The sequence below is a fragment of the Dreissena polymorpha genome, chromosome 8 (genome assembly GCF_020536995.1).
Source record: "Dreissena polymorpha isolate Duluth1 chromosome 8, UMN_Dpol_1.0, whole genome shotgun sequence".
NCBI classification, from domain to species: Eukaryota; Metazoa; Mollusca; class Bivalvia; order Myida; family Dreissenidae; genus Dreissena; species Dreissena polymorpha.
The window spans coordinates 78,582,294-78,870,651 of NC_068362.1; the positions used below are offsets into that span (position 1 = coordinate 78,582,294).

The window sequence follows — 288,358 nt, forward strand, 5'->3', positions numbered from 1 at the left end:
CTTTACACCTGTTTTATTTAAAAGTAATAGCGCACCCATCCCAAACTAACCGGCATTTCCCCGGGCGCCTGAAAAAAACACATGTGGAAAGCGAGGTTTAAATAAAGGTTTTAACTACTACTCATCAAAATGTAATCTGTTATCACATTTGTCATATATTTTCGTGCGAATGTTTAGTATAATGAATAATCATATATATTTTTGGGCACCTTTAGGGCACCTGCGTTTTGTCAAATTTTGAGCGTACCAATTTACAAACTCTCTTGGAATATAAGTTCCTAAAATGACAATTTACATTTATGTCGTTTTATTCAGAAATGCGACGACTAATGCTGCAATGTTTGGAATAACCATCAAAATCTTCATTATATGTCAGGTCTCATTTTCATCATGGAGAGCGATGTATATGAAAAGATAACACCATATTTCCGTTGAAGTCGTTGTAGGATTACTAATAATATTCAGGTTGGTTCACAAGTACTTCAATAAGTTTCAGTCAAAGACAAGTATGAATAATATCAATTGTTAATCAATCATTTTAACCATATTGTTCATTACTCACACAAAGATTCTGCATAACAAAGTCACAAACCTTATTGAAATACCTACCTCATTTCCATTAAGACTGTCTGGCAGAGTCTGATAAGAAGATATGGATACTTTTTGGATAGAGCTTGTAAAGCGAATCTCCATATTCTTGAAGTTGGGTTAATTATGGTAGTAACATTTATTGTCGACAAAACGTTATTAACCCTCCATGGACCTCAGATGTTGTCGATCTATTGAAAAGATAATAAATATGTTTGAATGTGAAATTGGATGAAAAAAAAAATTATGTGTGAAATTACATTAGAAGTGCTCCTTGGCTCATCATTTTCAGAATAGTTTTTGGGAAATTAGATACTTGTTTTGTTTGTTCGAAGAAAACTACATCAATTGATCATACAATATAAAACAAATTGTCATTGAGTTCCGCGTATTTACACCATCAATATTACACACGTGTTCCTTTCATGTTATCTTTTCTTTTAAAACATGTCAGCAAATATGTGCCTGATTGTAAAGTAAACATCAACTATTTCATCATCCAACAACTGCAATACCTGGACTGCAGGAGAGTTTAAACGAGACGAGACGATATGTAGTGCTGAGTGCACGTTCAAAGACGCTTGTTTGCTACTGCTCTTATCAATGAACAACCTTGGCTTGATAAACTTCCGTTTACACTAAGTTACAGGTGCATTGTGTTTTTCTATATTTTGTTTAATTATATCACTTTGGATCTGAAACAAAACGTTAAATTGGATATTCAATTACAGTGCCACAATGAAGGCTACATAAAGGAGTATACACTTGATGGTTAATATTAACAATGATTATTTGATTTCTTATGATAATTATTAAGACATGCAACGTACATGGAAATCGAAAGTTAACATTTTATATATGTGTACATTTGTAATTGTCCATAAAAGTAATAAAATATAATGATACACCGTATTGAGGAATAGAATGCCTTCTGTATTTCAACAAATTGTAATATTTTTCAATGGTTTTACTTTTGTTATATACCTCATTATGTCCTACTTTGTGATCCCACCAAATTAAAACATGATAAACAGTATAACTTACTACACTGCTCTTAAAGAGACCATTTCACGTTTTGGTAAATTCACAAAATTAAAAAAAAATGTTACAGATTCGCAAATGTTCGTTGAAGTTATGATTTTTGTGAGGAAACAGTAACACAAAACGTTTACCATGTTCTAAAATATCCAGTATATGCATCTTTTGACGATTTAAAAGACTGCAAATTATAAAGCGAAACGATTGAATAATTTGGAATGTTCTGTTGATGTCGTTATATTTTGTGCCACTACGAAGACTTCTTATATAAAGTATAAAATAATCATTTATTGAATTGGTTGAACGAGTTGTCTAAGCGTTAAACTTTTACTCCAAGGATCATTGGTTCGAGCCCACTTGAGGGTTAACTTTTTTCTTTCTTAAATTTTATTGTTGTTTATTACTGGAGCTTTTTAGATCCAATATTTAAAATTATCAATGTAAAGCATTTAATGACAAACTTCATTACATGCCAAAATCTGTGAAAATGTCCCTTTAAATAAAGTTTGTTGTCGCATGAATACATATTTTTATGCATGTAATTTAAATCTTTGTATCTGACAATCTCAGTAATGTTTTTCAGTTTAAACTTCCCGGATGAATAGCTGGCAGCGGTGAATATAAACGATTTGTTTACAAAGAAAGTGATCTGACGTAAGATCATCTCGAGCATTCGAGTAAGCAAAAGCTGTTATATTGTATTTAATTCTTGTATATTTTAACTTTGGACTGAGCTGAATGAAATGCGCATTTTCTTGTTCCTTGTTCAATAAAGGAGAATGATCTTTAAAATGTGAGTGCCGTATAACTCTATTAACTGAAAATGCCTACCATAGCTTATCCGTACACGTGCTAATCAATTTTATATCTACACGCTTTACAACCTTATCTGAAAATGTAATTGCCTTTGCAGGAAAGAATGAGGGCAATCTGTTCAACCTGGAAATATGTTAAAATAATGGGCTATGCATTCATCTTGGTGAGTTTATGTAATTGAGCATCATTGCTATGTGTATTTTAATAAAACCATTTGTACATGTTGTGTATAAATATTTAATTTTTGTACATGTATAGGAATCGTAAAACAGATATTAATACTTATCAGTAAAGTTAGTTATTCATATCTTAAAGGGTGTTGTTCATCATTCGACAACATACGAGTTAAAAGAGCGCCCTGACTGTGAATGGTATTGTAAGAAAGTACAACAATGGGAGGGCTCATGTCCTGTATATGGGTCCTGTCGGTGGTATTGTCAGGCAAAACGCAAAGACTGCACCCCCAGTACACGATATCATTGTGCCAGAGATTTGCACAACAAGACCTTATTCATTGAAACGTGCGCAGCAGAAATATTATGTTTGGCAGGTAGGCGCAATATAATCATAATCTTTATATAATGATTTTCGGTCATGATAATATGTAGAAAATATACCGATGAGTATTGTGAAGTATCATGATTATAGCAAAAATTTTAAACCGACGTTTTATTTTGACATTTAAGAATGTTCAAGTGTTGTTTCAAGAGAAAAGAACGATAAATATTATTTGCTGTATGTTTGCTTAATATTTTTATAGGAGAAGAACCTCAAATATCTTTACAACAGAGTGGCAAAGCTTATGTGTATTGCCGACCATGTTACCGACAAAACATGTACAATGGTCGACATAACACATCATCGGCGGTTTTTAGTGAATGTCCTGCTATGAAAACAAACTTGTGTGTGAAGGCTGAGCACAAGATTGACTGTGACAAAACTTCATATTTGGAACTAACAAAAACTGACGGATATTGTCGATGTGACGCAAGAAATGGTTATGCAGCGCAATCAGAGGAAATGTGTTTTTATCAAAATAAACGCTGCTTCAAGAAGAAATGTCCTGAAGGCAACGTTCTTTCTTTGAGTGAGTCTTTTTTTATACTTTATTTGAAATGAAGCATATTAATGAAATTCAAGCATATAAAGTAGATTCGGAGTTAACAATCTTGATTGTTGGTGTCAACAAAGCTTTTGTTAATAAATGTGCAATGGCTTTCCTATTCTTCAAGATTACACGTGTGTAAATGAATGCCCCGTCGAATTTGCAAGATCAGATGAATCCGATATTTGTAACAAACTGAAAAGGTACGTCTGTGACTGTGTTTATGATGTGTATTTTTAAGTATAAGTATAAATGACGTTGAAAGTGAGATTTAATAGTCATGTTTAAACGTGTAAATATAATCTAATGTCGTTTCAAGATCGTTATGCGAGTCGTGACAGTATTTATTTTATTTCCGAAATATGTAAGGCACTTTATTCCTATATGATCCACATAAATATGACCACGTTCACACCTGCATATAATAAAACTGCAATGTTTATAATGCTCATGTTGTTGATAATTAAGTAGTTAGTGACACACGATGGCATTTATTAAAACAAATTTTAAATACACGTGATCATCAATGTTATTAAGTAATTCCTTATGGATGAGTGCATGCTGATATTCCAATTTGCATTAAGCTCTGTTCTTTGTTATAGTGCTCACCCTGAAATCGCGTCTGTATTTACAACTGTTGTTGAAGACAAGGACACAACTTTGTCTACCGGTATATGTACAATTAGTTATGTAAACTCAAGTAAAACAAAAACCTGGCTATTGAATAGTAACATAAATGCCTTGAATTATGTTTAAAAAGTGTTGGTTTTGTATGTAAATATCATTCTCATATACCGCCTTTTCATCACAATCAATGGTATAGTATCTTACACGAATTGTCATTTCATAACTTCTTTTTATTATGTCTTACTGTCCTATTTATTTGCCGTATTGAAAGTTGAATATAAGATTATATTTAACAAATATTATTCGCGTTCTTTTTATTATGTCTTACTCTCCTAAGGCACAATTAGGAATAAGTAGTCTTCTTGTGATTTTATTCGTATTAGCGTTCTTTGTAAATTACCGTCTTTTTATCTTGAAAGCATTGGCACAAATAAATCATTTGCTGTACTGAAAAATGAATATAAGAATAATTTTGACAAATACTATTCACGTTTTATTAAAAGCCAAATGCCAATTTACCGAGTGCAGAACTTTTTTATTATATAACCTTATGCGATTTTACAACACGATTAATTCGTGAGTAAAAAAGAAATGACAAATAGCATGATATATGTTTTAAAATAAACTTATTATAGAAAGAAATACGATATGTACTCTTTAAGAAACAGTAAAAAATGTCGACCTAATTTCAACAAAAATCATCATGAGACGATGCCCCAACGACTGATTTGCTAACGATCAAATATTTTACACATGTTTACAACACCACTATTTCTAAAGTTGTGTTTAATTTAACAACAATTTCCGAATCGATTTTGAAAGAGTCCTTCTTGCGAAAATATAATATAATTATTTAAGCCTACATGATAGTAAAACAATTAGAGACCTGCACCTATTAGGTCTTATTACAAAGTTTATCATTTTATACATGTTTTAAGTAACTTAAACAACTTACATCTCACAACAAAATTTATATTTGAACTGCCGTCCGTTAACCTCATCATAAATATTCCACATGCATATATCGACTATAGCAAATAATACAAAGACATGCAATAACAAAACATTTTTGTTAATATTATATCGGCTCGTTCAATATTTTATGGCTGTTGTGTGCTAGTCTTAATATATATATATATTAATGTTGCGATGTTTAATCACGTAATTTAATGATTAAGCTCAATTTCGACGATGTTATTATTTTGCAATAGACATAATTGTTATTTCAGAAAAACCGCCAACTAAGTCAAGGCCGAATATGCGAATATTCGAAGTGATAGTCACAGGAGCATCTTTATTAATTGCAGCCTTTACAGTTTTAGTCTTTGTTAAACAGAAGAAAGGTGATTGCGAGTTCAACATTTAATATATTAAAATTAAATATGATATTATCTTGATGCATAAACACTTTTCATATTAATGGTAAAATACTTACTGTTATCAAAGTAATTCATTCGGCAATTTATTCGTTGACAGGTAAATGCATACACTTGGTGTCTTGTTATCCGGAGAAAGCAGTAAGGCGTTTAAAACAAGGTAAATTTACAATAGAGTATAAAAACAACGGACTACAGTAATTTTATAAAGGACTTCGTGGTAACGTAGAATACAACATTATATTATGGACTTCAAACAATCCTACAATTCTTGACAGTTTAAGTTTACATTAAGAATGGATTAAAACCAGAATTTAGACTCTAAGAAACCTGATCAGTCCCGATATGCACAAACAATCATAATACATTGGTAACATTTTACCATGGTAGGCAAAGGAATTATATAAATTTACAAAATGCAACAACGACGTCTAAACTGTAACAAAATATTTTAGGTGTTTTCAACAAATGTATGTATTTTTTAATTTGAATACTTTCAATATTTGCTCATTTGCCTGTCAAATTACAATTAATTCAGCTTATGTAAGTATCTGGTTACAACATCTGCCCAGTGTACTCATTTAAAACAGGCTATTAATTTCCGTATTTTGTTTTTATCAATAATTTTGATATAACAAACCGCGTAAATAAATATGCTTGGCATTTCTGTCTGTTTTATGGAAGACAGAGCTCAAATCGAAAACAAAAACAAAACATGAACGCGGAATATACCGTGTCCATTGTGTTAAATTAACACTTTTCGGTGTCCATTGTGTTAAAATTAACACTTTTCATGCGAGTATTCAAGATATTAATATATTGTTGTCACACAATTATAATAACAATTGGCTCATCCTCAGACCTAATGATCAATAGTAATTTTCATAAAGACATGTGTACAATAAGTTTTGATTGTGTAAGACCATCCACGGAAGAAAATGTTTGCATTCAATATTTGGAAGAAATATTATCATTTTATTTGAAAGTGTTATTCAATTTGCATAAAACAAAAGTACAAACACTACGTATCAAAAGTATGAATATTTAAAATGATTTACAGTAAGACGAAATACAAATGATTTACAGTAAGACAAAATAAAAGTCTGAATCAATTCATTACACTTTATTTACTATATAAGCAATTTCGATTGTGTTTCATGTCCGATGTTATTTTATTTAACAAATTAATATTTCAAAACAAATACCGTTGCAAACAATTGAGCTAGAAAAGGAAACGCCAGAAGTCTTGGCATTAAATTCTACCATATCCTCTGAAAGTAAGTTGGATTATTTTGGCAAAGATATTTCGTTTTAAGTTTATTTAAAAAAAAATCGATTACCCTAACCTTACTCATATAATATACACATGAACATATTTCATAGGTGTCCCGGATACTGACACTGAAAAAAAGATCGCGAGCGGCATGTCTGTGCCAACCTCACCTGAACCTAGAGAAGCTCAAAGTAAGCCATCATTTGGATAAGTAATCAACTCAAAAGAATTAAACCCATGTCCTTATTTGCTTCGACATCGAACTCTTTCTACGAGCATTTAAGTTAACCTTTCACTTATCTATTATTTTGCCAAACGCTTATTTAAATATTCGCTGTATTCATTTTTTGGGGTACATGTGGGAGCAATGGCAACCCAAAACCTTTTATTTCTTTTTCTTGAAATTTGAATAAAACAACCAGACTCTAATCCATTACTTAAATAAAACATTTAGAACGTCTTTTTGAGGTTTTTAAATTATTGAGTCATTTTGTTCACATAGCAATGTAAGTTATAGAAAAATCAGTAAAGCATAAGTGCATCGTGGTAAGAAATGGCTACACAACAAATATTAACAAATGTAATTGAATACGCACGAGTGGAATCCGTTATGAAAATCATGTCTCTAATAATACACTATTTATATTTGTGTTCATTAAATTTAGCATTTAGACCGTCCTTTTTTAACTTGAGAACCATATGTTCGTGATTTAAGCAAATGTACAAAGATCTTATCATTCGGCGTTTTCCGGCCCTTATCGTAGATAAATACGGATAAGCTAATTGCACTTCAAAATGAATTAAAGGTTCTATTCACATTTTAGTCAGACTTTGTTTAATACATTATTTACTAGATCGATAAAATAATTGATCTTGAAAAAATATACTTCGATTGTGCTTATGTATGATTAACATCCATAGCGTTATTTTAATTTATTCATTGCTATAGGATCGTAAGAACATTATTGTTTTAAAAGTTAACAAATATATCAAACAATTTAACTTGAACATTTTATAAATATTGTTTAACGTGTGATTTTACGGAACTTTTTGCAATATGTCGTTTGAAATCAAGACTTTGGGAAAGAATAATATTATAAACAAACACTTGAATAAAAGAGGTAGAAAAAACTTGCCTCCAGGCCCATATTGTCAACTCCTATTAAAGGTATATAGTTCACTTACAGGGCAGTTCATGCTTGCGCTGGTTATGCGTCCAAATAAGAAAACGATGCAACCCATTATTTAGCTCCGACAAACAATCATAATACGTTGATTACTTTGCAAATTTTACCATGTTAGGCAAGAGAGTTATATAAATTAACAAACTATAAGTAATAACACTTCTAAGACGTAAGTGTCCGTCTAAGCTGCAACACAATATTGTAGGGGTTTTCAACTTATGTATCATTATTGAAAAAAATTGAACACTATCAACATTTGATAATTTGCCTGGCAAATGAGAATTAATGCAGTTTATGTAAGTGTCGGGTAAGAACAGCTGCCCAGTATACACATTGAAAAGAGGATAAGTATTAACGGCTTTTACCCATTATTTTGATTGAACGAAACATGTAAATAAATATGCTCGTATGTCTCTCTTTTTTCTGGAAGACAGCGCTGAAGTCGGAAAAACAAGAACGCAAAATAAACCGTCTCCATTGTGTTAAATTTCCACTTTCCATGCGAGTATTTAAGACATTAATATATTGTTGTAACAAAATCATAATAACAATTGACTCATCCTTAGAATAAATCACCATTAGTAATTTTAGTAAAGACATGTGCAAAATAAGTTTCGATTGTGTAAGAAAAATTATGATTGCACTTAATGTTTGGGAGAAATTATTACACAAACATGTATTTTGTTTGAAAATGTGATCCAATTTGCATTTAACAAAACTACAAACACTACGTATCAAAAATGGGATTCTTTCAAATGATTTACAATAAGACGAAATGAAAATCTGAATCAATTTATTTCACTTAATTTATTATACAAACAATTTCCATTTTGTTTGTTGTCCGATATGTTTGTATGTAACAAATTCACATTTCAGAAGAGATACCGTTGCAAACAATTGAGCTGGACGATGAAAATCCAGAAATCTTGACCTTACATTCTACAATATCCTCTGAAGATACGTGGGAAATTGTGACTGATTATTATAACAAAGGTATGTCGTTTAAACGGTAATTGTTAAAGACCGATTACCCTAACTTAACTACAAAATATACTATAATATACACGATGAACATACTTTAAAGGTTCCCCGGGTACTGACACTGAGACAAAGATCGCGAGCAACATGTCTGAGCCTAATCCAGATAGACCTAGAGGAGCGCAAAGTAAGCCAAAACTTGGATTAGTAATCTAATCAAATGAATAATAGACCGTGTCCTTATTTGCTTCTACACCGAACTCTTTGCACGAATATTTTAGTTTACTATTTTGTTTATCTATTCTTTGTCAAACGCTTATTTAAATATTCGCTATATGCATTTTCTGGAGAACATGTGGGAGCAATGACAGATTATTTTTTGGTTATGTAAGTTTCCAGATGTCCAGTATTGCAGAATATATTATCTACTGTTATTTTATTTTGAAAACGCGATTGAAATATACATCAAACTGTTATTGAACCATACGAATTTGCATTTGCAGCAGTATTATTGAAGTAGATTTATATATATGCACACAAGATAATATGTTTCCTCATGAATGAAATTGTAAAGAACATATTTTTGAACGGGATTAAGTCAGATATTTTTCTTAACTACATATAGAATAATTATTTTTCTGTGGACTTCGATTAAAAATGCAAACACTAAAACGCTGTTCTCGCTTTTCGATGGTTCTGTTTTAAAATAAACACACTTAAGTCTGTAGCCGTTTATTCCGGAACTTTTAGTGCATTTAATTTCTGTCATGCTGCGGTCTCATTTTAATTTATTTACTGCTTGATTTATTTCGTCGTTTTAAACCTGTAAACATAGTACATAAACTCGACTGACGATTAGTACTGCTTCAAACTAAGACACGTAAGAAGTGTACCTAAGGGATATGCAAAAGCTTTGTCCTGCATACAGCATAAAATATATATTTACCGAGCGGAATTTTTGTGCATGTAAACACTTGACACATTGCAAATTCCACAGTCCATTAATTACTATTACTCGTTTAATTTTTTTATTTTTGTTCAGTAGATTTTATTTTGTTTTTATATTCTTCAATATTATGGATTTTGGATGACCACATCTTCAAACTTTTAAAGGATTAAAATGAAGAAAAACGCCACGAGTAAAGCGCAATATAAAACGTTTCGTTTGCTTAGTTCTTATGAGTGTAATCTGTGCACTCAATTACATCAACTAACTTACATTTATCATGTCGAATTGTCTGTGGGATTATGAGTAAAGAATGTATTTATGTATACATAAAATAACTAAAATAGGGCACCATTCAATACATGATCCGTTAGATGCAATTACATAACGTTCTTTATTTATGTTAGAGTAATGATCATAAACTGAATGGTTAACTAATGCTTTATTATAATCGTTATATGTGGGTGCGATATATAAGCGATACATAATTTAACATTATAAATCATATCATATATTAAAGTTTATTGTTAACATCGGGAAACATTTAACTTATCTATTTCTACACCTTTAAATGGAAAAGCAGCAAAACTTAGACTCTACTTTAGTAATCAACGTCTATAACACTCAGCTTAACGATAACCAGATCACATAATACTAATTAAATTATATTATACATGTATTGAAAATCGGTTAATTCAAACTGTTTATTTCTTTGCAGCTGTTCGCATATTGGAGAACATAACTGCAACATGTTCCGCCGTGACATCCAAAGCTACAACTCACGACACTCAAGGTTTGTATGTTTGTCTATTGTATTTAAACGATCATTTTCTTGCTGAAGAACATCAATAGCGAGAAAGATTACCAGTTGGTGAAAGATCGCACCAGTATAACCAGTATAAAACAAGGGCGAACCACCACAATCAAGGACAAAGGTGACAAATGTCTAATAGAGGAACAAGACATCCTAAAGAGATGGACAGAATACTGCTCAGAACTGTACAACTACAGAACCACTTGAGACCTAGAATTCAGAAATGTCCCTCCAGCAAACAACAACGATTAACACCCCGTTCTTCGTGAAGAAGTTGAAGCAGCAATAGGATCGCTGAAAAAGGGGAAGTCACCAGGAGTGGACAACATCCCGAGAGAGTTTGTGCAGGCGGTGGAGATGACCAGCGCCTTACTTACTAACTGCAACACGATCTGGTAGAAAGGGCAATGACCCACACAATCCCTCGTAATCACCCTCCTCAAGAAAGGCAACTTACAGCAGTGCCAGAACAATAAAACAGCTTCATCAGCCACCAGAGCCAAGTAAAGATTTTGCTGAACAGATTGACGCCGCAAGCGGAAAAGATCATCGCTGAAGAGCACACAGTCTTTTAGACTTACTAGTTGTTGTTATAAGAATTATGGAGCGATGAAGTTTTAGGATCACGTTGGATGTAATTCTACAAGTATCATTTTTCACTTTTCATAATTAGTAATTGGTTGTAACAGGTTATATATTCTTTGTGTTCGAAAGCATATTTTAGAATGAATTAAGTAAACTATAAGCTCATTGCTATGCTAGAAAAATGTTTCGAAATATAGTACACTGTTGCAGGTAAAATATACAATTAACATATAATATATGGAAAGTCACTCGGTTTAATACAAATAAACACTGTATTTTCCTTTCGCTTAGCTTCAATCGAATGTGAAGTTCCAGCGGACCCGATGCTTAGAACTAAAGTGAACGCGCAAGCTACCAAATCGGACTCTATTGTACCATGTGAGCTTTTTGCCTTGAATTTGCAACCTCAAACACATGGAAGTTCATATTCGCGAAAAGCATACATAATAACTTAAAACTATAAAAGTAAAATTAAATACTTCAAGCAATCATAACTTTCCTCAGAACTATATTGTTTGTTTATTTATCAAGCAAAATCCTATTCTGGTTTAACTCTTTTAGAAAAAAACATCCCTACAAATATCGTTAGGATAATTATCGGATAATATGGAAGTTCGTCACTTTAATGAATGAAAATACAGAAATAACAGAACACAAATGCTACTTTACAAATATTATGACAAAACATATTTAATGAAATCATTACACTTAATCAGTTATTAATTCTTCAGTACATCGAAAATATTGAAATTTGTTTACGTGTTTCAAGCCCGAACGGAAACGGAAACGACGGCTACACACAGGAGATCCTCAAACTCGCAAACACGGAACTATACACACCAGGTAAGTATTACTGAATTTAATCCACTTAAAGTTGTGTGTATTTAAGATGATCATCTCAAATCAGATTTAGTTTTGATAAGTTAAAATAAACAATGTTACTTAAAACACATTTTTTTCCAAGCCTGAGTTGTCTAACAATTAAATGTTTTCATCACGGTGCGTAAACTCGGTTGGATATAATCATACGTAGAATTTTTCCCTGTTTCAAACAACCGTTCATAAAAAAAAATAATCAGATTTATTTTTGTTACTAAGGTTTTACAAGTCACATTAACTTAATTCACCAACGTTTTTTATGATTTATATTGACATTAAAAGATGTTGATAAAGCAGCAAATACAATTATTACAGAAAGGCACAATACTTGTTATTTTCTAACATTTATTAATGTTATATGGTTTGATAAGCTATGACTTTATAATTAATTTAAACATGGTGGGCATCTCATTTGTACAAAAACTGAATTCCAGGATCGGTGTAAGGAGGCCTACGCAAGGTTAAATAACAATGAAGGCTTTACTTTCGAGGAAGGCTTTATGTATGACAACTTTAAAGAGAAGGATTTTATGGAGCTGACCGACTGTGACACAGTTCATTCGTAAGTGCATCTGTATAAAATCATAATCAAAAAGATATCTTTTATACCACCCGGCACGAATTAGACGGAGATGAACGCGGTCTGGTAACTAGGATGACCAGCGTCTGTCTGTCTATTCTGTCTGCTTGTCTGTCTGTTTGTAAAACAATCTTGTCATATGCTATTACTTTGTGAATCTGTAAAAAGACGTTGTCCATTTGAAAATGACGTGCATTACGAAAACTTAAACAAATATGCTGAATAATTCATGTTTAAACGTAGAATTTCTAAACGAGAATATTATACAACACTTTATATTACGCAATGCTCATGTTTGGTGTGTGTGTGTGGGGGGGTATATTCATCAATATTTCGACAATGCGACATAGTCTAAAATGACACATGTAAATTAAATTAGTGAATTGTTTGTATCTGCTATTCGTCAGTGAATAAACTTTCGGGGAAATTACCCCTTATTTGCATATGCACGGAGTTCTGCATACATAACATTATCGTTGTAGAAGCGAGTAGAATGCATATAGAATAAGACGGACGTAGACGGATATTTCACGTAAGGTTATTTTTACAGGATAGATATTGCTGGTTTTGAGACATATGGGATTCCTGGAGTGGAAACTGCGGATCTTTACCTACTGATTAGTCATCTTCTGTGTGGCAACAACAATTTGAAGGGCACTCTTCAATTAGCTGCTGCACGATATGGAATTAAGCATTTTGATACATATCTTAAAGCGGTAATGCGATCACTTTTTGATATAGGGTGAAATGTTTAAAAAAATAAAACTTGTTTTCATATGATATTTTGAAAAAACGTATTTGGACTGTGGTAGCTATTTATATAGTAATTTAAGCATTACACATTGCATACTGACATGTAGTGAGTGTTCTAAATCCTATAAAATAGCAAAATATTAGAAAATAGCCACAAAAATACATTTTGTAATAACTAATTTTGTTTATTAGAATTGTTTTTGTTTACGTTGATTTATTAAAATAATAGCAATCTACACAGTATATGCGCCTTCCTAACGTGCATGTTTTGTATATTATAGCTGTTGAAAGAATTTAATCAGTCCAAAACTCCTTTGATTGAGGCCCGTATATTCTTCGAATTGCACGGCATATATTTCAACGATTTTAATTTTACTGAGGATAGTGTATCTATAGCGCTTGACAATTTATTTCACCAACTAGCAGTTACTGGAAGTACAGGTACTTTTGATTTTTTTTAATAGTGTAATACATTCTTACATAAAATTGCCAACACATATGTCAACGCCTTTCTATAATGCAATCGCAGGCCCATTTCATGCGACATTACTGAGTGGCGTTTTGGATTGCAACCTTGCCCAACACTTCGAGAACAATGATTACCATGATCGAGACGTACGGACAACAGCAGGCTTCAAATTGGCTTTGGAATCCAGCCCGTCATGTAGACGAGAACTGCATATCGTTTGGATGAAGTCAGCTAACTATCCACATAGATATTGTGTTAGACCTGCGTTTCAAATTGATGACACAACAATTACAAAACAAATCCACATTCCACAAATACAAAATGAAGTAAGAATGTTCAGCATACAAATATGTTACATTAACTGTCACAACATCATTTTATTGAAAGAGTATGAGATTTCAAACAGAAAACACATGGATATTGACATGTCAATTTGCAGTAAATGTGTACGTGTATAACTTATCTCAATTGCTAATAAAATTCTTATTAAACTTATAAATACATTAATTAATAAATAATGTTTAAAATAATAGAAACCCATTCGAAATTATTTGTGATGTTATATTATTGCAGGGCATGGAGAAGTTTCTGATTGAAAAGATAAAAGAACAGAAACCTTGCAAGTGGAGACGCTGCTTTGAAGTACTGGAACAACCTCAAAAAGCTATGTTTGACGACCTTAAAGAAATGGAATTTATTAAACCGGATCGAATCATTAGAACGTAAGAATTTACATGTTTTAAAGTAGTTCTCTATAATATCATGTGTGACGGAACATTGAAATGAAAATGTTGGTGAATGTTCTGTTTTTGTGTGTGCACACACTGATTTCTTATGTGTTGTACGTTGAATTAATAGTAAACGACAAAAATACAGGTCCGTCGTCAAAAGAATCTTGTATAAAAGACAATGAAACTACTTAAATGTAGCAAAATAGGGCAAAACAAACAAGAAACGCAAACAAACAAAACTGTGCCACATTTATTTTGTATTTATCCCTTCTCTCAGAATACGTACTCAAAGATATACCTTAAGAGTTAAGGTGTTATGGGAATTCACCTTTCGACTATTGGTAACACTTTAAGCCACATAATCTGCATTCAGAAACATTAAAAGAAATAAGTTTCATAATTTGGATCTGAGTTAGTGAAAACAAGCCATTTGAAATCACTTAGAAATGCTCAAAAAGACCATGGTATTAATTGTAAGTGCTGGTTTTCCTCAGTATTGAACCCAAGAGACTTCAAAAACCATTTTGTTCCATGTAAAAACCAATACAACATTACCAGAGACTACCATAAACACATATAACAAACAATACAAAATATTGAAGCAAATAAAGTGAAGTATTTATTCGAATTCGCATCTTAATAATGTTCTAGAGTTTTATTATTCTTATGTAAATGTAAAATGTCGAACACTTATTAAATTGTAAATATATTTTAATAATATTAAACGTTTATTACATGTTTAAATTGATTGTAATGCTCTTAGCCTATACAGTTGATTATATGCGTTTTTTGTGATTTCTTGTGTGCTCAGCGTGAGTTCGGCGCAACATTGAACAGGTTAAGCCTCGAATTGTTTCTATGACTGTTCCAAGTTTTAATAAGTGTTTACGGTTGTGCTTTATGTATTCTCCTGTGTTTTTGTTAAGTATAATGTATTTCAGGATCAACGTCCCTGGATATAAGGCATATAAAAAGCCCAGAGAAGAAAACACATCCGTGTACGAATGGGTTAGCCTCATGCTATGCGGAGACAAATCGCTAATGTACATCTTACGACTGGCAGCAGCACGATATGCGATGAAGCACTTTGAAACATACGTAGATAAGGTATCGACAAGAATCTTGTTTTCAGCTCAATGTTATATAAACAGTTGCATGGCCATTTAACAAAATCGTATAATTATTGATTATTAAACTTCTTCCACCATTAATTAACTAGAAAAGTAAAAACTATAAATAAACTAACCAACATATTTTTTCTGAAAACAAAATATTTGAGTAGCAAATTTTAGTAAGAAAATACATTTTTGAATCATGTTGATGTATGTATTTGTAGCTGAACAAAGAATTTAATGGCGATGAAAATCCCTTTTATGCGGCTAAAGTCTTCTTTAAATCACATGAAATTGATTTTGAAGAGAAGGAGACAAACGTTAGAGGTTTTGTGTCCGTTGCATTTCGCAAATTAGTGAACGAAACAGTGAATTCGGACAAAGGGAATGGTAAGAACGGAACATATGTATACAGACTGACGCTATAAAAAATCAATGTAATATTGAATGTTTATCACAAGTCGTGGAGACTACATTAAATACATTAAAGTAATAAAATAACTTACCCAAAACTGTCAATCTTACTCGACACAGCAGACTCTTAGCTAACTTAACTATGTTCGCCTTTGCGTAGTGGATAATATGTTTGCCTAGCTATCGGGAGGTCACGGGTCCGATCCCAAATGTGGGAGACCCCCTCCCCCCATATATAAAGAACTGAATAGTTTTCAACTAACTCGATGATTTCCTCTCCTGTGTGAATCCAATCCAAATTTAATCAAAATATCGAAGAACAATTTGTCACATCCATTATAAAAATGTTTGTGTGAGTGTCGATTAACCAATATTTGAGATTTATTGGCAAAGTTCACGCTAACCAGCTTACTAACGAAATTATCACATAATATTAGTTGGTCAATTAATATTACACTATACAAATTGTGTAGCTATCAGTATGCATTCAAAAATATTAAAAGTATTTATTTCAAACGTAAACCGAACCAATAACTCGTTCAATTACTGTTGGGTTTTTTCAGCGCCGTTTTACGTTGACTTTTTGAGTGGCGTTTTAAACCGTAAAATCATTCAACACTTTGAGGATAATACGTTTTACGGCCGAGTTGTAGAATCAATTCGCGGTCTTGACGTTTCATTAACGACAGCATTATCCAGTGATAGAGACCTGCACATGTACTGGATGAAGTCATCGAATTACAAGGGTCAACACACTTATCAGATAGTCCCTTTGTATCGATGTAATCCGAAAAGAAACGGAAAGGTACAACTTTTAATTGGTTCTGTGTGAAACAATAATACGTGTCTTTATCAAATAAATCTGCCTTTTGTTTGTTGTAATTATAACCTCGTTTTCATTTGTAAATAAGCGGATTTTGAAAACACTTGTTTCATTTCGTCACTACATTTTTCATAATTTATACTCTTATTTATAATAAATCAGTGCTCAAAAGTATGTTTGGGGATATAACATATTATGTTGTGGATGTCCTGCTGTTGTTCTAAATAGATAATGCGTAGGATCTTAAACAATTTTTAAATTGTGGCTACAATATCCATGAAAATCGAGTTGATTGTAATTAATTGTAGAAAAGACTTGTATCGAGCGGCAACTGTGGTTACCGGGTTGGTGTTTTATGCTTTGTTAAAAACTGCGTTTATAAGTTACGTCTTTAATGCTAATCACAGCAAAATAGTTAGTTAATAACATAAACATGGACCATGAACCCCACAATGCGTTCGTACTTTTAATTGTGTGAAAATAAGTAAGTTAATTAATAACTGTTGTTGTCTCTGTTCTTTTGAATTTAAGTTTTTTTCATAAACTATTTGCAGGATTTGTGTGAAGATGTATACGAATTATTGATGGGACAGGTGAACTTTGAGTCCGATAGCTGTTTAAGAATGATACATGCACACGGGATAGATGTATTTGAGAAGCTAAAAGGACATGCCCTTTTAAAACCTACAACGGATGCCAAGCGGGTCATACATACGTGCGTTAGTTTTAGTCATGTTACTCGAACTAAAATGTATTAGAGGGTCTTGTTCACATATTAGAAAATTGTATATAGATTTAAACAAATGTATACAAAAACAAGCAAACGACACTGCTGCAGTTAACAAAATGTTGGATGATCATCATAGTGTTTAAAGTAATTTAATAAAATACCGTAAATTATTCGCTAATAAATACTGAAAAAATGGTCGCGCACATACTTTTGCTTCCAGAGGGTCTGGGCTCGAATCTCGGAAATTTCGGGCGATATTTTCACTCAACTCATTTTTTTTTCTGACCTTAAAGTATCTTAAATTCTATTCCAAATATTTTAATATCATATACTTGTGAGGTTATAGTATGACATTTTTCGACTTAAAAAAAATATGTAGACAAGTCCCGTTAACGACGGACAGGTGAAAAGCAGTTTACTCCCGCTTCTGCGAAGGAAGTGGAGGGTGTATTCAAGTTATATCAATTCTACAGCTTAATCCATGATTGGGGGTTTAAATTTTCAGACAATTTTTGACAATTTCGTTATCGTTATTATATGCAATTTGTAGTACATAAACAAGCCTCACTTATATCTGTTTCTGACTATATTTATTATAATATCATTTCTTTTATATGCATAAACGTTTTAAAGAGATATCCATTTTATTGTTATTTTTCAGAGCCGACAAACTATACTGATATTCGACAACAAAATGGATGACTATAAATCTGTTTGATTTATATTTTATAGCATAACAATCCCTGGATTTATTGCGTATGAAAGGCCCGACGGAGAAACCACGTGTCTTTACGAACATACTAGTCGTCTACTGTTTGGGAATACAGAGAAGAAATTTATCCTGCGGTTGGCTGCAATAAGATACGCTCTACAAAATTATTCAAAATATGTTAAACAGGTTTGTAAAAAGCATATGTATTGCTCAGTTTGCAAATATATAATATAACTTGATATCAATTTCACATTCAAACTTCAATAAAAATGTCGGTAATGTTTTCAAAGCATAATTTCAATCTTTTTGTTAGTTTAGTAAACCATATTTTTTGTAATAGAAATATCTTTAACGTATTGATACATCGGGTAATGAACTTGAGTGTTAGATCTCTTATGCAATCATCCTAGTATAATGTCACCAAATATTGCCTCATGCCCGTGTGTTCTGTACATCATCATTGTGTTTCTTGTCCGCGTGAAGCGTCCTTGTCTCGCATACGTACAGAACGATGGAGACTAAAAGGGACTTGTAGAGCCTATTTTTGTTTGGGAAACTGCTTGTCCATAACATGCCAAGTCTAGCAACTGATGCCGTCACTATGCACATTCTTATTCGGACATCAGCGTTACTGGCACCATCCTCTGACAAGAATGATCCCAAATGCTTGAAGCTGCTGACTGTTTCCTGGTTCTTGCAGTTCATGGTGGAGCCCGCACTTGTGTTATCCATCCCTACTCTTGTTCTTTCATAGAGTATGTTGGTAATGTCTTGGAGAAAACTGCCATCCATGAATTCAATGTCACAAGCGAATCTCAAGTTGGTTATGGGTCTTCCAACGATGGACATAGAGCTGTGTTTGTTTTGGGGGGTCTCTTGCGTTTTCAATGAAAAGGATAGGACGGGGGTAGCAGACATCACTGACCGACGCCCACTGATGTCCTGGAGAAGTCCCCTTCCATCCGTTGAGAAGAACTGCACTGCTAGCGAATCCGTAGAGTTCTTGGATGAATTGCGCCTGCCCTATGTCAATGTTGAAACCCTCCATAATACACTATATCCCATCATACAACGCGTAATATATCTTAAAGTCGACGAAGTTTTGGAAGAGACCACGTTGCTGCTGCATGTGTTTCTTACTGATCACTCTGTAGTTGAAGATTGGTTCAACTGTGATCCGCTCAGCTCTGAATCCAGCCTGCTTATCCGCCAGAAGTATTCGACCTTATTTTCCATTCAACTGACCATGACGCGTCGCATGGCTTAATTGGGGTTACTGATGAGGCTGATGGTGCGGTCACTCTCGCATAGCTTGAGATTCTTTTTTTCGGTATGGTAATAATTAGAGAATAATTCTACTTATTTAGCTACAACTTCTCCCCTCAGGTCGTTTGGCATAGTGCCGAAATAGCTGCAGTCGTTACCTCTCTTCCCTGCTTAATCAGCTCGAAAGTGACGCTGTTCACTCCCGGCGATTTTCCTGTCTTGAGTCTCCTCCACATCTGTCTTGGTTTGGAGGACTTTCGTCGTCCGCGTCTGGTCAAGACTCGTCATGAAGGAGAGAAGTGAATGGTTAAAGCGGATAGTTATAAAGGTGGCTACAGAATTCAGTACACATCTTTAGGACTGCGAGACACTCTGTACAAAGGTTTCCGTCAGCGTCTGCTTCAAATCTGGCCTGAGCTGACTGGTCTTCGTTAGGGCCTTAAAGGTGCTGTAGGCCTTCTAACTGCTGAGTGTCATCACATTGTAAATGTTGATACATTTCTTCTCAATAAATTCTTTTTGACATCTTTCATCTTTTTTTCTAATCTCTCTTTTCGCTTTCTGGCATTCTGCCCTAGAGTCCAGGCTGGTGTACTTCTCGTGCCTAGGCTCTGTTCTTTTGTCACTGAAATCAATTATCTCGGTCGTCATTCATTGCCTGTTCTTCCATCACTCTCTCAAGAATTATAAATCGTTTGTAAAATGTCAGTGTAAATTATGTTATAGTGTCAGTATATATAATGCAACAACAACAATAAAAACAATAAGGCGCACACGCACACTGCCATGCTATTACAAGATAAATGCAATAATTACACACACACACTAATACTCATCTGTTTCAATATTTAATCATATATATGATCAATTTAGAGTTTAGAGTCGCCAGATAAAAATCTTATTTTGCAATGAAATGGTATTACCGTAACTGCGGCATGGAATTAAATCCTTGTTATAGGGTTTGTTAGCAATACAAGTTCCTTCATGACGATGTACAGTTGTTTAATTATACATAAAGGTGTTGTTAAATCATTTGTGTTATGTTTTAATAGCTGGCAGATGCGTTTGTAAATTCCAAATCCAAGACTGATGCCGCAACCACATTTTTTCGAATACATTGTATCGATTTTAAAAGGACAAAGAACTTGCCATTAATAAAAGATGTTGGATTCGCGTTTGTGGATCTTTTGCGAGAAACTGTCAACACAGGACAAGGTAATAACTTACGCGCGGTTAAATCAGACGATTTACTTATATTTTAGCCCATTCGCAATTATATCAATTGAATCTGACTTTGAATAATGTTCACAGTTTTGTTTCTACTAAACATGCATATTCAATGTTTCTTTTAAGGTCCGTTTTATGCGGAGTTTTTACGCGGTGCATTAAATTGCAAAATAACGCAACACTTTGAGAACGATCGCTTTTACGAGTGGGACGTTTGCACGGTACCAGGCCTCAATATTTCCTTGGTAACCAACACACCGCCTAAAAGAGAGCTTCATATCTACTGGATGAAGACTAGCCGGGGTCGATCATACACGTATCAACCAATTTCCCTTGTAACACACGTGGACGCAGTGCGCTCTTGATAAATTGAGTGGTACAATATAATTATCGAAAGATATGCAACAGCGTTAACTTGCCCGGAGAGTTTTGTTACAATTCTTGCGCTTGTTGAAGTATGCTTTATTCTGATATTGGTACGCTTTATTGCGATGAGAGTGATATATTATTGTAAATTCTGTATCGCGATATACAAATGTATAACAGTAAGTATTAGCTTCTTTACTAACAGTCCGATTAATACGAGCGCATTTAGCTTTGCTTTTTAATACACAGGCTATTTGTGATTGTTTGGTTTGCCTTTGGTTGAATGACTGTTACCTTACTTTAAATACTCACACATGTATATAATTATATGCGGTCCCATCATGTTAAGGATTATGTTAAATGCCATTCATAGTGGGTTTTTTTACTATGCATGTTTGTTTGCCTTTTGATTTGCTTTTTTTTTCTTAACGAATCAAGTATGCTTAATTGTATATCGTCAAGATTTGTTTTGGCCGGATAATTGAGCAGTGATGTTTGGTTGATCACAGCTCCTGGTTAAATTGCTCCTAAATATAGGAAATAGTGACAAAATAGTGATTGTTGGTACCAGACGATAGGTAAATGTGTCTTTAATACATGGAATTGATTATTATCTTCACAAAATGGACGTAAATAATGATATTTAGTAAAATTGTGTTTTTTCTGGGCTGAGAAAAATTGGACTTTTTTAATGCATTGAGAGGGTCCCTTGACATATTGGGCCAATTTAGAATACAAAATAACAATAGGATTAAAATCTCTTCGTGATTGGATTATACATCTGCAATACAGTGATAGCATATCAATACCCCATTATGAGTGATAACGGTAAATCTGAGCAACCCAAATTCAATTTCAAAGGACAAAAGCCTCAGACTAAACCAGGTAACAAGAAGCAACGTGCTGATTCCAGTAACAGTACAAATACAAGCATGGATGAACTGTTCAATATCAACACACAGTTAGACGCTATGACTGAGGGGCTTAGGGAATTGAGGAAAGATCTCAAGAGTATGTTAAAGCGAGAAGAAATAGAAGATCTAATACAGAAAACAATATCAGCGATAATGAGTAAAATAGAAGAAACAATGTCCAAAAAATCGAAACCGAAGTTGCTAAAAGAACTCCAAAAATACATGAAAAACTAACAGGCTTAGAATTTGAAAATGAACAGTTAAAGCAAACAGTTTGTGATAAAGAACAACAACACAAAGGCAATTGATGAGCTAGAAATACTAATTGAGAAAAATGATAAAACAAGCAGAGAAGCTCTTAAACTGGCAAACTATAACGAACAATACTCGCGAAAGAACAACGTAAAAAGTATGAACATTGAAGAAACATCCCATGAATCAGAAGCCAGTCTCATTCAAACAGTTTCAAATATCATGAAGACAACAGCAGACGTCGACTTAAAGCCAGAGGACATAATTGCCATACATCTACTGCCATCCAAGAAGGGGACCATTACACCGATTATCATCAAATTGAGAAACAACAATGCGAAGTCAGCAATAATGAAGAAACATACTCCGATGAAAATAAAAGGATACATGCTTGTGGATGATGTGACCAAGCGTAATTAGGGACTTATAAGCAGGCTACTTCTACTACCCGATATAAAGAACGCCTGGTTCTTTAATGGTGCAGTCTTCGGGCAAACCATCTCCGAGGAAAGGGTCTAATTCGACATATTTGACAATATAAACGATACAATCCGTGATGCCCGGAACCGAAGGAGGGTGTTTCAGACGGGAGAGAGTGTTTAAACGGTGACAATGAATGTCCCACAAACGGTGGATTTTGCACGTGTGTATACCTTTTAATCGGTATGTAATTTACGTTTTAGCCCGCTGTGTACTGTAATGACTATCACAATGATATTTAAAAGTTGTTTATTCTTAACGTATAATAACTTTTGTTCGCCTTGCTATTGTATAGATGTAACGAACTCGACTGTTGTAATACTATATAATGTGTAACGTATTTTACCATTTATAAAATGGTTCACTGTACCAATATATTGCCTAAATATTTGTTGCAATGTAAAACATTAAAAATACAAAAAAAAAAGATAGTTAAATGGTTCGCAGCGTTTTTTTGCATTTAATCCCCATTGCTGTAAACTAATGGATTTGATCTCTTGTATAATAAACACACTTCCTAAAATGTATTGTGGTTCCCGTGAAAAACTGTATTCATAGTAGTTACAGTAAATCTAGGTCATTCTTAAAGGTGTGTTACTGAACCTGCTTCTACCATCAATAGTACCAACACTTTCATAAATTTAAAATATCTAATTTTTTTAATTCGTTTTTTAACTTTAAATTTCTAAGTACCAAACAGCAATCAAAATAAATATATGTACAATAAATAAAATCAAGGACAATAAATATTTACTTGTTAAAAATGTTCTTGTCATTTCGTTATAATTGTTCATACGAGCAACAAATACGTGTATGTTTTGTTGATGAACCACGAAATGGTAACACCCAAATGATTACTTACAATAACGGTAAAAGTACTATGCGGAGGATAAGCAGTCTGTGCTTGCTCAATTATTTATCTTTGTTTTCTTAGTTTTCAATCAGAATGCCGTTATGATTGTATTTGTTCTCCTTTCTGTTTGCACGATGTTCTCACTAAATATTTGTGATTGTATATCTGCTAGATATAGTCCTCATATACAAAATGCTTTTCTTACTTAAACTTTCAGTATTAGATAGATGGAAAATAGGGAACTGACTAGGTTGTTTTATGCTAATGTATATTTAATTTAAAATATCAGTCTTGAGATCTGTGTGACGTATACTCAATGTCCTTATTCCATTTCATAACATACATGCCTACCCGGATAGTATAGTCTGTTCCAACTAGTTAACAGTCAATCACACATTATTCTAAGTTTTAATCTATTGCTGTTTTTGTATACATGTTTCGTTGTATATATACCTTAGTTTTTTATGTATAACTTAAAGAAACTTTACATTGATGTCATGTTTTATAAACACTCTTTAAACAAAATCCGGCAGTTATCAATGTAATTGAATGTTTAAGTTCCTTGTTCTTTATAAATACTCTTTAAACAGAATTCGGCAGTAATCAAGCGTAATTGTATTTGTAAGTTCTTTGTAATGGAACTAGTCTTATTATAGTTAATCCTTCTTAAGTAAGCACTTAAACTACAAATAAGAATCTAGAGAACCCATTATTTTTATTATTATTATTATTATTATTATTATTATTATTATTATTATAAAACATAAATTTCTTCATTAAATTTTAACAACCGGAGTTATAGATTAATGTCATATAATTGGGGCAATTTTAACTTGCACAAGCACATGAGCTTGTGTTTTGTTCACTTGTTGTGTTTTATATTTGATATGTTTGTATGCTTTTTTGTTTGTTTGATTGAAGTTAGAATGTATTGTGTACCTTTTATGTATTTGTAGAATGTTTTCCAGTAGAACCACGGTGCTTTTTTCATAATTTAAAGGCATGGGATAAGAATTTGGGATCATTAAACTTTCTCTTACCAGATGGCTAGTGATCTGAATATTATTTCTTTAAACTGCAGAGGATTAAATGGGAAATTTAAGAGGCTAAATGTTTTTACTTACTTAAAAAAAATAAACGCTAATATATATTGTCTTCAGGATACCCATTTCACTCCTGATATGTACAGTACTATTTTTTCAAATATGGGAATCTGATTGCTTTTTAAGCAATGGTTCATCTAATTCTAGGGGAACAGCTATTTTTATATCAAATACCATAGACTTTAAAATACTCAACTCTGTTTGCTGATCTCATGGTAATTGTATTGCACTTGACATTTCTGTGAATGGATATCGCTTTACAATGCTTACTTTATATGGACCAAATACTTACTCATCTTCCTTTTTTACTGATATTTTTGAAGTTATCGATAGACTTGAAAATGAGGCTTTTATTATATGTGATGATTTTAATTTATTGAGATAACTTTAATTATAAAAAGATAAATAACCATAAAGCTCGCAATATTGTCTTAGAATTAATAAGATGCTATAATCTTGTAGATCCCTTCCGACAACAAAATAAATAAAAAAGGTTTACTTGGCGTAAAACAAATCCAATACAACAGGCTAGGCTTGATCTATTTTTAATTACGTCAGATTTCTTGCAGCAACTTAAATCAACGGAATTTGTGCCAAATTCCAATCTGATCATTGAATAATTACTTTAAATTTAACTTTCAGCAAATTTTCTCACAAACCTGGTCTTTGGAAACAAAATAACTCTCTGCTGTCAGACATTGTGTATGTACAGGAAATCAACAAACAAATGATGAAATTAAAATTCAATATGCTTTACATATTCACAATTATGATAGTACAAAGAAAATTCCTGACAGTGAATTACAGTTTACATAAGTGATCAACATTTTGTAGAAACTCTTCTCATGGAATTAAGTGGGAAATCTATTTCAAATGGGTCTTATATAAAAAAAGCAAACAAAACGTACAGAAAGTAAATTATTAACACGAATTAAAGAGTTAGAAGAAAACTTTTCAGATGAGAGTAAAGAGGAATTAGAAAATTAAAATCTGAAATAAATAATATTAAGAGCGCAAATTTAAAAGGGAGCATGATAAGGTCCAAATTTCAGTGGACCTTGCAGGGAGAAAAGCCATCTAAATATTTCTGCAGTCTAAAAAAAAATAATTCAAAGTCCAAAACAATATATAAATTAAAAAATGAAGATGGTAGTGAAATTACAGATCAAACATGTATCCTAAGAACTATAGCATCTTATTATCAATCCCTATATTAGTATAAACAGGAATGCAGTAGTGAAGACTTTAATAACTATGTAAACGGATTAACTTGTCCAAAATTAAACCAGAATGAGTCCTTTTCAATAGAAGGTATTATAACTATAGAAGAAGCTTCAACTGTGTCGAATATTAAAAGCCCGGGCAGTTCTGGCTTCAACGCAAACTTTTATAAAATGTTTTGGAAAAGAATCGGTTCCTTTGTTGTCAGATCCTTGAATGAAGCTTTTGATTGTGGAAATTTATATTTAACACAAACTCAAGGAATCATAACCTGCATTCCAAAGGGTGATAAATCTAATTTTTTTTATACAAAATTGGCGCCCAATGACTCTTTTAAATACAGTTTATAAAATTGCCTCTGGGCTAATAGCTAACAGACTTAAGTTATTCATGGATAAGTTAATTCACAACGACCAGACTGGTTTCATTAAAGGGAGATACATTGGGGAAAATACGACATTATGCATTATACTGAGAAAAATGAGATCACTGGATTACTTCTCCTAATTGCCTTTGAAAAGGCGTTCGATTCCTTGTCATGGTCCTTTGTACAAAATACACTTTCCTTTTTTAATATCGGTCCAGACATAAAACGTTGGTTTCAGATTTTGTATGAAGACTCTAAATCAGCTGTTTCTCAATGTAATTACTTATCCGACTTTTTTGCTATTGAAAGAGGCTGTAGACTAGGAGATCCCCTTTCATGTTATATTTTCATCCTATGCACTGAAGTTTTATCGCTTGCACTGAACCATCCTTAAAAAAAACTCTTACTGTTATTCAGGATTTTGCATTTATTTCAGGTCTTACTGTAAACTTTGATAAAACAAATGTTGTATGGGTTGGCAAGCACAAATATAGTAGTCATACCATAAAAACAAAATGGAAACTAAATTGGATGCAACACAGCTTTAAAATGCTGGGAATAAATTCCCATGATTAAATTAAACTATGATGAAAAAAATGTCAAAATGGAAAATATTTTGAAAAACTGGAAAAGAATAATTTTAACACCAATTGGAAAGATTGTAATTGTGAAAACACTTATTGTGTCCTTATTTAATCACTTGTTCATATCATTGCCTAACCCACCCGATACCATGCTTAACTCTATAAAGTCTTCTATTCTGAGTTTAATTTGGGATGGGCATAGTAAAATAAATTTTGTTACAATAGTAAAAGATTATAGTGAAGGAGGTTTAAAAATAATCAATCTGGGTGCATTTATTCCAGCATTGAAACTAACATGGTTACAAAATATTCAAACCTTTAGGGGAAATTGGATAGAATCACAAAACTTTATTTTGATACATATAAAATCTTAAATTGCAGTTATTATTATGCTTTAAATATAGCTAACAGAATGTCTTACCCATTATGGGTAGATGTTTTAAACAGCTTCTCACTTTATTGTGGTAAATAACAAGTAAACACAGACGAATTTTTGCATTATCCACTTTTTTATAATCCAAATATATTGATAGGAAATAAAAGTGTTTTCTTTTTTCTTTAAGTCAGGGTTCCTAGCTGGAATTCATTGTATAGGTGATATATTCAAAAATTGAACCTTTATCTCGCGTGATGACCTTAATAAAATGTACAATTTGAACATAAATTTCATTCATTATACAGGGGTGACAAGAGCAATAGATAACTGTTTGAAAAAAATGTCGTATATCTTGTCCTACCCAACAAATTATCAAACCCTGTTAACCACCATTATTTCAACTTGTACTGAAAAAAGAATCTGGTGCTAAACGACTTTACACCATTCTAAATAAAAATAATGAACAACCAACTGTTAAATCAAAATGGTGTACACAACTTATTTCAATCATTAATGAAAAAGAATGGAACTGCTTATTTGAACTACACTTTTTAATAACCAATGATGTAAAGGTTCAGTGGCTCCAATATAGGCATATTCACAAGTACTTGGAGCAAATAGTCTTTTGAGTAAAATGAAAATAACGGATGATCAATTATGTTCTGTTTGCAAACAAAGTGATGAAAATTTAGAACATTTATTCTGGGAGTGTCAAATATCTAAAGCAATTATTGATGAAATTTACCAGAACAATATTTTCCTTTCATTAACATGGCAATCCTACTACTTGGATATTCGATTAAGTCTTCTACAGCCAAAAATAATGTTATTTAATTTGTTATGCTATACCTGTACAAGTGTAAAATGAATAAATGCCTTCCAAGCATAATAGGAGCAAAGACATACATTAAGTATGAATATGATAACTTGAGAAAAATATCAATTTAAAAAAATAATGTAAAATCCTTTGACAGTGAGTGCGAATTGTTTCATGATATTTTCTTACGAACTTATAATTAAAATTTGAGGATTGTTGTAGTTTTTAGTACTTTTACCAAATACTAACTAAAGCGTACCGTTACCCACATAAAATTAAATGTCTGTGTTATAAAATATAACGATATGCACATTTTAATATGTCCTTATGCATTTCTCATCTGTTCTAATAATGAAAACATTCTACATTCTGTACACACTAGATGTTTTTTTCCTTCTTTACCTATTTTGTAACTGTATTTTTCAACACTAAACTACTACATGTAATGGTAATGCTTGCAAGATACTCCACTAACCTATACGCTTAGTCATCGATGAATACTATTAGGAATAACTTATGATATGTGTTGAATGCATAACATGTATAGCATGTTCCTGATCACAAGTTTATCAATATTGCATTAAGCCATTCATACCAAAGTCACTCTGATCATGGACATATAAGGAATACGTATCTACAGTTAATTAATGCTTTGAACCAATTGGATTTATACTCTCATAATGAATATGCATTTATCGTGTATAATGGCTCGACAAAGGCCATTTAATATCAGCGAGCTATTGATGCTGATAAAGAAAACACGATAATAATATGAGCCTTGTTCTGAGAAAACAGTGCTTAATGCATTTGCGTAAAGTGTCATCCCAGATTAGCCTGTGCAGTCCACACAGCCTGATCAGGGACGACACTTTCCGCCAAAACTGGATTTTCGGTTAAGAGGGACTTCATTGAAACTAAAAATACCATAAAATCGGAAAGTGTCGTCCCTGATTAGCCTGTGCGGACTGCACAGGCTAATATGGGTAGACACTTTACGCACATAAATTAAGCCCAATTTTATCAGAAAAGACACATATGATGCGTATATATGGTACATAGGATAATTGCGCTTATTGAGGACTAAACATTAAATAACGCGCGAGTAATAATCATGTAACTATGTCATTCAGAAAATCTAAACTGATTCGTCTTACTCATTTTTTTATTAAAGCATCTACACTTAGAGCCGAAAATATATAGAAAATATTGTTTCCTCAGATTTGCAAGTTTGTACATTATAATTAACTGCATAATTTTGTTTCAATCAATTACGGATGTTGAACATCCACTTAATTTTATTTAAAAGAAATAGAAAAGAGCCTTCTCTTACATTCTCACAAAAACTATACATTAGTAAAATGCCTAAACAAAAGTGTTGTTATTTTGACGCATGTGCATTAATTGTTGCTTTATTGTTATTTTGAGTATAAGCTGTATACGCTTTAGTCGTAAATAAACTTTTCTGTTCGGCGTTTGTCAAATTTGTATGCATTTGCCCGATAATTGATCACTGTACGTTAACAACAATATCACCGTCCAAACGTCTGTCGTGAAATTTTGATCTTCATAATTTAGTTTTATGAAGAATGTTTACATTTAACCTTAAATATAGAGAAGATGATACATGGAAATTATAATGTACACTAACTTAACGGTGTGAATATTATAGTCTACAATTTTATGTTCGCTTTGTTGATATGTCATTAGATGGACACAATTTGATGCAAATATAAGCTGTTATGACATTGTGTTTATATGACACACTCATGTTTACGACATTATGATTATGTAGGTATGCGGACTGCACCGGCTAATCAGGGACGACACTTACGCTTTTATGATATGTTTCGTTTCAAGAAATCATCTTATTAGCAAAACTTCAGATTAAGCGGAAAGTGTCGTCCCTGATTAGCCCGTGCGGACTGCACAGGCTTATCTGGGACGACACTTAACGCACATGCATTAAACCCCATTTTCACAGAGCACGACCAGTTTGTTACTTGGAAATAGTGCGTCTCAATTGGTGCTGAATAACCTCAGCTGAAAATCATATCTTGACCATGATGATTCGCTTTTCCGGTAAGAAATCTGTTTGTGCATGATGTACATTAAGCAGGCAATAAAATGCACGATCCATCAAACCAATATATGCAAGACTTCCAAGATCGGAGATCCGAGGTCGCCGTGGTGTAATGGATAGGGTGTCTGCCTAGCGACCGGTAGGTCACGGGTTTGATCCCCACTGTGGGAGCGTTCTTTAGATCTCCCCCAAAGACACAATGTACTGGTTTTAGGCCCAGGAAACGGACTCGAGAGCGTTTATATAAGCCTTATGCTTTCGATGCAATCGAGCTAAAATGAATAGATTTAAAGATCGGAGACATATGCCCCCCAAAAGAGAGCTTTAACCTAGTGACCCCAATTTCAATACGGGTCATCTACTGTCCAAGGTCAATGCACATGAGAAATATCAAGCCGATCTGTCAATTCGTTGACGAATTATTGATCGAAAACAATTTTTATACTTAATGTGGCAGTAACCTTTGACCTAGTGACCCCAATTTCAATAGTGGTCATCTACTGTCCAAGGTCAATGCACATGGGAAGTATCACGCCAATCGGTTATTTCGTTGACGAGTTATTGATCGGAAACAATTTGTATACCTATGTGACGGTGACCTTTGACCTAGTGACCCCAATTTCAATTGTTGTCATCTACTGTCCAAGGAAAATTCACATATGACGTATCACGCCAATCGGTCAATTTGTTGACGAGTTATTGATCGGAAACATTTTTTATACATATTGTGACAGTGACCTTTGACCTATTGACCCCAATTAAAATAGTGGTTATCTACTGTCCAAGGCCAATGCACATGGTAGAACTATCAAGCCGATCGGTCAATCCATTGACGAGTTATTGATCGGAAACAATTTTTATACCTTTGATGACAGTGACCTTTGAACTAGTGACCCCAATTTCAATAGTGGCCATCTACTGTCCAAGGTCAATGCACATGGATAGTATCACGCCAATCGGTCAATTCGTTGACGAGTAATTGATCGGAAACGAACTGGTAGACAGACAGACCGACCAACATCCCGCAAAACAATATACCACATCTTCTTAAAAGGGGGCATAATAGGTTTAAAATAATTCGAATTGGAAAAAAACATGCGATCATGAAAAAGGCCCACCGGAAAATAAGGAAACCGAAACATAAATAAGCCCTTAAGTGTTTGACTGTGATATTTTTCAGACATCATGTGATTTAAAGATTTTTGTGAACATAATTTCGTGTTTCTTTTAAATGTTATTACTTAAAAACAATATCAAGAAAAGGCTCTAGAAAAATGCTGAATAAAATTTGCTTTTTGATGTCTGTGCGTCATGCAAAGATCGGCCACTTTGGACTCAACAATACAAAACGACAGGCATTTAAAGCATCGGTAGAGCCCACTGTACTCTAGTTAACAACAATATAAGAAAACAAGAAACACAGTAACTCATCGTTTTCATTATAATACATAAGAATAACATAGTGTACATGCTCCAATTTTTGTATATCACTAATCACATTAATATTTATAGTACTTAACGACATTAATTTACATGCACAGTTCTTTAGGAGGAGGTCTTGTTGGAATCAAACCAACAGTAAACGTTTGTGCTTCAAACTGTTCCCTCTCCACAGTCGTCAGTTGATCAAAAGAGGTGTACACACTATTCAGAGCATTATCAGAAGATTGAGGTGAGGCACCACTCAACACAGTGGAAACGGACCCTATTGTCGGCAGGGCATTACGACTTGAACGTAAAAGTGTAGCCTCATTCCCAACGGCTTTATTTGTGCCAACCATGCTGGTTCTGTCCATGCTTGGATCTGCGGAGCCAAAAAGAGATTTACGGGGGGTTTCAGGGGTGGGCTGGACTGGATCGCCAAACAAGTACCTTGCTGTGATGTACTCTGTCCAAATGTAGGCTGTGCTGTCTGACCAAACACATACTGTTTTTTTCTGTGCTGTCTTTCCAAAAAGAGACGTGTTGGCATGTGCAGTCTGCCCAAACAAGGATGATACACCAGTCTGGCCAAATGAGCCTGCGGATTGACCTGAACCAGTCCGTCCAAACAAAGATGCACCAGCTTTACCTAATGAGTTCCCAGTTTGTCCAACCATAGGTTGTGAACCAAAACCAGTCTGTGAACCAGTCTGACAAAACAATGACTGTGATCCAGTCTTACCAAATGCAGTTGATGACCCTGACTTGCCAAACAATCCTTAAGAAGCTGCTGAACTTGCACCAGTCTGGCCGAAAAGTCCACCAGATTGGTTCCCAGTTGAACTCTTGCCAAAAAGTCCCCCAGACTGGTTTCCTGCTGCACTTTGACCAAACAGTTCTCCAAATTGGTTTCCAGATGCAGTCTGGACAAACAGGTTTCCTGAGGTTTGCCCAAAAGGTCCAGAACAAGATGTGCTGCTACCTAACAAGCTTCCTTTGTCAGAGTCTATAATGAAAAACATACCAATTTAAATTTCCAACAAAAAGCCTGTTGAGTACCTCTAGGTCAAAGGTCAACTTTGTGATTAATACAGTGTGTCTACAGTACAACTTCATCATTTAGGTTCACCATGTGGTGAAGACATGTCTGCGGCAGGCAAGTCAGTCCTGTGTCGATTTCAAGATCAAGGTTAGATGTCAAATGTCAAATATAGGCAGGTTGCAGATGTTGACTTAGAGCCATAATTTTAGCCACTTTACAGGAATTATGGCTGTAATTCAAGAACTGCAACTTACTAGCATTCTACACAAACTGCATTAATCTCAAATTCGACCTTTGAATTATGACTGTGACCAATGGGAAAGGGACATTCCTTTATGTCACATAACGTCTGCGGATTAGATATTTTTTTATAATTGTGTCAACATTTGTGCAAGTTATTTTTAACGATGCTGCCAAGCAGTTCGTCTAAGTTATCATACCATGAAAAAATTCTTAACAATGGCGACCTATGTAAAAGAACCGAGCCAGTCCGCTTGAGATAGCTCGTTTTTTCTAATCGGCATACCTCGCTGATTATCATTGATAAATGTTTAGGACGCTCAGCTATAAATAGGACAGCATATTCTGGGAAAAAGATTTAATACTAGTTTGAAAACGTTAATTTTAAATTAGTTATATTCAATCCATTATATGTTTATAGATCAATAAAACAACTATGCATTTTCTGTATTGTATTTGACCTTTGACGTGATTCAGTAAATAAATTGCGAATTAAAACGTGTATAATTAACTTTCAACGTGTCACGTAATCGTTCATAGTTCATTGACGACACATAGTTATAACAATATTCATTACTCTTAAATTACTGGTGTTTAGCCTATCATTCAATATCTCGTCATGCGTGTATTGCCATGATGACGAGATTTGCATTAACTACCATTTTCCCGTGTCGCGCATGGGACAAGTCCGTCCCTCTCTATTAATGTTAATTTCTCTGCATAAATAGGGATAAAATATTCAACAATACCATATATCAGTTTCTAGTCCAATTTAATGCCTAACATACTTAACAATTTCAGTTATACAAATACAGTCTGATAGCTACATGATCGTATCTTTCTCGATCCGTACGCCTCCAAGTCTAAACGCTGTCTAAGCTCGTTTCCACACCAAACATCTCGTTTTATCGAACTACATATAAACATACAATAATAAAATTTCTATAACATATTTGATTGGTCGATTCTATGCGCGCTTATTGCTGGTTGGTTGAATTACAACCTAGGACTGGAGAAGTCACTATTCAAGTATGTACACGCTAATCAGCATTGTGATACAAATAAATAATGCAAATACAGCCCAAGCCTTGTGTCAACAGCATCGTTCCCTTTTTGTTGTTAAACATACACCAGATCTAAATATTTAATCTTTCACTTTGTGACTGTCATGTATACTCGCCATTGATAAACTTGTCAATATTTCTTACATAAAGAAAACCTAAATATTTCATCTAATTTCCTATCTTTATGTGACACAACCTATCCTCTCAATTTGATTTTAATGTATTTAATGATACACAAAAATCTTTAAGAATTTAAGTATGGAAGTAAACGAAAACATATTTACACATACGATGAAAAATTAAAACACGCAAACATGAAAACATCAGTGACTAAAACATATATATGATGAAAAGCTGCAAATTATTAATGAAATGTTTAACGAATGTTTCTGCTGAAATAATAAAATGTTGGAATATTTAGATAGTCAATGTCAATCACAATGAAGTGGAATGCGTCACTGATTTGGGAAATCCAATACGAATAGTGTCCATTTTCTGCAGGCGATGTGGCGTCGGGGTGAAGAGATGAGACGTCCGGTTGGAGAGTATGTGACATGTGGTTGTAGATGGTAACATGCAGTCGATTGAAGACGATGATTGTCGGTCGGAGAAGCTGTTGGTGCTCGGTTGTCGCACGATTTAGAATACATTAAACGTTTATTATATATAGTTCTGAAGAATGTCTGCGCTCATGACTGTAGTATGATAATAATTGTGTATGTACACGTAATTAAGGTAACACACATATATATAAGTTCATAGACGATAAAATTTTCACATAATATATGTACAAAGTACGCGCGATTTTACGTCATCAGGTCCATTTATATCAACGTATCTTTTAAAAATCATTTTAGACGACGCGTGAAATGTCCATTAACAGTCCACTCGTTGTATGGTACTGATGCTGGTTCACAATTTGGATCAATGTCGACAATGTTGTATCCTAATTGAAGTCGTCTGTTGTGTCATCTTATCCTCGACGGATACATCGTCGTCGAAGATATCTGTATGTCGATGACATATTCGTCTTCTGTGTTGGGGCGTAAAGATCTGATCACGATCTCAAATGCGTTATGAACGCATGTTGCTGCAGGCAAACCACGCCGACGATGTCAGGAGCGCTGTTTTTCTCCTTAACTTGTATCGCATTGGCAAATCTTATAGGGTCAATTACATGAAATGATAAACGGGCCTTCTATTTACATATTTATAGTAAATGGAATTTGGTATATTATCACTCAGATTACTTATCACACCTATGATAAGATATACCAAAATAAAATTAATGTGCTAAAGAAACGTGATTATCATGTTTTATTTAAACTATACGCATTTTTCTATTCAATAAAATGCATTGTGCTTTATTAAGTTTTATTTACTTAGAGAACAAAAATTTACAAACAAAATCCATTGTCTTAATGTAGCATTTTTATAAAGATACAAAAAAGAACAAACTACATATATGATCAGTATCAAAAATTTAATGAATCATAGTAATATAGTTGTATCCTTTACATTATACTAATAAAAGGTACAGTGCTTTGCTTTTAAGGATATTTACAAACTGTATTAAAATGTTACCTTCGCCTAAAATGGTGTTTACTTGAGCGCTGTAGGGCATAAGCTAGCGTTAGTTAATGTCATTGTCAAGTGTGTTATCATAAGCTGGTTTGATACGCGTATATCTAATTGACTTTCTATTTTATTGATCCCAATTATACCCCACCCTGGGTGTAAACGTATTTTTGTTCTTACTTGAAATAAATCTTAAATCAGGTCTTAGTTTATGCTATACGATATGGGTATTTAACGTCCTTTGCGACAGGTGTGGTCTTTCTTGTCATGTTTGTATCCGATCGAGATATATACAAACGAAGTTTTATTACGCTTCAGAGCTGGCATTTCACCCTGTCACGTAATTATGTATTGTTCGTGGCGAACACACAGTAACAATCAAAGTTCATTTCCGTTTATTCTAAAACCTCATTACTCGGTGTGACATAAAACTTTATGTTGTGTTTGCCTGTGAATGCCTGTGAATAATTTTATATGGCCTGTACAAATAAGATTTTCTGTTGACCCCTTTCATGTGTACCGTTACAACGATAAATGAGGTAATAACAATCCTATATGTCAATAGGTTGACCTGTTCCGTTAATCAAATGTCTGTCAGTTATATAATTCCTCAATTTCCTAATCTTAACATATGGTATTAAACTTTTCAATTTATTTACCCCACACTATATCATGTTTACTTGGTTATTGACAAACCTTCCAATATTTTAACTAGTCTTTACATGCACGAGATGAACTCTCAAATAGTTTGACCACTTTAACTTTTAACTTCTGCTTATGTATCAGATAGAAATATTGATGTAAATAATCTTTTAACATGTCCTTACATATTAGTAATTACGATTGTTACTAATCAATAACTCAAACATATTATTAAAATATTTTCTTATTATTAAATCTATTCGTACTTAAATTTCTATCATAAGAATAATCAATATGCTATTGGAAAAAAAATATTAATAAACCGTTATGTCACAACCCGTATACTAAAATATGACATTTTCATTTCATTCTAAACTCGGAAATCAATGCTAATGACGATACATTATCAGACGATAACGTCCTCTATAATCCTCTATTTACATATTTAATACATATACATTCAAAACATATTTCTCTATATACAAAAATTTGGGGGTCTTTAAGTCTCGACATCTATTCGTTTTGCTTTGTAGTCCATTCATTTACATGTGTTCAGCCATTGTCTGAAGGCATGTGGAAATTGCTTTCTTCATGGCGTTATTTGATCGTGAAGTCTCTTTTGTCAATTGTCGTTTTTTGTGTTTTAACGCTACCGCGTCAATTCGCATCTGATCATCTGAAGAATCATTTTCAAATCTACGTACAGGTGAGTTTTGTGAATTATTGTTATCGTAATGCATCGCATCTGATTCACTGGAGCTTGACTTTATGTCCGCGAATTGTTTGTTTCTCAAATGTGTTTGCAAATCGGCAAGCGGAATATTATCTTCGTCATCCGTATTATCTCTAATCTGTCGGGTCTGTTGAGTTATAACAGGTAACCCATATACTGACGTATTTGAATCGCTATCAGAAGATAATGTGTCTTCTGCAAAGGCTAAATTTGCTTTTCTAATCGGGCGCGCTAACGGCTGATCTATCACTGGCCATTGATCGATATTAGCGTGTCTTATCTGGTCTGCATGAAATTTAATAGTTGAGTTGTCTAATTGGTTCTTTATTACGTATGTTAACGGCGACTTGTGTTCGATTATACGATAATATGGCCTCCATTTACTGTCTAATTTATTTGTACGTTGAAAGTTTTTGTAGTAAACGGGGTCATTGATTTCGAATTTAATATCTTTCGTATTTTTATTCGCATTATCAGCTTGTCTACGTTTCGATTTTTGAACTTGGGCACATACCTTTTTAAATGATTTGTGTTGTTCTTCTAATATTATTTTATGATAATCTTCACCGTCGTGATATTTACATCTAGGATTTAACAAGTTGTCTATTGGGAGAATAGGGTCTCTATTTAAAAGTAAGAAGAACGGTGTGTGCTTCGAAGTCTCGGATGTACTAAATCTCATTGCCGCTAAAGATATGTTTAAATGTAAGTCCCATTGTTGTACATTTTCTTGAACCCGTTTTGATAGTATATTGTTCATAGCTCCGTGGGAACGCTCGTTGAAGCCATTAGCCGCGGGATGATATATAGTTGTCTTTACGTGGTCAATGTTCATTGATTTTAATGTTTCAGTGAATGCCGTGCTAGTGAATTCTTTTCCGTTATCAGTTATAATTCTTATAGGGCAACTATGACGGCAATAAATCTCGTTCATTAACAGGTGTATTACGCTATCAGAAGATTTATCTGGTAATGGGAAGGCTTCTATGTATCCTGAGTATTGATCTCCGAAACATATTATATATCTATTTCCGGAAAGCGTTTTCGGATATGGCCCGCGTATATCTATGGAAACAACTGAAAATGGAAACGGCGGTATTGAGGTATCCGATGATATGGGAGCTTTAACTGCTTTTAAGTTTCTACTTTGACATATAATGCACTTAGATACATAATCATTCAATTCTTTGAACATTTTAGGCCAGTAAGTAAGTAGGCTGTTTCCCTAATCTTAATCTCGCTTTAATCTCAGATATATGAGGGTCTTTTTTTTGTTCTATTTGCATAATAAGCCCTGATACGTTATCGTTCGACGCTGTGTCGTCGGCTGGGAGTGGCTGTGGGGTAATAATATTATCAATTATTTGCTTGTGGATTATGTTTGTGGAGTCGATAACATTAATTTCGCGTGTTTGATCTTGTTTATTTATTTGCGAATTAATCGTAAAATGTTTATCGTTAATATCTAATTCTAGTTCTGTTTAATCGCATTGGTTATTCTTTATTTTTGTTATTGGAGATCGGCTTAGAAAGTCGGCAATAATATTCTTTTTTCCCGATATATATTCAATTTGCAGTTGTAACCCGCTTTATTTAAGGCCCATATGTGTATTTTCTTGTTTTGCATCGGACTTTCCAGTAAATATTTTAATGGCTTATGATCCGTTCTTATGACAAATTCAGCGTTGTGTAAATAATGGTGTAATTTACTTAGACTGTAAAATATGCTGTCACATTCTTTTTCAATGGTACTATATTTGCATTGCGTAGGGCTTAATCTGTGCGATATGAAAAATATCGGCTTCTCGCCCATATAATCCCCGGTTTCGTCATGTTCGCATTTTTGAGTCAAACATGCTCCTATGCATTTATCAGATGCATCAGTATACAGTATATAACCTTTTTTGGATCAGGGTATGAAAGATAAGGGATTTGCGTAAATGAGTCTTTTAATTGTATGAAACTATCTTCACATTGTTTTGACCATGTAAATGGGACATTCTTTCTCGTGAGATTAATTAGAAGCTCGACTACTTCTGAATACGATGGACAAAATCACCTATAAAATCCCACCGCACCTAAGATAGATCGTACATCACGCACGCACTTTGGCCTAGGGAATTGTCGGATCGCTTCCAATTTTAACGGATCCGGCCTTATACCGTTTTGATCTATGATGAAGCCTAGGTATCTAGTCTCTCTTTGTAAGAATTGACATTTTGATAGTTTAAGCTTTAGGTTATGTTTACTTAGACTCTGTAGAACTGTATTAACGTGCGCTAAGTGAGATTGCAAGTCAGGTGAGAATATTAGAATATCGTTTAGATACGCCACAGCGAAGCCCTCACAACCTTTGAGTACTTTATTAGCCAATTATTGAAATATAGCACCGGCAGAGGAGGCACCAAAGGGCATAACGTTAAATTGAAATAGACCCCTGAATCCCGAAGCAAAAGCCGTTTTTTCTCTGTCCTCTTCTTTTATAGGTATTTGCCAATACCCCGATATCAAATCTAAACTGGTGAAACATTTACTTTTACCTAATAACGCCAATATATCATCTATTAGTGGTAATGGATAGGCAATTGGTTTTGTAATTTTGTTTAATTGTCTAAAATCAACACAAAACCTTTTCTCGTCTTTATTATCTTTGTTTGAGTCATGTGTATTTTTCTTTTTGTCTACCAAAACAATAGGAAAACTCCATGGACTTCTCGATGGACTTATTATGTTTGCGGCTAGCATTTCGTCGATGGCTTTATCTATGAATACCTTATTGTTTAATGGTGTTCGATACGGTTTCAATTGAATGGGCGGATGACCCCCTGTATCTATGGTAAATTCTATCGCTGAAGTTTGTGTTAATTCTAAATTATTTCTTGCGAAGAGAGTTCTGTGTTTTAAGAGTACCGGGAGAATATTTTCTTTTTGATCTTCATCTACACGTTAATCCGGTAAGATTTCATCTTTAGATAAACCTGCTTCCGGCTGATTATTTTTGCTAACTTCTTGTACTGAGCATATTTCATTATCATTTGCCGATTTTATTCGCCCTATGGCACAGTGTCGTCTAAGCCTTATTGTTTTGTGCGTATTGTTTATAATTAAAATGGGAAATTGTCTATCACGCGTTGTCTTGACTACTGAATTAACAATAGTTAAACCAGGTTCATTATCAAAGAAAGAATTGCTTATTCCATTGAATTCATAATTTGTATTTGAACGTATGCAGTTTCGTTTAGCTTGAGCAAAGAGTCTATATGCAGTTTGTGGTTTTAACACAGTATGTCTAGTTAATCTCGCTATCGTTAAACGGTGTGAATATTCTTCTAGAGGTGCATAACAGTTATCAATCCTCAAACATCCTAAATTAAAGTACAAACAGACACCGTTATCTTTAAAAAAAGTCTCTTCCTAAAATAACATTTCTATTAACGTTACTTACTACAAAAAACATGTGCACTTTATATATGCTCCCTATTTTGAATCTCAATTTTACACTTCCGTGGACATGTAATGAGTTTCCATTTACTGACTTAAGATTTACCTTTTTAATTATCAGTGCTGTTTTTTGTTTTAACATATCATAAGTACGTTTACTCACGAGACTCACCTCGGCGTCCGAGTCTATGACGCTTCTAAATTGAAAACCACCTGTTGAAATAACACAAGAATTTGGACTACCACACACAGCGATAGTATATGTCTCGACTTTTTCATTCTTACCATAGACCCCTTTTTGGTAAGAATTTCCTAGCTTTTCGATTAATGTACGTTTTTCTTTGAGTACATTCTCTACTAAAGTGTCCTAATTTACCACAATTCCTAAAATCAATTTTATCTTTCCAATTTTTGTCATATTCGTTCTTGCGCCCGTTACCGTTTTGACCTATCGTATGACCGTTCCGTCCTACTGTATAGACACTTATCTCGCGACAGATTTCAATAGAATGACCGTGTTTCTTGCAATATGTGCAAACAATAGATGACCTAATAACACCGATATCTGCCTGAACATTTTGGTCGTAATGTTATCAAGTCCATTTATTTGCGATCGTAACTCAAATCTTGCTCTGATACTTTGTTCCTGTATTGCGATTTTAACAGCATTTGATAGGGTTACATGATTTTCGCGCATTAATTTAAGTCTAAAATAATCGTGCGATAATCCGTCGATAAAAATGTCTACTAATTGTTTTTCTATAATGTCTAAATTTCCTTCAATATTTTCGTATGCATCAGTCGCAAGAGATAAAAGTCGCTCAGCGTATATTTGAACATTTTCGTCGGTCTTTAATAATTAGAAAGCGTATTGGGGGTCTAGAATTTCTGCAAATCTTAATTTAAGTTGTTCTTTTAAATCTGACCATATCCCTGTCGTATCGTCAGTCAAAAAGCGTTGTATGTAATCACTTACAAGCCCATTACAAATTGGTAAGCAACAAATTTTAGTTTATTGTCATATAAATTGGTAAGCGTTCCATATTTTTTTACATTTTTAATCTAATTTTTAAATTCTTTTGAATTTCCATCAAATGATTGTACAATCTGTGAAATAGTCTGAGTGCTTATGGCCGTTTTAACATCTTTAATTTGTTCATTTTAATTTTGAAAAAATGAGGGATTATTTGATTTGCCAATTTGATACAAGCGTTAGGAAACAAAACAGTCACTCTCCGGATGTTGCAGAATATGTGCGGTCTGATGTCGTTGTTCCCGGCTCGCGGTCTAAACTCGTTTCCACACCAAACATCTCGTTCTACCGAACTATACATAAACATACAATAATAAAATTTCTATAACATATTTGATTGGTCGATTCTAGGCGCGCGTATTGCTGGTTGGTTGAATTACAATCTAGGACTGGAGAAGTCACTATTCAAGTATGTACACGCTAATCAGCATTACAAATAAATAATGCAAATACAGCCCAAGCCTTGTGTCAACAGCATCGTTCCCTTTTGTTGTTAAACATACACCAGATCTAAATATTTAATCTTTCACTTTGTGACTGTCATGTATACTCGCCATTGATAAACTTGTCAATATTTCTTACATATAGAAAACCTAAATATGTCACCTAATTTCCTATCATTATGTGACAAACGCGATCAAGAGTGTAAAGAAAACGAATTATTTCGAACTTGCCACTTGTAAACGTTGTAGCGACGATGGTATATAAACAGCATAATAGCCGTTTGTTATCTGTGAAACTCGCTCTTATGCGTGCTTTCTAATTGTGCATTTTCAAACAGAAATTACAGAGCCACGTCAGTGCACATACTATGTTTGATAATTCATTCGTTTGTTATATATTGTTTGCTGTTTTAAACACATATCGCGGATATTTAGTTAACCTTACCATGTGTTCATGGGCGAACTCACGTATTCAATTGCTCTTACGACTAAGTGCTCATACTTACTTTTGTGAATCATCATGAAATTATTGCGTACTTAACGAATAAACATGCCTAAGCTTATTGAATTAGAGAAAAAAAAAGAGAAAAAGTATATTTTCATGCTCATGGGAATGTGAAATCACGTCCGTACACATAGCATAATTAACTTAGGAAAGGAAACAATGAAATATAAAGTTTGGTATGATATACATGTAAAATTAAAGAGCATGGTGTAATTTAAAAGCATGTCAAGTTTTGAATTTATATGCTGAAACGTAATGTTATAACCCACAAACGTTTTACTGTAACAGACCGTTTTTTTAAGATACGTAGTACAGAAAATACACGTCGAATATCTTTTTAAAGATATTTCGTGTTTTATTTAATCGAGAATGTAACCCGCCTCCCAGTTTCGCTGAATGGATCAAGTTCCCAACGGGTACTACTTCCCCGTACCCCCAATTTCTTTTTCGTACCCTACATTTTTCGTACCCATTTTTTTACGTACCCAATTTTAGTTCGTACCCAAATTTTTGCTCGTACCCAAATTGTTTTTCGTACCAAATTTATTTTCCTACCATTTTTTTTCGTAACCAAATCTTTTTTCGTACCCAATTTTTGGGGGGCATAAATTGTGTACCCAAAATTTTCGAACCCATTTTTTTCCTACCCACAATTTTCGTACCTACATACACAATTGTGGTGATGTAGATAAATTTAAATAGATGCTTTTATATAAATCCTCTTTAAAAACATCGTCACACCAGTACTGTCAGTACTTTCATTTTATTATTGCATCAGGAATGTTTAAGTTATTTTCCAAATAAGAGTGGCCTTGATATATGAGGTAGGGAGACCACTATTACACACAACACACATTTTTACACGCTAAACATATGTTGTAATTTATTTCAGAATAGCATGAATAATAACAAACGTAATATCCGGACAAGCTGTTTTTATTCGAAAAATATATGATATTTGAACTTAAGTGTTACCTTGATCTTTAAAATAAAATAAAGATGGATGCTACAGGCAGCACGATGTTTCCTCATGGCTGACATGAGTGGTATCTTAACTAAGTTGTGTGATGAATGACGAAGTAACAGTCCTGATAAGCCATACTATGTCTTAGTTTGAACTTTTAAATGTGACATTGACTGTATGGGTAGGGAGACACTTGTTGCTTTCTTCTTATGACCAACATTAAAGGTTAGAGATTTCAAAGATTTTTTTTGGTCCAATTGGGAAAATACTAGTACCGCACCAATTGGGAAAAAATAGCTAACACAATCATAAAATTGGGAAAAATAGTGTTATGATATCTTCATATTGGGAGTTACAGGTCTCTTTGATTACTTGGTACTAAATTTAACAAATCCATGATAATACTCTTTGAGACGCATTTTTGCTTTAAAAATTTAGATAATGCGCTTTTGGAACAAAATAGACGCACATTTCCTTTATTTTGGTAATTTTTTAAAGAAGGAAATTGGAAGTTTTTATTTTTTACACTTGGTAAAGTGCCTTTTTGAGGTATTGGATAAAGAAGGAAAAAATTGCCGGATTTTACATCGAGTCTACAATTGTGAAAGCTACATGGAGTTTTTTGCATTATACAGGCTAAACAAAAAAAATAATGAATACAATGTGCTTCAAACCATGTAGCAACAATAGTCTATAACACAGTGTAGTTTAACCCATTTATGCCTAGCGTCTAGAACAAAGGCCTTTGCAAACAACGAAGACCCAGATGAGACGCCGCATGATGCGGCGTCTCATCAAGGTCTGCGCTGTTTGCTTAAAGGAATTTATGTAAGAACTATTCTAAAGATAGAAAAAAATATATCAGACATCCCTAATTTTGAAAAATAAATAGATCAAATTTAGAATGATGGGATAGTCCACAAGGCATACATGGGATAAAGAATGGCAATTACATCACAATCAGGACTAAACAACTTCACAACATGATCTAATTTCATAAAACACTAATCACTTAGTTCAATCAGTATACACATTTTCAAGAACAATAGCTCTCATATTTTTTTCTGTAAGAAACAAGACCATGTTACAATATTTGCAAATTATTATCAAAGACACCTTAGAGAAGTCAGGTAGTTTATTGTGCGTTGTTAAATGCAAAAACCGATTCATGCGTTGACATGTCTCTATTATAAAATAGTATAAACTAATCTACTGTCAACGACAGTGAACTTTTCAAAGTCCATTTAATAGTTTGCAGTTTTATAAGCTATGTTTTACATGATTGACAAAAGTTCCTACCCAAGTGCCTTCTTCCGGCTGTCTTCAATAAAAGAAATCTGAAAATAGTGCTTACAATTATGAGTCATGTACAGTGATTTGGTACCAGTGTCTGCACTAAAAAAAGTAATCAACAACTGGAAAACGTATTTATTAAACATCTTGTATTATGAAAAGTAAAACAATTCCATATTTTGTTTATAGTCACATTCTTTTAAGAGCATGTGTCAAGAATCTGGCCTCCAAAGGTTTAGTATTAGGAAACTGAGAAAAGTTACACAAAGGTCCATTGTAATTGTTACACTCAGGTATACGGCTGCTGAGTGGCTGATGACCACTGTGATGCACCTAGTATACTGCACATCGGTAAGATATTTAATAGTCGGACGTGTGACTGTCAGTAGGTTCAGTGGACGCATGACATAACTGCCAAGCAGTAAGCACAGTACAATTCACTCACAGTGACTGCTTCAATGTACACACTTACCAGTGACTACTTCAAGCTCATATTGGGGCTTTTTAGCTCCCTCCTCAAATCCAGGACTTTATTGTGGGATCTTTCAAACTTTTATAACTGAAAAAAATGCAGGTCAAAAACTGATATTCATGATGCATAAGCAAGACTGTTAAATGACTTAACCTTTTAGTTAATTCACCAATTTGAGGTCAGTTAACACTAACTTTGCTATTTGGATATGAGACTAATTCAGAACTCTAGTTACTTCTTTAAGATTGTGCAATGTGGATTCATTACACAAATCTAAACAATTATAAACTTCGGTTGCAGCAAAATATAAGAAATATTATACAAGGTATTTTACTTATGGCAGGTGCTTGTTTTAATGTTCATATTTCTTGATATGTTTGTCATTTAAACCAAGCAGTGTACAGTTGCATTTAAATGGACTAATGTGCACCCACATAAGGCTGTATATTGCCGTGCTTCAGAGCTTCATATGCTTCATATCCCAAATCTTCCATTGATATGTCGGTCAAACACCGAAATTAAACAATAGGGTTGACCACATTGTAAAACCACATTTACCTGACCCATTTCTGCTCTTTAAACATCACTCCCGCCGAACTACGTTACAATGAGAGGTGGGTCTGTAGGACAATGCGATACGGCGTAGTTACAACACCGGGTACAGCGTCTTAACAGTTATAGACATACACACGCGTTTATACAGGTAAACTCTTTGTTTAAACTTACACGTTAAAAGGGATATGGCATTTATTTTCATTTATTAATGTTTCTTTACTCGGTTCCTAAGCTATCGAGCCATTGTCTTGCGTGAAATCATGATGAAAGAAAGAAGTTCAAGCTCAAAATATAGAAATTCCAATTAATTCGTTGTTTATGGCTTGCAGTTTCTGTCACGATGATTATTTTAAATGATCTGTATTAAGTTTACTCTTTTACAAACATGTGATGCCCATGTGTATACTATTATTGGTGATTTCTATCCGATTTTGCAAAATAGTTGTAGCATGTCAACTCCGTGTACATGTTACGGTATCTTCTCTTACGACTAAGACATGTTACGGTGTCTTCTTTACAGCGTTACAGCGCCTTCATGAAGTCAAATGTACATCCATGGTGATTTCGTTCCCAATAGTAGCATTAAGGACGTGAGTATGGAGGTCGTCATTGATTGCAACAACAACAAAGTGTCTGAGGGAAAACCTGGACCGTGTACATCGACGCCTATTGCCACAAATCAGAAGGTAGATCTGTTCTCATGCCCCATTTGTCCGTATAATACAAACTCTTGGGCCAATCTTTACCGCCATAAGCGTTCCGTTCACCAGAAGAAGAAGGAAGAGTGTCCCACGTGTGGTAAGACTTACGCCTCATCATAAGATCCACGGTCTCATGTTAAGTGTTGTTTACGGAGAAACCCCATTTTTGTGTGAATCTTGTAGCCAGAGGTTCAATAATCGCGCTGCTTTAAAGATAGATCGTGATGTGAAACATGCCAATGTATGTAAGTTCATTTGTGCAACATGTGGAAAGAAATACTACGAAAGGGAAGCGTACATTCGGTATATGAACAAACACATAGGGTCGAAACAGTATTCATGTAAATGTGGAACATCAGTTGGCTACAATTCGTGCTTAAGGCGACTCATGGAGACTTGCCAATAGCTCATTCATGCCCCTAAATTCTGTACTGTGGGCATTGCTTTAATAAATCAATTCAAAATTAATCACCTGTTTGCAAATATATGCCCCTGATGTAAGCCAATAATAGGTGTGATTTACACCTCATAGTTTTTTTGTGTTTTTTGTGTGTGCAGAATTTTATTCATTCCGTATTATATTACATACATACATACGTAGACTAGTGCGTACATTCATACAAAGTATTATGAATTTTATAATAAAAACAAAGTATTTCATATAGCTTTTTTGATGCGTACATAAATATAATAATTAAACTTGCAGTAAAATCAACATACATTCATATAATCTTATAATTGTGTTATAGTTCAAGTATTGTACAACATCAAAATAAAACAGGAAAACACAACACAAGTTTGTACAATACAAACTATATCAATGTTGAATATAAGTATGTATACCCTTTAACATAAAATATTGCACATAAGAAAGTTAAATAGTAAGTGCTGAATTGCATTGTATACGGAAAACTGATAATGCAGATTTTACAATGACAACAAATAAATATGTCATAAGCATTATTTATATTATGTGTTATGATTAGTTATGTCATTATATGAGATGTCAGTAAATATTTTAGCCAGAGACCATATTTTTAATTCTTTTTCTGATTTAATTGTATTTTTGTAAATTTCAAAAGTTTGTTTCATACTATTTACAAGTCCGTATTTTGAAGGAATTATGTTTTTTCTTTGACAATAAAAGATATACCGTTTAAGCTCTAGATATACTATATTTAAATCATTCATTTTTGGATTAATAATTCCAAGTACTAGATCCTGACATGTAATGTGAATAGGTATATTTGGTCTACTTCTACGAACAATATTAACAACAAATTTAATAATTTCTTGGGTATATGGACAGTACCAGAACAAGTGCATTATATTTTCAACTTCCAAATTACAGAATGTACATAAATTATTTGCAACTATTTTCATTTTGAACATAAGGGATTTTGTCCCCAATATTCTGTGGACTATTCTGAACTGGAGCCATCTGATATAAGTTTCTTTAGTTAGATTGAATACATGAGCATGTACCTTTTTCCATTCAATATTTAAAAATTCTGAATTCCATTAAGTATTAGAAGCTGTAATGTCATTGTTTTTAACAAATGATTTATAAATATGTTTCTCTTCTTTCGGGCTGGTTACTAATGTTTTTATGTAAGTTGGTAATATAGGCCCTTGAGTGTTTTTGTCAAAAAGTACCAGGTCTTTAAAATTGTCAATGTATTTCTTTGTTTATTAATGCTTGGTACAATAGGAAGTTTACATTTGTTCCAACTTGTGTATCCAAAGATTCTTTTGAAATAAAGCAGTTTCTTTCTACCATTATGTCTCTCACAAACCGAATACCTCATTCATATAGACATTAAATATAGATATAGCTATTGTTAATTTTAAAATTATGATTATAAAAGAGAGGCATATCCAGAATATCAGCACTATTCAATATTGGCAGCTTTTCAATATACAATATATAGTTTTTATAAAACATCAAGCCAAAATTTATTTTTTAAGTGCAAGCATATTGTTTTCGACATACGTTTTTTCCAGTATTGAATACTATTTTAAAATCTATTAACAATCTAGCCAGTGAATAACAATTACCTTCTCCTGCCACTATTCTCTTAAGCCATGTTATTTTCATATAATTTTCAAAAGAACATATATCTACCATATTAAACCACCTTCGTTATAATCTTTAACAATTACTGTTTTTTTTAATTTTGCTTGGTCCTGCCCAAATGAAGTCATAAAAGTGTTGATTTATAGTTTTCATGGTGTCTATGCTTGGTGTTGGTAATGATACAAATAAATGTGTAAGTAAAGGTAAAAACAATGATTTGACAATGGTTATCTTTCCTAGAGGTGTAATGTTTCTACGATTCCAATGACTTATTGATCTTTTAATACTTTCGATTTTGTTTTCAAAGTTTGACATTACCATTTTATCTAAATTTATATCAAACACTATCCCAAAAACTTTTAAGGTAGTAGCTCCCCATGTCAGTTTGTATTTAGTTTTTATCGATCTAGTACTATATTTCATAGAGCCTATCCAAATTACATTAGTTTTTTCATAGTTTATGTGGAGTCCAGAATATATTGAAAATTCTTGAAGCATATCTAATGTACAGTTAAGAGATGATTCCGATCCGTCCAGAAATTAAGATGTATCATCCGCAAATTGTGATATTTTATATTGTAAGTCATTTATAGTTATACCTTTAATATCTTTGCTTTCCCTTATTTTAATAGAAAGAATTTCTGCACATATTATAAAAATGTAAGCACTGATTGGGTCTCCTTGACGACATCCCCTTTCTATACAAAAAGTATCTGAAAAGAATCAATTTATTTGTATGGAGGCCATGGTATTATGCAAGAACAAAAATATTCATTTTTGGAACATTGGTCCAAAATTGAAAAAACTAATAGTTGTTTCTATAAACTGGAAAGACAATGTATCGAATGTTTTTTCAAAGTCAATCGTCATAAGTAACCCAGGTAAACTATTATCTTCAGCATATTTCAAGATATCGTAAAGTAATCTGGTGTTTTCTCCAATGAATCGACCTTTAATGAAGCCTGTTTGGTCTTTAGAGATTAAAATATCAAGTACTGTCTTTAATCTATTTGAAATGGAACCTGATGCTAATTTGTAAACAACATTTAATATGTTAATGGTCGTAAGTTTTTCAGGTAACATCTCGGCTTGTTTTCTTTTGGGATACAAGTAATTAGTCCATGTTTTTGTGTTATGGGCAAGGAATTTGTAGTAAAAGCATAAATAAGACTACTCACTATGAAGTGGCCTAACTTATTCCAAAATACTTTAAAGAATTCCGCAGTGAATCCATCAGACCCTGGACTTTTATCATGTTTCATATTTTTAAGTGTTATTGATACTTCTTCGATATTAAGCAGTCCTTCTAATGAGTCAGATGCTCTTTATTCTATTTAGGTATATTATTATCATTACATAGATCAGCATTTATATCGTATTTTATTTCGTTGTCATGTTTAGTGTATAATGTTTTATAGAATGTAACAACTTCTTTTAAAATATCGCTTTGTTCTGTTAACTTAGCCCCGTTTTCTAATTCAATAAAAGGTATTGACTTATTTGTATACTGATAAGATTCGAGCGAGCAAAAGTATTTAGTTGGTTTTTCTCCATCTTCTATCCATTTAGCTCTAGAACGAATAAGAGACCCTTTAAGTTTATTTTCCCTCACAGTTTCTAATTCCTTTTGTAGCTCACAAAGTTGGTCTGAATTAGTTTCAGTCAAGGAATTTTGAAGTATATCAATTTTCTTAATTAAATTTGATTCATGGTCTTTGTTCTGTTTAGCTTTATATGATGAAAATAAAATACTTTTACCTCTTATTTCCATAAGTAATGTTTCCAGAAATAATTGGTCGTTGATAACAAACTGTATGTTGCTATTGTGAATATCATCTATGTTTTCTATGTTGTAGATAGGTATACAGTACTGTAGTTTAATATTTTCAATCAAAGTATTAATACCGTTTAAATAGTCAATATCCTTTAAAAGTGAATTGTTGAATTTCCATAGCCCTTTTCCATGTGATATTTAAAAAAAATATCTTTCTAGGTCGATGATGTAAAGATCTGACTTATAACATGAATCAATAGTAGATTTTCTTATATTGGATGACAGATTATTTGAATTTAGGAAAAAATCAAGTCTAGCCTGTTGTAATGGTGTGAACCGTCTCCATGTATATTGTTGGTATACCTATATAATGAACCATTTTACCGAAACCTCCTTGGCATTTACTATATGAATACAATTAACCGAACTTGTTATTTATCGAAACCTCTAGCACCCGTCGATACTATACCGTAACCTTAAACATGTTGTAGTAAATGCACTGTAACACGCCGTAACATTTTAATCCATCAAAATTTATCTCGTTACACTTACATGCAGTTAATTTTTGAGACAGATCTTTTTTTTTTTTTTATTCAATATAATACATACAATGTATACATGTATATGATCATACAACATAGTGATTGTACAAAGCAATAAATTCAGACATGTTATACAAGATATGCTAATATATATATTTTTTTAAAGAGAAAAGAAATGAACAACTGAAGAATAGTTATGAAAAATGATGAGTTGTATAAAGTCGCAAGAAAGAATACTGGACTTGTGTGTTTTGTTGAACATTCACAATGATCTTATAAGATTGAAAAAAAATATATATATTTTAGAAAGATAAACTCACATTAGAGTGAATTGTATATAAGTGGACAAACATTATGAGAATTTAATCCGATTCCATTTTTGTTCAAAGATTTGTAATCTGTCATTACTGAGGGCTATTTCTTTCTCAATTTGGATTTTTAGTTTAAGACTATGGACAAAACAATTAAAGTTTGGTACTTGTTTTTTGTACTTCATAATAAAGATAAAATATTTCATCATTATAAGAATAAAATTCACAATATTATTACAGTCTATTGATTTCAATGTGTTAATTCCGAAACTTACATTTAAGAAAGATAGTTTAACGTTTAGTTGCTGTTGTTCAAGAAAAAATGCTAATTGATTCCAAATAGGCTGGATGTGTTTGCACTCCCAAAAAAGATGTTCTATAGTTTCGATGTTTTCACTGCAGAAATCACACAGATTTGAATTAGATAATTTGCATTTAAAGAGATATTTATTTGTAGCTATAATTCTATGGATGTATTTATATTGAAAATTTCTCAGTGTGCTTTCAACAGTTGCTTTATATGGCATGGTAAATATGTGTTTCCAATTAAGTTCATGTTCTCCGAAAAGGACTTGCCATTTATTTTGGATTTTGGAGTTTTCTGTAGGGTTTTTAATTTGTAGTGTGTACAATATTTTATTTGTTTTGTTTTTTCTTCCAAGTATGTTTTCTACGAATTTTGTTTGAGTACATGGTGTATTATTTGTATTGATTTCAGATTTAATATGTATGGGTATGCTTTTGATTAGTGTGTAATACTTCAGGAAATTATTTGAAGGTATTCCGTATATGTAGCATATATCATCAAAAGAGTAAAAATCCTTAATTCTGAAGTCATATAATTGGTCGACATATTTAATGCTTCGTTCAAACCAATCTTTATAGAAAAACGTCTTATTGTTTGAAGTTATGTCTTTATTGTTCCATAAAATAGTTTTACTGCTGGTTTTGGTTTCAAGTTTATGAGTGACATCACTCCATGCTGATAGAACATCAGACAGAAATATGTTTTCGTTTGCAATTTCATGTAAGATAGTATTGCTGATGTTACATTCAAAGAGTAAGGAGTCACCATATTTTTTTAGGATTTTCTGGTAGAATAATTTCCATTTACTCGTATTGGTATTATCTAGGTATCTTTTAACCCAGCTGCATTTGATTGCCATCACGAATGAGTCAATGTTCGTTAATTGGATACCTCCATTTTTTACGGATTGAATTAACTGAGTTCGTTTTATTTTATCAGGCTTACCGTCCCATATGAAATTAAATATTGCTGATTTTATATCGTTAATAACATCATTTGGTGGATTTGGGAGAACTGTTAATACATAAATTAATTTAGGAAGTGCAAACGTTTTCAATACTGTGTTTTTTCCGATTAGTGTAAGTTTACGGTGATGCCATGATTTTAAGCAGTTTTTAAAATTCTGCAATTTAGGAAGTATGTTTTTAAGAACTGTATCATTTTCATTATTTGTGAAAGTAATTCCTAACGTTGTGGCTTCATTGGATGTCCAATTAAATTTCATTTCTTTTTGATATTGGACATTACTTTGTTTTAATTTACCTACTCGTAGCACAGTACATTTACTTTTGTTTAGTTTAAGACCCGATATCATTCCGTAAAGGGTTAACGACTCTATGAGGTTATGGAAAGAATCGTAATTGTCGTTTAAAAAATAAGTTGCATCGTCAGCAAATAGGGACTGTTTGATTTCTTCGTCAGGTTCTAGTGATATGCCTTTTATGTGTTTATTTGATTGAATGTGATGTGATAGATACTCGATGCAAATAATAAATAGCGATGATGAGAGTGGACATCCTTGTCGAACCCCTCGTTCGATGTTAAAACTGTTTGAAAAGAAGCCATTGTTAATGATTATACTGTTAATATCGGTATAGAATAGTTTGACCCATTGAATGAGACTTTCACCAAAGTTCATATTTTCTAAGCAAGACAACATAAATGAGTGATCAAGCGAATCGAATGCCTTTTCAAAGTCTGCAAAGAATATTAGACCAGGATTATTTGAATTGTTGAAATAGTTTATGCATTCTTGGATAAGACGAACGTTTTCACCAATGTAACGTCCTTTTATGAAACCAGATTGAGATTTTGAAATGATTGATGGTAATATTTTTTTAATTCTGTTTGCTATACTTTTAGTTGCAATTTTATAATCATTGTTTAGTAAACTAATTGGGCGCCAGTTCGATAAGGATTCTAAGTTTTTTCCAGGTTTTGGAATGAGTGATATTATACCTTGTTTTTGAAGCGTAGTTAAGTTTTCATTATTATATTGAGACAGATCTTGATAAGATTGATTCAATATTTTTTCTTGCTTACGTTTGTTTGCAATTTCTTATGCTTAATGCCAGACTTTGAATTATATTCTAATGATTTTATGAGTTTTCTATACAGGTCTGTAAAACTTCCATTTTATCCATAACATAGGAATAAATTACATTGCAAGCTATGAAAGAGGAACACAATATCCGTATTTAAATAAACATTGGCTTACACATACAAAAACTATTCAAAATAACCGTTATTTACCATTTATTTTAACAACGTCCCGTATCGTCAACAAACTATGGAAAGACGCCGTAACCATTATAGTTATGACGCCGTATCGTGTTGTCGTACAGACGCACCTCTCATTGTAACGTAGTTCAGCGGGAGTGGTTATTTGTCTTTATCATTTTATCAATTAGGACTTTGCTCGCCCTCATATAGAGACATTACGGAAAAATGTGTTCATACTTTCGATTTCACGATTTAAAATTATATTGCGTAAGAGAATCCGAATGTTATGATTGATTTTATTTTATGAGCACAGGTAATACAGGCTTTACTTCTGAAATCAGTATTTCGAGGTAAATATACGGTCTTATGTCTTTTGATTAACGGTTTATGGACAAACCTCTTACTCAGAGTTTGGATCGTGTACAGGACGTGTAGGTGTCGCTTATAGGACATTAAGACTAGCAGCCGAATATTATCATATTTTCAAGAAGACTTGAATACGTTTCAAGGCAAAATACTGTAACAACGGTAAGAAAAACTTCGAATCAAAGTGCAATCTTAATAGTTTATAAGATGTTCATGCTTACCCAGACTGTCTACTCAACTAGGAAGATGTATCTTAGTATTGCATTTGCACATGCAGTTCATGAACAGTAAATAATCGCGTATTCAATCTAAGGTACTCACTGTCAACAATCCATTTACTTGAATGATTTCGTTAAATATTGGTTTGTCTTAAACTAAATCGAAAAACGTGTATCGGTTGATTGCTTAAAACATGAAACTTGCTATTTTGATGAAACGCCTATTTATATAATTATATTAATGGCGTTGTAGAAAACAAATATATGTATATAAATTGATAAAAATAAGAGTGATTGATACTTTTATGCAGCATTATTTAAAAGATTAATAATCTAACAATGTGTGATATAAATAAAAATGCTGTAAGAAACGTAAGCAATAAAACAATACCAGCTACACTATTAAAACACAGTAAAAGTAAAATATTATGTTAAAATGCTACAACACATTAATTAAAGTCTAGTATTTAAAATACCATTTAAGTAAAACTATGGCATTGTTACAAATCCACTTTTCGAATCACTGTTTAAATGAACTGGATGTGTATAGAAGGAATAAAATTATACATTTTTCGGCTATTGCATGTACTTTAACAGATCACGCAAGCCAACGCTTGCTTGAAGGCGCGTTCCTCTTCCCTGCTCACAACGACCTACACCTTGAAGAACTAATCAAACAAATTAGCTCTGAAACTCATATATATCCTTGACTAATACTACACGTTTAGTTACAGATATACAATTTTTTCTATAATTGGGGTTTCATTTTAGGAGACAACCAGTGTCTAAAACGGAACGTTTCAACGCGTGCAAGTAGTTTTTCTAGGCGTGGCGCTTGCTATTCGCCTTCTTTATGAAACGTAACGTTAAAGTCAATTTTTTTAGCGGCGTTATAATATCATTGGAAGGTAAATATTTTATTGGCATTAACTTAATCTCGAGCGCTCTTTCCGGAACATTAAATATGTTGTTTAATTAGTTATTAAATAGGCACATTAATAAATATTATTAATAATAGTATATAAAGTTATTTCAAGCGCAAAACGGTTTCATATAAGGTGGTTGGTTATACCTCTTTCGAGCTAAAATTACTAGACATATCACCATTCAGTTGTGAAATGTAACATGTATTTGAACTTAATCGAACGAATTGGAAATTATATATTAGACACCTTGCACTTAGCCATTTCATAAGATTCAAACAAATTTTTATTTATTCTCCTTTAGTCCTGTTTTTTCTTTTTATATTGGCAGTACTAAAACCACTTTAACATTCTATTATGTAAGGTGATGATAAAGGTAAAACATAGGGGACATTTTAGCAGCCGCGGTCAATTATTGTGCTTCTTAAAACATCATTCGGGTCTAAGGGGTAATAATAATTGGAATACGGGACTCACGGGAAGGGGTATTACAACTTTTTAAATGTAAGGATCTCCTCTGATTATAGGACTAAACGAGATTTTTGTAAAATTAGAACTTATTTTGCACAGTATTGGTGCAAAGAACAAAAAGTGTCATAAGAGGCGAATTATGGCCCTATCAATTCGGTTGGATCGACATGAAATACCGGTGCGCTTGGAAATATTTAGATGTCAGACTATGATCATTTCAATTTGGAAAAATACATTCTTTAGGAAAACAACTGAAAATATCCACGTCTTCTTCCCTTACAGCGTGTCTTTTCCTCCCCCAAAAATGCACGTAAGAAGCCACGCTTATCGCATAAGTGATTTATTCTTATGTAAGAGAAAAATGATCATGGTCTTATTATAAGTTACTCATTAAGTTTACAGAAAAGCATTCCTTTTACGTTAAGAAACTTTGCCGGCGTAATCAATATGCATTGTTCGAACCATCGGGTTTCGACTGTACATTAAAAAGGAAATGACCGAATACGCTGCTTTATGCAACCTTAATGAATCGAGCAAGCTGCTCGTGGTTACAAACAACCACCTTTATTTGTTAACTTGCTCATAACACGATATTAGGAACGATATTGAGCAAACTTGCCTTCATTTTGGGATGTTTAGACGGCAATGTAAATTTTGCAATTTTGGGAAATTTTACCGGGACTTTATAAGAACGGAAAAAACATTGCTGCTGGTCAAAGGTCAACGTCATTGTAACAGAACATTTGTTTCGGTTTTTGAATTTTTTTTAACCTGCAATCAAGCACATTTGAATATACAGAAAATGTATAAAGAAAATAAAGACAAACACGTTATTTCATCAACCCTAGGGAAACCAAAAAAGGACAACCTCTGCTCACAAGTCTGTTTTTTTCAAATACAATTTTAAAAATGGCCCTTGAATATATATCATTACAAATAGAAGATATCTTTGAATCTTTGAATATGAACATTATGGGTCAATGTAAAAAAATCCTGCTTCGGAAACGCCATTCTGATGATAGCATATAGAAGAGTTCAATATACAAAACTATGTACAAATGAGCAAAAGCCTCTGATAAACTCATTTTATACATTCATACATCTCACCTTATGTGTTGATATGAAATCTTCACACAGAGCAGTAAGAAATTGCTTACCCAGTTGAAACTTCAAATTGAAATTTGTTTTTCTCACCATATATCTATAGAAGACTTGAACACGTGACAAGGCCAAAAAGAGTATTCATATATAATTTACGAGGCACACTTTATAATTCAATCATACAGGTTTAAAGGAAAATTGAATTATCAAGCAAAATATCAGTGCTTTCCACAGGCCATCATACATTCACTTCCCGGGACGCTTAAATTTCGAAATCAAGAGTCCCACGGACGTTTTAAAAATGTTCCGAAAAGTGTATTTTTCTTAACTGCAACTAGCAATTCTTGCGTTAGACGTCTGTTTCATTAAATCTTTTAATAGTTTAGTAAGGATATGCCCTCTTGATACTTCAGCAAAACGGCGAACGTTTTTGTTCAGGAAATTTTTCACCACATTTACTAAAATTTGCTTTAAAAAGAGAAAGGCGCTATTATCGGGTACTGGATAGTGAAGTGAAAAGAATAAAGTTTGCGGTAAAAGAGCGAATCGAATTTATATGGATGTTTATATTGATGTTTTCGGGAATCGATCGAGTCGGGATTATGCATATCTATGAGGGAAAGGCTAAATTAAAGTAAAAACTGATCGAAAGCAATCACTTTATAGCTGTTTTTCTTTAAGAGTCATAACGCACCTATCCCAAACCAACCCGCAATCGCCCCGGGTGCATGATAACAATGTGGAAAGCGGGGTTTAAATAAAGGTTTTAACAACTACTTTTTTCTGTTATCACATATTTTCACATATTTCGTGCGAATTTTCAGTATAATCCGTTCATAACTATTATTAGGCTCCTTTAGGGCACATGCGTTTTGTCAAATTTAGTTCAGACTAATTTTCAAACCCACTTGGATTTTTTGTTCCTGATAATGACAATTTACATTCGTGTCGTTTCATTCAGAAATGCTACGGCTTAAGTAAATGCTTTTTGTGCTAGTCGATCATCGAATGATCCGGGGCATTATATAATTTGACAGAAGTGTAAAATGGTAAATGTGAAATAAACATAATTTGGGCACAATTCCTTAAAACGGCAGAACAGGTCATACTTCTTTCAAAATGTATGCGTCCTCATAACGCATCATAACAGAATCTTAGCTTCACTTGCACTATTTCTGAATGCTTGACGCAGGACGCGGTGTTATAAAATCACCGATAGTGATTATATGAGACATATTATCCTATACAAAACAGTCCATGACTTTCACTGTCGGTTTTTAACAATTCTGCAACGTTCGGAATAAGCATCAACATATTCCATAATCTGTAAGGCTCATTTTCCTTACGGACAGCGATGTCTTTGAAAGGAAAGTAACACCATATTTATCGTTGTTTGATTACTCATATTATTCAGGCTAGTTCATAAGTACTTCAATAAGTTACAGTCAAAGAAAAATATGCATAATAGCAATTGTTAATCAATAATTTTAACCATATTATTCATTACCCACAACAAAGATCCTGAATAACAAAATCACAAACATCATTGAAATACCTACTTCATTTCCATGAAGCCTGTCTGACAGAATCTGCTGAGGAGATCGTGGATACTTTTTTAATGGATCATGCCATGCGAATCTCCATAGTCTTTAAGTAAGGGTTACTTATAGAAGTAACATTTATAGTCGACAACACGTCTTAAAACCTCCATGGACCTCAAAGTTTGTCGGTCTTTGCTAAAAAAATGATATATATGTATACATTTTAATTGAATAACCACTATAAATTATGTATCCGATCACGCAAAAGTGCTCCTTGGCTCATCATTTTCAGAATAGTTTTTTGAGAAATAATATACTACTTTTGTTTGTTTGAGGAAAACTTCATTACTTCATGAAAAATAAAACAAATTGTCATTGGGCTCCACGTATTTAATTCACCACTATTACACACAACTGTTTCATTTCATGTTAGATTATCTTTAAAAATATGTTTGCAAATATTTGCCTGATTGTAAAATAAAATAACTGTCAGGGTGAACTTTACCATTAAGATCTACTTCACTCCAATTAGTAATGTATAAATTGTGTAATAATAAAACAACGCATCATCCAACAACTGCAATACCTGGACTGCAGTTGGGTTCAAATGAGACGAAATGTAGTGCTCAGTACACGTTCAAAGACGCTTGTTTGCTACTGCTCGTATTTCAAAATTTCATATTGTATGTATTTTTTAACACTTGTTGATATAAGAAAGAAATATATACAAATATTACTATAATAATCTATCTATTATTAAGTATGTACAGATGCTACCATCAACCAATAGGTCTGAACTAATAAAACTGTGTTTATTTGTTAAAGAATCGTTGATTATTAGATCGAATTTGTTAAATCGTATAATGTAATTTACCAATTGCTTTTCCGCAGTACTTTACTATACATTTGTTTTGTATATATTCATGTTTGTTGACAATTATTTGTCTGCGTTATATACATGTTGAACTATATAATATCCAACCACACGTGATGTTGACGATGTACATTGTGCATGTCAAATAAATTGTCTGTCTGGCTGTCTTTATCATATCTCTGACCCAACATTGGGTTGATAAACTTCTGATTACGTTATGGTACAAGCGCATCGTTTTGTTGTATCGTTTAGTTACTTAAATGACTTGAGATCTGAAGCATAACGTCAAATGGAATATTCAATTACAGTACTGCAGTGACGGCTACATGAAGGAGTTTACACTATCTGGTAAATATTAGCAACGGTTATTTGATTTCTGATGAAAATCATTAACACATGTACCATACATGGAAATCGAAAGTTAACATTTTATACTTCTGTTCATTTTTAAAATGTCCTTAAAGGTGGTATAGTATAATGATACACCGTGTTTATAAATTGAATGCCTTCTTTACGTTAACAAATGGTTATCTTTTTTAAATGATTTAACTTTTGTTTCATACCTCATGATGTCCTTCCTACTTTGATTCACAAATGCAGATTGTTGTCGCATGAATTCACATTTTATTTATGCAATTTAAATCGTTGTATTTGACAATCTCAGTCATGTTTATCATTAAAAACTGCCCGGATGAATAGCTGGCAGATGTGAAAACAAGCGATTTGTTTACAAAGAAAGTGATCCGACGTGATCCGACGTACGATCCCCTCCAGAAATCGAGTAAGTAAAAGCTATTATATTGTATTTAATTATTTTATATTTGTTTTTTTAGATTTGGACGTAGTTGGATGAAATGCGTATTTTCTTGTTCTTTGCTTAATAAGGTAGAATGATCTATTACAGCTAGTGCCGTATAACTCTATTAACTAAACAAGCCTACCATGGCTTATCCCAACACATATTAATCAATTTTGTATCTACACGATTGACAAATTTAACTGGAAATGTATTTGTCTTTGTAGGAAAGAATGAGGGCGATCGTTTCGACGTGGAAATATTTAATCATAATAAGCAATGCATTTATTTTGGTGAGTTTATGTAATTGAGCATTTTTATTATGTGTATTTTAGCAACAATAATTTTACAGAAATATTTAAGTATTATACATGTATATGAAGTGTTTTGCAATTTAGAAATTGCAATTAAAGAAAAAAATAGATATTAATACTTATCAGTAAATTTGGTTATTCATATCTTAAAGGGTATGGTTCATCAATCGACAACATACAAGCTAAAAGAGAGCGCTTACTGTGAATGGTATTGTACGAAAGTACAACAACAATGGGACGGCTCATGCCATGTATATGGGTCCTGTCGGTGGTATTGTCAGGCGAAACGCAAAGACTGCACACCGGGTACACGATATCATTGTGCCAGAGATTTGCAAAACAAGGACTTATTTATTGAAACGTGCGCACCTGAAATATTTTGTTTGGCAGGTATGCGCAATATACTCATCATCTGATTACAATGATTGTAGACCATGATAATATGAAGAAAATATAGCGATACGAATTGTGAAGCAACATGATTATAGGAAAAAATTTAAACAGACTTGCTATTTGCACATTCAAAAATGTTCAAGATTTGTTTTAAGAGAAGACAACGTTAAATGTATATGTTTTGTATGATATTTGTATAGGAGAAGAACCTCAAATATCTTTACAACAGAGTGGCAAAGCCTCTGTGTATTGCAAACCATGTTACCGACGAAACATGTTCAATGGTCGCCATAACACATCATCGGCGGTTTTTAGTGAATGTTCTACTATCAAAACAAACTTCAGGTCGTAACAGTATATATATTATTTCCAAAATATTTTAGGCACTTCATGCTTTTTTTTACTCCACATAAATCTAAACTCATAAACACCTACATATGGTTAAAAAAAATCTGCAATATTCAATGTACATAATGTTCATGTTGCCGGTAATTAAGTAGTTCGTGTCACACGATGGCATTTATTAATAATTTATAAATAAACTTGATTATCAATATAAGATGTAATTCCCTATTTATGAGTGCATGTTGATATTTTCATTCGATGAAGCTTTGTTCTTTGTTATAGTCCTGACCCTGCAGTTGCGTCTGTATATACAACTGTTACAACTGTTGTTGAAGACAAGGCCACAAATTTGTTAACCGGTATATGAACATTCATCTATTTAAACTCAACTAAAACAAAACTCTGTCTATTACAAAGACATGTATTAACAATATATTTGTGTTAGTATAATATCGCCTCGTTAAATATTGTATGGGTGTTGTGTGCTCGTCTTAATATATATTGTAATATTGCGATGTTTAACGTAATTTAATTGTGAAGCTCAATTGCGACGATTTTACGATTGACATAATTGTTCTTTCAGAAAAATCTCCGAATGAGTCAAGGCCGAATAAACGAATATTCGAAGTGGTAGTCACAGGAGCAACTTTATTAATTGCAGCCTTTACAGTGTTTGTCTTTGTTAAACAGAAGAAAGGTAATTGCAGTGTCAATATTTAATGTATTCAGATTAAATATGATATTATCTTGATGCATAAACACTTTTCATATTAATGGTTAAATCATTTACTGTTATCAAAGTAATTAATTCGGCAATTTATTCTTCGACAGGTTAATGTGTACACTTGGTGTTAAGTTTTCCGGGGAAAGCAGTACGGCGTTTAACGCAAGTTAAATGTACAATAGAGTACATCAATAACTGCCTACATTAATTTGATCTATAAGGATTTCGTGGTAACGTAAAATAAAGAATTATGTAATCGAATTCAAACAATCCTACAATTCTTTACAGTTTCAGTTTACATTAAGAATGAATGAATTTAAACCAGAATTTAGACACTAAGGAACTAGTTCAGCCCAGGCATGCACAAACAATCATTTAAATATGATCTACAGTAAGACAAAATGAAATTTTGAATCAACTTATTTCAATTAATTTATTATATAGGCAATTTTCATTGTAGTTGTTGTCCATTATTATTGTATTTAACAAATTCACGTTTCAGAAGAGATACCGTTGCAAATAATTGAGCCGGACGAGGAAAAGCAAGAAGATTTGGCCTTACATTCTACCATATCCCCTGCAGATAAGTTGGGCATTGTGACTGATCATTTTGGCAAAGGTATGTCGTTTTAACATAATTTCAAAAAACCGATCACCCTCACATGACTAATATAATCTACACGATGAACATATGTTGTAGGTGTCCAAGAAATTGACACTGAGACAAAGATCGCAAGCGGCATGTCAGTGGACACCGAGACAAAACTCGCGAGCGGCAAGTCTGTGGACACCGAGACAAAGATCGCAAGCGGCAAGTCTGTGGACACCGAGACAAAGATCGCGATCGGCAAGTCTGTGGACACCGAGACAAAGATCGCGAGCGGAAAGTCTGTGGACACCGAGACAAAGATCGCGAGGGGCAAGTCTGTGGACACCGAGACAAAGATCGCGCGCGGAAAGTCTGTGGACAACGAGAAAAAATTCGCGAGCGGCAAGTCTGTGATCACCAAGACAAAGATCGCGAGCGGCAAGTCTGTGGACACCGATACAAAGATCGCGAGCGGAAAGTCTGTGGACACCGAGACAAAGATCGCGAGCGGCAAGTATGTGGACACCGAGGAAAAGATCGCAAGCGGCATGTCTGTACCAACCTCGCATAGACCTAGAGAAGCGCAAAGTAAGCCAACAGTTGGATTTGTAATCAAAACAAATGAATTATAAACCATGCCCTCGTTTGCTTCTACACCGAAATCTGTCCACGAGTTTTTAATTTAATTTTAACTTATCTATTTTTTGCCAAACGCATAATTTTAAATATTCGCTACATTTTCTGGAGAACATGCGGGCGCAATAACATATTATTTTTGCAACTTTATATATTTTTTTCGGCAACTTGAAATTTGAATTATAAAACCAGTCCTCTTTTCGTAAATCAATGTAAGTAATATGACAATCAGTAAACGTGCATCGTGTTCAGAAATGGCTACACAAACAATATTTATAAATGTTATTGAGTCGAATCCGTTATTAAAATCATGTCTCTAGTGATACACTTTTAATAGATTGTGTTCATTAAACTTTGCACTAACTTAACTAAAGTACTATTTTTCGTGACTTCAGTTCTAGGTAAATCTATTTTAGGCAAATGTACGATAATCTCGTCATTCGGCTTTTTTCGGTCCTTATGACAGATAAAGTACGGAATGATAAGCTTATTGCATTTGAAAATGAATTAAAAGTTCAATTCAATTCAGATATTTAGTTAGACGTTGTTGAATAAAGAATACGCTAGATTGAAAAATAATGGATCTTGAAATATATACTTCGATTTGGTTTTTTGTAAGGTTATGTTTTTTATTCATTCTGGATTTAATGTACAGGCATAGTTAACATCAATAACGTTTTTTTAATGTATTAATTGTGAGACGTTCGTAAGAACATAATAGTTTTAATAGTAAGAAAATGTATGCAAATTAACTTGAACGATTAATAAATATTGTTTAAAATGTGATTTTATGGATTAGTTTTGAAATATGTCGTTTGATATCATAACTTTGGGTTAAACAATATATAATAAACAAACACTTGCATGAAAGCGGTATAAAAGACTTACCCCCAGGTCCATATTGTCACCTCCAATCAAAGGTACGCAGTTCCCTTAAAGAGTGGTTCATACTTGCGTTGTTAAGGTAAAAGATATTGAAATGACTATATTATATATGTGAAATAATGGGGGTGCGTAATAGTTTAATTTCTCTGTACAGTATTCTGCAGTTTTATAATAATCGCCGAGAAACCTTACAGCGCAAAGAGCACATCCGATGATCAAAAACGCATTTTTTGTTAATATCTATGTTTAAGCCGAGATCGGATAATCCCTGTATCAATCGTCGTCTTGTGTTTCCAATCTGATGTTAAGGATCTCCATTATGGCGATAATTTTCCAGCCTGCGGTTGCATATATCCAGTATAGCATAATATATTATCTACTGTTTTTTTTAACGGATTGAAATAAATATCAAGCTGTTATTGAACTATACGAATTTATATTTGCAGTAGTTTTATTAAAGTAAGTGTATTGATAATGCGCACCCGATAATATGTTCCCTCATGAATTAAATTGTAAAGAACATATTTTTGAACGGGATTTAGTCAGATCTTTTTCTTTTAGAGAAGAACTATTTTTATGTGGGCTTTGATTAGAAAATGCAAAAATAAGCGCTTTTCTCACTGTTGGATGCTTCTATTGAAAAATAGACGATTAGTACTACTTCAAACTAAGACACGTAAGAAGTGTACGTAAGAGATGTGCAAAAGCTTTGTCCTGCATAAAGCATAAATGTTCTTGCTTTATTTCAGAGTAATGATACTATACTGAATAGTTAACCAATGCTATATTATAGTCGTTTAATGTTGGTACCATATATTAGCGATAGGTAATTAAACATTATAAATCATATCGTATACTAATTGTATTTGTTAATATCGGGAAACATTTATCTATTTGTACACCTAAAAATGGAAAAGCAGCAAAAACCAAGACTCTACATATAAATTATATAGTTAGTTAATCAACGTCTAAACTGTTTATTTCTTTGCAGCTGCTCGCATATTGGAGAACGTAACTGTAGCATGTTCAGCCGTGACAACTAAAGCTACAACCCATAACACTCAAGGTTTGTATGTATGCCTATTGTATTTAAACGTTTTCATTTTCTTGTTAATATACAACAACAGCAAGAAAGCTTACCAGCTTGTGACAGATCTCCCCAGCATAAAACAAGGGCGAACCACCACAATCAAGGACAAAAATGACAAATGTCTGATCGAGGAACAAGGCATACTGCTCAGAACTGTACAACTACAGAACCTCATCCTTCGTGAAGAAGTTGAAGCAGCAATCAGAGCGCTGAAGAAGGGGAAGTCAACAGGAGTGAACAAAATCCTGGGAGAGTTGGTGCAGGCGAGGGGCGGGTATGAGAGAGGTGACCAGCGCCTTACTGACTAACTGCAACAACACGATCTGGCAGAAAGGGTAATGAACCACTCCGTGGACGCAATCACAAGAGCAAAGTAATTATTGAAAGTTTTGAAAAATTGCTGAAAGAATTGACGCCGCAAGCGGAGAAGATCATCGCTGAACAGCACACAGTCTTCAAAGGACGCAGAACAACAGAGCAGGTATTAAACTTCAGGATACTGTGCGAGAGGTATCCTACAACACAACACGTCTTATTGAGTATACGATGGCGTTTGACAGGGTAATGCATGCAACATTTTGGGCTAGCATGAGTCTGTACAACATCAACGCCAACCTGACCCGAGTCATCGAATACCTCTATGTCAAAACCACTTGTGCTTTCTGCTTCAACAGCAGCAAAGTAGGATGGTTCAAAACCACAGTCGTAGTGAAAAAAGACTTTTTGCGCTCTCCCACCCTTGTGAACATATTCCTGAAGAGAATCATCACTTGCGCCTTGGAAGATCACGAGGGGACAGTCAGCATTGGCGGCAAATCAATCACAAACTTACGTTTTGCCGATGACATAAATGGCAGTCGGAAGCGAAAAGGAATTACATAACCTAGTAGAGCGATTGGAAAAACCTCCAAAACCTTTGCGGAAAATACCAAACTGATGACTAACAACATCAACGGCATCAGCACTAACATCAGGGTCTGTGACGAAAACCTAGAAACTGTCGACAGCTTCAAATACATTGGAGCAACTGTCACAGAAGCAGGATCCAAGCCTGCATCGCACAAATCACAGCAGCGCTCACAAACCTTAAAACCATCTGGAAGGACCATTTAAATGCAGACTGATGCAAGCCTTAGTCATGTCATAGTTGTGTACGACTGCGAGTCATGGGTACTTACAGTGGACTTGAAGAAATGGATACAGACCATGAAAATGAGATACTTACGAAGACTCCTGGCATCTCCTACAAAGATCACGTCACGAACGTGAAAGTCCGAAACAGAGTTAAGAAAGCCATCGGACCCCAGGAAGATCTGCTGACCACTGTCACAAGACGGAAACTAAAGTGATATGGGAATGTATAACGGCTAAAAAGGTTTGGCCTTACATTCTACCATACCCTCGGCAGATAACAAAGGTATGTCGTTTTAACGGTCTTTTTTTATAACCGATTACCTTCACATGACTTATATAATATACACAATGAATATATTGTATAGGTTTCCAAGATACTGACACCGAGACAAAGATCGCGAGCGGCAAGTCTGTGGACACCGAGACAAAGATCGCGAGCGGCAAGTCTGTGGACACAGGGACAAAGATCGGGGGCGGAAAGTCTGTGGACATCGAGACAAAGATTGGGAGCGGCAAGTCTGTGGACACCGAGACTAAGATCACTAGCGGCAAGTCTGTGGACACCGAGACAAAGATCGGGAGCGTCAAGTCTGTGAACACAGAGACAAAGATCGGGAGCGGCTTGTCTGTTGACACCAAGACACAGATCGGAAGCGGCAAGTCTATTGACAACGAGACAACGATCGCGAGCGGAAGGTCTGTTGACACCGAGACAAAGATCGCGAGCGGCAGGTCTGTGGACACCAAGACTAAGATCGCGATCGTCACGTCTATGCCAACCTCAATTAGACTTTTAGAAGCGCAAAGTAAGCCAACATTTGGATTAGTAATAAACTCATATAATTTAAAAACATGTCCTTATTTGCTTCTACACCGAACTCTTTCCACGAGTATTTTAGTACCTTTAACTCATCTTTTTTTTGCCAAACGCTTATGTTTGAATATTCGCTACATGCATTTACTGGAGAACATCTGGGAGATAAAAAAATTCAGCAACTTGGAATTGAATAAAACAACCAGAATCAAATACTTTATTTTATTTTAACGTTTCGAACGTCCTTTATAGGTTTTTTGAACTGTTAAGTTATTTTTTTCATATATCAACAAAATTAATAAGATAATCAGTAAAGCATACCTGCATTGTGTTCAGAAATTGCAACACAAAAAATATTTACAATGTGATTGAATTTGCAAGAGTGAGATCCTTTTTAAAAATCATGTCTCTACTGATGCACTATTTATATTTTGTGTTCATTTAACTAGTCATTTAGACCGACATTTTTTAACTTGAGTACCACATGTTCGGGATTTTAGTTGTAGGTTAATCCCTTTAAGGCAATTGTACAAAGTTCTCGTCATTCAGCATTTTCCGAACCCTATTGTAGATTAAGTACGGAATGATAAGCTAATTGCACTTGAAAATGAATTAAATGTTTTGTTAACATTTTAGTCAGACTTTGTTGAATAAATTATTGACTAGATAGATATAATAATGGATCTTGAAAAATATACTTCAATGGTGCTTCTTGTATGGCTATGTTAATTTATTCATTCAGGATATAATGTACAGACATATCATGTTTACCCCTTCCTTATCATGGTCAGTAGCTCTTAATAAGTTAGCCATGCAAGCACAGAAAGCTTTTTTTTTCAATATATTCGTATAAAAAATCATATGGTTACTTAACCCCAATTCATGTGTTTAAAATATTCGACTCGATGATAACACCAATATTGTTTTATGGCTCTCAGGTCTGGGGCTTTGAATTAAAGCAAAAAATAGAATCTGTTCATAATCTGTTTTGTAACAAATATGTGAAGTTAAATAAAAACACTAACACCTGTATTGCATTGGTAGAATGTGGAAGACTACCTGCATTTTTGTGTTAATAGCTATTTTTTGATAGAGGGGTTGTAATATATATCAAACTGTTATTGGACCATACGAATTTGCATTTGCAGCAGAATTATATGTTGATAATGCGCACCCATAATATGTTCCCTCATGAATTCATTTTCTTGCCTGCTGCCGTCTCATTTTTTAGTTGTTTATTGCTTATTTTATTTCGTCCTTTTTAAACCTGTACATTTAGAACATCAATTCGACCACTCTACTGACGATTAGTACTGCTTCAAACTTAGACATGTAAGAATTTTTCGTAAGAGATGTGCATAAAACATAACATGTATTTACCGGCGGAATTTGTGTGCATGTTAACACCGAACACGTTGCAAATTCAATAGTCCAATAATTACTTTTACCCGTTTAATATTGATTTTTGTTCCGTTGATTTTAGTTTGTTTTAGGTTTTAAATATTAAGGTAATTTGGATGACCACAAACTTTAAACTTTTACAAGATTAGAATGAAGTAAAACGCCGCGAAAAAGGCGCAATACAAAACGTTTAGTTTGATTAGGTCGTATGTTTGTCCGAATATGTGCATTCAATTCCATCAACTTAAAATCATTTAAGATATAGAATTGTCTGTGGAAATGAGAATAAATAATTTATTTGTGTATACATGATATTACTCAAAAGGACACCATTCAAATAAATGATCGGTTATATGCAACTATTTAATGTTCTTTCTTTATTTCAGAGTAATGATTGTATACAGAATAGTTAACCGATGCTATATTATAAACGTTAAATGTTGGCACCATGTATAATTGATATTAATTGTAATTGTTAATATCGGGACAAATGTATCTATTTATACACCTTAAAATGGAAAAGCAGCAAAAATTAAGACTCTACAAATATAGTAATGTATTAAAGCAACGTATATAATAGGAGCTTAACGATAACCAGATCACATAGTATACTAATTTAATTAAATCATACAGGTATAGAAAATCGGTTAATTTAAAATGTGTTTTTTTCTTTGCAGTTGTAATTAGTAATAATTAGTAATTGAGGGCATATATGTAACACATTTTTAATACTTTTTTGTTCGAAAGCATATTTAAGAATGAAAGTACTAAACTGTAAGCTCATTACTGTGCTAGAAAAAATATTACAAAATATATTAAACTGTTCAAACTAAAATATGCCATTAACATGAAATATTTACTTTTGATGTCGAACGCCATTCGATTAAACACTAATGAACATTGTATTTCTTTCCGCTTAGCTCCACAGATTGGTAAAGTTTCAGCGGGCCCGACCGATAAAACCAACGTGAAATCGCAAACTTCCAAATCGGACTCTATTGAACCACGTGAGCTTTTTTCCTTGAAATTGCAAGCACAATCACAGGAAGTTCATTTCTGCGATAAGCATAAATAATAATTTAGCACTACGATAGTACAAGTAAATACTTTGAACAATCATGTCTTTCCTCAGAACGATATTGTTTAGTAATTGATCAAGCAAATGTGTATTCCTGTTTAACTCTTTTAGAAAAAAACATCTTAGCTACAACGAACGTTAAAATGATTATCTGATAATATGGAAGTTAACCACTTGAATGAATGCAAATACAGAAATACCATAAAACAGATGCAACTTAACACATATTATTACAAACTATATGTTGTACATAAATCTGTACACTTACTTAGCTATTTCTGCTACAATACATTATAAGTCTTGAGATTTGTAAACCTTTTTCAAGCCCAAACGGATACGACGGCTGCATCCAAGAGACCTTCAAAATCGCAAACACGAAATTATACACCCCAGGTAAGTATTACAGAATTAAATCAATTTAAAGTTTTGTGTATTAAAGATGACCATCTTAAATAAGGTTAAGTTCCGATACCTTTAAATAAACAATGTTGACTTAAGCACGGTTGTTGGTACTGCTTTTCCAAACAATTAAATGTTTTAATAACGGTGCGTAAACCCGGTTGGATATAATCATACGTAGCATTTTTCAGTTTTTCAAACAATAGTCCATTTTTAATAAAATCATCAGATTTATTTTTCGTTACATATGTTTCACAAGTTACAATAACTTAGTTCACCAACGTTTTTTACAATTGATATTGACATAAAAAGATTTTAATAAAACCCAATTATTAAAGAAATACGATTTTATAACACAGTTTTGTAATCTGAATACAAAGTAAATATAACAGAAATTATGTCCGAACATATTTATGAATGTAGCAAAATCGAGTGTGAATTTATTTTCAGCATTATTGCTATGAAATAACCAAATGTTTACAGAGTTTTTTTTCGTTTTTTTTGTCTGAGTGCTAGCTGAAGTAACATAGCTTACTATCACAATGTGACTAAAGTTAACTTACCCTCATTGTAAAATTCGTTCTAAAATAAATTACCCTTAATAGATAGAATAAGCTAACGTGTATGCCTATTTGCTGTTGGTGCCGAATTCCTTCCATCTTTACAAGTGTGTTTCCTGTAAAAAAAAAAAAAACATTGGGCGAGTGCAAAAGCGCGAGATTGGAAAACGTCATATCCGAAAGAATTCTTCTTTTTAAGTGACGAAACATGCAGGTCATGTGGTGAATTTTTTGTTAACACTCATAATAATCATCATCATTACGTTGTTAAGTGGAATAATTATTTAACATGATTTTTGGCAGGAAGGAAAATATTTAATTTAAATGATTAAGGACATTTTTCATGTTTATTTTGTAAATGTGTATACATACTTAATGTTCACTTGTTAACATTTATTTAGAAATAATTCTATATTTTGAAGTCTGTGCGGCATTATATGTATCCATAAGCCGTTAAATAAGACAAATCATATTAATGCTTGTAAGTAATACAATACTTAATCTGGAAAAAAATATTTATGAAGAAACAGTTTTTTGAAATTGCTTATATGTATTGCATACCGCAGACTTTCGGTTTCCAATCCTTAGAAGTTTAAATCACAGCGGTAGAGGAACGGCATAGTTATTATAGCTTGATCTATAGTGAATCCTTTAAAATTTTACCGCAATGAGCTTGCTTGTTCTACATGCACCTCGCTTTTTTTCGTCCTAGTTTTAATATCTGATGTAATATAATCTCAATCAATTTCTTACATTTATAAATGTTGTATGGTTTGACCAGCTGCGACTTTATAATTAATTTAAACATGGTGGACATTTCAGGATCGGTGTAAGCAGGCCTACGCAAGTTTAAAGAAAAATAAAGGCTTTACTTTCGATGAAGGCTTTATGCTTGACCAACTACAAGTGAAGGGCGTTATGGAACTGACAGACTGTGAAACAATTCATTCGTAGGTGCATCTGTGTAAAATCATAATTAAATAGATATGTTGCATACCACCCGCAACGAATTAGACGGAGATGGACGCGGTCTGGTTACTTGGTTGACCATCGTCGTCAGTCCGTCTGCCTCTTCTGTCTCTATGTCTGCCTGTTTGTTTGTAAAACGAATTTGTCCTTTTATATTACGTTGTGAATCTCTAAAATGATGTTTTCCATTTGAAAAATGAAGCGAATTACGACAACTTAAACAAATGTGCTGAATAGTGTCCGAATTTAAACGTAGAATTTCTAAACGAGAATAGTATACCTCACTTTAGATTACGAAACTTGCCTTTTTTGGTCTGTGTGTGGGGGGGGGGATGTTCATAAATATTTCGACAATGCGACATAGTCTAAAATGACACATGTTAATTAAATTATTGATTTGTTTGTTTCTGTAATTCGTCGATGTATTTCGAAGAAATTACGCCTATTTTGCATATGAACGGAGTTCTACAAACATAACATTATCTTTGTGGTAGCGAGTAGAGTACATATTGTATTAGACGGATCATAAACGGATATTTCACGTAATATTATTATTACAGGATAGATATTCCTGGGTTTAAGATGTACGGGATTCCTGGAGAGAAAACAGCGGATCTTTACCTACTGATAAGTCATCTGCTGTGTGGAAACGACAATTTGAAGGGCACTCTTCAATTGGCAGCTGCACGATATGGAATACAGCATTTTGATACATATCTTAAAGCGGTAATGCGATCACTTGTTGATATAGGATGAAATGTTAAAAAATAAAACTTATGTTCATAAAATGTTCTGAAAATATATATTTTGACTGTGGTAGCTATTTATATAGCAATTTAATTAATGACACATTGCTTACTGACATGCTGTGAGTGTTCTAAATCCCACAAAATTCCAAAATATTAGAAAATGTCGACATAAATACATGTTGTATTTATTAATTTTGTTTCTTAGAATTGAATCTTTTTGTGTAAGTAGATCTATTAAAATAAAAGCAACCTACGCAGTATATGCGACTTCCTTATGTGCATGTGGTTTTTTATATTTCAGCTGTTAAAAGAATTTAATCTGTCCATAACTCCATTGATTGAGGCCCGTATATTCTTCGAATTGCACGGCATATATTTCAACGATTTCACCTTAACTGAGGAAAGTGTATCTATAGCGCTTGACAATTTATTTCATCAACTTGCAGTTACTGGAATTACAGGTACTTTTGATATTTTTTAATATTGCAATACATTCTGACATAAAATTACCAACACATATGTCAACGCCTTTCCATTATGCAATCGCAGGCCCATTTCACGCGACATTACTTAGTGACATTTTGGATTGTAACCTTGTACAACACTTCGAGAACAATTATTACCATGATCGAAACGTACGGACAACAGCGGGCTTCGAAATGGCTTTGGAATCCAGCCCGTCACGTACACGAGAACTGCATATAGTTTGGATGAAGTCAGCTAACTATCCACATAGATATTGTGTTAAACTTGCGTTTAAAAGTGATGACACAAACATTGAAAAGAAAACTCATATTACCAAAATACAAAATCAAGTAAGAATTTTTATCATAAAAATAGGTTACAGTAACTGTCAGAACAGCATTTTATTGAAAATATTACGAGATTTAACACGGAATATACATGGATATAGACATGTCCATTTGCAGTGTATGTGAATTTGTATAACGTGTCTCAATTTTTAAAGGGGCCTTTTCACGTTTTGGTAAATGGACAAAATAAAAAAAATGTTTCAGATTCGCAAATTTTCGTTTTAGTAATGATATTTGTGAGGAAACAGTAATACTGAACATTGTTCATGTTCTAAAATAGCCATTATATGCATCTTTTGACGATTTTAAAACCTGAATATTATAAAGCGTTGCAACGCGAAACGAATGAACAATTTGGAGAGTTCTGTTGTCTGTTGTAGTCGTTATATTTTGTGAAACTACAAGTATTGATTTTATAAAGTATAAAATACATCCATCATTGTATGAGCACGGATGACCGAGAGGTCTAAATGGTAGATTTTTTACTCCAGGGGTGAGGGGTCAGTGGTTCGAGCCTTGTTGATAGTTACTTTTTGTATGCTATTTTTGATTTTTTACTGGAGCTTTTAAGATTTTAAGAAATGTTTTTATTTATCAATATAAAGCATTAATGACAAACTTCAAAACATACCAAAATCTGTGCACAGGCCACTTTAAGTCAATATCTTATTAAACTAATCAATACATTAATCAATAAATAATATTTGAAATAATATTAACGCATTTGAAGTAATTTATGTTGTTATATTATTGCAGGGCATGGTCAAGACTCTGTTAGAAAACATCAAAGAACAGGAACCTTACAAGTGGAGAAGCTGCTTTGAAGAACTGGACCAATCTCAAAAAGCTATGTTTGACAACCTAAAACGAATGGAGTTTATAAAACCGGGTCAAATCATTAGGACGTAAGAATTTAACTGTTTGAAATGAATTCTCTATTATGCTTTTTTGTGACGGCACATTGAAATGCACATGTATGATCAATGTTCTTTTTTGTGTATACACACACTGATTTTAATGTGTTTGTAGTTGAGTAAATAGTAAACGACTAAAATACATGTCATCGCAAGCCCGTCGTCAAAAGCAGCTTGTATAAAGGACAATGAAAACACAAAATGTAGCACCAATGCCGAATAAAATAGGGTCAAACAAACAAAAAAACGCAAATAAATTCAACAGTGTTACTTTTGTGTTATTTATAGGGCTGCAACGAATCCAAAAAAATTGTTTGAATCCGAATCCGAATCCAAATATGGTTTCTTACAGTTTTTCGGATCCGGATCCCTCATATAAGAGAAAATCAGAAGTTTCTGTCTGAATTAAAGAAATCAATGGTTTTAGAAGTATAGTGTAGTAAAAAGTAAGGTCACTTCCAACAGCCTTGCTGTTGGGCTAGCTCTTTAGCGACGTGGTTAAAGTGTCTGACTACCACTCTGGAGGTCGTGGGTTCAATCCCCGGCCTGAGCTCAGTATTTGCACATTAATGGCGACGAGGTAAAAAGGTACTGTGAATGCGGCAGTCGGACTGAGCTGTTTAATGGTTTCTGGTAGGGCCATGCGGTAGCAAGACATGCTCTAGTGGGCGTGTCTGGGCCTTGAATCATTAAAAGGGGTTGGAGTGTTGTAAAAAGTAAGGTCACTTCCAACAGCCTTGCTGTTGGGCTAGCTCTTTAGCGACGTGGTAAAAGTGTCTGACTACCACTCTGGAGGTCCTGGGTTCAATCCCCGGCCTGAGCTCAGTCAGCACATGAATAATTTGACTAAAAAACATTAAGCATTTATTAACAAAAAAAACATAACAAAGTTCTTGTTTAACATTGTAGCAATGTCAAAATAAAACGAAACCATAACAATAATTCACTTAATAGTTTGTTTGCTAACATATGCTTTTCACTGTTCATACAGTTTGATGTTTGTTTTCACAAAAATTAGCATTTCAACATTGTTCGGGTCCAGGCAAGCCATATGAGCACTGGCGAGATCTCCTGCTGTGCAGAAGATTCTCTCACTGGACACCTAGGTTCCTTGCATCACAAGATAGCATTTAAACTTAGTAGATGCTGCTTTCAAGACCTTACAATTTACATGATGCAGGAACTCAATTGGACAGGTCGCGAAATTATGCAAAATTTACCTGAATAACATTCCAGTCACACTGGATCCACTACCGTTATTTTTAATACAACTCAGAAAGACAATAAGGATTGAAAACTTACTTATTGCCATTATTAATTGCATTTGTAATGTGTAAATCCTCCATGATTTCGAAATTAGTTTTGCTTTGTCGCAAATGACACTCTTATACAATAAAAGCCGAAGGATCACGAATGATCTGCTATTTGCAGCCCTAGTTATTTATCTTTTCTCTCAGAAAAGAATAGTACTCAAAGATTCACTTTAAGGATTTGGGTGTAAAGGAGCTTCACTGTTCGACTATTGGTAACACTTTAAGTCACAGAATATGCATGCAGAAACATTGAGGGAAATAAGTTTTGTACTATGAGTTAGATCAAACAAGTCTTTTTAAATCACCTAGAACAGTGCTAAACAAACCATTAGATTCATTTTAAGTGCTGGTTTTCTTCCGCATTGAACATTAACAGGCCTTTTTGTCAGCCGGCGTTGCATGTAAAAACCAACACAACGTAAACAGAAATGCTACCATAAAAGAATTCACCAGCTATAAAAAATGAAGAAAATAGAGTGAAATTATAATTAGAAATCGTCTCCTGATAAAGTATTTTAGTTTTATTATTCGTATCTAAATGTGAAATGTCGAAGACTTATTAAATTGCACATGTATTTTAATAATATTAAATGTTTATTACATGTTTAGTTTGATTGTAATTCTCTTGGGTTATACAGTTTATTGTACACGTGTTTTGCTATAACCTTTGTGCTCAGAGTGAGCTACATTAAACAGATTTAAACCTCCAATCGTTTCTATGACTGTTCCAAGTTTTAATAAGTTTTTATGGTTATGCTTCATGTATTTCCCTGTTTTTGTTATAAAGTAGACTGTACTTCAGGATCAATGTCCCTGGATATCAGGCATGTACAAAGCCCGGAGAAGAAAACACATCCGTGTACGAATGGTTAAGCCTCATGTTATGCGGAAACCAAGCTCTCATGTACGTCTTAAGACTAGAAGCAGCACGATATGCGATGAAGAACTTTGAAACATATGTAGATAAGGTATCGACAAGAATCTTGTATTTTGGCTTAATGTTGTAAAAACTATTTCATGGTCATTTAACGAAATCGCATAATTTTGTTCATTAAACTTCTTCCGCCATTTATTGAGATTAAATTTCAAAAGTTAAAACTATAAATAAACTAACATATACATTTTTTCTGAAAACAAAATATTTGTGTAGCACCTTTTAGGCTTTTAGTAAGAAAATACTCTTTGAATAATTTTGATGTATTTATATTAAGCTGAACAACGAATTCAATGGCGATGACAATCCTTTTGATGCGGCTAAAGTCTTTTTTAAATTACATGAAATTGGTTTTGAAAAGAAGAAAAACTGGCAAAGTAACGATAGAGGTTGTGTGTCCGTTGCATTTCGCGAATTATTGAACGAAACAGTGAACGCGGACAAAGGAAATGGTAAGAACAGAATATATGTATACAGCATGACGCTTAAAGATCAATGTTATTTCTAATGTTTATCACAAATCAATGAGACTACAATTAAGACATTAAAGTAACAAGAGATTGCCAAGCAATATGGTCCCCTACCGGTGAAACTCCACCATTGTCAGTAAAAAATAATATTTTTTTTACATTTGTTGCCGTAGCAACCACACTTTTTGACGTAGGAAAAAAATGAATTGACGTGCGTAATCTCCATATTGCCATCCGTCCATGTTTCAAGTTTCTTGATAAAAAAAGAAAATTTTTTTAAGTTATCGCAGGATCCAGACAAGTGTGACGGACTGACAGACTGACAGACTGACAGACTGACAGACTGACACACGGAGCGCAAACAATAAGTCCCCTCCCGTTTCACCGGTAGGGGACGATAAAATAACTAAAACAAAACTGGCAATCGTACTTGAAAGAGCTGACGCTCAGCCGCTTATGGTCGCCGAGGCGTGGGGGACAAGGTGTCTGCCTAGCTATCGGAAGGTCAAGGTTTCGATCACCATTGTGGGAGCGTGCTCTAAATCTCCTCCATATACATCAAATACTGATTCTACCCAGAAAATGGTCTCGAAAGCGTGTCACTAAACCGCAGTATTTAACTAAATTTTCAACTAACTCGACGATTCCCTCTCTTGTGTGAATCCAATCCAATTTATATCCAAATATTGAAGAATAAGTTGTCACATCCATTATAACATATTTAAACAGTATTTAATTTAAACGAACTCCGAACAGATTACTCATTCTACTAGTGTTTTTTTTCAGCGCCTTTTCACGTAGAATTTTTGAGTGGCGTATTAAACCGTAAAATCATTCAACACTTTGAGGATAATAAGTTTTACGGCCGAGTTGTAGAATCAATTCGCGGTCTTGACGTTTCATTAACGACAGAATTATTCAGTGGTCGAGAACTGCACATGTACTGGATGGAGTCTTCATTAAAGAAGGAGGATCAATACACCTATCAGATAGTCCCTTTGTTTCAATGTAATCCGAAAAGCAACGGAAAGGTAAAACATTTATGTCTTGATGTGTTCATTTGTTACATTTCATCACTACATTTTTTCATAACTTAATACTCGTGTTTATAATAAATCAGTGCTCGAAAATATGCTTGGGGATATAACATATTATGTTGTGGATGTCCTGCTGTTGTTCTAAATAGATAATGAGTATAATCTTAAACAATTCATGAATTGTGGCAACAATATCCATGACAATCGAGTTTATTGTAGTTAATTGTAGCAAAGGCTTGTATCGAGCGGCAAATGTTGTTGCCCAGTTTGTGTTCTATGCTTTGTTCAAAACTGCTTTTATAAGGATTGTTTTTTTTTATCTTAACCACAGCAATTAGTTTAATAACATAAACATTGGCCATGAACCCATAAATGTGTTTGGACTTTTAATTGTGTGCAAAGTATTAAGTTAATAAATTGCTGGTGTTGTCCCTGTTCTTTTGAATTTAAGTTTTTTATCATTAAATATTTGCAGAATTTGTGTGAATTATTGATGGGACAGGTGACCTATGAGTCCAATAGCTGTTTACAAATGATAGATGCACACGGGATAGATGTATTTGAGAAGCTGAAAGAACATGCCATTTTAAAACCTACAACGGATGCCAAGCGGATCATAAATACGTGCGTTAGTTTGAGTCATGTTATTCTAATTATATTGTATTAAAGTATCTTGTGCACGTATCAGAAAATTGGCATTTTAAACAAATTGCCATAGATTTTTTTAAATGTATACAAACATAACCAAAAAGCACTGTTGCAGTAAAAACAATGTTAGATGCTCATCATAGTGTTTAACGTAAATTAATAAACTTGCGTTAATCATTCGCTTATAAATACTGGAAAATGGTCACGCACACACTTTTGCTTCCAGAGGGTCTGGGCCCGAACCTCGGGAAAGGATATTTTCTGGCCTTAAATAATCTGTAATTCCATTCAAAATATTTAATATTAAATAATTGTGATGTAATATTATAACATAAAAAAAAATAATCTGGGATCAATTTCCTCGAAGGATGGCGATGGGGGGGGGGGGGTAATCAAGTTATATTAAGGCTACAAATTGACGTCACAATTGTACCTAGTTCGTTTAACGACAGTTAACATGTTACTTAATACCGAACTCAGTAACAGGTTGTTTATATAAATGTTTCTCTGTATCCTTTATAAGTCGTGAGATCAATCCATGATTGAGGTTAATGTTTTCAGACAAGTTTTGCCAATTTCGTTGTTATCAGCTAGTGTGCAATTTATTTTACTTTTTTTTAATTTTATACACAAGTTTCAGTAATATCTGTATCAGGGAATTTTGATTATAATATCATTAATTTAATATGCACAAGTTTTAAGAGAGATATGCATTTTAATTGTACTTGATAGCCGAAAAAATATACTTTTATTCGCCAACAAAATTGATGATTATAAATCTTATTGATTGATACTTTATAGCATAAAAATCCCTGGGTTCATTGCGTATGAAAGGCCCGACGGGGAAACCACGTGTCTTTACGAACATACTAGTCGTCTACTGTTTGGGAATACAGAGAAGAAATTTATACTGCGGTTGGCTGCAATAAGATACGCTCTACAAAATTGTTTAAAATATGTTCAACAGGTTTGTAAAACAAGCATATTATTTGTTCAGTTTACAAATACATTACATAACTTCGTATCAATCTCTTTCACATTCAAGCTTCAATAAAGATGTAGGGTGAGATTTTCAAAGCATAATTTAATCTTTTGTTACTTTAGTAAACCATGTTTTTTGTAATAAAAATATCTTTAACTAATTGATACATTGGGTAATGAACTTGAGTGTTAGATCTCTTATGAAATCATCCTAGTATTATGTCACCAAATATTGCCTCATGCCCGTGTGTTCTGTTAGTCATCATTGTGTTCTTTGTATGTCCGTGTGTTATGTTCATCATCATTGTGTTCATTGTCCGCGTGAAGCGTCCTTGTCTCGCATACGTATAGAACGATGGAGACTAAAAGGGAATTGTAGAGCCTATTTTTGGTGGGGAAACTGCTTGTCCATAACGTGCCAAGTCTAGCCAATGATGCCGTCCCTATGCAAATTCTTATTCTGACCTCAGCGTCGTTACTGGCACCATCCTCTGTCAAGAATGATCCCAAATGCTTGAAGCTGCTGACTGTTTTCTGGTTCTTGCCGTTCATGGTGGTGCCCACACTTGTATTATCCATCCCTACTCTTGTTCTTTCATAGAGTATGTTAGTAATGTCTTGGAGAAAACTGCTGGTGCCATCCACGAAGTCAATGTCACAAGCGAATCGCAAGTTGGTTATGGGTCTTCCAACGATGGATATAGAGCTGTGGTGTTTTTGGAGGGTCTCTTGCGTTTTCAATGAAGTCGATAGGACGGGGGGTAGTAGACAGCACTGACCGACGCCCACTGATGTCCTGGAGAAGTCCCCCTTCCATCCGTTGAGAAGAACTGCACTGCTAGCGGATCCGTAGAGTTCTTGGATGAATTGCGCCAGCCCTATGTCAATGTTGAAACCCCTCATAATACACTATAGGTCATCATGCCACACGTAATATATCTTAAAGTCGATGAAGTTTTGGAAAAAACACGTTGCTGCTCCATGTGTTTCTTAATAATCACTCTGTAGTTTGGTTTAATTGTGATCCACTAAGCTCGGAATCCAGCCTGCTTATCCGCCAGAAGTCTTCGACCTTATTTTCCATTCAACTGACGATGATGCGTAGCATGACTTAACTGGGGTTACCGATGAGACTGATGGTGCGGTCACTCTCTTATAGCTTGGGATTCCTTTTTTCAGTATGGGAATGATTAGAAAATGGTTCCACTTATTGGGCTACAACTTCTCCCCTCAGGTCGTTTTGCATAGTGCAAAAATTGCTGCAGTCGTTACATCTCTTCCCTGCTTAATCAGCTCGAAAGTAACGCTGTACAATCCCGGCGATTTTCCTGACTTTAGTCTCCTCCACATCTGTCTTATTTTGGACGGACTTTCGTCGTCCGCGTCTGGTCAAGACTCGTCATGAAGGAGAGAAGGGAATGGTTGAAGCGGATAGTTATATAGGTGGCTACCGAATTCAGTACACATCTTTAGGACTGCGACACTCTCTATACAAAGGTTTCCGTCAGCGTCTGCTTTAAATCTGGCCTTGAGCTGACTGGTCTTCGTTAGGGCCTTAAAGGTGCTGTAGGCGTTCTAGCTGCTGAGTGTGGTTATCACATTGTAAATGTTGATACATTTCTTCTCAATAAATTCTTTTTGACATCTGTCATCTTTTTTCTAACCTCCCTTTTCACTTTCTGGCATTCTGCCCTAGTGTCGAGGCTGGTGTACTTCTCGTGCCTCAGCTCTGTTCTTTTGTCACTGAGGTCAATTATCTCGGTCGTCAGTAATTGCTTGTTCTTTCATCACTCTCTCAAGAATTATAAATCGTTTGCAAAAAAAGAAATGAGTATCAATCGAGACTTAAATGCGATGTGTTTAGTTAGATAATCTTTAATATACATAAAAATGATTTATTACACATGGTATATTGTATCGTGTCAATTTGTATTATTGTTTATCTTATAAATATTGAAAGTACAACGAACGTGAAATGTCAGTGTAAATTCTATCATAGTGTCAGTATGTATAATGCAACAACAACAATAAAAAACAATAAGGCGCACACGCACGCTGCCCTGCTATTACAAGATAAATGCAATAATTACACACACACATACTAATCTGTTTCAATATTAAAACATATATATGATCAATTTAGAGTTTAGAGTCGTCAGTTAAAAGTCTTATTTTGCAATGAAATGGTATTACAGTAACTGCGGCATGGAATTAAATCCTTGTTATAAGGTTTGTTAGCAATAAAAGTTCATGCATGACGATGTACAGTTGTTTAAGTATACATAAAGGTGTTGTTAAATCATTTGTGTTATGTTTTAATAGCTGGCAGATGCGTTTGTAAACTCCAAATCCAAGACTGATGCCGCAACTACATTTTTTCGAATACATTGTATCGATTTTAAAAGGACGAAGAACTCGCCATTAATAAAAGATGTTGGATTGGCGTTTGTTGATCTTTTGCGAGAAACTGTCAACACAGGACAAGGTAATAACTTACGCGCGGTTAAATCAGACGATTTACTTATATTTTAGCCCATTCGCAATAATATCAATTGTATCTGACTTTGAATAATGTTCACAGTTTTGTTTCTACTAAACATGCATATTCAATGTTTCTTTTAAGGTCCGTTTTATGTGGAGTTTTTACGTGGTGCATTAAATTGCAAAATAACGCAACACTTTGAGAACGATTGCTTTTACGAGTGGGACGTTTGCACGGTATCCGGCCTCAATGTTTCCTTGGTAACCAACACACCGCCTGAAAGAGAGCTGCATATCTACTGGATGAAGACTAGCCGGGGTCGATCATACACGTATCAACCAATTTATCTTGTAACACACGTGGACGCAGTGCGATCTTGATTAATTGAGTGGTACAACATACTCATCAAAAGAAATGCAACTGCGTTAACTTGCCCGGAGAGTTTTGTTACAATTCTTGCGCTTGTTAAAGTATGCTTTATTCTGATATTGGTACGCTTTATTGCGATAAGAGTGGTATATTATTGTAATTTCTGTATTGCGATATACAAATGTATTACAGTAAGTATGTGCTTCTTTACTAATAGTCTGATTAATACGAGCGCATTTAGCTTTGCTTTTTAATACACATGCTATTTGTGATTGTTTGGTTTGCCTTTGGTTGAATGACTGTTACCTTACTTTAAATACTCACACATGCATATAATTATATGCGGTCCCATTATGTTTAGAATTATGTTAAATGCCATTCATAGTGGGTTTTTTTACTATGCATGTTTGTTTGCCTTTTGATTTGCTTTTTTTTCTAAATAAATTAAGTATGCTTAATTATATATCGTCAATATTTTTTTTGGCGGGATAATTGAGCAGTGATGTTTTGTTGATCACAGCTCCTGGTTAAATTGCTCCTAAATATAGGAAATAGTGACACAAATAGTGATTGTTGGTACTAGACGATATGTAAATGTGTCTTTAATACATGGAATAGATTATTATCTTCACGAAGTGGACGTAAATAATGATATTTAGTGAAATTGTGTTTTTTCTGGGCGGAGAAAAATGGACTTTTTTGTTCATTTAGAGGGTCCCTGGTTATATTGGGCCAATACAAAATAACAATAAGATTAAAATCTCCTCGTGATTGGATTAAACATCTGCAATACAGTGATAACATATCAATACCCCATTATGAGTGATAACGGTAAATCTGAGCAACCCAAATTAAAATATAAAGGACAAAAGCCTCAGACTTAACCAGCTAACAAGAAGCAACGTGCTGATTCCAGTTACAGTACAAATACCAGCACGGATGAACTGTTCAATATCAACACACAGTTAGAAGCTATGACTGAGGGGCTTAGGGAATTGAGGAAAGATCTCAAGAGTATGTTAAAGCGAGAAGAAATAGAAGATCTAATACAGAAAACAATATCAGCGATAATGAGTAAAAGAGAAGAAACAGTGTCAAAAAAAATTGAAACCGAAGTTGCTAAAAGAACTCAAACATTACATGAAAAACTAACAGGCTTAGAATTTGAAAATGAACAGTTGAAGCAAACAATTTGTGATCTAAAGAACAATAACACAAAGGCAATTAATGAGCTAGAAATACTTATTGAGAAAAATTATAAAACAAGCAGAGAAGCTCTTAAACTGGCAAACAATAACGAACAATACTCGCGAAAGAACAACGTAAAAATGATAAACATTGAAAAAACATCCCATGAATCAGAAGCCAGTCTTATTCAAAAAGTTTCAAATATCATGAAGACAACAGCAGACGTCGACTTAAAGCCAGATGACATAATTGCCATACATCGACTTCCATCCAAGAAGGGGACCATTAGACCGATTATCATCAAATTGAGAAACAACAATGCGAAGTCAGCAATAATAAAGAAACGTAATCCGAAAATAAAAGGATACATGCTTTTGGATGATGTGACCAAGCGTAATCAGGGACTTATAAGCAGGCTACTTCTACACCCCGATATAAAAAACGCCTGGTTCTATAATGGTGCAGTCTTCGGGCAAACCATCCCCGAGTAAAGGGTCAAATTCGACATATTTGACAATATAAACGGCACAATCCGTGATGCCCGGAACCGACGGAGTAAGTTTCAGACGGGAGAGAGTGTTTAGACGGTGACAAGGAATATCCTACAAACTGTGAATTTTGTACTTGTGTATACCTTTTAATCGGTATGTACTTATCGTTTTAGCCCACTGTGTACTATAGTGACTATCACAATGATAATAAAAAGTTGTTTATTCTTAACGTGTAATAATCTTTGTTCGCCTTTCTATTGTATAGATGTAACGAACTCGACTGTTGTAATACTATATAATTTGTAACGTATTTTACCATTTATAAAATGGTTCACTGTACCACAATCTATTGCCTATATATTTTTTGCAATGTAAAACATGAAAAATACACAAAAAAGTTCATTAAATGGTTCGCGGCGTTTTTTTTTTGCACAATTCTAGTGCTTTTTAAATACAGTATGAATTTTAAATGTTAATCCCCATTGCTGTAAACTAATGGATATATTCTCTTGTATAAACATACTGTTAACTTCCTAAAGTTTATCGTGGTTCCCGTGAATAACTGTATTCATAGTAGTAACAGTAAATCTAGGTCATTCTTAAAGGTGTGCTACTAAATCTGCTTCTACCATCAATAGTACCAACACTTTCATAACTTTAAAATATCTAATTTTTAAATTCGTTTTTTACTTAAATATATATAAGAACCAAAGACCAAAAAAAAATAAAGATATGTACAATAAATAAAATCAAGGACAATAACTATTTACTTGTTAAAAATGTTCCTGTCATTTCGTTATAATTGTTCATATGAGAAACAAATCAGTGTATGATTTGTTGATGACCCACGAAATGGTAACACCCAAATGATCATAATTTACAATAACGGTAAAAGTACTATGTGGAGGATAAGAGGTCTGTACTTGCTCAATTATTAAACTTTGTATTCTTGGTTTTCAATCAGAATGCTGTCATGATTGTATTTGTTCTCATCTCTGTTTACTTTGTCTGCACGATGTTCTCACTAAATATTTGTGATTGTATATCTGCTAAATTTAGTCCTCATATACAAAATGCTTTTCTTACTTAAACTGTCAGTATTAGATAGATGAAAAAATAGCGATATGACTGGGTGGTTTTATGCTTATGTATATTTAATCTAAAACTTAGTATAAACATGTATAAGAAGCCGCGAAGTAGTGAACGTGATATTGAAATGAGTAAAAGTTCTATAGTAATTAGAGAAAGTAAAACTGTACTTAAACGTTTTGCAAGACAATCTGTTATTGATGGAGTTGAAGGAACTGATGCTCCTACATTTTTAGCTCTATCTATTTTTTTTTTAAATTATGAGCTATTGTCATCACCTTGGCGTCGGCGTCGGCGTTGGCGTCGGCGTCCGGTTAAGTTTTGCGTTTAGGTCCACTTTTCTCAGAAAGTATCAATGCTATTGCATTCAAACTTGGTACACTTACTTACTATCATGAGGGGACTGGGCAGGCAAAGTTAGATAACTATGGCGTGTATTTTGACAGAATTATGTGCCTTTTTTATACTTAGAAAATAGAAAATTTTGGTTAAGTTTTGTGTTTAGGTCCATTTTATTCCTTAAGTATCAAAGCTATTGCTTTCATACTTGCAACACTTATTAACTATCATAAGGGGACTGTGCAGGCAAAGATATGTAACTATGACTGGCATTTGGACGGAATTATGGGCCCTTTAAACTTAGAAAATTGAAAATTTGGTTAAGTTTTGTGTTTTGATTCACTTTACCCCTAAAGTATCATAGATATTGCTTTCATACTTGGAACACTCGCAAACTATCATAAGGGGACAGTAAAAGGACAAGTTGCATAACTCTGGTTGTCATTTTACGGAATTATGGCCCTTTTTTGACTTAGTAACTTTCAATATATGGTTAAATTTTGTGTTTCGATCCACTTTACTTCTAAAGTATCAAGGCTTTTGCGTTCAAACTTCAAATACTTTCATGCTATCATGAGGTTACTGTACCTGGCAAGTTGAATTTTACCTTGACCTTTGAATGACCTTTACTCTCAAGGTAAAATGATTAAATTTTGCTAAAATTGCCATAACTTCTTTATTTATGATTAGATTTGATTGATACAATGACAAAACTACTCTTACCTGACATAACACAATAGACTCCACCCAAACCATCCCCCGTGCCCTCCCCCCCCTCCCCTCCCGAATCCCCCCTATTTTTTTTTAAAGATCATCTCACAAATGACCAACACACCCTCACATTATACCCCCCCCCACCCCCAAAATTTTTTATTTGTTTTGAAACGGTTAAAAAACACAACTATTTATTTTTATTATTTTATTTTTGAAATACCGTCCAACCATCGCGCCCAAGAACCTCCCCCCCCCCCCCGAATTTATTTTGTTTGCATTTTTTTCCGCATTTTTGGTAGATAATGTAATAAATGTCCACACCCCCACACTATACACCCCTCTTCACTCCACCTCTCCCTCCTTTGTGATTTAAATTGAGAGTCCATTCACCTTTAAAAAGAAAATAGATGAGCGGTCTGCACCCGCAAGGCGGTTCTCTTTTAGATATTGTTAGACCTGAAGTTGTAAAGTTTATGAGCAAACATCGTCAAATAAAAATAAATGAAGTGCTTATGTGTAAAATGGAGCGGCATTCCATGGTACTTGAGACTGGGGAGATCGTAGAAAACTGAAATAGTATTGGAGGGAACTAATGTCGGTGAACTATTTACCCAAATGGTAGATAGGATTTTGGAATCGTTTGCTAATTGTCAAATGAAGGGATGTTATTGTAGACTTAAGTCCGTCATTGGACTTGAAATTAACACCGTAACGTATAATCCATTAAAAGGTAAATCATACATTACATTGCCGGGTACGTTGGCTGCTAGAAAGGCAATTATTAACATGAAGAATGAAGATGACGAATGTTTTAAGTGGTGCGTCTAGAGAGCATAAAATCCAGTTGTAAAAAATTCCGAAAGAATAACCGAACAATTAAAAGAACAAGCAAAGTTGCTTCATTGGGATGGTATTGAATTTCCAGTTGCAGTGGATGAAAATGTTATGAGTTAATTCGAAAGAAACAACAACTTGAGCATCAATATATTCGGTTATGATTATAAAGAAAATGATTTTTACCCACTAATTATTAGTAAAAACGAAAGTGAAAAGGGTATTGTTTTATTGTTGATTTCAAATGGAAAAACAAAGCATTATTGCTTGATTACAAATTTTAGCAATTAGCATCGGGACGAACTGAAACCGGTCACAATAAAATGTATTATTGTAAAAGGTGCTTAACAGCACATCGAACTGTTGAGGGTCTTCAAAAACACAATGAATATTGTTCATTACACAGCACACAAAAAATAGTAATGCCAGCAGAGGGAACCGCAGAGTATTTCAAGCATTACTGTAGATCAATGAGGGTTCCGTTTGTGATATATGCAGACTTCGAATCGTTTATCGAGCCTATTAGTTCTTGTTTCCCAAATTCAACGACGTCGTTTACACACAAGTTCCAGAAGCATACACCGAGCGCGTTTTGCTATTTCGTAGTATGCTCTGATGGCTCATTGTATAGACGAGAGCCTGTAGTGCATTCAGCGAAGAATCAAACAGATGATGTCGCGCAATTATTTGTTAACTCTGTTGAACAAACCATAAGGATATTTACAACAAGTTAAAGTTTTCCGAGGGAATGATATTCACGAAAGATGATAAAACTGAATACGATGCTGCAACCACATGTCATATATGCGACGGTGCTGAAGGTGAATTCCGATTAGAAGGCAACAATGATAGCTATACAAAGATTCGCGATCATTGTCACTTGACTGGAAAGTTTAGAGGAGCAGCACATTCAAAGTGTAATTTAAGGTATAAAATACCTAAATTTATTTCTGTATTACTACACAATCTTTCTGGATATGACAGTCATCTATTTTTATTAAAAAGTTAAGTAATGGAGGACGAATTAGCTGCATTCCAAATAACGAGGAGAAGTATATTTCGTTCTGTAAGAAGATTGTTGTTGACACGTATACAAACAAAAAAGGAAAGGAAACGCCTATTTATCGTGAAATAAGATTTTTCGATAGCCTTAGGTTTATGCAATCTAGTTTGGATGCTTTATCAGGAAATCTTACAGATGATTAGTTTCTGAATTGGCTAAGGTCTATAGCGGCGAAGAGTTTACACTCTTGAATTAAAAGGGAATCTTTCCATATGATTATGTGAGCTCTGTTGAAAAAACTCGCAGAAACATCACTTCCCCCGAAGGAAGTATTCTACTCAATGATCACGGGTAAAGCTATAAGTAATGATGATTATGAATTTGCAAACAAAGAACGGAAGGCTTTTGACTGTAAAACAATAAGAGACTACCATGGACTCTACATTGAGAGTGATGTCTTGCCGCTAGCCGACGTTTTCGAAAACTTCAGAGATGCTAGCAATAAATATTATAAACTAGATCCAGCATGGTATTATACAGCGCCAGGGCTATCTATGGATGCGTGCCTTAAGTTGACAAAGGTAAAAGTTGACCTTACAAACGATTATGACGCGTTGCTAATGTTGAGGCAAGGTATTCGAGGTGGGGTTGGTACAATTTCAACGCGTCTTGGTTGTGGAAACAATAAGTATATGGGTGATGATTATGATGAAAGCAAAGATTCATCGTTTATAATTTATCTGGATGCCAACAACCTCTACGGGTGTGCGATGAGTAAGCCACTTCCAACAGGGGGGGGGGGGGTAAGTGGACGAATGGAAATGAGCTTAATGATTGGAAAAACAGTTCATGCACAGAAGGACAGGGGTGTATTTTAGAAGTTGACTTGGAATATCCTGATGAATTACATGATCGTCATAATGACTATCCACTAGCCCCTGAAAACATTATACCTGAGGGATCAAAAGTTAAAAAGCTTATTCCAAACTTGAACAACAAAACCAAGTATGAGGTACATTATGAAAACTTGCAGCAGTAAGAAAAGCTAGGGCTCAAAGTTACCAACATTCATAGAGGAATTAAGTTTGATGAAAGCCCTTGGTTAAAAAAAAAACATATATCGACTTGAACACTGATTTGCGAACAGCTGCAACTAACAACTTTGAAAAAGACTTCTTCAAGGTGATGAACAACAGTGTGTTTGGATAAACAATGGAGAACATCGAGAATCGTGTTGATATCCGATTGGTTACTAATCATACACAAGCGGAAAAGCTCGCTGCAAAGGTTAATAATAAAGGCTGTACTATATTTGATGAAAATTTAACAGCTATACATATGAGAAGAACCAAGTAATGTTATTACAAACCCATTTATCTTGGAATGTCTATTCTAGACTTAAGCAAAACAATAATGTACGAGTTCCACTATAACTACATCAAGGCTAAAAGTGGAAATAGGGCGAAGCTATTGTTTACGGACACAAACAGTCTTGTCTACGAAATTATAACTAAAGATTGTTATGAAGACATTTCAAACGATGTTGAAAGACTGTTTGATACGAGAGAGTATCCAAAAGATCGTCCCTCCGGAATTTAAACTGGTGTAAACAAAAAGGTTCTCGGAATGTTCAAAGATGAGGCAGCTGGAAAACAAATAGAGGAATTTGTAGGACTCCGAGCTAAACTGTATTCGTGTAAAATGTATGAAGGGAAGGAAAACAAAAAGTGTAAGGGGTTAAAAAAGAGCGTTGTCGAAAACACCATTACACACGACGATTATAAGAACGCGCTGTTTTCTCGCCAAGAATTGCTAAGGTCAATGAACGTTATCAGATCATACGCGCATGAAATGTATACTGTAACGGTCAACAAAGTAGCTCTAAGCGCAAATGATGATAAACGTATTATACAAAAAGACGGTATTCACACACTGGCTTATGGAAACTCCTGAGAAAATAACAAAATGAGCAATAATCTCTCAGACAATCAGAAGATAATGAAGAAGTTTAAGGGCGTGGGTGGGCGTGTCGTTCCCAACATTCCCATTTACAGCACGTTCTCAAGCACATCACAACTTATTGAAGTTGCAAAGCAACTTAAAAGCTCAAATGTTAGAGTAAAGTATGTACGTGACAACTATCCACGTCATCCCAATATGCCGGGAACACATTGGACGGCATGGATCAAAAACGGTTATGAAAAATATACTTTGACACTTAAAGTCTAGAGCCACCACTTGAACTTGTAACGTATCTAAACGATCAAATAAAAACAAAACGTTGATAGCACTATATAAAATGAGTTTTAATACCGAAAAGTATATTAATGTTGAAGGAGTTCTATTACCAAACGAACCTCTATCCAATTTTCAGTTGATAGATGCTGTTAAAAAGTTAAAAATTAAAAACTTTAGGGGTGTCTATGTTCGCTATGAACATCCGAAAAGCCCTAAAAAGGTAGAATGTGGAATTCTAAATTTATGCGACTCGCGAGGAAATGGTACATACTGGACTGCTAGGATCAAAAACGGTCATGAAAAACTGTACTTTGACAGTTATGGGCTAGCACCGCCAGTTGAACTCGTTAGCTATATAAGGAATCCTGTGTATTATTATAGCGAAAGAGTACAGACGAATGGTGAGGTGTTTTGCGGACACCTGTGTCTTTACATTCTTAAATAATGTGAGAGCGTAAGCTTTCAACATATAATAAACTCATTATATTAAAACCAATGTGCTTATAAAAATGTATGTAAACATATTTGGTACAACAAACGTCGGATCGTCGCAAAGAGTGATTTCAGGAGGTGTCACATTATCACAAGCCATTAATACGTTCTTAAGACGAGATAGTCAAAATGTAGCTGCTGAAAATATTAATATGGATTCTCACAATCTAATCAATGGTTTTGATCCTGCTAATGCTCAAGACGCTTCAACCAAAAAATATGTTGATAATCAAACAGTTTCAAAGTCTGGAGATACTATGACTGGTGATTTAAACATGGGTGGTTAGATTGTTAAAGGATTACCTGTTCATTATCCTACATTGTACAGTGGAAATGAAGCACTCAGTTGATAACTAGTTTGGTGAATGAAGCAACTACGAACAATAAACAGTATATAGATGATCAAGATGCTGTTACTAAATATTATGCTAATAATTTAACTAAAAAATGTTATTCGGGTTATGTTCCAATTTTGGAGGAGAATATTAGTAGAACTGGATTTGTAACAACTACAAGTGCAGCGACTACTTATACATTTCGAGCATACGGCGCATTTAATAGTCTTAATGCCGATGGTTCTAATGGAAGCTGGGTCACACCTGAAAAAAAGGATGGCTGCAAATGAAATGTCCTGAAGCCGTTACCATTTGGAGAGTGGCGCTCAAAACTCGAGCTATTAATGGTAAAAATATAACTGAATGGGATGTTTCTGGAAGCAAAGATGGGAAAACATTTACACCCCTGTTGACATCTGGAAGCAAAGATGGGAAAACATTTACACCCCAGTTGACATCTGGAAGCAATGGTGAGAAAACATTTACACCCCAGTTGACAACTAAGTTGTCAGGCTCTGCTATTGCTCCTTCGTTTTTCGATATTTCAACTACTTACGCATACCAGTATTATGGACTCAACTAAACAGCAAGTTCTGGAGCCGGAGATCTTGGAGTTCAAGTTATGCAGTTTATGTTTTATCAACCTGAGTTAAGAGTATCAAACTCTAATGTAAAAAATGAGATGTTATCCGTTTTTTTCTAGAATGTAGTAAGCGCAAAACTGATAAGGAAAATAAGAGGTACTTGGAACTTCTTGGTTTTGGAAAATGTGGTATGATAATTGACACTGACGATGGAACGTCTACCTTATTAAAATTTGATAAAACGTTTAAAATACCAAAACATAGAGCGTGCAACTGCATGATGAACTTAATCAAATGCTCTGGACTAAAAACGATGAGGTTGACAAGATGGCAGCAACCATTAAAGAGTCAATAAAACAGTGGAACAACGTTAAAAAACGGGATCAACTTAGGTTGATTGATAAATACGTGTTAGAATTAGAGTTTGATATGGAGGAGAAAATAAAATGGCAAAGGTGCTATAACCACGGCATTCTTACTCGGAATGATCAAACCGAACGACATTGTTTACCAATACTTGGAAATTAAACATATAAAAGGAACATATTTTTCATAGGCCTTAAAGGTCGAAAGTTCTCCAGCCGCCCCGTCACGATAATTAGAAAATAGAATTTTCATGGTTAAGGTGTTATTCGAATGTTTTAATACTTGTTTTAAATTTATGGTTAAACAAAGACCATAAATTAATAAAATTGTGGTTACTTCATGTTGACATGAAAGGAAAACTGCATTAGTATATTTCTTTACGGAAGGGAAACGAAAGGGAAACGAACGGGAAACGACCGGGAAACGTCCGTGAGCCAGAAGCCTAATTTAACCTCTACTCCTGCTTGCTTTCACATGCGTTTTATTGATGAAATTCCATTTTGATGACGCTGTTCCACGTGACTTTTAATTGTTTAACGTCTGATGATATGAAGAACGACCCTATCAAACGTAAACAAAGTAGTATTTTGGTAGGAATGTCTTGTTAACGACGATTTGAGTAGCATTTGCAGGTATTCAGAAGGTTCAATTTTTTGGTTAAGGATTTTTTAGTTAAGAAATTTAAATTTATCTGGCGATGTTGGTGGACTTTGCTGTAAATGTGCATATTATATATATAAATTACTTGATGACTTGTGATCCGAACAGATTTAGATTCATAAAAAACATAAAAAGAGTGCTTAATATCAATTATCAATTAAACTCGAGTATCGAACTAACGACAACGAACCAATAAGAAGTAAAAACGAACAAACCGACTACGGATTGTTTACAAGAAGAAAGTAAAACTATAAGTATTCATAGCCCATATGGTTCAATGATGAAACGGTCAGTTTTCAATTATCGTATGTCCTTTCCTGTATTTCAGAACGGCCTAAAAATAAAGGTGCATTTATATTCTTCAGAGAATTTCAATAAAAAGTATTTGTGCTTCTCCTACGGAAAACGTATTTAGCTTGAATGAAGACACCAGAAAACTGAAAGTTCGAAAAAGTTCCAAAAACAAAGTAAACGCAAACGTTTATTTGTTAGATATCAAAGGAAAAACATTTAAATATTGCATAAACACATACACTATATGATATGATCTAACAGGCATTCCTACGTCAATTTATGTAACAAGAACAAATGCGCAGACTAATCCTCTTGAGACTTAAGCGAAACCAATCTTGGAGCATATTTTTATTTTAATATTGTTCGATATATAAATATATATATATATATATATATATATATACATATCCTTATTATAAAACTGATAGATACAATGCTTACGAAATATATGTAAATAGTATATAGGACCTACAGTGATCCAGAAAACATCGCCGACAAATGACGCAATTGTCTGTGTGTTTTTCCAACTTAATAAGGTCTTTCCGTGCCAAGAGGATGCATAATGTGAGGACCCGGAGTGTGACGCACCACTTACCTAATTCGCGAACTTTAGGACGAACTTTGAATATCATGTATTCTTGCGGAACGGCTACTTATTCTTCCTTACTTGAAATATTGGAGCCGCGACCAAGCCCACGTGTTACTAAGGTTCCGTAACATACAGACATCCATATGATTTAGAAAATAACTGGGCAAGGCATAGCTGTAAATGTTACATTGTTTTTATACCATGTATCATGTCTTCTTGCGGAACGGCTACTTACACTTAAATGTATTATGAATATTGCTGGGCCAAGTGTGAGGTTGAGCGCTCTATAACCAGGTTTAAACCCCCAATGCTTTGCATTGACCGTTCTAAGGCGGTGACCCCAGCTTTATTCATATTTTGTGTTTATGTTGGTTTGTATTGTGCTGTATTGTGCTGTTTTGTACTGTTTGGGCAATCGGTCACTTGCCTTAAATAAAGGACCAACTAATTGTTTTTAATGAAAATTCAATACTGCTCCAGCAGCTGGAGTTCACTTCTTTATATTCCTTACTTGAAATATTGGAGCCGCGACCAAGCTCACGTGTTACTAAGGTTCCGTAACATACAGACACTCATATGAATTAGAAAATAACTAGGCAAGGCATATCTGTAAATGTTACATTGTTTTTATACCCAGAAGATAACATGAAAGCTGCATAATGGCACTTGCTTCGATGGAAACACAATGATTAATTTGCATGTAACATGTTTGCGACAAGTAAGATTCTTAAACTCTCATTTCCGACAAACTAAATTACATAAATAAGTGTTAAGAACCCACCTTTTTACTAAGTAAAATAGCCATTTAATACCTATTAATCATTGATACACACGTAACGCTGCTTTCTTACTCTGTTTTTATGGAGACCCAGGGGATGATAGAATCGCCAAAGAACTCCCAGAGTTACAACCTTACGGCGACTATTTTGAACATATCGATCTTCATAGACGCCACGTACGAAGCAGCTATGCGAAGATGATATTAGCTTTATTTGCTGATATATTGGTATTTAATCCGAAAATTCACTGTTTTTTTTTCACGGCATAGTAATTTTTTTCCACTAACATCGCCACAAAAGTTGGCTATGTAGATCGGCTATTCTTTATTTCATTAAATGTTTAATGAATCCTAATTTGGTGAAAATATGCAATAGAATGCATACTTCTTCTATATCTCTATATAGTAAATACATGTATGTTCGAATGTACCTAAATGATAGCAAGGTAAACATTTTTTAGAGACTTCAGGAAACATTATAAAACTCAACCTAAAAAACAAAAGAAAAAGGTTAAGGGTATGCATACAAAATGTGGGTCAATCATGTGTAAGGAAACAAACCACTTATTATGTCTTATCAAAAATGGCCGCAAGTTATCGTTAGTTGGCCATGTGGCAGTGCGTGCATGCATGTTTCGTTTTTATGCCTTAAAACTAAATTTAAAAGAAACAATCATAAGATGGGACTACATTTTCAATTGTGTTTTAATAAATATGATTTTACGTATTATGTTATTGAAATCCAGAAGACTAATACCACATATATGGTGCAAACATTCATTGCAAAATAGATACATTTGTGCAAAATTAAAAATAATTAAAACAACGCCCAGCTGAAAAGAAATAAGTTATTGATAAGTAAATGAATGGTTATTTCGAATCGCAATTTATATAATATGCTCTTCCGTTCACTGTAATATCAATAAAGATTAATTAAAAAAAATTAACGTTTAAGGTTGTGTTCTGTTTTAACGCTGTTCTTAATAAACATGTATAAGATAGATTGTGTATGTGCTTTGTTGACAGGACTGGTTGTGAAATGGGGTCTTTATTCGTTGCCTGTGGTCAATAACGAAAATAAACATTAAGTCAATACAAAAACGTATGATTTAGTGGTTTATTTGACACGCTAATGTTTACGAGATTATGGCTATGTATGTATGAAAACAATAACAAAATATTAGCTAGTATACGAACTCTTGTGCACTTTACTGATCTTCTGTAAAACTCATCAGCATTGAAAGTATTCCAATTGCTTAAAATGCTGCGCATTTCCACTACATTCCAAATAAATGATAACATGCAAAGAAAGAAATGCTTATCTAGTACTGATTTTTTTCTGTTCGTCTAGAATATTTACCGTTAGTAGATTATAAAATGCTATTTTGCCACAGTATTATGCTTGATAGTTCATTCACTTACATATGACAAACTGAGTTCACTTTCAGCTCTGGGTCCGTTATTTTGTAAAACGCCATCAAGGCCGTCCTGGCATAATAAGGTTGTCATCTTCATATTGAACGATGTATTCATTTCCGCAAACATGAAAGATCAGGTGCGGTTTTTACAAAATTAATTCATGAAAATTACAAGTTAGAGAGTAAAATTATCATCCCGTCTTCTATACTGCTGAATGAAACTTGTGTCAAACGAAACGATTGGAATAAATGTTATATTGCTTTTGCGGCAGAGGGAAAAAACATTAATCACTTAAAACTCGTTAATGCATTTGCCAGGATAGACACTCTGAGATTACTGTGTATAAAATAGTTCGTAATGTACTGTGATGTCTATAATGACACAACATATTTCAATCTCCACGTAGAGGTTTCGATACTTGCTCTCACATACAATCTCTGCCATCAAAAGAAAATCCTACCAGATTTGAAAGGATTTTATTTTTTTTAAGTATTATATTATGATAAGATGTATCATTTTCTTTTATATTTTAAAAATGGTGCATACAAAAAATACCTAACTTAAAAAGAGTAAAAATAAGAACGGTAAAATTATTGTACTACGTGGCTACGCTATCATCACAAGATTGGTTATGAAGGCAGGGTTTTGATCCAGCTATGCTGGTTCCAATCAAATATATGCGCGGAGGTTGACAATATTTGTAAATGCTTAAGGGTCCTACGCTAAGTCCGTGATCAAAGCACATTGCCACGTAGAGTTTTTACATCTTCAAAGAAGAAATTGCAAAACTGACCTTTGTGTATCAACCTTCAAACGATTTGTGTATTGGTATTTAATAATCTAAATAAACAACCACATGAAATATATTGGTTAGATGAATTGTTTCATATATATGTTGTTCATTGAAAATAGTGCGTCTCATTTGGCGTGGAATAATATGAGCTGAAAATCATATCTTAATCAAGATTCGCTGTTCAAAACTGTTTGTGAATGAGTTATATCAAGCTGGAAAACAAATGCACGACCCTACAAAACAATAAACTTTTAAAAATCAAATAAGACATGACCTAAACGTACATACTTTTGTTGCGTATATTATTTGTAATTTGCATGAAAACAGTGCTTAACAGTATTTAGATAGACACGCTTACACCAATATATCAATTCAATATATCTACAATTATACGATTTATCTTAACTTAAGTAATCAAGCAAGCCAACTTTGTCCCGTTGGAAACATTTTTGTCCCCGGATCCGCGGGAAATTATTTGATTCGCTAATCCGGTTTCATTTCGGGAATCCGTATGACTATTGGTTTACACCCAGGCCGTCCCTCTGTCCGTTTGTTTGTCAGTCCGAATCTGGACCCTGAAATAATTAAAAAATTACTATTGCATTGTTTTTTCCGCATTGTTTCAGTTTTCGCGTCAGACAAAAATTGTGCTATGTGTGCGTTTGACTTTTTTATTTCTATCAAATAAAGAATCATATAAGACTCTGTCTTTCAGTCAATCACATTCAAACATTATATATAAGATGTTATATGGACTTTTGCGGAAAAAAATAAATATGCATTTATATATAAATATAAATAAATAAATAAATATATATATACATGTATAAAAAATTACATATAATCCCAAGTTGATATTTTATAGTGGCAAAAATAATATCTCTTTAACTTGCATACCCGTTTGTGTGATCATTGGTCTCGAGATATTTGAGATATAATTTATGCTCAATAAACGATTTAAAAATTAAAAAAGCCTCTATGGACTTTAAAGTCTCTATAACGCTCAAAATCAACGACATTTCGTTAATTATTTCGTAAAATAAAGTTAACACCTTAACAATCAGTGTGCCTTATAGCAATAACCAAAATTTCAACGCTAAATGTGGTATGATTACATAGATGTTTGTAGATACAAAAGTCTCGTTTTTATTTATTTGTGGCCACAATTAATTCCCGCGAATATATCTATTCATACGACACTAGATCACCATTTTAGTGTTCATGTGTCGTATGAATAGCTATGCAAAACAATAATAAAAACGAGCATTTTGTATCTAAGACATCTATTTTACCAGACCACATCTGACGTTGAAATTTCGGCAATTGCCATAAGGAACACTGATTTTTAATTGGTTAAGTTTATTTTACGAACAATTGTACGAAACTTTGGTTGATTTTGAATAGTAATGTTACATTAATCTGTGTTCCATAAAGTGGAGTAGATGCTTATGTTCTTCCTTTCCTGCTGAGTAACTAGTCTTACGTGTCACTCGATATCGTCTGGATACGAATTTGCTGAGACTTCTTTCTTTTTTTCTGTTCTATCGTTCTAAGTTCAAACCGGCTTAATTAAAAATTATATAGGGAAGCTTCGTTCCGTTTTGCGAAGATTTCAACCGAGGGTTAAGCATCACACTGTTGTATTTTTGTAAACAAACATCAATCAAATATTAAACTAGAAAGCCTATTTTAAAAACATTTTAATGAGTGTGCATGCTATGATAGAAAAAGTACGCCTTAAATAAATCCCATGTATTTAAGTACTTGAAAACGAACTGTCATAAAATATAAAAGCTGAATGCTCGAAGTAATATCGTAAGCCTGTATGCACATATAATATAATGCATCTGAAAAATCTCCTTTAAAATTAATTGGATTCGACGGATTTTTACTTTATTGCCATATTTTCTTTATTAATCCTGGATAAGTATCGGATTGCCTGCACATGATATAGTACTCTACTGCCTCTGTAAAGGTGTGATGCTTTTCCATTGTTGTATTGGACACAGAAAACTAACAGAAATTTACGTAAAATCTCACATTAAGCATTGTTGCTTGTCATCTTGGCCCAAGTTTCTCTTAAAATATGCACAGTTATACTTTAATCCGTAGCATCTTTTAACGATTTATTTCATAAGCGAGAATTGATTCCCTTTGTTAACATTTATTTTAACTCAGTAGTATGATGTAATTTTTCGCGAATTTACCTGGCATTATCAATTACACACAAACTTATGTGTTATTTGTCTATCAAGTTTATATTTCAGTCGTAACACTTAGGTAATTTAGCAATGTATGTATTAAGTAAATTATTATTGTACCGTATGTACGGTTCCCTCATGTCGAGCGTTTTCAGGTTTCGATCATGCACTCCTAGTTTTTTTGTTTCACAAACATAACTACGCTTGAAAATAAATACAAACACAAACAAAAATAAGGACAAAAACAAGCATAGCAGCATTTCAACATCATACTTCGACTAAAATAATCCAAATGTATCCATATTCCATCATCTTCTTTACATTTTCACACAAATTGCAAAGTGAAGCAGACAACTGCGCTAATGTTTACATATGTGTTTGATCAATTTCCATAGAAAACTTTCACCTTCTCCCGATTCTCAGGAAATGTTGCAAGAAAACTGCTAGCGTAAGAATTGTCCGCGCGCATCGCGGCAGGCGACATACACATGTTCAGTGGGATTACAATGTCCAGATTTGACGCTTATTTTTTTAAATTTAAAATGGTAACATTTATGCCGAAATTCATGTTTGTGTTTATGCAATTCTTACGCACTTATGTGATTATGTTGATCAAAGAAAGAATGGCCGATATAACATAAACTTATTTAAAATGTAAAAAGAAGTTATAACAAAGTTAATATACTGTTTAAGTTAATATACAACATGTTCACTTGATCAAATTAAGAAGTTAAGTCGGCTTAATGCCTATTGCAATGGAGAATTCTTTCTTTCCGGTGTGACGTCTCGATACGAGGTAACCACGCGCGTAGTAAATGCTATTGCGGGTATGTATGGAACTATTGGCAGTGCGTGGTTAAACACTCTTTTAATAAACAATTTTCACCTTGATTAAACAAAATTAAATAAATCTTGGAAAGATAATCCTTTATTGTTGGATTGTTTGCATCGTAAATTCAAAAATTATGTTACTCGCTTGCTTAACCGCTCGATACGCAGTAACCGAAGGAAATCATTATTTTATAATTTTAGCGTTTGATTCGCCGCCATTTTGTTGCTATGGTCGACTTTGGGCCGGTAGGGTTGTCCCTTTTTTCGTAAACGGACTCACTGATTCAGTCTTTATGAAGCCGATTTTTAGAATCTAATGCCTGCGTTCATGTTATATCAACTCAATCCGAACCTCATCAACCGATCAGACTATAATGATACAGTTCACATCATCAACGAATTTTATTGAATCAATCACTTTGACCAAGACGTAATGTCATGGTACGACATGAGCTACAAAGATTACATCGAACAGAACGAGACAGATTTTGTTGACATGGTCAAACAAAACTGATTTGTTTCAGGCTGGGCGTGAGGCGATGATCATATTCCTAGCCCTGACCGCCACCACTTGTACTGCGGAACGACCATTTAGCACGCTGCGACGAGTCAAAACATGGCTAAATTCCACCATGTCCGACGACAGGCTCTCAGGATTATGTTTGATGAGCGTTCACGCAGATCGGATAAACACCAATAAGAATCCAGTTGGATTTTGTTAGCTGCAATATCAATATCATCCCTCAACTTCTGCTGCGAAGATTATTGTAGGAATGTATGCAGCACCAACAAATCGATGTCGATGGTTCTTAATTTGACTGGAAACTGATTTTAAAAGCCACATCACCCAGTATTTTACGGAAGTGTATACGTCATAATTCGTCAAGTACCAATACTTAAACATTCTTAATGTTTTCTAGAAACTGCATAATGGCATAGGTACCTTCATAAAATTCCATGGAAGAAAATTCCCCCCCACTATAAGCATCTGAAGTAGATAAAAAATCATATTCGAGGACATTACTAGTTTACAAGTCCCGTCTTGAAACGGGGCCTTCCGATTCCTATCACGACTTACAAATCACAATATTTATTGTGGGTTATTTTAAAGGACAAACGTAAATATCATCAATAGAGAAAAACACATGTATGATCAACTGCAATACATTCAATTTATCAACTTCGAATCATGACTCGTAACTTTCCAGATATACGTCTGTAAACACCACCATTCTGACCTTATTCTTACCATTGTCTACGCCTTCCCTCCCTTGATCCTCACCCCTTAGTATAATTTCTGCCCATGTTTAAAGGTGTTTTAAATATTGACCTTTCCTTAAATCTTGGAGTCCGTCTTGCGAAGAGAATTTTAGCGAATAATGATTTAGCGAGGATCGGCCTTATATAACTTCCTCGACGAACTTAAATTACTCGACAATTGCCTTAAATCAAAATTTAAAATGTGAAATTCGTTTTTTATTTGCTGTAATTGTTCTTCTCTACTCTTTGAATTGAAATCTTCATCTTAAGCTAAACTATAAATATTACTTCTAGAATGTTTAAAAGATTTTCTTTAATTTGACATAGTTACCTTTTTTGACCTCACATAACCCCGTTTCAAATTCAGCCAAGATATTATTGGTAAAACTGTTCTGACAAATTTTCATGAAGATCAGAAAATACATGTAGACACTATATTGTTAACAAAGATTTTTTTAAACTACCCCCACGCTCGGCTTTTGTCAATTTTATTTGCATTTGGGGTATATGAAAGTTCAATAATTCATCCAGATTTTCAAATAAAGGAATGCAGTTGGTGTGTACAGATCCAGTAAAGGTGTTTAAAGTTTAAGGAAGATGAAATACGTATTCTTTTACTGACATTTACTTTTTAATAACTTGTTATCTGTGGAAGAGCGCCATGAAATGAAAGTGGTTTCAGCCAAGTAGAAATTGTGTTGGTTACAAACAAAGTGTCATAAAATGCAAAATAATATCATTTAAGTAATATTTTGAACTTAAGTTTTATAGATACACTATATACAACAAAAATACCATAAAATAGACAGATTTACTGTTTTACCTTTTGAAATAAAAATAAAAATTCAACATGCATGATTCGTATGTTCAGCAGTAAATCACCCAATATAGCCATCACGTAGTTTTAATTTAAAAAATAAAGAATGTGCATAACAATTGCAACATATTTAACAATAAACATAGCTTATATGCTATATTAATAAAATTACGTTAGAAAAGAAATAAAACGCGTCGGAAAAAATATGCGTTGTCGGCAGTATTCGAACCTGCGCGGGAAGATCCCAAAAGATTTTTAGTCTCCTTAGCCACTCGGCCATGACAAATTCACATTAAAACCTGTTTAAATTAGATATCCATAAGTAAACAGGTAAATAGGCTCTTCGATCTTTGAAGAAATCGCGGGAAATCATTACGGGTGCGCTTCCTTAAGAGTCTTAACGCACCATCGCAAACCAACCCGCAATTGCCCGGGCGCCTGAAAAATGTGGAAAGCGAGGTTTAAATAAACGTTTAACAACTACTACTTATCAAAATGTTATCTGATATCACATGTTATCACATATTTCATGCGATGTTTAGTATAATCCGTTCATAATTATTTTTGGGCACCTTTAGGGCACCTGCGTTTTCTCAAATTTGGTTCGGACTTATTAACAAACGCGCTTGGAATTTAATTTCCTCAAAATGACAAATTACATTCGTGTCATTTTATTCAGAAATGCGACGACTTAAGTAATTGCTTTTTGCAAGTCGATCATCGAATGAACCGGGATATTATATAACGTGAAAAGACAAGTACAGTGGTAAATAAACATAATTTGCGCACAATTCCTTAAAACGGCAGAACAGGTCATACTTCTTTCAAAATGAATGCGTCCTGTGAACGCATAATAACAGAAACTTAGCTTCACTTGAAATATGAATGCATTCTTGACGCAGGAAGCGGTAGTGATTATATGAGACATATCATCATATACAAAACAGATCATGCGTTTCACTGTCGGTTTTTAACAATTCTGCAACGTTTGGAATAAGCATCGACATCTTCATTATCTGTAAGGTCTCATTTTCATCATAGACAGCGATGTCTTTGAAAAGATAACACCATATTTCCTTTGAAGTCGTTGTTTGATTGCGAATAATATTCAGGTTGGTTCGTACGTTGTTCAATAGGTTTCAGTCAAAGAAAAATATGCATAATACCAATTGTTAATCAATAATTTTAAACATATTGTTAATGACACAAAAAAGATAACAACATCACAAACATTATTGACATACCTACTTCAGTTCCATGGAGCCTGTCTGTCACAGTCTGTTGAGGAGGTCGTGGATTCTTTTTTAATGGATCTTGCCGCGCAAATCTCCGTATTCTTTAAGTTTGGGTTACTTATGGCTGTTACATTTATTGTCGACAACACGTTATAAATCGCCCATGGACCTCCAATGGTATCGATCTTGCTTAAAAGATAAAAAAATGTATGAATTTTAATTGGATAACCACTATGAAATATTTATCAGTTCACACAAAAAAGGCATCTTTGCTCATTATTTTCAGAATAGTTTTTTGGAAATAAGATAACTGTTTTGTTTGTTTGAGGAAACTACATCACTTGATCATACAAAAAAAAAACGAATTGGCATTGAGTTCCATGTATTTCCTTCACCACTAGAACACACAACTGTTTCATTTCATGTTACTTTATCTTTTAAAATATGTGAGCAAATATTTGCCTGATTGTAAATTAAAACAACTGTCAGGGTGCACTTTTTCACTCCAATTAATAATGTATAAAGTGTGTACTAATTACACAAAATGCATCATCAAACAACTGGACTGCAGTTGGGTTCAAATGAGTCAATATGTCGGGCTCAATACGCGTTCAAAGACGCTTGTTTGCTTCTGCTCATATTTCAAAATGTCATATTGCATGTATTTGTTCAACACTTGTTGATATAAGAAAGAAATACATAAACAAAATAGTATAATAATCCATCTGTTATTACGTATTACGTTGTGGGGACAGTGGTCTAGTTGTAAGATGCTGGTCTAGGGAAAGGAAGGTCCCTGGTTCGAATCCCGCCCAGGGCACTGGATTTTTTTAGCAAAAAATTAATTCAACGCATGCTCCTCTCAACCCTGGTGTATAAATGGGTACATGTGAGGGAAATAAGTCGATGTGCCGTGGCTGCTTGTGCACCATATGTAAACGGACGACTTAAATCCCAGTGGTTAATGTCGAAGTCGGCTGAAGATGCATATCGAAGCAGATTATAAACCGCACCTTTAACCTTTAACCTTTACGTATGTACGATTGCTACAACTAACCAATAGGTCTGAACTAATAAAAATGCGTTTATTTGTTATAGAATCGTTGATTATAAGATCGAATTTGAAACATCGTATAACGTAATTTACCAATTGCTCATCCGCTGTACTATAATATACATTTGTTTTGTATATATTCATGTTTGTTGACAATTATTTTTCTGCGTTATATACATGTTGACATATATCAATACCAACCACACGTGATGTTTACGATGTACATTGTGCGTGTAAATAAAATGTCTATCTGTCTGTCAGTCTCATATCTCTGACCCAACCGTGGGTTGATAAACTTGTGATTACGTTAACTTACGAGTGCATGGTTTTATTTTATCGTTTAGTTAGTTAAATGACTTCAGATCTGAAGCATAACGTCTTATTATTTAATTACAGTTTTTCAGTAACGGCTACATAAAGGAGTTTACACTATCTGGTAAATATAAGCAAGGGTTATTTGATTTCTGATTAAAATCATTTACACATGTACCATGCATGGAAATCGATAGTTAATGTTTTATACGTCTTTACATTTTAAAATGTCCTTAAAGGTAGTAAAATATAATGATACATTATGTTGATTTATTGAATGCAATCCTTACGTTAACAAATTGTTATCTTTAAAAATGATTTAGATTTTGTTTCTTACCTCATGATATTGTGATTTACAAATGCAGATTGTTGTCGCGTGAATTCACATTTTATATATGTAATTTAACTCGTTGTATTGGACAATCTCAGTCATGTTTATCATTAAAAAATTTCCGGATGAATAGCTGGCAGATGTGAATATAAGCGATTTGTTTACAAAGAAAGTGATCCGATGTGATCCGACGTACGACGTACGATCATCTCCAGCAATCGAGTAAGCAAAAGCTGTTATATTGTATTTAATTCTTGTATATTTGTTTAGCTTTGGACGGAGTTTGATGAAATTAGTATTTTCTTGTACCTTGCTTAATAAGGCAGAATGATCGATAAAAGCTATTGCCGTATAACTCTTTTAAATGAACTAGGTTTCCATGGCTTTTCCCGACAAATACTAATCAGGTATGTATCTACACGCTTGACAAACTTAACTTGAAATGTATTTGTCTTTGTAGGAAAGAATGAGGGCGATCGTTTTGACCTGGAAATATTTAATCATAATAAGCTATGCATTAATTTTGGTGAGTTTATGTAAATGAGCATAATTATTATGTGTATTTTAGCAACCATATTTTTGTAGAAATATTTAAGTATAATACATGTATATGAAGTAGTATGCAATAAAGAACAAATCGATAATAATACTTATCACTACATTTGGTTATTCATATCTTAAAGGACGTTGTTCATCAATCGACAACATACGAGCTTAAAGAGAGTGCTTACTGTGAATGGTATTGTACGAAAGTAATACAACAATGGGACGGCACATGTCCTGTATATGGGTCATGTCGGTGGTATTGTCAGGCAAAACGCAAAGACTGCACCCCGGGTACACGATATCATTGTGCCAGAGATTTACATAACAAGGACTTATTTATTGAAGCGTGCGCACCGGAAATATTTTGTTTGGCAGGTATGCGCAATATATAGAGAATACTATGTTAGTGTGATTGTGTACTTAAATTTATCCCACGAGTAAAGAAAGGTTTACATGGCGAGGCTTGCCGAGCCTTGTAAGCCTCTCTGACACGAGTGGGATAAATTTAAGTACACAATCACACTTACATAGTATTCTATTTATCCTACAATTTTGTTTTATTTAATTTATTCCTAAAATAAAAGCAAAAACACATTAAATTATTTGAATCTAACATTGCGTAGTAATGTTTATTGTGATCTTTCCTGTTTACGGAAATCGAAATAGTCCTTAAGAATTCCACGCAAAAGAAAAGTAACGAGACAAAATAACTCTATACGCCTCTATTCAAAATTAACCAGCGTTCCAAATGTAACACATTCAAGAAGAACACAGACGGTTGTGTTCAAACTACAATTCTTGTTTCACCACTATAAAAAACAAAAAAACAAACATGGCTCCCGCCATTTTGAAATTTACAAAATGTGTAGACACATACCGTGGCTACGTGAAGCTTGATTCAGCATTTATTCCCGCCGATATTGTTAATTTTAGTCTTTAAACAACTCTTCTTTTTACACTCTTTATACTTATTTACATAAAATTGTTGTACTACTCACCAAAGTTGTATAATAACCACGTCCATGTTTATTTTCGTAATGTTTAATTTGCTTCCATGACGAGTTAAAATTCTAGACAAATTTCTTCATCGCCATCCATCTTTTCCATTTTAAAGCACTGGATGTAAGCAGGCAATTCTTTGTGGATAGACATTCTTTGATTGACTGACAAAAGGAACGACTAAACCATCAAAGAAATTACCATTTTAATTCGACATCGATTTCCTTCGAAAAGTTAAAGAACAACTCACTGACACTTTTCTTAAATTTAATCCATCAATTGTTCAACAAAACATCACGTTATTCCAGTACATTCGACATTTTAACTAAATCGAATATGCAGTCTCACCAGTTTCATTCCAGTTTTATATCCAAACGCTGTGTTTTTCACATTCATAATATTATAGTAATCCATCGTAAACACACACAAACACTCGTAAACTCGTTAAACGACTGCGTACCCAATGACCTAAATGACGCAATCAGGGGTGAAAGAAAAAGTAGTCCCTATGTACATGTTATAAAAATAACTGCTATAAACCGGATCTAAAATAGCGATAAAGAGAAAACCTTATCTTTTCTTTATGAGTCGTATTTGTTCTATAAAATCATTTAGCTGTAGGATAAAAGCATACTCGTAATATAATGATTGTAGACCATGATACTATGAAGAAAATATAGCGATTAGTATTGTGAAGTAACATGATAAGAGAAACATTTTTAAGCCGACTTGTTATTTGCACATTAAAATGTTCAATTTTCATAAAAAGAGAAAAGAACGTTATATTTATATAAATATATATTTTTATCATTGTATGATAATTTTTATAGGAGAAGAACCTCAAATATCTTTACATCAGAGTGGTAAAGCCATTGTGCTTTGCCTACCATGTTTCCGACGAAACATGTACAATGGTCGCCACAACACATCATCGGCGGTTTTTAGTGAATGTCCTACTATAAAAACAAACTTGTGTGTGCAGACAGAGCACAAAGTTGACTGTCACAAAACTTCATTTTTGGAACTTACAAAAACTGACGGGTATTGTCGGTGTGACGCAAGAAATGGTTATGCAGCGCAATCAAAGGAAATGTGTTTTTATGAAAATAAACGCTGCTTCAGGAAGAAATGTTCTGCAGGCAACGTTCTTTCTTTGAGTGAGTATAATATTTTTTTACTTTATTTGAAATGAAGAATATCAATGAAATGTAAGCATATATAGTATATTTGGAGTTATAAATATTGATTTTTGATGTCAAAACAACTCTTGGAAATAAATGTGCAACTGATTTCGCTATTCTTCAAGATTACACGTGTGTACATGAATGCCCCGTCGGATTCGCACAAGATGAATCCGATATTTGCAGCACGCTGAAAAGGTACGTCTGTGCCTGTGTTGACGTTGGTCTTTTTAAAATATAGGCATTAAGTACGTTAATTCGTTGAAAGTGAGTTTTGATCGTAATGTTTAAACGTGTAAATATTATCTAATTTAGTTTCAAGAGTGTTATTCATGTCGTAACAGTATTTATATTATTTCAAAATATTTTAGGCACTTCATACTGTTTTACTTCACATAAATATGAACACATTAGCACCTACATATGAATAAAAATCTAATGTTCATGTTGTTGGTAATTAAGTAGTAAGTGTAACACGATGGCATTTATAAATACTTTATAAATAAACTTGATTATCAACATAAGATATTATTCTATATTAATGGTTGCATGCTGATATATTCATTTGCATGAAGCATTGTTTTTTTTATAGTCCTTACCCTGAAATCGCGTCCGTATTTACAACTGTTGCAACTGTTGTTGAAGACAAGGACACACATTTGTCTACCGGTATATTGACATTTATCTATGTAAACTCAAGTTAAACAAAAACCTGTCTATTGAATAGAAACATAAATGACATAAATTATGTTTAAACAAGTGTTGGTTTTGTATGTAAATATCGTACGCATATACCACCTTTTCATTTCAATCAATTTTATAGTATCTGACACGATTTGCCATTTTATACATATTTATATTGGGTGTTACGGTGCTAAGGAACAATTAGGAAAAGGAGGTCTTCTGGTGATTCCTTAGTATGATAGCGTTCTTTTTAAATTACCTTCTTTTCATCATAAAAGCATTTGCACTCATATTTCATTTGCTGACTTGAAAGTTGAATGTAAGAATATTTTTACAAATATTATTCACGTGTCATTAAAGGCGCAATGCAAATATTCCGAGTGCAGTACTTTTGTTAATTAGATAACCTTTTGCGAATTTACAACGCGATAAATCCGTGAGTTTATCAGAATATAAAAAATAAAATGACCTATAGCATGATATATACAGAATAACAGGTTGCTGCATGATTTTTTTGTAATATTTCAGACAAGGCATAGAATATTATAACAGCAAGGCTTGCCAAGCCGTTATTTTTTTTCGTGCCGAGCCTGATTTATTACAAAAAGATCAGGCAGTAACCTGCTTTTCTGTTTATCATACCTCTACGTCCCCGACTTTAAAGAAATAATGAAAACAATCGCTCAAAAGCTGCATTTTTAGCTGGAAAGAATATGATTTGTCGATTGACGTTTTAATAATGAGGTCACGAGCACTTGCGCTTAATATTTATAAAAGATTTTTTTTGCTGTTTGAGTTGCATTTTGAGTTTAAAATCTATTGCATCTTGGTATCAGATTGTTTGTTTTGTTGAATCTGATTCAATTTTACTAAAACTGATTACTTTAAAGCTGATTGCGAGTAATATGACCTACCTCCTATCATCGACTTATATATAAACTTCCTGTTGCACCGGTGTGATAAATGTTTTAAAATATGCTTTTTACAGAACGAAAGACGATATGTTCAGTTTACAAAACATTCTAAAATGTTACGTCGTTTCATACGTCGACTTGATGTAAACATAAAAAGGTCATATTACTAAATTTGAGTTAATTAAACGATAATTTCCGAATCGAATTTGAAAGTGTCCTGCTTTCGAAATAATAATAAAATAATTTAAGCCTTAATGATGGTAAATCAATTTGAGAACTGCAATATTCTTTTTTATCATAGTTTTATCAGTTTGTACATGTTTTAATTTACTTGAAGAACATATATCTCACAACATAATTTATATTTTAACTACCGTTAGTTTACGTTAGCATACATATTCAACATGTATATAGCGAATAGAGCGAATAATACAAAGACATGTAATAACAATACATTTTTGTAAATATAATATTGGCTCGTTCAATATTGTATGAAGTTGTGTGCTCGTCTTAATATATAGTGTTATGTTGCGATGTTTAATAACGTAATTTAATTGTAAAGCTCAATTTCGACGATGTTATTATTTTGTAATTGACATAATTGTTCTTTCAGAAAAACCTCCGAATGAGTCAATGCCGAATGAACGAATATTCGAAGTAGTAGTCACAGGAGCATCTTTATTGATAGCAGCCTTAATAGTTTTAGTCTTGGTCAAACAGTTGAAAGGTAATTACAAGTTAAACATTCAATATATTCTCATTAAATATGATATTATCTTGATGCATAAAAACTTTTCATGTTAATGGCAAAACTTTAATTGTTATCAAAGTAATTCATTCGGCAATAAATTCTTTGACAGGTAAATGTTAAGGACTGTTTATATGAAGTATAAAATACAACACTCATTGTATGAGCATGGATGGCCAAGTGGTCTAAGCGTTAGACTTTTACTCTAGGGGTCAGTGGTTCGAGCCCAGTTTAGGATTACTTTTCTTTCTTGAAATGTATTCTTGTTTGTTTTACTGGAACTTTATGGATCCAATATTTACATTTATCAATATCAAGCATTTGGTAACAAACTTCTCTACATGCCAAAATCTGTTAAAAGGTCCCTTTCAAACAGGGTAAACAACATACAGCCTTAATATATGTTTAAAAACTAGTCTGTATTTTGAACTTAATTTTCGACATTGACAAACAGACAGCCACGCTATTCTTGCGTGTGACTCACCGACTCATATTGCAGAACATTTGTGTAAAATAATGGGCCCTTATTTAGATACTGAAAGATGGAATGTGTTTCAATCTCCGAACTTAAGATTTGACAAAGGAATTTGAGGTAGCCAAACGGTTCATGAGCGTAACACTTAGTCTCATATAGATGAACATTTGTTATTTCAAAACCTTTCATGCGTGGTGGAGTTTTCGTCCCAACCATGATCGGGACAGACGGACAGACTGAAAGAGGGACAAACACACGGGGAATAGTGATTTTAATATGATCCCTTTTTCAATCGGTAGTGGTAGTATAATCAAATACTTTTCGTCTATACGAATCACATATTGTTTTTACTTTGACAGATAGGAGACGAAAAGGGCAAGAAATTGGGAGGCGGAAAACTACAACGGGCGAGGCATGGTATGGTATTGCGCAAGGGGGGGTTAGAGGGTTAGGGTTAGGGTTTGGGTTAGTGTTAGGGGTCGGGTTAGGGTTTGGGTTAGCCTAAACCCAACCCTAACCCTAATCCGACCCCTAATCCTAACCCTTACCCTAACCCTTTTTTGGGGTTATCACCCCTGACCATGCCTCGCCCGTTGTAGTTTTCCGCCTCCCCCATTATTCTGTGACTAATAGGTAACATTCTGTTTTGGCCTTCGTTGCATAATGAACTATTTCTTCTTTGTAAATAACTAAGTATTTTTAATATAGATATTATTGTATAATAATTTTAGCATATTAATATATGAATTAATCTATCATTCCTTATCATATCATATCATTCCATATCATATATCATATCAAATAATATTATGTCATCCCATATCATATCATATCATAGATTCTAATATCCATATGTTAAATTGTTCATTGAAATTATTCGGTTCACTTGTACTTCCAAAATTTAATACTAATCTGTGTTAAATGCTCAATGTTGTACCGATGTCATTTTGCTTTTTTCATTACACGCATATAATCGAGTAATGTGATTGTTTCGTGACTCAGTTATTCAATTGGAAGTTAAGAGCACCCTCTTCTGAAAGAAATGGTTTTTGTATTTCAATTTTGGACTAAACATGTTTGCGTTTTAATACAGTTTCACAGTCTAAGTACGCTACAGCTAACACGCGCACAATCTACTGTAAGGATTTAAATTAATGTATCCGGTTGCAACAATCATAAAATATAATTACTGATAATTTTAAACTCTGTAGGGGACAATTTTGTAGTATATACAATAAGTTTAGGTTTTTACACTGCACATGTATGCAGCATGATTAATGTCAAAACTGAATTATCATTACATGAATCAAATTTTTCAACTTAAGTGAACGCTATTTGATGTTACAATATTCAGTTAACTTCAATCCTAAGAACATTAGTTTAATGCTAAAAATGCTTATAAAATTACAGAATGATAGGATTTAATTACCCTGGTTCAACATTGATTGTTTCTAATTTTATTTCAGAATCGAGACCGTTTCTTCCGCCCATAAACCTGAATCGTAGGTCAGAAGTCATAATTGCAGGTATGTAAGCACTGAAAACAAACAACGGTTAGTCGTTATGTGCTGCACGGTTAAGCATATGGGTTATATAATATGATTTCAACTTATTCATATTATCGAAATTCCCTATCGTGGACAATTTTCGGATATACTTCATGTAAATAAACGATTCTATAACATTATTTGACTACATTTTGCTATGTGATTTAGTTTGTACACATATGCATACACATTAACAGAAGTCATAATAAATAAAGTGTATAATTAATTCGTTCCTTTATGCAAGAGTTGGCATTAAATCGACAGGATTAAGCGTAGTGACATCAAACATATCAAAATGTCAGTTTAAAAATGATTGATGGATGGTCTCAAAACTACTTGGATTAAACGATTAAAACATCCATCTATATCGAACGCAAAGAAGACATTTTACAGTACTTTGCTGGAAAGCTATCAAAATTATTTAGTTTTAGAAAATCACATTTTTAGAAGTCGTACGATATAAACACACGGAAATCGATCGGTCTTTTTAAAAGACATTAAAGGGCACCTTTTCACAGATTTTGGTACGTATTGAAGTGTGTAATTAAATGCGTTATATTGATAAATGTAAACATCGGATAAAAAAGCTCCATTAAAAAAAAGAATAAATTTAAAGAAAGAAAAAAAGTAACCCTCAACTGGGCTCGAACCACTAACCCCTGGAGTAAAAGTCTATCGCTTACACCACTCGGCCATCCACGTTCACACAATGAGTGATGGGATTTACACTATATATAAGCAATTTTCGTAGTATCACTTCATAAAACGACAACAACAAAGTATTCAATTGTTCCGCGTTGCAACGGTTTATAATTTTTATGTATTTAAATCGTCAAAAGATGCATATAAATGGATATTTTAGAGCATGGTTAATGTTCAGTATGTCTGTTTCTTCACTAATATCATAACAACAAAGAAAATTTGCGAATCTGAAACATTTTTTTTAAATTTTGTCAATTTTCCGAAACGTAAAAAGGCCTCCAAAAGGTCTAAATAAGGTTAACACTAAAAAAACTAAAACTATCAGGAAATAAATAATTTGTAATAACCCATTTATAAAACAATCTGATGACTTATTTTTCCTACAATTTGTGGTGCATTAAAGGTGTCAATCAGGTGGTACACATAAACGCCTATATAGCGAGGAAATGTTATAGTTTTGAGCAATTAAACAATTCTACCTATGATTACCTGAACAACCATAATTTCAAGAAAAGTGTGCCACTAGTTTTTTTAAAAATCGGCTAAACAACTGAAGACATTTGTCATCAACCGACAAAATATTTACTTATATCAATTGCAGAAAAACTGAAATATTTATATCAGTAGACCAAAAACTCGTACTGACGAAGCTTTTCAATCAAATTAAGACAATTACAATATATGATAAAACAAATTGCAAACAAATCAATTGTTTATTCAACCGTTTACATTAACACATAGGCCAAAGCTAAGAACTTTCCAGTATAAATATATACATGTATTACAAATTATTCCAAATATTTCCAGAATAAATATGTTATGCAAATTATTCCAAACAATAGTTACCTACTGCTTTATGGTTTAAGCAAATTCTAATGCGCATGAGTTGTGTGGCATGTCAGAAGATTAGAATTTGCTTATGTTTTGGGAACGCTCTGTAATTCAATAGTTTTGGGAACGCTCTGTCATTCAACAGTTTTGGTAAGGTGTTGAAGAATGATGTTGTTTTTGATAAAAATACATATGTTATGTAAAATATATGGTATATTCACGTATGCAATTACAGAATATGCATCATTGTGTTTTTTCCACCACTTTTAGGATCTGAATCGCAGATTACAAACGACACAGATGGGAAAGCGACAGCAAACCGTGAGAATACATCTTCAGCATATGCAACGTCGTCTAGTGAGTGTCGTTTAGTTTTTTTTTCAAATGCGTATATATTCTCACGAACCAGTCATGCTTCCGACGCTGCCAGACTCGCGTTCGGCCGTAAATGTTCGGATATCGTTGCGGGATATCCACATTGAATATATGTTACCACAAAAATAACAATTTGATTTTTTTGTCTCCTTTAATTGTGCCTACTGTTACAACGAACGCTAATTTTTTATGTTTCTTTTTTAAACAAATATTTTGCAAAACATTCGTTTAATTGAAATGAGTCTTAAACACTTTAGCCATTGTCGAACTTTAATAGAACATACTTCTTTATAATTTAAGCAAAGTTGTTGCATCAGATTACAACGATAAAGAATCCTTAATAAATGTCATGAATTATGAATGTTTTCAGTTGTTTAATGTGTGGATCAAATGTTAGTTTTAACCCCAAAAAACCTTACGAAAGTTTTTTCATGAACAACAGGTATTATTGAATTTAAAATATACACTTTGGGGTCTAATTAAAATTTTCTTAGCCAGAAGACGCTAGCACATTGAGTGTTTTAATTTGAAAATGTGAAGCCTTTTTCAGTATTCCATACGGCATTTTGATCAACGTTGTGTTGTAGTTGGTTTTGAATTGTTCGTATAGATTTTATTTGATAGAAATAGGCAATGAAAATCTGGATTGACAACATTTAAAGTAGTATTAGTGTCGACTGTCAAAATGTGTAATCGAACGTATAATCTCTTGAGGCACACATTGCTCTAGTCGGCGGTTTTCAGAACGGTTACAACCAACCCGAACTTTCGCAAAGGAAACTAGCAATCAACATGAGTTATCTTCCGTTAAAATCATGAGTCTTTTTATTTTTATTTTCATTTTACCAATACTAAAAGATAAAATGATATGCCTTTTCAAAACTTAATGTTTATTCACGAAAATATAACTTATACAAGTTTCTAGACGAACTCGGTGATGGTTGATACTTTAAGAATTTTCGAAAACCCGATTGGATATTTGTAAAACAAAACTAAATCAACTTTTGATTGTAAATACCAAATAAGGCGTTTATTAGCTTAACGTTCGAAAATCTTTTTTTTTTCATTTTATCAACTTATTCAAAAAACCAATTTTAAACTGCTCATGGATGTTTTACTGAAAGTTTAAAGCAATTAGAATTGGTCACTTTCACACTGTTTATCAAGCCCGGAGCAATCAAAATCCAAGAAAAGTACTGGATGTGTTAAAGAAAGTTTAATGCATGAAACGGTACATTTCGCTGGATGTAAATGAATTTATAATTTATCAGTTTAAAGACACCTTTGTTAATTATATATGATCTTCTCCATAACGTTACCTTTACCATTAGTTTTACAATGAAATGCCCTATAAAGATTTATAGGCGTTTATCTCAACAAGTAAAAGGAGAGGTTCAGGAAGGTGTTTACCTAAGCATTTTACATCCCGAACGTTCACTAAAGAGCAAGATAGGAAACACAATAAAAATGTGTTGTATGTGTATGTGAATTAAGTAATTTCAAACCTGACATATATTGGGTTTCTAGCAGCAGTTATTTTGTTGGTTCACTGTTAGCAACTGAAAGAGTAGACTCCCCATTTATTTACATAAGCTCCTAAAGGCACGCCATATTCGGACAAAATATTTTATTAACCGAAAAAGACCACAATTATCAGATTTTAGATCACAACAATTCGACTGAAGTATATAAATAGTAATTATGTCGAAAGGAAAAAAAAACACAGTTTCTAATCTAAAAATAACTTAACATACGAAATATGATTGAGTTATTGATACAAAATACTAGTTAAAATGCAGTACAGATACATTTGACCAACAGAACTGCAATTTTAATGGCCTTCTCCCTTTCTCCTTATTTAGTAGCATGTCAGTTTATATAAAAGTTTGTTACGGTGTCAAACTATATTTGAAACGTGGGAACACATTTGTTACCGTGACATTTGACATGCTGACTCCATAATACATGCGTCTTTCTTCCCGAATAACCGCTTTTCAAAAATAAATTATAGTACGTATAAATATCATTCAGAGTCCGGGTAATTGATACAGGCTTCTCTGATCTTTTCATTGTTAATGTCATTGTCCGATCTTTATATTTGAACCAGTGACTACAAAATAAACAAACATATTTTTGTCCTCAGATGGTACAAATTATTATTAATGTATACATGCTGTAGTACAAAAACAATTTCCCATTACCAACTTCTGTGATCTTTACCTTTGAAGTGATTTCACAATCTATTGACGTCTTCGTTTGAAACAAAAAAAAAACCTAGATTAATGTGCATACTGTGCATGATCATATGTCATACTGTTCTTTAGATATTCCGCGGACTTGATTTAATGTCAAAAGCCCCTGTGAGCTTTCCTTTGACTGATTCATGTCAAGATAGGCAGTCGTCTTCCGTTGCTCCTATATCAAGAACCTACCGATGCTATGGGTGTATGTGAAAACATTTACCACGTATTGTTCGGAAACCAATTTGGACCAACATACAAACTGACACAACGACTTTAGTTTATTATATTTGAAATATAATTATATAACACTTGCATTGAACATATTTTGTCAGCCGCTATTCCTATGGATACAGACAGTGGTGCACCATTCACCGCGACGGCGGTAACGGAACTCACTGGTTCGAACATTTATTATTTTGACTTCATACGACACGTGCTTTACACTTTATTCAGTGGGTTTTTAATACTTTATTTTCCCGTCTGTGTTCATTCCCATTTTAATTAGACTCAGGTAATGAAACGTTTAATAAAGGATAATAAAATATATGTGCACTGATATTCGTTGTTATATGATTTAGCAATTCAAAGACCCATAAAACATAAAGACCCAAAACGACATAAAATACAAGGGGTTCATCAGATAAAAAAGATCCTGTTTCATCTCTTCATGTCCACATGTGTTAACTTTTAGTCTTTGGTATATAGATATTGTATAAAACCTAACGTGGTATAGCTTTATTTTATACTTTTTACAAGCTTTTTATGTTAAATCAGGCGTGGATCCAATGAAAGATAAAGAAGAATCCATACCAACTGCGATAGAAACACTTGAAAACAAAAGCACTTTAGGTTCGTACAAAGTTGTCTTGAATAATTTAAAAACTCAAAATAAACACACTCACAACGCTCGATAGTTCCTAACAGATATTGAGAAACTTTTTATAAACAATATAAAGACCTTCTTTGACCGGTGGATACTAAAAATATGACAATTTTCATAGTTTGTTATCGAAAAAAACAACGACCGGAAGTTGAAATGCGTACGAGTTAAATTGCGAGTGTTAAACACCAGTGATGTTATACCAGTGGTATATTATGACACGGATTTAAATATCCGGTCGTTAAATATTCGAAGACATATAAGTTTATTTTTGATAGCTTTTAACGCTTCAAATCTTAAGTTTTAATCTTACACTGTCTCTAAAATGTAAACTTTTTCTTATGAAGCTCCGCCCCAGCAACGGTTGTTCCGTCGATAAGTTGTACCTCAATTTTCCGATTGCAAAATATCCGTTGAATCGTGCTCATGGAAACACGAATCAATGGTTGCATGAATTGCATTGAAATTCGTGTTGTGATTCAGCGGAAACGGCAGTAACAACACTCACGTGTAAATTTAACATCGTATAAAATAATCATCTTACCGATAAAAACAACTAATACTTATTTGCAAAACTACATGCTGTTACTGCATTTCCATAGTTTGGATTTATTTATTGATATTTATATTGATATTGTTTAAGTAATTGGAGCCTATGGAAACTAAGTAAATGTAATTCACATGTTTAGAGTATATTATTGTGTGACTTTCATGGATACAAATGCGATGATCACACTTAAGGTACATGTACCTGTTCATAGTTTGTTTGTATCCGTTGCTCGGAATGTGTAACCTCGCCGGTAAATTCGCACTTTTCATGCGAGCATTGAAGACATTCATATATTGTAACGCAATCAGAACAACAGCTGACTCATCCTTAGAATTAACCATCAATAGCAATTTAATAAAGACATGTGCAAAATAAGGACCGATCAACGCACAACATGATTCCACTGAATAAATGGAAGTATTGTTTCTTTTGTTCGAAAATGTGATCCCATTTTCATTAAACAAAGAACAAACACTACTTATGAAAAGTGTAATTCTTTCAAATGATTTACAGTAAGATGAAATGAAAGTCTGAATTAACTTATTACACTCTATTTATTATAAGAGCAATTCAAATTGTATTTGTTGTCCAATATAAGTGTATTAAAAAATTCACGTTTCAGAAGAGATACCGTGGCAAATAATTGAGCCGGACGAGGAAAAGCCAGAAGTCTTGGCCTCAAGTTTTACCATATCCTCTGCAGATAAGTTGGAAATTGTGACTGGTTATTTTGGCAAAGGTATTTCGTTTGAACGAAATTTCTTTTTTTGAAAAATTACCCTAACATTATCCTAACATTACTCATATAATATACACATGAACCTATTTTATAGGTGTCCCAGGTGTCACGAGCGGAAAGACTGTGCCAGACTCACATAGACATAGAGAAGCACAAAGTAAGCCAACATTGGCATTACACTTCTAATATAAATGTACCTTATAGTTTAAGGATGCACGGACCTAAGATTAATCGGCTACCCTTGCTTAAGGTTACCTAGAGAGTTAATGAAGGAAAAATGCTATTGTATTATATTTTATGGGCATGGCTGACTGGTCAGCGTGCGAACATACCGCATCCGGGATTCTGATTAAAATCTTGGCATCCTCATAATTTAGAGAATTTATCCCTGTGCCATTGAAGCATATAGTCTACCCTTTTCATCAAAATTTACACAATTTTTGAGACCAACGCCCATATCTAAGAGCGAGCAGGTTCACCTGTCAATAGAAAAATGCCTAAAGGCAAGCTATAATGGTACACATGAGATTTGTGATTTTAAGATACGAACAGGATACGTATGTTATAGTATAATACCCTAGGGCAAAATAATATCGAATCAAGTCTAGAATTTCCGTGTGGCATGTACGTCAAATGTCAGTATAGCAAGATATTATGTTTTGTTAGGAAGTGTTTCTCTATTAATTGATGTAATTAATGTTGTATTTACTGAAACATTCGAATAGGTTTTCATGACGCTATTTAAGATTAAATACAGGGGGGATATTTATGAATGTTTGCCATTATTTTGAATAACTGACGCATTCAGAAATGTATCAGCACAATGCACAGGAAAGAAATATATTTCAAGACTACGCATATGAATTATGGGCATCGCAAAACAACGCCTTCAACAACGGAGTGAAGCCACAACTTAAAAAACATAAAAGCATGGGGACATCTCTCAAAGTATACGCATGGTCCTTTTCGCGAGAAGAAAACCAAACGCCAGAAAATTTCGAAGGACAAAAAGTGACGCAGCACTGGACAAAATACTTGTGACGTTTAACGCTATAGAGCTAGATGCAGCCGTTCAACTGTTTGGAATGCGTAGATAACGTATTCGGAATAATATCTCCGGGGCTTAAGACATCAAGAGAACCAAAATCATTAATATAAACAACAACGCCAACAACAACAACGATGAATACAACGGAAACGAAAATAGATGACGCAATATGAACATCGGAATTCAGATCAGAAACACCAAACGCACGCAAATCGCCAAGGACGAGTTGACAATCAGCTGATCTTAATCGTCACAGCGACAAGGATAGACCCGATTCGCCTACACAACTTGGAGACGGATCAATCTTAATCTTCGCGGCGGCAGTAACCGCCCCGACTTAAAGCGAAAAAGTGTTCGCTGTGAGCGACAGCTTCAATACTACATCATCGACAGACCAGACTTAAAAGCAACAGCGTTTTCGCCGAGAGCGACATCTTCAATACTACATCTGCGACACCAGACGTTCAGCTAGAAAACGACAAAATATTCGGACCTGCACTGCGCTTCATTCATTTCGATTGACATTTAGATTGTACAACAACAATAACAACACCTATTTATTTCAGCAGAGACGTTGGTCAAAATCTTATTATATCCGAAGTTGTTTTATCATGCATGTATTTATATCAACGATCTGTTTATGTACTTCGTAGATCAATAGTTAAATTTGAATGATTTAGTTATATCTTCGTAGATATTCCGTTATTAATATTTTGAAAATGATAATAATTTTTTCCTATCATAAAATACGAAGAAAATAATTTGATGGAAGAGACAGTTGTTTACGTTGTAGGTATTTATAAATAAATAATTGTAGAAAATTATTAATAAATATTTTATCACAACAACATAATTTCATAAATAGGATTCTTGAATTTTGGAGATTATTTATAGCTGTTTAATTATAAAGAATATAATGTAATAGATGCTTAATTATAGAGAAAATAATGGTTTAAATAAAATTATATAATCTTAATTTAAATATTTACCACATCATAAGAGAACGTAATTAAGTTATCATTAAAATGTTCTACGGTTATCACAGTGCAAATCAAAACGTGACTGCCTATAGGTATATACTTTAAAATGTCAAACAAGATTAGTTATGCAACACAGTCGGAATATACTTACCTCGAAAAGCCATCAAAAATATTCGTTGACATGGTCAAATAAGATAATTTCTGTCTAGCACCTGCCGACCGCTTCATTGAATCGGAACAGAAGAGAGTCGATCAACCGACATATTTATAATTGCCATTCAGAAAATGTATACAGCCTGTTTGGTCAGTTTTGATTAATCATTTTTCTAAGTTTCACATTCGAGTAGAGAAGTCACGTTTTCTTGTCGTGGCGGCCATATTTTCCGCCGTGCTGTAAAATTGTATTTCACGAACATTAGCAAGCGTTGTATAAGAAAATATTCAACAGAAATAAATCGCGATGAAAAGAGAAATGAACTTTGTTTACATTTTTGCAATATCTTTTTTCAGCAACTTGAAATGTTAATAAAACGACCATACTCTAATCCAGTCGTTTTATTAAACATTGAGAACGTCCTTTTTAAGTTTTTAAACTATAGAGTCGATTTTGTTCATATATCAATGTAAGTAATAGGAAAATCAGTAAAGCCTTCGTGCATCGTGTTTAGAAATGGCGTCACAAACACGATGTACAAATGTAATTGAATTTGCACGAGAGAAATCCGTTATGAAATCATATCTTTAGTGATACACTTTTTATATGTTTGTTCATTAAACTTAATATGTATACCGTCTTTTTAACTTAAGTACCATATGTTCGTGATTTATAATTGTAATTGTAAGTAAATCCCTTATATGCAAATGTACGAAAATCTCGTCATTCAGCGTTTTCCGGTCATTATCGTAGATAAAGTACCGAATGATATCATAACCTAATTGCAATTAAACATGAATTAAAAGTTCCATCCGCTTTTTTATTCAGACTGTGTTGAATAAATTATACATTAGATAGATAAAATAATGGATCTTGAAAAATATACTTCGAGTGTGCCTCTTGTATAGCTATGTCAATTTATTCATTCAGGATTTAATGTATATGGATATTTAACATCATTTGCGTCCTTTCAATTTATTAATTGTGATTGGATCATAAGAATATTAATGTTTTAAAAGTTAACAAATTTTTGCAAATTAAGCGTGAACGATTTATAAATATTGTTAAACATGTGATTTTATGGATTGTTTTCGCAATATGTCGTTTGAAATCAATATTATAAACAAACACTTGAATAAAAGGGGAAGAAAAGACTTACCTCCTGACCCATATGGTCATCTCCAATTAAAAGTAAGCAGTTTACTTAAAGAGCGGTTCATGCTTGCGCTGGTTATGCGCCTTAAAAAGATAAACGATGCAACACATTATTTATCATTTTGAACACTGTGTAGTAATTATGCTACCATTAGTTGATTCGAAAGCGAGATTATCAGTAACCGTATTCACCAACCCATTCGGATAATAATAAATTAAAAATACACACTCTTAGCGAAGTGAAGTTTGTGGTGTACAATTTGATGTCACTTTTAACTGTATTATACTATAAGAACATTACATAAGCAATCTTTATTTTTATACGTGAGTCTATCAATTTTCGGTGAATACTGTCCCATGACTACATGTTTGTCTCATCGGTTAATGGATCCGTGGGTTTAAACTATGACATATGTTTTATATCGACATAATAAGGACACTTATAACATCTATATTTGTTGTAAAAAAATCGTAATGGGATTTTCTGCACGAAATGTTGAAAGTCTCATTCTGTGCAAATACGAGATTTAGTCGCATCATGATCATTTGCGACTCCGAATTAATCTTAAATTTTATTTTTATTTCAATTTTGTTTAATTTTAATAGCATTGCTTTGCGATCATGAAGGTAAAAGAACTTGAAATGGGTGCATTATATTTTAACTGTAATGAGTATATGTTCACACATAAATTATCCATGCGACGGTTATTCTTTATACACTTGGCAGACAAAATAACGCACACTTATATGCTATTAAGAATTTATATTAACTGTTTAAAGGACATTTTAAAAGTTTGGAAGATCAATTTTTACAAATATTTCCAGTATAAATACATACATTTACAAGTTATTCCAAATAATAGTTACCTACTGATGTGGGATTTTTGCACATTCTAATACGCATGATTTGTGTGGCATGTCAGTAGATTCCAATGTGCTTATGTTTAAGGAACGCTCTGTATTATACTATCTTGTAATACTACAGTGATTAACACAATTGCCAGATTCATTACTAATGAAATTAAACTCTGAAATTAAACTCTGTGATATAAAATTAGACGTATTTGCTTCTGCTTAAATTAATATTGTATGAAACCGTAAATATATTGTTTATTTATGACTTTTTTTTCTTACATAGCTGTCAATACATTTACTTTTATAAATGATGTTTGAACACTATAAATAGTTATTTATGTATACACTTATGTATATTTGTTGTATTGTACTGATGCACTTTGGCTTTAATTTGTTAACTTGTATGTAAATTCCCAAAGACATTTTGTCGATGTTCCAATAAAAAAGGAAAAATTGAAACTTTAAATTCAACCGTTTTGGTAAGGTGTTTAAGAGTGATGTCGATTTATATAACATACACATACGTGGTACATACACAACATACGCATACAGAGACATACTACTAGCGAACAAGGTGTCTTATTAAGTGTATATGTAAAATATATGGTCCATTCATGTTTGTAATCACAGAATAGGCATCATTGCATTTTTTCAACCACTTTTAGCGCCTGAATCGCAGATTACTAACGACACAGATGGAAAAGCGACTGCATACCGTGATAAAACATATCCAGCAAATGCAACGTCGTCTCGTGAGTGTCGTTTATTTTATTATATTTGCTATTGCGTAGTAAACAGAAGATTTTAACAATTTAGCCATAGTCAAACTTTATAGAGAGCATACTTCTGTATAATGTAAGCAAAGATGTTGCATCATATCCTAACGATAAAGAAACCTTAATACATTTAATGATTTATGAATGTTTTCAGTTTTTTAAGGTGTGAAACAAATGTTAGTTTATACAAAATAAAATTACCCCAAGACATTTTTCTTCACGAACAAATATAATTGTTTTCATTTTTCCATTAAAAAAAGGTTTTATCATATGGCTTTTCTTAACTTTATTTACAAAATATTCCCTTATAAACGTTTCTAGACGAACTAGGTGATGATTGATAATTTTAGTTTTGCGAAAATCCGATCGGAAATTTGTAAAAGACAACAAACACGTTATATTCTTTATACCAAACTAAGCCTGTATAATCTACACGTTATGATTTTTACAACAACAGCTAGGTAATGTACGCTGCCAATAATTTGAAGCATCGGCAGTTTCTTTTCCTAGTTTGGTAAAGAAATAACTGAATAACATTTTAAATTTTAGAAACCAAGCCTGATTACCAGATGCCAATAACAATTTAAAGAAAAAAGATTCAATTATTAAGGTTAAATATGTTTATAAGATTGATGATACATTTCTTATGGACCTAAATCAAATCCTTTGCATTTTGTATATAATCAACAAATACATCGATATTAAACAGCTCATCGATCTTATTGAAAGTTTAAAGCAAAGGGAAGTGGTCACTTCAACATTGTTCATCAATAAATCCATGAACAATAATGGATGTGTAAAAGCAAGTTTTATGCATGAATAAGTACCTGTCGCTGGATGTAAATAGGTTTATAATGTATCAGTTAAAGATACGATTGTAAATCATATATGATTTTATCCATGACGTTATAATATTACCTTTACCATTAGTGTTACCATGAAATGCCCTATAAAGGTTTATATTCGTTTATGTCAAAAAGTAAAGTGAGAGGTTCAGGAAGGTATTTAACTAAGCGTTTTATTACTAAGCATTTAAATTTCTCAACATACGCTGTTGAGCAAGGTGGGAAACACAATGAAAAATGTGTTATAGGTATATGTTAGTTTAGTAATTTCAAACCTGACATAAAAGGTTTTGTAGCAGCAGTTTTTTTGTTGGTTAACTGTTAGCAACTGCAGGAGTAGACCCCCATTTTTGTTAACATAAGTTACTAAAGGCACGCCATATCAACCGAAGAAGACCACTATGTTCAGATTTTAGATCACAACAATTCCACGGAAGTATAAAATTAGAAATTATGTAGAAAGGAAAAAAAAACTAAGTTTATAAAAATACGAAATATGATCAAGTTATTGATATAACACGCTAGTTTAAATGCAATGCAGTTACATTTGACCAATAAAACTGCAATTTAAATGGCCTCCTCCCTTTCTCCTGATTTTGTAGCACGTAAGTTTATATGAAAGTGTGTTCAAGTGTATGTCAAACTGTACGTGGACACACATTATGCTATAAACACGCATATTTTTCCTCAGATGATACCACTGAACAAATATGCAAGGTCATAGGACAAATTGTTATCATTGTTATATTATATATTATATATATGCTGTACATTGGTGTATGTGAAAACATTCTCTACGCTTTGTTCAGAAACCAAATTGAACCAAATTACAAACTGACAAACCGACTTGTGTTTATATGTTTTTAAATATAATTATATAACACTTGCATTGAACATATTTATCAGCCGGTATTCCTGTGGATAGAGAATGAACAGGGGTGGCCGTTACTGAACCACGCGACAAACCTGGTTCGAACATTTATTTTTTAGCTTCATACGACATGTGCTTTACACATTGTCCAGTGGGTTTATAATTATTTATTCTTTCGTCTGTGTGAGTTTTTTCCATTTTAATTAGACTCAGATAATGGAAGGTTTAATCAAGGATAGGAAAATGTGTGCATATATATTTACTCTGAACTTTTGTTGTTATACGAGCTATAAAATACATAAAGACCCAAAGGTTAATGAAATACAAGGGGTTACATCTGAAAAAACCATATCCTGTTCCATCTCTTCATGTCAACATGTTTACACTTTTAGTTTGCTGTATTTATATATCGTATAAAACCTAACGTGGTAAAGCTTTTTTTATACTTTTGAAAAGCTTGCATTTGCATGAATAAATTGTGTCATTTTATGTTAAATCAGGCGTGGGTTCAATTCAAGATAAAGTAGAATCAAAACTAACTGCGATAGAAACACCTGAAAACAAAAACACTTCAGGTTCGTACAAAGTTGTCTTGATTTATTTAAACAATCAAAAGAAATACACAAAAAACGCTCAATTGAAATTGACGGTCATAAATATTCGGAACCATACTATGACATTTAAGTATTATTTATGTTTTAAACGGCTTTTAACTCAGTCTTCATCTTCCACTGTCTCTAAAATGTGTACTATTTCTTACTAAGCTCCGCGCCAAAATCGTCAAAAACGGTTGCTCCGTTGATAAGTTGTACCTCAATTTTCCCATAATAAACTATCCGTTGAAGCGTGCTCATGGAAACACGAACAAATAGTTGCATGAATTGTATTGAAATTCAATTCGTGTTGAGCTTCAGCGGAAACGGCAATAACATTCACGTGTAAATTTAACATCGAATGACATTATTAATTCACCGGAAAAAAACGAATACTTATGTGCAAAACTACATTCTGTAACGGGATTTCCATAGTTTGGATGTATTTATTGATATTTAAATTGATATTGTTTGAGTAATTGGAGCCTATGGATACTAGTAAATGTAATTCACATGTTTAGAGTATATTGGTGCGTGACTTTTATGGATACAAATGTGATTATCACACTAAAGGTACATGTACCTGTTCAACTGTTTGTTGGTAGCCGATGCTCGGAATGTGTAACATCGCCGGTAATTGCAGAATAACACAAGGTTTTCTTTTTGCTTGTATGCAAGTTTGTTTGTGCCGTATAATAATTTAGCATTTTGTATGAGGCTAAACAGTTACATGGCCTATTTCTGAACCTACATCCTTTATGTAACTAATAACATTTGTAATTGAAAGTGTAGCTGATAATAAGAAATATCAAGTTCAATTGCGAACAATGCTTGCCTGGTTATTATATTTTAGTCCGTGCTAAGCCTTCGCATTACATCTTTACCGCCGAATCGGACAGCGAAGATTTGCTTGGGCAGGTAGGTTTACGAATATCATTGTTTAAACCCCTCGTACACGTATTGCGTCATCTAGCTAATTGACCTATAAAGAGTTGTACTAGTTATGCCGCTACCTCTCATTCTGCAACTTTCATGGTTATCGTTAAATCATCAAATGTTCGAACTCGTCACTTTCATCATGGTTTTAGGACAATTACTTAAAACAAATAAATGTCTTGTTTGTTTGTTTAATTAAGTTTATCACTAAATATTTAATATTCAAACAAGAATTATATGCGGATTCATGATTAAAAGCAGGGATATACGGAAATTACAGTAAAGAAGATGTACGTATTATTAAGTTTGTTATAACATGCCGGTAGACCATGGGGTTTATAGCGTTCATTTTTCATTTTATTTTCTCTCTGACAAGCGTTTCTTGATTGATTTTTTTTGCAGTCACATAAACAACCAAGCAATGTAATATGGAACTTTTACACCCATTATTGCATTGCTGCTTCTGTATTTGCGCGATGATGATCTGAATTATTAACTTTATGATGCTATATTCGTAAATCATTTTCTATAAAGAAGGAATGTAGTTGACACTTGTTCGTAGTTTCATTTCATCGTTCCTCAAAAAGTTGTAGCTCTGTTGCTCTGGTCTCTTTCCTACCATTGAGTAATTAAATGGTAATTCAATTGAATGCGTTTAAATTTCCTTTTATTATTGTTTAATTTGAGTTACAATGCTATGAGGTTAAATTGTATTTACACTTAAATGTATCATGAATTTTGCTGGGCCAAGTGTGAGGTTGATCGCTCTAAAACCAGTTTAAACACCCAATGCTTTGCATTGACCGTTCCAATGCGGTGACCCCAGCTTTATTCATTTATGTGTTATGTATGTTGTTTTGTATTGTTTTGTATTGTGCTGCTTTGTGCTGTTTTGGCAATTGGTCACTTGCCTTGCCTTAAATAAAGGACCAACTAATTGTGTATAATGAGAATTCAATACTGATCCAGCAACTGGAGTTCCACTTCTTTTTATTTATATTGTGTTAATATTCCTTTGCAGAAACTGTGTGAGGTTATCTACGCATTTTTGAAGAATGACAACGTATTTGAGGAAAATAAATGTTTAGATATGATCAACACACCTAATATATTTGAATTTGATAAGCTGAAAGAATTTGGCATTATAAAACCGGACACGAGTTCGAAGCGGACCATAAAAAGGTAAGTGTTTTTGTGTGGTTTAGCTGAATACCTGTATTGAATTTGATGCGATTGTAGTATAACGCATTATTTTGAAATAGACAATTAACACGTCGTTTGTAAAAAAATATATATCGAGGTTTCCTCGTGTTGATATAACCCAAGAAGCCTTTTTCCTTATTTGTATTATCTTAGCAAATAACGACATATATTTTGTCTTAAAAAAAACATACAAATAAATGAACAGCCTACATGAGACTTGAGCTTTATTCTTGATTGTAAGTTATGATCTATGATTATTTAAAAAAGGGTTTTGCATGGCCTTGGTCAATTGTCTTAATTGTAGTAAATCGATAAGACGATTGAATTCACACAGGTACATCTTGGTCGCATAATCCAATCGATTATATGAGCAAAAATGACTGAGCACCAATGAACATAAAACTCGAGATGCGTTACTTTATATCACTGTCTGCTGGTTATCTTTAAACAAATATAGTGTTTGCGCACGTGCTCGCGTATTTCTCTTTCTCTCTCTCTCTCTCTCTCTCTCTCTCTCCTCTCCTCATCTCTCTGAGAGAGATATCAAGACGATCTATCTCGAACGAGAGAGAGAGAGGCCTCTTATATGCTCTCTCTCGCTATATCTCCTAGCTCTCTCATCTCTCTCTCTCTCGCTCCCTCTCTTCTCCATCTCTCCTCCTCCTCCCTCCCCCTCCTCCTTCCCTCCCTCCCTCTCTATCTCTCTCTCTCCGTCCCTCCTTCTCTTATGACAGTTGAGACATGGCGATACAATAATCAAAATATAATACAATTCAATGAAATACATATGTGCACATAAATGAAAAATGTTCTTGTGTTTGCTATATTTTAACCAGAATCCGAGTGGAGGGGTTTACTGCCTATGAGATGCCTGGTGAAGAAACCTCGTGCATCTATGAGTTCATGAGTTATCGGCTATTTGGGAATGCAGACATGAAATACATCATACGTTTAGCTGCGATGCGTTACGCTATACAAAACTTTGGGGAATATGTGAACAAAGTATAACAAAACATTCAATACATTAGATAAACTAGCAAAGTTTAGGATGTTTCTAGCAATAGGGATTATGTTTATCCATTCAAAATGTACACGAAACAAATTTGGACCAAATGAGGAGTCACGTAATATTAATATAATTATGTACATATACTTAAACTACATATGCTTCAATTGAACGCCTCAAACTACTCACATAGACAATTCAATACATCTGTTAGATTGGTTTGTTAAGATCTATCTATTTCATGCGAATTGCAATACATAACGTCCATTCTTATCAAAATACGTTTCTTAAAGTTGACAGGTGGGTTTGAAAAGGCCGTATTCTTCAGCACCGGATTTAACGACGCCAAACTCTTTTTTGAAATACATAACATTGAGTTTAAAGAAACTTGGCCGTCATCGATGGAAAAGTGCGTTCGTAATTCATTTGCTGATCTTGTGCGTGAAATTGCTAATACAGGACAAGGTAATATTAGAACAGTTCCTATATGAATATGTTGAAAATATTTATGATATATAAATTTCATATTTTAGCTTGGTCGCATGTATACCGACAATTTATACTTTGAAAATGCTTTTTATTTATATGTTCGTTTCCAGGACCGTTTTACGTGGAGTTTTTGCGTGGTGCACTAAACTGCAAAATTAAGCAATTTACCGAATGTGGCTTGTACAAACGAGTCAATTCTATGCAAACGAGGGAAATATCCGGTTTTAATGTTACCTTGACAACCAGTTCACCCCCTGAACGAGAACTGCATATTTACCGGATGAAAACCTTTAGGCGTGGTCTATCAAACAATTATAAAATAGTACCTCTGGTAAAAAACGAGGATCTCCGTTATCCGTGTAACTTCTTTCTAATTAATGGTACGATGGACACAAATTAAACGTCACTTCAGTTTTTGCCTGTATAACCTTTACTTTATTGGACGTTTCTTTTGGTATCAGGGTAGAGAAGAACAGCCAACACAATGTTAATACGAATACTAATTAAATATGTACTAAGCTTTATTGTGTTTGTTTTACTTAAATGGATGCCTATTATGGTCTTTAAAAATAAAACATGTTAACATTTATTTAAAATTAATCTCAAAGTCAATTACATCAACATAATGTTTACAGTGCGTAGTTATACGGAATCTGTTTATCAACCATAATTGTATTAATTAATAACGTCACGGAAATGATGGATACAGCTATAGAAATTAAAAAAAAAGTATTTTTGCCATTTTGTCATTTGACTTTTATTGTTACTATTGAAAATGTTTTGTTTGAAGATAAATTATAACAATATCTGTGAAGATCATCCATGTTTAACATTTGAATCAAAGGTTATACGATTTATATTTTATTAAAGCTTTTATTCACTACTGTAGTGTGTACAAGTTGACTTGATGAAAAAAGTTCAAGCGAGAAATATACCAAATATATATTCTATTAACACCACTTTTGCAATGAATAGTGAATGATTATTTTGAGTTGCAGAAACATCATAAACAGATTCCGTATAACTACGCACTGAAAACATTATGTTGATGTAATTAACTTTGAGATTAATTTTTAACAATTCAGCGCTTATATTTATATTGCAAAAAAACAATTTTACTAAAAGCGTGTTGTAGAATACAGCCAAGCCAGCCAGACACGCCGCGTTTTCCTTTCATCATGTAGTTGGATACATTATAGAACACAAAGTCACTAACCTTATATTTTCTATCACGGTGTGTCGTAGATAAACAGGCGGATTTACTATTTAAAGTGTCATTGATCTGCCGATGTTTTTGTTTAGTTGCATTTTTGAGATGTTATGCCAATTATTAATGATATTATGGACTGTTGATGAACAACACTAGACTCTATATTATTGTAAGCTGTCACATGGTGGTGTGTTATTGTCATAATCAAATGAATCGTTTAATTGAAATGCATTTTCGGAAATAATTATAAGGCATGTAATGATTGAAAGACATTGTTAATGACTTTTCTATAATTCAAACTGTTATAGGTTTCTTTTATGTTACACCTTTCGTATTTTTTATGTTTCTCGTGTTTACAAAACAATAAAAAATACATCCACTTAGTGTCGTCAACCTTAAATCCACGCATTCCAGAAAAAGAAGCCAATCAAATTATGTACAAGTAGGTTCGTATGAAAATTTAAGGTCATGCTAACTTTAAGTTTAAACGATCCTTTAGTTTTCTTAGGAAAATGCATTAAGTGGTAGGATACTATTATTTATATTTGTGATTGTGTACATATGGAATTGTTTTCAGTCGAATGTAATACTTCTTTATAAAGTATCAACCGACTTGCATCTTAAAATCACAATTACTTCGGTATGGTATGACACATTACCATATGTATTGGTTATAAGAAATCTCGTTCAAAATCCATAAGACATAAACGTGTCACTCTTTTATAATAAAGTCTCAGTGCTTCACATTGTCCCTTAAAGGAACACAAATACATTTCAATTAAGCGTGAATAAAATGGAAAAAACACCTACCTGCTTCTTTCGTGATAAAGAAAAAAATAAATTAATGCTTTAAATTTATTCCTTCTATTCTAACAATTATCTAAAACATGCGAAATAAACGACATAGAAGTGAATAAAAAGTAAATTATTTAATACATTATGTTGGCTTGCTTTTCCCGCATGGGTACATTAATTTCGTATAATGCAACCTTCTTTTCAAGATGGCTTACCAGAAACTAAGTCGCTATGAAAACATGATAAATTAACTCTAAATTATAATAATACTTCTGTTACTATATCGTAACATACTTATTATTTGATTGACACCGTGTGAACAGCTAGTGTAACAAGTAATGCATCAAGAACAAGTACGGGTCAATAGCGCTAACTTTAAGGTTACATAATTCGTGAGTCAAAAGTTTTGCTCGCATATTAATTTTTATTTATTTACATCAATTATTTGATTGTATATTTTCAATTTGTATATGGGGTCAAAAGTTCATTAAATTTGATTTTGATTTGATATTAACTGGTTCTCATAATACCGTTTTCATAATAATTTATATGCTTTTAGAACGTCTTAAAGGGACATGTTGTTGTTATTATGTCTAAGCGATCTCCATAACATAACTAGGATGATAAACAGTGCACATACATCTCGAACTGTGCGTTAAGACATACTCTTTATAAATGTGAATGAGTTGTGTTTATTTTAAACTTGCGATTTAAACAGCTATAACCTAATTTTGAAAATGAGTTGCGTCTAAGATAATGCAATAGCGAACGACTTCAGTGCCTTCTGCGATTTTATTTTGCATAGGTTCATTTGTCGTAACCTTAGAGTATAGAGAGGAGAGCACACAGATCAGCTTAATTAAGATACATGTGCAGATTTGAATTCGGATAGCATTATTTTTTAAGGAAAAGGTAACTTTACAGTAATTATAATTTATTCAGTATGCCAGATATGCAGCCTGTTTTAAAAATAAGTTTTGTAATGTAAAATCTTAACGACCTGTTTATGTGCACTTTTTATGACTATAAGCAATTCACTCATAATGATTAGCGGTAATAATAGACATATAAAAAGGGGATATTTGTTGGATTTGGTGTACTATCGATTTTAATTCACGAGTTATCATAGAAAATGATATTTTCACGAGTGGCACAGCATTTTCACGAGTGGCACAGCCACGAGTGAAAAATTATTATATCAATGGTCACGAGTGAATTAAGATCGATATTCCACCAAATCCAACAAATTTACTTTTTAATTTTTTGCTTATAAATGTTTTATTTTTTATCTTTACCATTATGGACAATAAAATTCCGCGTACGGCGCATCGCCATGTTATTACGTATATTTTGAAAGGAATCTAATCCGTATGTTTTTATAAACATCAATTCACAGTAGTCGTTCTTGGTAAAATTGCATTTAATTGGTGATCGCAATGGGGAAACCAAATATATCTTAAGATAGTTCCGGTACAACAATGAAAACTATCGATCATTTTCACTGTTAGTTTTTACAGTTTGAAACAGTGAAATATCAGTTTTAATTCACTTATATTTCTCTACAAGCCATCGGAAAACATAAAATAAAACTTCATAAAAAGCTCAATAACTCCTCATTCACGTAACTTAAGATACATCGCTTGCAGTTGAATATTAGGCCTCAATTCAAATGGGCAAAATTTTGAAACCTGTGTCAAACGAAACGATTGGAATAAAATGTATGTTGCTTTTGTTGAAGAGGTTAAAAAAAATCCATTTCCTGAAATAGTACAAAAAATTGTGCTAAAAATACAATGGGCAAAAATTAAATAAAACCCTTTAGTGTTTTACTGTGTTTTTTCCAGATTTGATTTTAAAAATCGCCATGGGATTTAAAAATCAATTAAAACATGACATACATTTACATACTTTTGGTGCGTATATTATTTCTAATTTGCATGAAAACAGTGCTTTAAAGTATTTAGAAATACACGCTTTCATCAATTGTTCAATATATCTACAATTATACGATTTATCTTCACTAAAGTAATCAAGCAAGCCGACTTTGTCACGTTGGCAACATTTTTGTTCCGGATACACGGGCAATTATTTGATTCGCAAATCCTGTTCCATTTCGGGAATCCGTATGACTATAGGTCTACACCCAGACCGTCCATATATCCGTGTTTTCGTCAGTCCGAATCTGGACCCTGCAATAACTAACAAAGTACTCTTTCTAGGATGTGTCCGCATTATTTCAGTTTTCGCATCAGACAAAATTGTGCTATTTGTGCGCTTGACATTTTTTCTGACAAATGAATAATCATGTAAGACTCCGTCTTTCATTATATATATATATATATATATATATATATATATATATATATATATATATATATAATATGTTTTAATAAAATAATATATAATCCTTGGTTGATATTTTATATTGACAAAATAATATATTTCATACCTGCATACCCGTTTGGGCGATCATTATTCTCCAGATATCTGAGATTAATTTTATGTTACATAAACGATTTAAATATTAAAACAGCCTGTAAGGCCCTTTATCTGTTGTCCATAAAGTAGAGTAGATGTTTATGTTCTTACTTTCCTGTTGAGTAACACGGTTTTACGTGTCATAAGATAACGTCTGGAAACGATATTCGTGTGACACAGTGTTGTGATCTTGGCAGTTGACTTATTCAAACAATATCGGTTTCGGCGTAGTTGCTGAACCTTTTTTTGTCTTTCTTACTGGACTATCTTTCTATATTCACACCGGTTTAGTTAAAAATTATAGATCTACAGAGGTATCGTTCCGTTTTGTGAAGATGTCAACCGGGTCTTAGCATCACACTGTTATATTTTTGTGTATACAAACAACAATCAAATATCAAACTAATTAAACTATCATTAAAACATTTTAATGCGTGTGCATGCTATGAAAGGAAAAGTACGCCTTTATAAAATCCCATGTACTTAAGACCGTGAAAACGAACTGTCATAAAACATAAAAAGGGAATGTTAGAAGTAATATAGTAGTTTATAGGCACATTTAATATCATAAATCTGAAAATCACCTTTAACTGTACATGGATGTGACGGATGATTACTTCTTTGTCATATGTTCTTCATTAATCATTGTTAAGTATCGGATTGTCTGCACATGATGAAGTACTCTACCTCTGTAACGGTGTGATCATTTCCATTGTTGTATTGTACCCACAAAACAGACGATCACTTACAATCTCACATTAAGCATTGCTGCTGGTCATCTTGGTCCAAGTTGCATATATGCACAGTAACACTTAAATCCGTCTCCATTGTTAGCGATGTTTTTCATAAGTGAAAATTGACTCCCTATTGTTTACATTTATTTTAACTCAGTAGTCTGATGTCAATATTCGCGAATTGAACTGGAATTATACAGTATGCACATACTTATTTGTTATTTGTCTAATGAGTTTATCATTATGTCGTAACACTTAGGTAATAAAGTATTCAGTAAATTATCGTACGGTACCCTTATATCGAGCGTCGGTCGGTATCGATCATTTTGTTAACATTATATAGAACGAGGCTGTCTTGATGACGTCAAACGCATGCGTTCTTTGTATTTTGATTCACAAACATTACTATGCTTGAAATTAATACAAACACAAACCAAACTGAGAAAAAAGTATAATTGCATTTCAACATCTTAATTGAACAAAAATAATCCAAATGTAGCCATATTCCATACATTGTATTGGTCCTCTTAAAAAAATCCCATAAATTGAAAAGTGAAGCAGACGACTGCGCTAGTCTAAAAACATTTGTTTGTTGTATTTCCGAAAATACTTTCATCTTCTCCTGATTCTCAGAAAATGTTGCATGAAAACTTTTAGCTTAAGAATTGTCCGCGGCAGGGGGGCCACATGTTCAGTGGAAATACCCCGTCTAGATTTTGTAAAATCGTTTAATAGTTACATATATGTCGTAATTTAATTCAACAAATGGCGAACGTTTGTGTTTTTGAATTCTTGAGCACTTTTATGTGATTGTGTTGCTCAATAGAAGACTAACCAAAATGACAGAAACTTGTTAAATTGTAAACGTATGTGATCACAAATTTAAATTACTGTTCAAGATTATAGTTCAGGTAATCAAATTTTAATGTTTAGTTGGGTTTAGGCCTATCGCAATCGAGAACTCTCCCACTCCGGTGTGACTTCTCGATACCAGATAATAATATGGAACTAGCGGCTTTGCGTGGTTAATCACTCTGTAAATAAACAATTTGGCATTGATATAACGGGAATTTAATAAATCTTTTAATGTAAATCGTTTATGTTGCATTGTTTGCATTAATTCAGAAAATCTGTACTCGCTTTCTTTACTGTACGATACGCGTTAACCAAAGGAGTGTTAGGTATTTTAAGCGTTCGATGCGCCGCCATTTTGTTGCTATTGCCGACTTTGGGCCGGTAGGGTTGGCCGTTTTTTTTGTAAACGAACTCACTGATCCAGCCGTAAGGAAGTCGATTTTCAGAATCGTAAATGCCTGCGTTCATGTTATAGCAACTCTATCCGAACCACATATTTTTTCGATCGATCAGACTATAAAGATACAGTCCAAACCATCAAATTTGAACAAGACATGTCATGGTACTACGTGAGCTAGAAGGATTCCACTGAACAGAATGAGTTAGAATTTTTCTAACTTGGTAAAAAAACTGATTTGTTCAATCCATGTGTGAGGCGAATTCTATATTGTTTATGCACCTTTTCCATTCTCTTTCAAATATATAGTAGGAGAGGCATGTAACATAAATACAGGATATCAATTGAAATACTAGTTACATTTAAGTAAAAAAATCCTTAAATTGCGATAGTTGAAATGTATTTCTTAGATCTAAAAAACCTTTCCTATACATATATAATATACATGTATTGACATTATTGAAAGTGTACACATAAGTTCTGAGCCAACAAAGCAGAGCATGAATTATTCAGAACCTTCAGGACATGAAGCTATAATCGTTATGCAAGTATGTGATTTATTTAAACTATAAAATCAGTCATATGACATAAAACACACTACATATGCCCAAAATATATAAGGCTCACATTCATGAATATACTGTTTTTTCCAAAGCGTATTTATCTCAATTGCTTACATATTGATTAACATGCATTGGTTAGAAATTTAGCAATTAATTATCGTTTTACAGCAATAATACTTTAAACGATTTCGACTCCAGAAATGTAAGATGTTTGAGCTCACCTTGTCATTGGCAACCGTTCTCTGGTTTTCTTTAAAAAAACAACATATCGTTCTTAGAATACCCGGTCAGCCGGGTTAAAATTGACTTACTTTGGCTAAAAAGTAAAATGATTTCCCCTGTAAGGTCACAGTGGCAGGCCCGTACTGAAAAAATTATCGTGAAGACACAGAGACGACCTGTAAATAAACGTCTGATCTACACATACGATGTATGATGAAGAGAAAAGCATTTTTTTTCAAGCTAAAAACCTTTATTAGGAAATTAATCATAATTTATGACTGACATATAATAAAATAAAAATGTATCTTTGAATTTAAACCTTCATCTAAAGTTAGACTATAAAAATTACTTCTAGAGTGATAACACGATTTTTTTTACGTATATATTCTTGACGTATATGTCATCAAATCTTAAAATAGAATCATAATTATATACCAAAAGTATGGAAAGCCAAAGGGGACCCCCGCTAAAATACATATACTTATAATGTAAATATCGGGATTTTCATTTTTCGCGGAACTTTCACTTTCCGCGAAAAACCAAGGCCAGCATGGCCATAAAATACTACATACAAAATGGAAATCTAAAAAGCGCGGAACTTTCATATATTTTCCGTCGGAACAATTATCGTTCAACCCTGTAGAAAACGCGGGCTCAAATAATCGCGCGGAACCTTAATATTATCTACTATGTAGACGAGTTAAGGCGTGACGTCACACGCACCTGCAAAGTTTAGACTCCGCCCACTGGTTGGCAAAAAGAGGTGGAATTCATATAAACGTATATAGAGAAGGTTGACATAATCATCGTTTTTATTGATAATCATGAACTGCATCAAATATAATTTTACTATTTATGTCTGAATAAAACATAAGCATGCGTGGAAATTCATTTTTGAAACGATTATATTGTCGTTATTATTTGTTTTTACTAAAAACGAGCTCTGGAGTGGAACACTATCTACGAGCTCTGTATGTGGTTACCACAAAAATCTCTACTAAACGCATCTTCATGTCCATTTTAGATACAAAATTTCAGAAATGGAAATTCTTTAAGAATAAATTAAATTTAATGAAAGAACACAAATAAGAATGAAAACAAACAACAAATAGATCGCTTTTTGTTCGCAACATATAGTAACTGATTTTAACCTTAATATATCTGTACAAACTTACCTTGTTACACATCAAATAAATTCATAAATCTAATTGTTTTATTGAATTGTGCACACCAATTTTGACACTTTTGTTTCAGCATTTCTAACCTGATGTTTAATTGCACCGTTGTTCTTCACAAGCATATTATCTCGTTATGATCGGAGACTGCCCAGACAATTACACAGAAAACATGCAGGTGTCATAAACATAGGGACCTATACTTTAATTGGGTCCCTGCATAGACCACATGTGGCAGACTTTATGATACCTCCATGTCATCTCTTTAGTTTAAACCTATTTATTTTAGCTCGATTGCATCGAAAGCCTAGGGCTTATATAGACGCTCTCGAGTCCGTTTCCTGGGCCTAGAACCAGTACTTGGTGTCTTTGGGGGAGATCTACAGAACGCTCCCACGGTGGGGATCGAACCCGTGACCTCCTGGTCGCTAGGCGGACACCATATCCATTACACCACGGCGACCTTGTCATCTCTTTGGAATGCCGGACAAAACTCCTCCCGGATAAAAACCCTCCCGTCAGTTTTATAGGGGCCGGACGAAAACCCTCCCATGAATAAACGGGGACGGACAAAACCCCTCCCTTGAAAAAAAACGGGGGAAGACAAAAACCCTCCCATGAAAAAACGGGACCGGACAAAAACCCTCCCATGATCTGAGCCACGAATTCAACTATCAACAATTATTTATGAATTTTTAATCCGAAATCGGTCATTCCCGAAGGTCATTTCCGACATTTGTATTTTGTTGTCGGTTATCCGAGATATTTATTTTTCGTAAAAGTGACTTCACTTCAGTAGGTAACATTACACTATATATTGACTAATTAAAATATTTCCGAATTGAAATGTTGTTATTTTACACCCATTTGACGTCAATTATATATGTTTGAACTAAGATTTGTATTATTACTTAGAATGATAAGAACTACGATATTCATGATTACTTAGAATGAATAACAAGTAGGGTGTTTATATAAAATATATAAAATAACAAATTGTGCGCCGGCCAGTGCATTAAGAACATCAAAGTCGTGTTTCTTTTTTAGTCATCATCGCAAAAATAACAGAGGCGGCCACAGGCTTCCCAAGACATTCTTTATTTCGTTTTATAACAAGTATTATGAAGTCTAGACAGTATAATGTTACATACATTGACAAATAAGCATAATCAATTGAAAAACAAAAACAAACATTGTAGACACTTGTGTGCCTTTACACAAACAAATTGCTTTTTATATTTGCAGATTCACAGTATAATATTTTGAACAAATGTTGTCACAAGTTTCCGGTCGAGTGCGCGGATAACCGCGGTTTTTTTCTAACAGAGTAAAAAAAATAGCAAAAACAACGAAAATAATGTTATGAACATTTAATAATGGTATGTTAATGTGTACAAGTGTAAGTTCAAGCATTTCACAAACATGGAACATCAAAACTCGGACGCTCGATCACAATTTCTTACCAGAAACGATTTTAATGTGTTGGACAATGAGACTTTCAGTCAAAATGGCGGACCTTGATCAACGGCTACAAGAGAGAAAAAGCGGCCTCGGGTAAACACGGGCAGCAGTAACAGTGAGTACGAACGGTCTCAAACATTGTCGGACTACGAGAGTCTCTCGCTTGATGATAAGCTGTCTATGCTGTTCCAGGAAATGAAAGGCATATCTCATAAAGTTGACAGTTGTCTGAACTTGCAAAACAAAGTAAACACTATAGAAACAACAATGTCTAACCATGATCGGCAAATTAAGCTACTAGAGTACAAGTCAATAGATCTCGAAGCTAGGTGTCGCCGAAATAACCTTCTAATCAGTGGTATCCCAGAGGACAGGGATGAAAATTGTCTCCATAAAATATCAACTTTCTTGAGAGAGAAACTCGAGATCGACCCCTGTCCTCCTATCCCCCGAATACACAGACTGGGGAAATTCCGGCACGGCTCCACACGACTCATCATTATATACTGTCTGGATTTCCGTGATACTGAGCACATCCTCTCGAATGCTAACAAGCTCCGCGGAACACTTTTTCACATAAATAGAGATTATCCACGCGAGATCGTTGATGCTCGCAAGCAATTATGGCCACAGTTCAATCGCCTCCGCCAAGAATATCCAAAAAGCAAGGCCAGCATAATATATCCAGCCAAAATCATTCAAGATGGTCGCGTTGTCGCTGATGCCTTTCCGAACTGGGATACGATCATGCAAGGCAGCCGTGTTACAAATCACAACAATTTTTTCACAAACACACAGTATTCTCCAGCTAGAAATGTTAACAGATCCCACACACAGCCAGCCATGTCACAGGCTCCTCGTGCCCAGTCTAACGACTCGAACAAGACTGTGTCGCAGGAGCGTAGCCAGCGCGATGCTTCCCCTGTACTTGAGCGCAGGACTCCGCGAAAGCAACAATCGCCATCGCTTTCCCGGAGGAGGAGTCCTCGCCCACACGCACCTAGCAGGGACCACCCAAACTGCCAGTCGGAAACGGCAAAACACGCACGCCGCAGGGATCCCCCAAACCGCCAGTCGGAAACGGCCCAACATGCACCTCGCAGGGATTCCCCAAACCGCCAGTCGGAAACGGCTCAAGCTTGGCTCATCGCAGCCTCAACCACCGATACAGCGCCCATGGGACGCATCTGGATCCAGGAACACACCAAACCGGGGCGGAGCTCACTAGGAACCGGGGGAAGACACTGTGCCTCTACCCTGAAAAACAGTAACATTAAATTAGGTTGCTTAAACGTTAGTGGACTGGGAAAAAGACTGTTTATACCTGAATTTCAAAACTTTATTAACAATTATGATTTATTTTGTGTCTCTGAAACTCATGCTGATGAAACCGACATTCTGAACATTCAAAATTTTATCTACTTTCATAAGCACCGTTCTAAAGAATATAAAAGAAAATCCGGAGGCATTGGCGTTTATGTAAGAGAAAGTATTTCTCCACATGTAAATGTCTTACCAAATTCCACAGATTATGTTCTATGGCTAAAAATTGATAATACAATTACTGGATTTGACCAAGACCTAATACTAGGATCGATTTATATACCTCCTGAAAATTCGCGTTTTTACTCTCCCGATGAATTGAATATACTTGAAGACGAACTGTCCTCATATTGTAATAATAATAAATATGTATTCCTAGCTGGAGATGCGAACAGTAGAGTAGGTACACTTAAAGATTTCATTCTTCCTGATCCCCACACTAATAAACTTTTCGGAATAGATGTTGACCTCGAAAATGACCTGTACAAACATACTTTACTTGAAAACCTTTCTGTCCCACTAAATAGAAACTCTTTGGACAAACGTACAAACACTCATGGTTTCTTACTGCTTGATATGTGTAAAAACAATAATATGTTCATAATAAATGGCAGATTATTTAAGGATGAAACAATTGGCGCGTTTACTTTCAGGGACAAATCAGTCATTGATTATGTGTTGGCAACTGCAGAGAGCTTCAATTTTATAACAGACTTCGAAATTATAGAAACTGACCCTTTATTCTCAGATGGTCACAATGTGCTATCATCGGACATCTCTACCGTACAACCCCAAATCAAAAAACCAGTTAACACTAACAATTCTAGCTGCCCTACCTGGAAACAAGACCAAAAAGACCAATTTATAATTAACATTAACAAACCCCAATTAGAGGAGTTATATCTGAGCCTAAATACATACCCCCAATCACAACAAACATTGGACTATATCACACATGAATTGCAAAACATCTTTGAAAATGCCTCCTCAAAAACATTTATAAACCAAACTCCAAATTATAGAAACAATTATCCCAACAATAAACCATGGTTTGGGCCCAAATGTCACCGATCAAGAAATCAATATCATGAAGCAAAAGCCAAATACAATATTAATAAAAATAGTGATAATAAATTAAGTTTGAAACATGCCAGCAATCAGTATAAAAGAACTATCAAATTTTATGTTAATAAAGAAAAACTAAGCACCAGTGCTAAATTACGTGCAATGAATGTCAAAAACCCTTAAAAATACTGGAAGTTCATTAGGGGTCTCAAACCAAAAACAAAAGAAACCAGCTCTCCACCACTTGAATCTTTTCACAAACACTTCAAAGAGATAAATAAAAATTCAATAGACGATAACCGTTTCAACAATGATATAGAAGATATACCCAACACAAATGATTTTTTAAATATGGAGATAAGCCAGGATGAAATTTGCAAATGTATACTTAAACTGAAAAATTCAAAAGCACCTAGTCCTTCCGATCACATATTAAATAAATAAATCAAATCAACAAAAGATATCTTGCTCCCTTTTTACACTAAATTGTTCAACTGTGTCCTACAAACAGGTATAATCCCACTATCCTGGCTTGAAGGCACTATAATTCCAATTTTTAAAAACAAAGGGAGCCCAACTGAACCGAGCAATAATAGGCCCATAACACTGCTCAGCTGTATGGGCAAATTGTTTACCTCAATTTTAAACCAAAGACTAAACACTTTTCTTGAATTAAATAACATATTAGAGGAAAATCAAGCTGGCTTCCGTAAGGGTTACTCTTGCGCAGACCATATATTCACCCTTCATGCATTAATAGAGATAATTAAAAAACGCAAACAAAAACTTTTCTGCGCCTTCATTGATTTTTCGCAGGCGTTCGATAAAGTGTGGATAGCTGGCCTCTGGCATAAAGTACTAGGCACGCAAATTAATGGCAACTTTTTCAGAGTCCTTTTAAATATGTACAGTAACATAAAATCATGCGTTTCCCTAAATGGAGAATGCTCCCAGTACTTTTTGTCAGAAATAGGAGTAAGACAAGGAGAAAATTTATCTTCAGTACTTTTCTCGCTTTTCTTAAATGACCTTCATTCATACATGCATATAAATGGATCTGTTGGGGTTGAACTTATCAACCCAGATACTGCAATATTGTGGCTTAAGCTTCTGGTCCTATTGTATGCAGATGCCACCGTCATTGTCTCAAGTAGTGCCTCTGACTTGCAAAACAGCCTTAACACGTTTCATAATTAATGCAAAAAAGTGGTACCTAAATATAAATATTACAAAAACAAAAGTTATTATCTTTGGCGCTAGACAAACAAGGAACTTTAATTTTAAATGTGGAAATAACACAATTGAAATAACAAAAACTTACCACTATCTTGGCGTCACATTCTCTAGTAATGGATCTTTCTAAAACGCCCGCAAACATGTAAAAGAACAAGCCTCAAAAGCCATGCACCTTCTTTGGACTCGTGTTAACAATGCAAATTTACCTATCGACTTAGCTTTTAAACTCTTTGATCATACTGTTCTACCCATTCTTACCTATGGCTCAGAAATATTTGGATATGAAAATTTAGAAATATTAGAACAGGTTCACAAAGATTTCATGAGAAAAATCACAAAAGCCCGTCGGTCAACACCAATCAACTTTCTATATGGTGAACTAGGACGCTACCCTTTAAGCATTAATATTAAAACAAAAATGATCTCCTTTTGGAATAGACTCATAACAGGCAAAGAAAGCAAAATATCTTTACTAGCTTACCAACATATGTTGTCACAACCAAATTTAAATTTCAAATGGTTAAATAAAATTAAAGAAATCCTTACATCTGTTGGAAGACCAGACATCTGGCAAAACCAAACACAAATTACACAAAACAACATCCACATACAAATAAAACAAACACTAATTGATCAATTTAAGCAGTCATGGAACGCTGAACTACAAATAAACAACAAAGGGCGCATCTACAGCAGTTTTAAAAGTAACCATGAGTTTGAGCCTTACCTGATTAAAATTCATCCCGATGAGTCCCAAAGTATCTTTAGATTCCGCACTGCCAACCACCTCCTCCCTGTAGAAACTGGCCGCTATGAAGGCATCCCATTCCATGATCGTCTTTGCAACCTATGTAACACACACGAAATAGCTACTGAAAACACTATTTAATGACATGCCCTTATTTTGATAACGAACGGCATCGATATTTAGGAAACCAAATAGAAAGGCATGCAACATTTAACGAAATCATGACGCCGTCATCAATAGTAGAAATGAAAGAGCTTTCGAAATTTAGCAGAATTATAATGAAGAAATTTATCAGGCATTAGACTATTGCATTGAGTTTTATATCTTCGAAAAACAACAACAACAAAACGCCAATGCCTCCGAACTCACTTGCTTTAATAATTCACGATGAAAGTTTATCGAACGCCTACTGTATAACTTTAAAGCATGATATATTACTTACTCTCCAACTATTAAATGGCTTACCTCAATTCGCGGGTGATATCCAATTAATTTTGCACCGACATCTGTTAAAAACACGCGTCTGTCTAAACCGATAATAATCACACGAGGTGATCCATAACTTTTAATTGTACACGGTCTCAAACTAGGTCGCAAAGACTCGTATGTTAAATACTGCAGTAGTGCAGTGACGTCACCTGTGATTTACTATAGTCCGCTAATGAGGCTATTATACGGAATGATCCGCATCAACTCTATAAACACTTACAATTATAATCTATGTAGACGTACCATACACCAGTAAATAAAACACTGTTATTTATCACCTTAATAATTGTGTGATGTTTCTTCTCTGATGAAAAATGAATAGCATTTATGTATGTATACTTACATTATCTATTGTTAAATTATTCCTAAAATTATGTTGATGTATATTACCAATGACTATGACACTGCTTAAAATGCACGAGATTGTGAATACGAATATCTTGATTATGATATCGTTTCATGTTAATGATGATAATGTATAGGGTTATTCTGTGCATGCATGATTCTTATGCGTATTATTATCAATATCATTATTATTATTATTTTTATCATAATTATTATTATTATTATTACTATTATTATTATTATTATTATTATTATTATTATTACTATTATTATTATTATTATTATTATTATTATTATTATTATTATTATTATTATTATTATTATAATAATAATAATTATTATTATTATTATTATTATTATTATTATTATTATTATTATTATTATTATTACTATTATTATTATTATTATTATTATTATTATTTTATTACTATTATTATTACTAAATTATTGTTTAAGCACAAATGCTATTCTTGAAAACCAATGTTAATTCTTATCTCTCCCATTTTGCGAACTTAATTTAAAACTTACAAACAATCAATGTAACTGTTAAAACTGTTAAGTGATTCAAACTGCTTATATTTATATGACTTCCCCCTATACCAAAATGTCCCACACTTGAACCGGAAACAAACAATGTATTTTGTACTGTGTATATTATATGTTCCCCATGTTGTATCTATGTATACCTGGGAGTAATAAAGTATTGTTCTGTTCTGTTCTGTTCAGCATTGAGTGATTTTTTCGGATTAATGAATGCAACATTGTGTAAAGCAAAAACATTTGTCGGCGTTTAATTGCTTTTAATTGATTCTGTGATTAAACTACTTAAAAGTAGTTGCAGATTCACAGTTTGCTACTTTGAGTAAATTTTGCGGATTAATGAATGCAACAATGTGTGAAGCAATTACATTTGTCGGTGTTTAATTGCTTTCACGGGAGGGGTTTTATCAGCAGTTGCAGATTCACAGTTTGCTATTTTGATACATATTATTTTATGCCATTAACTAGTTAATTGTTATGATTAGCTGATTAGTGGGCCTAAATAACCGAATCATTGACATATTTGACACTACAGTATGCTTAATATATTGTCTGCAAAAATGCAATTGAAAACGTTACAGTCAAAGCTAAATTAAATAAGTAATTAAGACAAATAAGTTACATGCTAACGAATTGTTAGTTGTTAACAGAATTTTACTTTCATTTTTGCAAAGTTTTCAGAAACTTCCCGAAAAGCATGTTTTTTGAATGAATTAGCGTATAACGCGATTAAACGTTGCACTGTATCGTATTGCATTCAATCTAAATTTAAATTCACTTGTCTATAAATGGCCTCATTTTATGTTTTGATTGATGTTGTTATTATATTGGATTATCGGATATATATGCAAATTAGAAAGCGGTATGTTTACAGTTAATGGATACACATTTTCTTTCAATTTCACACTCCTGAAAACACAATACACAATACACACAATGGGTAATTTTATCGGATTAATGAATGCAACACTAAGTGTTTCTTTTACGGCAGGGTTTTTGTCCGGTCCCGTTTTTTCATGGGAGGGTTTCCCCCACCCCCCCCCCCCCGTTTTTTTCATTGGAGGGTTTTTGTCCGCCCATGTTTATTCATGGGAGGGTTTTCGTCCGCCCCCTATGAAAATGACGGGAGGGTTTTTATTCGGGAGGGGTTTTGTCCGTATTCCATCTCTTGGCATATTGAGCAGTCATATTGAGCAAGCCAAATAGTAAAGCCAAAATACGTTACATTTGCTTTAATAAATAATTTAACATATTAAAAAAGAAGATATTTGTCCGAAACGGATTAACAGGAACATGTGTATTTATATGTTAGCCTGTTTAATCATAATAATTCAGTGCTTTATAATTTTAAATAAAAAATTTGTGCAATATTACTTCTAACAATTGATGTATTTAACGCGGGTACCGGCAAATGTAAACTCGGCAATTTAGTGTAAAGATTGTACGTTCTCGCAGTGCACGTAACACCATCATGAAACCAAGCAATCACAATGGATAAACAATATTTGCGTAAAATAAATATATATATATTTATCATAAAATGCTTGATTGTTACATTTATCACTCCTTATTACTTGTTTAGAGATTTCAATATACATGCAAAGACAGTTCAATTTGCACAAGATGCAGGTTTTATTTCCATTTGTATATTTTTTTTTTAATATTGTAATTCAATGGAAACGAAACGAAAATTTGTTCTATGGAAAAGAAAATTACCACAACATTTAACGATTGTAATGTATTCCGTTTTTTATGGCTTAAAAATTTATAATTGATTAAATCCGCCTCTTATAATACACTTTCGATCGCTGATGAACAATAACAATATCAACACCGTTTATAGTTATAATCAAATTAGACAGGCAGGGCAGACAAGGGTCTGGTATGATAAAACCACAGCGATGGAGTACGGCAGATAAAAGGGAGAGGAGTCAGATGGTGCAGAAGGAAATCAGGGCGAGCGAAGAGGAGAGCAGAAGAGCCCGTTCAGTTGAAATGGGTGGACAATGTGCCTGGAACAAATGGACAGCAACAGAGAGGAAGTTGACTTGGGCAGACATCTGGCAGTATGAGCCGCTAAGACTCAAATTCCTGTTAAGGTCAGTTTACGACCTGCTGCCATCCCCAACCAACCTCCACAGATGGGGTCTAGTGGAAGACCCAAGTTGCAGTCTTTGTTACAAGCCAGGCACCATGGAACACATCCTGTCATCATGTCAGACTTCGCTGACACAGGGCCGCTACAGATGGAGACATGATGCTGTCCTTAGGGAGCTAGCAGATGTACTTGAGCGCGAGAGAAGGAAGAAAAGAACAGCAAAGAAAACAGGATCTACAAAGATCAACTTTGTCAAGACAGGGGAAACAACCACAAAGCAAGCTCCTAGAAACACGTCGATCTTAGATGAATCAGACCAATGGGAGATGAAAGTCGACTTAGGGAAGAAGCTGGTCTTTCCCGAGATCGTCCAAACTACACTGAGGCCTGACATAGTGATATGGTCCACCAAACACAAGAAGCTGGTGACCATTGAACTCACCGTCCCATGGGAATAAAGGTGCGACATGGCATATGAGCGGAAGAAAACCAAATACACTGATCTCTTAGACCAGTGCAGTTCCCGCGGTTGGAAAATATGGCTGTTCCCGATCGAAATTGGCGCCAGAGGCTTTCCCGCACAATCACTGTGGAGGATTCTAAGTGCCCTATGAATCAGGGGAGGAGAGAGAAAGAGAGCTGTTGGGAGACTAGGTCAAGCAGCAGAGAGAGCGTCCAGTTGGCTATGGATTAAGAGGGAGGAGAAGAGCTGGCAGCTAACCACTGACCCGTAGTGCCTGATCAGCACTGCGGTTCCACCGCCCGGAGAGTGTCCTGGGATTAAAGGATGAAACACTTGTTAGTTGGCGGCTCCCAGCTGATGAGTCAGTGGTTTCGTGCAGCACAGACTGTATTCAACACAAAAATTAATATATGTTTTATAAGTTTTGAAATATCATTTTTTAAAGTCTTACTATAAAAAAGAATACGGCTAATTTATTGTTTTGTCGTGTGGTATTGTCAGTATTTAGTCTTCCGACCACGTTTACTCTGATGCTAATAACTAATTTGTATTTTTATAAAGAGGAAATTACATATATGAATATACATTTATTGGTACTAAATATGATATATGTGCACTATTGTTAAAAGAGTTGTAATGTTTATTTCGGATTTTTTATCGTTTAATTGACTAAACAAAAGCCTTTATACATGTTTTACGTGACTGTAACCAGTGTTTTTGCCAACCAGTCAGTGCGCATGCGCAGAAAAATCCCGAATGTAAACAATAACAATTAACTCGTCTTTCCAAATAGTAGTGTATAAAATCGCGCGGAGATTGTAGAATGCTATTTTAAGAAGTCTATTAAAGAGAGAAAATCCAGTAAATACCAGATCCAAAAAGCGCGGAACACAAATATCGTCCGCGAAAATTAAGCATGTAATTACTGTACAAATCTCGGGTTGTTAGGTGTTAGAATCCCTAGTTACCCGAAAAATGGGCAGGTATAAAACCCGGAAAAATCCGGAAAACCCGGAAATCTTTTAGGTAAAACCCGGAACCGATATAAATGGTTATAAATGCATTATTATTCGTCCGATATTAATTATAATGGTACCGTTGTAAAGAAGATCCTCTACAGTTTCTAACCATGTCAAAATATTTTATGGCAGGGTCGTAGTCGGCCTGTAAATCGCGGACAAAGTCGGCCTGTTTTAACGTTTTTTTACACACGCAAATGCCGTAAAGAAAACCCGGAAAAGGTAAACGGGGTTATAAAAACATTATTATTCGTCCGATATTAATCATAATGGTACCATTGTAAAGAAAATCCTCCACAGTTTCTAGTCATGTCAAAATATTTTATGGCCGGTTTGATTGGATCCGATACTTAGAAATAACCAATCAGAAACTTTGTAACAAATGCAACACAATCAGTGCGTTCAGTAAGTATAACGTTTCAAGATGGCGGGGCGAATTGCATGGTTATTGCTTCTACTCGATGGATTCGCAGATAATTCGGAAATAGATCAGATTGGGATCAATAACTTTATTGCATACGATCATTTACATGTATTACCAGGTTTGTATTTGTACTGTTTTAATATTGTGTTAAACTATCCGATAATATGCATATTGTTGACAATCGTTAATTAAAATTAAATGAGCCACGTTCTGAGAAAACTGGGCTTAATGCATGTGCGTTAAGTGTCATCCCAGATTAGCCTGTGCAGTCCGCACATGCTAATCCGGGATGACACTTTCCGCTTTTATAGTATTATTAGTTTCAAGGAAGTCCCTCCTTACCGAAAATCAGGTTTAGGCGGAAAGTGTCGTCCCTGAATAGCCTGTGCGGACTGCACAGGCTAATCTGGGATGACACTTCACGCACATGCATTAAGCCAAGTTTTCTCAGAACGCGACTGAAATAATAACTTATTGTAATGTAATGTACGTGTGTCTTGTATTCGTCCAAAAGAACGTCAATATATTAATAAATTTATTTTTGTTTTCAACCTTTTAATTAAAATAAGGTATTGCTTTTATTCCGATTTTAGTTTCGTTAAAGCTAACGTAGATTAAAACATTTCGTCATAAGTTAATAAATAAAATTATTAATAAATGTATGTATTTATATATTTTATATATAAATTTGTAGGTGTGTGTTGCCAGTAAATTTGGTTGAAGATATGCCAAACAAATTGTGCCTCTATACAGACAGATTTCAGGTCTCAATTTCGACTTCAAAGGTCAACATATCACTGATATCAGGTTTGTCAGCTATTGGATTTTATTATTCTTTTCCACATTGCAGCAAGAATAACTGGATAACTTAACTTTTCAATAGCTATTACATGTAGATCTAATTTAAATTAATCATGTTTCTAAATCATCCACTAAATGCGGCTAATTCTCCACTTGAAAGTGTTGTATGTTGGAAGTTTTTGTGACAAAGACTTGGAGTAGATCTATTTTACTCCCAAACTTCCTTCAAGAAAGCGCAGCCGCTGTAGAGTGATGGAAAATCTACTTCTTTAAAGTATTTATAAGTGAATAGACCCTTTTTACAATAAGCCCATTGCGCGTAGTCAAATGACTCGCAGAATTCCAGAATGAGGCTTAACATGTAGAGATTTCTAACAGTGCATCGCAATATCGCTCTGCTTTTGATCATTCAGCGACTTAATGATATTGCCACAACACAAGTTGACTTCGTCAGAAATAGCCGTTAATTACTTAATATATACTTTCTATTTTAAGTGCCTATATATGAAATACATTTTCTTAGTTAAATTACTTGTTTGTATTCATTTTTTTGCACAAATTCTGACACGTCAAGTATGGCTTTCAATTCTTAGTGTGTGTAAATTGACAGTCTAAAACTTATTGGATTATCTGATACTCTTTGTTTGCGCATTATTTGGGCGATCAATCAATTATTTTGTTTATTGATAGATCTTGCGTTTAAATTCCCCTGTATTCAGCACAAACCCATAACCTCTTTATGATCTGATACTGTGCACTTACTTACTATCATGAGGAGACTGGGCAGGCAAAGTTAGATAACTCCGGCGTGAATTTTGACAGAATTTTTATACTTACAAAATTGAAAATTGGGTTAAGTTTTGTGCTAAGGTATTTTATTCCTTAAGTATCAAAGCTATTGCTTTCATACTTGCAACACTTACTATCATAAGGGGACTGTGCAGGCAAAGTTATGTAACTCTGACTGGCATTTTGACAGAATTATGTGCCCTTTTTATACTTAGAAAATTGAAAATTTGGTTAAGTTTTGGTTAAGTATCATATGCTTTCATACTTGGAACACTCGCAAATTATCATAAGAGGTTAGTACAGGACAAGTTTAATAACTCTGGTTGTCATTTTGACGGAATTATGGCCTTTTTCTTACTTAGTAACTTTGAATAAATGGTTAAATTTTGTGTTTTGATCTACTTTACTTCTCAAGTAACAAGGCTATTGCTTTCAAACTTCAAATACTCTCATGCTATCATGAGGGTACTGTACCTGGCAAGTTAATTTTACCTTGACCTTTGAATGACCTTGACTCTCAAGGTGAAATTATTAAATTTTGCTAAAATTGCCATAACTTCTTTATTTATGATCAGATTTTATTGATACTTTGACAAAGCAACTCTTACCTGACATACCACAATAGACTCCACCCAAACCATCCCCCACGCCCCCCCCCCCCCCCCCCCCCCCGAATGCCCCCCCCCCAAAGAATTTTTTTTCATTTTGAAAGATAAGAGCATCTAATAAATGACCACACCCTCACACTTCACCCCCCGCACAATTCTTTTGAAACATGCTTAAAAACACAAATATTTATTTTTATTATTTAATTTTTGAAATACCGTCCAACCATACCGCCCAAGAATCGCCCCCTCCCCAATTTGTTTTTATTTTTGGAAGATAATGTAATAAATGACCACTCCCCCACACTATACACGCTTCTCCACCCCACCCCTCCCTCCTTTGTGATTGAAGTATTGAGATAGGTCCCTTTACCTTTAAAAAATAGATGAGAGGTCTGCACCCGCAGGGCGGTGCTCTTGTTAACAATCAAATGAGACATAACTTAGAAGCTTCACTTCATTTACTTTGTCTCGCTGGCGTAATGAATATGGTGTTCACCTTGTGATGGGGACATTTTGGGTTCAATCCTGTTTATTGTCGTTCTCTTTATCTTCATATATACCAAGTACTGATTACTCCCAGAAAACGGACTCTAGAATGTCTTAATAAGCCTAAAGCTTTGAATGCAATCAAGCATAATTAAAATGGCTAAACTCTAGCATGAATTATACTTTTGTATTTCAGGGACTCAACATTGCACAGTCAGTTCAACATGTAGAGTCTTGTCAGCAATGATGGAGCAGTATATCAGATTTCCAGATTCTCGTCATGAGCTTAAGATCATTGCCGATGGATTTGGTCAACGATGTAGAATGCTTGGCGTTGTAGGGGCTGTTGATGGAACCCACAGTGCATGTCCTGCTCCAACATCTGAGCATAGGTCCTTGCTTATCAGCAGTTTAGTTCTTTAAGCAGTCGGTGACAGTAACTTGAAATGTTTGGGCATATGCCCTGGATGGCCAAGTTTTGTGCATGATGCCCATTTATATAGGAATGGCCCAGTGGCGCATTAAATGGAAAATCTTCCGAATGAGAACCGTGTTCTCGAGGATTCAGCTTACCGCCTGACAAGAAATCTTGCTTGTTGTTCTGTATTGAGGCCATTGACATTTGTATCATTTGCAAAAGATTCTGCGATATTTGTGCCTGTGTTCATGCTTTATAGTTAATTAACAATTGGAAGCCATAACCTGTTTTATAGGATGGTGTTAGTGGGACAATGAATTTTGTGAAGGTTTAAAGACTGGAAAAGATAATTAAAAGTCAAAAGAGTTCTGCTTTTGTTAAACATGCTTTATTGATTTGTAATGTTTGAAATATAGCATTATTAACATAATAAAATGTCCATAATTTGAATATTCTACTGTTTTCTGCAACATTTAATTTGATATAGTACAAAATGCTGCATCATGTTATATCATGATCCGTCTCGTGAACAATGACCTTTTAATGTATATTTAATAATTTGTCAATGGGTGTTACAGACATTAGCCCTACCATTAGCGCAAAAAGGAATTGCTTAGTTTTGCCACCTTCTAGAGAAAAATACTTCTCAGGAACAATTGCATCTTGGAAAGTCTATGGCTAGTAAAATTTGGATTCCTTTGGGATACCCAAGGTTACCAATTTATGTTTCATGAATTTGCAATAAAAAGCTTTGACAGAATTTTCCAACAAAATGTTACAGAGTCTATCAAGTGTATGGAATAAAGTGGAAGTTGATTTAATGTGTAATACACATTATATGCTTCTTTCATTCAAAGTTTGTGTTTTCACAAAAACTGCAAACATAGTAAGCTGTATGGTATTGCAACTAAATAAAAGATTCAGATTTAAATAGTATTATTTGAATGCGTTGTCTAATTCAAATGAGCCTCGCTGTGTGAAAAAGGGGTGTAATGCATGTGCGTTCCAGATTATCCTGGGTAGACCGCACAGGCTAATCAGGAACGATACTTAACGCACATGCATTAAACCCATTTTTCACAGAGCAAGGCTCATATATGTTCAATGAACCAAAGATAATCAAAAACGAAATGAGACATTTAACCCTGTACCACTCAAAAACGCACTAAGACGCATTCGAGAATAAATTTAATTTAAGACCTTTCTTACTATATTAAAGTTTTAAAGGCTTTGTTTCCAACCCAAGGATACTGATGGGCAGCAAACAGCATAAAACCTGAACAGATTGTGAGTTACTTGCAGGCTGTTATGGTTTTATGATGTTTGCATGTAGCCATTTTAAAATTGCCAAAGAGCAGGAAAAGGTTTATAATAACACAACAGCAATTATACTTAAGTCATTTTAAGACTTTGGTGCAATCAAAGTGCCATAGAACCTATAAATTTGGTATGTAATTATTTCATTTCAAAGAATGGCACAGTGGTAAAGAAGTTTACTCTAGAAGACCCTGGTTTGAATCCCCATGAAACCAAATTATATTTTCTTTTATCAATACAGCCTGGCTTTAATAGAACCGATGTTCATACTAATGCAAGTAACTTGCAACTGTCTAACCAAAATCGGAGATGGTGGAAGGCAAAATTAATGGCTGTGCAACTTAAATTGCATTAACCATTTAGCAGGAATAAAATATAAAGAGAAAAAATATGGCAATTTTTTCATCTGAACATACAAATCTTGATATACAATCCCATAGCATATAAAAACGAAAATTTACTATTTATCCGCTCTATATGTCAGCATAAAGACAAGATGGTATTGACTGTGCAATGAAACACAAGCAATCCTATTACAATTGCTTTTAATTACAATTGCTTTAAATTATATGAACTGTACCTTCACTAACATTCAAGAATTTTAATATAAATACATGATGAAAGATGTGCTTTTTCTTTTCTTAAAATAAGTTGATACTTTGCAATGACCAAACAATACAATTCAACATACAAATTATCCAACAAACTATATTTTAATGACACAATATTTTTATTCAACAATAGGAATAGCTTAAGGTTGCAACGTATTACACTAACGTCACAGTGTCAATCTAAGCAAAGAGTAAAATCATAAAGAGATGTTCACAAGGGATGATGTGCAAGCTGGCTCTGACTCAGATTTCCACATCAGATGATGTGCAAGCTGGTTATTACAAGGATGTGAACAACCGATGACGTGCAAGCTGGCTCTAAGACAGATATCCACAACAGAGATTTGTCCTTGCTGGCTCTGACTCTAATGTCCACAAGTAAATAACATGCAAGCTATTTCTGACTGATGTCCTAAACATATGACGTGCAAGCTGGCTCTAACACAGATGTCCACAACAGATTACGTGCAAGCTAGCACTAACACGGATGTCCACAACAGAGGATGTGCAAGCTGGCTCTAATACTGATGTCCAAAAGAAATGACGTGCAAGCTGGCTCTTACACGGATGTTCACAACAGATGACGTGCAAGCTAGCACTAACACGGATGTCCACAACAGAGGACGTGCAAGCTGGCTCTAACACGGATGTCCACAACAGATGACGTGCAAGCTGGCTCTGAATCGGTTGTCCGCAACAGATGTCGGATATGCAAGCTGGCTCTGCCTCAGATATGTACACAGAAGATGATGTTCAAGTTGGGAACACTGCTACAGCTATAAAATATTAAAACCATGTTTCATACTTGCATATTATTTTACTACATGTATTTCTTCCACAATACAGAACATTATACTCATTATTTGCTTTCCGTTATTGATATCAGAAGGTTTACCAGATGCTTTGTTTGTGTGAAGATAGTTCATACCAGAAATTAGCCGCAAAACCCTTTTTAGACATAATGTGCATTCGGCTTTAAGAAATATAGCTCATAATTCACTGGTTAAATCAAATTTGTTGGACTAAATTGGCTTGCCATGCAGACAAAATGTTGAGTTTTGAAACTGCGTTGTATCTGGTGTGAATCTTGTGTTATTTTATTTGGTCAGTATATCAGACATGTACATCTGTTATATGTTAACTTTAAGAGTTTAGAATGTCTTGACAGTCATTGTGTTTGTAATGACATTGTGTGACAGTTAAATATAATAATCAATAATCTTGTTCTGCATGCCGGTCAAATTGTTCCGTGGTAAACACTTAGGCCCTACCCATTGTGGTCAACTCGTACCTGTTTTTAGTCAACTTCTACCTACCCGAACTAAACCCGTACCCGATATACAGAAATAGATGTAGGATGGTTAGCTCATAATTCACACTCATAGAGACAATGTTTATTTTCCTCTTAATGTTTCCACTTAAATTATCCAAGCATTTCTCATGCAAGTTGTCTGCTGTAGATATGTATGAAGCAGCGAAAGTGTTGATGAAAATTGACACTTTATGGTTGGTGTCTATCAAGGATTTGACAATTGTGACAAAATAAGACAGATGTAACAAGTTGAATAGTTTGAATGAGGTACGAGCTGACAAAAATAGGTACGAGTTGCCTTTGGGATGAATTGCCTGTAAAGCCTTGTTCTTTTTAATTGAAGATGTATACGGTGCTGGACTAGAGCACACGACTACCATAACAATAACTTGGCTCTCTACTAACTGAGCTTAAGGGAAGATGTTTCTTACCCACAAACACTATAGTTCATTTTTTGACGACATATGACGTGTTTATTTTTTATCAGAGACGTTTGCATATCGACAAACCGTGAAAACAACACTCGATACTCTTGAGCTGTTTTAATTGCATTCAAATTCATAATTCATGTATGTTTAATACTAACCTCATAGCTAATGTCATCAAAATTGATCACTCTTTCGCCCTTAAAAGGTTTTGTGTTAATGTGAAACAACCGTCATCATGATGACTGCACGAACGCTGGATAAGACGCGAGATTTGATTGGTTCATTCTAGGTGTCGGAACAAATCAAATTTTATCGCGTAACCACATAGCAACCCGAATTTCGTGCAGTAAGTCAATGCTATTGAAAAATCGCGCTGAGTAATGAATCTTCCGCGCGATTTTTGATTAGAAACCCGCAATTTACATAGCAACCCGACTTTTGTACAGAAGTTCAATGTCTAATTATTCCGAAGATATGAAAGTTCCGCGCGATTTTTAGACCCCGCTTTTTGTACGTTGTTTAATCGACAATTGTTCAGAGGAAGATACGAAAGTTCCGTGCGATCTTTGCACAGTTCGCGAAGATGAGGATTCAATGAACGTTCCGCGCAATTTTTGAACCCGCTTTTTTCTACGATGATTTGCACAATTCCGCGAAAATATAGATTCCCGAGATTCCTACATGAAAGTTCCGCGAAAAATGATAATAACTATATAATTATATGTATTTTAGCGGGGTCCCCTTTGGCTTTCTATACAAAAGTACACGATTCTTAAGAAAATGGCGAACGTTTGTGCTAATGAAGTTCTTTAAACCATTTATCATCAACGTTAACCAAAATTTGCTTAAAAAAAGAGGAAGTCTGTATTCTATGCGATTAGCGGGTAATGGATAGTGACAGGGAAAGTCAAAAGTTTGCGGTAAAAGAGCGAATCGAGTTTAGACGCATACTGTTGTTTTCGGGAATCGATCGAGTCGGGATTAAACGTAATTATGCGAGAAAGGCTTAAACAAAGTAAATATTGATCGTTAGAAATCATTTTATAGCTGGGTTATCTTAAGAGTCATAACGAATCCCTCCAAAAAATCACAACCGGCCCGGATGCTTGAAAAAACATGTGGAAAGTAAAATTTTAATAATGGTTACAAGTACTAATCATAAATGCATTTGTAATCATATATATTCACATATTTTCGTGCGGATTTTCAGTAAAATTCCTTCATAATGAATATTGGGCAACATTTTGGCTCCTGCGGTTTGTCAAATTTAGTTTGGACCAATTTGCATACGAACTTGGAATATAAGTTTCTTCAACTGACAATTTACCATCATGTTTTACTCAGAAATACGACCACTCAAGTCATTGCTGTTTGGCTGGTCGATCATCGAATGATCCGGGGTATAACTTGACAGAAATGTACAATGGTAAATATGAATTTAACATAATTTGTGCACAATTCCTTAAAACGGAATGACTGGTCATACTTCTTTCAAAATGTGTGCGTCCTTTGAATGCATAATAACATAGCTTCACTTGCAATATTTCTGCATGCTTAACACAGGACGCGGTGATGTATAATCACCGATAGTGATTATATGAGACATTTTATCCTATACAAAACAGTTCACGAGTTTCACTTCCGGTTTTTTACAATTCTGCAACGTTTGAAATAAGCATCAACATCTTCCTTTATCTGTCAGGTCTCATTTTCATCATGGACAGCGATGTCTTTGAAAAGATAACACCATATTTCCGTTGAAGTCGTTGTTTGATAATAAATAATATTCAGGTTGGTTCACAAGTACTTCAATAAGTTTCAGTCAAAGACAAGTATGCATGATACCAAATGTTTATCTATCATTTAACCATATTATTCATTACACACACAAAGATGTTGCATAACAAAGTCACAAACCTTATTGAAATACATACCTCATTTCCATGTAGCCTGTCTGACAGAGTCTGCTGAGGAGATCATGGATACTTTTTGCATGGATCTTGCCACGCGAATCTCCATATTCTTGAAGTTGGGGTTAATTGTGATAGTAACATTTGATGTCGACAAAATGTTATTAACCCTCCATGGACCTAAGATGTTGTCGATCTATTGAAAAGATAATACATATGTATGAATGTGAATTTGGATGACCACAATAAATTATGTGTGAGATCACATAAGAAGTGATCCTTGGATCATCATTTTCAGAATAGTTTTTTGGAAAATAAGATACTTGTTTTGTTTGTTCGAAGAAAAATACATCAATTGATCATACACGATAAAACAAATTGTCATTGAGTTCCACGTATTTACACCATCAATATTACACAAGTGTTCCTTTCATGTTATCTTTTCTTTTAAAACATGTCAGCAAATAGTTGGCTGATTGTAAAGTAAACATTTACTATTGCATCATCCAACAACTTCAATACCTGGACTGCAGGTGAGTTTAAATGAGACGATATGTAGTGCTCAGTACACGTTCAAAGACGCATGTTTGCTATTGCTCATATCTATTAATAAACTTCCTTTTACATTAATTTACAGGTGCATTGTGTTTTTCTATCATTTGGTTAATTATACAACTTTGGATCTAAAACAAAACGTCAAATTGGATATTAAATTACAGTACCACAATGAAGACTACATAAAGGCGTGTACACTTTAAGGTTAATATTAACAATGATTATTTGATTTCTTATTAAAATTATTAAGACATGTACCGTACATGGAAATCGAAAGTTAACATTTTATACATGTGTACATTTTTAATTGTCCTTGAAAGTAGTAAAAACAATGATACACCGTGTTGAGGAATCGAATGCCTTCTTTATTTTAACAAATTGTAATCTTTTTCAATGGTTTTACTTTTGTTTCATACCTCATGATGTCCTACTTTGTCATCCCACCAATATATAACATGAGAAAACGTGTAACTAACTACACTGCTCTTAAAGAGACCTTTTCACGTTTTGGTAAATTGAAAAAATAAAATATACCAAAAAAAATGTTTCAGATTCGCAAATTTTCGTTGTAGTTATGATATATGTGAGGAAACAGTAATACTAAACGTTAACCATGTTCTTAAATATGCATATAATGGATATTTGTAAAATATTAGATTTAAAAACCTGAAAATTATAAAGCGTTGCAACGCGAAACGATTGAATAATTTGGAATGTTCTGTGGATGTCGATATATGTTGTGCCACTACAAGGACTGCTTACATAAAGTATAAAATAATCATGTATTGTGTAAGCACGGATGGCCGAGTTGTCTAAGCGTTAAACTTTTACTCTAAGTATCAGTGGTTCGAGCCCACTTGAGGGTTACCTTTATTCTTTCTTTAATTTTATTGTTGTTTATTACGGGAGCTTTTGAGATCCAATGTATAAAATTATCAATATAAAGCATTTAATGACAAACTTCAATACAAGCCAAAATCTGTGAAAAGGTCCCTTTAAATAAAGTTTGTTTTCGCATGAATACATATTTTATGTCTGTAATTTAAATCATTGTATGTGACAATCTCATTCATGTTTATCATTCAACACTGCCTGGATAAATAGCTGGTGGAGGTGAATATAAGCGATTTGTTTACAAAGAAAGTGATCCGACATAGGATTATCTCGAGTAATCGAGTAAGAAAAAGCAGGTATATTGTATTTAATTCTTGTATTTTTTTTAACTTTTGACTGAGTTGAATGAAATGCGCATTTTCTTGTTCCTTGTTCAATAAAGGAGAATGATCTTTAAAAAGTGAGTGCCGTATAACTCTATTAACTGAAAATGCCTACCATAGCTTATCCGTACACGTGCTAATCAATTTTATATCTACACGCTTTACAACCTTATCTGAAAATGTAATTGCCTTTGCAGGAAAGAATGAGGGCAATCTGTTCAACCTGGAAATATGTTAAAATAATGAGCTATGCATTCATCTTGGTGAGTTTATGTAATTGAGCATCATTGCTATGTGTATTTTAATAAAACCATTTGTACATGTTGTGTATAAATATTTAATTTTTGTACATGTATAGGAATCGTAAAACAGATATTAATACTTATCAGTAAAGTTAGTTATTCATATCTTAAAGGCTGTTGTTCATCATTCGACAACATACGAGTTAAAAGAGCGCCCTGACTGTGAATGGTATTGTAAGAAAGTACAACAATGGGACGGCTCATGTCCTGTATATGGGTCCTGTCGGTGGTATTGTCAGGCAAAACGCAAAGACTGCACCCCCAGTACACGATATCATTGTGCCAGAGATTTGCACAACAAGGCCTTATTCATTGAAACGTGCGCAGCAGAAATATTATGTTTGGCAGGTATGCGCAATTTAATCATAATCTTTATATAATGATTTTCGGTCATGATAATATGTAGAAAATATACCGATGAGTATTGTGAAGTATCATGATTATAGCGAAAATTTTAAACCGACGTTTTATTTTGACATTTAAGAATGTTCAAGTGTTGTTTCAAGAGAAAACAACGATAAATATTATTTGCTGTATGTTTGCTTGATATTTTTATAGGAGAAGAACCTCAAATATCTTTACAACAGAGTGGCAAAGCTTATGTGTATTGCCGACCATGTTACCGACAAAACATGTACAATGGTCGACATAACACATCATCGGCGGTTTTTAGTGAATGTCCTGCTATAAAAACAAACTTGTGTGTGAAGGCTGAGCACAAGGTTGACTGTGACAAAACTTCATATTTGGAACTAACAAAAACTGACGGATATTGTCGATGTGACACAAGAAATGGTTATGCAGCGCAATCAGAGGAAATGTGTTTTTATCAAAATAAACGCTGCTTCAAGAAGAAATGTCCCGAAGGCAAAGTTCTTTCTTTGAGTGAGTCTTTTTTTTATACTTTATTTGAAATGAAGCATATTAATGAAATTCAAGCATATAAAGTAGATTCGGAGTTAACAATCTTTATTCTTAGTGTCAACAAAGCTTTTGTTAATAAATGTGCAATTGCTTTCCTATTCTTCAAGATTACACGTGTGTAAATGAATGCCCCGTCGGATTCGCAAGATCAGATGAATCTGATATTTGCAACAAACTGAAAAGGTACGTCTGTGACTGTGTTTATGATGTGTTTTTTAAGTATAGGTATAAATGACGTTGAAAGTGAGTTTTAATAGTAATGTTTAAACGTGTAAATATTATCTAGTTTCGTTTCAAGATCATTATGCGAGTTGTAACAGTATTTAATTCATTTCCAAAATAATTAAGGCACTTCATGCCTATGTGCTCCACATAAATATGAACACGTTAACACCTGCATATGATTCAAAAACTTCAATGTTCATAATGTTCATGTTGTTGATAATTAAGTAGTTAGTGACATATGATGGCATTTTAATATTAAAACAAATTTTAAATAAACGTGATCATCAATGTTATAAAGTAGTTCCTTATGGATGAGTGCATGCTGATATTCTCATTTGCATGAAGCTCTGTTCTTTGTTATAGTTCTGACCATGAAATCGCGTCCGTATTTACAACTGTTGTTGAAGACAAGGACACAACTTTGTCTACCGGTATATGTACAATTAGTTATGTAATCTTAAGTAAAACGAACACCTGGCTATTGAATAGTAACAAAATGCAATGAATTATGTTTAAAAAAGTGTTGGTTTTGTATGTAAATATCATACTCATATACCACATTTTCATTACAATCAATTGTATAGTATCTTAAAAGATTTGTCATTTCATGCACTCTTTTGAGTATTTGTTAAAGTCCTGAGGCACAGTTAGGAATAAGTGGTCTTCTTGTGATTTCTTCGTATATTGGCGTTCTTTGTAAATTACCGTCTTTTAATCATGAAAGCATTGGCACAAATAAATCATTTGCTGTACTGAAAGTTGAATATAAGATTATATTTTACAAATATTGTTCACGATTTTTAATTTTATTTGATACCCTTATGCGAATTTAAAAAAACGATTAATTCATGAGATTATCAAAATGTAAAAAACTAAAATGAAAAAACAACAACAACATGATATATCTTTTAAAAAAGCTTATTGTAGAAAGAAAAACGATGTGTTCACTTTAAGAAACATTCAAAAATGTTTAGTCATTTCATACTTCGACCTGATTTCAACAAAAAACGTCATGAAATGATGTCCCAACGATTGATTTGTTGACGATCAAATATCTTACACATATAAACAACACAACTATTTATCAGTTTGAGTTTATTTAAACTATAATTTCCGAACCGATTTTGAAAGAGTCCTTCTTGCGAAAATATAATAATATAATTTAAGCCTACTTGACGGTAAAACAATTGAAGACCTGCACATATTTGGTCTTATAACAAAGTTTATCATTTTATACACGTTTTAAGTAACTTAAAGAACATAAATCTCACGACATATTTCATATTTTAACTGCCGTGCGTTTACATTAGCATAAATATTCAACATGTATATAGCGAATACAGCGAATAAAAGAAAGACATGTAATAACAATACATTTTTGTAAATATAATATCGGCTCGTTCAATATTTTATTGGTGTTGTGTGCTCGTCTTAATATTATTGTGATGTTGCCATGTGTAAATATGTAGTTTAATTGTAAAGCTCAATTTCAAAGATGTTATTATTTTGCAATTGACATAATTGTTCTTTCAGAAAAATCTCCGAATGAGTCAATGCCGAATATACGAATATTCCAAGTGGTAGTCACGGGAGCATCTTTATTAATTGCAGCCTGTATAGTTGTATTCTTTTTTAAACAGAAGACAGGTAATTTCAAGTTCAACTTTTAATATATTCAGATTAAATACGATAGTATCTTGATGCAAAAACACGCTTCATGTTACTTTTCACTAGATTAAGATTGTCAGCCCATCCACTACAAATTCAAACCGGTCGTTATGCAAGATAAGTTTCTAGATATTAAGATACTGCATTTGTTGCGATTCGACCGACATTGAAGATGAATTTCTTTTTACTTGCATTTGCCCGGCGTTTAGAAACATTAGAAAAAAAACATAAAACACATATTACAAAAGGTCATCATTGTATAAATATTTAAATTTACTGCAATCGAATTATAAAATAGAACTTATAAAAGAATGCCTTTTGTAAAAGAATCACTTAAAGTACAAATATCTATTATTAATGCAAGAATACTTTAAATGTTCATCCTCTTTTTTCATTTTCTTTTTTTCTGTTTTGTTGTAATTATATTTAATTTGTGCTCACGCCACTTTGTTTGATAAGTAATTGCTTTGTAAAAATATATAAAACTTCGTTCCTATTACTATTTTCTTTTTCATAATGCGTTGTTGAAAATTTCTGTCTGTCTGTCTGTCTGTCTGTATGTCTGTCTGTCTGTCTGTCTGTATATCTGTCTGTCTGTCTGTCTGTCTGTCTGTTCGTCTGTCTGTCTGTGTGGCTGTTTCTCTGTCCGTCCGTCCGTCCGTCCGTTAACATTTGCTCGTAAACACTCTAGAGGCCACATTTCTTGTCTCATCATCATGAAACTTGGTCAGAAGCTTTGCCCCAATAAAATCTCGGCCGAGTTCGAAAGTGGGTTGTGCCGGGTTAAAAATTAGGTCACTTGGGCCGGTATTCACCAACCGATTCTTAGACTTAAGAATAGAGAATAGACTTAGAATCAAGAAAAATGTGTTCAGTGTTTGAACATATACAGGCCTCCACTGGTGATTATGTCATTAACAAAATGTTCTATATGAAGAATAATATAGATAGAGATGTTAACTGCAGAGTTTGACTCAAAATTAAAGAAATTCTTGAATATTCTAATTTAAAGAATTTTCTTTATTCTTAGACATAAGTCTAAGAATCGTTTGGTGAATACGGGCCTAGGTCTAAGAAAAGAAAAACCTTGTAAACACTGTAGAAGTCACATTTGATGTTCAATCTTCATGTAACTTTGTCAAAATGTTTGTCTTAATGATATCTTGATTGAGTTCAAAAGTGGTTCCGGTCTGTTGAGAAACATGGCCGCCAGTGGGCGGGGCAGTTTTCCTTATTTGGCTATAGAGAAACCTTGGAAACACTCTAGACGTCACAATTTTTGCCCAATCATCATGAAAAGTGGTCAAAACATTGATTTAATTGATATCTCGGACGAGTTCTAAAATTGTCCAGATCGGTGATAAAAAACATGGCCGCCAGTGGGCGGGGCATTTTTCTTTATATGTATATAGTGGCAGTTTTTCCTATTTGGCTATAGAGAAACCTTGTAAACACTCTAGAAGTCACAATTTTTGCCCAATCATCATGAAAGTTGGTCAAAACATTGGTTTTATTGATTTCTTGGACGAGTTTGACAATGGTTCGGATCGGTGAAAAAACATGGCCGCGAGTGGGCGGGGCATTTTTCTCTATATGTATATAGTGAAAACATATTAACACTCTAGAAGTCACATTTTTGGCCAAATTTTCATGAAATTTGGTCAGAACATTTGTTTCCTTGATACGAAAGTTGAGTTCAAAAATGGTTTCGGTCAATCCTTGTGATTGAACACTATGGAAGTCACATTTTTATGCCCCCCCCCCCTTCGAAGAAGAGGGGGTATATTGTTTTGCTCATTTCGGTCCGTATGTCTGTCCACCAGATGGTTTCCGAATGATAAGTCAAGAACGCTAAGGCCTAGGAACATGAAACTTCATAGGTATATTGATCATGACTCGCAGATGACCCCTATTGATTTAAAGGTTACTAAATCAAAGGTCAAGGTCACGGTGACTCGAAATAGTAAAATGGTTTCCGGATGATAACTCAAGAACGCTTACGCCTAGGATCATGAAACTTCATAGGTACATTGATCATGACTCGCAGATGACCCATATTGATTTTGAGGTCACTAGGTCAAAGGTCAAGGTCACGGTGACCCAAAATATTAAAATGGTTTCTGCATGATAACTCAAAAACGCTTATGCCTAGGATCATGAAACTTCATAGGTACATTGATCGTGACTCACAAATGACTCCTATTGATTTTCGGATCACTAGATCAAAGGTCAAGGTCACGGTGATCCGAAACAGTAAAATGGTTTCCGGATGAAAGCTCAAGAACGCTTATGCCTAAGATCATGAAAGTTCATAGGTACATTGATCATGACTTGCAGATGACCCCTATTGATTTTCAGGTCACTAGGTCAAAGGTCAAGGTCAAAGTTACCCGAAATATTAAAATGGTTTCCGGATGATAACTCAAGAAAGCTTATGCTAAGGATCATGAAACTTTATAGGTACATTGATCATGACTTGCAGATGACCCCTATTGATTTTCAGGTCACTAGGTCAAAGGTCAAGGTCACGGTGACTCAAATTAGAAAAATGGTTTCCGGATGAAAACTCAATAACGCTTACGCCTAGGATCATGAAACTTCATAGGTACATTGAAGTGACCCAAAATAGTAAAATTGTTTTACTCAAGAACGCTTATGGCTAGGATGATCAAACTTCATAGGTACATTGATCATGACTCGCAGATGACCCCTATTGATTTTCAGGTCACTAGGTCAAAGGTGAAGGTCACAGTGTTTCAACTTAGAAAAATGGTTTCCAGATGATAACTCAAGAAGGCCTATGCCTGAGATCATGAAACTTCATAGGTACATTGATCATGACTTGCAGATGACATGTATTGACTTTTAGGTCACTAGGTCAAGGTCACTGTTACTTGACACAGTAAAATGGTTTCTGGATGATAACTCAAGAAAGCTTACGCCTAGGATCATGAAACAATATAATGGTCAAGTTGATAGAATTTAATTATAAAATCAATCAAAAATGGAATTTATCATGTAGATGTTTTGAACACCTTATAACTTTGTTATCCATCTGACATGTGTGCATTATAATCATTGCATCTTTTTAGCTCACCTGATTGCTCAGGTGAGCTTTTGTGACCGGTCTTTGTCCGTCGTCTGTCCGTCCGTTCGTCCGTCCGTCTGTCTATCTGTCTGCCTGTCTGTCTGTCTGTCTGTCTGTCTGTCTGTCTGTCTGTCTGTCTGTCTGTCTGTCTGTCTGTCTGTCTGTCTGTCTGTCTGTCTGTCTGTCTGTCTGTCTGTCTGTCTGTCTGTCTGTCTGTCTGTCTGTCTGTCTGTCTGTCTGTCTGTCTGTCTGTCTGTCTGTCTGTCTGTCTGTCTGTCTGTCTGTCTGTCTGTCTGTCTGTCTGTCTGTCATAAAACAATATACTACTATCAAAGTAGATCATTCGGCAATTTATTATTTGACAGGTAAATGTTTACATTTGGTGCTTAGTCATCCGGGGAAATCAATAACGCATTTTAAGCAAGGTAAATTTACAAAAGAGTACAACAACAACTGACTACATTAATTTGATTTATAAGGATTCCGTGGTAACGTAATATACAGCATTATATTACGGAATTCAAACAATCGTACGATTCTTGTCAGTTTCAGTTTACATTAAGAATGGATTAAACCAGAATTTAGACACTAAGCAACTTGTTCAGCCCCGACATGAATAAACAATAGTTTCAAAATTATTACCAGTAAGACGAAATGAAAATTTGAATCAACTTATTTCACTAAATTTATTATATAAGCAATGTCAAATGTATTTGTTTTCCGATATTATTGTATTTAACAAATTCGTGTTTCAGAAAAGATACCGTTGCAAACGATTGAGGCGGACGAGAAAAAGCAAAAAGTGTTTGCCTTACATTCTACCATATCCCCTGCAGATAAGTTGGGCATTGTGACTGATCATTTTGGCAAAGGTATGTCGTTTTAACGTATTTTTTAAAAACCGATCACCCTCACATGACTAATATAATCTACACGATGAACATATTTTGTAGGTGTCCAAGAAATTAACACTGAGACAAAGATCGCGAGCGGCAAGTCTGTGGACACCGAGACAAAGATCGCGAGCGGCAAGTCTGTGGACACCGAGACAAAGATCGCGAGCGGCAAGTCTGTGGACATCGAGACAAAGATCGCGAGCGGCAAGTCTGTGGACACCGAGACAAAGATCGCGAGCGGCAAGTCTGTGGACACCGAGACAAAGATCGCGCGCGGAAAGTCTGTGGACACCGAGACAAAGATCGCGAGCGGCAAGTCTGTGGACACCGAGACAAAGATCGCGAGCGGCAAGTCTGTGGACACGGAGACAAAGATCGCGAGCGGCAAGTCTGTGGACGCCGAGGAAAAGATCGCGAGCGGCATGTCTGTACCAACCTCGCATAGACCTAGAGAAGTGCAAAGTAAGCCAACCGATGGATTAGTAATCAAAACAAATGAATTCAAGAACATGCTCTCATTTGCTTCTACACCGAATTCTTTCCACGAGTTTGTAATTTAAATTTCAACTAATCTATTTTTTGCCAAACGCTTATTTTTTTAATAATCGCTTCACTTTCTGGAGAACATGTGGGCGCAATAACAGATCATTTTTTGCAATTTTATATAATTTTCTTAGCAACTTGAAATTTGAATTATACAACCAGAGTCCTCTTTTCATAAATCAATGTAAGTAACATGACAATCAGTAAAGCTTACGTGCATCGTGTTTAGAAATGGCGACACAAACAATATTTATAAATGTCATTGAATTTGCCGAGTCGAATCCTTTATTAAAATCATGTCTCTAGTGATACACTATTAATAGTTTTTGTTCATTAAACTTGGTACTAAGACAGTCAATTTTTAACGTAAGTACCATATGTTCGTGATTTCAGTTGTAGGTAAATCCTTTTTAGCCAAATGTACGATAATCTCGTCATTCGGCGTTTTCCGGTCCTTGTCGTAGATAAAGTACGGAATGATAAGCTCATTGCATTTGAAAATGAATTATAAGTTCAATTGAGATTCAATAAAGAAAACACAGATTAATAAAATAATGGATCTTGAAATATATACTTCGATTTGGTTTCTTGTATGGTTGTGTTTATTTATTCATTCAGGGTTTAATGTACAGGCATAGTTAACATCAATAACGTTCTTTTAATTTATCAATTGTTGGAGGTTCGTAAGAACATAATTGTTTTAATAGTAAGAACATGTATGCAAGTTAACTTGAAAGATTAATAAATATTGTTTAAAATGTGATTTTATGGATTAGTTTTGAAATATGTCGTTTAAAATCATAACTTTGTGAAACAAATTATATTATAAACAAACACTTAAATGAAAGCGGTATAAAAGACTTACCCCCAGGTCCATATTGTCACCTCCAATCAAAGGTACGCAGACTCATTTAAAGGGCGGTTCATGCTTGCGCTGTTTATGATAAAAGAAATTGAAATCAGTATTTTATAAAATGGGATATAATGGGGGCGTAATATTTGAATTTCTCTGTACAGTATTCTGCAGTTTTGTAATAATCGCCGAGAAACCGAACATCGCAAAGTGCCCTTCCGATGATCATAAATGCATTTGTTAATATTTTACCTCACATATTTTTTTTTCTTCTTTGCGAGTATTAACTACACAGGTCCGTTATTTTGAATAGTGCCCGGTAAATATGCGCACGCATCTAATCAGCGGGCGCTATTCAGAATGGCGCCCGCTGACTAGATGCGCGCGCATCTAATAGTGCCCGCTGGAATGTTAGTTATGTGTAATATTTGTGCAAGTTTTACACCGGAAAGATTTTTCATTACATACTTTGGGTAAACGCACGATTCTTTTGGCAGGTCACGAGTGTGTGTTTTTTTATTATGAAATCACATCTTTAAAAATACAAAAATTAAATGCAATATTTGGGATAAATGTTTTAAAAAAGACTCGCCAAAGTCTGTAGCCGTTCATTCAGCAACGTTTAGTGCATTCATTTTCTTGCATGATGTTGTCTCATTTTAAGTTGTTAACTGCTTAATTTGTTTCGTCGTTTCATACCTGTATAAACAGTACATCAATTCGACCACTCGACTGACGATAAGTACTGCTTCAAACTAAGACACGTAAGAAGTGTACGTAAGAGATGTGCAAAAGCTTTGTCCTGCATAAAGCATAAAATATACTGAGCGGAATTCTTGTGCATGTTAACACTTAATACATTGCCAATGCAACAGTCCATGAATTACTTCTACCCGTTTGGTATTGATTTTTGTTCAATAGATTTTATTTTGTTTTTATTTTTTAAAGTTTGTGGTCACCAATGCTTTATTATAATCGTTAAATGTTGGTGCCATGTTACATTATAAATCATATACAATATCAATGGTAATTGTTAACATCGGGAAACATTTAACTTATCTATTTCTATACCAAAAAACAAACAAAGCAGAAAAAACAAAGACTCTACATATATAGTAATGTCGTTTATCACCGTCTGTAACACAGAGCTTAACGATAACCAGATCACATACTAATATACTAATTAAATTATATTCTACAGGTATTGAAAATCGGTTCATTTGAATTGTTTATTTTTTGCAGCTGCTCGCATATTAGAGCACGGAACTTCAACATGCCCAGCCGTTATTACCAAAGCCTCAATCCACGACACTCAAGGTTTGTACATTTATAACGTTTGGCTATTGTATTTAAACGATAATTTTCTTGCTGAAGAATAACAACAACGAGAAAGCTTACCAGCTGGTGAAAGATCGGACGAGCATAACACAACGGCGGGACAAATCCGACACGATCAAGAACAAAGATGGCAAATGTCTGACGGAGGAACAAGACATCCTAAAACATGGCAAACATACTAAATCAGCATTGTACAACTACAGAGCCACCGATTACGCAGAAGTCCAGAATTCATTCGACAACGACGACTACTCCATCCCTCGTGAAAACGTTGAAACAGCAATCAGATCGCTGAAAATGGGTAAGTAAGCATGAACGGACACCATCAAGGAAGAGTTGGTGCCGGCAGGGGGGAGATAACCAGCACCTTACTGACCATCTGCAAAACGATCTTGCAGACATGGAATGGCCAATACCGTGGACGCTATCCCTCATCATCACCCTCCCAAAGAAAGTCAACTTACAAGTCTTACAGCCGTGCACGAACAATATAAATATCAGCCTCATCAGCCACCCGAGAAAAGAAGAGAGGGAGAAAGAGAGGCAGAAACGATGGGAAGATAACATCTTATAATGGACTGGGTGAATCAGTTCTCCAGCTAGGCCTAAATTTGAGGGCGCCCCGCCCTGCCCTCCCGAACCTCCGCCCTGCCCTCCCGAACCTTCGTCCTGCCCCCCCGAACCTCTGCCCTGCCCTTCCTAGGGCCCCCTGCCCTAAAAAAAAATATATTTTACATATGATAATTTATCTCTTATTACATAACAAGTAATTAATTTATTTCTCATTGTAGACATTATATTTAAATGGTTAAATAATAATGGGAATAATATATTCTAACAATTATTAATAACATATAAATTAACATGCAACAGGAAGCATTTTAGAAAAAATAGCGCGCTCGATAGTGCCCTTTTGACAAATTACTGCGCGTCGAAAGCGCCCTTTTGACAAAAAAGCCCCCTGCCCTTTTTAAATCCTAGATGGAGCACTGGTGAATACTTGAAGCCATGAGAATGTCCGAAAGACGAAAAGAAAGGAGAGGTTTGGTTGCCATGTCAGCTGTGGTGCCACAACGGTCGTACAGACTACGGGCTAACTGAAGTAGTGAACGAGTCGACTATTATCTGTACAACTACCTTCAAATGTTCGTAATATTGAAAAACACTCACGGGTTGATGTTATAAGAATTATGGAACGATGAAGTTTAAGGATCACGTTGGATGTAACAAGTGTCATTCTTCACTTATCATAATTAGTAATTTGTGGTATATGTTTTCAATTATAAAAGCTTTTTTGTTTGAAAGCCTATTTAAGATTGAATGTAGTAAACTGGGCTATGCTAGAAACAATATTTAAAATATATTAAACTGTTGAAAATAAAATATACCTTTAACATGAAATATTTACTTTTTATGTCGAAAGTCATTCGGTTTAACACACATGAACATTGTATTTGTTTCGCTTAGCTCCACAGGTACGTAAAGTTTCAGCGGGCCCGAGCGTTTGAACCAAAGTGAAATTTGCGCGATTAGCATAAATGATCACTTAACACTACGTTAGTAAAAGTAAATACTTTGAGCAATCAGGTCTTTCCTCAAAATTATATTGTTTGGTGATTTACTTGTATTAAGCAAAATCATAGTCTAGTTTAACTCGTTTAGAAAAAACAACATACCTACAACTAAAGTTTGGATAATTATATTAACATAAATAACATAAAACAAATGCTACTTAACAAAGTATTATTACAAACTAAATATTTTACAGACATCCTAACACTTAATTAGTTATTCCTGCTACAGTACATTATATAAAGTCTTGAGATTTGTTAACATTGTTCAAGCCCGAACGGATACAACGGCTGCACACAGGAGATCTTCAAGCTCGCAAACACAAAATTATACACCCCAGGTGAGTATTAAAGAATTTAAACAATTTAAAGTTTTGTGTATTTAAGATAATCATCTTAAATAAGGTTAAGTTTGAATACAACAATGTTGACTTAAACACAGTTGTCGGAACTGAGTTTCAAAACAATTAAATGTTTTAATAACGTTTTGAAAACTCTGTTGAATATAATCAAGAAAGCATTTCTCAGTGTTTCAAACAACAGTTCATTAAAAAATATATTGACATAAAAATATGTTGATAAAGCAGCAAACACAGTTACTACAGGACTTTTAGACGATTTTATAAAACAGTATCGCAATCTGAATACAAAGTAAACGTAACTTAAATTATGTCTTAACATATTTGTAAATGAAGCAAAATCGAATGTTTATTGATTTTTTAGCAGTTAAACTTTGAAATAACCAAATGTTTAAAGAGTTGTTTTCGTGATATTCGCTCTGAGTATTATTTGAAGTCACAAATCTTTCTATTACAATGTGACTTACACTCATTGTAAAATTCGTCCCCAAAGAAATAACCTTTACTAGATATAATGAGCTAATGTCTATACTTATTTGCTGTTGATGCCAAATTTGTCCATCTTTACAAGTTAGTTTCCTTTAAAAAAAAATGGCACCATCGACTGCAAAAGCGCGGGATCGGAAAACATCGTATCCGAAATAATTCTTCTTTTTAAGTGACGAAACATGCAGGTCATAAGGTGTAATCTGTGTTACCACTCATCATAATCTCAATAACGTTGTTAAGGGGAATAATTATTTTTCATGATTTCTGACAGGAAGGATTACATTAAATTTAAACAATTTAGGGCATGCTACATGTTTATTTTATGACTTTCAATACAAACTTAATGTCACTTGTTTAAATTTGTTAGGACATGATCATTTACTTCATAGTTTGATGACTGTGATATGTTGTGCGGTATTATATGTATGAATAAACCGTTAAATAAGACAAATCATAGCTAAAGCTGGTAAGCAATACATTACTCGAACTGGAAACAATATTCATGAAGATACAGTTTCTTAAAGCGCTTATATGTATGGCATACCGCAGTCTATGGGCGTCCAATGCTCAGGAGTTTAAATCGCAGCGGTAGAGTCACGGCATAGATATGATAGTTTTATCTATAATCCATCCTTTCACTGCAATGATCAAGCTCGTTCTACAGGCACATAGCTTTTTTCGTCCGGATTTTAATAGCTGATGTAAAACATTCTCAATCGACTTTGAATCGATATACAATACTTTTTATTTTCTTACATATTTTAATGCAATATGGTTTAATCAGCTATGCCTTTCTAATTAATTTAAACATGGTGGACATGAAACATGTCAATTGTAAAACAAAACACCTGAATTTCAGGATTGGTGTAAGGAGGCCTACGCAAGTTTAAAGAACAATGAAGGCTTTACTTTCGATCAAGGCTTTATGTATGACAACTTACAAGAGAAGGACGTTATGGAGCTGACCAACTGTGCCACAATTAATTCGTAGGTCTATCTGTGATAAAGAATAATTCAATATATATGCTTTATACCACACGCAACAAAGTAGACGGAGACTAACGCTGTTTGGTAACTTGGTTGTGCATCGTCGTCAGTCCGTCAATCTTGTCTGTCTCTTTGTCTGAATGTTTGTTTGTTGTAAAGTTGTCCTATGATATTACGTTGTGAATCTGTAAAATGAAGTTGTCCATTTGGAAAATGACGTGAATTACGAACATTTAAACAAATGCGCTGAATAATGTCCACGTTTAAACGTAGAGTTTCTAAACGAGAATATTATGCCTCACTTTATATAACGAAACGTGCCTTTGTGTCTGTGTGTGCGTGCGTGTGTGTGTGTGTTGGGGGGTGTTCATCAATATTTCGACAATGCGACATAGTCTAAAAATTACACATGTTAATTATATCATTGAATTGTTTCTTTAAGTCGTCAGTGTATTAACTTTCGGGGAAATGACCGCATAATTTGCATATGAACGGAGTTCTGCATACATAACATTATCTTTGTAGAAGCGAGTAGAATGCATAAAGTATAAGACGGATCGTAGACGGATATTTCACGTAAGATTATTATTACAGGATAGATATTGCTGGGTTTAAGACATATGGGATTCCTGGAGTGGAAACTGCGGATCTTTACCTACTGATTAGTCATCTTCTGTGTGGCAACAACAATTTGAAGGGCACTCTTCAATTAGCTGCTGCACGATATGGAATACAGCATTTTGATACATATCTTAAAGCGGTAATGCGATCTGTATTTGATATAGGGCGAACGTTTAAAAATAAAACATGTTTTCATATCATATTTTGAAAATATGTATTTTGACTGTGGTAGCTATTTATATAGTCATTTAATACATGACACATTGCATACTGACGTGCAGTGAGTGTTCTTTATCCCCCAAAAATACCAAAATCTTAGAAAATATCGACATTAATACATGTAGTATTTATTAATTTGGTTTATTAGAATTGTATCTTTTTGTGTAAGTAGATCTATTAAAATAATAGCAATCTACACAGTATATGCGCCACCCTTATGTGAATGTTTTTTTTATTTCAGCTGTTGAAAGAATTTAATCAGTCCAAAACTCCTTTGATTGAGGCCCGTATATTCTTCGAATTGCACGGCATATATTTTAACGATTTCACATCTCCGTTAACTGAGGAAAGTGTATGTATGGCGCTTGACAATTTATTACATCAACTAGCAGTTACTGGAAGTACAGGTACTTTTGATATTTTTAAAAAGTGTAATACATTCTAACATAAAATTGCCAACACATATGTCAATGACTTTCCATTATGCTATCGCAGGCCCGTTTCACGCAGCATTACTGGGTTGCGTTTTGCACTGTAACCTGACCCAACACTTCGAGAACAATCAATACCATGATCGAGACGTACGGACAACAGCAGGCTTCAAATTGGCTTTGGAATCCAGCCAGTCATGTTCACGAGAACTGCATATTGTTTGGATGAAGTCAGCTAACTATCCGCACAGATATTGTGTTATACCTGCGTTTACAAGTGATGGCACAAACATTGCAAAAGAAACCCACATTCCATACAAACACAATGAAGTAAGAATTGTTATCATAAAAATAGTTTACAGTTACTGTCAGAATATCATTTTATTGATAAGAGAACGAGATTTAACACGGAAACACGTGGATATTGGCATGCCAATTTGCAGTAAATGTGTACTTTTATATATTGTTTCAACGCTTTAGTCAATTTCTAGCGAATTCGAAGTAATTTGTGCTGTTATATTATTGCAGGGCATGGTCAAGACTCTGATAGAAAACATAAAAGAACAGGAACCTTACAAGTGGATAAGCTGCTTTGAAGTTTTTGAACAATCTAAAAAAGATATGTTTGACGACCTAAAAGGAATGGAATTTATTAAACCGGATCGAATAATTAGAACGTAAGCATTTAACTGTTTGAAAGTAGTTCTCTATAATGTAATTTGTGACGAAACATTGAAATGCATATGTATGGTGAATGTTCTATTTTTGACTGCGCACACACTGATTTGTAATGTTTTTAAGTTGAATTAATAGTAAACGACAAAAATACATGCCATCGCAAGTCCGTCGTCAAAAGCATCTTGTATAAAAGACAATGAAAACACTAAACTGTAGCACCAATGCCGATTGAAATAGGATCAAACAACAAAAACACATCAAGCAGTGTCAAATTTTTGTTTATTTATCCTTTCTCTTACAAAACGTACTTAAAGATATACCTGAAGAGTTTGGGTTTTATGGGACTTCACCGTACTACAATTGGTAACACTTTTAGCCACAAAATCTACATGCAGAAACATTAAAATAAATAAGTATTATAATTTGCGATCATTCTTAGTGAAAAAAGCCATTTTCAATCACTTAGAAATGTTCAAGAAGACCATGAAATTAATTATATGTATGTATTATATTGCGTGTAGAAACCAATAAACAGTTAACAGATATGCTACCATAAAAACAATTAAAAAAACTTACACACAAAAAATAATTGAAGAAAATAAAGTGAAGCCATAACAAGAAATCGTCCCCTGTTCTGGAGTTTCATAAATCTTATCTAAATGTGAAATGACGAAGACTTATTAAACTGTAAATACATTTTAATAATATTAAATGTTTATTACATGTTTGGTTTGATTGCAATCCTCTTAGGCTATACAGTTTATTATAAACATGTACGTGTATTGTGATTACTTGTGTGCTCAGGTTAAAGCCTCCATTTGTTTCCTATGGCTGTTCCAAATTTTAATGTGTTGATGGGTGTGCTTTATCTTTTCTCCTGTTTTAATGTATTTCAGGATCAATGTCCCTGGATATAAGGCATATACAAAACCCAGAGGAGGAAACACATCCGTGTACGAATGGTTGAGCCTCATGCTGTGCGGAGACCAATCTCTTATGTACATCTTAAGACTAGCAGCAGCAAGATATGCCATTAATCACTTTGAAACATATGTAGATAAGGTATCGATAAGAATCTTGTTTTTCGGCTAAATGTTATATATTATACTAGTTCATGGTCATTTAATAAAATCGTATAATTTTGTTTATTTAACTTCTTCCGCCATTAATTGAGAACAAATTAACTAGAAAAGTAAAAACTATAAATATACTAACCTATACATTTTTTCCGCAAACAAAATATGTGAGCAGCACTTTTTAGTAAGAAAATACATTATTTAATAATGCTGATGTATTTATTTGTAGCTAAACGATAAATTCAATGGCGATTTTTATGCGGCTAAAACCTTCTTCAAGTCACATGAAATAGGTTTTGCAGAGAAGGAAAGAAACGTTAAAGGATGTGTGTCCGTTGCATTTCGCAACTTAGTGAACGAAACAGTGAACGCGAACAAAGGGAATGGTAAGAACGGAATATATGTATACAGCATGACGCTATAAAAATGTAAATATGGAATGTATCACAAGCCAAGTAGACAACATTAAAAACATTAAAGTAACAAAATAACTAAATCAAAGCTGTCAATCTTACTTGACACAGCAGACGCTTAGCTAACTCAACTACGGTCGCCGTGAAGTAGGGGATAATGTGTTTGCATAGCTATCGGGAGGTCACGGGTCCGATCCCCAACGTGGGAGATCTCCTCCCATATACACCAAGTACTGATTCTACCCAGGAAATGGTCTCGAGAGCGTTTCGCTTAACCTTAGGCGCTCGATTTAAGTTAACTGGATAGTTTTCTTCTAACTCGACGATTCCCTCTCCTGTGTGAATCCAATCCAATTTTAATCCATATACCGAAGAACAAGTTGTCACATCCATTATAACAAATGTTCGTGTTTGTGTCGATTGACCAATATAAGAGATTTATTGGCGAGGTTCACGCCAACCAGCTTACTAACGAGATGATCACATAATATGAATAGGTCAATTAATAGTACGCTTTACAAATTTGGTATTATCAGTGTGCATTCCAAAATAAAAACAGTATTTGATTTGAACGTAAACCGAACCAATTACTCATTTTATTTGTGTGTTTTTTCAGCGCCGTTTTACGTTGAATTTTTGAGTGGCGTATTAAACCGTAAAATCATCCAACACTTTGAGAATAATACGTTTGACGGCCGACATGTAGAATCAATTTGCGGTCTTGACGTTTCATTAAAGACAGAATTATCCAGTGATCGAGAACTGCACATGTACTGGATGAAGTCATCAAATCAACTCACTTATCAGATAGTCCCTTTGTTTCCATGTAATCCGAAAAGCAATGGAAAGGTAAAACATTGACTTATTGATGTGTTAAAAACAAGACATGTCTGTATCAAATAAAACTGCCTTTTGTTTTATGTAATTATAACTTGTTGTAATTATAACTTCGTTTTCATTTGTAAATAAGCTGATTGTAAAATATAAATATTGCATTCATTTGATACATTTCATCACTCCATTTTGTATAACTTAATACTCATTTTTATAATAAATCAGTGGTCTAAAATATGTTTGGGGATATAACATATTATGTTTTGGATGACCTGCTGTTGTTCTAAATAGATAATGCGTATGATCTTAAACAATTAATAAATTGTGGCTACAATATCCATGAAAATCGAGTTTATTGTAGTTTATTGTAGCAAAGGCTTGTGTCGAGCGGCAAATGCTGTTGCCGGGTTTGTGTTCTATGCTTTGTTTAAAACTGCTGTTATAAGTTTCGTGTTTAATGCTAATCACAGCAAAATAGTTAGTTTAATAACATAAACATTGGAAATGAACCCTTAGATGTTTTCATACTTTAAATTGTGTTCCATTTATGACGTTAGTTAATTGCTAGTGTTGTCTCTATTCTTTAAAGTTTAAGTTTTCATAAACTATTTGCAGGACTTATGCGGAGATGTATACAAATTATTGATGGGACAGGTGACCTTTGAGTCCGGAAGCTGTTTACAAGTGATAGATGCACACGGGATAAATGTATTTGAGGAGCTGAAAGAACATGCCATTTTAAAACCTACAACGGTTGCCAAGCGGGTCATAAATACGTACGTTAGTTTGAGTCATGTTATTCTAATTAAATTGTATTAAAGTATCTTGTGCATGTATTAGAAAATTGGCATTTTAAACAAATTGCCATAGATTTTTTTTTAATATATACAAAAATAACCAAAAAGCACTGTTGCAGTAAAAAATAAGTTAGATGCTCATCATATTGTTTAATGTATATCAATAAAATAGCGTTAATCATTCGCTTATAAATACTGGGAAAATGGTCGCGCACAAACTTTTGCTTCCAGAGGGTCTGGGCCCGAACCTCGGGAAAGGATATTTTCATTCAACTTATTTTTTCTGGCCTTAAACTATCTTTAATTCCATTCGAAATATTTATAATTAAATAATTGTGATGTAATATTATAACAAATAGAAAAATCTGGGATCAAGTTCCGTGAAAGAGGGCGCGTGGGGGGAGGGTAATCAAGTTATATCAAGGCTACAAATTGACGGTCATAATTGTACCTAGTTCATTAACGACAGTTAACATGTTACTAAATACCAAACTCAATATCAGGTTGTTTATAAAAATGCTTCTCTGTATCCTATATAAGTCGTGAGCTCAATCCATGATTGAGGTTTATGTTTTCAGACAATTTTTGCCAATTTCGTTGTTATCAGCTATTGTGCAATGTATATTACTTTTTTATTTATTCTATACACAAGTTTCAGAAATGACTGTATCAGAGTATTTTTATTATAATATCATTTATCTAATATGCACACAAGTTTTTTAGAGAGATATGCATTTTAATTGTACTTGATAGTCGACAAAATATACTTATATTTGCCAACAAAATTGATGATTATAAATCTTATTGATTGATACTTGATAGCATAACAATCCCTGGGTATATTGGCTATGAAAGGACCGACGGGGAAACCACGTGTCTTTACGAACATACTAGTCGTCTACTGTTTGGGAATACAGAGAAGAAATTTATCTTGCGGTTGGCTGCAATAAGATACGCTCTACAAAATTATTCAAAATATGTTAAACAGGTTTGTAAAAAGCATATTCATGGTTCAGTTTTCAAATATTTTATATAACTTGATATCTATTTCACATTCAAACTTCAATAAAGATATCGGGTAGGTTTTCAAAGCATAATTTCAATCATGATTACCATCATCATCATTAGCATCATCATCATCATTCCATTGACCGTTCTGGCCGTTGGGGGGATGAGGGATAACGATACCGATATCCTCCTCCAGATAGGTCTGTTGTGGGCTACTGAGAGTAATGTATCCATGAGGAGGGCCTTCAATCTTTCACATTGTCCATCTAGCGTTTCTTTTGATAACTCGAAGGTGACCTTGTTTTGGCGTGCCCTGGATTACAGTTTTGCACAGTGAGTCTTGTCTAGTGACGTGTCCTTACCAAACCAGCTTTCGTCGTTTGATAGTTGCAAATAGAGGCTCTTGTGGGTTTAACAAGTGTTGCAGTCATGATCCGAACGTATTCTTGTGATCAATGTAGTGATGCAAAGCAGTCTTTGGATACACTTATGTTCAAAAGGTTGTACCCTGTGTTCCCTGTCCGCGTGAAGCGTCTTTGTCTCGCATACGTACAGTACGATGTAGACTAAAAGGGACTTGCAGAGCCCGTTTTTGGTGAGGAAACTGATAGAACTACTTGTCCATAACTTGCCAAGTCTAACAACTGATTCGCTATGAAAATTGTTATTCGGACCTCAGTGTTACTGGTACTATCCTCTGACAGGAATGATCCCAAATGCTTGAGGCTGCTGACTTTTGCCTGGTTTCTGCCGTTCATGGTGGTGTTTGCACCTGTGTTAGTCATGCTGTTCATCACGATCTTCGACATCTTCAGTGCTGGCATCCATCACTTCTCTTCAGTAGAGTATGTTGATGAGGTATTGGGGTAAACTGTTGGTGCCATCCATAAAGTCAATATCACAAGCGAATCTCAAAGTTGGTTATGGGTCTTCCAAAGATGGAAAAAGAGCTGTGGTGGTCTTGGAGGGTCTCTTGCGTGTTCAATGAAAAGGTTTAATAGGACGGGAGATAGCAGACATCACTGACCGACGGCCACTGAAAGAGTCCCCCTTCTGTCCGTTGAGAATAACTACGCTGCTAGCGTATCCGTAGAGTTCTTGGATGAATTGCACCAACCCTATGTCAATGTTGAATCCTCTCATAAGATATTTTAGTCCATCATGCCTCAGGTAATATCTTAAAGTCGATGAAAATTTGGTAGAGCTCACGATGGTTCTGCATGTGTTCTCAATGATCACGCTGTAGTTGAAGATTGGTTCAACTGTGATACGCCCAGCTCTGAATCAAGCCAGAACATCCGCCAGATGTCTTCAATCTTATTAACCATTCAACTGACGATGATGCGTAGCATGACCTAGCTGGGGTTACTGATGAGGCTAATGGTGCGGTCGCTCTTGCACAGCTTGAGATGCTTTTTTTCGGTATGGTAATGACTAGAGAATGGTTTCACTATTTGGGCTACTACTTCTCCCCCCCCCCCCCCCCCAGATCGTTTGGCATAGTCGGAAGTGATGCTGTTCAATCCCGGCGATTTTCCTGGCTTAAGTCTCCTCCACATCTGTCTTATTTTGGACGGACTTTCGTCGCCCGCATCTGGTCAAGAATCGTTATGAAGGAGAGTAGGGTATGGTAAAAGCGGGCAGTTATATAGGTGGCTACAGAATTCAGAACACCTGTTCAGGACTGCGACACTCGCTGTATGGAGGTTTCTGTCAGCGTCTTCTATAAATCTGGCATTGGGCTGACTGGTCTTCATTTGGGCCTTACAAGTGCTGTAGGCATTGTTACTGCTGTGTGTGGTCATCTCATTGTCAATGTTGATACATTGCTTCTCAATTCATTCTTCTTGACCTATTTCATCTTCTTCCTAACCTTCCTTTTCGTTTTCTGGTATTTTGTCCTAGAGGCCGGGCTGGTGTTTTTCTTATACCTCAACTCTCTTATTTTGTCGCTGAGGTCCATGATTTCGGTCGGCACTGATTGCTTGTTCTTACATCAGTCTCTCAAGATCTACACATCGTTAGTCAAAATGAAATGAGTATTACAAAATGTGATGTGTTAAGTACGCTATTCTTTAATTTACATACATACATTACACATGACATCTTGTTTCATGTCAATGTGTATTATTGTTTATCTTATAAGTATTGAAAGTACAACGAACGTGAAATGTCAGTGTTAATTCTGTTATAGTGTCAGTATATATAATGCAACAACAACAATAAAAACAATAAGGCGCACACGCACACTGCCATGCTATTACAAGATAAATGCAATAATTACACACACTCATACTAATCTGTTTCAATATTTAAACATATATATGATCAATTTAGAGTTTAGAGTCGTTAGATAAAAATCTTATTTTGCAATGAAATGGTATTACCGTAACTGCGGCATGGAATTAAATCCTTGTTATAAGGTTTATTAACAATACAAGTACCTGTATGACGATGTACAGTTGTTTAAGTATATATTAAGGTGTTGTTAAATAATTTGTGTTATGTTTTTATAGCTGGCAGATGCGTTTTTAAACTCCAAATACAAGATTGATGCCGCAACCACATTTTTTCGAATACATTGTATCGATTTTAAAAGGACAAAGAAATCGCCAATGATAAAAGATGTTGGATTGGCGTTTGTTGATCTTTTGCGAGAAACTGTCAACACAGGACAAGGTAATAACTTACACGCGGTTAAATCAGACGATTTACTTATATTTTAGCCCATTCGCAATTATATTAATTGAATCTGACTTTCAATAATGTTCACAGTTTTGTTTCTACTAAACCTGCATATTCAACGTTTCTTTTAAGGTCCGTTTTATGTGGAGTTTTTACGAGGTGCATTAAATTGCAAAATAACACAACACTTTGATAACGATCGCTTTTACGAGTGGGAAGTTTGCACGGTACCAGGCCTCAATGTTTCCTTGGTAACCAACACACCGCCTGACAGAGAGTTGCATATCTTCTGGATGAAGACTAGCCGGGGTCGATCATACACATATCAACTAGTTTCCCTGGTAAAAAACGTGGAAACAACACTTTGAGAAGGATCGCTTTTACGAGTGGGACGTTTGCGCGGTACCAGGCCTCAATGTTTCCTTGGTAACCAACACACCGCCAGAAAGAGAACTGCATATCTACTAGATGAAAACTAGCCGGGGTCAATCATACACATTTCAACAAGTCTCCTTTGTAAAAAAAAAAACGTGGACGCAGTGCGATCTTGACTAATTGAGTGGTAGAATATACTCATCATAAGATTTTCAACAGCGTTAACTTGCTCGGAGAGTTTTGTTACAATTATTGCGCTTGTTGAAGTATGCTTTTTTCTGATATTGGTATCGCTTCATTTGGATAAAGAGTAATATCTTATTGCACTTTATGTATTGCGATATACAAATGTATCACAGCAACAATAAGCTACTTAACTAATATTCCAATTAATTCGAGCGCATTTGGCTTTGCTTTTTAATACACATGCTAGTTGTGATAGTTTGGTTTGCCTTTGGTTTAATGACTGTTACCTTACTTTAAATACTCACACATGTACATAATTATATGCGGTCCCATTATGTTTAGAATTATGTTAAATGCCATGCATAGTGTTATTTTTTTATTATACATGTTTGTTTGCCTTTTGATTTGCTTTTGTTTTCTTAACAAATAAAGTATACTTAATGGTATATCGTCAAGATTTCCAAAACCATTTTAAAGGGGCCTTTTCACAGTTTTGGCATGTATTGACGTTTACATTAAATGCTTTATACTAATGAATATAAACATTGGATCTAAAAAGCTCTAGTAAACAACAAGAATACAATTAAAAAAAGAAAAAAGTAACCCTTAACTGGGCTCGAACCACTTACCCCTGGAGTAAAAGTCTATGGCTTAGACCACTCGGCCATCCGCGCTCTTCCTATGAATGTTGTATTTTACACAGAATATAAGCAATCCTCGTACAAAACTCCAAATTATTTAATCGTTTTGCGTTGCAACGCTTTATAGTTTTCAGGTTTTTAAATCGTCAAAAGATGCATATAATATATATTTTAGAGCATGGTAAATGTTCAGTATTACTGTTTCCCCACAATTATCATAGCTACAACGAACATTTGCGAATCTGAAATAAAAAAAAAATATTTTGTCAATTTACCAAAACGTGAAAAGATCCATTTAATATGTTATGTGTTTTAAGCAAAATCAAATTGTAAGGAATATAGAAACAAATCGTGTCGATAGGATATACGGGTGTTTTGGAAATGTTAAATGTGAATCCGTAGACAAATGTATCATCATAAACATTCATAACGATTTTCGAAGATAATCGAAGGGCTGATTGCATCTCTGTTGTGTAGACGGACGGCACGGTAATATCAAAATTGTATGTACCCCCATCTTCTATTGTCAAAATCAAAGTGACTTCGCTTTTTGTTCAACACCACCGGGCGTTAAAGTGTTACATATATATAGGGAAACGAAACGCATTTATGTTTTACCTGAAACATCCTATTTTCTACAGTTTCAAAATCATAGTAGTCGTCATCATTATTATTGTAGTTGGCATTGTTAGACATCATTATCATCATCAAACTTATCATCATCAACATTATCAGCATCATTATTGCTATAATTATCATCATTACCCTCATAATTAAAATCAACATCATTTTCCTGATCAAAAGTTATCCATATTGCATTAATCCATTGATACCAAATTCATTCTGATCATGGACATATAAGGAATACGTATCTGCAATTATGGAATTAATGCTTTGAACCAATTGGATTTATAATCTCATAACGAATATGCATTTATCGTTTATAATGGTTCGACAACAGGCGATTTATTTTTGGCGAGCCTTACATGCTGATAAAGAAATCACGATAATATGATGCGAATATATGGTACATAGGATAATTGCGCTTTATATTGAGGACTAAAAATAGATTAACGCATTAGAAATAAACATGTATGTCATTCAGAAAATCTAAACTAATTTGTCTTGCTACTTTCTGTATTTAAGCATTTAAACTTAGAGCCGAAAAATATAGAGAATGTTGTTTCCTCAGATTTGCAAGTTTGTATGATATTTAACTGCATAATTGTGTTCAATCGATTACGGATGTTGAACATCCACTTAACTTTATTTAAAAGAAATAGTGAAGAGCCTTCTCTTACATTCTCACAAAAACCATATATTGGTAAAATGCATAAACAAAATTGTTGTTAATTTGACGCAGGTGCATGTAATATTGCTTTATTGTTATTTTGAGGATGAGCTGTATATGTCTAAGTCGTAAATAAACTTTTCTGTTCGGTCATGTGTCCGATGTCTATGCATCTACCAGATATTTGATTACTATACGTTAACAACACAATCACAGACCAAACTTCGGTCGTGACATTTTTATTTTCATACGTTAGATTTATTAGGAATGTTTAAATTTAACCTTAACCTTAAATATAGAAAAGATGTTTAATGGGAATCATAATATACACGAACTTAACGGTGTGAATATAATAGTCTACAATTTTAAGTTCCGTTTGTTGATATATGTCATTCTATGGACACTTCTTGTTGCAAAATATAAGATGTTATGAAATTGTGTTTATATGACACACTCATGTTTAAGACATTACGATTATGTATGTATGCTGACTGCACAGGCGTATCTGAAACGAACATTAACGCACATGCATTAAACCTTATTTTCACAGAGCACGACCAGTTTGTTACTTGAAATAGTGCGTCTCAATTGGTGCTGAAAAACATCAGCTGAAAATCCTATCTTGACCATGATGATTCGCTTTTCCGATCAGAAAACTGTTTGTGCATGAGTTATATTAAGCTGGCATTAAAATGCACGATCCACCGAACCAATATAAGCAAGAGTTCCGCGATCGGAGACATATGCCCCCCAACAGAACTTTGACCTAGTGACCCCAATTTCAATATGGGACATCTACTGTCCAAGGCAAATGCACATGTGACTTATCACGCCAATCGGTCAATTCGTTGACGAGTTATTGATCGGAAACAATTTTCATACTTATTGTGACAGTGACCTTTGACCGAGTGACCCATTTTTCAATAATGGTCATCTTCTGTCCAAGGCCAATGCACATGGGAAGTATCATGCCGATCGGTCAATTAGTTGACGAGTTATTGATCGGAAACAAACTGGTAGACAGACAGACCGACCGACATCCAGCAACACAATATACCCTCTCTTCTTAAAAGGGGGCATAAAAAAGGTATAAAATAATTCGAATTGGTGGAAAACATGCGATTATGAAAAAGGCCCACCGGAAAATAAGAACACCGAAATATCATTAAGCCCTTAAGTGTTTGACTGTGTTTTTTTTTCAGAAACCATGTGATTTTAAGATGTTTGTGAACATAATTTCGTGTTTCTTTGAAATGGTATAACTTAAAAACAATATCAAGAAAAAGCTCTTGAAAGATGCTGAATAAAATTTGCTTTTTGATGTCTGTGCGTCATGCAAAGATCGGCTACTTTGGACTCAACTTTACAAAACGACAGGCATTTAAAGCATCGGTAGAGCCCACTGTACTCTAGTTAACAACAAGAAAACAAGAAACACAGTAACTCATCGTTTTCATTATAATACATAAGAATAACAAAGTGTACATGCATCAATTTTTGTATATCACTAATCACATTAATATTTAAAGTACTTAACGACATTAATTTACATGCACAGTTCTTTAGGAGGAGGTCTTGTTGGAATCAAACCAACAGTAAACGTTTGTGCTTCAAACTGTTCCCTCTCCACAGTCGTCAGTTGATCGATAGAGGTGTACACACTATTCAGAGTATTATCAGCAGACTGAGGTGAGGCACCACGCTGCACAGTGGAACCGGACCCTATGGTCGGCAGGGCATTACTACTGGAACGTAAAACTGTTGCCTCATTCCCAGCGGCTTTATTTGTGGCAACCATGCTAGTGCTGTCCATGTTTGGATCTGCGGAGCCAAAAAGAGATTTACGGGAGGTTTCAGGGGCGGGCTGGACTGGATTACCAAACAAGCCTCCTTGCTGTGATGTACTCTGTCCAAATGTAGGCTGTGCTGTCTGCCCAAACACAGACTGGTTTGCCTGAGCTGTCTGTCCAAAAAGAGAAGTGTTGGCCTGTGCAGTCTGCCCGAACAATGATGATACACCAGTCTGGCCAAATGAGCCTGTCGATTGATCTGAACCAGTCTGTCCAAACAAAGATGCACCAGCAGTTTGTCCAACCATAGGTTGTGAACTAAAACCAGTCTGTGAACCAGTCTGACCAAATAATGACTGTGATCCAGTCTGACCAAATGCAGTTGATGACCCTGACTTGCCAAACAATCCTTCTGAAGCTGCTGAACTTGCACCAGTCTGGCCGAAAAGTCCACCAGATAGGTTCCCGGCTGAACTCTTGCCAAAAAGTCCCCCAGACTGGTTTCCAGTTGCACTCTGACCAAAAAGTCCCCCAGACAGGTTTCCAGTTGCACTCTGACCAAAAAGTCCCCCAGACTGGTTTCCAGTTGCACTCTGACTAAAAAGTCCCCCAGACTGGTTTCCAGTTGCAGTCTGTCCAAACAGACTGTTTTCTAAGCTTTGCCCAAATGGTCCAGAACTAGATGAGCTGCCTCCAAACAAGCTTCCTTTGTCAGAGTCTATAATTAAAAAAAAAGAAAATTTTAGTTTCCAACAAGTTGCCTATTGAGTACAGCTGATTGTCAGGAATAATGGATGTAATTAAACAACTGCATTTTACATCTACTCTTGATCTTGAAATGGACACAGGACTTACTTGCCTGCAACACTTCTTCGCCACATACTGAACCTAAATGATTAAGCTGTATTCTAGACACACTGCATTAATCTCAAATTTGACCTTTAAATTTGAAGAGTGACCAATGGGCAAGGGACATAATTCTGTTATGCCACATAACTTCTACAGATTTTAAACATTTGTGGACAGTTGTTTTTTCCAATTGCATCAGGAATGTTTAAGTTATTTTCCAGACAAGAGTGACTTGATGTTTGACGGAAGGAGACAACTGTTACATGCAACAAACATTTTTTACATGCTTAACATCTGTTGTAATTTATTTTAAAATCGCATGAAAATTAAAGAAGGTAAAGTCCTGACAAGCTTCCTTTTTCGCTAAATATTATCTTTAAAATTTAAGTCTGACCTTGACCTTTGAAATAAAAAAAAGATGAATGCTACCGGCAGCAGGACTTTACCTCATGGTTGACATTTGTGGTATCTTAGCTAAGTTGCATGATGAATGACGAGGTAACAGTCCTGATAAGCCATATTATGTCTAAGTTTGAACTTTGACATTTAAGTGTGACATTGACTGTATAGGTAAGGAGACACTTCAAGCTTTCTTCTTATGATCAACATTTAAGGTTAGAGATTTCAAAGATTTTTTTTGTGGTCAAATTGGGGAAATATCAGGCCGCACCAATTGGGAAAATTAAGCTTACCAAATCATAAAACTAGGGAAATTTGTGTTATGAAATCTTCATATTGGGAGTAAACAGGTCTCTTTGATTACATGGTACTAAATTGAACAAATCAATGATAATACTCTTTAAGAGAATGCGCTTTTGGAACCAAAGAGACACAAATTTCCATTATTTTGGTAATTTTTTTTTAGAACGCAATTGGAAATTTGTGTTTTTTTTCTCACTTGGGAAAGTGCCTTTTCGAGGTATTGTGTAAATAACAAAAAAATGCCGGATTTTACTTAGACTGTATAATTGTGAAAGCTATATGGAGTTTTTTTGCATTATACAGGCTGAACAAAAAATAATGAATACAATGTGCTTCAAACCATGTATAATTCAGGCATAACTGAGAATAAATCAATCAACAATCGTCATTCTAAAGAAGTAATACACACACTTACCACTGAACAAGGATACCAGGTTTCCCTGCCTGAAAATATAGCAGCAATAGTCTATAACACAGTGTATTTTAACCCATTTATGCCAAGCGTCTAGAAAAAAGACCTTTGCAAACAGCGTAGACCCAGATGAGCCGCTGCATGATGCGGCATCCCATCAAGGTCTGCGCTGTTTGCTTAAAGGAATTTCAGTAAGAAATATTCTAAGTATAGAAATAAATATACTAGACATCCCTAATTTTGGAAATAAATTGATCCAATTTAAAAGGATGGGATAGTCCACTAGGCATAAATGGGTTAAAGAATGGCAATTACATCAAAACCAGGACTAAACAACTTCATAACATGATCTAACATCATAAAACACAAATCACTTAGTTCAACCAGTATAGACATTTACAAGAACAAATGCTCTCGTATTTTCTTCTGTAAAAATACGACCATGTTACAATATTGACAAACAATTATCGAAAACAACTTGACAAATCATGTAGTTTCTAATGTGTTGTTGAAGCCTTTTCCACTTAAGAGCAAAGTGAAAATGGCTATGTGAAAAAAACATAAAACCAGAACAGCCAGCAAGCAACTCGCAGTCTGTTCAGGTTTTATGCTGTTTGCTGCTCATCAGTATCTAAGGGTAGGAAATGAAGCCTTATAAACTTGAATCTAGTAAGAAAAGTCTAAATTACATTTAACTTTCTAAGGGACTACAAATGCATGAAAATACATATTTAAGTGGTAAAAAGTTAATGCAAAAAACAATTCATGCGATGGCATCTGTCAAAGATGAACTCGGAAGGAGTATTATTATTAAGAATAATATTTCAAGCACAATGAGTAACCTAATGAGTCTTAAGGTATAGTTATCAATACAATCTCACATATTTAATCAGAGCTTGTGCTGCATTTTGCCTTATTAGCCAATTGCTACAAATAAGTAAATTTGGCTCAAGAAATTTCCAGGGTTTTTATCATAATCTCCTATAACATATTTAAAATAATAAGAATTCAGACGTAACAAGGTAAATTTGGCTTCAATTATGTTTACCCAGCGGGAGCCCTGATTTAAGTGAAACATTTTGAGTGAAGATTCCATTATAAAATACTACAAACTCTTAAACGGTCAAGGACAGTGTACTTTCCAATTTCTATTTAAAAGATTGCATTTAAAAAGCTTTTATGTACATAATTGACAGAAGTTCATACCCGATTGCCTTCTTCCGGCTGTCTTCAATGAAAAAAGTCTGAAAATAACGCATACAGTTATGAGTCATGTAAAATGATTTGATACCAGTGTTTGCAGTAAAAAAAGTAAGCAACAATTGGAAAACGTATTGTGTAGTTGTTTGTTAAACATCATTATGAATAGTTAAACAATGCCATATTCTGTTTATAGCGACATTTTTTTTAGAGCATGTGCCATGAATCTGGCTGCCAAAAGGTTTAGTAATAGGCAACTGAGGAAAGTACTTGATACACAAAGGTCCATTTAAATTGGTATACTCAGCTGTATGTAAATGTATATGGCTGCTGAGTGGCTGATGACCACTGTGATGCATCTAGTACGCTGCACCTGTGATATTTAATAGTAGGAAGTGTTTGTAGGTTCTGTGAACGCAGGGAATTAACTATGTGACATAACTGCCCAGCTGAAGGCCTAGCCCATTTCACTCCCAGAGACTGCTTCAAGGTCATCACTTATCAGACATTGCTTCAAGGTCATCACTTACCAGAGACTGCTTCAAGGTCATCACTAACTAGAGACTGCTTCAAGGTCATCACTAACTAGAGACTGCTTCAAGGTCATCACTTACTAGAGACTGCTTCAAGGTCATCACTTACCAGAGACTGCTTCAAGGTCATCACTTACCAGAGACTGCTTTAAGGTCATCACTTACTAGAGACTGCTTCAAGGTCATCACTAACTAGAGACTGCTTCAAGGTCATCACTTACCAGAGACTGCTTCAAGGTCATCACTTACTAGAGACTGCTTCAAGGTCATCACTAACCAGAGACTGCTTCAATGTCATCACTTACTAGAGACTGCTTCAAGGTCATCACTTACTAGAGACTGCTTCAAGGTCATCACTTACCAGAGACTGCTTCAAGGTCATCACTTACCAGAGACTGCTTCAAGGTCATCACTTACTAGAGACTGCTTCAAGGTCATAACTTACCAGAGACTGCTTCAAGGTCATCACTTACTAGAGACTGCATCAAGGTCATCACTTACCAGAGACTGCTTCAAGGTCATCACTTACCAGAGACTGCTTCAATGTCATCACTTACTAGAGACTGCTTCAAGGTCATCACTTACTAGAGACTGCTTCAAGGTCATCACTTACCAGAGACTGCTTCAAGGTCATCACTTACCAGAGACTGCTTCAAGGTCATCACTTACTAGAGACTGCTTCAAGGTCATAACTTACCAGAGACTGCTTCAAGGTCATCACTTACTAGAGACTGCATCAAGGTCATCACTTACCAGAGACTGCTTCAATGTCATCACTTACCAGAGACTGCTTCAAGGTCATCACTTACCAGGGACTGCTTCAAGGTCATCACTTACCAGAGACTGCTTCAAGGTCATCACTTACCAGAGACTGCTTCAAGGTCATCACTTACCAGAGACTGCTTCAAGGTCATCACTTACCAGAGATTGCTTCAATGTCATATTGGGGCTTTTCAGCTCCTTCCTTAATGCCAGGACTTCATTGTAGGAACTTTCAAGCTTTTGTAACTGAAAAAAGCAAGTAAAAAATTATATTCATGATTCATAAGCAAGACTGTTAAATGACTTAACCTTTTTGTTAATTCACAAACTTGAGGTAACACTTACATTGCTATTTGGATATGAGACTATTTCAGAACTTATTTTTCTTCATTTAGATTGTGAAATGTGGATTCATTATACAAATCTAAACAATTTTAAACTTCACTTGCAGCAAAATGAAAAAAATCTTATACAAGGTCTTTTACTTATGGCAGGTGCTTGTTTGATTGTCCACATTTCTTGATATGTGTTTCATTTAAACGAAGCCGTGGACAGTTGCATTAGAATGTCCCAATGTGCACCTACATATGGCTGTATATTGCCTTGCTTCAGAGCTTCGTAGGCTTCATATCTCAATTCTTCCATTGATATGTCGGTCAAACCTGAAATAAAACAATAGAGTTGACAACATTGTAAAACCACATTTATCTAATCCATTTCTGTTGTTTAAACCTTTCCCACTCAGAAGCAAAGTAAAAATATGCACACAGAATAAAACCAGAACAGCCTTCAAGTAACTCACAGTCTGTTCAGGCTTCATGCTGTTTGCTGCTCATCAGTATCTAATGGTCGGAAATTAAGCCTTTAAAACTTCAATCTAGTAAGAATGGTCTGTAATTAAATTTAACTTTCTAAGGGACAACATATACGTTAAAATGTGTATCTAAGTGGTAAAGGGTTAAACATTGAAAACAACATAAAAGCGAGCTTACTCTGGATATAGAGGATATTTGTTGGATTCGGTGGATTATCGATTTTAATTCACAAGTGATCATAGAAAATAATATTTTCACGAGTGGCGCAGCCACGAGTGAAAATATATTTTTTCTATGATCACGAGTGAATTAAAATTGATAATCCACCGAATCCAACAAATTTTCTTTTTATTTAATGCATTTTTCACAGTTTATATACATTGTTCAAGAGTTTAACTAAAAAATTTTGCTGGGACAATGACGTCATTTCATCAAAAAAATGACGTCATTTCACAGTAAACAATGAAAATTATTGATAATTCTCACTGATAAATTTCACTGTTTGAAACAGTGAAATTATTAGTTTTAATTCACTGATATTTCTTTATAAACCACCGGAAAGCATTAAATAAATATGGATAATTGCGGCTGTTAGACATGGCAACCTCTGGTCAAAATATAATCAATAAAGATAACTACTGAAAAAGAAGCACTCACACACCTGGTAATGAAGGCATGTCTTTTTCGAAGCCCATACAAGAGAATGGCCACATCTTTCCGATGTCCCACATGCTAGTGACTTCTGTAGCAAGACCTTTCCTAAAAAAAACATCATATGAGGCAACAAACGAAGCTGCATTGAGTAACTCGTCTGTTTTTCCTAGATGGTCTTGTTTCAGTTTTCAAAATGACTAAAGTGAGACATTTGTATCAAAGCAATATTTCTTAATTACTTGCATAACAAATAAGTCTACAAGTGCACATAGTCAGGATTTTTTTAAAGAAAATCATTAGTAAAATGACCCCATGCGTGAAATTTTCAGTGGACTGGTCATATGAAATGTTCAGGGGTTAAAACTCTGAAGTCAGGAGTTATTTTGTTTCTACCGGTATATATTTGTAAATTAGTCTGAAAATGTTGTTTTTCATAAACTTAAGTGAAATTCAATATAAAAACAGAAATTGTATGATAATACAATGTATTGTAGAGTTAGCTTTTTATTAACATTTGCTTCAAAAAGATGCAAGGCAGAAATCATGGAGAAGTCGAAAGAGACAAAAGTTAAAATCGCTTGCATCAAACAAGGATATCTGCTTCAAATGTAATTCCTGTGAAGTTGCATTTATTTTGATTGAGACATCATTAAAAACAAGGGACAAAATTGTCACAAAACCAGGTTTTCATTGTGAAAAAAAAATCTGATAAAGGGAGAAAACTCAAACTGAACTTTTGAAATGACCAAAAAAAATTAACCCCCTTTGTAAGTTTTTTTTTTTTTTTTTAAATCTATTTTTAGTCGTGGCGACCTTGACATTGGAGATATTGACGTGATTCTTTCGTGGGACACACCGTCCCATGATGGTGAACAAATGTGCCAAATGATTTTCAAATCTCACAATGAATGACATAGTTATGGCCAGGACAAGCTCATTTATGGCCATTTTTGACCTTTGAACTCAAAGTGTGACCTTGACCTTGGAGATATCGACGTAATTATTTCGCGCGACACACCGTCCAATGATGGTGAACAAATGTGCCAAATGATTTTAAAATCTGACGATGAACGACATAGTTATGGCTTGGACAAGCTCATTTATGGCCATTTTTGACCTTTGAACTCAAAGTGTGACGTTGACCTTGGAGATATCGACGTAATTATTTCGCGCGACACACCGTCCAATGATGGTGAACAAATGTGCCAAATGATTTTAAAATCTGACAATGAACGACATAGTTATGGCCCGGACAAGCTTGTTCCGCCAGCCCGCCAGCCCGCCAGCCAGCCAGCCAGCCCGCCAGCCAGCCAGCCCGCCAGCCAGCCAGCCCGCCCGCATTCGCCAATCTAATAACCAGTTTTTTCCTTCGGAAAACCTGGTTAATAACCATTTGATGCATTACACTATGTCTCCAGCTGCCATCTGTTGAGTACTTGAAGAAGAGGTCCTAGGCTGTGCGTCTTTGGCATTCCAGCGGTACGGGTTGCCCTGGGGGTTCTGGTAACCTCCACCACCACTTCCACCACCACCTCTGCCACCGCCACGACTGTTACCTCCCCCACCACCACCAAATAGTTGCCGCTGGGCTGTTACACTGTAACCTGTATGATACTTTTTATTTAGCTAGTCATGCTTATATACTTTTCGTCCTGTTTTGATTCAATATCACAAAGGAAAATAATTCTGATAAAGAGCATAAACATAGTTCTGTTGAACAAAAGAATACCTCATACATCTAGTAAAGAAATGTAGCAGGAATGATTTTTACTTTACAGTCATATACAATTTAGTATTAAATCTAGTCTTTACTATTTAGATTAACATTCTATTATCAGCCTACTATTGTTATACATTATAGATTTTATTCTGCAATTGTTTCCAGTTATTTAACTATGTTTGTCTAAGCCTGTGTACATGTTGAATCACTCATGCATTTTATTTAATACACAGGAGGGCTGTTTCACAACTAGAGTTAAACTTTACTATAAGCTATAAACCCTTTTAGTCTATATTGGATAATTTAAATATCTATTCAACGTATAGATTACTTTTGTATGGTCCCTCTAACATTAGGCAGTTGCCGCCTTTTTGGGCAGGAGATTCCCATGCTTGTCTCTGCCAAAGGGTATATAAGGCTTTGGATTTTTGAAATTTATCGCCGAGTTCAAGAGACACCCAAGGTAACTTGTAACTAAGTCGAGAACGGAGCCATCCCCTCCCCTCTTAATAGTCAAGTGTTTTTAATAATAAGAAAGCTAAATTCATTTTATTATTTCATTAAATTAAGTATTTAAAGTATTTATAAAACAGTGATTATGTTTAACTTGTGTTTATATGGAACAACAGAGAATCTAAATAAAAATGTGTCTTGCATAAAGGTGTTTTGGTTGTAAACAGTATTTACGAAGGAAAAACCGGTTACAGAAATATACAACTCCAAACTAAAACAAACATAGCTTGCAGGTGTCTAGAGAGGTTAAAAAAAAAAATTATATCTCCCTAGCACCAACATAGGGAGAAGTAGCATAATTTGTGAAAGTAATGGAAGCTTTGCATCACATATTTCAAATATTTTGTTTATATGGCTTCTTTAGATAAAAAATGCATGTCAAATCTGCTTCAAAATGTAAAATATTACTGGTTATAATAATGATAATAGTTTTAACAGAACTGAAGCTGCACAAAGTCATTGTAGTGAGACCTGTTCATATACATATGTGCTAAAATTGATAAGCCCTTAACATTATAAAATGAGCTCGATACATGCTGGGTGCTTTTTAAGATATCTACTTTTATTATAAATTCAATAATAGATGCAAATAAACAATACCATATCAATTATTAGATATAATGATGTCTTCCACATTATTTTAATTTAATTTTTAAATTTTAAAAAATTGAAAATAATCTAATCAATCATATATTTATAGGATAGTTATTAAGGCTCAATTGGTCATTGTCGACTCAGATACTACTTACATGTACCCCAGGTACACTTAAGTATACTTACATGTACCTCGGGTATGGTAAATGTACCAAACGTACCCGGGAATTTTTCACGCTAAATCAGTCGTTGTCCGCTTTTTTTTTATACATTAATAATGTTCACATTTATGTCAATTGTCTGTTAAATAGCCTCCATATTATGGAAACTGATACTCAAAAAGCATGTTGATGCAGTTTTTTAAAGAGAAGTTTGTTTAAGATAAAAAATGTTGTTTTAAGGTAATCGGTAGGGTGTTTTACGACATCGGATTTGGGGTAGAAATACAACTCCGGTACAGCATTATATTGACCGGGTACTTGTAAATATATTAACCGTACCCAGGGTACATGTAAATAGCAACCCCAGCTAATTTTTCATCAACATCTGTTTTTAAAGGCAATTGCATATTTGAAAAGAGCTCTTTAAGAGCTTTTCAGAACAGTTTTTCTTTTTAAAATATCTTAAAAAATAAAAAAGTTATGGGAATTTTAATATTGCTAAAATGCGCACAAATTCTGAATTTTCTCCCTATATAAGGTGAACAAGGAAGCGCGACATTCGCGGCACCGGAAATTCAAGTTCATACATTTTTACATAGTAAAATTGCCATAACTTTTTTATTTTTAGAGATATCTTCATGAAATTTGGAACATTTGTAGATCAATGTATACTCTGTTCAGTAAAGTATTATAAACCCTTTTAGTTATTAATACACACATGGTAATGATCAACACATTTAGGAAGCATATACATAATTTTATTAGAGACATAATTTTATTAGAGACATTATCTTTTTTTCGAAAGGCATCAGGCTAAAATATCTACAATTAACACATTTATTCACTCAAAAGCAATATTGGAATTACTTAAAATGGAAACCGGTTTTTAAAAGCAAATTTAACTAATTTAGTCTTAACTCTCTAATCAAATTTTCACAGGTGTTTGGGGGGGGGGGGGGGGGGGGGGCGGAATGTCTTTTCATCGTTTTGGGACGGGGACATGCACACATTCTATAACTTTCCAATCCTTGAAATAAATCTATGAATATTTCTTATATATGTTATATATGTTGTCTTTTGTTGGTGCCTCTTTCACATTCCATAACCATTCAAAATTCAAACAGTCGGGCACAAATCCAGCAGAAATTAGGAATTGTTTCTGAACCGTCTGAATGTCTTCTCGTAGAGGCCATTTGTACTGGCCAAGTTTTCTGGTGGTAGTCATGAATTTAACCACAAAGTTTTCTTTATCTTTAACTTCAAAATCCATACCAGGATACCAAGCATCCTGGTATGCAATTGCAACATATGCATTACAATTTAAAATTCTGCATTTAGATTCATCAAGTCTTTCACATTTTTTCACCGGGCACTTTTCTTTAAATTGACAAGTTTTTTTTCTGGTCACATGTTCTTGAAACTTTGGTTTTGACATATTTTTCTGTTGATGCTTTGAATGAAGGATTAAGATGACACAGTAAATTGAACAACACAGTTGAAATTTCCCTATTTTTTCTATAAAAGTATTTATTTCAAGAATGAGTCCATTCTTCTGCCTGTTTATAGGCAACAAGGTTTCTTCCTTCTTCTAAAGAGAGGTTGTTATACCATTTTCATGACAGAATGGTCCTGGGTAGTCTGCCATTGACTTCCTAGATCTACTGAAAAAAAGGAAAGAAAAGTCAGACCTACATCATCAGTACATGTATAAATCATGTTAATATGCAACTTTTACAGTGCAAAAACATTCTCACAGGCCAGTGGGGATATGCACATTTGGACAATTTCTACAACGTCGGGGCAAATTTATCGATTTAATCATGTCAACGATTGTTTAGATACTTAAGAAAACTTATTTTCATACATATAATTTACGGATAAAAACACCTTTGAGGGCATTTCATAACAGTAACACGGGGTTGGTTTTCCTACAATTCGATCGCACGAGCAAGTGCCCGTCCTTACATCGAAATTACATATTTGCACTGAAATAAATAATTAATCGAGTCAAAATCAAGGTTTCTAGAACTCACCTTTGTATTTAGAATAAAGTTGAACCACATGAAGATGTTTACTATCGGTAACATGCTCAAAATCGTCGATAGAAAAACGTGTTTACGATGCGTAATCAGTTAATCAAAATGGCGGTCAAAGGTGAAAAGCAAGGTCGCCGCGTGACCGGAGTAAATTTGAATAAATTACTACGTTCGGCTTAAAATGCGGGAGGGTTCCTATTGTTTCCGACAAAAGATTTTTATATCAAATTAAACTTCAGAACATTCCCTACAATATGATATATGATGCATAGTTCGGAAATCAGTACTTTTTGTAAAAAATTGGCGACACTTTAGGGGACTATATCTTCGGTTCGGATGAACTTAAAAATTTGCATCAAAGTCATGAATGGAGGTCGTGAACTTTTCTAAATGGATTCGTCCATCTCATTAATATTCATAAAGTTTAAGTCACCCGCGAATAGGAACAAAGAGTACATGTGCCACGCGCCGAGTGCATGAAAGTTGATAATCACGCGCAACAGCGAAAAACCATAATATTTATTGTTTATTAACAGATAAAACTGGGTTATAGTGGGTAAAATACAAAAGTAAAACATGCATTTTGTAGAGAATTTTATTAGCTTTAAAATGAGACCAATTATAAAAATATTCATCTACAAATGTAATTTTAATCCCCAAAATGCCACAGGCGGTGTAGACTTTTCACAGTTTTCCAGATAAAATGTGGGATTATCGGAGATTAGCTGGGGTTGCTAATGTAAATACACTTAAGAGTACCCGGGGTACATATAAGTAGTACCCGAGCTGACAATGACCAATCGAACGTTATTAAGATTTTATTTTGACTATCAAATCTCAAAAAACAAATTAAAAGAAGTTTAAGAAACAAACATAAAAACATAAATATGTATAAAAAATTATGCAAGACATTTGTGAATATTCAATCTTAAGTGAAAGAAATCTAGGCATTTAAGAGTAAGTCAGCAAATCACATTCTCAGTAGAGCTTAATTATAACCATTAAATAAATTAATATTTGCAATAATGTTTGCAATTAGAAACTGTTTAATTTTAATAGTTGATTGCTCCGGCCAATTCAAAAGGAAAATTGTCTGTTAACTAATCGTCGTCAGAATAAAACAAACAGCAAATGCCGGACACATCTGTATCCGAATAGTGGCTTATCCGAATAATACTTTGAATGGCGTTCCATGCACCTGTCACATGTTCATACCTTGGTTTCCACCACTAGGGTGATCATTAAAACAATTACTGCCGAATTTACAATATCCGTTCAAAAAGAAACGACATACACCCATTTTCAGTCTAAAAAAAGTGAGTTTCAACTTGTTTATTAATTTCGCGACACAGCCGGTGTACGTGTAAAAAGTACGACAGTGAAACCAGCCTCAAGAAGTCTAACCGGCAAAAATAGTCAAACCGGCTAATTTTCTGTGATAATTCAGTTTTGATCATTGTTATGTTTATATTTGGTGTTCTGTTATATAAGAAGTTGATTTCAAGAATTGATAACGTTTATTGAGTTTGATTGCTAGTTGTGTTTGAAAATACAGCAGTTTTATTTTTGCTATGTGGATGCAGTAGAACGTATCCCCGTTCATATCTTCAATATTGTCATATTTCAGTCTTCGAGAGATGAAATATGATAATAGGTGCTACCTAATTTACGGGCAAAAGCTTATTTGATGTTTGTTAAAGATAACACGGGTAATATATGTCTGCACATTATCATGCAACAAAACATTCAATTTCTTTACAAAACAATATGTAATTTAGCAAAGCAATAAAATATAATTTGTTCAAATCTTAAGCAAGTTTATGAAGCTATGCTTTTTGTATAGTAACCCCTTGTACTGTTTTCAAACTCTTAAACATGTATTTCATTTTTGTTTACATTTTTCAAAACAATGTTAGAATTTAAAAAAAAAAATCTTACGAAACTGTGTTTTATTGATGTTTTCCATATGCAGGGATGCCATTTATGTTTTAGGGCAAGATTATTTCCAAAACGATTTTATTTAATTTAAGCATACAAAAGAATGGTGTCGTACTTCATTATTTTAGTCCCATGTCTAAATCATCGACATCGTAAATGTATCCCCTGCATATGTAAATGAAAAAAAAATTGTACTTAATTAATGTTAATAAACATATAAATGCAACAATGCTTGCGGGAGTGTTTGCGTCTATCTTGAAAGAAGTGCATAGACCTCATTCACTGCGCAAAATTACACAGACCAGAAATATCACCTTTGGCTTTGGACACAATACTCTTTGCATATCTTCCGCACTGTTAGAGCTTATGTCATGAAATGTGGTAAACTTATTGTATTTTTCTGAATCCTCAGGAATTAACAGTTGGTAAAAACTATCGCTTATGGCATACACAGATTGAACATTACTAGGTTGGTGCTAAGGAGAAAATACTAGTAGCAAAAATTTCGGTTTATGATGAAGACCCACATCATAAGCTTAACGCTAAATATATGAGTGTACCTGTCACTTTATGTGTGAGACAAAAAATAAACAACAACATACTTATTATCACGAATTTACTGTTATCAGCAAGAATTGTTTTACCAGTAAATAATTTACCAAACCATATTTAAATAAAATATAATCAAATATTTTTCACCTGAATTTAATTACATTATTTCGTTTATATTATTTCATTGAATTCATTGTCATGTTTTGAAAGTAAAGATATTCAGTCATTATGGAATGTGGCATTAAACATATAGACAGCAGCTGCGTATTGCATGTGAATGAGGCAGTTTCCACATGAATATGAATATAAAATAACAACCCGATTATTAAACTGCATGTACATCCCAATTGATTAAAGTCAAGTTTTTGTATGTTCATGCTCATAAACAAAATAACACATTCAGTATGTTCATTTGTACCCTTATCTTCTCGCCCTTGTTTCTGTGCACTCAACACATGTAGTATTAGACACACTGTTATGAGTTTGCATATATTCGGTAAGTTCCTACCACGCGATTGTTAGTTAAAAAACACGCTCAGTCATGGCACTAAATGTCAATAAGTTGACTTCATCAAAGATGTAGAACAAAAAAAAAATACTCCACTCATCCAGTACGTCTTCTATGAAGAAATTATAACAAGCAGTCATCAAATAAAATGAATACCGTATCTTACACTTTCGCTTCTTATATGGTCTTCAAAAAATTAATCAGAGACAGTTGACAAGACTAAACTTCTGCTTTTCGCTTATTTGCAATTTTTTCAAAGTGTCGGCATAATGTGCAAAATAATAATGGTAATACACATGGTCTCAGGTGTGTCAAATGAATTTTTAGGCAAGGATTATTAATTATAGGTATACGTTTACAACATACTCTTTTGTAATAAAAATATTGCAAAGTGTGCACTGCATTATGCACATTTATATTTAAGCAAAAATTAACAATCATTTATGTAATTAACAAGAAATCTGATACTTAAAAACAACTTAGTAGATATTGTTTAATGTACAATGTATTACTCAAAGTCATCACCACACAATGAGACAACACAATGGTCTCTAAACAGAGTGTGCTTTTTAATTGTGGCATACATTTTATGAATTAATACTAGTAATAGAAATACAGAAAAAAACGTCTAGAGCTGCCTGGGAACTATCATTTTTAATATCAACAATTCATTTGACATGTCTGATTGCAAATTGTTAATTTCACTATTCTTTCACATTGTTTTCACACCTGATATTTGTTATGCTGTATATTCTTTTTGCTTACATACATACAGAGTCCCTTCACAATAATTGCAGTTTCTTTACAGTCCACTAACGTTGAACAGTACAGAGTCACAATTGCTAATGTTTCAGTCCCGGTCAAGCTTTATAGGTCCAGAATTGCTTCGTTGTTGAGTACAAAGCACGCAGTCAGTTTTGCTCAGCAGAATGCTGCATGGAATGTGTGAAGTCCAGCATTTGACAGAGCAGCTTCTAAAAGAAAATCAAAAAGAATCCATTAAATGTACATATGAATTAGTCTATTTCCAATGTGTTTGTAAGCACAGTTTGATTTTTTACAGTTTGAAACAGTTTGGTACGAAAATGATCGAGTATGAGTCGGAGATGCAATATTGTTTACAATCACAACGTAACTTAATACATCACAAAAGAAAGGGTCTTTAGAATAACCACGTAGAATATACTCAAGAAATAACTCCAAAACTTAATAAAATGATAACTTTTATGTTCCGTTAGTTTGACTGAATAATAATGACCTTAAATTTAAAATCGGCGAAATTTTGTATGTGCCGAAAACAGTTCCCATGCTATCAAAGGTAATCTTTAGCAATATTATATATATTGATGTTTTATGTAACCAAACGCAATATTTTAATTGAATAATGACTTACCAATCGAGTGCATTCCATTAATTTATTAAATTTCAACAATGTAAACATCCACCAGAGTATGTCAGTTTCAATTTTTACTTCTTAATGACGTATTGACGAAAGCAGTGACGTCACACAGACATGTATAGTTGTCGACGAAAGAAACGCGGCCGTTCATGTTGTGAACAAATTAAACTTTTAAACAATTGTTTATTTATGTAAAGGGATAATATTAACTATAGAATATTGGGCTCATTGAAGAAGTTAATTCGAAACTAATCTTATTCGGTATTGTAAACCGGAAGTACGCAAATAATTTAGATGGGTTATCTTTTTTAAGATTTTGTTTACAACATCTAGAGCAATTTTCAATTTGCAATGCATTATGGGAAACAGGAAGTGTCACACAGGGAAGCAAACAGACGTATTTTGATCGTAGAAAATCATAATACAATAACATAGAGTACGATTCGCTACTTAATAATTACTGCCATGCCGTATTATTTCATGAGGAATGCATCTACGTGTCATATAGCGTTTGTCGAAGTGTCTATGTGCTCCAGCGCTCTATGATTTTCCATCGCGAAAATAGGTGACGCAGAAATTATTTGACTTGTATCCCTATAAGGTAATGTCTCTTTGTATTTCAGAAAAGTGATACAAATAAACGGTCAACGCCCGCTTCGCGGGCTTTTGCCCGTATTAAGTTTAGCTATTTTTGTTATGTAGACGAAAGATATTTACATTTATTATTTCATCTTGTTTGTTTTACAACTTCCTGTAGATACATTACATGGAGCGTATATCTCATCTAGAGTCCGTGATTTACCATATTTTCTTTTACACTAATAACTTCAAAAATTAGACCATCATATTTGACTTGGAGAAACTGAAAGGCGATAGCAGAGGCATTTCAAGCACATGTAGGTGGCAATTTTAAGCCCTGAACATCCTAAACAGTAACATCGACACCATGACGAACAGAAAGAAGGAAACCCAGAGCAAGCCATGGTCGACCGACCGAGATCAAGGATCTCTGCGACAAAAGGAGCGGGGAATGGCATGAGAACAACACCAACAAGGACTCCAGGACAGAGTATCAGATCGCAATAAGGGAGGTGAGAAAGTAGATGAAAGATGCCAATGATGAGTGTGTTGAAGGATAATTCAAAAGCATTGATAAAGAGAATATTACAGACATAAGACAGAAGGCCTAATACATACTCAAGACCCTCAAGAGGACGGGTCAACCCAAGGAAGGTGTTATAGGAGACGATGAAGGGAACTTTCTGACTGAGAGTGCCACAGGTGAACCAAATACCGCAGCGACTTCTATAACTACCCGCTTCGACCAGACCCCAGTCACCCCATATAATTATCCTAGACCAGAAGCGGATGATGCAAGTCCATCCATACTTAAAACAGAGATGGAGGAGGCAGTGCTCAGTCTTAAGGCAGGGAAATCCGAGAATGCACAGCATCCCATCTGAACTGATTAAGCCCGGGGTAGAAGCAACAACTGTTTCAGTGACAGAACTATGACAGAAGATCTTGGGGGAGTGGTCCAAATCTCTGGTCACCCCCTATCGAAAATGGGCGACCTCAAGCTGTGCCAGAACTACCATAAGCATCCTCAGCCATCCCAGCAGAGTCATACGACGCATCATCCTCAGCCGATTTAAAGTAAGGCCGAAGAAATGCTGGCGGAGGAGTAAGCATGATTCAGAGCTGGGCGGAGCAGAGTTTTACAGATCATCTATTGATCCTAATTGGGAAACACCTGCCACACCAACGTGAGCTCTTTCACGTCGACTTTAAGAAGGCTTTCGGTCGCGTGTAGCATAACCGGTACGACATATGGCAGGTTGTGAGAGGGTTCAACATTGACGAAGGGCTGGTGCAAGTCTTTGAAGAACTCTACGGAAATGCCGGTAGCGCAGTACTTCTCAACGGACAGATGGATGAATTCTTCAGGACATTAGTGGGCATCCGATCGTCAGGGATGTCTGCTCTCGCTAGAACTGCTTAACAATTTCCTTTAGAAAATAATGCAGGAGACCCTCCAAGACCATAACGTACCCATTTCCTTCGAACTTGTTTTAGAGGACTGCTCCGCATCTCCTACATGGAGTGCAAGACTTACTAGTACGTCCGAAACATGAAAGCAGTATAGTTGGCCCAAGAAAAGCCCTCCTGGCGACCGTTGAACGACTTGGTTTGGACGCGTCCCAAGACACGAGTCACTATGCAAGACTGTGATCCAGGGCACGCTTAAGAGAGATCGCCGTCGAGAAACACCATCTGGGAGGAAAACGTGAAGGAGTTGTAGTCACTCGCAATGGATGAGCTTCTCACAACAGCCCACAACTGACTGGCGGAGGATCTCTCTGTCGTCGTCCCTTATTTATCCCGAACGGCCAAGAGAATGATGATGTTCGATCATCAGCCATACCGGTTTGAACAAACAATTCTTTGCATTGAACGTTCCAGGGCGGCTATTCCAGATTGTATCATAATATCAGTATGTTTAAAGTTTATGATTTGTTTTAAAAGTAGCGGATACCAGAAATTTTCCCCCGATGAAGTTTCTGCATTTTCATAGTTTGCTATCTTGAAAAAGCTCACACAAAATCTAGACCATCCATAAAAAGTAGAAACCCGTCGCTTCCAAGATAATACACATTGTGATAAATAGTATGCTTTTAATCACGTAAAATCATGGAACAAAGTTGAAACATAACATTTATCCCATCACCAAGTATCGATTGTCGAAATAAATACTAGAATAGTTACCTTTCCTTTATTTAAGCATGAACGAAACAAACCTGTTACGCATAGTAAAATGACGTAATTTTTATGTTTATATTCAAAACGTCATTTAATGTTCTCCATTTTGTTGTTTTTGTTTTTCGATAATATCTGCCAATTTCTTTGATCAAAATAACGATTTACATTTTGGGGAAAACTATGGGATAAATTGAATTGTCGAACGGAAATAAGTTTATATGCTGGAATTTTATATGCTCGGCACGAATATGTTAGCATTGCTAGAATAAACCTGTCACGCGCATTACCGGTATTATGAAGTCCTAAAATAAGAATTACCTGTCCGATATAGATAAGTTTATTTGCTCGACACTGCACGTGGTTCAGGTTATCTTAGTATCACAAATTATGTATTCTAACATTAACGCGTCTTCTGTATTCAACACTAACAATGAATAATAGTATTTTCTATGTTCCCAACATCTGATCTTAAAACGTTCAAACCATTGCCTAGAGAAGTCCGCTAATTTAGTGATTATTCAAAACTAAGTGCCGCCATGAATTTTAAACTTGGCACACACGTCGCATTACGTGTTCTCTGAAATGGGCGTTTGGATGATAGAGTTTAAATCTGAAAAAATCTGTATCATGCACAAAGATTTTTAATCTTTAACTTTGGGCTAGGGGCATATACCTAACATATCGCTATCAAACGATAGACTTTTGTGGAAAGAGAGTTTAACATTTTCCGATGAATGATGACTTTACAGTATGCTTGAGGTATGTGATGTGTCCATATTTAAGCATATTTGAAAATTGCGCTTTCATCGTGAACTTTCCATTTAAAGGGACCTTTTCACAGATTGTGGCATGTTTTAAACATCGGAACAAAAGAGTTCCAGTATAAATTAAAAATAAAATTAACGAAATAAATAAAAGTCCTCCACACCTGGGCTCGAACCACTGACCCCTTGGAGAAGTATAGTTAAGGTGTATTGTGCCGTTTATACCGGTGGATATTTATGGTAGGTTATTTTACAAGTTCTGTATGAATACTAAAGTTACAGTCTGGGCAAACTGTGTAATGCCACACTGTGACATTTGACACGGAATTGTGAAGTTCTTTTTTTGGCTGGAGCAACGGTTCTCAAACGCGACATGACGTCTGCATAATGTGACATCTGTGGCAAGTTATTTAACAACAGTTTGATGAATTATCGCGCAATAGTCCGTGCATTTTCGTACGGTCACTCGCGCACGCACGCACATACACTGCTTTACCGGGCTTACCGCAAGCGGTTTCGACAAAAACAAACATTACAAAGCATATAGATATTATAGAAATCTTAAAGCAAATAACAATACGGAGAAGAGAAATACTGGGCATTGTCGCAATTCTAGTTTCGCGTTTAAAATGTTTGCGTCCAATCTTAATGATTTTCAGTGGCAATGTGACATAACTATCAGACAGAGATCACGTAGACGTACTCTCGGCGTACTTTAAGTTCATACACTTGCTGTTCTTAACGTGATTATTTCTCATAAAAGAAAAGATAAGAAATAAATTACTGTCACTGACAATAAATGAATCGTCTTTTTCGCAACATATTTGAACATGTCAATTTAAGTAAATATTCGAAAGAAATACCATTTCACTTTCAATGTAACTTGGATATAATTAAGTACTTTTATAAAAACAGTGTTTGTTCTGCAGAAAAGAATTTCGCTGTGCAAATTGCTAAAATAATAGCTCACGTAATTTAGCAGTGTTTTGAACACATTTATCTTTTTACGTAGATCTTCTTTATCAGAAAATCTCAAAACTAATAGCTGTATAACAAGTTGTTATAGAATGGCCCGGTGTAATTATCGACAACTTCAAACCTGTATAAACCCTAGATTTGGTTGTGTTTCATAATCATGACAGTTTCTTACGATTCATAAAGTGAGTGAAAGAAGGAACATTTTAGGATCTCTTTTGACATTTTTAATGTAGTTCACTAAAAGAGGATTATTTTTCAAAGTTTTAACAGTGTTTGTTTTAACAGGTTTGTTTTCATAAATTTTATTTAAATCAAATGACTTTTAGGCCTGTATAATTCTATGCTTCTATGCAATTTATTGAAACCGTCTATCATTAAAAATTCTATACTTCTATGCAATTTATTGAAACCGTCTATCATTAACAATTCTATACTTCTATGCAATTTATTGAAACCGTCTATCATTAAATACGTGTATAGGATTATGACGATGACGATGCTGGGTGTAAGCCTATTTCGTAATTGTAGCAATAACCCAATTGATTAACTACGGCTTGTATTGTTCCCACAAGGAAGACGTTGGAAGTTAAGCTTAAGAGTCTTCCATGGAAGAACTTCTGTAGACGTCTGACCCAAAGTGTGTGTCCTAAAATATGTGTATGTGTTCGCATAATCATTTGTATCGACCTTTTATTGAATTATTTAAATGTACTCCGCCGAGCGCTACAGCATTGTTTATTGATATATGAACAACGATAGGTTGAAATTCTTCAATAAAGAATGGCTGTACTTGCGCTAACATAGTCTTCTACTGAAAATAGCATAAGCGCATATGAATGTGTCTGTCTAAATACATTTTAATACGTGTTGTTATTTTGCTGATATGAAAATACGAAATAACATTTATTATACTAAAACGTCGAAATCACAATCTAAAAGACATAAATAACTAAAACACGAGTCAGTTCAGCATGTAACGTTGTGTAAATTGTGTTCACATTGATTCCCAATATGTTCCTAGTCGCTTTGATAGGGAGTTACGAACATCGCTACCTTGTGGGAGGGTAAATGGGTACAGGCGGGACTTTCAGTGAAGTATACTAGACTTACATATCGCAAAAAAATTCCTACTTTTAACGCACGTATTAAATACATGTATATAGCGGCAATAATGTAATAGCTATTGTCACGAACACAATTAACAATGCCGAAACTATTTATAATAAATGGCACCAATCGGATCCGAACTCGCGCCTAAAATTGAGAACTTTAAAAAGAACTTTACATCATAACTCAGAATACTGCCATATTGCTACTGCTACTGCATTTTCTGCGCTCGTGAAAAATGTGCAAGGGCACAAAAACAAAATATTTTATTGAGCGTTGAAAAAATATTTTCGTATTTGCCTTATATTAAAATAAAACTTCTTGAAACAATGTAGTCAAATGTTGTTGTTTTTTCAAACAAATATATATTGGTTAAATAATCTCAATCATAAGACCTTAAATAAATGTCTACAGATTTTGTTTTAATAAAATAAATTTACATGAAAGGGATTGCGGTGAATTTCCAAAAATAACGCCAGTATTTATATGTACATTATTCCGAATTTCATATTAAGTTAAAACATAAGTTATTTGCATTTATTCGCATTCATTAATAACATCTTATTGCCGTTTTTATTCATCCAATGTTTGTGGAACAATTCAATCAGTAATTCGATAGGTTGTATATAATGTGTCACGCGATCGATCCTATCTCTTTATTTGCACTCCTTTTCAAATTGATTTAATGATGTGATTGGGTAATACACTTTTAAATATTCAAAAGATATATCGTTTTATCCTGCTGTAAATTATAATGAATTGAATATAAAGAGCCTTAAAACGTTTATGTGTAAATATAATAGTCGCCACTTAAATTTGATACAATATAAGTATACCAAACGCATATAGGATTATGATCTGTAGAAAGGGACGAATCGCGCTGCGGGCAAGTTTTTTTAATATAAATGTATTATTATATAAACTGTCACTGACAAATGAAATGTTCAAAAATAAAATTAAAAACTGTTTCTTTAGTAAGTATAATTCAGCAACTATAAGTCGCTTCTTTAATCCCTATTGTCCTGACATTTAAAATACGTTAACACATTAAAGTAATCTAAAGGTACACCCATAAATAAGTACGTTCACATAATAACGTAATCTAAAGGTACACCCATAAATAAGTACGTTCACATAATAACGTAATCTAAAGGTACACCCAAAAATAAGTACGTTCACATAATAACGTAATCTAAAGGTACACCCATAAATAAGTACGTTCACATAATAACGAAATCTAAAGGTACACCCATAAATAAGTACGTTCACATAATAACGTAATCTAAAGGTACACCCATAAATAAGTACGTTCACATAATAACGTAATCTAAAGGTACACCCATAAATAAGTACGTTCACATAATAACGTAATCTAAAGGTACACCCATAAATAAGTACGTTCACATAATAACGTAATCTAAAGGTACACCCATAAATAAGTACGTTCACATAATAACGTAATCTAAAGGTACACCCATAAATAAGTACGTTCACATAATAACGTAATCTAAAGGTACACCCATAAATAAGTACGTTCACATAATAACGTAATCTAAAGGTACACCCATAAATAAGTACGTTCACATAATAACGTAATCTAAAGGTACATCTTTTGTTTACCTATACTTCCGATGCACAGAGCTGTTCAATGTCAATGTGTTACATTGACTGACTTGAGTGACTATCAATGTGTCATATTGACTTACTTGAGTGACTGTCAATGTGTTACATTGCCTGACTTGAGTGACTATCAATGTGTTATATTGACTGACTTGAGTGACTATCTATGTGTTATATTTACTGACTTGAGTGACTATCAATGTGTTATATTGACTGACTTGAGTGACTATCAATGTGTTATATTGACTGAATTGAGAAACTATCAATGTGGTACATTGACTGACTTGAGTGACTATTAATGTGTTATATTGACTGACTTGAGTGACTATCAATGTGTAACATTGACTGACTTGAGTGATTATTAATCTGTAACATTGACTGAATTGAGTGACTATTAATATGTTACATTGACTGACTTGAGAGACTATCTATTTGTTATTTTGACTGACTTGAGAGACTATCTATGTGTTACATTGACTGACTTGAGAGACTATCTATTTGTTATTTCGACTGACTTGAGAGACTATATATGTGTTACATTGACGGACTTGAGAGACTATCTATTTGGTATTTTTACTGATTTGAGAGACTATCTATGTGTTACATTGACTGACTTGAGAGACAATCTATGTGTTACATTGACGGACTTGGGAGACTATCTACGTGTTACATTCACTGACTTATATTGTGTTATGTTGACTGACTTGAGTGAAAATCTATGGGTTTTATTTACTTGCTTGAGTGACTATCTATGTGTTTCATTGACTGACTTGAGTGGATATCTATTTGTTGTATTGACTGACTTGAAAGACTATCTGTGTGTTTAGTTGACTTACTTGAGTGAAAATCTATTGGTTTATTTACTGACTTGAGTGACTATTTGTGTGTTATATTGAATGACTTGATTAGCTATCTATATGTTATTTTGACTGACTTGAGATACTATCTATTTGCTATTTTGACTGACTTGAGAGACTATCTTTTTGTAATTTTGACTGACATGAGAGACTATCTATGTGTTACATTGACTGACTTGAGAGACTATCTATATGCTATATATTGACTTACTTGAGAGATTATCTTTGTGTTATATTGACTGACTTGAGAGACTATCTATTTGTTACATTGACTGACTTGAGAGAATATCTATATGTTATATATTGACTGACTTGAATGACTTTCTTTGCGTTATATTGACTGACTTGAGAGACTATATATATTTAATATATTGACTGACTTGAGAGACTATCTATGTATTACATTGACTGACTTGAGAGACTATCTATATGTTATACATTGACTGACTGGAATGACTATAAATGTGTTACATTGACTGACTTGAGCGATTTTCTTTATGGCAAATTGACTGACTTGAATGACTTTCTATGTGTTATATTGACTGAACTGAGTGGCTATATATATTTAATATATTGACTGACTTGAGAGACTATATATATTTAATATATTGACTGACTTGATCGACTATATATGTGTTTCATTTACTGACTTGAGAGACTATCTATATGCTATATATTGACGTACTTGAGAGACTATCTTTGTGTTATATTGACTGACTTGAGAGACTATCTATTTGTAACATTGACTGACTTGAGAGAACATCTATATGTTATATATTGACTGACTTGGATTACTTTCTATGCGTAACATTGACTGACTTGAGAGACTATATATATTTAATATATTGACAGACTTGAGATACTATCTATGTGTTACATTGACTGACTTCAGAGACTATCTATATGTTATACATTGACTGACTGGAATGACTATCAATGTGTGACATTGACTGACTTGAGTGATTTTCTTTATGGTATATTGACTGACTTGAATGACTTTCTATGTGTTATATTGACTGACTTGAGGGACTATATATATTTAATATATTGACTGACTTGAGAGACTATATATATGTTATACATTGACTTACTTAAATGAATATCAATGTGTTACATTGACTGACTTGAGTGTCTATCTTTGTGTTATATTGATTGGCTTGAGAGATTATCTATTTTGTGAATTGATTAACTTGATTGACCATCCTAGTATTAACAGTTAACCGAAAGTATTGATATAGGAGCGTATTCGAAATATCAGATTGTCTAACGTGAAATAATATTTCGGAAAGAAGAAAGTACGCTGCGTGTTAGATTCATGTGTATAACAAAGAAAAATAGCTCCTGCATGAACTTGCTCGCAGAATGTTTGTATTTAAGTAAAACAAATTTTAATGCGGATGTTTTATTTGTATTTTGTACGAGAAACTTTAAAACACAATATGACAAGTAACTACATGTAGAAAATAACAAATTATGTTTCATTCCATCATAGTCGTGTAGTTTTCAATGAATCAAGTATTCGATGAGATATTTTCAGTCAAATCTCTGCGCGGAGGTTATTAAATCAGTCTCAGCCGTTACATTCTTGCACGTGTTCACTCTTTCAGAAAAAAACGCCAGTCTCTATCGACAATGGACCGAACACGATGTTAAATCCTAACTTTGAAGGCCGGAAGCATGTGTCATCATCCAACGCAGAAAACCTATTCATCCACCGCCTGAGCGACAAGGACTCCTCGCCGTTTATGTCCCAAATGAGGTCAAGGACGCCGAATACTTTCTGGAGGTCACCGTACGTCGGGGACAACGGAAGTGCCGGAGCAAGGGCACTCCTTCTGCGTCCCATGATGTCAATCACAACTCCGCTCCACCGACAGAAGCTCGAAAATGGCCCCGTAAGAAGTATCCTCAAGACTAATACACGCAATGAATCGACCGAACTGGAGGATACTTCCCAGGAGGCGGTTTCTAAGCAACAGAGACCACTTTCAGAACCAAGCCATTACCACGAAGCTCCCAATTTAATTACTACCGGTACGGGCAAAGGTGTTCCGCACGGCTCTTCGCCGCGCGCTAAAACAGCGGGAAAACGTGTGAAATTTTCTTCAATGCCATCAAAAAGCAATCAAATCGACATTTCCCAAAACCCTGTTAGTGTTGGCTATTCCACCGGAACAAAGGTAATACCTTTCAAGGGACGCCGGTTATTTTTAGACAAAAACGTATCCACTAGAATCCTTGGTTATCCCACACGGACGGTCACAAAATGGCAGTCGAAAAACGAAGCGCTGCCGTCGGTTTCTCTTAACGGAACAGAGTCAAACATAAAATCCCAAATCAACGCATTTATCAGAAAATTAAAGCTCGCTGAATGTGAGCGCTCGTCAAAACTTGAAACCAGTTCCGGTCAGATTATTGAAATAGCAGACGAAACATCACAACGGAAAACGGCTGACAAGTTACGCCGATTGAGGTCATGTCCGGCAGTGCCTATGCACCCTGACTGGAGCGAGTTTGATATGGACAAAGTCTCTCAGAGCGCCTCGAAACATGGGCAGTCGGAACCCCACAATCAAACGCATATAAATGGCTCTTCAACACCCCACGCGATTTCAGATAATCAAGAATCCGGATCGGTGACATTGTCGGAATCAGTTTCGATTGAAAGCTTTGAGTCTTTAAACAACGAGGACAAGATTGTGGAAAGAACACAGACTGGAGCCAAAATAGTTCGCTCTAAACCGAACGTGTGTCTTTTGACTAAATATCGACATATCACAACGAATAATTTAAATAAATACGGCGACCGAGGTTTACCTGACAGGGTCATTTCAGATCAACTGAGATACGCTGGTAAGGGACATAACTCAGTGAACTTCTGTGACGTGCGGAAAACGAGTCAGATATTGGGCTGGTTGGAGGAAGTAAACGCGGCACACCAAATTACAGCAACGGAAGATACAGTCGATCAGGCAAATGCTGAACAATAGACTACATGGCCTGACATGTGTCTTCGCAATGCGCGCTGTCAGGACAAATAATTAAGACTTAAGTTCGTTACGAATACAATGACGATCTTTAATTCCACTTGTGACAACTGATGTGGAAATAGATATGAGCCGAGCTCTGTGAAAAGGGCGTTTAATGCATGTTCGTAAAGTGTTATCCAATATTAGCCTGCGCAGTCCACACAGGCTAATCAGTGACGACACTTTCCACCTAAACTTTTTTTACTAGGTAGAGACTTTCTGTAAGCGTAAAAATACCATAAAAGCGGAAAGTGTCATCCCTGATAAGCCTGGGTGGACTGCACAGGCTAATCTGGGACGACACAGTACGAACATGCATTAAACCCCCTTTTTTCACACAGCATGGCTCTTAGATTGAATTCGCATCTATACCTTCATATGGAAGGTTCTGTTTTCACGGAATAGTCTAATATTTAGATGATTACATTTAATTATTTTTTTATTAATACATAGCCTCGGTACAATTTAAAAATAATATTTACAGTATGTATACATGCTATGTTCTTATATATATTTGTTTTTCGTTAACGTTATCATATATATATATATATATATATATATATATATATATATATATATATATATATATATATATATATATATATATATATATATATATATATATATATATATATATATATATATATATTATGGATCGTGTCTCAAAAACAGATCATCATAATTTCCACAATTTTTAAACTTGTCTGTTTGATACAAACAAGAAACCTTTGCGATTTTTAGTGCAATAATTCTGGAATGAGACGATTTAAATTGCATGTTTTAAACGAAAATCATTATTTCGTACGTGTAAATGCATCTTATTATACGTATGGTTCTTCTCATGTTTTTGTTTGAATTTGTTATACATTGTTGATTGTACGGTGGCACAGATGTCGACACCACGACATAGTATCTCGTTCACACGACTGAATAAGTTGTGGGGAACGAGATATAATTAACTCCTGATAACGCGAGAGAACCACTCGGTAAGTCATGAGAACGACTTAGCTAACTCGTAAGAACCACGTACTTAGAACGAGATAAGCTTGTCGTGGTAACAGAGTACAATTTGTTAAATGCATGTTTAAAAAATGTATTAAACATGGGAGACTAAACATGATTTCTTATGATAAAAAATGCCAGGATTGTGTCCCTTAACTAGTGCGCACTATAACATCCCCATAGGAAAGACATTGTCATTGTATATAATTCTATACAAGGAACAATACCTGTCAAAAAAATTATATACATTTACACAACCACTCAAATGTGTTATAACCTCACAACGACATAGCTCGGCTGCACAATGCTAAACGAACAATTATTTGTTAAGAAAATTAGTCTTATCTATTGAGCACAGAATCATAAAACATTTGAACCGTTCCCTGTGAAAGGGGGATGTACTGCCTGTGCGTAAAGTGTCGTCCCATATTAGGTTGTGCAGTCAACACAGGCTAAGCAGGGACGACACTCTCCGCCTAAACTGGAGTTTTGCTGAAAAGAGACTTCCTTTAAACGAAAAATACCATAAACGCGGAAAGTTTCGTTCCTGATTAGCCTGTGCGGACTCTACTCATCTTGCGCGATCTCGCGATGTTTATAAGATGTGTTGAAACACTTTTGTTTTTTAATGGTCTATTCCGCGAATACGACTATGCTAAATTAACATATCATCAATTAGTTTGTTACAATTCAGATACACTAACCACTAATGATCTGCAATCACCACAACATTTATTAGCTTTTAAGCATTACAATCGCTTTTTAGCAAAATGCAAAATACACAAGGGGGTTAATATTAAGTTCTGCTATAATCATTTGAATAATACATCAACAGACCTTATTATTTTCGTTAATTCTTAATGGTGTGATAAATTCTCAAAATTAGTTGTGTAACCCGTTTTGTACCGTAATTTTGTTTAAATGTGTTTGAATTAAACCAATCAGTAATGAAATAAACTCTTATGTCATATTGGACATCAATACGCAACATCAGGACGAAGATCGTTGGTAGCGTGTCTTCTCGAACCCATGATTTTCATTCCTTATGTTTACGACTGCTCAAAAACTAGATTATTCGGCCACCTTGACCCATGATTTATTTGAGATTTAAGTAATTTAATAATCTGCACGGTGCATTATGCGATCGTTAACAACCTTCAAACATTTTAACGTTTTAAGCAAAACAATACTTGAGGAAAACAATTAAATTTCATTCGTTTTTGATGAAACACACTGCTGTTTACATCTTCCCGCTAGCTATCCCCCGCCATAAGCGGAGGGATATTGTTTTGGCGTTGACTGTCCGTCCGTCTTTCCGTCCGTCCGTCCGGAGTCATATCTCGGAAGTGCTTTGGTGGATTTCATTGAAACTTGGTATTAGTATATATATGGATAATAGGATGATGCACGCCTAATGGCATTGTACACCATCTGATAATAACAGAGTTATGGCCCTTTGTATCTTGAAAAAATGTTTTTGTGTGTCCAAGGCCATATCTTGGAAGTGCTTTGGCGGATATCATTGAAATTTGGGAAGAGTGACCAAAAGCATATCAAAGATAAAAAAAAGATATCAATTCAACGAATTTGCTTGTTAGATCTTAAATTATACATTTGTGTACTTTTTAGTATTTTTTCTTCAGCCGCAGAAATTCTAAATCTGTTAAGCATAGAATTTAACATAAACATCCATACTTCTGTACATGTATTTATACACATGCATGTATCGATAATCATTTAAACTATGATCTGTAAACCATTTACGACCTAGGCTTAGCTGATAGCAAACGCATTTCAATGATGTTAATATATTCATGCTAACTTAATGTACAGTTTTATGTATCATAGTATAGTGACAAAAAACACAACATGTATTTGCAAGTAAAAGATGAGTAACACTATAAGTAAAACACTGTCACCAAGAAAATGTACGTACTCAAAAAATGATTTCATATTTGGAACTAATGTGGCATTTATGGTTAATGCATCACAAACCGTTCAATGCATGTATCCAAACAAAATAGTATTATACATTACAGCACTATGTGCAGTTTGATCAAAACACTTTCGCATAAATAACATAGCTTATTAACTATTCAAAATAAATAAGGCTGGTTTTTTACTCGGGCATAATCAGTTGTTTTTCGTGGAACAAAAAAACAACAAAAAAATAAGCTAGAAATTAAATCAATGCATAAATTTAATACGCACAATATTTTGACTTACTTCAAACAATCATAACTATTATTAGCTTGCTGCAGATGTATCTTCAGGCTATGATTTACATCCAGACGATTGTGTGCATGGGAACTATCATATTTCGTCAACATGTTTATTTACTGTAAATTATTACTTTCAAATTCAGTCAACATGTTTATTTACTGCAAATTATTACTTTAACCACTCTTTTAAAATGCTTGCACTTCTTATGTTTGATATGGCGTTGCCTTTTTGCTTACATAAAGATATATGTAGAATATTTTCAGTTCCATAAAAGTTCGCATTTGTTACATCCTTGTTATCTAACAGAATTAATGATTGCGCCTTCAGTGATTTCTGGAAAGACAGTCAGTTTTGCTACGAACAATGGATTGTGCAATGCCCCGCGAAAACAGATCACCTTCTAAAAACGAAAACACGCAGAAATGTTGTCAACATCCAAGCATATTAAACTATCTGAAAGATTTTGGTACAAAACATTTTGACAGGAAAATGATGATAAGATACAATATAGAAATATTTGTAATTGTTTATAAAACTGTCGAGTTTTTATCTGGTTAGTTCGACGAAAGAGCATTCAACTTAAAAATCGGCGAAAAATTGCTACGTCAGCTGGTGACAAAAGCAGCTTCTCTTTCTTGAAACCAAATTACCACATGTTATAATTCAATTTTTGTTTTTCTTACCCATCGACTTTTAAACGATAAGTATATGCAATTGTGTTGCAACAATTGCAACATATAACAGAAAGTCAGTTTCACACCCCCATTTGATGTTTTATATTTTTTCAGGTGAAGTTTATGTGGAAAACCTTTGTAAATGCATCCTTTCAGAGCTTTCCGCATTACAATTAGCATCTGTCATATAAGTGTCATGATATAATCTGAAATGTTCATGTTCGATAACTGACTGACCAGCCCATATTTCACGGAGATAGTAAAGATGTTGACAAAATCTACACGTTTATGAGACAGTATGGCGAAGACGTTTGCTAGTGTTTTGATTTTGTAACATAATTAACGTCTCAAAGACAATGCGACAACACGTGTTATCTTTTAAGATTCACAGCTAAATAGTTAAAATAATATTTATATTACATGCCCCGAGTTTATAACTCATATTTTTACCGAGATAATAAACATTTCAAAAAAACGTATTTTTAAATACAAGAAATCGTCATTTTCTGAATCATAGTCTAAAACAAACCAAATGCATGCAGATATAAATTAACAATTCTAAATTTAATGTAATTATGTTGCAGTTACATTTTCAAAGGACATTTCAGAGATTGTCATATGCAATTATCATGTGTCATATGAGTTGCATGTCGTTATCTCAAAGCTGATGTTCGATAGCTCATATTACAATAAGATAATTAGGATGTTGACAAACTCAACACGTTTACATGACATGATGAAACTAGACAGTCTTTCTTGTCGTTATTGTGCATACATGATGTAACAAGATGAATTCGTGTATATGTTATTGAACAATGGTTTTTGTTTGTTTGGCTTCTTCGTAGTGATCCCCCGTGTAAAGCAAAGCACACAACACATCTGCCACCATACAACCATACAAAACAAGCAAAATAGACAGCGCAGCAAACACTTGTTTTATGTTTTAAGTGATCACCACTAGTACTATCATATTGTCTTCAATTTTACTAGTGAAATTTTTTTCTTAGTGATTACCAGTACGTGATCGACTTAGATTTGAAATAAGATAATTTCCCGTTTGGAATACAATCGGATTACAATTCGCTTTATTTCAATATCATCGTATCCAAGTGCCATGGTCGTATCTCAAGTGACCAGCCCATATTTCAGTGCGATAATAAAGATGTTGACAAAATTTACATGTTTACAAGACAGTAAGGTGACACAGTGGCGTAACTTTTATATTTTTAATAAACGCCCAAAAGATAATAAGATTGCATTTTTCGTGTATTCTCACCACCCAGCAGTGGAAACGACATCTATTCACCAGCCCCACGTGTAAGCCGCGGGCTCCATCATATCCAGAGTACCGGTAACACATTTAGAGCTTTTCTAATTATTTATTTTTTACGCCAGACTAGAGTGTTTAGGTAATATATTGGCAACAAATAACTGTTGACCATGTATTTCGAATTTTGAGTTTCGTATTGCGGAGAAGTGTAAGTTTTCTTTGCAACTAATTTGTATGTATAAATATACGAGTCTTACGGTTTGGGACTCATATTAATTCTCGCATGTTAACGCGGCTTATTGGACCTTTACGTTTTTTCACAAGAAGATTGTCTAATATAACATATAGGTAAAGAAACAACACCACCTACACCACCACCAACAACAACAACATTTATTCAGCACTTAAGCTAACAATAAAGCTTCTAGCGTAGTGAATATAAATATACTGTTATATAGGTAAACACATAACAAATTAAAAGCATTAGGACATTTTATCTTTAACATGAAGATATTTTATTGTAGATATATTATATGTATGGGAATGAAATTGATAATTTCGTTTGATTGAACACTTTGAACCGAATATGAACTACGTGGAAATATCTTTTTAAATACAAATACATGTTCTAAATTAAAAGCATTTAATGTCTTAATTGTGTTACTGTAAATAAGGTTATATTGTCATGACGTATGTCGTATGAAACGCACGTCCTTAAGAGGCGCTCTGCGAAAAGGGGATTTAATGTATGTGCGAAAAGTGTCGGCCCAGATTAGCCTTGCAGTCCGTACAAGCTAATAAGTGACGACATTTTCCGCCCTAACTTGATGTTTGCTAAGAAGAGACTTTCTTGAAGCGAAATATATAATAAAAAGTTAAGTGTCATTCCTGATTAGCCTGTGCGGACTGCACAGGCTAATCTGGGACGACACTTTATGCACATTCCTTAAACCCCCTTTTTTCAGAGCATGTTCCCATTGTATTTTTCGTATCGTAAGTTTTATTGTCCAGACAATATGTGTTATTTGTATTGTGCAGGACAAGCACAGATTAACCCATTTATGCCTAGCGTCCTGAAAAAAGAACATTGCAAACAGCGTAGACCCAGATGAGACGCCGCATAATGCGGCGTCTCATCTGGATCTGCGCTGTTTGCTTAAATGAATTTCTTTATGAAATATACTAAATATAGACATATATATACTTAACACCCCTAATTTTGGAAATAAATTGATCCAATTAAGAAGGATAGGAGAGTCCACTAGGCATACATGGGTTAAGAATATTTATTGAAAAGCATCAGTGTTAAGCACCACTTGATATTATTTCGTTTAGTTTGAATACATTTTTGCGATACATAAAACATGACATGATAATTTAAGTATCAAAATATTTCTACACTTATAATCAGAGCAGAACAGAAAATGTATTATGGTTACGTATTACATGATTATCGTTTAAAAAAAAACAATAAAAAGATATATGGCATAAGATAATTAAGATTTTAACAAGTAAATATTTCTACTGTGAATATATTGCTGTAGGTAGAGCAAAAATATGTAGTTAGATCGATTATGTATACATTAATGCAGATACTATTTCCTTGGACATAGGCAAATAATGGTTTAGTAAATCATGCTAATTGGATGAACCGTTTCAGTAGCTAGTTATTTCATATTTTTATCAAAATGATTTTAAATTGGTGGTCAATTTATCTGCAATTGAAGAAACCAATTGATGATATTGTATTGTACTAAAGTAATATTGACGGAAGTCACACCGTGACAAATTGATTGACCAATCAGAGAACAAAAGAGTTTCAAAACATCCTCTGATTGAAGCGATCAAACAATATGATAAGGTCCTTTCTTTTATAATCGTTCTCACCTTTCCACGTATTTATATTTTGCTCCAACCGAAATGGTCATCAAATATTGATACACTTTAAAGCAGAACAGTGCAAGAATTACATTAGTTCATGTGTTGATAATAAACGAAATATTATTTCATCTACACTTATTTTCGGATAGGGTACATACTTGAGTAGTTGTGAATCTTTACTGAAATCGTTAGAAAAACGGAAAGTTAAACTAGTTTCCATATATGTCCAAAATTATAAATCGTTGTCTGTTATCGACGTTGCATGCAGAAAATGACTGAGAACGCTGGCGTCATTGGCAAGGAAGTTGAGCGGATACCTCTGAGTTTTTCAATCAGCAGGATTCTTAGCAACGCAGACGACAAGGCATCACGTGGGTCAACGGAGCACGTGACGGAGGCCATTCACAGACTTCCCCGTCCATACGGCGCGAAGATTCAATACTATACCCCATTCACTGAAACTGGGGCGGACTGTCATTTTGGTAAATAACAACATAACCCTTACATGTCCATTCTGAAATACTAAGACGAGAGTTGATTAAATCATCAAATGTTTCTTTCTGCAAAAGAATATAGTTCACATTAACATTAAAATATATGACGACATATAACAATATAAAACCGAGTGTATAAATTCAAATTCATTTAAGAACAGGGAATCATCAAAATTCGTATTTGAGAATACATGTGTAGTTATGCAAATTTTCTCTTGTCATTTTACAATACATGTTTGTTGGTCATATTTTCATTGATTTCTGTTACAGAATGCAATGTTGAACAACGTGCGTGCAGCACACCGGAAACCGAATATCCTTCACCGACGCCTGCTGGGCATCGCTTGATTTTCAGACCCTTTCCGGTTGCAGTCGATACATATCGTTCCATTCCGTACACAGTGCCTACCCGTAGTTATGTCGGACAACATAAGGACAGCGCTCGACAGTACCCGGTTCAAACATCAACTTTCTACGCGGTTCAAAACTGTCGTAACGTCGACGACAACGATGTGTATGATTCCAACAGAAGTAGTCCGGAACCGGAAAGGAATGTTTGCACCAATGATCAAAGCGATATAAGCTTGGATTCACTCGGCGAGAGCTGCCATCAGTCCCCGAGTCCGTTCAAGTCTAAAAAGAAGAAGAAGTTAAGAACGGTTTTCTCACGAAGTCAAATATACCAACTCGAGGCTGCTTTTGACATGAAACGCTATCTAACCGATGCAGAGAGAGCCGGACTTGCAGCCAGCCTGAAATTATCTGAAACCCAGATAAAAATCTGGTTCCAGAACAGAAGAAATAAATGGAAGCGACAGATTAACGGAGAGATGGACGAGATTCCAATTTCCCCTGCTTTCGCTTCCAGATTCCTGCAGAATGGTTTATATCCCATGAATAGTGCGCGCGCAGATCTCGTGCTAACTGGACCATCACTTCCGGCGCATGTTAATGTCTCTCCTTACCAACGAGAGAGTCTTCAGTTTCCCTACCGAACATAATTTACACTAAAAAAGTTATAATTCATTCACGATGGTGTTGTCAATACCATTTGTTGTTATTGTATAATTGTATTGTCCATATCATTTGTTGTTATTTGTTAATTATATTGTTATAAAATATTGTTACTTTACTCATATGCATACGACATAATATTTCTGAAACGAACATTAAACATATGAACATTTATTGCATTTTTACTTTCCTTTTATTGTTATAAAAATCTGTCGATATTAAATCATAGATCTTCGGATTATACACAATTGAAAGATGATGAAAAAGCCCAATGAGCCATTTATAATTCATTGTATACATAGCTCCAACTTATAGTCTAATATAGGAAACAGAAACAAAAGGTACTAAATCGGCCCATACATAAGAAATTAAATCTCAATGACCCAATATGCGGTGTAAACATATATCAGGTTTATTTCCGTTTTAATGTGTTTTAGCTCACGGGACAGTTACACCCATTTTTTCTTTTGGGGGAATTGTTGCTGCATTTTTGTGTACAAAACAATTGAAAGGATGAAGGGATTTCATTATCATGGCAGGAAAAAAAATCGACAGCTAGTTCAAGCTCTGCCATTTTGTGAACAAATAAACAGTCTTATTCAAATTTTAAATCGCATTTATGCACGTATTCTAAATTGATTTTAAATGTTCACATACGAAAGCTGACCGATCTGCACATGTTTCATTGACATAATACAGATCATGACATACATGAGTCAAAGCGATAGCAATGGCTTATCAGTCAACTTCATAAAATGCACGCGAAAAAATTTGTGAACTAACATAATGAGATTTTACTATTGACTTTGTGTGCGTACAAATTATTCACTCGATGCAGTTCAATTTATCTTGAAGTTTGAAGTTATAATATTGCACTTACTTAATCGGAAAACCGATCAAACAAGATCCTTTAGGAGATACTCGCATGACAATTAGCATCTGTCACGATATTATCTTAAGTGTTAGTGGCCGATTACTCACTGATCAGTCTATATATGACCGAGGTTATGAAGTTTTTGATAAAATCAACACGTTTACGAGACAGTTCGGCGCTTTCAATATTTATTAATCTTTTCTCACTCAGGAGCAAAGCGAAAATGGCTATGTGCAAACAGCATAAAACCAGAACAGCCTGCGAGTAACAGGTTTTACGCTGTTTGCTGCTTATCAGCATCTAGGGGTTGGAAAATAAGCATTTAAAACTTGAATCTAGTAAGATATTCTTTAATTACATTTAATTTTCTAAGGGACTACAAACACGTCACAATACGTTTCGAAATGGTAAAGGGTTAATCTTACCATACACATATCTTACACACCCTGGACCACTGTTATAAATTGGTAGTCAGTACTTTTCATTTGAATTGCTTTGTTGATTTTATATCGGACACTGCATACATCTGTATTAATATTAAGCATTTAAAATCACAGTCAACAAGCACTTCGTTAAACACAACTCCAGAAACAAATACTAGTAAACAACCGGGTTTTTAAGCTGACCCAGTAAATTAACTTAATTTAGACATGCAATAATGAATAATTTCCAGGAAATGTTTTTCGCTTTTGGAACTCATTTCCGTTTCTTTTCTTATTTCCATAATCCGTAATAATAATACTTTGTATATATGGCACTTGTTACATTTTTCACTATTTTTTTTTTAAACAAATTAATGAAAAAGGCACCAATTTCTTTTTCAAACAGCGATGCAAAACATAATTTGAGGCGTTTGTGATTGATATATTAATTTGAAGGTAAAAATCAACGGAGCTAATAAGCTCGAAATTCACATTTTTGAATCAAATGCGCTTAATAGTGCTCGATTGGTCATTTTCGGCTCGGGTCCTACTTACATGTACCCCGGGTACTCTTAAGCATACTTACATGTACCCCGGTTACGGTAAATACTAGTATACTAAAACGTACCCTGGAATTTTAACGCTAAATCGATTGTTGTCGTTTTTTAACATTAATTATGTTCACATTTATGTCAAATTTTCTGTTAAATGACCTCTATTTTATCGAAACTCATATTCAAGAGCATGTTAATGCAGTTTTTTTTTAAGATAAATTTGTTTAAGATAAACAATATCGTTTTACGGTAATCGGTAGCGTGTTTTACGATTTGGGCGGGAATACAACTCGGGTACAGTCTAATATCGACCGAGTACGTTTAAGTATATTAACCGTTACCGGGGTACATGCAAGTATACTTAAGAGTACCCGGGGTACATGTAAGTAGTAACTGAGCCAACAATGACCAGTCGAGCCTTTTTTTTTGGTGTCGTCCAACCTAAGAAAACGATAAGTAAACATAACAAAATAAGTGCACGTTTGTTTTATTTCTACCGCATTTCCATATACAATACCTCTAGTTAGACGAACAAACAGCACACTTTTAATTATTACATTATAATGAACACTATTTTTACTATTACACAAATAATTACAACAACTACTACTACTTATACTACTAATACTGGTACTTTTATAAAAACAGGTATTTCGTCTATAAATAAATATAACATTACGCTGAATGATTTGTAAATATCAATTTAGTCATGGACCACGACATAATATCCTCAACGGCAGTTCGGTAATTAATATGCCAGCACATATTTCACCGAGATAATACAAATGGTGACAAACTCAACGCGCTTACGTGACACTAAGATGGTTTGCCTGGCGCACGGATCATTAATGCCTATCCAGTTTTGACAACATACACATTATCAATTCAATGCATGTGTTTACTTGGGGGATAGTGTGATTTAACAGAACGATTTCGATCTGGAAACATTGCCCGCATGATTTATATCCGGAGTATTCGTGATATTACAAACATTGCCCGCATGATTTATATCCGGAGTATTCGTGATATTACATTATAATCCGGAGTATTCGTGATATTACATTATAAAAAAGAAAAAATTATCTTAGACACAACATGCCATTATACAGATTTAAATATTTGTGATTACGTGTCGAAAGATTTAAATATTTATGATTACGTGTCGAAAGATTTAAATATTTGTGACTACGTGTCGAAAGATTTAAATATTTATGATTACGTGTCGAAAGATTTAAATATTTGTGATTACGTGTCGAAAGATTTAAATATTTGTGATTACGTGTCGAAAGATTTAAATATTTATGATTACGTGTCGAAAGATTTAAATATTTGTGATTACGTGTCGAAAGATTTAAATATTTGTGATTACGTGTCGAAAGATTTAAATATTTATGATTACGTGTCGAAAGATTTAAATATTTGTGATTACGTGTCGAAAGATTTAAACATTTGTGATACCATGTCGAATTATTTACACATTTGTGATTACATGTTGAAAGATATACGTATTTGGTATTACATGTCAAACGTTATACACATGTATGATAACCTGTCAACTAATACATGTAAACACATTTTTACATTATTAACAAGGCTATTAGCAATATGGTCCCATACCGGCTCCACCATTGTCAGAAATTCCACCATTTTCAGAATTTTGTTTTGTTTTGGTTGTTATAGCAACGACAATTTTTGACGTAGGAACAAAATGAAATGACGTGCATAATGTCCATATTGCAATCTATCCATGTTGCAAGTTTCATGAAAAAAATATAAAGAACTTTTAAAGTTATCGCAGGATCAAGAAAAGTGTGACAGACAGACAGAGAGACAGACAGACAGACAGACAGACAGACAGACAGACAGACAGACAGACAGACAGACAGACAGACAGACAGACTCACATACAGACTCACAGACAGACTCACATACAGACTCACAGACAGACTCACAGACAGACTCACAGACGCACAAAGCGCAAACCATAAATCCCCTCCAGTGAAACCGGTAGGGGACAAAAAAGCACACAATATGATTATATGTGAACAGATATACGCATTTGTTCCGCATTGTTGTACAGTGCTCAAAACGTGATTTTGAGCTTTGGGTTTAACCTATTTATGCCCAGTGGACTCTCCCATCCTTATAAGTTGGATCAATTTATTTCCAAAATAAGGGATGTCTAGTATATTTATTCTTATATTTAGAACAATTCTTACAGAAATTCCTTTAAGCAAACAGCGTAGACCCAGATGAGTCGCCGCATCATGCGGCGTCTCATCTGGGTCTACGCTGTATGCAAAGTCCTTTTTTCAGGATGCTAGGCATAAATGGGTTAATCAAGAGGCAGGTTGTGTGCAGATTAAACAAATCAAGCTTTAATTTAAAATATTCTTAAAACATTTTTGATTATACTGTGTAGTTCTTCTTTAATGTTTCTGCTACCGACCGATGATTCACCGACCAGGCTATATTTTACGTAGGTTATAAATTTGTTTACATAATAAACATGATCGAGACAGTATACTTGTCTTTAGATGTTAAATACATACAATGTAGAATAACAAGCGAGAACTAATAACAATCACGAGCATAAATCCCCGAAGATTGTTTTATATAGGAGCATAAATCTCCGAAGATTGTTTTTTTATAGGAGCATAAATCTCCGAAGATTGTTTTATATAGGAGCATAAATCTCCGAAGATTGTTTTATATAGTTCTTTGACAATAATAGTTTAACAAATACATTTACAGCTTGATGTTTTATATTTCTTCTTTAGCAGTTAACGTTGGCAACCGATGTACACAATTAATTTCAGAGATTTTCGGATTACAATTAGCATCTGTCATATAAGTGTCATGATATTATCTCAAGTGTTGATGCTCGATTTATGACTGGCCAGTCCATATTTCACTGAGATAATAAAGATGTTGACAAAATAAACACGTTTACAAGACAGTTGATCGAAGACGTTTGCTAATGGCATGATTTTTATAATCTAAACAACGTCTCAAAGACAATAAGATAATACTGCTCAAGTTTACTGATACACAATCAAATAGTTAAACACTAAATTTATTTCAACTGCCCCAGGTTTTATCCCGTTTCTCTGTCCTAACTCTTAGTAATTTCATAGTTAACGATTTCTTATTTATATGTGGCTTTTTTGGCTTTTTCATCATATCTTTCAATTGTATATAATCCGAAGATCTTTGATTAAATATTAACATATTTGATAATATTAATAAAAAAAGAAGGTAAAAAGGCAATACATTTTCATATGTTTAATGTTCGTTTCAGAAATATTATGTTATATGCATATGAGTAAAGTAACAACATCTTATAACAATATAATTAACAAATAACAACAAATGATATGGACAATACAATTAACAAATAACAACAAATGAAATGGACAACACCACCGTGAATGCAGTATAAACGTTCTGAGTGTAAATTATGTTTGGTAGGGAAACAGAAGACTCTCTCGTTTGTAAGGAGGCGTACTGACATGCGCCGGAAGTGATGGTCCAGTGCAGACGAGACGCGCACCATTCATGTGGTATAAACCATTCTGCAGGAATCTGGAAGCGAAAGCAGAGGGGATAGGAATCTCATCCATCTCTCCGTTAATCTGTCGCTTCCATTTATTTCTTCTGTTCTGGAACCAGATTTTTATCTGGGTTTCTGATAATTTCAGGCTGGCTGCAAGTCCGGCTCTTTCCGCATTTGTTAGATAGCGCTTCATGTCAAAAGCAGCCTCGAGTTGGTATATTTGACTTCTGGAGAAAACCGTTCTTAACTTCTTTTTCTTGGACTTGAACGGACTCGGGGACTGGTTGTAGCTCTCGCCGAGTGAGTCCAAACTTTTATCGCTTTTACCATTGGTGCAAAAATTACTTTCCGTTTCCGGAGTACTTCTGTTCGAATCATACTCATGGTTTTCGTCGACGTTACGACAGTTTTGAACTGCATAGAAAGCAGATGTTTTAATCGGGTCATGTCGAACGCTGTCCTTCTGGTGTCCGACATAACAACGCGTAGGAACGGCGTACGGACTGGGACGGTATGTATCGACTGCAACCGGAAAGGGTCTGCAAATCAAGCGATACCCAGCAGGCGTCGGTGAAGGGTATTCGGTTTCCGGTGTACTGCACGCACGTGGTTCAATATTGCATTCTGTAACAGAAAATTGAAAATGTTCCCAACAAACATGTATTGTAAAATGACAAGAGAACATATGCATAACTATAATCAAATAAGAATTTCGATGATTCCTTTGCCTTCAATGAATATGAAATTATATACTCTGTTAAATATTGTTATAGTAAGTCATATATATTTATATTAATGTGAGCTACACTCTTTTGCAGAAAAATGAATTTTATTATTTAATCCACGATCGTCTAAGCATTTCAGAATGTACAGGTATATGTTAGGGTAATATTGTTCCTTACCAAAATGACAGTCCGCTCCAGACTCGGTGAATGGAGTATAGGATTGAATCTTCTCGCCGTGTTGACGGGGACGTCTGTGAAGGGCCTCCGTCACGTTCTCCGTTGACCCACGTGATTCCTTGTCGTCTGCTTTGCTTAGAATCCTGCTGATCGAAAAACTTAGAGGAATCCGCTCAACTTCCTTGACAATTTCGTCAGCGTTCGCCATCGTTGTATGCATGCAACGTCGATTTTAGACGATTAGAAATGTTTAACATATATGAAAACTAATTTTAATCATCCGTTTTACTAACGATTTCAGAAAAGACTCACAACTAATAAAGTGTGTACACTACCAGAAAATAAGTATATATAGATAAAATAATAATTCGTTTTTTTTTAAATAAAACTTGGACTTATGTATTTATTGCACTGTTCTGCTTTAAAGTGTATCAATATTTGATTACCATTTCGGTTGGGGCAAAATATAAATACGTGGAAAGGTGAGAACGATTATAAAAGAAAGGACCTTATCATATTGTTTGATCGCGTCAATCAGAGGATGTTTTGAAACTCTTTTGTTCTCTGATTGACCAATCAATTAGTCACGGTGTGACTTCCGTAAATATTACTTTGGTACAATACAATATCATCAATTGGTTTCGTAAATTGCAGATAAATTGACCACCAATTTAAAATTATTTTGATAAAACATATGCAATTACAAGCTACTTAAACGATTCATCTAATTAGTATTATTTTTTAAACCATTATTTTCCCATGATCAAGGAAATAGTATATGCATTTATGTACACTTAATGGATCTAACTTCATATTTTTTAATAATTGTATGTTTGTTTTAAAGCTAAGGTATTACAAACGATGCTCTACCTATAGCAATATATTCACATTAGAAAAAAATACTTGTTAAAATCTAACTTATCTAATGCCATATACATGTATCTTTTTATTATGTATTTTATTAAACGATAAGCATGTAATATATAACCTCAATAAATTTTCTGTTCATCTCTGATTATTAGTGTATAAATATTCGTGTTGATTAAATTATCATGTCATGTTTTATGTTTCGCAAAAAATGTATTCAAACTTAACCAAATCATATCAAGTGGTGATACACGATGATGCTTTAAAAAAAAATCATTAATCTGCGCTTATTCTGCACATTACAAATAACACATAATTATTGTTAAGAGAAATTTAAACTGAGCCGTGCTCTGTGAAAAGGGGTCTTAACGCATGTGCGTAAAGTGTCGTCCCAGATTAGTCTGTGCAGTTCGCACAGGCTAATCAGGGATGCCACTTTCCGCTTTTATTATATATTTCGCTTCAAGAAAGTCTCTTCTTAGCAAAAATCCAGTTTAGACGGATAATGTCATTCCTGACTAGCCTGTGCGGACTGCAAGGCTAATCTGGGACGACAATTTATATGCACATGCATTAAACCCCCTTTTCACAGAGCGCCTTTTAAGGACATGCGTTTCATACGGCATATCTAATGACAATATAACCTTATTTGCAGTAATATAATTAAATAATAAAATACTTTTAATTTAGAATGTGTATATCTATTTAAAAAGTTATTGGCACGTAGTTCATTCTCATACATATATTATATCTACAATAAAATGTCTTCATGTTAAAGACAAAATGTCCTTATGCTTTTAATTGGTTGTGTTTTTTACCTTTATAAAAGTATATTTTATATTCAATATTGCAGGCTAGACGCTTTATTGTAAGTCCCCGACCGTAAGACTCGTATATTTATACATGCAAATAAGTTGCTCGAAAAACGTACACTTCTGACATATTGTGTAGCATGAAGTAAAAAGTATTTTGAAAGTCATACTAAACGTAGTGCAATAAAAGCGTTGTAACCGCTTTACGAAACTCAAAATTCGAAATACATGGTCAGTTATTGTTTAACAATATATTACCTAAACACGTTAGTCTCGCGTTAACAAATAAATAATTAGAAAAGCTCGACTTGTGTACCCAAAAAGAGAGGCTTGTTGTGGCACTCGGGATATGATTGAGCCGGTGAAATGGATTTCGTTTCCACTGCTGGATGGTGAATCAGATTACACGAATCATGCAATCTTTTTATCTTTTGGACGTTTATTAGAATATCAAAGTCACGCCACTATCACACCATACTGTCTCGTAAACATGTTAATTTTGTCAACATCTTTATTATCGCACTGAAATATGGGCTGGTTACTTGAGATACGATCATGGCACTTGAATACGATAATATTGCAATAAAGCAAATAGTAATCCGAACTGGGAGATATCTTATTTCAAATCTAAGTGGATCACGTATTCATTAGAAAAAGTTAACTAGGAAGTACTGGTGGTAGTCTCTTAAAACATAAAACACGTGTTTGCTGCAATGATAATATTCTTAGTTTGTATTGTGGTATGATGGTATGATGGCAAAAGTGCTGTGTGCCTTACACGGATGTTCAATACGAAAAAGCGAAACAAACAAAACCCATTATTCAATAAAATATAGACAAATACATCTTTTTACTTTTACCTATTATTTTCCGAAACAAGCAAATCTGCGTTTATGTCACTAATCATTTGCCGGTAAACATTATTTACTTCTTGCAAATTCCGTTTATTTGTATTTGAAATAATTCTTCAAAAGCAAATTCATCAAATTATCATGTGGGTATCGCTTTGAAGAAAATAGTGTTTCCATTTTGTTATGGCATTTATAAGAAACCTGATACAGTCTTGTCATTTGCAATAAGTAAAAAATGTACAACAATGTATGTTTCATGATTTACTGTTATGAAAATTAACAATTTACGAAAGTAAAACGCCTTTCTTGGGAAATTTTCTATAATTGCTAAGTGTGCAAGCATTATTGCAGTAAATTTACCGAATCAGCGCATTAAGCGCTTTCACGCACTCCTTTTACGTGTCGTATCGACTATAAATCTACGCGTAAGCATCCAATACATTATGCAAATGTATGTCCGGTGACATTTATGTCTGAATGAAGTGTGATATTAGATTATAATACAACAATTAAACTTTAAACACAACATGCCATCAAGCATTTGTGATAACGTGTCCAACGTTTATATTTTGTTATTATGTGACGAAAGTTATACGCATTTGTGATTACGTGTCAAAAGATATTCTCATCTGTGATTACCTTTAAAAGATAAACACACTTGTGATTAAGATCTGTGCCGTGCGCTGTTAAAAGTATGGTGTACGAACTGGTCCAAAACTATTCTAAACTGTCCGGGACAGTTTAGAAACCGTCCGGGACGGTTTGTAAACTGTCCCGGACAGTTTACTTAACTGTCCCGGACAGTTTACTAAACTGTCCCGGACAGTTTACAAACTGTCCCGGACGGTTTAGGAAAGTTTTGGACCGTTCGTGTGCATAAACCGTCCGGGACGGTTTAAACTGTCCGGGACAGTTTAGTAAACTGTCCGGGACGGTTTAAACTGTCTGACACGGTATTATTTATGTCAACCAATCAGAACACTCCTACAATAATGCTTTACTTTAGAAGTCGTAATGTAATATCGTTGTCATCTCGAGCGACGCTATTTTTCTCGGACAAAACATGATTTTAAAAATATTCAATCAATCATTGCTGCCAAAAACGCCAGAGTTAAAAATGAATATTTTAAGTACTCGAAATAAATGTATTTGCCCACAAAGTATTTCTGACATTGGTAACGAATTTCTACTTTTACAGTCGCTGCCCTGTAACTGTCGAGTAACGGTGTAAACTCGGGATATGATGTGGTCATTCTGTTCACATTTCTAGCCAGAGCACCCAATCTTGTCAGTGAAGAGTTAATCACCTCAAGGGACCTATTTGTCTCTAAAGTTATTGTAATGGAATTAAACACATCCCGACAAGTCTTTAAAAACCGATCTCTGTCCATATTCGCGTACAAATGATAAATATCGAACAATCACTCGAGTAAACGTTACTAAAAAGGAAATTCTCACTTTCGAAATGGCACACAAATGCGAAGTGATACGAGTGTTGATTGGTTGATTGACTACTCTTAAGAACCTATGCCGTACTAAAATTTATGCCTGTAAACCGTCCGGGACAGTTTAGGAAACCGTCCCGGACAGTTTCCAGGAAACCGTCCCGGACAGTTTCTTAAACTGTCCCGGACGGTTTGTAATCCACAAAATAAAACGCCCGGTACGGTTTACAGACGCACGAGCGGTTCAAAAGTAAGAAACTGTCCGGGACAGTTTAGTAAACTGTTCGGGACAGATTACAAACCGTCCCGGACGGTTTATAAACCGTCCCGGACAGTTTAGAATAGTTTTGGACCAGTTCGTACACCATATAAAAGTGGGTTTATTGCATGTTCGTAAAGTGTCGTCCCAGATTTGCCTCTGCAGTCCGCACAGGCCAATCAGTATGGTGTACGAACTGGTCCAAAACTATTCTAAACTGTCCGGGACAGTTTAGAAACCGTCCGGGACGGTTTGTAAACTGTCCCGGACAGTTTACTTAACTGTCCCGGACAGTTTACTAAACTGTCCCGGACAGTTTACAAACTGTCCCGGACGGTTTAGGAAAGTTTTGGACCGTTCGTGTGCATAAACCGTCCGGGACGGTTTAAACTGTCCGGGACAGTTTAGTAAACTGTCCGGGACGGTTTAAACTGTCTGACACGGTATTATTTATGTCAACCAATCAGAACACTCCTTACAATAATGCTTTACTTTAGAAGTCGTAATGTAATATCGTTGTCATCTCGAGCGACGCTATTTTTCTCGGACAAAACATGATTTTAAAAATATTCAATCAATCATTGCTGCCAAAAACGCCAGAGTTAAAAATGAATATTTTAAGTACTCGAAATAAATGTATTTGCCCACAAAGTATTTCTGACATTGGTAACGAATTTCTACTTTTACAGTCGCTGCCCTGTAACTGTCGAGTAACGGTGTAAACTCGGGATATGATGTGGTCATTCTGTTCACATTTCTAGCCAGAGCTCCCAATCTTGTCAGTGAAGAGTTAATCACCTCAAGGGACCTATTTGTCTCTAAAGTTCTTGTAATGGAATTAAACACATCCCGACAAGTCTTTAAAAACCGATCTCTGTCCATATTCGCGTACAAATGATAAATATCGAACAATCACTCGAGTAAACGTTACTAAAAAGGAAATTCTCACTTTCGAAATGGCACACAAATGCGAAGTGATACGAGTGTTGATTGGTTGATTGACTACTCTTAAGAACCTATGCCGTACTAAAATTTATGCCTGTAAACCGTCCGGGACAGTTTAGGAAACCGTCCCGGACAGTTTCCAGGAAACCGTCCCGGACAGTTTCTTAAACTGTCCCGGACGGTTTGTAATCCACAAAATAAAACGCCCGGTACGGTTTACAGACGCACGAGCGGTTCAAAAGTAAGAAACTGTCCGGGACAGTTTAGTAAACTGTCCGGGACAGATTACAAACCGTCCCGGACGGTTTATAAACCGTCCCGGACAGTTTAGAATAGTTTTGGACCAGTTCGTACACCATAAATCAGGGACAACACTTTCCGCCTAAACTTGATTTTCGCTAAGAAGAGACTTTCTTGAAACGAAAGATATCATAAAAGTGGTAGGTGTCGTCTCTAATTAGCCTGTGTGGACTACAAAGGCTAACCTGGGACGACACTTTACGCACATGTATTAAACTCCTTTTTCACAGAGTACGGCCTAAATCTACTTCAAGTTACATACCAAATGCAAGATACTGTACATAGGTTTTGTTTATGAAATTCCTTTATGCAAAAACACGAATGTTAAGCTTCATCATTTCTCGTAAACGTGTTGAGTTTGTCAACATCTTTATTATCTCACTATAATATGAGCTATCGAACATCAACTTTCAGATAACGACATGCAACTCATATGCCTCATGTAAATTGCATTCGACAATCTCCAAACTGTTCGTTGACAATTGATTTTCAAGGCTAGCAGCAAGATATACTAACATTAAATATCGAATTGTAAATTTATACATGCATGCATTTTATTTGTTCAAGACTATAATTCAAAATATGATGGTTTCTTGGACTTAAAAAGACGAGTAATGACAGAGCCATGTGCATCAACTCGGGGTTGTCCAATTTAAAGGTAGTGTTAAACTATTTAGTTGTGAATCTGAAAAGATAATGCCTGTGATCGCATTGTCTCTGAGGCGCTAATTATGTTACAAAATCACCACTAACAGACGTCTTCGCCATACTGTCTCATACACGTGTTGATTTTGTCAACATCTTTACTATCTCCGTTAAATATGGGCTGGTCAGTCAGTTATCGAACATGAACATTTAAGATAATATAATGACACTTATATGACATATGCTAATTGTAATGCGAAAATCTCTGAAAGGATCCATTTACAAAGGTTTTCCACATAAACTTTACTTGAACAAATATAAAACACCAAATGGTAAATTCAAATGTATGCAAAACGAGCATTATTTTCAAAGAACTGTCTCAATGTTATCCATTTGCATGCTGGGAAATTTGTCGTCTGCTAAAATGTCTTCTGCTGAATTTCTAAAATTAGCATTTTCTTCGATTTTTTTCAAAGAATACTATCAGAATAGCAAACAGTTTGGATCCTGATGAGACGCCACGTTTTGTGGCGTCTCATCTGGATCCAAACTGTTTGCAAAGGCCTTTAAAATTCAGCTCCAGCGCTTTAAGGGTTATATTTCGGAGAGCTTTATGAACGCTTGTGTTCTTTCACGATTGTTATCGCTGGTATAGAGACTATGGTATTTCGTTTTGTAAGTTTTCCATGAAAATCATTTTCTTCATTTATTTTTTTCCAGGTTTTTGTGATAATTGACTTTAAACTCTTGATACGAATACACATTCCGATGTAATATCCGCATCGCATAAAGGTTCAAATGACTGAAGTACCGAATGTCTTTTGTATAATAGGGACAGGCAATAGCCCATGAGTTTAGGTATGTAAATCCCGGTTGTTTATTAGATTTTTTTCTGGAGTTATATTTTACCAATTCAATTCAATAGTTTATTTGCATATATGGCCTCCGGCCCAAACACAATATATACATCATCAAAATTATCATAGTACGCAGCATGTGGTTATGGTCCTAACAATACAATATGAGTATGATAATAAAAACATTATTATCTGTACATTTCCATTCACTGATCTCTCTCTTCAAATGAGTTATATATATATACATAGCATTGTTTCGTATTAACTTTTCATTTTCAGTAGACATCAAATCATAGAATGTCTCTAAAGATGGATGTTGAAAATAGTACAATGGTATATACATAGGACGGAGATTAGCATACAGAGAACATAAAATGATACTCATCTTCGATGAGTGTTTCACAATATATACATACACGAAATTCTCTATCTATATTACAATGTCTTCCCTTTTCTATCAAGAGGTTGTGTGATGAACTTCGAAAATTTGCAAAACATTGTCTAAATTTTTTAATATCAATAATATTTATATACTTTTCCACTTCAAAACACTGTTTAAACAATATATAATGACACCGTTTGCTATTCTCTCTACACCTAGCATTCCAATTTTGCATAGCTTGATCTTTCAGCTTTTGTTCATATTGTAATAAAAACAGTTTAGGGTTTATTACATTTTGCTCTTCCCAGACATAACCAAAACCATTTCTGTATAAGTTTAGCCTTACATCACTAGCCCAGTTATTGAAGCCTAGATTATAAAAGTACATAAGCATTTCATAGCATAGTCTAGGATATCTATATCTAGGTAGATGTAATAATCGTAGCCAATATTTAATACAACGTATAGATGAATAGATATGCATAGGGAATCTACCGGTATCTCCTAGTATGGCATCATAACATGCTGTTTTATTTACATTCAAAAATCTTTTGCATGCATATATTTGCAATGATTCTATACAATGTGGGTTTTTTCGACCCCATAATTCTAAGCCATATAACATTACAGATGCTATCTTCGAGTCAAATATTTTATAAAAAGTTTAAAATGGCAAACATGATACATATTGAAAAGAGTTCAAAATACATATAAGAACCTTCTTAGCCTTGGTAGTCATGGTCTCGGCCATTTTGTACATAGAGAGTCTATTTAAAAAATATATACCAACATATGTAAAACCATTAACAATATCTAGTCGACTGCTATTATATGTCCATTTTTCTCTACTGGCTATTTGGCCCCTACGTTTAAACACAAGTATTTTGTGTGTGTGTTTTTTTCAATATTAACTGTAAGTTTGTTTTGCGTACAAAAATAATTAAAAATGTTTAATTGCTTTTGAAAACCAACAACAGTATCAGCAATTAGGGCTATATAATCAGCAAACATTAGCATGAAAATTTCAACAGTATCATGGAATAATTGAATCCCACTTGTATTATTGTATTTAAAATTGTATACAATTCATTGATGAACATTGCAAATAAAATTGGGCTTAAGCTAGACCCTTTACGAACTCCAACAGGACATGAAAATGTATCAGATACTCCTTCATCTGATCGAACACATGCTTTAATAGATGAATAAATTTGTTGTATGGCTTCATACAAATGACCTTTGACACCATTTTGTTTTAGAACATTGTACAAAATACCCCGATTTACTGAATCAAAGGCTTTCTGGAAATCTATGAAAGCCACATATACAGATCTACCTTTCATGCTTAGATATTTATTAACAATGGAATATAAGATAAAGGCATTATCTACAGTTGTATATCCAGCTCTTAATCCAGCTTGAGCTTCTGATAGCCTACTGTATGCTTCCTTATATCAAGAGTATGTTGACTGTGATTTTAAACGCTTATAATAATGCAGATGTCGATATAAAATCAACAAAGCAATTCAAGTGAAAAGTACTGACTACCATTTTATAACAGTGGTCCAGGTTCGTAAGACATGTATATGGTAAGATTAATAAATATTTAAAGCGCCAAACTGTCTCGTAAACGAGTTAATTTTGTCAACATCTTCATAACCTAAGTCATATATGGGCTGATCAGTGAGTTATCTGCAACTAACACTTACGATAATATCGTGACAGATGCTAATTGTAATGCGACAATCTCGTAAAGGATCTTGTCTTATCGGTTTTCCGATTAAGCGGTAAGTGCAATATTAGAACTTCAAACTTCAAGATAAATTGCACTGCATCAAGTGAATGATTTTTACGCAAAAAAAGCAATATTAAAATCTAATTAGGTTATTTCCCAGGCTTGTTCACGTGCATTTGATGAAGTTGATTGGTAAGCCATTGCTGTTGCGCTTACTCATGTATGTTTCGTCATTATCTGTATTATGTTAATGAAACATGGGCAGATCGGTAAGCTTTCTTATGTGAACATTTACAATCAATTGAGGATACATGCATGCGATTTAAAATTTGAATAAGACTTATGTTTATATGTTCACAAAAGGGCAGAACTTGAACTAGCTGTTCATCATTTGAATTTTTATTTTACACAAATAGGCAGCCACACCCCCCCCCCAAAAAAAAGGGTGTTACTGTCCCGGAAGTGAAAGCAAAGGAAAACGGAAATAATATTGAGATATGTATACACCACTTATAGGGTCATTAAGATTTAATATTCAATGTATTTGCAGATTTAGTATCTTTTTCTGTTTCATATGTTATACTATAAGCTGAAGCTATGTGTACGATGAATTATAAATGGCTCTTTTGGCTTTTTCATCATATCTTTCAATCGTATATAATCCGGATATCTATGATTAAATATTAACTTATTTGATAATAATAATAATAAATAAAGGTAAAAAGGCAATACATTTTCATATGTTTAATGTTCGTTTCAGAAATATTATGTCATATGAATATGAGTAAAGTAACAACATTTTATAACAATATAATTAACAAATAATAACAAATAATATGGACAATACAATTAACAAATAACAACAAATGATATGGACAACACCACCATGAATGCTGTATAAACGTTCTGAGTGTAAATTATGTTTGGTAGGGAAACAGAAGACTCTCTCGTTTGTAAGGAGGCGTACTGACATGCGCCGGAAGTGATGGTCCAGTGTAGACGAGATCTGCGCGCGCACCATTCATGTGATATAAACCATTCTGCAGGAATCTGGAAGCGAAAGCAGAGTGGATAGGAATCTCGTCCATCTCTCCGTTAATCTGTCGCTTCCATTTATTTCTTCTGTTCTGGAACCAGATTTTTATCTGGGTTTCTGATAATTTCAGGCTGACTGCAAGTCCGGCTCTCTCCGCATTGGTTAGATATCGCTTCATGTCGAAAGCAGCCTCGAGTTGGTATATTTGACTTCTGGAGAACACCGTTCTTAACTTCTTCTTCTTTTTAGACTTGAACGGACTCGGGGACTGATGGTAGCTCTCGCCGAGAGAATCCAAACTTTTATCGCTATGACCCTTGGTGCAAAAATTGCTTTCCGTCTCCGGAGTACTTCTGTTAGAATCATACTCGTCGTTGCCGTCGACGTTACGATAGTTTGGAACCGCATAGAATGCAGATGTTTGAACCGGGTCCTGTTGAGCGCTGTCAATCTGGAGTCCCACATAACTACGCGTAGGCACGGTGTACGGACTGGGACGATAGGTATCGACTGAAACCGGAAATGGTCTGAAAATCAAGGGATACCAAGCCAGCGTGGGTGAAGGGTATTCGGTTTCCGGTGTACTGCACGCACGTGGTTCAGCATTGCATTCTGTAACAGAAAAAATGAAAATATGACCAAAAACATGTATTGTAAAATGAAAAGAGAAAATATGCAGTATTGTTTTCAAATAAAATGTTTGATGATTCCATGCTCTTAACTGAATTTCAAATTATACTCTCGCTTTTATATTGTTATAGGTCGTCATATATTTTAAGGATAATGTGAGCTACCGGTACATTCTTTTGCAGAAAGAAACATGTTATGATTTAATCAACTATCGTCTAAGCGTTCAGAATGGATATGTATATTTAAGGGTTATGTTGTGCCTTACCAAAATGACAGTCCGCCCCAGTTTCGGTGAGTGGGGTATAGTATTGAATCTTCGCGCCGTGTTGCTTGGGAAGTCTGTGAACGGACTCAGTCACGTCCTCTGATGACCCACGTGATTCCTGTTCGTCTGTGTTGCTAAGAATCCTGCTGATCGAAAAACTCAGAGGAATCCGCTCAACTTCCTTGACAACATCGTCAGCGATCTCAATCATTTTATGCATACAACGTTGATTATAGACAACGATTTGTAATTATGACTATATATGGAAACCAATTTCAAACTTCCGTTTTTCGTTTTTCTAACGATTTCAGAAAAGACTCACATCTACTCAAGTGTGTACGCTACCCGAAAATAAATGTGCATAAAATATATTTCGTTTTTTTAAGCAACACATGAACGAATTTAATTCTTGCACTGTTCTGCTTAAAAGTGTATCAAGATTTGATTATCCTTTCGGCTGGAGCAAAATATAAATACGTGGAAAGGTGAGAACGATTATAAAAGAAAGCACCTTATCATATTGTTTGATCGCGTCAATCAGAGGATGTTTTGAAACTCTTTTGTTCTCTGATTGGTTAATCAATTAGTCACAGTGTGACTTCCGTAAATATTACTTTGGTACAATATCATCAATTGGTTTCGTAAATTGCAGATAAATTGACCACCAATTTTAAATGATTTTGTGTTTTTTTAATGCAATTACGAGCTGCTGAAACGGTTCATCCAATTAGCATTATTTACTTAACGATTATTTGCCCATGATCAAGAAAATAGTATCTTCAATCCTGTATGCATAATTAATCTTACTAAATATTTTTCAATAATATGTTTGTTGTTAAGGTTACGGTGTCACTAATGATACGCTACCTATCGCAATATATTCACAGTAAAATATTTACTAATTAAAATCTAACATAAATTATGACATGTTTATTTTTATTTTTATTTTTATTTTTATTTTTATTTTTAACGATAAGCTTGCAATACTTTTGAATAAACTTTCTGTTCTGCTCTGATTATTAATAAATTTAATATTTGTGTTAATTAATTATCATATCATGTTTTATGTATCACAAAAATTTATTCAAACTTAAGGAAATCATATAAAGTTGTGTTAAAGGTTGTTGCTTTTAAATAAATATCCTCAATCTGTGCTTTTCCTGCACAATACAAATTACACGTATTGTCTAGAGAATAAAACTTAAGATACAAACAATAAATTGGACCGTGCTCAGTAAAAAGGGGGTTAAATGCATGTGCGTAAAGTGTCCTCCCAGATTAGCCTGTGCAGTCCGCACATGCTATTCGGGGACGACACGTTTCGCTTTTATGGTGTATTTCGTTGAAAAAAGTATTCTATTAGCAAAAATCAAGTTTAGGCGGAAAGTGTTTAGACAGAGCGCCTTTTAAGGCCGTGAGTTTCATATGACATACTTCGTGACAATATAACCATATTTACAGGAGCACAATTTAAACAAGACTATTGCCAAGCAATACATGTCCCTTACCGGCTCCACCATTGTCATAAAAAAATATTTGTTGCCATAGCAACAAGAATTTTGACGTAGGAACAAAATAAAATGACGTGCATAATGTCCATATTGCCATCAATCCGTGTTTCAAGTTTCATGAAAAATATGAAAAACTTTTAAAGTTATCGCAGGATCCAGAAAAGTGTGCCAGACTGACGGACTGACAGACACACAGAGCGCAAACCATAAGTCCCCTCCGGTGAAACCGGTAGGGGGGGGGAATGAATAATTTAATTTATAATGTGTATATCTATTTAAAAAGTTATTAACACGTAGTTGATTTTCGGTTCAAAGTTTTCTTTATAGCAATCAAAAGAAATAATCAAATTCATTCTCTAACATATACTACATCACAATAAAATGCCATCATGTTAAAGATAAAATGACCTAATGCTGTTAATTTGTTATGTGTTTACCTATATATCATATAAGACAATCTTTTTGTCAGAAAACATATAGGTCCCATAAACCACGTTTCCCTTCGAAAAATAAATATGAGTCACAAACCGTAAGACTCGTATTTTTATACATACAAATTAATTGCAAGGAAAACTTAAGCTTCTGACATATTGTGTAGCATGAAGTATAAACTATTTTAGAAAGTCACACTAAACTTACTGCAATAAAAGCGTTGTGACCGCTTTACGAAACTCAACATTCGAAATACATGGTCAACAATTAATGTTTGCCAATATAATACCTAAACACTTTATTCTAAAAAATAAATACACAAAAAGCTCTAATTGTGTACCCCCAAACAAGAGGGGCTTGATATGGTATATGATAGAGCCAGTGGCCCGAACGTGGAGATGGTGAAATATATTTAGTTTCCACTGCTGGATGGTGAATCAGGATACAAGAATTATGCAACCGTATTGTCTTTTGGACGTTTATTAGAATATCAAAGTCACCCCATTGCCTCACCGTACTGTCTCGTAAACTATCCCACCGTACTGTCTCGTAAACTATCTCACCGTACTGTCTCGTAAACATGTTAATTTTGTCAACATCTCTGTTATCGCAATGAAATATGGGCTGGTCACTTGAGATATGATCATGGCACTTGAATACGATAATATTGCAATGATGCAAATTGTAATCCGAAGAGAAAATTATCTTATTTCAGATCTAAGTGAATCACATACTGGTATTCACTAGGAAAAATTGAAGAGGATATGAAAGCACTAGTGGTGATCACTTAAAACATAAAACACGTGTTTGCTGCACTTGTTATGTTGCTTGTTTTGTATGGTGGTATGATGGTATGATGGTATGATGGTATGATGGTATGATGGTATGACGGTATGATGGTATGATGGTATGATGGTATGAAGATATGAAGATATGATGGTATGATGACATGATGGTATGATGGTATGATGGTATGATGGCATGATGGTATGATGGTATGATGGTATAATGGTATAATGGTATGATGGTATGAAGATATGATGGCATGATGGTATGGTGGTATGATGGTATGATGGTATGATGGTATGATGGTATGATGGTATGGTGGTATGATGGTATGATGGTATGGTGGTATTATGGTATAATGGTATGATGGTATGATGGTATGGTGGTATGATATTATAATGGTATGATGGTATGATGGTATGATGGTATGGTGGTCTGATGGTATGATGGTATGATGGTATGGTGGTCTGCTGGTATAATGGTATGATGGTCTGATGGTCTGGTGGTCTGATGGTCTAATGGTATGATGGTATGATGGTATGAAGATATGATGGTATGATGGCATGCTGGTATGATGGTATGATGGGATGGTGGTATGATGGTATAATGGTATAATGGTATGATGGTATGATGGTATGATGGTATGATGGTATGATGGTATGATGGTATGATGGTAGGATGGCAGAGGATGTGTGTGCTTTGCTTTACACGGGGGTTCAATACGAAGAAGCGAAACGAAACCATTATTCAATAAAAAATAAACGATTGCATCTTGTTACTTTTTTCTAATATTTTCTTAAACCGAAACAAGCAAATCTGCGTTTATCTTCGTGATCATTTAAACATGCTTGACTTCTTGCGATTTCCGTTTATTTGTATTTTCAATAATAACTCAGAAACAAATTTCTTATAATATATTGTGGGTTTCACTCTGAAGAAAATGGTATTTCCATTTAATAATGTCATATATAATCAACCAGATACAACCTTGTAATTTGCAGTTAATTCCGAAATGTTAAACAATGTATGTTTCATGATTTACTGTTACGAAAATTAACAATCTACTGAAGTAAGACTCCTTTTTTGGAAACTTTTCCTCTATAGCAAAGTGTGCAAGCATTATTGCAGTAATCTTATTAGCCTGTGTGGACTGCATAGGCTAACCTGGGACGGCACTTTACGCACATTCATTTAACCTTTTTTTGACAGAGCCCGACCCAAATATACTTCAAGTTACATACAAAATTCATGGTTGTGTTTAAATATTTAGATGTGAATCTTAAAAAAAAAACACGTTTTATCGAATTGTCTTTGAGATGTTAATAGTGTAACAAAATCATAAAAATTAGCAATCTGTCTCATTCGCCCTACTGTCTCATAAACGTGTAGATTATGTCAACATCTTTATTATCTCCGTGAAATATGGCTGGTCAGTCAGTTATCAAACATGAACATTTGAGATAATATCATGACACGTATATGACACATGCTAATTGTAATGCGAAAATCTCTGAAAGGATCTATTTACAAAGGCTTTCCACATAAACTTCTCTAGAAGAAATATAAAACATCAAATGATAAATTCATATGTATAATTGTCAAAGAACCGTCTCACTGGTTTATTTCGGAGCTTTCGACTCTTTAACGTTCGTCACATAAAAAACAAAATATAAATCGTTGGACATGTAATCACAAATGCTTGTTCTATTATAATATAATATCACACTTCATTCAGACATTTAAAGTTGCCTTTTCACAGATTTTGGCATATTTTGAAGTTTGTCATTAAATGCTTTATATTAATAAATGTAAACATTGGATCTTAAACGCTCCAGTAAAAAATCAAGAATAAATTTTTAAAAAGGAAAAAAAAGTTGCCGGTATCAGGGCTCGAACCAGTGACCCCCGGAGTCCTGGAGTTAGTCTGAAGTAAAATCGCATTAGCCCTCTCGGCTATTCCTCCGGGTATACACAGTTTAAGTATTTTATACGTTATATACGCAATCTTCGTAGTTTCGTAAATTTAAACGAAAACAACAGAACTCTCCAAATTATTCAATCGTTTTGCGTTGCAACGCTTTATAATTTTTAGGTTTTCAAATCGTCAAAAGATACATATAATGGCTATATTGGACTATAGTAAATGTTCAGTAATACTGTTACCTCACAAATATCATAACTAAAACGAAAATTTGCGAATCTGAAACAACTTTTTTCAATTTTGTCAATTTACCAAACCGTGAAAAGATCCCTTTAATTCACCGGACATACATTTGCATAATGTACTGGGTGCGTACGCGTAGGTTCATATAATTTATTTAAGTGATTACGAGTCTTTGTTAACCCTTTGCATGCTGGGAAATTTGTCGTCTGCTAAAATGTCGTCTGCTGAATTTCTTAAATTAGCATTTTCTTTGATTTTTTTCCAAAGAATACTATCAAAATAGCAAACAGTTTGGATCCTGATGAGACGCCACGTTCTGTGGCGTCTCATCTGGATCCAAACTGTTTGCAAAGGCCTTCAAATTCGGTTTCAGCACTGTAAGAGTTAAGGTAGCGGCATTTTAAATTAGTCACTGTGTTAAACAATTAATCGCGCATTATCACATTAACCAGCTCTGAGTTGATGTTAGATTTACCAATTAAAATGCTGATATTTAAATGTATCAAACAATGAAATGTGTCGTTTCGACAAGGAGATGACAAAAAGGCCCAGATTTTCTCATTCTGTTTGAAACGAATGGAAAATATATATATATATTAAATATATTTGTTTGTTTACAAGGTCATCTGTGTAACAACATTATTCGGGAATCACCATTTTGTATCAAACACACCACCATATAATAAGTAAAAACAAAACAATAAATTGACATAACCATGCAAGCTAAGTTTGTAGTATGTGATATGCTTGTCAAAGTACACCTCCCTCGAAAGTTCACATGTGATACAGTTAACCCTTAAAGCGCTGGAGCTGAATTTTAAAGGCCTTTGCAAACAGTTTGGATCCAGATGAGACGCCACAGAACGTGGCGTCTCATCAGGATCCAAACTGTTTGCTATTCTGATAGTATTCTTTGAAAAAAATTGAAGAAAATGCTAATTTAAGAAATTCTGCAGACGACATTTTAGCAGACGACAAATTTCCCAGCATGCAAAGGGTTAATTATTCTTTTGTTTTGAAAACTGCATATGTGATAAGTATCCTTAGGCCAAGCAATGCACCACAGAGTTTCTTCATTATCATATCAGAAAAAAATATTTGTTGGCAATGAGTCATCAATCAGCCACCGAGGATATAGTATCAGGGCACTTGAAAAAGTATGTTTAATCATCCATAATCGGTAGGTTATGTTCAAGAAAAGAAGAAAACCATTTTAGTATTAAAATACCACTAGTAGTAATTGCTAAATAAATTAAGTTTTTACGTTAACAATATTTGACGCGAAATAGTTGTATTTGGTATTAAGTACGTTATGCTCGAAAACCCATTGCGTATAATCCAGTATAAACTTTATGAACGCTTGTGTTTTTTCACGATTGTTATCGCTTTTACAGAGACTATGTTTTTGGGGTTTGTAAATTTGTCATTTAAATTAATTTCTTCATTTATTTTTTCCAAGTTTTTGTGATAATAGGCTTTAAACTCTTGATACACAAACACATTCTGATCTAATATCCGCATCGCTTAAAGGTTCAACTAACTAAAGTACCGAATGTCTTTTGTATAATAGGAAATAGCAAAAGCCCATAAGTTAGGTATGTATATCCCGGTTGTTTATTACAATTTGTTTCTGGAGTTATATTTTACCAAGAGTATGTTGACTGTGATTTTAAACGCTTAATAATAATGCAGATGCATGCAGTGTCCGATATAAAATCAACAAAACAATTCAAATGAAAAGTACTGACTACCATTTTATAACAGTGCCCAAGGCATGTAAGACGGGTGTATATGTTAAGATTAACCCATTCATGCCTAGCGTCCTGAAAAAAGGACATTGCAAACAGCGTAGACCCAGATGAGACGCCGCATAATGCGGCGTCTCATCTGGGTCTGCGCTGTTTGCTTAAAGAAATTTCTGTAAGAAATATTCTAAATATAGAAATAAATATACTAGACATCCCTAATTTTGGAAATAAATTGATCCAACTAAGAAGGATGGGAGATTCCACTGGGCATAAATGGGTTAATAAATATTTGAAGCGCCAAACTGTCTCGTAAACGTGTTGATTTTGTCAACATCTTCATAACCACAGTCATATATGGGCTGATCAGTGAGTTAGCAGTAACGAACACTTAAGATAATATCGTGACACAGGCTAATTGTAATGCGAGTATCTCCTAAAGGATCTAGTTTTATCGGTTTTCCGATTTAAGTGCAATATTTAAACTTCAAACTTCAACATAAATTGCACTGCATCGAGTGAAAAAAAATGCGCAAAAAGCGATAATAAAATCTCATAATGTTATTTCCCAGACTTATTCACGTGCATTTGATGAAGTTGATTGGATAGCCATTGCTGTTGCGCTTACTCATATAAGTTGCCATTATTTGTATTATGTCCATGAAAAATGGGCAGATCGGTGAGATTTCTTATGTGAACATTAACATCAATTGAAAAAACATGCGTGAAATTTAAAATTTGAATGAGACTTATTTTTTATGTTCACAAAATTGCAGCTTGAACTAGCTGTCGATTTTTTTCTTTTCATGATAATGAAATCCGCTCATCATTTGAATAGGTTTTTGCACAAAACTGCAGCAACAATTCCCCCAAAAGAAAACCAATATATATATACCGCTAATAGGGTAATTGAGATTTAATATTTAATGTATTGGAAGATTTAGTATGTTTTGTTTCTGTTTCCTATATTAGACTATAAGTTGTAGCTATGTGCACAATGAATGATAAATTGCTCTTTTAGATTTGTTCATCATATCTTTCAATTGTATATAATCCGAAGATCTATGATTTTATATTGACAGATTATATTATTATAAAAAGAATGTAAAAAGGCAATAAATTTTGATATGTTTAATGTTCGTTTCAGAAATATTATGTCGTATGCATAGGAGTAAAGTAACAATATTTAATAACAATATAACTAACAAATAACAACAAATACTATGGACGACACCTCCGAAAATGCAGTATAACTTTTCCGAGTGTAAATTATGTTCGGTAGGGAAACAGAAGACTCTCTCGTTCGTAAGATGACGCGTTGACATGACCCGGAAGTGATGGTCCAGTGAGCACGAGATCTGCGCGCGCACTATTCATGGGATATAATCCATTCTGCAGGAATCTGGAAGAGAAAGCAGGGGAAATTGGAATCTCGTCCATCTCTCCGTTAATCTGTCGCTTCCATTTATTTCTTCTGTTCTGGAACCAAATTTTTATCTGGGTTTCAGATAATTTTAGGCTGGCTGCAAGTCCGGCTCTCTCCGCATTGGTTAGATAGCGCTTCATGTCAAAAGCAGCCTCGAGATGGTATATTTGAGTTCTGGAGAACACCGTTCTTAACTTCTTTTTCTTGGATTTGAACGGACTCGGGGACTGATGGTAGCTCTCTCCGAGTGAATCCAAACTTTTATCGCTATGACCATTGTTGCAAAAATTACTTTCCGTTTCCGGAGTACTTCTGTTAGAATCATACTCGTCGTTGTTGTCAAAGTTTCGATAGTTTTGAACCGCATAGAATGCAGATGTTGGAACTGTGTCATGTCGAGCGCTGTCCTTCTGCTGTCTGACATAACTACGCGTAGGCACGGTGTACGGACTGGGACGGTAGGTATCGACTGCAACCGGAAAGGGTCTGAAAATCAAGGGATATCCAGCAGGCGTCGGTGAAGGATATTCGGTTTCCGGTGTACTGCACGCACGTGGTTCAGCATTACGTTCTGTAACAGAAAAATTGAAAATATGCCAAACACACATATATTGTAAAATGACATGAGTAAATATATGAAACTATTTTTAATAAGAATTTTGATGTTTCCCTGCCCTTAAATTAATTTAAAATTATACGCTTGGTTATATATTGTTATAATTCGTCATAATGGTTTATGCTAATGTGAATTACATTGTTTTGCATAACGAAACATTTTATGATTTAATCAATTATCGTCTAAGCTATCAAAATGGACATGTATATGTAAGGGTTATGCTGTTATTTACCAAAATGACAGTCCGCCCCAGTTTCGGTGAGTGGGGTATAGTATTGAATCTTCGCGCCGTGTTGAACGGGAATTCTGTGAACGTCATCCGTCACTTGCTCCGGTGAGCCACGTGATTCCTTGTCGTCTGCGTTGCTAAGAATCCTGCTGATCGAAAAACTCAGGGGTATCCGCTCAACTGCATTGACAATGTCGTCAGCGTTCTCCATCATTTTGTGAATGCAACGTCGATTCTAGACAACGATTTGAAATGTTGAAGATATATGGAAACTTACTAGAGTATTTTAATATTTCGTTTTCCAAACCATTTCAGTAAAGATTCACAACTACTTAAGTATGTACGCTACCCGAAAATAAGTGTAGATTAAATAATATTACGTTTTTTATCAACATATGACCTAATGTAATTCTTGCACTGTTCTGCTTAAAAGTGTATCAAGATTTAATGACCATTTCGGTTGGAGCAAAATATAAATACGTAGAAAGGTGAGAACGATTATAAAAGAAAGCACCTTATCATATTGTTCGATCGCGTCAATCGGAGGATGTTTTGAAACTCTTTTGTTCTCTGATTGATCAATCAATTAGTTACGGTGTGACTTCCGTAAATATTACTTAGGTTCAATATCATCAATTGGTTTCGTAAATTGCAGATAAATTGACCAATTGGTTTCTTTAATTAAAGGTAAATTGACCACCAATTTAAATTTACTTTGATAATTAGTTTACAAATAGTGTTGTTATTTACCTATCATGTTAATAAGACTAGACTCAAAATTATCATTTCATACTTTCTGTATCGCAAAATAATTAATAAAACTAAAATATATCATATACATTTGTGTGCAAACGCTATTGCTTTTTATAAATATCTTAAGTATGTGCGTTTTCTGCACAATTCAAATTACTAAAGTATATAATTATTTTGAGAGTGGACTACTAGGTTCAATGGGCCGTGTTCCCATTTGGGAAAAACCTATTACTTCCAAGCCGTAAGAGTGGTATTGCTATACATAAACATTAGGACGTTTCCAGAAATTATACATGGAAGTCACACTAAAGTCTAGTGGCCAATATACGAAATACAACATTCGTCATACATGGTCTGGAGTTGTTTTTTTGTTGTTGTTTTTTTGTGAACATTTTGACCAATGATGAAAAAAACTGCTTATACATTTTGATATAAGAAGTTTCATATAACAAGGAGCATTATACTTTTTATTTATACGATTACTCTTACTCTTGCTATAATAGAGCCATGGGCGTAGACGTGGGGCTGGTGAAATAACTGTTGTGTTTAATTACTGGAATATGAATCTGAATTCACGAATACTGAAATCCTATTGTTTTTTGGACGTTTATTAGAATATAAAATCACGCCATGCTGTCTCGTAAACATGTTGATTTTGTCAACATCTTTATTATCGCACTGAAATATGGGCTGGTCACTTGAGATACCATCATGACACTTGAATACAATAAAAGTTCGATATTTGCCTATCGTAATCCGAACTGGAAATATCTTAAATCAAATCTAAGTGGATCACGTAATCACTATGAAGAAATCAAGAGGATATGATAGGACTGTTGGTAGTCCCAGTAGTTCTGAAAACATAAATTTCATGTTTGCTGCACTGTCAATATTGCTTGTAGTCTAAAGTGTATTATAGTCTCATCCAATATTTACAACTTTCACAATGCATATATAAAACATAAAGCTATAGATAAAACATTGGCCATTCATAAAATGAATTAAAAGAGACTTATTCAACGCTTATCAATGTCCGCTACATGACTATAATGATTATACATGGTAAAAAATATAAATCTCTAATGAAATATAAACTTAAAATCAGTTTTCATAATGTTAAATTGCTAGCCGCACATAGGATTGAAGGGAAGAAACTCGAACCATATTGCTAACCATTTTAAAGATGGTATGATGGCAGAGGTGTTGTGCGCTTTTCCTTAAACGGGGGGGGGGGGGGGGGGGGGTGGGGGGTTAAAACGAAGAAGCGAAAGAAACAAAACAAATATAATTCAATAAAATGTAACTGGAATAATGAGTGTTTCAATCTGTTAATTCGGTTATAAATACATTCCATCTTACGTTTATTAAAGCAAAAAGCTTTACTTAGGAAATTTGCCATTATTGCAGTAAATTTCCCTGATCAACGCTTAATTCACTCTCAATTCTAACTCAACTAACTCAAATTAACTCTACGCTAAGTCATACGTTTTATGCAAGATACTTGACAAACTTGTTGTTGAAAAGTATTAATGCAAAAGAAAGAGGGTATGTTAAGTATTTATATTTTTTTGTTATAAGAAACGTTGAAGGAAAATCTTTACGTATTAAAGTAATTGAGGCGACACAATGTCTCGTAAACGTGTTGATTTTGTCAACATAATTATTATCTCGTTTAAATATGGGCTGGTCAGTGAGTTATCGGGCATCAACACTTGAGATAACGTCACGTCACTTATATGACAGATGCTAATTGCAATGCGACAATCTCTGGAATTATCTTTGAATATCGATTGTCCATTCTAACTGCAGTAAAATAACATTAACATCGAATCGTATATTGATATATTTATAGTATAATTACAAAAGAACTGTCTCAATATGTATTTTCTACGACTTATAATTTAGTTTTATTTATTTAAGTTTATGATTCAAAATATGTGTGTTGTCTAAAATTTAAACGTTCGGATTATGTCAACATCTGTAATATCTTAGTAAAATATGGGCATGTTATTGACTTATTGGCCATGAAGATCAAATCGCGAGAATCCAAACAATACAATACTAGTAAATACGTATTGAAATTATGCATAACGCATTTTCATCCATTAAACATAAACACCCGAACGTTATTAGCTCACTTCTTTGTAGTTTGCTATTTCGGTTGATTTTGTGGGTCTTTTAATTTCGATATAAGATATTAAGCAAAGTATCTACTAAATTTTACATTCATATAAATAAATGAGCCGTGCTCTGTGAAAAAAGAGTTTAATGCATCTGCGTAAAGTGTCCGCACAGGTTTATCAGGGACGACACTTTCCGCCTTAACTGGATTTTTGCTAAGAAGAGACTTTCTTTTGAGCAGAAAATATCATAAAAGCGTTAAGTGTCGTCCCTTGTGTGGACTGCAAGGCTAATCTGGGACGACGCTTTACGCACATCTGGGACGACGCTTTACGCACATCTGGGACGACGCTTTACGCACATCTGGGACGACGCTTTACGCACATCTGGGACGACGCTTTACGCACATGCATTAAACCCCTTTTCCACAGAGCACGGCTCAAATTCATGTTCGCTTTTTAAACCCTACCCTGCCATTTTAGGAAAATACAATGCTCGAAATATCGGTCTGTGCCTTGTTCAACTTCAATGCGAAGCATGGACTGTTCAGACATGCGACGACCTGTGTTGTGTTTGTTTTGAAAAAAAATATGCTGATGCGATTCTTTAGCTCAGCATCCCATCATACGTGATGCTTGTTTGGATGACTGTCAACCTCTGTACATCCCGTCATACGTGATACATGTTTGGATGACTGTCAACCTCTGTATTATCTCTGTGAAATATGGGCTGGTCGGTGAGTTATCGGACACATACACTGAACAAATATCAAGGCGCTTATTTGTCTTTATCTTATTGTAATGCGACATCTAAAATGATATTGTATGGATATATCAACTGTTAACTTGATTAGAAATTATTCTGCAACAAAATAATCATTTATACGCGCGCAATATATATTCAAGAAACCGAACACTCATGTTTCTTTGAAGTACCATATGCTTATTTGTTATAGACTGTAATAAAGTGTTAAATATATCCGTCATCGAGTAAGTTTTCGTTGTTCTGTTAACATGTATATTATCTTGGTTTATATATGGGATGGTCAGTGAACACTTTAGATGAAATCGTTCCATTAGACTTGATTTTAAACTAAACTTATTGCTGGGTTCAAACAATTTCTAGCAGTTATATTATATCGTGACACATGCATATTCGCGTATCGACAACAGATTTGAAGTCGCTTTTACTTGAATAACAATACATAACTACTTAGATTTAGAACCGTTTTATTTGCTCTTGATATAAATTAGCGGAGAGAAAACGTTTTACCTGTTTTCGAATTAATCCATTAAATAACATTTGATTGTGAGCCAAAATGCATTATGGTCGAATTAACTTTACAAATCTCTTTTAAAATGCGTTTTCATATTTCTTGTGGTTTTGTTTTTGTTGTTGGTGTTTATTTTAAATAAAAATAATGATTTACATGTACTTCAAAGCGCTGGTTGATCAAAATAGCATTCAAATGATGCATTTGTTATAGGGCCAAACGGTCACTTTTTCCACAAATCGTTTTGCAATTTTTACAAAATAAAATATCGATTTTTAAATAAAACCGAAAATCAAATGGCCTTACGTTTTAAATGAGGTTATTTGTATTATAAAACTTCAAATGTATATTATGTTGTCGCTTTGTGACAATGGCTTGATGGCATGTTGTGTTACAACTTCAAGATGGCAAAGTTCCGAATGTGTATTTTTTGGCGCTTAGTTACAATGGCTTGATGACATGTAGTGTTTAAGGCCCAATTGTTCAGCTTAAATTGCATTTACATATGACACCAATCATCCGGACAATGCTGCTCTTGGAATGCGCTTTTCAGTAAAGCACACTATTTCCAGTATGTTCATAAAGGATATTTCTACTTGAAATAGTTTGCTTCCTGCATTAACTACCCTTAAGTCAGCAGGAACACGCCATAGCGTCTCACAAACCTGTCGATCAGTAAAAACCTTTTTTACGTCAGTGAGTTAAGGGCTTGTCAATGAATTATCAAGCATCAACACTTGATTCAATGTAATGACACTTGAATACAATAATGTATGAATAATACAAATCGTTATCGTATAACACACTATCATTTCAAGCAGTTGAAAATATAGATTAAAGCTTTCAAGAAGTTTGCAATGATTAATATTTTTCTTATTGAAGAATTATGATTCTATTGTAAAAACATACTTATTATTCTTCATCATCATAATTATCATTATGGAAAACAATAACAACAATAGGATCGACAACAAAAACGAAAGCAACAACAAAAATTCATTATCGTCAAAGTCATATTCAGTTGCAGCATCAGTAGAACTAGTAGATGTGTGTTTGTTTAGTTGGGATTTGGCGGTGGTATCGGTGGTAGCGATGGTAGCGGTGGTAGCGGTGGTAGCGGTAATAGCGGTGGTAGCGGTGGTAGCGGTGGTAGCGGTGGTACCGGTGGTACCGGTGGTACCGGTGGTAGCGGGGGTACCGGTGGTAGCGGGGGTAGCGGGGGGAGCGGGGGTAGCGGGCTTGCGGGGGTTGCGGGGGTAGCGGGGGTAGCGCTGGTAACGGTGGTATCGGTGGTAGCGGTGGAAGCGATGGTAGCTGTGTTAGCGGTGTTAGCGGTGGTAGCGATGGTAGCGGTGGTAGCGGTGGTAGCGGTAGTAGCGGTGGTAGCGGTGGTAGCGGTGGTAGCGGTTGAAGCGGTGGTAGCGGTGGTAGCGGTGGTAGCGGTAGTAGCGGTAGTAGCGGTGGTAGCGGTGGTAGCGGTGATAGCGGTGGTAGCGGTGGTAGCGGTGGAAGCGGTGGTAGCGGTGGAAGCGGTGGTAGCGGTGGTAGCGGTGGTGGTGGGGTTGCGAGGATAGCGGGGATAGCGGGGGGTAGAGCGGGTAGCGGGGGTAGCGGGGTAACTGGGGTAGCGGTGTAACGGGGGTAGCGGGGGTAGCGGGGTAGCGGGTTAGCGGGTTAGCGGGGTAGCGGGGGGTAGCGGGGGTAGAGGTGGTAGCGGGGGTAGCGGGGGTGCTGACGGTGTTGACGGTGGTATCGCCGGTAGCGGTTGAAGCGGGATAGCAGTGGTAGCGGTCCCAATAACGGTATCTATGGCGGTCGTGGTGGTATAAAGTATTGCAGTAGAAGTTGTACAAGTAAATGTACTTAAAATAAATAAATTGGATCTTATGTAATCCATATATTATTTTTCAAAGAGTTGCAATTATATTTCGAGTTAAAATAAAATACTTTAGGATTTGATAATGATTTAACACGAACATGGCATGTTGTCTTTACCAACTAACACATCGGCTTAATTACAATTAAACTACATATACTTAACAATGGATGCTTTTAAGTTAAAACGGAAATATCAAGTACAATGGACTTAATATTTCCAGATAAAAAATTACCCGATGAAATTTTGAATTAAATGGATACTTTGAACAGTTTTAAAGGATATCTAAATAAAGAAGTACATCTTTCTTCTAAAACATGCAATATCACTTGTGTTTAAATTAAACGTAGTTTTTGTCGACGTTAAATCCCTCCAGTAGAATTGTGTGCAATTATGACGTGCAACAAAAGCAGCTTCTATGTGAAACAGAGATTGAAATCTGAACAACAACATTTTTACTGATACCTTCGCCAAAACGAGAGTATTTAAGCCGCTGTAGTTTAAAAATTAACTTCTTAACAAATATTATTACAAGCGGACGCTAATTTCATATCCTAACATAAAAGTAAATACCTTCGTCTAGCTTTGTATGAATAATATATAATTGAGTCAGGTACGGTAATTATGGTGTCAAGTGGCAGCTAATTGCGCAAACTTCAAAAATATTGAAACAGTTTTTAATCAAAAGAATGTGTCAAGTGGTAGAGGTATTTCACTTTATACAGAGAGTGGTCACTAATGTCTACAGTCACTAACATGTTTTGTAAAATATTTACTTAACGCCTATTAATTTGAAAATTGTATCGTCTAATTAGGTTTTAAAGAAGACAAGTAAAGTATACGGAAAACAACGTTCTGAAATGGACGAAACATCCACATTTCAACCATAATTATATTATTCCAAACTGTTGGGATTGCAAATTAAATAATAAATGAGGCACACAAAATCATGATTTGTCTCCTTTTTCTAATGCACGAGTCTTCCTTATCAAATAAATAACATGGCAATTTCTTGTTCGTGCAATATTGTGAAATGTATACTATCTGAAAGTGAGTAACAGCACCTTAACATCATTATTCAGTTTGTTATTATTAAAGCATCATATGTGTCTTGTTCTGTGAAAAATGTGCAAAATGCATGTGCGTAAAGTGTCGTCCCAGATTAACCTGTGTAGTTTTCACAGGAAAGTGCAGAAAGTGTCGTCCTTGGTTAGCCTGTGCGGACTGCACAGGCTAATCTGGGACGACACTTTATGCACAAGCATTATGCCCAGTTTTCTCAGAACGCAACTCATATATATCGTATTGAAATGAGCTTGATGTTTGATTTCAACGCACAGTTGTTTCTATCGAACGTCAGCTTGTCTATCCTGGTCAACGTGGCTCCGAGGGTGCTTTGGGACAAGAAGGTCTGACTCAATCCGGCCTGTAATTACAATCGTTATCCTCAAAGTCAGGACTTTCGGTGCTTACAATTAATTTAATTAATATAAACTCTTTTCAAGTTAAATTGAACGGAAACAATCGACGACGACTCGATTGCCTTTCCCTTTCAAACACAAAAGTCGCCGACTAAACTCACGTTAGTATTATCAGCCAGCCATTGATTTCTCGATCTTAATTCCTGCTAATGCAGTTACCTGTTACAGCGGGATCAGCCAGGATAATGACCGGCACGGCCATTGCAGCGCCACTCTGGGGACGCCGAAATCACACGCCCTTGTACGTTGAAGTGTGTTATATTAACCCATTTATGCCTAGTGGACTCTCCCATCCTTCTAAATTGGATCAATTTATTTCCAAAATTAGGAATGTCTTGTATATTTATTTCTATATTAAGAATATTTCTCACAGAAATTCCTTTACGCAAACAGCGCAGACCCTAATGAGACGCCGCATAATGCGGCGTCTCATCTGGCTCTACGCTGTTTGCCAAGGCCTTTTTTCTAGACGCTAAGCATAAATGGTTATTGTTATTAGTAACAGTAGTTGTTGTAGTTATAGTAGTAGTATCAGTAGTAGTTGTTGTTTTACGGAAACGATACTTATATTCCAAAGTGAACATCCGAGTCTTTATAATAGTATAAAAAGTTAGTTAAAATATTCTCGTATCCGATTACCAGAAAATGTCAAGATACATAAAAAAAATGAAATATTGATATCGTCTTTTTGAAATTCATGATTGTTTTTAATGTTTCGCAATTTTATGGAAAAAAAATGTAGATGTGTTTGAATGACTTAGTTTTCAGTTCTAATGATGGTCTGGTTTGTAAATGAGTTTGTTAAAATACATATTGAACACAACGGGGATTTAAAATGGCCAGTCACTAAGGCGACATTGACCACTGTTGATCGAGTCTGGTTTCAAGGATAGTTAAGCATTTTGAATAAGACCGGAGTGCGAAGGGTCCTCTAATGCCGTCTAATGATAGGTATGGACGCTCACAATGCAGTCGGCAACCCCGACCCGCACGATTGGTTCGCCCGGCAAGCCCGATGCCTATCAAGTTAATCTACCCTCCATTCCAAATATCTGTTGAAATCTTGTCACTTTACGACTTAAACTGTCTATACGTGAATTAATATCACCCAAAAATAAGAAGGAAAACTACCTGGTTATTATATATCACGACAATCGTCGTTTAACCCCATGGCTTTTTAACAAAGTTGTCTTTTCAAAAGATCCATAATTTTATGTCAACTAGTGGTAATTACGCATTATCAACAAGTAAATTGATCTTATCTGCTTTCCTTTTTCCTTAAACCCAGGGGGTGGAGTCAGGTAGCGAGAGTTTTTTTCCAATGTTGTTTATTGTATTTTAATCGCGATAATTGGGGCGTTTAATGTCAATTGCTGGTCACTTAATCTCTGGTCAATTATTACTGGTGGGCGGCACCCGCGGAAGTTGTACCTGTTTTAATTGATTGACCAATCAGATAATGATACATTTTTAAAAGTTACCTGGATGGATAGATCAAAAAGAAGATAAGGTCCTTTCTTTTCAAATCGTTCGCACCTAACCAAGTATTAATATTTCGTTCAAACCATTTTGGCTATCACTAGTCGGTGTATCTTCAGACGTAGTACTAAAACATACAAAGAGTTTGTAGAAAATTGTTGTACAATATAATATTGACTATATTCAATTATTTATATATACCGTTATTCATTTACAAAACCATCTTCGGTGAATATTTAATTTTGAAGAACGTTGTTTTAACGTTATGATAGTGTGCGTGGTGATAGTGGAATTTGGAATAAGACGTCTAAGCAACAATGATTTCGAAAGCAGACGACACTGGCAATGGAGTTCAGCGAATACCCCTGAGTTTTTCGATCAGCAGGATTCTTAGCAAAGCAGACGACAATGAGTCATGCGCACGAAAGGAAGCACGTGCCGAGCATGCGACTGAAGAAGTGGCCAGAATTCACCATCTCCACGGCGCTACGATTCACCACTTTGCTCCACCCACCGAAACTGAGGCGTACAGTCATTTTGGTAGGATATAAACTTTTTATTTTTAACGTTAACATTTAAAATTCTAATGTTTATCCTAAACATTCATCAAAACTATATTACAACTTTATTATAATAAGTTTTACAGCTGAATAAGCAAACGAAACTCAACTTTGCAAACCATTTGTTGAATATGACATTAACATTTGAAATGTCATGCACTAAGATTTCAAATATGAACATATTTCAAGTAAACTTTATATATTATATATGCACCGTGCTCTGTGAAATGAGGGTTTAATATGCGGACTGCACAGGCTAGTCTGTGACAGCACTTTACGCACATGCATCAAACCACCTTTGTCACAGAGCACGGCCCATATGTATAGATTTACTTCATGAAAAATAACTTCATACAGATAACTTGACATCATATCAAGCAATTATAACTGTAAATTATTAAGTCGGTGTGTAAAACTAACTTTATACGATTTCTAAATAAGGTCGTCGTCGTGTGTGTTTATACATGTGTATAAAATTATATTACATACGCGTCCGACCATATTTGCATGTTATTAAACTACAGTTCATAAAATTTATATTCAATTCACCAGAACAGAAATGTTTGAGTACACATTTATTTAAAATGAATGGTAAATGTAAAAACATTTTTCATTAATTGGGAAATTTAGCAAGTATTTATCTCGAAGATATTCACAGTACATTCTATATAATGCATTTGCGATTTACATTGGTTATAATAACCGATTAAATTTGTTTTCTTTCAGAGTCTACCGTAAGACCACGTGCATGTAGCACACCGGAAAGCGAGTACCCATCACCGACGCCCGCTGCTCAGCATGTATCTTTCCGCCCGTTTCAGGCTCCCCTCTCTTCATACCGTCTTAGTCCGTACACCGTTCCTCTACGCCACCACGTTGGGCAATATATGCAAACACGTTTAACCGAACGAACAATGGAGTCTCCTGAGCGTAGCACACAGAAAACATATGAATTCACAAAGCCGAGCGAGGAACATGACGTAAACGATTCGAACAGAAGTTCTCCTGAACCGAAAATGAATTTTGGCGCCACTGGTCACAGCGATAAAAGTTTGGATTCTCTCGGCGAGAGCTACCATCAGTCCCCGAGTCCGTTCAAATCCAAGAAGAAAAAGTCAAGAACGGTTTTCTCCAGAAGTCAAATTTATCAACTCGAGGCTGCATTTGACATGAAGAGATACTTGTCTAGTGCGGAAAGAGCAGGACTTGCATCGAGTTTAAAATTATCAGAAACCCAGATAAAAATTTGGTTCCAGAACAGAAGAAATAAATGGAAGCGACAGATTAACGGAGAGATGGACGAGATTCCAATTTCCCCTTCCTTTGCCGCAAGCTATCTACAGAACACGCTGTGTCAATCGTCTTTGAGTGGACTTAATCACGTGACCGATGTGCGCACAAGTTTAATGCGCAGTAGTCTACCTCAACAGGTTGCGTACTACTCGAATCCCTATGCAACTGACACAGTGTCCCATGCGTATTTATAGTTGTAAATAACCTATTTTATAATCAGTTATTTACAGTATTCAGATTTTCGTTCATGACTCATGATTGTAATGTGCATTGTTATTTGTTATTTATTCTATTGTTTTTGTGTCATGTATTTGGAATGCAAAACATACACCTAAAATAATTCACGTGTTATTGTATTTTATTTATGTCCCAAGCTAGTCTGTCAATCCTTATTATGAGTCTTGCTCTGTGAAAAGGGGGTTAAATGCATGTTCGTAAAGTGTCATCCCAGATTAGCCTGTGCATTCCGCACAGGCTAATCAGGGACGACACTTTCCGCTTTTATGATATTTTTCGTTTAATGAAAGTCTCTTCTTAGCAAAAATCAATCAACTTTAGGCGGAAAGTGTCATCCTTGATTAGCCTGTGCGGAATACACAGGCTTATCTGTGTGTACAATTTACGCACATGCATTAAACCCCCTTTTAACAGACTACGGCCAATATTTATTGTTGAGGTTGATTTTTGGAAAAGAAAACAGTCGAGCTTAGGTTATCGTTCTGTCGTATTGAGAAGCGTCTGGTTAAGTTTGAGGTGACGAAAAAAGCCAAAAAGTCGAATATTTGTGTACTATGGTTACTGTCATCCAAACTCACGTGCGCCAGAAGCGCGTGTACGAACTACTGCGCTCACTAAACATCATAGGGCAAACTAGAATTAGAAATTAATAATTTATGTTGTTTATTTTTTTTTTAGTTTTCTAGTGGGTTTTTGTTTTTTAGTGGCCAATCATCTAAAACTAACCATGATGTACATAATCTATTGAAATACCTGTTCGCCACGTAAAGGGGAATCGGTTTCAACACGGCTGGTAAACATTTGCTTTTTCAAGAGTTATCTGCTAGTACTTTCACATTGATGTTACTCGATATACGTAATCACTTCTTTGCCTTAGCAAATTTGTATACGCCCGCTTAAAAAACGGGACATGTAATGAGATCGCATGAGACGGGCATTGCGAACTAAGGCGGTCGGGCATCGCTGGGCAATGCCGGCTATTTCAATTTCTATTTCAATAACTTTAAAGCATATTAGCATGATTATGTTTGTTGGCATTATTCGTCGAAAAAGTTTAATAACCCGTCGGATCGCATGAAGCAGTATTATAGTGAAGTAAGATCACTAGTAAGATCAAACGCAGCATTTCTAACTTATTGCCCTTCAAATTACAAATTTGTCAAAATCTTGTCCGCATCAAACTAAAATAGTTTTCATCCCATGAACATTAAAGTTGGTGAACATGCTTTTGCATATAATTTCCACAGTTTAATAGCCAGCAAAATCGCTTAACTGACTTTATAATGATGTTTCAGGAATTATCGAAAGTTTATTATCCGCTCAACTGTGTATATAATGCAACCCGCCATTTAATTTGGGATTATAATACAACCCGCCATTTAGTTTGGGATCATAATGAAACCCGCCATTTAATTTGGGATCATAATGAAGCCCGCCATTTAATTTGGGATCATAATGCGACCCGCCATTTAATTTGGGATCATTATGCAAGCCGCCATTTAATTTGGGATCATAATGTAATCCGCCATTTAATTTGGGATCATAATGCAACCCGCCATTCAACCGTGTACATCATGCAACCCGCCATTCAACTGTGTACATCATGCAACCGCCATTCAACCGTGTACATCATGCAAACGCCATTCAACCGCGTACATCATGCAAACGCCATTCAACCGTGTACATCATGCAAACGCCATTCAACCGGAAACATGTGGTGAAGAATTGTCTTTAAAAATCTTTTAAAAAAAATCAATTGTCGATTTTACAGTGGTATAAGATGCGTTGACTGGAAACGCAACGCACTTCGTAACAGTTAAGGGCTCATTCAATGGAAAAGATGCGTTAATCAAACACAATATGTTTGCGGAATTATTTGATATTTATTCAAATGTAGTCCCTCGAACGTAAAATAAACACCGACAGTTGCACGAAATTAATAGTAGTGGTAGTAGTTGTCGTAGTAGTCGTAGTAGAAGTCGTCGTTAGGGTTAGGGTTAGGTAAAAGAAGTAGCAGTAGAAGTAGAAGTAGTAGTAGTAGTAGTAGTAGTAGTAGTAGTAGTAGTAGTTGTAGTAGTAGTAGTAGTAGCAGCAGTAGTAGTAGTAGTAGTAGTAGTAGTAGTAGTAGTAGTAGTAGTAGTAGTAGTAGTAGTAGTAGTAGTAGTAGTAGTAGTAGTAGTAGTAGTAGTAGAAGTAGTAGTAGTAGAAGTAGTAGAAGTAGTAGTAGTAGTAGTAGTAGTAGTAGTAGTAGTAGTAGTAGTAGTAGTAGTAGTAGTAGTAGTAGTAGTAGTAGTAGAAGTAGTAGTAGTAGTAGTACTAGTAGTAGTAGTAGTAGTAGTAATAGTAGTAGTAGTAGTAGTAGTAGTAGTAGTAGTAGTAGTAGTAGTAGTAGTAGTAGTAGTAGTAGTAGTAGTAGTAGTAGTAGTAGTAGTAATAGTAGTAGAAGTAGTAGTAGTAATAGTAGTAGTAGTAGTAGTAGTAGTAGTAGTAGTAGTAGTAGTAGTTGTAGTAGTAGTAGTAGTAGTAGTAGTAGTACATGTAGTAGTACATGTAGTAGTACATGTAGCAGTAGTAGTCTAATGTTTTCAGAACAACTAAGACTACCACCAATACTGCCATTTCCTCTCCAACTGTTTATACTGATTATATGATCTATTGTCAATTGATATAAGATAATGTTCTGTTTGGATAACAATTAGCTATATTGCCATAATATTATCTTCAAGTGTCATGATATTATCTTAATTGTTGATGTTCGATAACTCACTGACCAGCCCATGTTTCACCGAGATAATAAAGATGTTGACAAAACCAACACGTTTACGAGACGATTTGACGTTAAAATATACTTTTTGAAAGAGTATTTATTTAAGTGACGAATGATAAAAGTCATGTTTATACTCAAGACTCAAGAGTCTTTTCTACCATTTATCCGGTCCGTCATAACTACTTTTAGCATGCATTTCGCTGGTTATTTTATTAAGGATGATGAATGCCGGGATCGTTTGCGCTTTCCGTGACCGAGCTTTTACATTTTCGGCAATATTACCATAGATAAATGCAATACGATAGCTTCAAAATGTAAAAGTAAAAAGCTGGAAAAAAAATCGTTCTAAGATATGTTAAACTGGTTAATATCGAAAGGCTACGTGCATTCTGTTTTAATGTGTAACAGTGACACAATTATTTCTTGAAACAAAATATATCAACAAGCTTATGAAAATTTACAAAGGCAGCATATTAAGCGTTAAATTACATTGATGCCGGGTACATGTTAAAACGTAGAAGTCTTTCAAAGCAAAACAAACTGGTGCGACAGCTTGCAAAATACAGGCTTCAGATTTGATACACACGAATCATAAGTCAACTCAGATTTGATACACACGAATCATAAGTCAACTCAGATTTGATACACACGAATCATAAGTCAACATTTAAGCCGTGCTCTGTGAAAAGGGGGTTTAATGCATGTGCGTATAGTTTCGTCCCAGATTAGCCTGTGCAGTCCTCTTACACGTTTTCCACTATAGCAATTATTCAATATTTTGCATACATGTGTCATGATTTTATCTCAAGTGGTGATGCGTTCATACCTCATTGACCAGCCCACAATTCTCCGAGATAATGAAAATGTTGACAAAATCAACACGTTTACGAGACATTGTGACGACTGTAAGGCTCAGGCGGCCATTAGTCGGTGTAATACTGGGAAAAAAGATGGACTAGATAATCGGTTTTACTTATGCAAATTTAATACATTTCATTTTTACCTGTATATTATTCATAGTTATTAATAGTTGACATAAGATATTTGATTGTGACAGGGGCGTAGATAACCTCCAAACATTGGGGAGGACGCAAGGTCCCGGCTCTGAAAAGAATAACATTGTTCATGTAATAAATTTTTTTGTTAAATATTAATGATAATAATATTAAAAAACAATATTAAGCAACAATGACTCTTAAATTTTCTTAAATAAATTTCTTGTCTACGGTCCATACACAGTGTATGGACCGTAAACAAGAAATTTATTTAAGAAAATTTAAGAGTACATAAGCTAGACAGCAATGTTTGCAAATACACTCGAATCTTGTTTGAACAGAAATCAAATGCAACAATTAAAATACGGTATGTACAGGTACAGTGGCATGCATAGGAAGAATTTAACACGTTGAAATACTGTTTCATTGTAAGCGCACATTTTTTATATTTTGTAACATTTCTTAAACATCTGAGTTAACAAATCCCATTAGTGAACTTAATTTATATACAAATGGTCTAACGAAAAATCTGTTATCAAGAAATATCCGCCTAAAAGACGAGTAACACTAAAGACATCAACATAAAATGGTAAACGTCATCTAACTTGTAATCGCGCGTGTTGACACGGGCGTTTGTCATTTACTTAAATAAACGTTATATAAATACTTTTTTTCACGGTCGCTTTCTTTTTTCGCAGCTGAATACGTGGAATAAGGAAAACTGATCATGTTGCACTACCTTCGGAAAATATGACTGGTAACCAGCGACATTACACCCGTTTTGTCGGTCCATCGGCCTTTAATCGCGTTCCAATTTTGAAAGTCGCCGAATGTACAGTTGGAATCCAAGATCGACAGAATGCGTTTTCAGATTAAGAAAATCTATTCAAACACTTAATTACAGCTTGTATAAGCAACGGTCTTTAAATGGAAAAAATAAAGTCATTTCGACGAAACTTCAAGTCTATATTTACATTTATCAATTCGAAGCATTGAATGACAAACTTCAAGACATGCTAACATGTGTGAACAAGTCCCATAGGATGCAAGTGAAACACGATACAAGGATTTTACTGGTCTGCCAGTATTTTCATGATTTGAGTGTTTTCCGGACTTTTTGTAGAAGTATTCCTATTTCATAACCGCTTTTCGTTTGTTATTCAGGTAAGTGCTTTCATTATTAAGAAAGTTGTATTGGTCTTCAAAAAACGTAATTAAAACATGCGACCGCTCTCTGAGGAAATGAAATTAAGTGCGCATGCGAAACACTATCCCTCCTTTCAGCGCACATATATTGCTATTCAAAGATTGAGCTGTCTTGTATTAAAACAGACGACATTTGACAAAGCCCTGTGAAAGTCGCTACGACGTTGAACTAAGTGCATTGTAGTGCTTTGTTGAAATTATTTCATAACGTCAATAGTGAACCATTTAACACGTCAATTTTTTCAAGTCTTTTAAAAAAATAACTTTTAATTTATGTTCTGATTTATTGCTATTAATTTTTAAATAACTATCGACTTGTCACTTATTTTGTAATCATCTTCATTATTAAATAAATGTATCAAGTATCACTTTATTTTGGTGTTTACAGAACCTTTTTTTAATTTTCAATTTTAACCATTCCGGACCTATTCCGTTGCGCATGCGCAAAAGTGACCTTTGTTTTATTTACACTCGCTAATAAGCAAAGAAGCCTTTAGAATCAGAGTTGTTTCCGTGCTCTCACATACAATGCTGGTTCCAGTCGTATCTCTGCGCGGAGGTCGAAACCATGAATGAAAAACATCCCCAAAATAAAAGCATATATCGTCCGAGAAAAAAACAGAACATAACAGACAGTTTATTAAGACTTATACATAAGTACATCGTCTATAATGCTTATTCTTATAAATAAAGTATCGTTTCATAAGTAAATGACATTTACACAGGACTTTCAATCAATATGACATATACATATACTACGGTTTGGTGTATTGTAAAAGAATGTTTAAAACAATACTTATTATTGGAATAATAAACGTGTCATGGCAAATTATAAAAAACATATACCATCATGACAAAGTGTATAAAGCCCAGTTTTTTCCCGGCAATTTCTCGTAACCGTTATTTGTTTTATTCAAACACACAATATCGCTTGCTTCAACGTGATACTCGACAACGTTATAATCGGCAATAGAATTTTCGACAACGACTGTCCTTGGAAATCCAAAACAAAAATATCAAAAAGATGACCTCAAGTATATAATAGCATTGTCGAAGTTAGGAGGTTTCCTCTAATATCAGGCAAATAAACTGATAATAATAAGATGAACATAAAACGATTATTATGTGCATTTTTAAATTACTTTGCTACTAAATTATAAAAATTAAAAATAAAGACGAAGATTTTTCAGGCTTCCAACATGTCAGAAATATGAAGATCGTTTAGAATAACAAGTCAGACTAGTATGGACAATTTAAGACATAGATGCTTTTAAATACATGCATAAGGTATCATTTTAATGCAATAAACAATAAAGAACCGACGATAAACCAGCTACGTCAGAAATCGTTGTCAAGTTCATATCAGACTAGTTAATTGAATGCATGTCTAAGTTTTCTATCTAGGCAGGAATTGTCAACTGCAAATAAACTGTGTTACTGCCTTGTTCACATTGCACAAGTTAAATCTATGAGCAGCATTGTTTGTGCCATTCCTTAGGGCGTGACCAGTCGCCGCATCACGAGGATTGTTATCAGCATCAGTGTCAGTATGTCCGCCCCTAGGCAGAGTGGTACTGCTCCACAGGACACGCCTTCGTAGCAGATTTCGGTTGTGGCCGGGTCGATCTGGATCATGCCCCCTCAAACAAAACTAGTCAGTAAACACCTATTGAATTATACGTCACATCATACATAAACAATTAATTGTTGATTAAGTATCGAACTATTCATCGATTATTAAATACTTGACTCGGCATTAATATGTCTTACCTTTTAAAGTGAAGAACACCGAGTCGCTCATGGCCCCGTCACCGCCGGCGCTGACTCCCAGCACCCTGAGCTGGTAGACGCTCTCCTGCTGGAGGCGATTTAGCACCGCCGAGGTATCCAGCAGTTCCGTTGTCGTCTCGTTGGCGTGCCGGATATCCGACTGCACAAGCCACCATTTTACCTAGCAAGAGGTGCCACAGAGAGATACAGTATCAGCGCTATTAGCGAAGTTATAGAATCAGCAACATCGACAAACAAGCAGATAACACTTACCATGATCACTGAACTTTATGTAGTTATTGAGACTTTAAATAGGACTGCATTATTTTTTATTTATTCATTTTTTGTTCATTTTTTAAATTGTTTAATAAATGCCTTTAGCATTCTTTTGTTTCTGTACGTGTGCTATACTGTATAAAAATAAAAGTGTACACACAAGTGTTAAATAGAGTTTCCTATGAAGATTGAACACTTCAGTAAGGCTAAGTTATCTGGCTCATAGTAGTGGTGATTGTCAGAGACAAAATACTCTATTCTGCAGAAGGAGCCTTATGGATGGTCAAATGATTTGTTTTACTGTTTTTATACTTCCCTTGATAACAAAATTAGATATATAAGTTGAAATGCACCGGGTTTTGATGTGGGGAAATTCATTATAATAGTATTAAAAACCACTACGAGACTTGTGTCAATATGTTGTACTGCATAATCCTTCATGTACCTTGTATCCCGTAATAATTTCCTCATTCTTTGTCGTCATGATCCCCTGCCACGTGACCAGGACGCTATTGGGACCATTTGACGTCACCGTGACAAATCGGGGGTAGTTTATGGGCGCTTGAAACAAACACCATTATTATAAAATTATAACAAGAGACAACTAATATTATTAAAAAACTGTCCATTAAAATACGTTTCATATGTAAATGTTTCACAAAGTCTGTATATCAGCGAACATCTGCATATACCGCGAACGTTGACTTAGACAGGTAGGTATTTTATTTGTACTTTCATAAAAATATTTAACTGGTTGTGTTTAAATTTACTAGTATAAGCACATGTTTATAGCTTGCAAATTTTTGATATAGCCCGGAACATGTATACACCATGAACAATTGCTCATCGAAGAAATGTTTTCAAATTCGTACTTAAATACACGAAAAGATAACTACTGTCCAATGGGATATGAACACTCATACCGTTGTTGGCTGTTTCCCCTCGACGCGATTCCCCCTTTGGACCCCTTCCGGCGGAATTGAACACTTGCAAGCGGAAGAAGAACTCGGAGTTTATTTCCAAGTCAATCAGTAGCACCTCGCTCGCCTGGCCATAGATGTTCCGATTGCGCAGGTTGGTGACCGCACATCCTTTTAACGGGCTGCACCCTAGGTTGTTCCAGTAGTACTGAATCTTGAGAGGATAACACGTATCAGTGAGGCCATGGTATCCGTCGCAATCAGGCACTTAACGTATTTCGGTTTTAAAAAACAATTGTCTTCAACAACAAAGCCGTTATTGTTGAACACACACTACTATATTTTTAAAAACAATTTAATTGGCATTGGTATCGATGTTTACCTTTTTACTAAAGTAAGTTGTACAACATTATGTGTTATTTCTTTTTTTAAATACAAAATGTACATAATTATATGCTTATATAAAAATAGTACTTTATAGGTACGATAAAGTTATTTATATTGAGCACATTTTTATAATAATTGGGTGCAATCAATACGCCTAACGTGTAAAGGCTGATCAAAGCACTGAAAGATAGCTACAGTTGAAATTTATCCGTATGTAACCTATAACGCAGCCTTTTTCGGACCAACAAAGAAGCCAGTTTAGATCTTCAAGAGTTTCAAGAATATTTCGGCATTTCGTATTGGTTTTTATTATTAATTTATTCCGTTTTTGAGCATTGTTGGACGTTGTGTTGGACGGGGGTCGTCCAACTTCATGTCACATGTTTCATGTATACATCTGTATATCTTGGTTACTTATTTTGTTGCCAGACAGTATCAACCACTTAATGTGTTGTGTATTCTTTAATGTGACATGAATAACATTCGGAGGCAAATGGTCGCAAATATAAAGGTAGTTTACAGTGATGGGATCTCCTTAGAACACACAAATTCATGTTTTTTTTTCAATGGTTTTCCAATTGTTGTTAAGACGTGCCACAATAAACCTGATATATCATGTACTGAACTGCTTCCTATTTTCGACTCGATTAACCCATTTATGCCTAGTGGACTTTCCCATCCTTCTAAATTGGATCAAGTTATTTCCAAAATTGGGGATGTCTGGTATATTTATTTCTATTTTTAGAATATTTCTTACAGAAATCCTTCAAGCAAACAGCGCAGACCCTGATGAAACGTCTTTTCGGAACCTATGGGCCATTTCGTGAAAGTTGTCATTTTGTCATTCTGTGAAAAGGTCAATTGAAAAAATAAAGGTCCGTGTTTAAGTTGGCGAGCTATAAAATGAAATACGTTCTAACACGTCGCGTTTTTTTTTTCCTTAAGACATTGAAGTGAATCAAATGCTGTGTTTTCTGCAATTAGGAAGGCGAGATCTTTATGTTCTGAAAGCAGTTCTGGAAAAAGGGGCCGTCCAACAGATTGCACGTTTTGGTAAATTGACAAAATTGAAAAAGTAATTGTTTCAGATTCGCAAATTTTCGTTTAAGTTAGGATATTTTTGAGGAAAAGATAATACTGACCATTTACCATGCTCTTAAATATATATTACATGCATCTTTTTATGATTTGAAAACCTGAACATTACAAAGCGTCGTGCGACGCGAAACGATTGATTAATTTGAAAATTTCTGTTGCTGTCGTTTTATTTTGGGATACTACAAGGATAGCTTATATAGGTAAAAAATACACCCGCTCTAAGCATGAGCATGGATGGTCGAATGGTCTAGGCGGAAGACTTTTTACTCCAGGACTACAGGGGTCAGTGGTTCGAGCCCTGTTGAGGGTTACTTTTTTTACTTTTTTAAAATTGTATTCTTGTTTTTTTGCTAGAGATTTTTAGTTCAAATGTTTAAATTTATCAATATAAAGCATTTAATGACAAGCTTCAATACATCCCAAAATCTGTTGGACGGCCCCTTTAATGTAAATTGTACATTAAATGTATAGTGCGTGTGTATTTTGAAATTTAAGAGATGCTTCCGCGCCTATGGCAGCATAATATACGGACTCGGAGGACACATCACTTCTTTCTTATTCACTTATACTAGATTTTAAAATATTAGGACGAATTTTGGATCCTGGATACAATTTCCACCTTCTTATCTCCTACTGAAAGATGTTCAATGTTTGTGGGATATTTTATTGTGAGAAGGGAGGGGGCGGAGTGCCCGGGCCATACCCCTCATGTAGAGGTTTTATAAAGCGATCAAAGCACTGTACTGACCGTGTAGCCTCCAATGCGGCCCTTGATGTGCTCCCTGTCGTCCGGAATAGGGACCCAACTAACCAGAACGCTCGACAGGTTCACTCCGCTGACGCTTGTAATCTTAGGTACGATATCCGGCACTGAACAACAACAACTAATTTGAATATAAACTTTAATATCTAACAATCGAATTTATTGTATAATAAGTAATAGAGAGTAATGGTTCTCATTTATACATTTTGTTATATATGTTAAAATAAACCTCCACAACTATAACGGCTTAATTGACTCTCGACGTTTTTTAGCAACCAATAGACCCATATGACACAAACACCTGAATATGGGAATAAATCACGTATAAAGCATTTTTGACTTATGCCTTCATTTGCATATACCCAATAAAAACGCGGGCAAAACGGAACTTAAAAGCCCCGCCATGAATCTTGAAGGGATAAAATATATAATATGTAATGAAAGCTAACACAGCATTCATGTTAGTTCTCTTACTGCCCATAGCGGAGAAGACGGTGACGACGCTGGAGTTAGGTCCGGCGCCAAGGTCGTTGAAGACGCCCACCATGACGTCATACCCGAGGTAGTAGTTCTCCGCCCCCACCAGCGCCGAGTACATGCCCACGTGACCGAGGAGCACGACCTGCAGCAAGATGTAAGACAAACTCACAGCGTTATGACGTCACGAATAAACAAGTACGTCATATATGTAGTGTATTTTTGCATTAAAAAGGTGTGCATTGGATGTAGTGTAGTCGGTATTACGTCATAAATGACACGTGCATGTGGTGTTTTGTATCAGGTAGTATAGATACGATCATTGCATTTTATAAATAGTATGTACGTATCAAATCATTTTTTATAAACAACGTGAAGACATGACGAAGCGAAGATGAAATTCACTCACAACATAATTATTACCAGATGCAGCGAATGTCGTAAAACGCCATGTACGGGGATTAAGCGTGAGTGGTTGATGACATGTACCATTGTATATAATCCAACTTATGCAATATGATATGATTAACGTAATCTTAACATGATGGTGCGTGCACGGTATTAAGTAATTTATGGAATGTAAATGTACTGTAGAGCATGCAGCATGGCGTCATTTACGAAACAGCCCTTCACTGAGGCATTCTGCACAGAAAACATTAAATCAGCATTGGGAAATCTGGCATAGCGCCATTACTGATGTCCATACAGCCTCAGCATATATGTACCCAAATGAGGACATTGATGAAAGCGACCCGGTCTCTGAAGTGGTGGCAGCAACAAGGACTGAAACCAACACTGCAATATTGTTTTGAAACGCTAGACAAATTACACAATTTATGCAGCATCCTGAGAATAAATTTCTTCCACCAGTAAAGATAGTCAGGAATCTTAACACTGAGGCGAAAGTTGATTCGCTGCGCCGACCACAAGTAAAGAGGGACTTCAAGGCCCAACAGGTGGTAAGACCAGCTAAGGCCAAACAAAACAGCAGGCACCACAGCCATCTACATCTGATATGTTAGCAAAACCGGGGCGGCCACTGCCACTTGATTTACGGTCAGAGTCAACTTTTGAAAGGGACACAGCTAGTGATGACGTTTGCTATGTGTGCCAGAAAAGTAGTCCACCTGAATTCAGGAAGGATGTTTAGTTTTTAATGGGGTAAATGTGCTGTGTGTACGCAATGGGTACATCTAGGTTACTGCACTGATGTAAGTTTCTTGAGGCGGAATAGCTTCTTCAGGTGTCCTCATTGTGCCGAAGAATACATGAAAATGTTACATAATGTGAATATTTAAAATGAAAATTAGACGCTGCTTTAAAATAATTATTATATTATTTTATTTGATGTCTTTAATTGCACATATTTAAATGGTTATATACGTTATTGATTTTTGGTTAGGCAGATCTTTGTTTATTCATGTTTAATTGATATTTGTGCTGTTTAGCCTATTTACCGCGGATTAACCCGCCGAAAAAAAACAATGGCGGACAACGGTGTTGTTTTCGTTTACTTAAAATTGAAGGATTTTCGTCATAAAAAGGCAAATATCCAATGAAGTTAATTCAAATATGTGTGTCTTTTAAATCATTTATCAGATATATGAAGATGGTTTCTAGACGAACATGCATATCCCTCAAGTACCGCGAGTCAACCGTGATGCAGTATATATATACAATGGATCTATCGCCCAAAGGACATACCAGTAATGGCCATGCGCATTGCATCCAATGTCAGATATGTTATCACGCTATCAGTGGTAGGCTTGATGCATCATTTCTTCTAACACATTGTATAGAAGACATCAATATTCACGCATTATGATAATCCATCTTAGATTAATTGAAAAATGGGTATAGTCACAATGATTAACCAATGCGTGTAACCAAGCCAAAAACTGCATAGTCGTCATATACATTCAACTGTTGTATTGCTTAATCGCGAACAGAAATGACACGAGCATTATAAAGTTTGTAAAGACGATCTTTCAACCTTAACGCCATCTTAACTATCATCGAGTTATGGGTGTTGGAGTGTCGCCTGCTTACCTTGTGCCAGTCGTATCGTTCTCGCGTGCTCTGACGTTTCCAGTACAGTGTGTAACCCAGTCCTGGGCCACAATGTTCCGACTCGGGGATTGGCTGAAAATACAGCATGTTACATTATGAAAACTATACATGGCAACTCGTAAAACGTGCATATATGTAATACAAAAAGAATAAGCACTCGAGTGTTGTTATGTTTCGCCAGGTTAATATGGATGGTCTACCATTCCAGAGGTCCCTAGTTCAATTCCTGGCTGGGGCACTGGAAATTTCAGAAATGCTTCAAGTGTTTCCCAACCAACTAGAGATGTACTGGTATGAAACCCGGGTAATTCTCGCGTGTATCGGTGCTATACACTGAGCACGTACAAGAACCACGTCCATGATATGTTGAGAGTGCCTACTTACTGTCCATGATTTGTTGAGTGTTCCTTTTTACAGTCCATGATATGTTGAGATTGCCTACTTACCGTCCATGATATGTTGAGTGTGCCTGCTTACCGCCCATGCCATGTTGAGTGTGCCTACTTACCGTCCATGATATGTTGAGTCAGCCTACTTACCGTCCATGATATGTTGAGTGTGCTCATTTACCGTCCATGACTTGTTGAGTGTGCCTACTTACCGTCCATGACATGTTCTGTGTCCCCACTTACCGTCCATGAAATGTTGAGTGTGCCTAATTACCGTCCATGACATATTGAGTGTGCCCACTTACCGTCCATGACATGTTGAGTGTGCCTGCTTACTGTACATGATATTTTGAGAGTGCCCACTTACCGTCCATGATATGTTGAGAGTGCCTGCTTACCGCCATTGATATGTTGAGTGTGCCTACTTACCGTCCATGATATGTTGAGAGTGCCTACTTACCATCCATGATATGTTGAGAGTGCGTACTTACCGTCCATGACATGTTGAGTGTGCTTGCTTATCGCCCATGATATGTTGAGTGTGCCTACTTACCGTCCATGACATGTTGAGTGTGCCTGCTTACCGCCCATGACATGTTGAGTGTCCCCACTTACCGTCCATGACATATTGAGTGTGCCTACTTACCGTCCATGACATGTTGAGTGTGCCCACTTACCGTCCATGACATGTTGAGTGTGCTCACTTACCGTCCATGATATGTTGAGTGTGCCTGCTTACCGGCCTTGACATGTTGAGAGTGCCTTCTTACCGCCCATGATATGTTGAGTGTGCCTGCTTACCGCCCATGATATGTTGAGTGTGCCCACTTACCGTCCATGATATGTTGAGTGTGCCTACTTACCGCCCATGACATGTTGAGTGTGCCCACTTACCGTCCATGACATGTTGAGTGTGCCTGCTTACCGCCTATGATATGTTGAGAGTGCCCACTTACCGCCCATGACATGTTGAGTGTGCCTACTTACCGTCCATGACATGTTGAGTGTGCCTACTTACCGTCCATGACATGTTGAGTGTGCCTGCTTACCGTCCATGATATGTTGAGTGTGCCTGCTTACCGCCCATGATTTGTTGAGTGTGCCCACTTACCGCCCATGACATGTTGAGTGTGCCTGCTTACCGTCCATGATATGTTGAGAGTGCCTACTTACCGTCCATGATATGTTGAGAGTGCCTACTTACCGTCCATGATATGTTGAGTGTGCCTGCTTACCGCCCATGATATGTTGAGTGTGCTTACTTACCGTCCATGACATGTTGAGTGTTCCTGCTTACTGTCCATGATATGTTGAGAGTGCCTACTTACCGTCCATGATATGTTGAGAGTGCCTATTTACCGTACATGATATGTTGAGTGTGCCTGCTTACCGCCCATGATATGTTGAGTGTGCCTACTTACCGTCCATGATATGTTGAGTGTGCTTGCTTACCGCCCATGATATGTTAAGTGTGCCTGCTTACCGCCCATGACATGTTGAGAGTTCCTACTTACCGTCCATGATATGTTGAGTGTGCCTGCTTACCGTCCATGATATGTTGAGAGTGCCTACTTACCGTCCATGATATGTTGAGAGTACCTACTTACCGTCCATGCTATGTTGAGAGTGTCTACTTACCGTCCATGATATGTTGAGTGTGCCTGCTTACCGCCCATGATATGTTGAGTGTGCCTACTTACCGTCCATGACATGTTGTGTGTTCCTGCTTACTGTCCATGATATGTTGAGAGTGCCTACTTACCGTCCATGATATGTTGAGAGTGCCTATTTACCGTCCATGATATGTTGAGTGTGCCTACTTACCGTCCATGATATGTTGAGTGTGCCTACTTACCGTCCATGATATGTTGAGTGTGCCCACTTACCGCCCATGACATGTTGAGCGTGCCCACTTACCGTCCATGACATGTTGAGTGTGCCTACTTACCGCCCATGACATGTTGAGTGTGCCCACTTACCGTCCATGACATGTTGAGTGTCCCCACTTTGCCGTCCCCTCCTCCCAGATTGTTCGGGGCGCGGTACGGGGGCGCTGAAGGCGTGTGAATGTACACTGGAATAGCAGGACATGTACGTACATGCATAAGTTATATGTTATAAGTATGTATTAACTTTAAATGCTAATGTATAACACTGGATTTTATAGTCACTTTAAGTCAAGGATTTATGTGAAAACTTGATAAACCGTTGATTTATTGACACTTCACATCTCAAAAAGCATATAAATGTAAATCTACTTTTTAGACATTCTTTAAAGTAATAAAAAATAAAGATCGGTATACCAAATTGTTTGCAAAAATCTGTATGTATTATTGACAAATATGGCTATTAATTAACTAACAGCTCAAATTTTTTATATTAAAAAACAATTAAGTCATGTTATTGTATCTTGAATATAATAACATCTTTAATTCATAGTAGAGTGTATGAATTGCGAACCGGAAGGTCTGCTACTCTCTGATCCACGACCAAAGGCGTTCACGGCGCGCACCTTGAACCGGTAGTTCGTGTTCGGAACCAACCCCGTGACGTTGGTAGAGCGCTGATCGCTGCGATTTCCGTTGTTTATAGCAGTCGCGACTGCAGTGCTCTCCGAAACGTCTGCGAAAGCACACAGGTACATATTTTGGGGAATGAAAGAATTGATGTAGATCTTCTCTCTTTGTTTAAGAAGCTGCGATTTAACGATTCACTTTCATATAAATGATACGATTGGAGCAATTATAGAAGCGTTTATTCAACATCAACTAATGCATAGAGGATATTTGTTGGATTTAGTGGAATGTCGATTTTAATTCACGAGTGATCAAAATACATGTTTTTTTTATATGACCACGGGTGAATTAAAGTCGATATTCTAATGAACCCAATGAATGTTCTTTTAAGTTTATGCTTACAAATGATTATTGTTGTATTTAAACTTGAGAATTACGCTAAAATAATGACGCCATGACATGAAAAACAACGTCAACCTCAGTGAAACAGTGAAACTTATCGATAATTTTCACTGTTAATTTTTACCTTTTTTGAAACAGTGAATAATCGGTTTCAATTAAGTGATATTTCTATCTTAACCACCGGAATACATAAAATAAACCATATTATTAACTTTTTTCAATTAAATGTATCAATGGATTAATGTAAGTAAGACTTAACCAATGGTCGGATTTTAATTGATTTTCTTTATGTTTACATCAAAGTATGGTCACCTCTTGCAACTATTGTCCAGTTTCCAGGATCGTAAAAAGTTTCTGCCTCGATATCATAATACAGGATGGGAGCACCGTGTTCCATTGATGATGTCATAGTCCAGATGACGCGCGCACTGAATGACGTTACCGTTTCGCCGTCAACGTACACACCTGCTGGAGCGCCCGGCGGACCTGTGTTGATGCATGTGTATATGTTGCACAGACGTTTATACACATTAGATATTTTCAGTGGTGAATACAGACGTTTCAAAAACTTGGAAATGGCTTCAAACACTTTTCTCTCGCTTATATTATAATGCAGAAAAAGTTCAGTACATTTAAGACTTTTAAAGTAAAACAGTTAATAATCGTACAGATTATGTGTTACACACACTTTCACAACTGCCCGTATGCTTATCAAAAACTCGATTTCAGAGGATTCTTATTTGAACATTTCTCTTTTAAAACAACGCAACTCACTACATGTTGTGTGGACACTGACCTCTTACGGTGACCTTGGCCGTGCGAGTGTCCACTTGGAGGGGCGTCTGTGCCTCGCACGTGTACTCGCCTTCATGAGCGTACTGGGCCTCCCGGATGTAGAGGCCGGAGGCGCCTTCCTTCATACCCTGTGGAACAGCATGTAACTCGATCAATGATTGGTAAATATTTGGTTTGGATAAGTTAATAACTTTTATTACACATGTTTTTATAGTAGACGCAGTAGAACGATTGTCAACATTTGATTTAACTTCAAATTTGCAAGTCTTTGTATCTACATAACCCCGTAATTAAGATACATGTTACTATACAAGCACACGAATACGAAATGCCATTGATAAAACAAGAGCTTTTAGGGACAAAACAGCAGTCCCTTAGAGGGTCAATGTTGTCTGAGTAGGACCATGATCTTCGTAAGTCTCATAAATCTAGCTTTAGCACTCTTTAGTAATGGCAGAAGGCAGATTTTAGTCTTCAATCATTTCTGTTAACATAGCAACCACATTTTTGGTATGACAAAAATATACTAAAAAAATGTGCCTTCTATTGATGACCCATAGAGTTTCATCAAAAGACCGCAAGTACTTTTTTAGATGTCGCGACGTCAGGATTTTAGGTGTTTGGGTCGTGATCTGTAAAATAGGGGTTTAATGCATGTGCGTGAAGTGCCGTCCCAGATATGCCTGTGCAGTCCGCGTAGACTAATCAGGACGACACTTTCCGTCTTAACTGGATTTTGGCTAAGAAGAGACTTTCTTTAAACGAGAAATATCATAAAAGCGGAGGAAAGTGTCGTTCCTGATTAGCATGTGCGGACTGCATATTAAACGTATGGACCTTTATAGACATTCCGAGTTTCATCAACAAGGCTTACATACTTGGTAAGTTATCGATATCCAGAAATTAGTTTTCAATTATATGAGCCGCGTTCTGAGAAAACTGGGCTTAATGCATTTGCGTAAAATAGTGTCATCCCACAGGCTAATCAGGGACGACACTTTCCGCTTTAATGGTATTTTTAGTTTCAAGGAAGCCCCTCCTCACCGAAAATCAAGTTTAGGCGGAAAGTGTCGTCTCTGATAAGCCTGTGCGGACTGCACAGGCTAATATGGGATGACACTTTACGCAAATGCATTAAGCCCAGTTTTCTCAGAACAAGGCTTATATGTGGACCTGTAACCACAGAACAACCGCATTATTTGTCTGACGGAAACTCTGAAAAAATGTGTAGCCCTTTAACCCATTTATGCCTAGTGGACTCCCCCATACTTCTAAATTGGATCAATTTATTTCCAAAATTTGGGAAGTCTAGTATATTTATTTCTATATTTAGAATATTTCTTACAGAAATTCCTTTATGCAAACAGCGCAGACCCAGATGAGACGCCGCATCATGCGGCGTCTCGTCTGAGTCTACGCTGTTTGCCAAGGCCTTTTTTTTAGACGCTATGCATAAATGGGTTAACGAAAATCGAAGTTTCAGCAGCCAAGCATGCACTATTTTTTAGTTATCGCAGGATCAAGATTTTAGTTTTCAATAATGACTATCATAACATCTGTAACTGTAGCAACCACACTTTTAGTCTGACAAGAACACTGATATTGCGTACGTATTCCCCATTTAGCCCTTGGTCCACATACCAAGTTTCATCGTCATAGCTTTTAGTTATCGCAGGATCCAGATTTTAGTTTTCAATAATGACTATCATAACATCTGTAACTGTAGCAACCACACTTTTAGTCTGACAAGAACACTGATATTGCGTAGGTATTCCCCATTTAGCCCTTGGTCCACATACCAAGTTTCATCGTCATAGCTTGTGTACATATTGAATAAAAGGGGGATCAAGATTTTTATTTTGCATTATTTCCGTATAAACCATACGATACACATTTTTTGTCTGATGAAGAAACTGAAAATAACGCGCATTTTTTTTCCCATATGATCCTTTATGCATATACCAAGTTTTGTCAACTTATCTGAAGTAATTTTTGAGTTAAGCAACAGCAAATCGGACAGACGGACACGCGGACGTAGGACACACGGGGGTAATTTTGTTAGTCCTCTCCGGTTACACCGAAAGGGTCTTGTAAAATCATATATTTTGATGATACGTATATATTACCAACAAAATAACCTAATAAATATGATATATGAGTTTAATATAATTCAGGATTTTGACAGTTCACATTTTACGTACCGATATAAAATGATGGTGCCGTTTAAAGTCAATGTAATGTCCATTGAACTTCCACCGGTACTTGACGTCAATATCGCTCCTCGCGACATCGACGTAGCACGGGAGGAACTGCGTCTCGTTGACGGCTACTTCCGTCGGCTCGGGACCGCGCTCTATCACCACGCCGTCTGGAAAAATGGGAAATTCGCGATGTGCACAGTATCATGAAATGAACCAGATGCGTAAGTATTAGAAAAAGCACTTATTATAATTTATCTTGAAATTATTGTTCGAATGCTCCTAATTCATGGTGCCTATACCACGTGTCTTTTTAAGATCTGTGTTGGGAGAATAAAGCGCGATCCAGTTGACATTTTTAATGATGTCTTTTTAAATATTTCACCATTTTAATGGGATAAAGTGGAGAGCCCGCTCAGTCGTGAGAGTTTTCTATAGGTAATAGGTATCATGATCTTTTTAAACAAATAAGTATTTTTTTTAGGAAAGCGCAACCGCGCGTTTTTAATATGAAGTCCCCACACTGATCCGACATTTTTCTAACCATTCAAACGCGGTTGCACTTTATTGAAAAAAAATACCTATTTGTTTAAAAAGATCATGATACCTATAAAAAAAAAACCTACGAATGAACGGGCTCTCCTCTTCATCCCATTAAAAATGGTGAAAAATTTAAAAAGAGATCTTTAAAAATGTTAACTGGGTCGCGCTTTATTCTCCCAACAAAGATCCGAAAAAGTCACGTGGTATAGGTAATTTTAGATGTAATATTGAACCTGAAATAGTGCTTCATTGATACATACATAACTTAGGATATCTCACACTTGATTGAGAACAGTTATAATGAATTTGCAAAATGTTACCCCATGAAAAGGTTTATTACAAAAATATCCATTCGCCCCTGCATGTTTGTTACAGAAATATAAAGCAGGCTTCCGAAAATGAATGTGATGCTTCATGGAAGGGAATCAGAAATGTGCGAGATCAACAGCAGAAATCATTAAGCGAACCTGTCAAGATTCTGCTTTTTATTACAATTACATTGAAAAACAATGTGACTGGCAACTCATAGTTGAACCACGCACATGGCCATATGCTTCCCAAATACAGCCTTCTATTACATTTACAATTTAAGTGTTACGTGAATGGACCTGATTGTCATAACTTATTAAATACGAAACTATGCAAAGGCTCCTTTTTGTAAGATAAAAATACATTTCGAACGAGGAAAACTAAATTTCTTTTACTCACGAAAAACAATGCGTCAATAATGTTCGTTTAAATTTATTTAAATTTGAAAGGACCTTCCACGTTTTGATAAATTGAAAAAAAAATGAGAAAAAAATGTTTTAAGATTTTCAAATGTTCGTTGTAGTTATGTTTTTTGCAAGAAACAATTATACTGAACACCAATCATGCTCTAAAATATCCATTAGATATCCAGCAGATATTAAACCGATATTGGTTCTTTAATATTATGCTTTCTGGGTTGATGTCATAATCACGGTGTGCATAAATATGCGTGTGTTCGTAAATAAAATCAGGACAGTATTTTATAAATAAAACAAATGCGAATATTGTTTATATACCCACGACAGTGATGAAGGTGGAGTTGTGTGCCTCGCCATATTCGTTGCTCGCCACGCAGATGTACAAACCGGCGTCTGCGGCCGAGAGTTCGGTGATGATGAGCTCAAACGACAGCGCCATCTTGAGTCGCCCGCCAACGTCTCCCGGCTTGAGGCCCAGGGGTCGACCGTCTTTCATCCACTCTACCTGCGATTGAACATAAAAGCATTGTGTAGCGTGCATTTATCTTTTTAATGCTTCTTCGGCATCTCGATATAGTAATCGCATCACTATGTTACAACATGGTTTCATTGTGAGATTTCAAAACTGTTTTACAAGGAAACCGAAGTTTTTTTCACATACATCTGTAAAATGCAGATCGATTCGATTATAAACGTACGGTTGGTAGTGGTGCCCCTTGCACTCTGCACGGAATCGATGTTTTCCCTCCAAGAGACGCCATCTGGGAATGCTTCATAGGGAACTGCTCGAAGTTAGGCCCAAATGCTGTCAAAGAACATCCAGTGCATAAGTTTTACGCCACATGATAGCAGCTGCATCAACGGATTTTTTTTTAATAACTCGCGATAAATAACTGTGCGATGGCATTTAAATTCATGCACGTCACACAATGGCGGACCCACTGGACAACAGTTTAGCCCCGCACCTAGAATCCGAAGTTCGCCGGAGCTGAAGGACGTGCCGTGTCTGTTGGTGGCGGCGCACTGATACATGCCGCTGTCGCCTGCCGCCACAACGCTGATAGTCAGCTGGTTCCCGCTCACCTCCAGCTTACCTGCACGGACATTCAAATACAAAGTTAAACAGATTTTTTTTGCTTTCAATAACCATTGAATCTGTATGATTTCAGACTTAAAAAATCAGTAACATCACGTCTCCCGCACTTACCGGGACCATTTGTCAGTAGCACGCCATCCTTGTACTGCACTTACCGGGAACACTTGTCAGTAGCACGCCATCACGTCTCCCGCACTTACCGGGCACATTTGTCAGTAGCATCACGTCTCCCGCACTTACCGGGCACATTTGTCAGTAGCACGCCATCACGTCTCCCGCACTTACCGGGCACATTTGTCAGAAACACGCCATCCTTGTACCAGGAATAACTCGCTCGGGGTCGGGCGACCGCCTTACAGCGCCAGACCACCGTCTGCCCGGCGTCCACAAACATGTTGTTGATCGGGTCAGAAAAGTAGGGCTTCGCTGGGAAACAGATCACACACAAAGTGAATAGTAGGATTCAACACATGATTCATATTTGCATTAGGGCGTTTACAAATAATCAGTAAATGGTATCTGCATTTCTTGGTTAATATCTGTTTTTGCGTGTTTTCCACAACGACAATTTTGAACATTGCCCATTATATTGGTTTTTCATTTTGCAGCTAAATTTCTGCATAAAGGAATAAATACGTCATTGCGCACTGTTATTCTCAAAATATTAAATACACATTCATACGAAAAAATGAGGTAATATTTACTTTTCGATTCAAATCTTAACCGGTTTAAGAGAATAAATGATAACTTGTTTAAATACATTCCAGCATTATTACATGTGAACTAGTTCTTGGTTTCACGCGTTGATCACCTTTAGTACATTAAAGTTTACAGAATATTCTTTATTTTAAGATTGAAGTCTAAGAATTGGTTGATTAATACGTCAAGGTCCGATAACGATGTTATAACAAAAGGTAACCCAGTGGCTGTACTAACTCTCGAGTAGCAGCGAGATGGTGGCCGTCTTACTGACTGTGCCCTGGCGGACTACTTTACAGATGTAGTCTCCATCCGCCTCGAGCGGCGCGTTGGCTATCGTTAGCACGCGGTTATTGTCGCTGAGTTGCGTCCCCTTGACGAACGGCTGACCATCAGCGCGACTCCAGCTGTACTTCAACGGAAGGCTGCAGACAGCGGAGTGATGGTTATTGCACACGTTATAAATACACATATTTATTGAAATAAAGGAGATTTATATATAAAAAAAACACAAAACAAATACTTTTATGAATGCTAATTGTTTTAATGGTATGTACAAGAACAGTAAGTGCTACAATTTTATTACCGGTATTATACTTTATTAATAAATGTGATTGAATCCAAAACATTTTTCTAATAAGGCAGCTACGTACGATCCATAAGCGACGCATTCGAGCCGCACCAGGCTTCCCCTCAATGCCGGTGTCGGGAACGTGTGCGTATGAATGATGGGGCCGTAGTTGTTTGACATCTCTGACAAAGCAAAGGAGCAAAGTAAAATACCTTAATACGAAAACATATAAGGCAACTGAGCATCGAAAATGAAACTTAAAAGCTTGAATGATTGCCTGTCTTCGATGTAATTATCCGAAAAATATATCAAACATGTCGATAACGCCTTTTCTCCACTCACTTCCGGGTCTGAGTATTAGTTTGGTCCCCAGACCGACTCTGCTGGGCGACATAGTCGTATCGGCGTCGTAGTCGTGAGGGGCAACGAGCGTCACGACGCAGAAGTAGGTGCGGTCGTCGGAGAGCTGCACCTCGGAGAAGTACAGATAGCCGGATTGCGAGATGAAGTGCACAGGGTGGTTGGGGAAGATGTAGTTGTGTGTGTTGTGGTTCTGAAACCAGCCGTACCGCACCTCTACAACAAAACACGTAAAATATTGAATTAGCCTTATTTCATTGCCGGTAGAAAACAATATTAATAACGGAAATGTACTGGTTATTTCTGTAATGTAGTCTTACTATCGAAGTGAATGACTTCGTGCAAGAGTTAAGGCCATAATGTATAATAGATTAAAGTGCTGTTGTTTTCCCTCGACCGAATCAACCGACGCAGTTTCTGTTCGCACCTGGGTTGTACGCTGGTGTGAAGCAACTAACGCGGACTCCCTCGAACACCGTGCCCACCTGGTCGTCTGACTTCACTGGCGAAAACGCGTGCAGATCTAGTGCGTAACCAAGAAAGCATTGAAATTTGAGTAAACAGTATGCCATTTACATTGAACCAGGCAGCTGGTATTCAGATCACACGAATCAATGAGCACATATATAAAAGTATGAAACCGAAGTTTTAATAACGAACATTGTATCTGGTTAAATCTATGTTACAAGGCCACATCTAGCATTCGAATTTTGGCTATTGGTTTAAGGAACACTGATTTTGTATGGGTTAAATTTATGTTATGACATAGTTTACGAAATATTCGTTGATTTTGAGTGTTAATGGGGCTTTAAATAATGTATTGTACCAAGCTTCTGACTACAAGGAGCATGGTGTCCATTACTAATTAGGTAACGAGTGACCGCTTTTATTTGCTTTGATTTTATGAAGATTTTCTTTCAATAAGTTCTTGAAGACGTCCACCTCTCGGTAACTAAAGGTTTAAGCCCGTTGTTCGCTTATTTCGTTTGTGACAGAGTCGAAGGCTATATTCGACAATGTTCGTCTGACAAATTGCGCGAAAACGATGTCATTTTCAGGATTGCGTTGTTGATAATTTTACAGTGGTAAGTAACAAAGTTCAATTGTTAGGTTATAACGGAGTAACCATCGTGTATACAAATACAACTATATGGTGGTAACATATCCATGTAAATAACTGCGCTAATCAAGTAGCTACAGCTAATATAAACCACTGTTAATACAATTGACCGCTGAGGTTAAACAACCTGTAAAAACACAGATTTTTAAATGTTTATCAATAAACGTTAATATTTCACATAAATTGACTTTCATATTTGACTGATTTTCAGAAAATAATGTGTACATATTGCATAACTCTGCATTGAGATAAAATTGACGATTGGTCCCTCTCCTTATACCCTTCCGTTTGCCCGTTATCACCACGTTCATTGATGGCAGCTGTTATCAAAGCAATGACTTATAATGGAAACCAAAACTGCGACTTTGTCCATGTACTTTTTTGGACGTGTTTTTGCATAAAAATAGAATATTCGAATATGAATTTTGGATTCGAATATTCGGCCGATTTTCGAATATTCGAATATTCGAATATTCGAATATTCGGATATTCGGTCCCATCCGTAGAAAAAAGATAAAAATCTCCCAAAATGATTTCGGTACTGTGTATAGCGGGGTCCTCACTTACATCCAAACTGCACGACTGCGGCCCTGCTTAGGACGGTGCCCAGCGAGTTGGCGGCCTTGCATTGGTACATGCCCGCGTCCTCGCTGACACGGGGGCCCTGAATGATCAACCGCCCGCCGCTTACTGTGTACCTGCACAACATGCAACTTTCACTCACAAATACATTGGCTGTAGTAAGAACTTAACGAAATTAAAGACAAGTACATGGAGTTTGCTTAAGGTGGTAATCTCTGGTGAACCATTAAGATGCTGACGATGATGGCGAAACGGATGTTAAAGACAACGATAAAGATGACGTTACGGTTTCTTCTGCTTCTGCTTCTGCTTCTGGTGATGATGATGATGATGATGATGATGATGATGATGATGATGATGATGATGATGATGATGATGATAATGATGATAATGATGATAATGATGATGATGATGATGATGATGATGATGATGATGATGATGATGATGATGATGATGATGATGATAATGATGATAATGATGATGATGATGATGATGATAATGATAATGATGATGATGATGATGATGATGATGATGATGATGATGATGATGATGATGATGATGATGATGATGATGATGATGATGATGATGATGATGATGATGATGATAATGATGATGATGATGATGATAATGATGGTGGTGATTATGATGATGATGATGATTATGATGATGATGATGATGATCTTGCCTTTTGCTCTGCTCAGATGTGATGGTAGTGTTTCCTCGGTACCATGTATATTTGGCTGGCGGGTTGCCGCTGGCGAAACACTCCAGAGAGATGGAGGTGTCCGTGCCCTCTCCGATCACCGCCACGTTACGGGGCTCCAGCGTTATGAAGGGACCTCTGGGTATCTCCTGCTTGTTCAGCCCGCCGTGACCATAATCTGGGGTTAGAAAACAGTTAAAATATGCTATTACCCTTTTGAGACGTGGGTAATTTTCCTAAAGATGTTACATCACACATTTTTCATAAATAAATGACCTTAAATCATTATAAACATGATAATTAACCTTTCGTCTTTATATTAGTTGCTTTTTTCAAATATTTATTGTCTGTGAACACGAAACTAATCGATTGAGATGATAGTGGCCGACCGTCATCTTGAATGTACGGTCCATCTTGAGTCATGGATTCTGATTGGCTGTTCCAATTTAAGTATTTGCATGCTATAAACACTCCTAAAACTGACATTGCACGGAGATTACTTTCTTGTGAAAAAAATGTCTACAGAAGCTGAAGCATGGACAATACTAATAAATAAACGAGTATGTTTTACTGAGAAACAAAATTAATGTGAACAGTAAAGGGATCAAATAAGGTTTGTATTTTATAAAAACTTATCGTGGTATCATGAATAAAATATTTACCAGTTTTTGACACATTTTTGATCAGCAGCACGAATGCTACTTTGTTGAAACATTTTACGGAAACAAATTGCATTATGTACGAAACTTGTATCAGGTTATTTCACGCGATCTCTATAACCGCGACTCAAAAACAACCCACGACTGAACAAAAACAATTCGAACATGCACGAAGGTTTTCGTGTACGATATACATGTATATTACAATTTCATGCTGTATATAGGCGATAAACATTCCTATATATAGCGAGTTTTGGCGACCCTAATTCCCGCCAGTCAGCCAAAAAAAAAATTGAAAACGATTCAGCTCTGAATTCTGAAAATATTTTTTTAATACTACAGCGCGATATGTTCATCAACTTTATGAAGTTTATGAAATTCTGTCGTTCCACACACTGAAAATTCTGAAGTTATACAAATAATTTAAATTTTCTTGAAGAATGATTTATGCACGACATATACATTTTGTTAATCGATCACAAATTGAATAATCATTTCAAAGAACAAGACATGCTACAGACCAACCAACCTCCAACAAGCCAACCAAAATGGATACTCTCCACCTTATTTTTGTTCAGGGAGAGGAGGTATAGCCAAGGTTTCTATACCGTAATCTCTGTTCATGACGTCTGTAAACTGCACATCATTTTGCGACATCTCGCAAATGAAATTCGCGTGTCGACTTCCAGAAACCAGCGTCCATCCATATGTCGTATGCTTATTACCTTTTAATAGCAGGCGACATTATTTATAATTATTCAAAATCTGTTTTGCTTGATTGAATTTTTTAATGACTTAAGGTATATATTTATGCATTACTTGTACGAAGCTTTATATTAATTAAAAGATAATCAGCATGGAATATATGGCGTTGTTATAAATGAGTCGCGTTCTGAGAAAACTGGGCATAATGCATGTGCGCAAAGTGTCGTCCCAGATAAGCCCGTGAAGTCCGCACAGGCTAATCAGGGACGACACTTTCCGCCTAAACTTGATTTTCGGTAAGGATGGACTTCCTTGAAACTAAAAATACCATAAAAGCGGAAAGTGTTGTCCTTGTTTATTCTGTGCGGACTGCACAGGCTAATCTGGGACGACACTTAACGCACATGCATTATTATCTTACCGTACGCGTACGCAATTCTGCTGTACAGGCCTGAAATCAAGTTCGGAGCAATGTTCCAGAGCTCAGGCGTGATTGCATCAGTTATGACGTCACCGGTATCCCAATTCACGGTGTCGATGGCATAGTAACCACCGATAAACCAGGTAGATTGTCTACAAAAAACATGAAAACAGGACTCACATTAGGAACGACGTTCTCAATGTTAGGCATTCGATAGTTCATAAAACAGTGTACTTCAATTGTAAAATCAGTTTAAATCATCAATATCCAAAACAGCCCAAATAAAACTGTATCATTACGCAGTTATTGGTATAAACATATTCTTTAATACATATTTACGTCCATTAACAATCGTTATATACCAGTATCTGTTAACATTAAAATTTATTGTCATATCGATCAGTTGAAATGTAATTATTCGGACAAACAAAATTGTATTCGGTCCGGACTGCCCCTATCCGGATAACTTGCCAGGTTGCGATCCGGAATGCCCGATAACATCCCTATTAAGTATCCGGATACCTAGCCGGTATTCAGTCCGGAATAAACGGTAACATCTATATTAACTTTTAGGATACCAATCCTATGTAAGGTCCTGAATGCCCGATAACATCAATAGCCAACTTCATACAGTGAACATATCAGACGAAGGTTAAGTTAAGTTCCTCTTATAGCCCTACACAAACCATCGCAAATAACGACAAGCTGAATGTAGGTCTTCCACTTACAAGACGACGTCGTTGTCGTTGAGCCAGGAGGCGACCATCTTATGCTCTGCAAGGTTGTTCGCGGTCAACAGCCGCGACCCGTGGGTCTGGAAATTGCAAGGTGCTATCGTTCAGATGGCTTGCAAAACGGGGTTGGAAAGAGGTATGACAATAAAATTACTATAACACAAAGACAGTTGAATGATTGATTGTGACTGAGCAGCTAAAAGAGATGAATAATTCGAGCGTTATGGGAAGCGGAGACCGATGAATGATTTAGCGTTATGGACAGCAAAGACCGATGAATGATTAAGCGTTATGGACAGCAAAGACCGATGAATGATTAAGTGTTATGGACAGCAAAGACCGATGAATGATTTAGTGTTATGGACAGCAAAGACCGATGAATGATTTAGTGTTATGGACAGCAAAGACCGATGAATGATTTAGCGTTATGGACAGCAAAGACCGATGAATGATTTAGTGCTATGGACAGCAAAGACCGATGAATGATTTAGTGTTATGGACAGCAAAGACCGATGAATGATTTAGCGTTATGGACAGCAAAGACCGATGAATGATTTAGCGTTATGGACAGCAAAGACCGATGAATGATTTAGCGTTATGGACAGCAAAGACCGATGAATGATTTAGTGTTATGGACAGCAAAGACCGATGAATGATTTAGCGTTATGGACAGCAAAGACCGATGAATGATTTAGTGTTATGGACAGCAAAGACCGATGAATGATTTAGTGTTTTGAACAGCAAAGACCGATGAATGATTTAGCGTTATGGACAGCAAAGACCGATGAATGATTTAGCGTTATGGACAGCAAAGACCGATTAATGAGTGTTATGATAAGTGGAGACTGATGAATGATTTAGTGTTATGATAAGCGGAGTCCAATGAATGATTTAGTGATATGGTAAGCGAAGACTGATAAATGATTGAGCGGTATGATAAGCGGAGACCGATGAATGATTTAGTGTTGTGATAAGCGGAGACTGGTGAATTATTTAGTGTTATGATAAGCGGAGACCAATGAATGATTTAGTGTTATGGTAAGCGAAGACGGATGAATGATTGAGCGTAATGATAAGCGGAGACCGATGAATGATTTAGTGTAATAATAAGCGGAGACCGATGAATGATTTAGTGTTATGATAAGCGGAGACCGATGAATGATCAAGTGTTATGATAAGTGGATACTGATACATGATTAAGTGTTATGATAAGCGAAGACCGATGAATGATTTAGTGTAATAATAAGAAAAGACCAACGAATTATTTAGTGTATCTTGAAGCAGAAACCGCCGAATGATACATTGTGATTGGAAGTGTTGACCGATGTATGATTAAGTGTCATGGAAAGAAAGAGACCGTTGAATGATTCATGGTTATGAGAAGCGCTGACTGCTGAATGATACAGTGTGATTGGAAGCGTTGACCGCCCAATAATACAGTGTAATTGAAAGATGTAACCGCTAAATCATTGACTGTGATTGGAAGCGATGACCGCTGAATGATACAGTGTGATTGAAAGTGGTGACGACATAATGTACAGTGGGATTGGAAGCGTTTACCGTTAAAAGATAGAATGTGAGTGGAAGAAGAAAAGGCTGAATGGTACAGTGTGATTTGAAGATGTAACCGCTAAATGATACAATGTGATTGGAAGCGGAAAAGGCTGAATTATACAGTGTGATTAGAAGTCGAAAACGCTTAATGATACAGTGTGATTGGACGCGGAAAAGGGGGCATGATATAGTGTGATTTGAAAATGTAACTGCCAAATGATTCAGTGTGAATGAAGTTGTGACAGCATAACTATACAGTGATTGGAAGATGTAACCGCTGAATGGTGCAGTGCGATTGGACGCGGAAAAGGCTTAATGATACAGTGTAATTGGAAGCGGAAAAGGCTGAATGATACATACAGTATAATTGGAAGTGGAAAAGGCTGAATGATACAGTGTAATTGGAAGCGGAAAAGGCTGAATGATACATTGTAATTGGAGATGAAAAGGCAGAATGATGCAGTGTAATTGGAAGCGGAAAATGCTGAATTATACATTGTAATTGAACAGGAAATGGCTGAATGATACAGTGTAATTGGAAGCGGAAAAGGCTGAATGATACAGTGTAATTGGAATCGGAAAAGGCTGAATGATACAGTGTGATCGGAAACGGAAAAGGCTGAATGATATATTGTAATTGGAGAGGAAAGGCTGAATGATACAGTGAAAGTGGAGGCGGAAAATGCTGAATGATACAGTGTAATTGGAAGCGGAAAAGGCTGAATGATACAGTGTGATTGGAAGCGGAAAAGGCTGAATGATACAGTGTGATTTGCAACGGAAAAGGCTGAATGATACAGTGTGATTGGAAGCGGAAAAGGCTGAATGATACAGTGTAAGCAACGGAAAAGGCTGAATGATACAGTGTGATTTGAAGCGGAAAGGGTGAATGATACAGTGTTATTGGAAGCGGAAAAGGCTGAATGATACAGTGTGATTGGAAGCGGAAAAGGCTGAATGATACAGTGTAATTGGAAGCGGAAAAGACTGAATGATGCATTATGATTAGAAGCGGATAACGCATAATGATACAGAGCGATTTGATGTTTGACCACTTAATGAAACAGTGTGATTGGAAGCGCTGACCTCTTAATGATACGCTGTGATTGGAAGCGGTGACTACTTAATAATACAGTGTGATTGGGAGCGGGATCGCTAACTGATATATTGTTATTGGAAGCGATGAATGATACAATTTAAATAATTCATTGTGATGGAGAGGCGAATGTGGTTAATCATATATTGCCATTCATTTGCTGACGCGCTCTCATGCACATGTCGTCAACGTGCTCACCCAGCAAAACGAGTCCGCCTCCTCCAATATGAGACGCCTGTCCGATATGAAACCATAACAATGCGTGTTCCACAGGGTCCAGCCGTCTATGCAACCTGAAAGAAAATCATGAATCGTAAAACCATTCTGCAAAATAA

At 34.8% G+C, this 288,358-nt stretch overlaps 14 protein-coding genes, 5 long non-coding RNA genes and 2 pseudogenes across 23 annotated transcripts in view; 11 read left to right on the forward strand and 10 right to left on the reverse strand.

Annotated features, from left to right (window-relative positions):
- Positions 1 to 1,636, reverse strand: part of LOC127841903 (uncharacterized) — a 2,981-nt gene extending 1,345 nt beyond the window's left edge. The window contains exons 1-2 of the long non-coding RNA XR_008031406.1: positions 1,573 to 1,636; positions 610 to 779 (exon numbers count right to left, since the gene is read on the reverse strand). This is a non-coding gene — a long non-coding RNA (uncharacterized LOC127841903). The remainder of the gene's footprint in view (positions 1 to 609; positions 780 to 1,572) is intronic.
- A 905-nt stretch (positions 1,637 to 2,541) lies between these two features.
- On the forward strand, positions 2,542 to 3,787 carry LOC127840658 (uncharacterized). The gene is made up of 4 exons (XM_052369070.1): positions 2,542 to 2,605; positions 2,758 to 2,992; positions 3,203 to 3,529; positions 3,675 to 3,787. The coding sequence occupies exons 1-4, from the start codon at positions 2,546 to 2,548 to the stop codon at positions 3,785 to 3,787; spliced, it is 735 nt and encodes a 244-aa protein (XP_052225030.1). The 5' UTR covers positions 2,542 to 2,545.
- Positions 3,788 to 6,010: 2,223 nt separating this feature from the next.
- On the forward strand, positions 6,011 to 12,168 carry LOC127841897 (uncharacterized). The gene is made up of 5 exons (XM_052371027.1): positions 6,011 to 6,827; positions 6,934 to 7,014; positions 8,884 to 9,000; positions 10,650 to 10,724; positions 11,622 to 12,168. Exons 2-5 carry the CDS (start codon positions 6,975 to 6,977, stop codon positions 11,783 to 11,785), a joined length of 396 nt encoding a protein of 131 aa, XP_052226987.1. The 5' UTR covers positions 6,011 to 6,827; positions 6,934 to 6,974; the 3' UTR covers positions 11,786 to 12,168.
- Positions 11,937 to 21,391, forward strand: LOC127840659 (uncharacterized). Its single transcript, XM_052369071.1, has 13 exons — positions 11,937 to 11,942; positions 12,644 to 12,771; positions 13,340 to 13,505; positions 13,824 to 13,983; positions 14,072 to 14,337; positions 14,585 to 14,733; positions 15,684 to 15,849; positions 16,079 to 16,244; positions 16,832 to 17,073; positions 17,646 to 17,806; positions 18,554 to 18,719; positions 20,852 to 21,014; positions 21,153 to 21,391. Exons 1-13 carry the CDS (start codon positions 11,937 to 11,939, stop codon positions 21,389 to 21,391), a joined length of 2,178 nt encoding a protein of 725 aa, XP_052225031.1.
- Positions 21,392 to 31,956: 10,565 nt separating this feature from the next.
- Positions 31,957 to 32,538, reverse strand: LOC127840660 (nucleoporin NUP42-like). Its single transcript, XM_052369072.1, has one exon. It carries the CDS (start codon positions 32,536 to 32,538, stop codon positions 31,969 to 31,971), a length of 570 nt encoding a protein of 189 aa, XP_052225032.1. The 3' UTR covers positions 31,957 to 31,968.
- Positions 32,539 to 59,395: 26,857 nt separating this feature from the next.
- On the forward strand, positions 59,396 to 61,227 carry LOC127841901 (uncharacterized). Of its 3 annotated transcripts, none has more exons than XR_008031402.1 (5): positions 59,396 to 59,643; positions 59,960 to 60,076; positions 60,319 to 60,384; positions 60,558 to 60,795; positions 60,999 to 61,227. It is a non-coding gene; the product is annotated as an uncharacterized LOC127841901 (long non-coding RNA). The 3 variants fall into 3 exon arrangements; XR_008031401.1 differs by having other exon boundaries at positions 59,397 to 59,643; positions 59,995 to 60,076; XR_008031403.1 differs by lacking the exon at positions 59,960 to 60,076 and having other exon boundaries at positions 59,399 to 59,643.
- A 1,021-nt stretch (positions 61,228 to 62,248) lies between these two features.
- LOC127840661 (uncharacterized) lies at positions 62,249 to 84,480 on the forward strand. The gene is made up of 19 exons (XM_052369074.1): positions 62,249 to 62,258; positions 62,370 to 62,486; positions 62,568 to 63,044; positions 64,969 to 65,043; positions 66,567 to 67,007; positions 69,337 to 69,423; positions 69,820 to 69,887; positions 71,276 to 71,403; positions 71,983 to 72,148; positions 72,473 to 72,632; positions 72,721 to 72,986; positions 73,740 to 73,888; positions 76,013 to 76,178; positions 76,422 to 76,596; positions 77,401 to 77,645; positions 78,127 to 78,275; positions 79,101 to 79,266; positions 81,603 to 81,765; positions 81,904 to 84,480. Exons 1-19 carry the CDS (start codon positions 62,249 to 62,251, stop codon positions 82,140 to 82,142), a joined length of 3,447 nt encoding a protein of 1,148 aa, XP_052225034.1. The 3' UTR covers positions 82,143 to 84,480.
- A 20,491-nt stretch (positions 84,481 to 104,971) lies between these two features.
- Positions 104,972 to 160,175, forward strand: LOC127841902 (uncharacterized). Of its 2 annotated transcripts, none has more exons than XR_008031404.1 (3): positions 104,972 to 105,299; positions 106,754 to 107,080; positions 160,129 to 160,175. It is a non-coding gene; the product is annotated as an uncharacterized LOC127841902 (long non-coding RNA). The 2 variants fall into 2 exon arrangements; XR_008031405.1 differs by lacking the exon at positions 160,129 to 160,175 and adding an exon at positions 107,230 to 107,329 and having other exon boundaries at positions 104,976 to 105,299.
- LOC127841904 (uncharacterized) lies at positions 157,644 to 160,105 on the forward strand. Its single transcript, XR_008031407.1, has 5 exons — positions 157,644 to 157,782; positions 158,683 to 158,768; positions 158,993 to 159,058; positions 159,211 to 159,445; positions 159,656 to 160,105. It is a non-coding gene; the product is annotated as an uncharacterized LOC127841904 (long non-coding RNA).
- A 2,255-nt stretch (positions 160,176 to 162,430) lies between the features above and the next one.
- LOC127840662 (uncharacterized) lies at positions 162,431 to 178,985 on the forward strand. Its single transcript, XM_052369075.1, has 16 exons — positions 162,431 to 162,434; positions 165,758 to 165,874; positions 165,956 to 166,360; positions 168,537 to 168,611; positions 170,477 to 170,544; positions 171,911 to 172,038; positions 172,633 to 172,798; positions 173,120 to 173,285; positions 173,374 to 173,639; positions 173,838 to 173,986; positions 174,884 to 175,049; positions 175,293 to 175,449; positions 176,093 to 176,325; positions 176,926 to 177,086; positions 177,930 to 178,117; positions 178,795 to 178,985. Exons 1-16 carry the CDS (start codon positions 162,431 to 162,433, stop codon positions 178,983 to 178,985), a joined length of 2,640 nt encoding a protein of 879 aa, XP_052225035.1.
- Positions 178,986 to 184,733: 5,748 nt separating this feature from the next.
- Positions 184,734 to 197,417, reverse strand: LOC127841888 (uncharacterized). Of its 2 annotated transcripts, XM_052371017.1 has the most exons (9): positions 197,250 to 197,417; positions 192,416 to 192,614; positions 191,018 to 191,115; positions 190,127 to 190,203; positions 189,701 to 189,787; positions 188,253 to 188,290; positions 187,050 to 187,078; positions 185,623 to 185,801; positions 184,734 to 185,583 (listed from the first exon to the last, which is right to left on the reverse strand). In XM_052371017.1, exons 1-9 carry the CDS (start codon positions 197,332 to 197,334, stop codon positions 184,840 to 184,842), a joined length of 1,536 nt encoding a protein of 511 aa, XP_052226977.1. In that variant the 5' UTR covers positions 197,335 to 197,417; the 3' UTR covers positions 184,734 to 184,839. The 2 variants fall into 2 exon arrangements, with proteins under 2 accessions (XP_052226977.1, XP_052226976.1); XM_052371016.1 differs by having other exon boundaries at positions 184,734 to 185,801.
- LOC127841910 (uncharacterized) lies at positions 191,745 to 192,395 on the reverse strand. Its single transcript, XR_008031414.1, has 2 exons — positions 192,154 to 192,395; positions 191,745 to 191,991 (listed from the first exon to the last, which is right to left on the reverse strand). It is a non-coding gene; the product is annotated as an uncharacterized LOC127841910 (long non-coding RNA).
- A 21,450-nt stretch (positions 197,418 to 218,867) lies between the features above and the next one.
- Positions 218,868 to 220,091, forward strand: LOC127840663 (NK1 transcription factor-related protein 1-like). Its single transcript, XM_052369076.1, has 2 exons — positions 218,868 to 219,078; positions 219,361 to 220,091. The coding sequence occupies exons 1-2, from the start codon at positions 218,868 to 218,870 to the stop codon at positions 220,089 to 220,091; spliced, it is 942 nt and encodes a 313-aa protein (XP_052225036.1).
- A 5,321-nt stretch (positions 220,092 to 225,412) lies between these two features.
- LOC127840664 (homeobox protein HMX3-like) lies at positions 225,413 to 226,620 on the reverse strand. Its single transcript, XM_052369077.1, has 2 exons — positions 226,413 to 226,620; positions 225,413 to 225,924 (listed from the first exon to the last, which is right to left on the reverse strand). Exons 1-2 carry the CDS (start codon positions 226,618 to 226,620, stop codon positions 225,413 to 225,415), a joined length of 720 nt encoding a protein of 239 aa, XP_052225037.1.
- Positions 226,621 to 229,667: 3,047 nt separating this feature from the next.
- LOC127843306 (small nucleolar RNA snR44) lies at positions 229,668 to 229,874 on the reverse strand (annotated as a pseudogene).
- Positions 229,875 to 230,861: 987 nt separating this feature from the next.
- Positions 230,862 to 231,068, reverse strand: LOC127843305 (small nucleolar RNA snR44; annotated as a pseudogene).
- A 5,359-nt stretch (positions 231,069 to 236,427) lies between these two features.
- On the reverse strand, positions 236,428 to 237,652 carry LOC127840665 (homeobox protein HMX3-A-like). Its single transcript, XM_052369078.1, has 2 exons — positions 237,442 to 237,652; positions 236,428 to 237,056 (listed from the first exon to the last, which is right to left on the reverse strand). The coding sequence occupies exons 1-2, from the start codon at positions 237,650 to 237,652 to the stop codon at positions 236,428 to 236,430; spliced, it is 840 nt and encodes a 279-aa protein (XP_052225038.1).
- Positions 237,653 to 245,348: 7,696 nt separating this feature from the next.
- On the reverse strand, positions 245,349 to 246,564 carry LOC127840666 (homeobox protein HMX3-A-like). The gene is made up of 2 exons (XM_052369079.1): positions 246,354 to 246,564; positions 245,349 to 245,974 (listed from the first exon to the last, which is right to left on the reverse strand). The coding sequence occupies exons 1-2, from the start codon at positions 246,562 to 246,564 to the stop codon at positions 245,349 to 245,351; spliced, it is 837 nt and encodes a 278-aa protein (XP_052225039.1).
- Positions 246,565 to 249,948: 3,384 nt separating this feature from the next.
- LOC127840667 (glycine, alanine and asparagine-rich protein-like) lies at positions 249,949 to 252,071 on the forward strand. Its single transcript, XM_052369080.1, has 2 exons — positions 249,949 to 249,960; positions 251,559 to 252,071. The coding sequence occupies exons 1-2, from the start codon at positions 249,949 to 249,951 to the stop codon at positions 252,069 to 252,071; spliced, it is 525 nt and encodes a 174-aa protein (XP_052225040.1).
- Positions 252,072 to 256,807: 4,736 nt separating this feature from the next.
- Positions 256,808 to 257,380, forward strand: LOC127840669 (homeobox protein HMX3-A-like). Its single transcript, XM_052369081.1, has one exon. It carries the CDS (start codon positions 256,808 to 256,810, stop codon positions 257,378 to 257,380), a length of 573 nt encoding a protein of 190 aa, XP_052225041.1.
- Positions 257,381 to 263,885: 6,505 nt separating this feature from the next.
- Positions 263,886 to 288,358, reverse strand: part of LOC127840670 (contactin-3-like) — a 29,795-nt gene continuing 5,322 nt past the window's right edge. The window contains exons 2-24 of the mRNA XM_052369082.1: positions 288,222 to 288,316; positions 285,368 to 285,453; positions 284,640 to 284,791; positions 282,837 to 283,032; positions 282,137 to 282,267; positions 280,877 to 280,972; positions 280,432 to 280,665; positions 280,172 to 280,271; positions 279,756 to 279,943; positions 279,060 to 279,245; positions 278,666 to 278,817; positions 278,042 to 278,228; positions 276,456 to 276,622; positions 274,256 to 274,382; positions 273,017 to 273,163; positions 272,521 to 272,615; positions 270,132 to 270,224; positions 268,080 to 268,227; positions 267,591 to 267,712; positions 265,361 to 265,571; positions 264,883 to 264,998; positions 264,162 to 264,342; positions 263,886 to 264,031 (exon numbers count right to left, since the gene is read on the reverse strand). Of these exons, the coding sequence (XP_052225042.1) occupies positions 263,886 to 264,031; positions 264,162 to 264,342; positions 264,883 to 264,998; positions 265,361 to 265,571; positions 267,591 to 267,712; positions 268,080 to 268,227; positions 270,132 to 270,224; positions 272,521 to 272,615; positions 273,017 to 273,163; positions 274,256 to 274,382; positions 276,456 to 276,622; positions 278,042 to 278,228; positions 278,666 to 278,817; positions 279,060 to 279,245; positions 279,756 to 279,943; positions 280,172 to 280,271; positions 280,432 to 280,665; positions 280,877 to 280,972; positions 282,137 to 282,267; positions 282,837 to 283,032; positions 284,640 to 284,791; positions 285,368 to 285,453; positions 288,222 to 288,316 (3,356 nt within the window). The remainder of the gene's footprint in view (positions 264,032 to 264,161; positions 264,343 to 264,882; positions 264,999 to 265,360; positions 265,572 to 267,590; positions 267,713 to 268,079; positions 268,228 to 270,131; positions 270,225 to 272,520; positions 272,616 to 273,016; positions 273,164 to 274,255; positions 274,383 to 276,455; positions 276,623 to 278,041; positions 278,229 to 278,665; positions 278,818 to 279,059; positions 279,246 to 279,755; positions 279,944 to 280,171; positions 280,272 to 280,431; positions 280,666 to 280,876; positions 280,973 to 282,136; positions 282,268 to 282,836; positions 283,033 to 284,639; positions 284,792 to 285,367; positions 285,454 to 288,221; positions 288,317 to 288,358) is intronic.

Bases quoted from the DNA above. Each gene is read 5' to 3' on its own strand.
- LOC127840665 (XM_052369078.1), bottom strand. From the start codon at position 237,652: ATGATTGAGATCGCTGACGATGTTGTCAAGGAAGTTGAGCGGATTCCT. The intron at 237,057-237,441 runs GTAAGGCACAAC...TTCCGGTTTCAG, and splicing joins TGGGGCGGACTGTCATTTTG to TCGATACCTATCGTCCCAGT.
- LOC127841888 (XM_052371016.1), bottom strand. From the start codon at position 197,334: ATGGGTGTATGTCGTTTCTTTTTGAACGGATATTGTAAATTCGGCAGT. The intron at 192,615-197,249 runs GTATGAACATGT...AGTATCATACAG, and splicing joins CCCTAGTGGTGGAAACCAAG to GTTACAGTGTAACAGCCCAG. The intron at 191,116-192,415 runs GTAATGCATCAA...TGTTTTTTTTAG, and splicing joins ATGGCAGCTGGAGACATAGT to GAAAGGTCTTGCTACAGAAG.
- LOC127840662 (XM_052369075.1), top strand. The intron at 170,545-171,910 runs GTGAGTATTAAA...CCTGAATTTCAG, and splicing joins CACAAAATTATACACCCCAG to GATTGGTGTAAGGAGGCCTA. The intron at 173,987-174,883 runs GTAAGCATTTAA...AATGTATTTCAG, and splicing joins CCGGATCGAATAATTAGAAC to GATCAATGTCCCTGGATATA.
- LOC127840664 (XM_052369077.1), bottom strand. From the start codon at position 226,620: ATGGCGAACGCTGACGAAATTGTCAAGGAAGTTGAGCGGATTCCTCTA. The intron at 225,925-226,412 runs GTAAGGAACAAT...CTTTCTATGCAG, and splicing joins TGGAGCGGACTGTCATTTTG to TTCAAAACTGTCGTAACGTC.
- LOC127840663 (XM_052369076.1), top strand. From the start codon at position 218,868: ATGACTGAGAACGCTGGCGTCATTGGCAAGGAAGTTGAGCGGATACCT. The intron at 219,079-219,360 runs GTAAATAACAAC...TTTCTGTTACAG, and splicing joins TGGGGCGGACTGTCATTTTG to AATGCAATGTTGAACAACGT.
- LOC127840661 (XM_052369074.1), top strand. The intron at 67,008-69,336 runs GTAAGCCAACAT...CTTTCCGCTTAG, and splicing joins TAGACTTTTAGAAGCGCAAA to CTCCACAGATTGGTAAAGTT. The intron at 72,149-72,472 runs GTAATGCGATCA...TTTATATTTCAG, and splicing joins TTGATACATATCTTAAAGCG to CTGTTAAAAGAATTTAATCT.
- LOC127840666 (XM_052369079.1), bottom strand. From the start codon at position 246,564: ATGATGGAGAACGCTGACGACATTGTCAATGCAGTTGAGCGGATACCC. The intron at 245,975-246,353 runs GTAAATAACAGC...TTCCGGTTGCAG, and splicing joins TGGGGCGGACTGTCATTTTG to TCGATACCTACCGTCCCAGT.
- LOC127840658 (XM_052369070.1), top strand. From the start codon at position 2,546: ATGAGGGCAATCTGTTCAACCTGGAAATATGTTAAAATAATGGGCTAT. The intron at 2,606-2,757 runs GTGAGTTTATGT...CATATCTTAAAG, and splicing joins TGGGCTATGCATTCATCTTG to GGTGTTGTTCATCATTCGAC. The intron at 2,993-3,202 runs GTAGGCGCAATA...ATATTTTTATAG, and splicing joins AGAAATATTATGTTTGGCAG to GAGAAGAACCTCAAATATCT.
- LOC127840659 (XM_052369071.1), top strand. The intron at 18,720-20,851 runs GTTTGTAAAAAG...ATGTTTTAATAG, and splicing joins ATTCAAAATATGTTAAACAG to CTGGCAGATGCGTTTGTAAA. The intron at 21,015-21,152 runs GTAATAACTTAC...GTTTCTTTTAAG, and splicing joins AACTGTCAACACAGGACAAG to GTCCGTTTTATGCGGAGTTT.
- LOC127840669 (XM_052369081.1), top strand. From the start codon at position 256,808: ATGGAGTCTCCTGAGCGTAGCACACAGAAAACATATGAATTCACAAAG.
- LOC127841897 (XM_052371027.1), top strand. From the start codon at position 6,975: ATGTCTGTGCCAACCTCACCTGAACCTAGAGAAGCTCAAA. The intron at 7,015-8,883 runs GTAAGCCATCAT...TTCACATTTCAG, and splicing joins TGAACCTAGAGAAGCTCAAA to AAGAGATACCGTTGCAAACA. The intron at 10,725-11,621 runs GTTTGTATGTTT...CCTTTCGCTTAG, and splicing joins TACAACTCACGACACTCAAG to CTTCAATCGAATGTGAAGTT.
- LOC127840660 (XM_052369072.1), bottom strand. From the start codon at position 32,538: ATGGTTGGACAAACTGGGAACTCATTAGGTAAAGCTGGTGCATCTTTG.